This window comes from Ammospiza nelsoni, chromosome 5 (assembly GCF_027579445.1).
Source record: "Ammospiza nelsoni isolate bAmmNel1 chromosome 5, bAmmNel1.pri, whole genome shotgun sequence".
NCBI classification, from domain to species: Eukaryota; Metazoa; Chordata; class Aves; order Passeriformes; family Passerellidae; genus Ammospiza; species Ammospiza nelsoni.
In genome coordinates, this window is record NC_080637.1 from 434,055 (window position 1) to 638,766 (window position 204,712).

At 60.6% G+C, this 204,712-nt stretch overlaps 9 protein-coding genes across 14 annotated transcripts; 3 read left to right on the top strand and 6 right to left on the bottom strand.

Moving 5' to 3' along the window:
- Positions 1 to 929: 929 nt before the first annotated feature.
- Positions 930 to 18,539, bottom strand: DENND6B (DENN domain containing 6B). Its single transcript, XM_059472349.1, has 20 exons — positions 18,386 to 18,539; positions 13,813 to 13,851; positions 13,689 to 13,731; positions 12,873 to 12,985; positions 11,572 to 11,652; positions 10,455 to 10,560; positions 9,957 to 10,036; positions 9,745 to 9,807; positions 9,095 to 9,150; positions 8,337 to 8,459; positions 7,636 to 7,731; positions 7,462 to 7,556; positions 6,428 to 6,493; positions 6,246 to 6,310; positions 3,996 to 4,085; positions 3,693 to 3,746; positions 3,253 to 3,362; positions 2,461 to 2,563; positions 1,847 to 1,921; positions 930 to 1,560 (listed from the first exon to the last, which is right to left on the bottom strand). Exons 1-20 carry the CDS (start codon positions 18,530 to 18,532, stop codon positions 1,438 to 1,440), a joined length of 1,728 nt encoding a protein of 575 aa, XP_059328332.1. The 5' UTR covers positions 18,533 to 18,539; the 3' UTR covers positions 930 to 1,437.
- A 5,787-nt stretch (positions 18,540 to 24,326) lies between these two features.
- Positions 24,327 to 79,969, top strand: PPP6R2 (protein phosphatase 6 regulatory subunit 2). Of its 3 annotated transcripts, none has more exons than XM_059472516.1 (24): positions 24,327 to 24,463; positions 44,596 to 44,728; positions 51,669 to 51,949; positions 54,875 to 55,061; positions 55,836 to 55,973; positions 57,359 to 57,424; positions 58,275 to 58,387; positions 59,818 to 59,931; positions 61,232 to 61,358; positions 61,964 to 62,116; positions 63,050 to 63,280; positions 64,052 to 64,116; positions 65,891 to 66,006; positions 67,062 to 67,147; positions 67,439 to 67,519; positions 67,863 to 67,960; positions 69,846 to 69,903; positions 70,743 to 70,870; positions 71,719 to 71,876; positions 73,838 to 73,991; positions 74,349 to 74,437; positions 74,884 to 75,070; positions 78,983 to 79,129; positions 79,789 to 79,969. In XM_059472516.1, exons 3-24 carry the CDS (start codon positions 51,723 to 51,725, stop codon positions 79,838 to 79,840), a joined length of 2,775 nt encoding a protein of 924 aa, XP_059328499.1. In that variant the 5' UTR covers positions 24,327 to 24,463; positions 44,596 to 44,728; positions 51,669 to 51,722; the 3' UTR covers positions 79,841 to 79,969. The 3 variants fall into 3 exon arrangements, with proteins under 3 accessions (XP_059328499.1, XP_059328497.1, XP_059328498.1); XM_059472514.1 differs by having other exon boundaries at positions 51,704 to 51,949; XM_059472515.1 differs by lacking the exon at positions 24,327 to 24,463 and adding an exon at positions 24,579 to 24,734 and having other exon boundaries at positions 51,704 to 51,949.
- A 10,509-nt stretch (positions 79,970 to 90,478) lies between these two features.
- Positions 90,479 to 126,382, bottom strand: SBF1 (SET binding factor 1; the record flags this gene model as incomplete). The annotated part of the gene is made up of 41 exons (XM_059472511.1): positions 90,479 to 92,097; positions 92,209 to 92,340; positions 92,447 to 92,534; positions 92,662 to 92,873; positions 93,098 to 93,208; positions 93,321 to 93,554; positions 94,053 to 94,183; positions 94,260 to 94,386; positions 94,614 to 94,799; positions 94,873 to 94,974; positions 95,441 to 95,617; positions 96,123 to 96,307; positions 96,826 to 96,903; positions 97,238 to 97,333; positions 98,378 to 98,515; positions 99,211 to 99,407; positions 100,325 to 100,532; positions 100,836 to 100,975; positions 102,350 to 102,525; positions 102,778 to 102,905; positions 103,451 to 103,646; positions 103,730 to 103,803; positions 104,570 to 104,742; positions 105,670 to 105,929; positions 106,273 to 106,431; positions 106,848 to 106,916; positions 107,008 to 107,157; positions 107,899 to 108,011; positions 108,709 to 108,913; positions 109,557 to 109,655; positions 110,723 to 110,851; positions 111,608 to 111,721; positions 112,171 to 112,248; positions 113,389 to 113,502; positions 113,937 to 114,045; positions 115,485 to 115,617; positions 116,370 to 116,475; positions 119,789 to 119,899; positions 121,394 to 121,531; positions 122,250 to 122,387; positions 126,290 to 126,382. Coding segments are annotated over 41 exons (5,706 nt in total), but the record flags the coding sequence as incomplete, so codon positions are not given.
- A 36,518-nt stretch (positions 126,383 to 162,900) lies between these two features.
- On the top strand, positions 162,901 to 165,996 carry MIOX (myo-inositol oxygenase). Its single transcript, XM_059472789.1, has 10 exons — positions 162,901 to 162,971; positions 163,926 to 163,988; positions 164,126 to 164,206; positions 164,454 to 164,616; positions 164,702 to 164,769; positions 164,859 to 164,968; positions 165,063 to 165,130; positions 165,401 to 165,450; positions 165,540 to 165,652; positions 165,756 to 165,996. The coding sequence occupies exons 1-10, from the start codon at positions 162,954 to 162,956 to the stop codon at positions 165,862 to 165,864; spliced, it is 843 nt and encodes a 280-aa protein (XP_059328772.1). The 5' UTR covers positions 162,901 to 162,953; the 3' UTR covers positions 165,865 to 165,996.
- A 70-nt stretch (positions 165,997 to 166,066) lies between these two features.
- LMF2 (lipase maturation factor 2) lies at positions 166,067 to 178,967 on the bottom strand. Its single transcript, XM_059472825.1, has 14 exons — positions 178,863 to 178,967; positions 177,126 to 177,379; positions 176,382 to 176,410; positions 175,343 to 175,539; positions 174,402 to 174,580; positions 172,891 to 173,029; positions 172,621 to 172,755; positions 172,420 to 172,525; positions 171,929 to 172,025; positions 171,672 to 171,854; positions 169,049 to 169,217; positions 168,125 to 168,236; positions 167,805 to 167,913; positions 166,067 to 167,029 (listed from the first exon to the last, which is right to left on the bottom strand). The coding sequence occupies exons 1-14, from the start codon at positions 178,963 to 178,965 to the stop codon at positions 166,703 to 166,705; spliced, it is 2,139 nt and encodes a 712-aa protein (XP_059328808.1). The 5' UTR covers positions 178,966 to 178,967; the 3' UTR covers positions 166,067 to 166,702.
- Positions 178,968 to 179,034: 67 nt separating this feature from the next.
- On the top strand, positions 179,035 to 188,836 carry NCAPH2 (non-SMC condensin II complex subunit H2). Of its 4 annotated transcripts, none has more exons than XM_059472826.1 (21): positions 179,035 to 179,093; positions 180,598 to 180,843; positions 182,137 to 182,238; positions 182,724 to 182,779; positions 183,181 to 183,256; positions 183,348 to 183,419; positions 183,794 to 183,873; positions 184,474 to 184,616; positions 184,693 to 184,776; positions 185,255 to 185,352; positions 185,701 to 185,772; positions 185,870 to 185,936; positions 186,415 to 186,522; positions 186,732 to 186,785; positions 187,073 to 187,143; positions 187,218 to 187,302; positions 187,455 to 187,532; positions 187,652 to 187,695; positions 187,797 to 187,898; positions 188,442 to 188,591; positions 188,666 to 188,836. In XM_059472826.1, exons 2-21 carry the CDS (start codon positions 180,736 to 180,738, stop codon positions 188,813 to 188,815), a joined length of 1,800 nt encoding a protein of 599 aa, XP_059328809.1. In that variant the 5' UTR covers positions 179,035 to 179,093; positions 180,598 to 180,735; the 3' UTR covers positions 188,816 to 188,836. The 4 variants fall into 4 exon arrangements, with proteins under 4 accessions (XP_059328809.1, XP_059328812.1, XP_059328811.1 ...); XM_059472829.1 differs by having other exon boundaries at positions 187,236 to 187,302; XM_059472828.1 differs by having other exon boundaries at positions 184,696 to 184,776.
- Positions 188,837 to 189,677: 841 nt separating this feature from the next.
- Positions 189,678 to 190,467, bottom strand: LOC132073040 (protein SCO2 homolog, mitochondrial). Its single transcript, XM_059471726.1, has one exon. The coding sequence runs from the start codon at positions 190,465 to 190,467 to the stop codon at positions 189,700 to 189,702; it is 768 nt and encodes a 255-aa protein (XP_059327709.1). The 3' UTR covers positions 189,678 to 189,699.
- A 728-nt stretch (positions 190,468 to 191,195) lies between these two features.
- TYMP (thymidine phosphorylase) lies at positions 191,196 to 197,030 on the bottom strand. The gene is made up of 9 exons (XM_059472830.1): positions 196,716 to 197,030; positions 195,339 to 195,541; positions 195,163 to 195,261; positions 194,511 to 194,640; positions 194,315 to 194,433; positions 193,780 to 193,942; positions 192,844 to 193,074; positions 191,657 to 191,797; positions 191,196 to 191,384 (listed from the first exon to the last, which is right to left on the bottom strand). Exons 1-9 carry the CDS (start codon positions 196,840 to 196,842, stop codon positions 191,212 to 191,214), a joined length of 1,386 nt encoding a protein of 461 aa, XP_059328813.1. The 5' UTR covers positions 196,843 to 197,030; the 3' UTR covers positions 191,196 to 191,211.
- An 809-nt stretch (positions 197,031 to 197,839) lies between these two features.
- CIMAP1B (ciliary microtubule associated protein 1B) lies at positions 197,840 to 201,414 on the bottom strand. The gene is made up of 6 exons (XM_059473273.1): positions 201,306 to 201,414; positions 201,024 to 201,227; positions 199,123 to 199,224; positions 198,545 to 198,660; positions 198,135 to 198,272; positions 197,840 to 198,040 (listed from the first exon to the last, which is right to left on the bottom strand). The coding sequence occupies exons 1-6, from the start codon at positions 201,412 to 201,414 to the stop codon at positions 197,966 to 197,968; spliced, it is 744 nt and encodes a 247-aa protein (XP_059329256.1). The 3' UTR covers positions 197,840 to 197,965.
- Positions 201,415 to 204,712: the final 3,298 nt, after the last annotated feature.

Here is a 204,712-nt window from a genome sequence, read left to right on the forward strand (position 1 = left end):
GAATGCAAAGCTAAGAATGCATCCCTGAGGGAGAATTCCTAAAGAGGGAAGTTCAGGCTGCCGAGGAACAGCTACAAGAGATGCTGGAGTCCCCACTCCAGGAGGGATTTCAAAGCCCTGCTGTGGATGTGGCACTTGGGGACACGGTCAGTGGTGGCCTTGGCAGTGCTGGGAATGGTCGGACTCGATGTTCCAAGGTCTTGCCAACCCAAATGCCTCTGTGATTCGATGCCTTGGGAGGGGCAGAGGGACACACAGCCACCCCCAGGTGCTGTGAACTCTCTGGAAGATCAGGATGGCTACGAGTGACCAAGAGCAGGGACAACCATTCCCCACCCAATAAACCTCCCCAGCCTCCAAACCAGGACCCAGTTTGGCTCCAGGGTTTTTTTTAAACCACAATTTCCTGCTTACAGGAGGGTTTGGGGCCTACATGGACACACGTGGGATATGTCAGGATTTACACCATCCCGAAGGATATTGCTCACAACTCCTTACTCCAGCAGGGCCAGGGGCTCTGAGACACCCAGCAGCCTCCTGCAGCTCTGCCTGGCTCCAGAGGGGAAATTCAGGAGAGTTCAACCCCCTCAGCCCTTCCCCAGCCCTGGGAATGGGCAGGGACCGATGGAAACAGCACAGCTTCCACTGGGAGCTGCCCCAGCTCAGGGCAGGAACAATCCAACAGCCCCACCGTGTGCAGAGGTGCTGGGTTCGACCCTCCATGCTGCCACATCCCTCCCAAACCTTTCTTTTAGGATAAAATTCCGTCCCTGGATGGACCCCCTAGTGGCGCAATGCAGGTTTGGAGCGCCAATGCCCTGGTCCCAGCAATCCATTCCCGAGGCAGGAAGGGGATCCAGGCACAGGAGCTGCTCTGGAGGCAGGGGCACAGCAGCAGGGCCCACTGCAGCTCGGCACAGGCTGTGCAATCAGCTTCTCCAGGCTTTATTGGGAAGGGGCTGGCAGGAGCTCTCCCCGAGCCTCGGGCAGAGCCCCAGCCCCGCTGTGTCCCTGGAGCTCAGGCTGGGTTTCCAAGCAGAATAAATAGGATTTGGGGCCAGCTCCTCCCAGCAGCCATGCCCAGGCACTCCGGGGAGCTCTGATCCCTGCGGATGCTCCAGCCCCTCCTCTGGCGCTGCCCTGGAGGAACAGAGCAGCAATTGTCCGTGTCCAGCAATCCTCCTCCTGCTCCCGCGGCTGCCCAGGGCCAGGCCCGGTTCTGTCACCTCCTGCCCGTGCCCCTGCAGGGCTGCTCCTGCTGCTCCCGGGCGGGACGGGCATGCCGAGGATCCAAGCACGGGTGAGGATGAGGTGTCCGGGCGGGCCCTCCTGCCCTGCGGTGCCACCCAGGGGCGGCTCGGCAGGGACAGCCCCGGCCCGGCTCCGGCCCGGGACAGCCCGGGACAGGCTGGGAAGGGTCTCCAGGAGCCCCCCGGCTCAGGGGTGGTGCAGCACAGTCTGCAGGTCCTCGGGCAGCGAGCCGATGATGGTGTCGATGTAGAGACCCACCCTCTGCAGGGTCTCCTCCTTGACGGGCAGGTGCTGGCAGCGAGCCCTCACCTGCAGGAAATGGGGATGGACACATTCCAGGGGCCTTTCCCCTCTGCTGGGCTCTGCCTGCTGCAACTCAGGATAAACAGGGGCAGGAAATGCCACCTGAGCCTCGGGAGGGGAAGGAGTTCTCTGGATCCTCCTATTTCTGAGGATTTCACACAAACACCAAAATTCCCCGAGCTTCCCAGTACTCCAGGTTTTCCACGGCACAGGTGCGATCTGTGCCCCAGATTTCTCTCCACCCAGAGAGGAAGGAGCGCAGGGGGAGGCAGGCAGGGAGGGAGGGACTCACCAGCTTCTCCCGCAGCTTCAGCACCAGGTCCACGATCTCCACCTCGGACTTGTCCTTCATCCAGGCCACGATGTCCTAAGGAGAGAGTGGCTTCCCTCAGGGACGCTTCCCAAGGGATTCCCCTAAGGAAAGCCTGAAGGTGAGCAGAGGGTTTCCCATCCTCATTCCTGAAACAGTGACAGAGCCCCTGCAGTGCCACCATGGGCAGGGACACCTCCCACTGTGCCAGGCTGCTCCAGCCCCAGTGCCCAGCCTGGCCCTGGGCACTGCAGGGATCAGGGGCAGCCCCAGCTGCTCTGGCAATGCCAGCCCAGGCAGGAATTCCTCATTGCCAAGATGCCACCCATGGCTGCCCTCTGGCAGTGGGAGCCATTCCCTGTGTGCTGTCCCTGCAGGCCTTGTCCCCAGTCCCTCTGCAGCTCTGCTGGAGCCCCTGCAGGCCCTGCCAGGGGCTCTCAGCTCTCCCGGGATCCTTCTCCTCTCTGACTAAACTCAGCCCTGTCTCTGCCACCCAGCGCCTCACAGACATAGCCCTGTCCCAGCTCTGTCCTTGTCCCTGTCCCTGTCACCCAGCGTCTCACAGACACAGTCCTGTCCCTGTCCCTGTCACCCACCGCCTCACAGATGGCCTCCAGGTGCAGGGCCTCGAGCTTCTGGGTCATCTCGCGGTGCCGCTGCCGGAACCAACCGTCGAAGTTGGGGGACTTGAAGAATCGCCTGTGGAGAAGTCAGCAGTTGTGAATTGTGGGGTGCTGGAGCTGGCAGGGACCCGCAGGGCAATCCTATCCAGCAACCCCACCCTGTGACCCACAGCTCCCTGAGGTGACCCTGGGAAGGGGTCAAGGGGGCCCTGGGCTGGCTGGGGACACACCAGGACAAGGGCACAGGGTGCCCAGAGCAGCTGGGGCTGCCCCTGATCCCTGCAATGCCCAAGGCCAGGCTGGGCACTGGGGCTGGAGCAGCCTGGGACAGTGGGAGGTGTCCCTGCCATGGCTGGGTGGCACTGGAGGGGCTCTGGGGTCCCTTCCCACCCAGCCCATTCCATTATTCTATAATTATTGTTTCTGATCACTTTCTGTGATTTTTTTCATTCTCTATCTGCGCATTTCCCATTTTCCTTCCTTGGGTATCCAACTTCTGCATTTTTCCCACTCCTATTGAACCAAGTGTCTTCTCCATCCCAGTCAGAACCAACTATCCAGGAAAACCCTGGACCAACTCCCCTGCAGGATCTTCACTCATTTAAAACACACGAACCCCAGGCTGGATTTGCCCTGGATTTGCTCTCCCTGAGCATCCTGAGTTAATCCATGCTGAGTTCTGCAGGCCCCACAGCTCCCAGTGCTGCTGCAGGGTTTGCTGACCATTTGGACAGGCCCAGCTGGGGGTGGGATCAGGGTTCTCACCTGTAGAGCCCCAGCCAGTCCCCCTTGAGCACACAGGTGAGCTGGGGCCCAGCGTGCTCCAGGCTCTTCATGAAATCCTCCTGGCAGAACGGGCGGATCTGGGGGGGATTCTGCACAGGAAATCCACGTTAGTCCATGGAAATCCATATCAGAGAATCCCAAAGGAAACCAGGAAAACAAGGGCTGCATTTCCAGTGGGAAAGGAGCCCAAGGCACTGAGGATAAAAACTGCCCATGGCTGATCCTCACATGAGATTCCCAGTAACTCAGCTCCTGGTAAAACTGGGAATATCTGTCACAAGAGTTCTTTCAGCTTTTTAATGAATTTTTAAAGGAGTGAAATCCTCTTTCTTCAACAGGGGAGGTTCTCAGGAGTGTGCCCAGCACCCTGTAACCACTCCCAATCCCAAAGGGAAGGAGGACTGGGAAGTGCATCCTACCTTCCACGGAGTGATGGCCCTCTGCAGAGGCATCAGGCTGGCCATGTAATGCTCCTAAAACAAGAAAAGATAAAAATAAAAATAATAACTTCCAGGTGAGGAGCCTCTTGTGGTGCCCCTGGCAGTGCCCAAGGCCAGGTGGGCATTGGGGTTTGGAGCACCGGGGACAGTGGGAGGTGTCCCTGCTGTGGCAGGGGATGGGATGAGTTTAAAGGTCCTTCCCATGCAGCCCCTCCAGGGTTCCCTGCCCCGGGGTCTGTCCCAGGCACTGCTCCCTGTCCCCCCAGGTGTCCCTGCACTCACCAGAGGGATGATGAAGCTCTGGGTGAGCTCCAGGAGGTGCCTCCTCAGCAAAGCGCTCTGCACCTCCGAGGGGCGCTTCCGCTGGATGCCCTGCGCGACAGAGGGGTCACCCATGGCACAGCCGTGTCACACGGGGTCACCCAGTGTCACCCATGGCACAGCCGTGTCACACGGGGTCACCCAGTGTCACCCATGGCACAGCCGTGTCATGTGGGGTCACCCAGTGTCACCCATGGCACAGCCGTGTCACACGGGGTCACCGAATGTCACCCATGGCACAGCCGTGTCACACGGGGTCACCCAGTGTCACCCATGGCACAGCCGTGTCATGTGGGGTCACCCAGTGTCACCCATGGCACAGCCGTGTCATGTGGGGTCACCCAGTGTCACCCATGGCACAGCCGTGTCACACGGGGTCACCCAGTGTCACCCATGGCACAGCTGGGTCATGTGGGGTCACCCAGTGTCACCCATGGCACAGCCGTGTCATGTGGGGTCACCCAGTGTCACCCATGGCACAGCCGTGTCACACGGGGTCACCCAGTGTCACCCATGGCACAGCCGTGTCACACGGGGTCACCGAATGTCACCCATGGCACAGCCGTGTCACACGGGGTCACCCAGTGTCACCCATGGCACAGCTGGGTCATGTGGGGTCACCCAGTGTCACCCATGGCACAGCCGTGTCACACGGGGTCACCGAATGTCACCCATGGCACAGCCGTGTCACACAGGGTCACCCAGTGTCACCCATGGCACAGCCGTGTCACACGGGGTCACCCAGTGTCACCCATGGCACAGCCGTGTCATGTGGGGTCACCCAGTGTCACCCATGGCACAGCCGTGTCACACGGGGTCACCCAGTGTCACCCATGGCACAGCCGTGTCACACGGGGTCACCCAGTGTCACCCATGGCACAGCCGTGTCATGTGGGGTCACCCAGTGTCACCCATGGCACAGCCGTGTCACACGGGGTCACCCAGTGTCACCCATGGCACAGCCGTGTCATGTGGGGTCACCCAGTGTCACCCATGGCACAGCCGTGTCACACGGGGTCACCCAGTGTCACCCATGGCACAGCTGGGTCATGTGGGGTCACCCAGTGTCACCCATGGCACAGCCGTGTCATGTGGGGTCACCCAGTGTCACCCATGGCACAGCCGTGTCACACGGGGTCACCCAGTGTCACCCATGGCACAGCCGTGTCACACGGGGTCACCGAATGTCACCCATGGCACAGCCGTGTCACACGGGGTCACCCAGTGTCACCCATGGCACAGCTGGGTCATGTGGGGTCACCCAGTGTCACCCATGGCACAGCCGTGTCACACGGGGTCACCGAATGTCACCCATGGCACAGCCGTGTCACACAGGGTCACCCAGTGTCACCCATGGCACAGCCGTGTCACACGGGGTCACCCAGTGTCACCCATGGCACAGCCGTGTCACACGGGGTCACCCAGTGTCACCCATGGCACAGCCGTGTCATGTGGGGTCACCCAGTGTCACCCATGGCACAGCCGTGTCACACGGGGTCACCCAGTGTCACCCATGGCACAGCCGTGTCATGTGGGGTCACCCAGTGTCACCCATGGCACAGCCGTGTCACACGGGGTCACCCAGTGTCACCCATGGCACAGCCGTGTCATGTGGGGTCACCCAGTGTCACCCATGGCACAGCTGGGTCATGTGGGGTCACCCAGTGTCACCCATGGCACAGCCGTGTCACACAGGGTCACCGAATGTCACCCATGGCACAGCCGTGTCACACGGGGTCACCCAGTGTCACCCATGGCACAGCCGTGTCACACGGGGTCACCCAGTGTCACCCATGGCACAGCTGGGTCACCCAGGTGTCCCCTCACTGTCACACACAACCTGCAGCTCTGCAGGCACAGAAGCCTGAAGTGCTGCACAAACTCCAGATCCCCAAATCCAGATCCCAGACTCCAGATCCCATAGCACAGACTCCACCCTCCACTCAAACACACTAAAATTTCAAGTTTTACTACACAAAACCTGGGGTTTTTTTCAGGACTTTTTAAATATAAATTATTCCCACTCAGTTTATTGCTAGCACCAGGATTTAATCCTCAATATCAAATGGAAAATCCTAAACTGGGCATGATGAATGGACCCATTACAGACTAAATCATCCCAAAGTGTAAGTCCTGCTCCTTTGGAGAGCTCTGTCTGATCAAATGGAGCTCTTGGCAGTTTCCCACCAGGACAGGGTGGGAGGTGCTTACCTTCAGCAGCCTTTTGATCAGGGTTTTGTCTTTGTGAAGGAATGTTTTATAGGAAGTGTAGATTCCTGGGTGGGAAAACCACGGCATCAGGAAAAATCAGGAGTCACAAATGGACACAGCTCCCTGCTGCCAAACCCCACGGGAAGGGTCAGCCCTGAGGGATTCCTGAGGCCTGCACCCACCTGGTTTGGTGTCCAGGGTCTTCAGCTTGGCCAGCTTCTTCACCTTCACCTGCTTGGGCAGGTCTCCTGTGCCACACAGCGGGGACAATTCAGGCTCTGTCCTTCCTGCTGGGACTGCACCTGGGGACACCCAGCCCTGCCCCTGCCCACCCTCAGAGCAGTCCCAGCTCCCTTCCCTGCTGGAATTCTGGGATCAGGATGTGCTGAAAACCAGCTCCTCCTCCCCAGGGCTGCCTTGGCCTCCCAGCCAACACAGGTGCTCCATAAAGGAGAGGAGCTTTCTCTCTCTCTCCACCTTCTCAATTTCCTGCCCTGGAAGCTCCAGGACAGCAATTCCTGCTCCCCACACCCTGCCCCAGCTCCGTGCTCATCCCGCACATGGCCACAGCCAGAGGTGAGCTCCTGTGGCTGCTGGGCTCTCCCAGGAGAGAAAAACACTGCCGGGCAGCTCAGTGCCCAGGTGAGCAGCACTGACAGCCATGGGGTGCCCAGGTGAGCAGCACTGACAGCCATGGGGTGCCCAGGTGAGCAGCACTGACAGCCATGGAGTGCCCAGGTGAGCAGCACTGACAGCACTGACAGCCATGGAGTGCCCAGGTGAGCAGCACTGACAGCCATGGGGTGCCCAGGTGAGCAGCACTGACAGCCATTGGGTGCCCAGGTGAGCAGCACTGAGCCATGGGGTGCCCAGGTGTGCCCAGGGAGCAGAGGACACACAGATGCAGGGCACGAACATGAGGGCATAAAAGGGTGGGCAAAGAACAGCAAGGGCAGATGCCTGCAGCCGTCTGAAGTGGTGTGGTGTTACCCTGTGTGGGCAGATGCCTGAAGCCTTCAGAAGCAGTAAGGTGTTACTGTGCATGGAGGAATGCTTAAAGCTTTCTGAAATTGTGTGATAATGCTCTGTGTATTATGGGTGTCATGACTGTGACACCCTGGCAGCCACCCTGGCACCTGAGCTCCCCTGCAGGCCCCTGAGCTCTCCCTTCACCCTGAGCTCCACTGAGAGTCACCTTGAGCTGCCCTGGGCTCACCTGACATGCGGGGCTCGCCCACCCGCAGGATGTGCGGCCAGTGCTGCAGAGTCTTGATGAAGAAGGGGTTGGTGACGCCCACGACGATGTTGGGCCTGGAAGGAGAGGATAGGCTGAGCGCTGGTGGCCCTGGCTGTCCCTGGTGAGAGGTGGCAGGGCACAAGGGGCACTCACGGGGCCTGGGTGCGCGTGGTGTATTCCTTGAACTCGCTGTCGTGGATGGTGAAGTAGGGCCGGAAATCGCAGCAGTAACGCAGCGGCGCCAGGCAGCTGCAGGGACAGGCACAGAGCCATGCAGGGTCACCCTGGGCGTGGCAGGGTCACCTTGGGCATGGCAGGGTCACCCTGGGCGTGGCAGGGTCACCCCAGGCCAGCACAGGGTACAGTCCCTGCCCTGGGGCCGTGCCCACCCTGGAGCTGCCGCAGCCCAGGGCCCATCGCCCTCCTGCCCCCCGGCCACCCCGGGTTTGTGCCCAGCTGCTGGCACAGCACGCCCAGGACCTTTCCCAGCTTTCCAGCCCCCTGCCCCAGCCTGGAGCACTCCAGGGACTTGGGCTGAGCCCAGGGCAGCACCTGGCACCTGGCCTGGCTGACCCTCTCTAGGGATGCTGCTGTTTTTGGGGTTTTGTGCTAATGCAGAGCTCTGAGCTGGGCAGAGAACATTCCTCAGGGCTGGACCCATCAGGGGAGATTCCTTTGTACTCCTCTCTATCCTTGCTGGAAAATGAGCGTGGAATATTTGCAGCTTGTCTTGCAAAGCTTCCAAGAGCAAACTGAACCCAACCCAGGTGAGCAGCACAGAGTGCATGTGGCAGGGAAAAGCTGCCAGAATTTGGTGTCACAGCTCCCAGTCCCTCCCACCCTGTGGGTGGTACCTGGTGAGGGCCAGGACCATCTCTGAGGACATGGTTGGGGACGGTGCCATCACCACCATGGGCTCCCCCAGCAGCATCAGCTCCCACAGCATCTGGATGTGGATCAGCACTGGCTGGAAGCACCTGGGACAATGGGAACAATGACAGGGTCAGTCAGGATGGAACAGACACAGCTGTGGCCTGCAAGCCCCCCCAGGTGTGCTCCTGTCTGGGAATTTGAGATCTAGGATGGACTTCCAGCATTCCACAGGGAAATTCAGCTGTTTTCACCTGGGCTGTCACTCACTTGTTTCATACAAGTTTAAAGGAAATGCTCTAAGCACAGTCAAGCAATCTGTGATCAGAGTGGAATGGTTTGGGTGGGAAGGGACCTCAAAACCCATCCAGTGCCCCCCCTGCCACTCTGGGGCCTCCTCTGGGCTCTCTGCAGCAGCTCCAGGTGCTGCTGCTGTGTCCCAGGGCTGGGGCAGCACCTGAGGGGGCACAGGGACAGGATCCCCCTGCCCTGCTGCCCACACTGGGCTCAGCCCAGGGCTGGGGGATTCTGGGCTGGGTCAGCTCCAGCTCTCACCCCCAGTCCCTCTCCTGGCCCTGGGGCTGTGCAGGCACAACCCTCAGCTCAAAGCCTGCCCAGAATCCCAAAGGAGTCCCTGGAACACAGCAGGGTCTGACTGTGCCCCATCCCTGTGATGTATGGGATGCTCCCAGCAGGGAGAGGGCGGCAGGTGAAGGGGAGAGGGTCGGGAGGAGCCTCTCACCTGAACAGATCCAGCTCATGAACACTGGGGAGAACCAGGGGGGCTGGTAACAGATTCTGGATGAGGAAGGGAGAAAAGGCTGTTAGTAGCTGTTAGTCAGCTGTGAGGAGATGGGAGCAGGCTGCCTGGAATTCCACCAGCCAGCCACAGGGAACACAGGGAACAAGGCTCACACCCTGAGGTGGGCACAGCACTCAATCCCAAACCAATTCCTGTGCCGACAAACAAGGAAGATTCCCTTCTTTTCCAGATGGGAAAGGCTGCCCATGCCTGCTCCTTTGTTTTCCAGGGTTTCCTCTGGTGGGAGAGTGTTTGAGACACAGCAGAGCCAGCGGGGTTAGAGACGTGGCACCAAACCAGTGTTAGTCAGAGAAAGGGGAAAGGAAGGAATCCAAACCAGAGCTGAACCAAAACACTGAAGCAAATTCAGAACAACTCCAGGGTGAAGGCAGGAGACCCAGCAGGGCCTGACTTCCCAGGAAAAGCAAAGGGAGCAGTGAGTAAAGCACCCGGAGTGGGTGCACAGAGCCCTGTGTGACTCCAGGCAGGAGAGCCTGGCATGGAACTGCCGAGACCACACTGATCCCAGCCCAAAGGGTTCCCAAGAGGACTCAGGATCCAGCTCCTCCCTCTGCTCCAGCCCCTCTCACCTCCTGGTTGCACTGCTTCACTGGGCTGGAGCCTGGCTTGTCCACCCGGGATGGGATCCTCACCTGCAGGGCAAGGAGAGCAGGGATCACACTGGGTGGGGTGGCACTGGCAGGGCAATCCCAGGCACCATTTCCAGCTGGAAGGGCTGTGGGGAATGTGGGCTGAGCAGGGATTTCACATGCAGGAACATGGAACACAGGTCCCCAGGTACCTGGATGACAACTCCCATCACAGGCAGGTTCAGGGTCTGGCCAGGCACTGGGGGTGGCCACTGGTCGATCTCGTTGCACACTGAGGGACACAGGGAAGGGAAGAGATTCACCTGAGGGAAAGTCCAGCTCTTCCTGGCATTCTGAAAGGGAATTGTTCCCTTTCCCAGCTCACACATCCCCCTGGCTTGTGGCAAACCCAGAGCTGATAGATCAGGATGAAATCAGGCACAAAAGGCCTGATGGAGGCACAGCAGATTCCTGGCTTTGGGAATACACTGCATTCCTTGGGAACACCCTGTATCCAAACTGACAGCCCCATCCCCTGCCTCCCCACAATCCCTCCTTTACACCTGGTTATCCACTTGGACAAGCAGGAGGAGGTTCATCCCTGCTGGAATCTGCTCCAGAATGAAGCCATTTGGACACTGCAGCTGTTTTCCAGGACCCCCCCGATGCAGCCCCTCTATCCCAGGCTGGAATCCCTGCCCCCAGCTCACCTGCCTCCAGGCAGGGCTCCAGCTTGTCGAAGTATTCCGGAGCAATCAGCTGCAGCAGGCACTGGAACAGGTTCACGTAGGGAAGGCGGGACACGAGCACCAGGGACTGAGAGTGGCACATTTGGGATCAGGACCCCCCTGACCCCAGCACTGCACATTTCTGTACTGCTTAGAGAGAGGGGAACTTAAAAACCCCAGCACTAAATCCATGGAGCAGCTCCCAAGCAGCACTTTGGTGGAATTCCTGCTGCCACCTGCTCCTGAGCCAGGATTTGGGAGAGCAAAGGGATGGCAGCATGGCCTGGCAAAGGAGCAGCTGGAGAGGGAATAAAACTCAGTTGCTGGTGGGTTCAAAGCTCCTAAAAACCATTTCAGGTGGAGAAGCACAAAAGAGTGACTCCTGAAATGGGAATTGGGCAGATAAACAAAGTCAAGGAATGCTGGGGAAGGACAAAAGAACTTGGAATAATGAATTGTGTCCAGCAAGGCCTTTTTTGTTCTAATTGGGGCCTTCTTGTGAAATAAATCCCTGTTTTTTTACAGCTGTCCCAACCCAGCCCCACTGGAGGTTTCATTGTTACATTGACTCTCCTCTTCCCCTAGCCATTAATGAGTGCATTAATTAGGAATGCAGGAGTCATTTAAACCCCTCCTGTCCAACTCCAAACTTGGCCATTTGAATTCAAACCTCATCCAAGTGTGATAATTCCTTCCCTGAGCAATCCCACTGTTCCAGTGGAAAACTCACTGGTTTAGTGGGGATGGAAAAACTGAATTCTGCATTAGCAGGAGTCAGAAAGGAACTCCTGGAGGTGGAGGGCACGAAGCTCAGGACACTGCTGGGACTGAGATGTCCCCATGGACCAGCACAGGACAAAGCTGGGCCAGGGGAGGGTCTGGGTGAAATCAGCAGGAATTTCCCCATGGAAAGGGGTCAGACCTTGGCAGGGGCTGCCCAGGGAGCTTTGGGGTGCCCAGCCCTGGAGGTGTCCCAGGCACTCCTGGAGGTGGCACTCAGAGCTCTGGGGCAAGGTGGGCATTGGGCACAGCTGGGGCTCCATGACTGGGAGGGCTTTTCCAGCCCCAGGGATCCTGGGGTTCCAGACTCGGCACTGACCTTCTGGAAGTAGCCCCTCCTCATGGAGCTGTCCTTGACCTGCCGGAAGTACACGTACCCAAAATAGTGAGCAGCCTCTCGCTGCAGGGACAGAGGGACAGAGAGTGACAGAGAGACAGGGAGGGACAGAGGGACAGAGAGACAGGGAGGGACAGAAAAAGAACAGAGAGACAGTTAAGGACAGCCCAGCCCCACTGCCACCAACCCCTCCTGAGCCATCCCCCTGCTCTGACACCTCCCAGCCCTCCAAGAGAGCTTTCCATGGGGGCACAGGGAGAGACACAACTGGAGCCAGGCTGGGAGAGCTGGGGGTGCTCACATGGAGAGGGAGACTCCAGGGAGAGCTGAGAGCCCCTGGCAGGGCCTGCAGGGGCTCCAGCAGAGCTGCAGAGGGACTGGGGACAAGGCCTGCAGGGACAGCACACAGGGAATGGCTCCCACTGCCAGAGGGCAGCCATGGGTGGCATCTTGGCAATGAGGAATTCCTGGCCCTGGAATAGAAGTACCAGAGGAAAATCTGTGGCTGCCCCTGCATCCCTGGCAGTGTCCAAGGCCAGGCTGGGCATTGGAGCTTGGAGCAGTCTGGGACAGTGGGAGGTGTCCCTGCTTCAGCTCCCTCTCCCAGATTTGCCAGGCTGCCCTTGTTTCAGTTCCCTCTCCCAAAATAACTGAGGTCTCCCAAATTCAGTTCCCTCTCCTAGTGGAACTGGGGTCTCCCTAATTCTGCTCCACCTCCCAAAATAGCTGGGGGTCCTCCTGACTCAGTTCAGTTCCCTCTCTCCGATTCAATTCACTCTTTGATCCCCATGACCTAATTCCCTCTCCCAGCAGTTCCCTATCCCTGATCCAGTCCCACCTTTGATCCCATTCCCAGTCCCAGCAGTTCCTTATCCCCTGATCCCATTCCCAGTCCCAGCAGTTCCCTGTCCCTGATCCAGTCCCACCATTCCCTGTCCCCTGATCCCATTCCCTGTCCCTGATCCAGTCCCACCTTTGATCCCATTCCCAGTCCCAGCAGTTCCCTGTCCCTGATCCAGTCCCACCTTTGATCCCATTCCCAGTCCCAGCAGTTCCCTGTCCCTGATCCAGTCCCACCTTTGATCCCATTCCCTGTCCCAGCAGTTCCCAGTCCCAGCAGTTTTCTGTCCCGCTCTCCCTCCCTGTGAGCACAGAAGGCAACCCCTGAGCTGAACCGTTCTTGTCTCGCAATTCCCACGGCCAAGAGCAGGAGGGGTTCCCCAGGGACCCCAGACCCACAGCATCCCTGGCTTTGCCCCGGCAGGCTGAGGGCCAGGACCCACCTGCAGCGTCACCGGGGCCTCGCGGTTGTAGCGGCCGTCGTCCTGGAACGGGGAGCTGCGGGAGCCCCCGGCCTGGCGCAGCCGGAAGCTGAACTGGGTGTCCCCGAGGCCACCTGCGACAGAGACACGGGGACAGTGACAGGGAATGGCTCCAGCACAGTGGGAGGGGGCCATGGGGAAACCCAGCAGGGAATGGGGAGGGATGGGGGAGAAACCAAAGAAATCCGAAAGGGAGAGCAAAGGGAAAAAGGAAGCAAAATGGGAAGGAAAAGGGAAATGGAACTATAGAAAAAGCTTTTCCCTGGCAGGGTGGGCAGGCCCTGGCAGCTGTGGCTGCCTCTGGATCCCTGGCAGTGCCCAAGGCCAGGCTGGACACTGGGGCTGGAGCAGCCTGGCACAGTGGGAGGTGTCCCTGGCATGGCAGGGGTGGCACCGGAGGGGCTCTGGGGTCCCTTCCCACCAAAACCGTTCCAGAATTCCATGAAAATGCAGAAACCCAACCCTCAAAGCCCCAGGGCCTGGCTGGATGAGCAGATTTATTTCTCATTATGCCTTTGTGAAGTACAAACTCAGGTTTGGGAACATTTCTGCTGGAAGTGTCCCCTCCCCAGCTCCTGCTCCCAACCACAGGGATGTGACAGCTGCCACCCCTCCTGGCCACATTGGGAATTCCCTTGGAGCACAGGTTCCCACCCAGCAGAGCATGGGGGGCTCTGGCTCAGCCCCAGGGTGCTCCCTGCAGTCCCCTCGGCCCTGCTGCACCCCAGGGACTGTCCTCCCACCAGGGACACTTCTGTCACCCCCGGAGTCACCCACCTGAGTAGGAGTCTGGGAAGGACAGGTAGCAGATGCTCGTTTTCTGCAAAAAACCAACAGCCAGTGAGACGCTGGAGAGCTGCTGGCAAAGGAGGGAGGAGGGAAGGAAGGGTGGGCTGGTTACCTCCTTCTCGGTGAGCCTGAAGTCGTGGGGATACACCAGCTGTGGAGAGAGCAGAGCCTGTCAGCCCCTGTGCCCACAGCTGCACACACACCTCCTCCCTGACCCCAGCAGAGCCCACGGGAGAGCACCTGGGATGATTTAAACTCTGAACCTGGCACTGAACCCGGCTTTATTTGCATTTCTGGACAGACCCAAAGGCTCCTGGTTTAGATTTATTCCTGATGGCTGAGTGAATGAACAGCCCCAAATCCTCTGGGAGCATTCCAGATGTGCAAACATCTGTTCTGTCAGCAGCAGGACAGGACACACAGGAGGGACAGGGTGGAGCAGGAGCTGGGAAAGAGCAGGGGGGCGTGGGGGATGCACTGCAGGAATGGGGAACCAGGAGGGCTCAACAGCCATGGCTGAGACAAACCCCAAATGGAGGAATTCTATAACCTGGATTTGATAAGCTTGGAGGGCTTCTCCAGCCTGACTCTGTGCTTCTCATAACCCATGGAGATCACAGAGTCAGGGAGTCCTGGAATGGTTTGGGTGGGAAGGGACCCCAAAGCCCCTCCTGTGCCACCCCTGCCATGGCAGGGACACCTCCCACTGTCCCAGGCTGCTCCAGCCCCAGTGCCCAGCCTGGCCTTGGGCATTGCAGGGATCAGGGGCAGCCCCAGCTGCTGTGGCAATGCCAGCCCAGGCAGGAATTCCTCATTGCCAAGATGCCACCCATGGCTGCCCTCTGGCAGTGGGAGCCATTCCCTGTGTGCTGTCCCTGCAGGCCTTGTCCCCAGTCCCTCTGCAGCTCTGCTGGAGCCCCTGCAGGCCCTGCCAGGGGCTCTCAGCTCTCCCTGGATCCTTCTCCTCTCCAGGCTGGGCATTCCCAGCTCTCCCAGCCTGGCTCCCTGGGAGCTGAGGGGCTCCAGCCCTGCAGCAGCTCCATGGATTCCTCTGGGCTCTCTCCCACAGCTCCAGGTGCTGCTGCTGTGTCGCAGGGCTGGGGCAGCTCTGCAGGTGGGGTCTCATGGGGTGGGTCCTGAGGAGGATCCCACAGAGCCCTGCACAAGTGCAGGAACTGCCGTGGAGCAGAAGGAGCTGGCACAGACCAGGCTGAGCTGGATCTCCCTGTCAGCCTCAGGATTGCGCTCCAGAATCAGCTGCTGCTCCAGCCAGGAGCTCCCTCGGTGCCTGGCTCTCCTCTCCAGGCTATGAATAGCCCGGGTGGCCCCGTGCCAGGGGCTGGGAGCTCACCCAGCTCTGACAATTCCCGCGGGTCCCTCGGTGAGGGCGGCGCTCCGGCCCAGCCAGCCAAACTCCCAATTAACAGTGCTGCTGATGAGAGCTGAGCTGAGCTGAGCTGAGCTGAGAGACAACAGCCACCAAAATCCCGGAGCAAAACAATCCCTGAGCAGCTCCAGGGACGCAGCAGGGAGAGGGAGGGCTGGGATGCTGCAGTGGGAAGGGACTGGGATTGTCCCAGGGCATCCATCACCTCCCTGCTGCCCCTGTTCTGTGCCAGGACCCCCAACACATCCCTGTGGTTGGGCTAATGAACCCCACCCAAACATTTATCCTGATAATTCCCAGGGAATCACGGCCTGGACAGCTGATCCTGGTCCATCAGTGAATGCCAGGAATTGTGCTTTCCTCAACATTTGCTGCCTAATTCAGAGCAGGACTTGGGACAAGGCTTCAGCTTCTCCTGCTGGACTCTGGGGGGGCTTTCTGCAAGAGAACGTTTGGAAAATCAGGCTTTAACCTCCGGGGCTGGAACTGATGATCTCAGAGGTCCTTTCCAACCTTAATCCCTCATCTCTGCTTCCCCTTCACTTTAACTCTGATGTTTCTCTATGTTTGGGGTATATCCAAAAGTTCAAAACTTCAAATCCAAGCCAAAAGGAATCTCAGTCACTATAACTTTTCAAAACCCAAAAAAATGCAAATGAAAAGGAAATTAGGATGTGTAGAAGTCCTTGGATGTCTCCAGAGCAGCCCAACAGGGCTTCAATCACATCCTAAAGTGTTTATTTGGTTATTTGAAGGTGGAGGGGCCAGGAACAGGAATTCCATTTAACTCCTGCCTTGATTTGGGTTCTCCTTTCCTACAGCTTCTCCACTGTCCATGGAAGCAGAATGGGAATCGTTGAATTCCAGGATCTTGGGGCTCTCCCTCAGTCTGCTAGATTTCTGAATCTCCCAGAGCTGAATTTCAGAGACCCTCCAGGTTTGTACCCACAGAGACCCCCTGGGTTTGTATGGCCAGACCCCCTAAATTGGTACCCCCAGAGCCCCCCAAGCTTCTCCTCTTGCTGGCTTCCCTTCCCATGTCTCATCCCTGCTCCTTCCCCTTCTCTCTGGGATGGAAATCTAAAACATTTTTCCAAAGGAAGATGGACAATGGGGCTGTGTCATCCCCACTGACACGTTCCCAGTTTTCCTAAGTCATTTCTGCCACAGAAGGAACATTTTCCCACTGAAACTTATGCAGGCAAAGGGAGGAAAATTCTTTTCCAGAGATGAACAAACAACATTCTTGTATCCCTCATCCACAAAGGCAGACAGGTGAGAACCCTATACCTTTACACATCAAAACACAACTACAAAGCGTTGAATTTGCCATGTTAATTATCATCCCGATATTCTTCCCTTTTTTGGGGTACTTCAGGCCTGGTTTTGCAGGAAAAAGGATCAAACAGGTGAAACTCTGGTCTGGAGGAGATTTTTTTATTGACTTTGAGGCTCCAGGGAAAGAATCAAGTGTTCAAGGCAAGGGAGCAGCAAAAAGGTGGTGTTGGTTCCTCCTGCTTCCCATTCCCTTTGGAAGCTCCAGCATTTAAAACTGGGAAGGCTGAATTCTCTGAAAACCAGATCAATCTCCTTAAAAAGGGCAGAGCAAGGAGTGGCTCCCACAACCACAAGAAATAAGAGGAAACTTGAGGTGGTGCCTCAGGTTCAGACAAATCCACACTTCCCTGCTTTCCTCAGAGAGCAGCCCCTGAGGAGCCCAGCTCATCCCAAACCCTCCTGCAGGACCAGCACTGGGAACTGGGAACAGCTGTCCAGCCCTTCCCATCCCAATCCCACCCAAAGGGGGCTCAGCCCTGCTCCAACCCAGCCAGGGAACTTCCCGTCCCTGGGAATCCTGCACTGACACCTCCCTGCCCTAGCTGCTGGGAATGTGTGTCTTTGGAATCCTGGGATGGGTTGGGTGGCAAGGGACCCCAGAGCCCCTGCAGTGCCACCATGGCAGGGACACCTCCACTGTGCCAGGCTGTGTCCAGCCTGGCCTTGGGCACTGCCAGGGATGCAGGGGCAGCCCCAGCTGCTCTGGCAATGCCAGCTCGGAGCTCTCCCTGGATCCTTCCCTTCCCTCCCAGCTGGGCTCCATGGGACATGTCACCCTGGGCAGGTTTTATTCCATGAAGAGGATCCATAAAGCTCTCTTGGATGCTGCCCTGGCCCCTCCCTGCCCTGTGCACCCCCCGCCCCACAAAGATCCCATTCACCCCAAATCTCTGCTCGGGCTCTGCTCCCCTCCCTGTTCGCTGCCTCCACCCCAACCCTGATCCCCCTGTCCACATCCCCAACCGTGATCCCGCTTTCCCCTGTCCATTCCTGATCCCGCTTTCCCTGTCCATTCCTAATCCCGCTTTCCCTGTCCATTCCTGATCCCGCTTTCCCCTGTCCATTCCTGATCCCGCTTTCCCCTGTCCATTCCTGATCCCGCTTTCCCCTGTCCATTCCTAATCCCACTTTCCCTGTCCATTCCTGATCCCGCTTTCCCCTTTCCACTCCTAATCCCGCTTTCCCTGTCCATTCCTGATCCCGCTTTCCCTGTCCATTCCTGATCCCGCTTTCCCCTGTCCATTCCTGATCCCGCTTTCCCCTTTCCACTCCTAATCCCGCTTTCCCTGTCCATTCCTGATCCCGCTTTCCCTGTCCATTCCTGATCCCGCTTTCCCCTGTCCATTCCTTATCCCGCTTTCCCCTGTCCATTCCTTATCCCGCTTTCCCCTGTCCATTCCTGATCCCGCTTTCCCTGTCCATTCCTGATCCCGCTTTCCCCTGTCCATTCCTTATCCCGCTTTCCCCTTTCCACTCCTAATCCCGCTTTCCCCTGTCCACTCCTAATCCCGCTTTTCCATGTCCATTCCTAATCCCGCTTTCCCCTTTCCACTCCTAATCCCGCTTTCCCCTGTCCATTCCTGATCCCGCTTTTCCATGTCCATTCCTTATCCCGCTTTCCCCTGTCCATTCCTTATCTCGCTTTTCCCTGTCCATTCCTTATCCCGCTTTTTCCTCTCCATTCCTTATCCCGCTTTTCCCTGTTCATTCCTAATCCCCTCCGTCTCCATCCTTAATTCCCCTTCCACTTCGCCATCCCTGATTCCCTCTCTCCCCATCCCTGCTCCCTCCACACCCCCAGTCCCTGACTCCCCTTGTCACCTCCCTATTCCCCATTCCCGACCCTCAGCCCCATCCCCGATTCCCCGTTCCCTCTCCCCATTCCCGTTCCCTTCCTCTCCATCCCGGCTCTCCTCACAGCTCCGCTCCCTGAGGCGGAGTGCCCGTGCCCCCGGCGCACCTCCATGGCCTGTCCCAGCTCCAAATCGAAGGTCACCACACACACGCAGTCGATCCATGCTGCGAAGCGGCCCCAGGGCAGCGGGGAGGCGGCGGCGGCGGCGGCGGCGCGGCGGGGCCGGGGCCCGGCCCGGCTCAGCGCGTCCATGGCGGCGCCGCCCACCCGCGCGCGGCCCGCCCCGCGCCGCGCCCCCTGCCGGCCGGGAGGACCCCGCCTCAACGCGCCCCCGCCCTGCCCCAAGGCGCCCCCGGGCGGCCGGGAGGTCCCGAGACCATCGAGACGGGAGCGGGCGCGCAGAGCGGCGCGGGCGGGGCTGTGCCGGTGTCATGGCGGCGGCGTGAGGGTTCCGCGGGGTTGGGTCTATTGAACCCGCGGCGGCTTCACTGCTCGGCGCCCGGCCCCCGCGTGTGCCGGCCAGGGCTCGTCGGACTCCCGCGTGTGCCGGCCGGGGCCCGTCGGACCCCCGCGTGTGCCGGCCAGGGCCCGTCGGACTCCCGTGTGTGCCGGCCGGGGCCCGTCGGACCCCCGCGTGTGCCGGCCGGGGCCCGTCGGACTCCCGTGTGTGCCGGCCGGGGCCCGTCGGACCCCCGCGTGTGCCGGCCGGAGCCTCCCCGGCCTCCCCGAGCCCCCGTTCGCAGCCCCCCGGTCCTGCAGGGCCGGTTTTAGGAGCGCTCCAAACACCCTTTAGAAAAGACGCTGTTTGTTCCCTGCCGGGCGTGAGGAGGAGATTTCCACAAAGCAGGCTCACGAAGGGGTAAAATACGGCATCTCTTTTACCAGAGAAGTTGCACAGACCCGCCCCAGTGTAACTCACACTCTCCACCTGCCTAACGTACAACTCGTTGTGTGACCTAAGCTGACCCAGCTGAAAGTTGACTTTCGCTTGAGAGAGAGTTCTTTTATTGAGCGACTCCTATTGTAGAAGTTACCTGACGCCTCGGTTACGTTTACAAAGGTGAGAAAGTGACACCGGTTCCTTTGGGAGCAGTTTTCCCCGGGAGTGAGGATGCACCGGGGAGCCCCGGGGCCGGGAGCTGTCCCGGGGGTGTTGGCAGAGCCGGCACGGGGGTGTTCCAAGGCAGAGGGCAAAGACTGACCCGGGATTGTTAGTTACCGAGGTTTTTGTGCGATTCCAGGCACGTGAATGCAATGCACGAGCTGCTTCCTGCTCGCGGACATCTGGGAAATAGCGGGGATGAATCACAGATCTGCGGCAGGTTTGCTGAGGAGCACCCAGGCACTTTGGGGGGTTATTTATTGCCAGGGCCAGGCCCGGAGCACAGGAGGAGTAGGAGCAGTGTAAAGAGAAAGTGTGAGAAGGAACAATTCCACCCTGGCAGTGCCCAAGGCCAGGTGGGACAGGGCTTGGAGCACCCTGGGACAGTGTCCCTGCCCACAGGACTGGGTGGGCTTTGAGGCCCCTTCCAGCTAAACCATTCCATGATTCCAGAGTCCCCATTGGTGTCCAAGTGACCCCGAGTGTCCCCCCAGAGACCCCGGGTGTGTGGTGTCACTGCAGCTCCTGGCAGGAGCTGTTTTCCACAGGAATCCCATGGCCAGGCTGCCGAGCTCCCACAGCAGCATTGCCCCCGTGGGTTTGGTTATTTATTTTGGCACTTCTTTGGCCCCCCCGTGTTGTTTGTTCAGTTTCAGCCCTTTAATGTCCTTGCCCCACCTGCCCTGCCCCTGTCAAACTCCCCTGGTCAGGGAGCAGAGGAGCTGCACCTAAACACTGCCCTGTCCCATGAACTGCTAATTAATGCTGAATATCATTTATTACAGGCTTGTAATAAAGCCTGCAACACTGCATTTATACTTGCCACACTTGGAGGTGATTCTTGCCACACAAGGGACAGGGGGAAAAGATAAGGAAAATATGAATTAAAAATATTGGACATTGTTTCCTCATAACTCTTTGTCCCACAATAAAAATCAGATTTAATCTTGTCCCAGGGTTCTCCCATGGCTAATTTCACTGCAACCACACAAACATTCCCTCCTGGCCAAGCAGAAGAAAATTAACTGTGAATAAAAAGAACAATAAAAGTGCTTAGAACGTCTGAGAAGTGTAAAAGTGAGGGCTGGAGGGTTTCCATTAGAACGGGAGCAGAGCCCTGTCCCTGAGCAGGGAGCTGTCAGGAACAGAAGGTCACACCCAGCATCCCCATTCCTTCACTGAGAACTTCCCAGAGCCAGGAGGCAGGACAGGCAAATGTTGGAATCACAGAACCAGGGAATCCTGGAATGGCTGGGTGGGAAGGGACCCCAGAGCCCCTGCAGTGCCACCATGGGCAGGGACACCTCCCACTGTGCCAGGCTGCTCCAGCCCCAGTGTCCAGCCTGGCCTTGGGCATTGCAGGGATGCAGGGGCAGCCCCAGCTGCTGCGGCAATGCCAGCCCAGGCAGGAATTCCTCATTGCCAAGATGCCACCCATGGCTGCCCTCTGGCAGTGGGAGCCATTCCCTGTGTGCTGTCCCTGCAGGCCTTGTCCCCAGTCCCTCTGCAGCTCTGCTGGAGCCGCTGCAGGCCCTGCCAGGGGCTCTCAGCTCTCCCTGGATCCTTCTCCTCTCCAGGTGAGCACTCCCAGCTCTCCCAGCCTGGCTCCTCAGGAGGTTTCCATGAGCTCAGGACCTGCCGCAGAGCAGTTCTGGTTTCCTGTTGTTGAAACCCCCGAGCCCTCAGGACTCCTTTGCCCACCTGCTCTCGGTATCCCCCGGCTGGAGCCCTGCGGGGCTCGGGCTGTGCCCAGCCCAGGCTGCTGGTTGTGGCCAGGGGAGGCTGCAGAGCGGGATTTCCCGCAGGGCTGAGTTTGGTGCCCTCAGGAGAGGCTGTGAGGGTCCGATGGCAGCAGCCGGCTGGTTCCAGAGCCCGGGCCGAGCCGGGGAGCTCCGGCTGCTGCTGGACCATATTTGGGAAGGTCGGCGGTGCAGCCCTGCGAGCGCAGCGCTGGTGCCGAGCGCGGAGCCGCCGGGGCAGCGCTGGGGCCGCCGCTCATCTCCCCGGCAACCCGGCAAACACAACATTGCCCAACCCTGCCGGCTATAATTAACCGTGCGCCCCGGCCCCGCAGGAGCCGCTGCCCTGGCCGCCTGCGCTCCCGCGCTGCCGGCCGGGATAATGTGGATAATGTTCCCCAGAGCAGCGAGGAACATTCCCTGCAGCCCCGGGAACGTGCGGGGTGCCGCAGGCCAAGGAATGTGAGCTGCTCATCGGGCTCTTTGTGCTCGGGCACTCGGAGCCGTGGGATTTGAACCAGGCCCGGTCACTCGGCCCAAAAGGCAGCCAGAGAGAAACGCCGGGGTTTGGAAAAGCTCCCAGGGCAGCGCTGGGTGCTCGGCAGAGTCTGTGGCTGCGGGAGAAGGGAGGAGAGCTCGTCCCCTCCTCCCTGCAGGGCCGCTCAGATTAATGTCAAACCGGCGCTGGGAGATCCTGTTCTGATGCCTGCTGGAGGCACCAGATCACGCCTCAATCCGAGCCAAGAATAGATCCCAGAATTCTTCATCATCCACAGCCTATTCTGGGCTGCAGCCTCCCACCCAGCGTGTGCCCGCTCCCGCTGGGAATCCTGCTCAGGCTCAGCTCCATCCCTGCTCCAGGGCCGGGGGCTCTGCAGGCAGAGCGCTCCTTGTGCTGGGGGGCTGCCCTCACACAGAGCACCTGCAGGGAATCCTGCAAGGGTTTGGATTGAGGGGTCCCCGATGCCCCCCACTGCCACCCTGCCAGGGACAGGGACACCTTCTGGGAGTCCAGCCTGGCCCAGCCTGGCCCTGCCCCTCGTGTCGGTGCTGAGGACATTCGAGCAGTTGTTCCCAGTGGGATCCAGTGCCCTGTGCCACAGCCAGGGCACAGAACCGTGGCCTGGGCTGTCTGTCGCTGTCCCTGTCCCTGTCCCTGCTGGGAGAGGGGAGCTGGCAGCTCCTGGCCCTGCTGCTGCCAAGCCCAGAGTTCAGCTGTATCTTAGCGTGTTCCAGAGGGCTGGAGCAGAGACCAAGGAAGCTGTTCCAAGGTTGGAGCTCTAGAAATCAGCTGGAGGAGTCAGGCTGTACAACCCCAGCCCTCCTGGGGGCGGGAATGGGCTCTGAGGGCGGCTGGAAGGTTTGGGAATTTGCTTGGATGGTTTCGTCCTGTCCCCAGCAGCCACAGCAAGCCACAAAAAATGCTTTATAAGCCCATTTCCCTCCAACAGATGAAACAGGGAAGTGAAACTCCTGAGGTTGTGCTATTTTTTCCGCATTAATGGCCACCAACGTGCTAATTACCACACTGGGTGCCATGTAAATTCTAGGAGTCCTTCCCTTGCAGCTCTCACACTGGAAAAGCGTCCATAAACGAGGAGTTTTACCCACTCAGTCATGGGGGACACTTCTATGGCATTTCTGTGGCACAGTCCCATGGCCAAACCCCAGCCTGCGGCAGGGGGTGACACGGGATGAGCCTTAAGCTCCCTCCCAGCCCCGACCATTCCAGGATCCCGTGATTCCGTGGCCCCTGCCAGCAGGGCAGTACAAAACCGTCCCTCTTTTCCCATGGCAAAGGCCACGTTTTCCCTGTAAACTTTAACCACGTGCAGGAGTCTGTGCAGGGTCAAGGCCTTGGTGAGAGCAGCATGGAGCAGCTTAGTGGTAAATCTCATGGCAGGAATTCACTTTGGAATGAAGGATTGGATGGCTTCCTTCTGGTTCCTGGAGGATTCTGGCACTTGGAAAGCAGTTTATCCACGAGACAAAGACAAATCCGGGCACGGCGACGGCGGATCCAGGAGCCCAGGCTGCCAGCATGACTCAGAGATCCCGGCTCCAGCCCTGGCTCCCTGCTCCCTCTGGCTCCCTTTTCCCTTCCCTTCTCCAAGCTCACCCAGATCCCTGGACACGGTGGACTCTGTCCCCACCCCAGTCCCCTGACCCCCATCTCTGGGGTCCCCCCCTTGCAGTAACGCTGGGGCCACCTGAAGGCCACGGAGGGGCTCCCGCTGTCCCCGTGTCCCTCCAGCTGCGGGGTCCTGTCCTCGTGCTCCTCCTGCTCCCCCCGAGGCCGTGACCACCCCCGCGGGCCGCAGCTCGCCCACCCCGGGGTCCCGAGGGCTGTCACTATCCCCTCGCCCCTGTCCCCGGGGCTGGGGCCGCCCCACCGTTCCCCTGTCCCCGCCCTCGCCCCACCATCCCCGACCCCCTGTCCCCGTGTCCCCATCGCCATCCCAGTGTCCCCGTGTCTCTGTCCCTGTCACTTCCCCGTCCCACCATCTCCCTGTCCCCTGTCCCCGCCCCCGTGCCTCCATCTCCGCCCCCGAGTCTCCGTCCCCTTATCCTCATTCCCGTCCCTGTCTCCTCAGGTCCCCGTTCCTGTCCCCATCCCATCCCCGCCCCTGTCCCCCCATCCCCATTCCTGTCCGCGTGTCCCCATCCTCGTCCCCATTCCGCCCCACCATCCCCATCCCCATTCCCGTCCCTGTCCCCCCGTCCCGTCCCATTGTTCCCGTCCCAAGTCGCGATCCCCGTCCCACAGTCCCCATCCTGCGGTGTCCGTGTCCCTATGTCCGTGTCCCCATGTGCCCATCCCCATGCCCATCCCTGCCCCCGTCGCCGTGTCCTTATGTCCGTGCCGCCATCCCCGTGTCCCCATCTCCATGCGCTCATTCCCGTCCTCCGTCCCCGTGTCCTTATGTCCGTGTCCTCGTCCCTGTGTCCCCATGTCCATGCGCTCATTCCCGTCCCCCTGTCCCCATGCCCATCCCTGCCCCCGTCCCCGTGTCCTTATGTCCGTGTCCCCGTCCCTGTGTCCCCATCTCCATGCGCTCATTCCCGTCCCCGGTCCCCATCCCTGTCCCCGTGTCCGCTCCCCAGCCACGCCTACCTCCGATAGCACCGCCCATCAACGACCACGCCCAACTCAGACCACGCCCCCTCCCCTCGGCCCCGCCCCTCTCCCCCGCCCTGAGGGAGCCGCGGCGCCGCCGCCATTTTGGAGCCGCCGCCGCCGCCGCTCCGCCGCCGCTGCCCGCGCAGCCCCGGCCGGCCCAGCCCGCGGGCCCGGCCCGCAGCCCGGCCCGGCAGCGCCCGAGGGCAGCCCGGCACCCGCAGGTGAGACCCGGCTGTCACCGCCGCCCTCGCGGGGCCAGGGTCGGGGCTGGGCCCGGCGCCGCGGACTGGGCCCCGCCGCCCCCCCGGCTCCGCTCCGGCCTCCCGGAGCCGCCCCCCGAGCTCTGGGGGTTCGGTACCGTTTGGGGGGTTAAAAATCTCCCGCGCCGAGCCGCTGTCCGGGGCTGGGCCGTGGTCCCGCCGCCTCGTTCCGTGCGGATCTGGGTTAAATCCGCCTGCTCTGCGCGTGACAGTTTCCTTTTGCCGTGTTTTGGTGCGTGCGGGGCGGGCTGGCGGGGCGGGGGGCTGGGGCTGCGGCCTCCCGGTGCTCCTGGAGCTCACCTGGCCGGCCGGGAGTGGCCGGAGCTGTCGGGAGTGGTGGCGGTGGCAAGGTCAGGGGTCAGGTCACCCTTCCTGCGACTCAGATCCCCCTCCTAGGGCTCAGCGCGCACTCCCGAGGGTCTGCTCACCTTCCGGGGGTCCCCCGCCCGAGGGTCCCTGGGGGTCTGGTCCCTTTCCCGAGGGTCAGGTCCGCCTCTCGAGGTTCTTGTCCCCCTACCGGGGGTCAGGTCAGTCCCGGAGGTCTGGTCCCTTCGGGGGGTCAGATCACCCTTCTGAGGGTCCCCCTTCCTGGGCTGTGGTTCCCCTCCTATAGGTCAAGTCCTTCTCGGCTGTCTGCTCCCCTTCCCGAGGGTCTTGCTCCCCTTTGCGGAGGTCTGGTTGCCTTCCCGAGAGGCTGGCCCGTCCTCCGGGGTTCTGGTCCCGTTCCCGCGGGTCAGGTCCCTCCCGGGGGTGAGAGGAGAGGGATCAGTGGTCAGGGTCCCTCTCCTGAGGGTCTGGTCCCTTCCCGGGGTCAGGTCCCTGCCGGGGGTCACAGGAGGGGGCTCAGCCTCCCACGGTGCCACCCTCCTGGGGACCTGCCCACCTCAGGGTGCAGAGTTTGGCCGTAAATGTCACCGTGCTGGTTTTATTAACGACCAGCCCCGCTGGAATCACCACAAGATTGATCTGACAGGAAAGCGGCTCCTGGCAGAGGCTGGGAGGGCCCTGCTGAATTTGAGGGCCTTGTTTTGCACCAGCTAAAAAAAAAAAAAACAAACTAGGAAGTGAAAAAGAGAAACTGAGCGAACTTGGAGGGGCCTAAGAGGTTTTTCCTCACTTGATCCCCGCTTGGAAATCAGTGTTTTAAAAACTTAAAGGTTGTTTTCATTGTTTATTTTGTGCCTAAGAAAGGAGAAAGTGGTGATTCCAGCCCTGCCCAGCCCCACAGGTTTGAACCAAGCTCTTAGGAGCAGATTTGGGTTATAAAGCTCTGTTTAAAGCCTGATGAGAGAAGAAACATTTATGTTTTCTCTTATTACTCTGACACTTAAAAGCGAACATGCTGCCAAAATACTTCAGTGGTAAAAAATACCCTTGGTGGATGGTAGTATAGGGATTTCCATGGCAACCAATGGTGATCTCATGGGAAGCAAAGTTAAATTTTGGGCTGTCAGTGGGAGCACATCATGGCCTGGGCTGGCCTGGGTGACATTTGCTCGGCAGAAGGTGCTGAGGGCTGGGTAGGAACAAACTGGTCTGAAACCTTGGCTTGTTCTCTGTGTGTACACTGATATTCCTGGTGCTTTCTGTACCTCCTTTGGATTAACGTTGAAATGCAAGGATGTGGGACGAGGTCCTGGCTGGCAGCGGGGACAGATTGGCGGTGCAGCAGCAGGTGCCTGTCGGGCAGGTGGTGCAGGAAAGGTTCCTGCAGAACCTCACGCTGGGGGAAGGTTTGTTGTGGGATGCAGGAGCTGTGGAGCATCTCCTGCTCAGCCTGGTGTTCCAGGAGCTCTGCGTGTGCTGTGGGAGGGACAGGGTGGATTTCTGACTTCACAAATTGGAAACTGTCAAAAATAATAACGACGAGGCAGCGCTGTGTGAGAGCTGCTGCTCGGGGGTTTGTTACCAGGAGAAAAGTGTTCTGTGGGCTTACAGGATTTTTGGGAAGCTCCAGGCCGCTGTTGGCAGAGCTTGCCTGGGGAACAGGGGGCTGGGGGGCCCAGCTGTGTTCCAGAGTGGGATCCCCTGGTCCTGATCACAGCTTCCTGGTTGGATTGGGAGACAGCTGGAGGGAATCCCATCCCTGCTGTCCCCCACAGTGAGATCCTGAGCGAGAAGGGGGTGTTGGTTTGTTAATGCTTCCTCTCCTCTTTGGTAGGGAGATATCCCAGTGTTTCCTGTGGTGCTTTTCCATGCTCTCTGCAGGGAATGCTTCATTTGAGGTCTCCCCTGAGTTTTCAGGTGGCAAAGGGGACCCAAAACTTTTCTTCCCTGAGCCTAGCAAGCGGTATAGAGGAATTCCAGCATCACAGAACCATGGAATCTCCTGAGTGGGAAGGGCCCACAGGGATCACAGATCCAGCTCCTGTGCATCCCTGGAACGCTGTGCAAACACTCCTGGAGCTCTGGGGCTGTGCCCGTTCCCTGGGGAGCCTGGGCAGTGCCCAGCACCCTCTGGAATAGAGCCTGTTCTGATGTCCATGCTATCCCTGCCCTGGCACAGCTCCAGCTGTTCCCTGGGTCCTGTCCCTGCTCAGCAGAGTCTGGGGGGAGCTTGGGGCTGGGAACAGAGGGCTGAGCTCTCCTGCTCTCCTTGCTGACTGCCAGGGGTGCAGGTGGAGCAACCCTGGGCTCTGTGCTCGGGATCATGACTCTGTGGATGTCATCCAGCAGGATGGTTCAACAGGGGCTGCGAGTCACAGTGCCTGAAGGGCAGGAGCTGCAGCTCAGCCATAAAAATGGGCAAACTGGAATGCCAGGAAATAGGAGAGTCTCTTGTTGAAGTAAATCTTGGGTTTGGAACAGGAGTAGAACAAGAATAACTGGGAAATTTGGGTGCAAATGGTGCGGGAGAAACGGGTGAGGTCGGCGAGCTGACAGCAAAGGAGGAGCTGGGTGCTTCAATCATAGGATCAAGGAATATCCTGAGTTGGAAGGGGCCCACAGGGATCATCCAGTCCAGCTCCTGCCCCTGCCTGGGACCCCCCAAATCCCACCCTGTGCATCCCTGGCAGTGTTGTCCCAGTGCTCCTGGAGCTCTGGCAACCCCGAGGCCATGCCCATTCCCTAGGGAGCCTGTGCCAGGTTGACAGAACTTCAGAGACCTTTACAGGGAGGAAGGTTTGTGGGAGGTCTTGTTTTGCTGGATGCAGAATTCCTGAAGAACTAATTGAGGAGTTAATAGAGTGAGTTAATGAGTGACGGCAGTGCTCGGGCCGGGCTGTCAGACACTGAGCCTCGGCCGGGAGCAGCAGTCCCTCACTCCTGGCCCTGTCTATGGGGAGAACACAGCCCTGCTCCCAGTTACATTCATGGGCTGCGGTGGTTTTACCTCCTTTTCATGGAAAATCCACAGATGTCGGGGTTTATGGAAGGCTCAGGGAAGGAATGTGGCCTCTGTGTGACCAGGAGTAGCAACAAAGGCTCTTAAGTGTCTCCTTTGATTCAATATTATTGGAAGCAGGAGTGTGTTGTCTTTCCTGGCTGCTGCTGTGTTTCTCTACTTGAGCTTTTCTTTTTCCCTCTCTGCTCCCTGTTCCTCCCACCATCCTCCCCTCACTCCTGATGGACTTCCCTGCTCCTTGTTTTGATCCTACCCAGCTGCCAGCACTGCAATAACCAATATTGACATTACTATCACTGCCTGGACTATTTTTACCTGCACCTTAACTCTGGTTTGGAGGGAAACTTGGGCAAATAAATATCAGTTATCTCAGGAAATGAAGCTTTTGCAGCCAAGCTTGAAAATATCAGACAAAAAAGGCTCAGATTTAGGTGGAATTTGAGTGCCACACATATTGCTGTTGGATGAGGTGTGGAAGTGGGAAGTTCCATCTTTGTGTTTCTTAGTGCCTGTTAGTCCCAGATGGAGCAGAGGCACCTCGAGAGTGACAGTAATAAATGTCTGCAGGGCCTGAAGCCTGACCAGAATTGTCATTTTTGTCAGGGGCGCCTTTAAACCGAACCCCACGTGGCACAGAGCCGTGACCGGGGGCTGTCACCGCAGCGAGGGTGAGGTGCTGTCAGGAGGAAGTGCAGCTCCTCAGCCTGAGCTGGCAGCTCTGCAGCTGCTGGGCTGGGATTGCTCCTCCTCGTGCTTCTCAGTCTCTCTTTGCCGTGTCTGCTTGTTACCTGAGAGCCGGGAGCTCTGGGGGTGGCTGTCCCCGGTGTCACGGTACCCACACACCCCATTCCTTTCCCTGGAGTCAGCCGAGGTGCCTGCGGACACCAGGATCAGCTGGGCAGGAGGGGAAGCTGGAAGGTGCGAGGGAGAAACCTTCTGGTGAAATGGCAAAGGGCAGGGAGTCACTGGGGGCAGGCAGAGCTCAGAGCTTTTCCCTGCCTGGGGCAGAGTGAAAAGCTTCTCTGGCACAGCTTTCCACAGAATCTGCTGAGCTGGACGGGAGCACAGGGATCCCAGATCCAGCTCCTGGCCCTGCACAGACACCCCAACGATCCCAGGGAGGGAGCTCTGGCAGCCTCGGGGCCGTGCCCATTCCCCAGGCAGCCTGGGCAGTGCCCAGCACCCTGTGGGGCAGAACCTTTCCTGCTTCCCAGCCTGACCCTCCCTGGCACAGCTCCAGCCATTCCCTGGGTGCTGTCCTTGCTCTCAGGGAGCAGAGATCAGAGCTGCCCCTCGGGATGAAGCTGCAGCCCCTTGGGAGCTCTGAGCTCAGTCTCCTCCAGCTGGACATTCCAAGTGCCCTCAGCCGCTCCTTGTGTGGCCCCTCCAGAGCCTTCCCCATCCCCATGTCCCTCCTTTGGATGCTCCCCAGGAGCTTTAGTTGTTTTGTATATTGAGGTGCCCAGTCCCAGGAGTGGAGGTGAGGCCTCCCCAGTGCAGAGCAGGACAGTCCCCTCCCTTGCTGCTGTCCCTGATGCCCCTGAGACGGATGTTCCTCCTGGCACCAGGGCACAGGTGACTCAGGTCCCCCTTGCCGTCCACCAGGACCAGGTCCCTTCCCAGAGCTGCTCTCCAGCCTCCCCATCCCGGCCTGTGGGTGCATCCAGCTGCAGAATCCGGCACCTGCCTGTGTTAAACCTCACACTGCTGCTGATTGCCAGCCCTCGGATTTCTCCAGGTCTCTGCAGGGCCTCTTCCTTAGGGGAGGCAGCAGCTCCTCCTGGTTTTGTGCCATCTGCACACTTCCCTGGTGTCCCCTCAAGCTGCATCCAGGTCACAGTGAAGGTGCTGAAGGAGCTGGGCCTGAGCTGGAGCCAGGTGGAACTTTGGCTTTGCAGGGAAACTTCCCAGACATCTGGACTGCTCAGTTCAGGGTTTGTGTGGACCTGGCAGTGCCCCTGCTGCACTTGAGGGTGCCTGTGCTGGGAACCTGGGGTTGCAGTGGGATTTCAGTTCTGCAGTTTGCTGCTGCTCAGAGTTCTGTGGCCTGGAGTGACACTGATGACTCTGGAGTCACTTTGATTCTGATTTCCTCGAGCAGCTTTCGGAACAGTGGCAGCAGAGCAGAACCTGGCACTGGGAGAGGCACAAACCTGCAGGAGTGGGGATGGTCTGGCTGCTGCTGCCACAGGAAGGAAGAAGGAAATAGAACACAAGAAGCTGCTTCAGTTTCAGTTTTGTGTTCGATTCCTTGTGAGGACTGAGTTCTGTCGCACCTCAGAGAACACACCGCTGGCTCTGCTGTGACATTTGGGGTTTTCTTCCATGTGGCAGTCTCTTCCTTTCCTTCGTTCCCGTAGCCCTGCACAGCCTGCAGCTCGTTCCAGCTCCTGGCTCGGCTGTGCAGCAGGCTGGGATGAGAAGGTTGTGTTTCCTTAGCTGTTTATTTGTGTTCTCTTCCCTCGGCAGATCCCCTGGGACGCCGTTTAATTGAATTCTTTTATGTTAAGATGGATTTCTTTTCTTTGAAAAGGATAATTGAGCCTGTGAGCTCACAGGTTGCAAACTGTCCCCGTGTCCCCGAGGCGGAGGACGAAGGGCAGGGTTGCCCCGTGCCAGGAGCGGGCAGGAGGCCAGGGTGCCCTGTGCTGGCACCGCGTCCGTGCGGGATGGCAGCGGCACAGCGCGGGCACGGAGCCAGCACCGGCAGCTCCGCAGCTGGAGCGGCACGGCAGCGCTGGCACCGGGCACAGCACGGGCACCTGGGAGCCAGGAGGGAGCGCAGTGACAGGGCCAGGGCTGGCCTGGGATTTAACCAGGGCATGGTTGTATGGCGCTGGCAGCATCGTGGTGCAACGTATTCCTGGTGTGGCTGTGCGGCTGCTGGGCTCGCAGGGAGCAGGACTCAGATACCTCCCCTTCCTGGGAACTTCTGCTGCTGCCTCTGAGAGCCTGCAGCTCCTGACAGCAGAGGGACTGGAGCTGCTGGAGTGAACCCAGAGAGGCCATGGGGGTGCTCGAGCTCCTCTGCCCTGCAGCCAGGCCGGGAGAGCTGGGGGTGCTCACCTGGACAGGAGAAGGATCCCGGGAGAGCTGAGAGCCCCTGGCAGGGCCTGCAGGGGCTCCAGCAGAGCTGCAGAAGGACTGGGGACAAGGCCTGCAGGGACAGCACACAGGGAATGGCTCCCACTGCCAGAGGGCAGCCATGGGTGGCATCTTGGCAGTGAGGAATTCCTGCCTGGGCTGGCATTGCCACAGCAGCTGGGGCTGCCCCTGATCCCTGCAGTGCCCAGGGCCAGGCTGGACCCTGGGGCTGGAGCAGCCTGGCACAGTGGGAGGTGTCCCTGCCATGGCTGGGTGGCACAGGAGGGGCTCTGAGGTCCCTTCCTACCCAACCCATCTCATGACTGTGCACTTCTGTTTCACTGAACATGAGTCCCACTGCTGGAAGTTCTGCCGGGCAGTTGGAATATGGGGCTGGAATGTGATGGGGTTGCAGCGGTGGGGCTACACTGGTGTTGACAGCAGCCACAGCTCTGTGTTAGGTTAAGTCAAGCTCAGCCCAGGGAATGGAATAACCAGGTTATCCTGAGAGCCTGGAGCCAGACACCCCATTCCTGCTGAGCAGGTGCTCAGTCTGCACCATTTAGCAAATTGGAAAGCACCAAAGGGTGTTTTTGCAGCTTAGCTCTGCAGCTTGTTTCCTTTTTATTTTTCAGTTGGAAGATTGTTTTTTTTTTGTGCTCAGTTGTTATTTACTTCTTCTGCATTCTCCTAGTCTTCGTTCCCTGCCATGATTAGAATGAGATGGTATTTAAAGTCCCTTCCCACCCAAACCATTCTATGATTCCCTGATTTACTGTATCATTATTTAATGTTGTACTGTCCATGGTATACTCTAATTTTTCTTCCATGACTTTCCAAGTATTTCCCCTCCCCCAACAATGTGTTTCATACTTTGCCTTTGCTTTCCAGGGGCTGGACCCTCACCCTAAGTTTGCACCTCTGTGATGTAAATCCTTCTTTCTGAGGTTCAGTGGTTCAGGGTTCCTTTTTTAGTCAGTGGAGGAGCCAGGTGCTCATTCCCTGTCTGCAGGGGTCGGAAATAGCCGAGTTGTGCTGGAGAAGCGCTCCTTCCTCTCCTGCCAGGGAATCTGTGTGACTGACTGGCATCAGTCATCCTCAGCATAAAGAGCTGCCCCTCGGGTGGGACCCAGCCTGGGCAGGGGACAGGGACAGGGACCTCCTCACCTGGGTCAGGCAGCTGAGGAGATTGGGCTGGGTGTTCCCCAGCAGCTTTTCCGACCTAAGTGATTCTGTGAGTGTGAGACACTGAGGTTTAGCTGTGTCCAAACCCCGAGCTCTGCCTGGGGAACCTTCTCCCTCTTCCACAGCACGTGGATGAGTTTGCTGCTGGAAGCAGGGAGGCATTCAGAACCCTGCAGATCTCTCTAGGGCCAAAGCACTGAACCAAATCAAAGTTGTTGTTGTTGTGCACATGCCCAGCACAGCTGGTTTTCAGTTCTGTGAGGAGCACGGGGCACAGCTCTGCTGCTCCTGGCATCAGGAGGACGTGGAGCTGCTGGAGCAGGTCCAGAGGAGCCCAGCACGTTCATCCAGAGACAGCCTGGGAGAGTTGGCAATGTTCAGCCTGGGAAGGGGAAGGTTGTGTCGAGACCTCAGAGCACCTTCCAGGATCTGAAGGGATCCTAGAGAGCCAGAGAGGGACCTTGAATCAGCACTGGAGTGCCAGGACACAGGGAATGGCTTCCCACTGCCAGAGGGCAGGCATGGATTGGGTTAGATTGGATATTAGGAACTAATTCCTGCCTGGGAGGGCGGGCAGGCCCTGGCACATGGTGCCCAGAGCAGCTGGGCTGCCCCTGATCCCTGCAGTGCCCAAGGCCAGGCTGGACACTGGGGCTGGAGCAGCCTGGCACAGTGGGAGGTGTCCCTGCCGTGGCAGGGTGGCACTGGAGGGGCTCTGAGGCCCTTCAGGCAGAGGACAGGGTTTCCCCTTCTGCTTCAGTGCCTGGCATGGGGAGGACCCAAAGCTCAGAAGAAGTTTATCAATATTTTACTGAGTTTTTTCTTTCTGCTTTAGAGAAAATTTGTTTCATTATGGCTGGTCCTAGACTGGTGTGTGTAACTGAGGGCTCTGGAAACTCAAGGATGAGCTGTAAGGGGCTTTAGAGTGCCAGATGTTGGTGGGGGTTTGGGATAGGGTGTCAGCAGTGACTGCACACTCAGTTTCACTGCTGTTACACTGTAACTTCCTCTTGCAAAAGAAGCAATTTCAGGCCTTCTGTTTTTCCTTCCCTTCTGTCACCTTTGTTCTGACACATGAAATTACTGCTGCAGGGCAGTGATGTTAGTGTGGGGTGTGCTTCCGGTGTGTCCATGGCCTCCCTGCTCCTGCTTTGCCTCCATTTCCAGCAGCAGCTCTGCTCAGGAATGTTGTGTCTTGCAGGAAACAAACGGCCACTTCATTTTTGACAGGTGAATTTTGGGCATCAGCAGCAATTTCCCCATGGAATAAGGGGTCAGGCGTTGGCAGGGGCTGCCCATGGAGCTTTGGGGTGCCCATCCCTAGAGGTGTCCCAGGAATTCCTGGAGGTGGCACTCAGGGCTCTGGGCTGGGACAGGGTGGGCATTGGGCACAGCTGGGGCTCCATGGGCTGGGAGGGCTTTTCCAGCCTCAGGGATCCTGGGGTTCTTAGAGCTTCTTTGTGCTGTTTTCTCAAATACCTGGAAGCAAATGCTGAAATGAAGCAGTGCAGTTCCCAAGTACAAAACTGTTGAGTTATTTTTAGTTTTAGAAGAGAAAAGCAAGGAGAAGTATTGAGTGTATCCTTGGGGTTTGGATCTGTGCTGGAGTTTTCCGAGGAGCAGTGGAGTGAGACGGGATCACCTGGTGGGCATGGGAGACTTTGGCCATGTGGGGAAAATCCTGTTGTGTAATCCCAGTTTGTTTGGAGCTGTGGATAGTGGCCTGGTCAGGAATGTGTTATTTTGGGAAAAGCAGGTGGGATCACCACCAGCCAACCAGCAGGGCCAGTGCTGGGGGAAGCAGGAGGATCTCCAGGGCCCTGCTGAAAGGAGCAGTGCCCTGCTGGGTTTAGGTTTTGATGCTGTGGGGGCAATTCCTGCTGAGGAAATGGCTGCAGTTCCTGTGGGTTGGCCCATTCAGAGTCGTGGGGGAATCACAGGATCCCAGGATGGTTTGGGGCCTTAAAGCCCCTGCTGAGGGCAGGGACACCTTCACTATCCCAGGGGACTCCAGGCCCCACCCAGACCATTCCAAGAGAGCTGTTGATGATCACTTGTGCAAGGTGGATGTTCACTTATTTTCCCAATGTTGATCCAATCTCTAGGATTCTTTAATAAGCTTGGAAAAACAAATGTCATCCTTTTCAGTCTTTTCAAATGCTCACCCTACAGATTCCATGGGTTTTATGAGTGGTTTTGGTTATGATTGAGGGAATTCAGTCACAGTGTGAGTGACTCCTTGGATTAGTGCTCCAAGCCCGAGTTGGATGGACATTTCAGCTGGAATGCTGTCTCCTTGCTGCTGCTCCGTCCTTCCTCACTTCCCTGCCCTCCCTCCCTACTCAGACATTCCTGCAGCAATGTTGGAAGCTGGTTTGGGGGTATGATCCAGCTGGTTATTTTTTTGCTGCTAATACTGCATGGCCAAGGAAACCCATTTTTTCCCAGCAGTGCAGGTTTAGTACCCAGCAAGACGTGGCCTCAGATCAGGAGTGTGTCCTGCTGGTTTGGGATTCCCAGGGCAGGTTGAGCTTTGATGTTTCTTTGTCCAGGTAAAACCCATGGAACTCTAAAGGGTGGGTCTGAGAGTTCCCAGGGATTGTTTTCCTTTCAGGAGGTTTTATGATGGATGAATGAAGCCTGGCTCATAAATAGAGGTTAAGTGCCATGCAGGGAGAAAGATGTTTTACCCAATTCTGAGGAATTGGGTGAACGGGGAGGAATTTCCCCATGGAATAGGGGGTTCAGGCCTTGGCAGGGGCTGCCCAGGGAGCTCTGGGGTGCCCATCCCTGGAGGTGTCCCAGGAATTCCTGGAGGTGGCACTCAGGGCTCTGGGCTGGGGACAGAGTGGGCATTGGGCACAGCTGGGACTTGATGCTCTTTTCCAACCTCAGCCATTCTGAGCTCCTTCTGAGGAGTTTTTATTAATTTTAACTGCAAAACTTCTTAAACTTTGCATAAACTGTCTGTAATGCCCTGAAAGCTTGAGGAAATGAAAATGCATTTATTTAATGTCCTGTTTGAGGGCTCTGCTTCACTGAGGCCTCAGTTCTGGGTCCATTGCGTGGAGGAGCATTGGAATATTCTGGTAGGAGCTGCAGTGTGTGACAGGCTGGGCTGTTTTGCTGAGGTACAGCCACAAACTCACCTTGGGAGCTTTGAACTGGGATGAAGGAGCAGGAAAGGAGCTCGGCAGTTGTTTCACTGGCTCACTCGAGGCCGTGTGTTGATCAAAAAGGCGTCTGTGGAACGGGCAGCCCTTGATCTCCCCGTGGGGTGCAGCAGGAAATCTCAGTTTGCAAATGCTGGCCCTCAGTCTGAGTACAAAGAGGTGTCTTCTGTAACGTCACCTTCGTCTGTGTGGGCAGCAGAGGTGAAAACATCCAAGGTCCACGGAAGGACAGATGGATTTCTGTGAAACGCTGCTTGTGCACCCCAGTACAAACCAACACCCGGCTCGGAGATCCCAGGCTGGTCACGAGCAGGGATTTCTGTGGGGCTGAGCTGGGGTGACCCGGCTGAAAATGTCACTTGTTGCTTGGAGCGGACAGTAACCAACCCTGAGCAGCATCAAAGTGATGCAGGCAGGCCGAGAGGGAGGAGCCTGGAGTCCTGCAAGGGATGGAAATGAATGCTTCAAGCACCCCAGGACTTTGTTTTGCTGCTTTAACATTCAAATGCAGTTGCAAATCTTACACTCAAAGTTAATATTTAATGGGAAGCCCCGAGTCCCCCCGGGGTTCCTTGGGACTGGTGTTGCTTCCATGGGGTCAGCACAGAGGAGCAGCTGCAAATACCAATCCTGCCGAATTATTGCTGAAATAGAGATCACAGACTGGGAGATTGCTCTGCCCTCAGAGCTGATGTGAGCCCAGCAGCCCACAGAGGTGAATTTTAGGGATGTATTGAGCTCCATGTGCGCCGGCTGAGCTGGTAAAAAAGGCCTTTTTTGTGCTGTTCTGTTCCCAGAGCGCTTGGGATCCTTTTCTGCAGCCTTTTCTTGCAGCTTTTGAAGTGCTGCGGTTTCGGTTTCTTCGTGTCTGGGTGTGGAGCAGTTAATTAAAAAAGTAACATTTAAATCGAGAAGCTGTGCAAATTCTGTCTTTAGCATGGGGTAGGGCAGCAATTAGGAGGCTGCTTAACGAGATACTGGGTGAGGATAAGGTTGATGATCAAAACAAAGTACTCCTGATATCATCTCTGTCTTTGGGAGCTTCGGAGGCCAAGAAGGATTAGAAGGAGCTCTTTATTTCGGGTGTACATTTGTCCAACACAGAGGCCTTCAAGGGTTTATTGCCAGGGGCAGTTTTTTGTTAAAGAAAAAGCCCAGCACAGCCCCTTTCTATGCAGAGCAGCATCCCACTGTGCCTGCGGTTTCCTGCTGGTGGCCAGGGAACCTCGGGTGGTGCTGAGCTGGGTGGGAGCTTGCAGAGGGACGGGGGCACAGCAGGGTGAGGGACAGCCAGGCCAGGTGCCAGGTGCTGCCCTGGGCTCAGCTCCAGGCCGGGGCAGGGGGCTGCAAAGCTGGGAAAGGCCCTGGGGGTGCTGTGCCAGCGGCTGGGCACGAGCCCAGGGGGGCCAGGGGGGCAGGAGGGCGATGGGCACGGCCCCAGGGCAGGGACTGTCCCCTGTGCTGGCCCTGCCCAGGGACCCCCTGGGATCCTGGGGGCAGCTCAGGAGAGCCCTGGAGGGGCTGCAGTGTCCAGGGAATGGGGCTGGGAATGGCCTGGAGCCCCAGCAGGGCTGAGGGAGCTGGGCAGGGGCTGAGCCTGGAGCAAAGGAGGCTCAGGGGCCCTTGTGGCTCTGCACAAGTCCCTGCCAGGAGGGCACAGCCGGGGGGAACAGGGACAGGAGCAGAGGGAGCGGCCTCAGGCTGGGCCAGGGGGGGTTTTGGGGAAATTCCCCATGGAAAGGGCTGTGCAGCCCTGGCACAGCTGCCCAGGGAGCTTTGGAGTCCCCATCCCTGGGCTGGCTGGCTTTGCAGGGCTTTTCCAACCTAAATGGTGCCAGGATTTTGTGATGCAAATGCAGAGATCTCTTTAATTTGTCGGATATTAAGGAATAATGAAGAAATTCATCTTTGTAGCTCACAAGGGGAAAACAAAAGGAGATTCTTGGCAAACTGGTGAAATATTTTGGTTGAAATTTTATCTGTGAATTTTAAGTGTATCCCAGTGGTTTTCACTAAGCAGCTTGGGCCGGGGAATGTCTCAGGGAGCTGAAGTGCCTCTTTTGGGGGTGTGTAGCAACGATGAACCCCCAGTGAGTTGGGATCACTGCCTCCAGGCCTCTGGTGTGTCTTGCTTTGCCTTTAGTCAGGGATTCCAAAAAGAATTGAGCAAATGAGAGAGGCAGGGAGCAAAGGGAAAGGTGCTGAATGAGAATGGGGTTATGTAAAATCCTGATGTCAAAGGAGCTGTTTTAATTTTGTGCTGCCACTTGGGAGGGTGTCCCAGAGCTGCCCCTGAGGGAGAACCTTGCACAGGTCCTGTCCCTTGGCTGTTCCTCATGGCTGGCATGGGATGGGCTCCTGGCGTGGTGTAATTTGAGAGCAGGGGGGCTGGGTTCATGGAATTGTGGAATCCCAGACTGCTGTGGGTGGGAAGGGACCCCAAATCCCCTCCAGTGCCACCCCTGCCATGGCAGGGACACCTCCACTGTCCCAGGCTGCTCCAGCCCCAGTGTCCAGCCTGGCCTTGAGCTCCAGGGTTTGTGTAGGAAGCATTTCCTTTCCTCCTTTGAGTTTCTCACCATCCTTGGTGCCTCCACCATTCCTCTGAAGAGAAATCCACAAAGGTCTTGGATTCAGTCTTTGCTGTGTTAAAGATGAAAATGGGAATTTTTCCATCTTGGAAGCAGAGACAGATTGTGTTGCTCAGGAGTCTGAGGTGGGAGCCTAAGGAGGTTGAGAGAGCTCTGAAATCACTGAGTAGCTCATGATTCTCTTCTCCTGGCCGACTGAATCCCAGAAATACTGAGGCTGGAAAAGCCCTTTGGGATCCCTGAGTCCCAGCTGTGCCCAATGCCCAGAGCCCTGAGTGTCACCTCCAGGAACTCCTTGAACACCTCCAGGGATGGGCACTCCAAAGCTCCCTGGGCAGCCCCTGCCAAGGCCTGACCCCCTTTCCATGGGAAATTCCTGCTGAATTCCTGCAGGATGGTGACTTCTTGTCACCCTTGTCCAGCACTCGCAGGAGGAGGACTCTGGGATGTGCCTGCAGCCCCCATCAGGGCTGACCTGAGACATTTACAGGGTGCTCTGAATTCTGGACAGTGTTTGCTTCTCTCTCAAGGAAATTTGGGTCCTTTTTAGGGAAGTGAAATTGTGCAGTCGAGAAATGTTGATAACCCAAATGATCCCATTTCTTGGGGATAAAAATACTGGCGAGTGTAAATGGTTGTGAGGTGGCAGTGGGGTGTGATGTATGAGCCTGGCACCGCTCCTCGCCTGCTTTCCTGGGAGTGCCTGACAGCTCTGGGGATGGAGCAGGGCTGGCTTCCAGCTGGGCAGGGAGGCAGAGCTGTGTGGCAGGAGGTGGCAGAGGGCTGGGAGTGACCCTGTCCCTGCCCTGGCGGTCACCAGGCAGCACTGGGACCCCTGGGCACCCTCCATCTCCTGCAGCTGATGCTCTGCAGCCTCCAGCTTCTTCCCAGGGAGCCCTGGGCAGGGATAACCATAACAACAATAACAACAGCAACAACTGTGCCTCTGCTTGCAGGTGTGGGCAGTTCATTGCCGTCAGGAACTGCACTGGGAAGTCCTGGGCTGTGTTTCCTCTTCCAGGGCTGCCTGACCTTGGGGAAGGATCTGCTGTGGTTGGGGTGACTGACTGGAAAGCCACAGCAGCTGCCCGTCCATCCTGTGGTGTACCTGGGATCACAGAATCAGGGAGTCTCCAGAGCAGGAGGGGACCCACAGGGATCACAGATCCAGCTCCTGGCCCTGCACAGACACCCCAACAATCCCAGCCTGTGCAACCCTGGCAGTGCTGTGAAAACGCTCCTGGAGCTCTGGGGCTGTGCCCGTTCCCTGGGGAGCCTGGGCAGTGCCCAGCACCCTCTGGAATAGAGCCTGTCCTGATGTCCATGCTATCCCTGCCCTGGCACAGCTCCATGGAGATTTGAAAAGATTTGGAGCAGGCTCTGGCAGCACAAGGTGCTGGTTGTGTGCTGGATCAGCTCCTGTGGAAGATTCCTAGAGCTTGGCCAAGAGTTTAAAATAGTAACTGGTCTTGGTGGCTTCTCCAGTTACCAGGATCATTGCAGGGATCTCATGATTTGCATATCGTTTTCCAAATGTCCACATGCAGAGGAAAAGAAATTTGCTGTTGCTCTGACCCTGAGGTGAAGAAGGAAGAGTTGAAATGATGTTTGCCAGGAGTGGATTTAGGGATGAGCTGGGGCTGGGAGCAGCTGGCAGCGTTTGGGCAGAGAGGGGTGGGCTGGCTGCTCCTCCACAGGGATGGAATGGGAACTCCAGGAAACTGCCAGAGGGTAGCCATGGATGTGATCTTGGCAATGAGGAATTCCTGCCTGGGCTGGCATTGCCACAGCAGCTGGGGCTGCCCCTGATCCCTGCAGTGCCCAGGGCCAGGCTGGGCACTGGGGCTGGAGCAGCCTGGGACAGTGGGAGGTGTCCCTGCCGTGGGCACCCCCTTGTCCTGTCCCTGCAGGCCTTGTCCTCTCTCCCTCTCCTGGAGCCCCTTTAGGCTGTGGAAGGGCTCTGAGCTCTCCCCGGGGCCTTCTCTTGTCCAGGTGAGCACCTGCAGCTCTCCCAGCCTGGCTCCAGCCCTGGAGCACTCCATGCTCTCTGGACTCTGGCCAGCAGTTTGTCTCAGCTGTTGTTTATTTACTGTTAGAACCAGTGCCTCTGGGAATATTTCAATTCCTGTATTGGGGTTGAGGTTCAGAAGAGTTGATGGAAGGATCTGTATGTATGTATATGTTTGTTTATTTATTTATTTATTTGCTGGAAATGAGGAGGCAGCACAGACCAGAGCCCATCCCAGTGACCCCATGGCTGTGTGCAGTCAGGGATGGGCTGCAGGAGTTGGTGGGTTAGAACTGACCAGGACTATCTGGAGTGACCATCCTGGTCAGTTGGTGTTTGTGGTCACTTGGCTGTTCTGGCTGAGCATTGGGGCGGTGCCTGGATGGTTTTACGGCTCTTCCAGCCTTTAATGCCTCAATTCCTGGCAGAGACAAGGAGGATTAGGGAAGTGCTGCCGGTGTCATAAACCCCCAAGTTCAGAAAATCAGTGCAGGTGTTGATGGTATAAAACTCCAAAAATGGGAAAACCTCTGGACCATTTTTCCCAGTCTTTGCATCACTCACATCTGCTGGAGAGAAGCTGGAAAGTCCCAACTGTTTTAGGCTAGGATTATTTTTTCCTTTGAGTGTATTTAGCTATGGAAGGGGCTGCCCAGGGGGGTTTGGGGTGCCCATCCCTGGAGGTGCCCAGGGAATTCCTGGAGGTGGCACTCAGGAATCTGGGCTGGGGACAAGGCGGCGATTGGGCACAGTTTGGACTGGATGGGCTGGGAGGGCTTTCTCAACCTCAGCGATCCTGGGATTTTGTTGGGGCTGCTCTTAAAGCAGGTGGGAAGATGCTGAATAAATCCCAAAATTCATGTGAGTGGACATTGATTAGGGAATAGTTTGTGGTTGTTCTGTTCTGTCACCAGTGCAGGTACCCTGGGAAATGCTGCTTTTCCTTAGTTCCAACAGCTCAAACTCTTCCTTTATCAGTGAAATCTTGAGGGAAGTTCTAACTTATATAAAAGGTTGAATTTAGCTCATCTGGGCTGATAGTTCTGATCAACCATGATAAAGTAACTGAGGCAGTGGGAAGACTTTAAATTTTGTTAAAAATAGCTGGATTCTGTATGTGTCTGTCCTTTTCCAAATGCTCCCATCCCACTGCTGCCTCCTGGGATGAATGGGAAAGGCAGGAATTCTGTTCCTCTTGTGAGGCTCATGTTTAAGAGTTAAATGGACCTTTTGATTGTTTTTATTGAGGAATTCCTGATTCTCCTCATCCTTTTCCAGTTCCTTTTGCAGGCAGAGAACCTTTTCCTTGTAGTTGGGTCAGAGCAATGGTGGGTATGTATTTGCCTTGGGGAAGGGGCACTGCAGCCCCTGTGCATCCCTTCTGCCTGGGTAATGGGCACTGCAGCCCCTGTGCATCCCTTCTGCCTGGGTAATGGGCACTGCAGCCCCTGTGCATCCCTTCTGCCTGGGTAATGGGCACTACAGTCCCTGTGCATCCCTTCTGCCTGGGTAATGGGCACTGCAGCCCCTGTGCATCCCTTCTGCCTGGGTAATGGGCACTGCAGCCCCTGTGCATCCCTTCTCCTGGCTCCCCTGGAGCAGTAGGCACAGAGCAGGAGGAGCCCCTGGGATGCAGGCTCAGGTGGGATCTCAGGTTGTTCCCCAGAGGGTGCTGGGCACTGAGCAGGGCATGGTGCTGGCCCCGAGGCTGCCAGAGCTCCAGGAGCATTTGGACAGGGCTCCCAGGGAAGGGATCTGAGGGGTGTGTGCAGGTGATCCCTGTGGATCCCCTCCAGCTCAGGATACTCCATGAGTCCATGAGTCCAAGGGCAGTTCTGTGCTTCCATCCCTGTGCTGGGTGTTGAATTCCCGGCTCCCTTAAGCAGAGGGGCACAGGGAGGGATCCAGGCTCTGCCAGAGCCCATCCCTGTCCCTGCTGGTTGGACTCAGGGATCCTGGTGCAGGCTCTGGGGTGGGCTCTGAGCCCTGTGTCCTGCAGGGATGTGTTACACACACAGCCCCTGGCACACGTTCTCACAGGAACAGCCACAGAACAGCGGGTCTGCTCCTCCTGGGCTCTGCAGATCCTCCAGCAGGGCTGCTCCAGGTGGAACTTCCCTGAGGAGAGCTTGGGAGGGGAGCTGGGATGTACTGAACAGTTGTTCATGACTTGCTAATGTGTAAATGCTTTTCCAAAGGCACTGGAGAGGTTTTTAGTGTATTTTAGGCTGCTCTGTAACGAGCTTTCCTTACTTGCCTGAGTGGATTCCATGGAAAGTGGATTCCATTGCATATTCCTGTGGAATATCTTGGAGCCATCTGTCCTAAGGCATGGAAGGTGTGGCCAAGGTGGGGAAGGTGGGCTCTGTTCATTGGATATTGTCATACAGATGTGTGGAAAAGCTGCAACACACTCTGATTTCATTCATGTGCTTGGAGCTGAGCTGTGAATCTCCCTTAAAGCTATGGCCCTTGGATCCCTGGCAGTGTCCCAGGCCAGGCTGGACACTGGGGCTTGGGACACCCTGGGACAGTGGGAGGTGTCCCTGCCATGGCAGGGCTGGCACTGGATGCACTTTAAGGTCCCGCCCAAACCATTCCATGGTCCCTCATTTATACAAAATGGATTTCACTCTTGATTGATCTTCTCAGTTTGTTCATATTATTTGGGCTGTGTCTTTCCAGTGCCAGCCACAGCTCTTTGTGTATGTTTGGGATATTTTGGACCAGCTGCTGTCTCATGGGAGGAGCTGCAGGTCAGCAGCCTCTTGCACTCCTTTGGGGTTTGCTCCCACCAAACTTGGCCTGAGTTCTGTGGGTGTTTGGCCAATGTCCTCCCGAGGGGACACGGCTCCGTTTGTGCTGCCCTGTGGGTGCTGGCACCTCGGCAGAGTTTGGGTGCTGTGGGAGTGAGGCTGGATGGAGGGAATTGTGATCATCAGTGGCTGTGCCAGCCCCTTGGCCCTGGGGAGCACTGCCAGCAGCTGCTGCTGCCACCAGGCGTGTCCCTTGGCCAGCAGATGTGTCCTGGTGACACAGCAGTGACAGGGGGTGGTGGCAGGAGTGCTGGTTGTGGTGACACAGCAGTGACACGGGGTGGTGGCAGGAGTGCTGGTTGTGGTGACACAGCAGTGACACAGGGTGGTGGCAGGGAGTGCTGGCTGAGGTGACACAACAGTTACATGGGGTGGTGGCAGCAGTGCTGGCTGTGGTGCCATGGCAGTGACGCAGGGGTGGCAGCAGTGTCCGGGGTGTCCCTGGAGGCTCTCCATGAGGATGTGTCACAGCTCAGGGTTGCGGGGGTCGGCCAGGCTGGATCCCTTGGTGTCCTGGCTCTGCAGGGACGTGCAGTGCCTGAGGGAACTGATGGAGAGAGGCTCAGGTTGGATATTGGGAACTAATTCCTGCCTGGGGGCGTGGGCAGGCCCTGGCGCAGGGTGCCCACAGCAGCTGGGCTGCCCCTGATCCCTGGCAGTGCCCAAGGCCAGGCTGGGCACTGGGGCTGGAGCAGCCTGGCACAGTGGGAGGTGTCCCTGCCATGGCAGGGGTGGCACTGCAGGGGCTCTGAGGTCCCTTCCCACCCAACCATTCCAGAGCTCCATGGTTGTGGGATGCAAAGCCAGCTGAGACTAAGACAAGTTCTCCCTTCCAACCCCCCCATTGCTCCCTGTCCCAGCTTCTTCTGTGCATTGTGAGAATTCCCTGTGTTCTTCCATGGCTCTTGCAGCCTTGAGCTCTCCAAAGCATCAGTGCCCATTTAAGCCAGAGCTGTGCAGAATTTGTTTTGCTGAGGAAGTGTCCCTGTATATGGCAGGGATCTGGCTCTGCTCCCAGGGAACAGGGACAGGAGGAGAGGGAGCGGCCTCAGGCTGGGCCAGAGCAGCTCAGGGTGGAATCAGCAGGAATTTCCCCATGGAAAGGGGTCAGGCCTTGGCAGGGGCTGCCCAGGGAGCTTTGGGGTGCCCATCCATGGAGGTGTCCCAGGGGAACTCCTGGAGGTGGCACTCAGGGCTCTGGGCTGGGGACAAGGTGGCCATTGGGCACAGCTGGGACTGGATGGGCTGGGAGGGCTTTTCCAACCTCCCTGAATCTGGGACTCTGTCGAAGACTTTTGGGCACAGATTCTGGGTGACAAATTTTAGAAATAAAACCCTGAACAGTTTTTGTTCTCATCAATGCCCTTGGTGTGGGTCAGTGTTGTACCTGCAGTTAAGTAACCACTTACTGGATGATGAGGAAATACATTTATATTCATATTGCATTTAATTTCCATTTGATGTGGGGACCTGCTGCTGGTTGGTCTCTGCCTGGGTGTGTCCCACAGCACACCAGGAATTCCTGGATTTCAGGAGATTGGTTAAAGCCCTGCTTGGAGTTGTGGGGGAGCTCATGGGCTGAGCCAGGCTTGGCTCTTCCCCTGTGATCCCCTTGCACTATCTGTGGTTGTTCTGAGCCTCATCCAGCCTGGCCTTGGACACTGCCAGGGCTGGGCAGTTCATGTTTGCCCAGTGCTGCAGAGGAGGGGAACTGGGATAACTGGGAGGATCCTGAGTGCCCTGATTGGTGATTCCTTGGCAGGGACTGTCAGTCCCTATGATCTTCCTTTGAGCTGAATGGTTCTGTGAAAGTTCATTTAGGGAAAACAATAAAAGCCTTTGGCCCTCAGGTACCTTTGCTTATTAGTAACTTTTAAAAATCTTTTCCAGGATTGGAATCTTGCAAAGGAATTCACACTGGATGAAAACCATTTCCTGAAGCTGGGTCTATTCCAGGAACTGTAACCCAAATGTTTCTCTGTCCGTGGAGGAGATTTCACATTTGAAGAAACTTCTACCGAAGGTAGGAACATCTCCCTGTCCTTTTGTCTTGGAATGGGTTGGGTGGGAAGGGACCCCAAAGCCCCTCCAGTGCCACCCTGCCATGGCAGGGACACCTCCCACTGTCCCAGGCTGCTCCAGCCCCAGTGTCCAGCCTGGCCTTGGGCACTGCAGGGATCAGGGGCAGCCCCAGCTGCTCTGGCAGTGCCAGCCCAGGCAGGAATTCCTCACTGCCAAGATGCCACCCATGGCTGCCCTCTGGCAGTGGGAGCCATTCCCTGTGTGCTGTCCCTGCAGGCCTTGTCCCCAGTCCCTCTGCAGCTCTGCTGGAGCCCCTGCAGGCCCTGCCAGGGGCTCTCAGCTCTCCCTGGATCCCTCTCTTCTCCAGGTGAGCACCCCCAGCTGTCCCAGCCTGGCTCCCTGGGAGCTGAGGGGCTCCAGCCCTGCAGCAGCTCCGGGTCCCTCTGCTGTTGGCCCCAGGGCTGCTTTGCAGGTGGGGTCTCACCTGAGCAAAGGGGTAGAATTCCCCTCTGCTGTGGGATCAGCCCAGCACTGGGGGATTTCTGGCCAGGGCCTGTGAAGTTCTTCATTAAGTGGCCAGTTAATTCCCAGTAATGAGGATGAACTCTGTGATGCTGCTGTGATGCTGGGTGCTCAGTTCTGGTGGCTGCTCCTGGGATTGATCCTGGTATTTAATGCCTTGAGTCATCTGAGAGGGAATTGTGGTGTCCCAGGGATGTTCCTGGGATGGAGTTTGGGCTGAGGGGCTCAGTCCCTGTGTCCCTGTGCCATCCTGGAGCCTGGGCTGCCTTTTTCCCCATGGAAAGGGGTCAGGCCTTGGCAGGGGCTGCCCAGGGAGTTTTGCAGTGCCCATCTCTGGAGGTGCCCAAGGAACTCCTGGAGGTGGCACTCAGGGCTCTGGGACAAGGTGGGCACTGGGCACAGCTGGGGCTCCATGGGCTGGGAGGGCTTTTCTAGCCCCAGGGATCCTGGGGTTCATGGTGTGCTGGCCAGGAGCCTCCCTAGAACCAGGTTCAGCTGGGAAAAAGTGTCCCTCAGAACCTGAGCTCAGGTCCATAGTGGCTGGGAAGGGCATGGAGCTCCTCTTTCCCTGCTCTCCTGGGCACTGCTGTGGCTGTGGCAGGAAATTCCCTGTGGAGGTGCCACGCCGTGCCCTCATTGTGGGGCAGGAAAAGGGAATGGGTTGGGATCTCTCACCAGAGTTCCCAGGGAGGAGTGGGAACCTTCCAGCAGAGCAGCTCAGGCACACAGCAGGAGCTGCCCTCTCTGCAGCAGCACTTCCATTGTGGATTCACTGCCCTGGCATTCCCTGGAGCTGTGGGAGCAGTGCATCCTTCCCAGAGCCAGCAGTGGAGTGGCTGACTCAGGCGTTTTCCTCTTGGGAATTCCGTTGGGAAAAGCTACCCTAATGCTCCAAAGGGAGAGATTTGATGTAAAACAAGTTCTGCAATGGAAATAGGGCATGAGTTAAAGATGCACAGACTGAAATGGTTAGGTGGGATATTGGGAAGGAATTCCTGCTGGGGCGGTGGTGAGGGCTGGGATGGAATTCCCAGAGAAGCTATGGCTGCCCTTGGGTCCCTGGAAATGTCCAAGGCCAGGCTGGATGGGGCTTGGAGCTCCCTGGTCCTTGTGACAGCTTTGGTAGGCTCAGCCTAATTATTTTTGTGTCCCAGGCAGATGTTGATTCCCTGCTGTTCCTCTTGGGAGCAGGGATCCTTCTGGGATCACTCCCAAATCCACTGGTTTGGGATCTGCCTGTGCCTTTTTCTCTTTCTGATTTGTGCTGATTCATTTCTTCCCTTTCATCCCGCTGCTGAGTCACCAAAGGGAGGGAGTTTTGCTCTAAAGCTGTTTGGGAGTTCCATGCCCAACCCTTCTCTGGGAATTCAGCTGAGCCACTGATCAGCCTGGCCTTGTCCATCTGTGTTTTCCAGGTGGATTTTCCAGTGGTGGAACAGTTTGCTGGAAAAGCTGATTTGGGGGTTCACGTTCAGCAGGTTCAGTGAAGTGAGATTTTGTTCCCCGGAGCTGGGATAACTGTTACTGGATAACTGGAATTAAAGGTGGAGAGTTCTTGGGTGGATGTGTGGTCCTGGTGTTCTCCAGACTGCTTCCCATACTGGAATTGGAGGGAATTCCCTATGTTTTGGGGTATTTTTAGTTGCTTTGTGTAGCAAAGCTTAAAATTATTTATTCTTATGGGGGAAATAGGGAAGATTTTGTATTAAAACTTGGTAAAAAAAAAAAAAAGAGCAAGGTTTAAATTTCCATCAGGAATCTGTGTCTGTCCAGGCTAAAACCCACCCTGGATGAAACTGGGACCTGTTCAGCTGGGCCAGAGCTGCTGGAGTTGGGGTGGCTTTGGGATTTTGTACTGGGTGTTACCGGGATGGCGGGAGGATCCCAAAACTCTTTTTGGGAATGTCCCTCCTTCAGCACTTCCATGTGCCCCCACCTAGAAAAAACATCCAGTGATTTATTTTAGCAGGAATGATCTTAAATGGACCTAAAAAATCGGTAAATCTTGGGAATTTTGTCCTGATTTCCAGGAGACATTGCCTGGGGGGTTCCTGCCCCTCCCTGTTCACTTTTCCTGGCACTGGAGTGCACAGAGCACTTTGGAAAGGTTGGAAAATGCTGTGGATGTTTTCTCTGTGCCTGTGTTTGCTGGGGCTCAGGGGGGCCCTTGGTGACACAGATCTGGCTGGGAACGACCCTGGGAGAGATCACAGCAACCCAGGGCCTGGATACTCCTGGAGCTGTGGGATCAGGGGGGCTGGGAAAGTCAGCTGAGGGTGTCCCTGTGTCCCTTTGGAGTCACCTGGGAGTGACCCTGTCCCCAGCACCGTGTCCCTGTGTCCCTTTGGAGTCACCTGGGAGTGACCCTGTCCCCAGCACCGTGTCCCTGTGTCCCTTTGGAGTCACCTGAGGGTGGCCCTGTCCCCAGCACCACGGCGCCGGGTCCCTTTGGAGTCACCTGAGGGTGGCCCCGTCACTGACACCACGCCCCCAGCCTGCTCCCCTGCTGTTCCCACTGCAGTCCCCAAAGGGAGCCTTGGTTTCCTGGAGCTGCCGGCAGCAGGAGCCTGGGTTATCATCCATGAAAAATAAATAATTAAAGGACAAATTCCCCACTGGAATTCCCAGGCAGGAGCTCCTCGGGCTCAGAACATTCTGTGTAAAACATTGATTTTGTCCTTTATGCAGATGAGCAGCTCTGGGGCAGGTACTGTCCAGGACACGGCTTTGGGGAGGGGGTAAAATGAAACAAAATACAATACAATAAAATAAAATAACATATAACAAAATAAAATAAAATGTGTCCTCCCCCTAGCTCCTGAGCAGGTGGAGAATAAGAAAAAGAACTGAACAGAACAGAGGTGGCAAAAGGGGTCCTTTGTTTGGGGTTTTAAGCAGCAAGTGCATTACTTGTTGGAACTTTCTATAAACTCAGCAGGAATTCTGTTGGCAGGGAATTGAATATTCCCAGCCCTGAGGAGGCAGGGTTTGTTAGTCTTGGAATTCTGTGTTGGAACAGGGAGATTAAATATCTCCTGCATTGTCCCAAAATTGAAACACCCCAACACTGTTTTTTTATCATGAATAGGAATTCATTTATGGGCTGAAAACTGATGCTGCTGTGCTGGGACAGGGGAGCTTCGATCCAGTTGGGGCTCAAAGACACACCTACGGAAATCACCTTCCCTGGTGCCTCAGGCTGGGGAGGGCAGGGCTGGATGGGATATTGGGAATGAGGAATTGTTCCCTCGCATGGGGTGCCCAGAGCAGCTGGGGCTGCCCCTGATCCCTGCAGTGCTCAAGGCCAGGCTGGGCACTGGGGCTGGAGCAGCCTGGCACAGTGGGAGGTGTCCCTGCCATGGCAGGGGTGGCACTGCAGGGTCCCTTAGGCCCCTTCCCACCCAGCCATGCCAGGATCCCCTGAGCCTCAGTGCCCACCCTGAGGATCTGTAATTGCTGTTGTTAATGAGCTGTCCCAGAGCCTGGTGCCCACAGGGGTTGCTGTGGAGTTCTCCTTGGCTGCAGCCTCACTGCTCCTTCCCAGCCCTGCAGCTCCTGCAGAGCCTTGGTGGCAAACACAGGGCTTGGGGGGACACTGGAATTTCCCTGTGGGGCTGGGAGATGCTCCCTGGAGAACAGCTCAGGTCCAACCCCACAGCAGGAACTGACACAGAGCTGCCCTCCTGGAGCCCTCGTGGGTGTTGCTGTTATTGGATATTCCAGAAATAAAACCAGCAGCTGGGAAGGGCTGTGGGTGTCCACCTGAACAAGGGAAGACATCTCTGCTTTACTGGTGGCAAGAGTGACCTAAATTTAAACACTGAGATGAGAGAAGTAGCAGATGCCATGGAATCAGAGAGTTCTGGAATGGTTGGGTGGGAAGGGTCCCCAGAGCCCCTGCAGTGCCACCCCTGCCATGGCAGGGACACCTCCCACTGTGCCAGGCTGCCCCAGCCCCAGTGCCCAGCCTGGCCTTGGGCACTGCCAGGGATGCAGGGGCAGCCCCAGCTGCTCTGGCAATGCCAGCCCAGCACCTCTCCACTCTCGCAGGGGAGGTCAGGCAGCTTTTCATGGTGATGTATAAAAAGTTCAGGAAAGCTGTGGCATTGCCAGGATTACAATGGGTGTCAGTTTGGAAGGTGAGAATTCTGTGTGGATTCCACACCAATGGAAGGAATATTTCTGCAATTGAGTTGACTGAGCCCCCAAACCTCCTTCACTGAAGGCCTTTGGTGCCAGATTCTCCCTCGGTGAATTTATAACCAAGCAGAGATGGTTAAAAATACCCAAAGAACAGTTTGTGAGGAACACACCGAGCCCAGCAGTGCTGTCACTGCAGTGTCACGTAGGTTGAACATTCAGATGGCTGCTCCCAACTCCAAAATTCAGTGCTGAGATCCCAGAATCCCAAAATCCCTGGATTTGGAAAAGCCCTCCCAGCCCATCCAGTCCAATCTGTGCTTGACCTCAACCTGTCCCCAGCCCAGAGCCCTGAGTGCCACCTCCAGGAATTCCTTGGACACCTCCAGGGATGTGCACCCCAAAGCTCCCTGGGCAGCCCCTGCCAAGGCCTGACCCCCTTTCCATGGGGAAATTCCTGCTGTGCCCACCCTGAGCTGCCCTGTCCCAGCCTGAGGCCGCTCCCTCTGCTCCTGTCCCTGTTCCCCCCGGCTGTGCCCTCCTGGCAGGGACTTGTGCAGAGCCACAAGGGCCCCTGAGCCTCCTTTGCTCCAGGCTCAGCCCCTGCCCAGCTCCCTCAGCCCTGCTGGGGCTCCAGGCCATTCCCAGCCCCATTCCCTGGACACTGCAGCCCCTCCAGGGCTCTCCTGAGCTGCCCCCAGGATCCCAGGTGGGCAAATCCTGATGTGTAGAAGAAACTCAGTTTTTCTCCTGTTCCATGTCCTGCTTCTGTGAATGCTTCACTTGAAGACTCACTGTGGAAGTTGCACCATGAAGGACTGAGAGGTTTAAAATCTAATGGGAAAATTGGGGTCTTCAGCTTTTTGCAAGGCCCTGCTCTGGTGACTGGAAGGCAGAGCCCCCTCAGTGTCATTCCTGGGGAGAAAGTGGGTTTTTAGGAGGACAGTGTCCAGGCTGTCCTGTAGCTGAGAGTATGCAGAGTGTAACCAGCAGAGGAACAGGCACAGGGACATTTTTGGAAAAAGCCAAAGGAATGGACGGAGAGAGTTCTGTGTGTGGAAATGGGGATGTGGGTTAGGTTAAAAACAGCCTTGTGATCCTGGGTGTGGAATCACATGGTGCTGCTGGATCATCTGGGAATGTGGCACAGGGACACAGCTCAGCCCAGGGGCTGCGTGTGCAGAGCATGGGAGCAAGGGCTGGCACTGCCCAGGATGTGTCCCCTGTGTCCTGGGAATGACAGCCACTGCCTGCTGTTTGTGGTAATGGCTGCAGAGGGGCTGGGGACAAGGCCTGCAGGGACAGCACACAGGGAATGGCTCCCACTGCCAGAGGGCAGCCATGGGTGGCATCTTGGCAATGAGGAATTCCTGCCTGGGCTGGCATTGCCAGAGCAGCTGGGGCTGCCCCTGATCCCTGGCAGTGCCCAAGGCCAGGCTGGGCACTGGGGCTGGAGCAGCCTGGCACAGTGGGAGGTGTCCCTGCCATGGCAGGGTGGCACTTGGTGTCTCTGAGGTCCCTTCCCACCCAAACCATTCCAGGATTCCATGAATTCTGTACCTGGTGTGGCCAGAACAGTACTGTGAAGGGTTGTTGAGGAGCTGAGGTGAGATGGTGAAGGGCAGAATTGGAAGAGGAAATGTTAAACAAGAGGAAGAGCCCTGGAAGAGTGTCCTAGGAGTGGTCTGAACAGTGCCTTGCTTTGGTGTAACTCACAACTTTTCCAAAATTTCAGGTATTAGGAAAGCAAAGTGGAAAAAGATCATTAATAGAACTCGCACAGAGAAAAATTGGGGTAACAAAAGGGCAAACTAGTGTTGGGATAGGAGTGCATGGTAATGGGGGATGCAAAGTGCAGTGCCCCAAGAACAAACCTGAGGGGTTGGAGTATCCAGGGAATGGAGATTGGAAGGGAATGGAGCCCCAGCAGGGCTGAGGGAGCTGGGCAGGGGCTGAGCCTGGAGCAAAGGAGGCTCAGGGGCCCTTGTGGCTCTGCACAAGTCCCTGCCAGGAGGGCACAGCCGGGGGGAACAGGGACAGGAGCAGAGGGAGCGGCCTCAGGCTGGGCCAGGGCAGCTCAGGGGGGATTTTGGGGAAATTCCTTCCCCAGGAGGGTTGGAAAACACTGGATGGGCTGGAGTCCCCATCCCTGGAAGTGTTCAAAAATGTGTGTGTGGAGATGGCACCTAAGGCCATGGGGTGGCAGTGGGTGGGGTTGATGGTGGGACTCGATGGTCTCAGGGCTCTGACATCAGCAGTGCTGTGATCATGCACAGTAGGTGTGGAGCAGTAACCAGTGCTTTCCTGCCCCCAGCCAGTCGTGTCCCATCACCATGTTCTGGAAGTTTGATTTGAACACAACGTCACACGTGGACAAGCTGCTGGACAAGGAGGATGTGACCCTGGAGGAGCTGATGGACGAGGATGACGTCCTGCAGGAATGCAAGGCCCAGAACCGGCGGCTGCTGGACTTCCTGTGCCAGCAGCGCTGCATGGAGCAGCTGGTCACCCTCATCACCCACGAGCCCCCCGTGGACATGGACGAGAAGGTCCGATTCAAGTAGGTATTGGATCCCTGCTCCCCTGGGACATGCCAGCCAGGGATCCCGGGGCTGAGAACACACATTCCACCTGGGCTCCGTTGTGCCACCTCCTCGGGGGAGGCTTTGAGCACTGGGGATGTTCCAGCTCTTGGGCTTTGGAGGGAATTGGTTTGCTTTTGATGGTTTGACATTGAGTTGGTCTCCAAAAAAATTCCTATTTCAAGTAATGTCTCCAAAAAAACATAGCTCAAGTAATGCCTCAAATAATCAAATCTCAAATAATGTAAAAAAAAAATCTTATCTCAAAAAATCTTATCCAGAGCTCCCAGCTGGCCTGGAAGTGGCTTGTCCTAGTGGCTTGTAGGGAATGCAGAGATTGGGAAAGATCCTGGTGTAGAAACTTGCTGTTCCCTCAAAATCCAAAGCCCCCTGAATAGGTTTTTATAGGAAAGGGAAGCAGAAGAGGTAGAAATCTCTGAATTCAATGGGTTTCCAATCCCACAGAACAAAGTGAGCTGAAAAATGAATAAAATCTGGGTTATTTTCAGTGTGCTGCATGTCCAGATCCTGCTGATTTTAGGGATCACAGCTGTGGGCAGGCCCTGCCTCTGCTCAGACCACACTGAGCTCCTCACAGGGGTTTACTTCTCACCAGAGTTGTGTTTATGTATTTTTAACCCAATGTATACTCAAAAATATTGACATTTGGGTTTGGGGAGTTTGTTTGCTTTTGTGAAGTTCTTACAAAGTTTATATAAAAATAAAAGGCTGCTCTGACTATAAATAAATGAAACTGGGCAGGTTTTTCCTGGTGGGGATGGATCAGGGCTGGGGTTGGTGGAAAGCCACAGAAGTGCCACGTTCAGGTGTGGTTTTGGGTAAGAGTTGATAATGGTGTGGGGTGGCTGTTCCCAGGTGAGTGAATGCCCGGGAATGTGTGGGGTAATAACCTGGATTATCCTGTAGCTGCTGTGCAAGGATCCTGCTCTGAAGGGTGAATTTGGGATCCACCTGCAGAGCTGCATCAGCCCTGGGGCAAGCAGCTGAAGGACCTGGAGCAAGTCCTGGAGCTGCTTCCAGGGCTGGAGCCCCCTGCTCAGGAGAGGCTGGGAGAGCTGGGGTGCTCACCTGGACAGGAGAAGGCTCCAGGGAGAGCTGAGAGCCCCTGGCAGGGCCTGCAGCGGCTCCAGCAGAGCTGCAGAGGGACTGGGGACAAGGCCTGCAGGGACAGCACACAGGGAATGGCTCCCAATGCCAGAGGGCAGCCATGGGTGGCATCTTGGCAATGAGGAATTCCTGCCTGGGCTGGCATTGCCAGAGCAGCTGGGGCTGCCCCTGATCCCTGGCAGTGCCCAGGGCCAGGCTGGGCACTGGGGCTGGAGCAGCCTGGCACAGTGGGAGGTGTCCCTGCCATGGCAGGGGTGGCACTGGAGGGGCTCTGAGGTCCCTTCCCACCCAGCCATGCCAGAATTCCCTGACTGTTACCAAACAGGTGAAGAGTGAGGGAAGGGGGGCACAAGGACAGAGGTTTCAAGAAGGAAATTCGAACTGGAACACCGAGGGCTGATGTTCATGGAGCATTTTCCTGGCAGCTCTTGGGACTCCCAGGCAGAGCAGGCCCAGAAGCATCTCCAAAGCCTGGAGAGGGGAAGGAGAGTTTGAGTTCATTAGAGACCAGGGAAGCTTTTGGGATAAATAAAGGCTGAGCAGGAAGAATGGGCTCTGTGTAAATCCAGATGGAATCCCACTTTGGCTCCTCAGGAAAGGTTATAAAAGTTGGTGAAGTGGAACAGGGAGAAACTTGATAGCTTTGGAAGGATCTGGGGCTGGGGATGCGTGGAGAGGGGATCATCCAAAGGCTTTGTCCCTGGAACAGTGGGATGGAGGTTCATAAAGTTCAGAGGGGAAATTGCAAAGAGGAAAAGTCCCCGGTAAATCCCCATCCAAGCAAAACTTGTGGAATGAAACACCTGAAAGGAGGCTGGAGCAGGAAAGGAGAGTGTGAATCTGGGATCTGCCAGTGTGCTGCTGAGCCCAGCGCTGAGGGGAGCTCAGCTTGCAGGGGTCAGAGGGGGAGTTTGGGTGAGGTGAGGTCCCTGCAGCCTGGGAACCTCCAGGGCTGGGATGTGGTGCCAGAACGGGAATGGTGAGGGGTTGGATCAGACCCGGGCTGTAAAAACTGCAGGAGCAGAACCTGCTGGGACAGGGAGAGCTCCCATTTCTCCCCGTCCATGGGGTGTGTATCCCAGGGAGGCTCCACACACAGATCTTTAGGAACTGTGGATGTTTTGTGCATGGAATGAGCCAGGAAAAGGAGAAAAGAAGGGTGGTGTTCCTTCGGGGCTGTGAGGGATGGAAGGGCTGGAAGGTTCCTCTGTGGTGGTGACATTGACATCCTCAGCCTCAGCTCCTTGGGCAGCACCAAGCCTGGAACAGCAGCAGCAGGGCCTGAGGGGCTTTTGGAACCTCCAGGGCTGGAACTGCAGAACAGGAGGCTGCTGGGGGAGGGAATGGTGCAGGGAAAGGGTCAGAGTTCCCAGCTGGCCTGGAAGTGGCTTGTCCCAGTGGCTTGTAGGGAATGCAGAGATTGGGAAAGATCCTGGTGTAGAAACCTGTGGTCACAAATCACTAATAACCCGTTGTGGGAAAAGTGTCCTCACCAGAGGGAGTCAGTCATGGGATGGGTTGGGTGGGAAGGGCCTCAGAGCCCCTGCAGTGCCACCCTGCCATGGCGGGGACACCTCCACTGTCCCAGGCTGCTCCAGCCCCAGTGTCCAGCCTGGCCTTGGGCACTGCCAGGGATGCAGGGGCAGCCCCAGCTGCTCTGGGCACCCTGTGCCAGGGCTGCCCACCCTCCCAGGCAGGAATTCCTTCCGTTCCTTTGTGGAGGGCAGATCTCCAGTTCCCATCTCACTTGTGCCGGCTGTGGTGTGTCACTGCAGGTACCCCAACACGGCCTGCGAGCTGCTGACCTCGGACGTGCCGCAGATCAACGACAAACTGGGCGGGGACGAGACCCTGCTCAACATCCTCTATGACTTCCTGGACCACGAGCCCCCCCTGAACCCCCTCCTCGCCAGCTTCTTCAGCAAGACCATTGGGAACCTCATTGCACGGAAAACAGAACAGGTGGGAATGGGTCTGTCCCAATCCAGGGAATTCCCTGGCACTGCCCGTGCTGTGTCCTTGCTGTGAGCTCATGGTGCTCCTGGAGCTGGGTTTAACGTTGGAGGTGAAATGGGGTCTCTGAAAGTTCTCAGAATTCCTCAGTGCAGGGACATGCTGCTGTGGACAGACTCTTCCCAGGGCTTTGAGTTGAGATCTGCCACAGCCAGGATATCCCCATGGCACAGCTAAAGCTTCACTTTTCATGCCAAGGCATTTTGAGGATCATCAGAGTCATCCCAATCCATACACAAGGCCTCAGGCTCATCCTTGTGAAAAGGGTGCTGAGGCATGGGCTGAACAGGGGTTCAGGAATACTCACATCCCAATAAATACCGGGGTTGTAAATGCTGCCTGGTAGGGAGCTTGAGAGGAAAGGAAAATCCTCCAGCTTCACTTACTTTCCATGGCATTGGGTTTTTCTGTGACACAGAGGGGAGAAAAGCTGCCTGAAAAGATCTGATTTGGTGTTGCCTTGGAATAAGAATTATTCCCTTGTTCCCTGGAGAGTTCCCAGCCCAAGGTCGGTGGTTGAGACAAAAAGGAGAAGCTGTGGGAGCTGTGAGGGAGGAGTTGTGAGGGAGTTGAGGGGGATCTGTGAGGGAGTTGTGGGGGATTTGTGGGGGATTCGTGAGGGAGTTGTGGGGGGTTTGTGGGGGAGCTGTGAGAGAGCTGTGGGGGATTTGTGAGGGAACTGTGTGTCCCGCTGGCAGCTGATGCAGGCTCCTGTTTCCACAGGTGATCTCATTTTTGAGGAAAAAGGACAAGTTCCTGAGCCTGGTGCTAAAGCACATCGACACCTCTGCCATGATGGACCTGCTGCTGCGCCTCATCAGCTGCGTGGAGCCCACGGCGCTGCGCCAGGACGTGCTCAACGTGAGGGCCTTCCCCTGCCAGCCCCTGTCCCTGCCTGGCTGGGGACAGCTGGGGTCTGTGGGTGTTTTATCCCAGGAGCACATCCCCCCCTCAGGCAGCTCCTGTTCCCAGGGCTGGGGTCACTCTGTGGGGTCCCTCATTGTGGCTCCAGGGCAGCAGCCTGGGTCACTCCTGGCAGCAAAGGGGTTCCCACTCGTTTTTCCATGGAGCAACCTCTCTTCAGCTGGAGAGCTTGGAGAAAGGAAAACTGTGTTTTCCCAGTGTTCAGAAATTCAGACATTGATTGGGACAGTAATTCGTGTAATTCCTTACCATGTTCAAGAATCATAGAGTCAAGGAATCCTGGAATGGTTGGGGTTAGAGAGGACCCTAATGCCCCTCCAGTGCCCCCTGTGCCATGGCAGGGACACCTCCCACTGTCCCAGGCTGCTCCAGCCCCAGTGTCCAGCCTGGCCCTGGGCACTGCCAGGGATCAGGGACAGCCCCAGCTGCTGTGGCAATGCCAGCCCAGGCAGGAATTCCTCATTGCCAAGATGCCACCCATGGCTGCCCTCTGGCAGTGGGAGCCATTCCCTGTGTGCTGTCCCTGCAGGCCTTGTCCCCAGTCCCTCTGCAGCTCTGCTGGAGCCCCTGCAGGCCCTGCCAGGGGCTCTCAGCTCTCCCTGGATCCCTCTCTTCTCCAGGTGAGCACCCCCAGCTCTCCCATCCAGGCTGTGGAGCAGAGGGGCTCCAGACTCATCCCTGGAAATGTTTTTCCTTGTAATGGAAGTTTGCTCATTTCCCAGGCAGCTGAGTTTGGGCATTGTTGGGATGAGTCTGGGGGATGTCACACGTGCAGCAGCTTTCCTGGAGCAGGAGTGGGATGTGAATGGAAACGGATGGAGATGAGGGGCTGAGCACGTGGGGCTGGCAGGGAGGAGTGGCAGGGAGCCTTTGGAGAGGACCTTCCTGGTTTGCCTGGGCCAGAAGAGAGGATAGGGAATAGTTTACATGGAGAACAAAAAGTTGTGGAGCAAGGTGAAGGTGCAGTGACAGCTGTTCCAGCATCTGGCAGGAGGTGGAATTGCTGGGTGTGAGCAGCAGGAAGAACAGGAGCTGCTGGGAGAACGTGGTGGGGTTCTGCCACCACTGCTCAGATGAGGCTGTTTGTCCCTGGAGCATGCCATGTTTTCCGAAGGGCCCTGTAGTTCCATGGCAGGATGCACATCCACATCCATCCCCATCCATGCTAATGCAGATCTGAATACATCCCTGTCCCTGCCTTAGGGATGGGATTGGAGATGGAAGGAAGGGCTTCCCCTTCCTGCAGAGCTTCCCAGAGCCCTTCTTGCTCTGAGTTCTTGGACATCCATTGAGGATTTTCTCTGCTGCTCTTTTCTCTGCAGTGGCTGAATGAAGCCAGGATTATCCAGAGACTCGTGGAGCTGATCCATTCGAGCCAGGATGAGGATGTGAGTGGCACAGGGCTGGGATTTGGGGGGCTGGGTCCTGCAGGGTCCGGGAGATTTCTGTTTGCCTTGTCCTGTTGACCTGTGGAGGAGCCATGGGGATGGCCTTGGGATGTCCCATCTTCTGCTCAGCACCAAATGAGGGGAATTGGAGTGGTTTCATCTGCTTTTGACTTACTTTACTCACAGTTTCTTTGTTCTGCTGCCTCAGTTCATCTCAGTCCTACAGACAGTGGGGATTTCCCTTGGGATTAGGGAGGAGCCTGCTGTTCCTGGGAGATCCTTTAAAATCAGCCACTTCATGCCATTTTCAAATCTTTCTAACCCCAAGTAGGAATTCAGTTGTAAAGTCCAGAAAATGCAGTTCTCTGAGCCCAGTTCCCTCAGCTCATCTCAGGCAAACTTCCCTCTGCAAGGGGAAAACTGGGAACATCCCCATGGATTGGATTTTGTTGGAGCAGATGCTGAGGTACAGCAGATCCATAGAGGCCTCTGATGGCCAGAAGCAGAGGATGAGTTCCTCAAACACTCCTGGAAAGCCTTTTAAATCCCAGGAATTAAATGGTGAAGGGTTTTCTCAAGCAGGAAAGCTGAGCAGTGAGGGGAAGGATGGGATGTTTGTGTTGTAGATGTGCAGATTAGCAGGATTGAGGAGAGAAAAAGGAATCCTTACCCCTGAGCTCCCGAATGGTCACGTTTGGGCCAATCTCCTTTGAGTGCAAAGCCTGTTGGTGCTGCAGCTCCAGGAGTGTGCAGTCCTGAGTAACTCCAGGGGGAGCAGGAGTGGGGTTGATCCCAGCCAGAGCATTCCCAGCCTGGCCAGGTGCTGAGGCTGCTCCTGTCCTGTTTCCAGAGGCAATCCAACGCTTCCCAGACCCTGTGTGACATCATCCGGCTGAGCAGAGACCAGAGCACTCAGCTCCAGGATGTCCCGGAGCCAGATCCACTTCTCACGGCACTGGAATCGTGAGTACTGGGGGCACTGGGCGTGCTGGGGGCACTGGGTGCCCTGGGAGTGGCTCCTGGAGCGCTCTGCAGGGAGCAGAGAGCAGGGATGTTCCTTTGGAGCTGGAGCAGCTCTGAATGGCCTCTTCAGTGATCTGGGGGTTGGGGCTCTGTCCAGAGGCAGGAGAGGGGATCAGGGAGCCCAAAGGTCCCACCTGATCCAGGGTGAGAAGCAAAAACCCAAGGAATTCCAGCCTGGTGAAGGGAGGGTTGTGTGGGACCTCGCAGCACCTTCAGGGTCTGAAGGGATCTCAGAGGAATCCCAGAACCTTTAATGAGGGCTGTGATTCCCTGCAGTGGCAGGGGTGATGGCCATGGATCCCATGGTACTTACAGACTTTTTTGGTAATTTTCGGCTCTCTTTGTACTTTTGGAGAGGGCTGTGGGACCCTGCACTTCCAGGAACTATCTCCAGAATTCTTGCTCAAAATAAAGGAGCATTTTGGGCAAAGGGGTTCTCTTGCTTCTCTTCCCTTTCTGCTGAAGGTCACAAAGCTCATTACCCTTCCTGGCCAGTTTTCCCAGCATTACAGTGACCTTTTGGGTTTTGGATAACTTTTATCATTCCTGAGTCAGGAATGAATGATCAGCCTGAAGGAGGTGGGATCAGGGAATGAACCCCAAATCCAGGTTCAGGAGATACTACTGGGTGCAATAAAGGGAATTTGGTTCATTACAGAAAATTGCCTCCTTTTCCTGCCTCTGCCTCCCCTGTTCTGCTGACAGAGGGTATTTAGATGCTCCTCATTAAAAGAATCCTCCCTCATTCAGCTGTTTTTACATTTTTGTCTCATATTTTATTTATACCCATGGAAAGGAGACTTTTTGGAACGTTATAAAATAGTCAGGATTGGGCTGTGAACTCCAGGGATGCTGGGTTTGGCTGGACATGGGACTGGGGAAGGCAGGGAATGGGAAGGGTCTTCCTGAGGGCTGGACTTTGGGGAGCTGTCCCTGAGGGACAGAGCTGGGATGTGGTGAGGGACAGGAGCTGCAGGAACTGGAGCAACAACTGACAGAACCAGAGGACACAGTCTTAAACTGCGCCAAGGGAAATTCAGGTTGGAGAGCAGGAAAAAGCTTTTCCAGCAAGGGGAATAAAGTTCTGAAATGACTGCCCAGGGAGATGGTGCAGTCTCCATCCCTGGGTGTGTTTAACCAGCCTGGATGTGGCACTGGGTGCCAGGGGCTGCCTCAGGGGTTGGGGCTGGGCTGGAGTCGATGACATTGAAGGTCTCTCCCAACCCGGTGATGGTGTGAGCTGGGGAGCAGGGCTGGCCTCAGCCTCCTGTTCCTGCCACCGTCATTCCTTGGTGTGGCACAGGGCAGGGGGAAGCGTGGGACGTTCCCTGTGCCTTCGGTGCCCGTGTGAGTGAGCCCTGTGTCCCCAGGCAGGAGTGCGTGGAGCAGCTCCTCACCAACATGTTCGACGGGGAGCAGAGCGAGACCTGCATCGTCAACGGAACCCAGGTGCTCCTGACGCTGCTGGAAACGCGGCGCTCTGGGTGAGCCGGGACCGCCGGGATCACTGGGACTGCTGGGATCGCTGGGATCGCTGGCATTGCCAGGGTTACTGGGATCGCCGGGATCACCGGGATTGCCGCGATCACCGGGATTGCCAGGATTACCGGGATCACCGGGATCACTGGGATTGCCAGGATCACTGGGATCGCCGGGATTGCTGGGATTACTGGGATCACTGGGGCACTGGGATTGCTGGGACTGCTAGGATTGCTGGGATTATCAGGATCACTGGGATTTCCAGGATCCCTGGGATTACTGGGATTACCAGGATCGCTGAGATTACCAGGATCACTGGAATTACTGGGATTACTGGGATCACTGGGATTGCCAGGATCGCTGGGATTACTGGGATTACCAAGATCCCTGGGATTACCGGTATTACTGGGATCACTGGGATTAGCAGGATTACTGGGATCACCAGGATTACTGGGATTATTGGGATTACCAGGATCGCTGGGGTCACTGGGATCACCGGGGGCTCCAGGCTGGGCTGGGGGCACTGCCCAGACACAGGAAATGGCTTCAAGCTGGAAGATGGGAGTCTTAGATGGGATATTTTGGGAGGGAATTCGTGGCTGGGAGGGTGGGCAGGGCCTGCTGCCCCTGGATCCCTGGCAGTGTCCAAGGCCAGGCTGGACACTGGGGCTGGGAGCAGCCTGGGACAGTGGGAGGAACAAACATTGTTAGGTAGCTCTTGCTGAGCCGAGCACTTCTCTGGAAGTGTTTAAGGGTTTGGAACCCCAGGCCCCACTTTGGGAATGTGGTTTGCCAGCTCTACTGGGAGGTTATTTCTGGTCAGCTCCTCCTGAGCTCAGCACAGGTTTGGTTGTGTGAGCAGCACCTGGGATATTATACCAATATTAACTAATACAGTATAATAAATAATGGGAATAACTAATATAATAGAATCAATATTGTGCAGGTATGGGAATGTGTTCAGGAGCTGAATATTATTATTTTTCATCCTCATTTTTGAAGAGAAAACCACTGACATGGCCAGTGTGACTGGAGGCTCTTTAACAAAATCTCCACCTCTGGATACTGGGGGCAGTTCTGGGCCCCAGGAGAAGGAAGATGGAATGCAGGAAGTGTAGAAGGAAAATGGTTTTAGTGGAATTGCTGATTGAACACCAGGTTGGGCACTGGTTTAATATCATAAAGTCCCAGAATCCCAGGATGGACTGGGTTGGGAGGGACCGTGAGGACCCTGGTATCACTTGGTTGTTCAGAATGGGAAGAGGGAATGGTGAGTGACTTCAGTGAATCCTGGTGTTCCCTCAGAGTGGAAGGCCTGATGGACTCGTACACTCAGGGATTCGAGAGGTCTTACACTGTCAACAGCAGCATCTTACACGGCATCGAGCCCCGGCTCAAGGACTTCCACCAGCTGCTGCTGTGCCCGCCCAAGGTACCGCCGGCACTCCCGGGGCTCCAGACAGCTCCATGGACACGTGGCCAGGGAGGGGAAATCCACTCCAAACCCTGTAACTCAGGGATGAGCAGCAGGAGTCTGAGAGCTGTGTTCAGGGAAATCTTTGGAACTGGGGAGATGGGAAGGGATGGAGAGGAAGAAACTTTCAGTGCATAGTTGGATTTTAATCTTCTGATTTGGAAGTTAAATCTCGCAGTGGCCCCAGAACCATCCTCTTGGGAAGGTGGTCTATGTTTCCCTGCTGAGAACATTCCTGAAATGGGTGGGTTCTGTTAAATCTGAGAATTCCAGAACAGCTGGGGTTGTTAGGGATCACCCGGTGCAACTCCATGCAGGGCAGGGTCACTGGAGCAGGTGACAGAGGGACGCGTCCAGCTGGGATTGGGATGCCTGCAGAGTGGGGCACTCAGGCCCTCCCTGGGCAGTGCAGGGTTCCAGGGCTCTATCCCCTCCATGGGAAGCTCTTGCCCCTGGTGAGGTGGAATTCCCATGGTTGGATTTTTGGCCAAGGCCCTGCAGAACCCTGGTGCAGGTGCTCTGTGGGAACGCTGCCCTGCCCTGACTGCCCTCCCTGCCCGCAGAAACCGGCGATCCTGACCACGCTGGGGGTGCTGGAGGAGCCGCTGGGGAACGCGCGGCTGCACGGCTCGCGGCTGATCGCGGCGCTGCTGCACGCCAACACGCCCAGCATCAACCACGAGCTCTGCAGGCTGGGCACCCTGGACTTGTTACTTGTGAGTGTTTGGGGCACTGGGGATGGGGACCTGGGATCCCTCTGTGCGGGGCTTGTGCCAGGGGGACAAAGTCCTGGCATTTCCCTTACCTGCTCCAGTGAGCAGGACTTGTTACTTGTGAGTGTTTGGGGGCACCGGGGTGGGACCTGGATCCCTTCTGTGCAGGGATTGTGCCAGGGGGACAAAGTCCTGGCATTTCCCTTACCTGCTCCAGTGAGCAGGACTTGTTACTTGTGAGTGTTTGGGGGCACCGGAGTGGGACCTGGATTCCTTCTGTGCAGGGATTGTGCCAGGGGGACAAAGTCCTGACATTTCCCTTACCTGCTCCACAAGGAGCAGATCCCTGGAGGAGCTTTTGTGATCCAAATCCGACTGTTTGGGGTTTTGGACTGAGCCTCACACTTCCAAGTCCATGTTAGTTCAGTGGAGAAGGTGTGAAACAGTCTCTGCTGTGAGTGTGAGCTCGTGGAATGATGAGAGATTAATTTTCTCCCAGGATCCCTGAGGCTGGAAAAAGCCTTGCAGAACCTGGGCAGCCTTAAGAGAATTCATTCCACCCTTAGCAGTGGTTTAGTTCCTGTTTTTCCTAGGCTTCACTGAGCCCCAGCAGAGTTAAGTTGTTTAATTCAGTGTGTCTGTGCTGTGAGTGCTGTGTGAGAGGATTCCTAAGTGCTCCATTTACGGGGAATATTCACTGATTTCCCAGCAGACTGAGTGCCCTGGGAATGCAGAGCCCAGCCTGCACTGGGTGCTGGCATGTAGCAGGAAAACTGTATGAGTGGAATTGCTTGATCAAACAGCTTGGGCAACAATTTAATATCCCAGAGTCCCAGAATCATGGGATGGGTTGCAGATCCTTAAAGATCCCTGATATCATTAAAACCAGGAAAATTTATCCCAAGTAAACTCTTCCATCTCTCATTTCTCCTCCAGGATTTATTTTTTAAATACACGTGGAATAACTTTTTGCATTTCCAAGTGGAGCTGTCCATAGCAGCCATCCTGTCGCACTCGGTGCACGAGGGGAAGCCCAGCCCGGGGGAGCCGGGCAGCAAAGAGGAGGCTGCGAGCGGGAGCGCGGCCGCGGAGCCCCCACAGCCCCCACAGCCCCCACAGCCCCCACAGCCCCCTGCCAGAGGCACCGAGAACCTCATGGTCACCCACGTGAGAGCCGGGCTGGGGTCACCAGGGTGCCTGGGGAGGGGCTGGGGTCATCAGGGGTCTCGGGGATCAGATTGGGATCACCAGGGTGCCTGGGCTGGGGCTGGGGTCACCAGCACGTCTCTGGGATGGGGCTGGGGTCACCAAGGTCCCTGGGCTGGGGCTGGGGTCACCAGGCATCTCTGTGGTGAGGCTGGGGTCACCAGGGATCCCTCAGATGAGGCTGGGGTCACCAGGGATCCCTAGGATGAGGCTGGGGTCACCACAGATCTCTGGGATGGGGCTGGGGTCACCAGGACATCTCTAGGGTGGGCTGTTCCAGAGCGGGCACTTGTCTCAGTGTAGATTTTTTAAATTATTATTTATTTTTTTATGTAATTTTTAGTAGGTTTTGTTATTATTTATTGCCTTTAAAATTTGTTTTTATTGCTTATTATCAAATTTTCATGGGCTTTATTATTATCTATTTTTAATGGGTTTTATTATTATTTATTATCATTTGTAGTGGGTTTTATTGTTATTTTTTATCTATTTTTAGTGGGCTTTGTTATTACTTATTATCATTTGTAGTGGTTCTCATGGAGCTGTGGTTACTTTTATGCCTTTATTTGTACTGCTGTGCTGCGATCCTCTGGGGAATAACCAGGAAGGAATTGGGCTCTTGGACAGGGGAAGGGCTGAGGTTGGAGCTCCTGAGGAGCAGCCAGGGAAGGAGCAGGAGGATCCACAGTTCTCCTTTGGAAAATCCTGACTATCCTCCCCTTTTCCCCACAGCTGTTCCAGAAGTGCTGCCTGGTGCAGAGGATATTGGACGCCTGGGAAGCCAATGACAAAATCCAGTAAGGAATTGCTGGCCTGGGGCTGCACATTCACTTTGGAATATTCTTGGAGAATTTCCATTTTAATGGTGTTGAGACAGACTTGGATTTTGGTTGGGATTTGGAACTGGGGTGATTTGCATGCTGACAAGCCAAATTCCCAAATTTTGGACAGGATTTGAAGGCATGGTGGGTTTTATGGATGTTTCCAACACCCCATCCCAAACATTCAGTCTTCTGCTTACCTGCTTTCTCAGGGAATCCCATGGAATACTCACTTTTTAAACTTTTTTGTTTGTTTGTTTCAAATGTACAATTTTATTCTTCCCGGAGTACAAAACTGTTGGAAGTTGGGGTGGCCAAGCATTTGTGGCCTGGATTTTCTATTTTATCTTTAAAAAACCCTTAGATTTTGTGCTGATTGGGCTGATAAGAGCTAAATATTCTAAAAGAACTAAAACATTAAAGTGGAAATATTCCAGAAGCTTCAGTTTCCATGTCCAGCTCAGTGTTTGGTCCTCCCTCTCTATTTTGAGCTCCTGGTGGCTTCCAAGGCCTTTGGAGTCCCACTGGAATTGTTTAGGCCATAATTGGTGGATTGAGATCTGGATTACATTTTTTTGTTGTTGGTGTGGTTTGGGGTTTTGGATTTTTGGTTCTTTTTACAGCCCCTTGTCCACATAAGGAATTTTACTGGGCATTTCCTTGCTCAGTTCTGTAGGACCAAAAATATCCCTGGGTGCTGCTTGGGAGTCTTCCTGATTAAACCAGAAAGGAGCCAGAGCTCATCCCTATTTCCTGCCAGAGTTCCAGTCACCACCACGCTGGAAAGAATCTGAATGGAAGGAAAAAAATAGGGATTTAAGCAGAGGAATCTCAGCTGGGGCTTTGGGAAGGTGGAGTTTCCAGGAAGGTCCTTGGCTGCTCTCAGTGGGCAGATGGAGACCAGCAGGGGCTGCCCCTGATCCCTGGCAGTGCCCAGGGCCAGGCTGGACACTGGGGCTGGGGCAGCCTGGCACAGTGGGAGGTGTCCCTGCCATGGCAGGGTGGCACTGGAAGGTCCCTTCCCACCCAAACCATTCCCTGGGCTGCTTTGGAGCACGGCTTCACTCTGCAGGAAGGGAAGCAGTGAGGAGCCAGAACGGGGACTCAGGGCTGCTCGGGCTCTGTGTTGGGAACTGGTTTTAACCCAGGGGGAATCCCATGGTTGGATGGGAATGTCTTCTGTTCTGGGGGAGTCACTGCTGCAATCCCAGTCCCACCCTGGAGCTCTACCAGTAGCTGTACATCCTTAACTTTGGGAGTTTTCTTCCCTGGGAATTACAGTCAGATTTATTTCTGCATCTTTTCCATGTTTATCTCCTTGTTTAGAGCCCCTGCCATGTTACCTGAGTGGGAGGAGGGATCCCAAAACAGCGCAAAATGAGGGAAGGTCCCTGTCCTGGGGGTGAGCTCACCCCATCCTGCCAGAGCAGGGCTGATCCCTGTGTGGGGCTGAAATTCTGTGACCATTGGGGCAAGAATGCTGTGGCTACTGGGGCAGGAATTCTGTGGCCAGTGGGGCAGGAATGCTGTGGCCAGTGGGGCAGGAATGCTGGGGCCATTCCCAGGGCTCTGTCCTGGCTCTGTGGTTATCCTGGCTCCATGGGCAACCCATCCCAGCTCCATGGGTGTCCTGGCTCCCTGGGTATCCCGGTTCTGTGGATGTCCCGACTCTAAGGATATCCTGGTTCCGTGGGTATCCCAGCTCCGAGGGTGTCCTGGCTCCGTGGGTAGCGGCTGCTCTCTGTTCCAGGGCAGAGGGCGGCAGGAGGAGAGGGAACATGGGGCACCTGACCCGCATCGCCAACGCCGTGGTGCACAACATGGAGAAGGGGCCCATGCAGGCCCAGATCAGTGACTTCATCAAAGGTACCGCCTGCTTCTCCTCCTTCTCCTTCTCCTTCTCCTTCTCCTTCTCCTTCTCCTTCTCCTTCTCCTTCTCCTTCTCCTTCTCCTTCTCCTTCTCCTTCTCCTTCTCCTTCTCCTTCTCCTTCTCCTTCTCCTTCTCCTTCTCCTTCTCCTTCTCCTTCTCCTTCTCCTTCTCCTTCTCCTTCTCCTTCTCCTTCTCCTTCTCCTTCTCCTTCTCCTTCTCCTTCTCCTTCTCCTTCTCCTTCTCTTCCTTCACTTTTCACTGCTCTCCAGGGAAAAATAACTCTTGGGAACTCCTGGGAGGGCTCACTGCAGGTATTTCCTCAAGATCCTTTCCCATTGGAAAGTGTTCCCAGGGAAATCCCACAATATTCTCATCATTTAAAGTATGGTGAGACCCCATTTGGCTCCTCCTGGTTTTCACACAGTGAGGTTAAGATTGGACAGTGGGAGGTGTCCCTGTCATGGCAGGGGTGGCACTGGATGGGCTTTGAGATCCCTTCCCACCCAACCCATTCCATGATTCCATGGCTCTCTGAGGAAAGAGACAGGAGGTTGTGTCCCCAGAGGCCCCAGATGTGCTCATCAGGGATATTCCCATTGCCAGGCTGTGTCCATCCTGCCCTCACTGGATCCACTTGGAGAACTGGTTTTGTCAAATAGGCTTGGGTGGGAAGAAGGAAGATTTTCCATTTTCCACATTTTCCATCCCCTCTGCTCAGCCCCTGCCGGGCTAGGAAGGGGCACAGCTGGGCAGTGACAATCTGGGGGCACAATCTTCTGCTTGTTTCTCCTTTTATTATTTCCCCATTTCCCTGCCTCAACCCTCAAGTTCTGCTCACCTTTGTGCTCCCAGTTGTGCTGGGCTGGGAGGGATGGGAGGGGAAGGTGCCCTCGGTCTCCAGGAGAAAAGGGAAGACCCAAGCACAGCTGGAGCCCTGCTCGGGGTTGTTCCCAGCAAGGTGAGAGAAGCTGTGAGCCCTTTGCCCAGGTGAGTCCCCAGGGAGTTCAGCTGGCTCAGAACTCCCATGGTTTCTATGTCCCTTTTGTTCCAGAGTTGCCTGAGGACTGCAGGGGCAGGTGGGAGAGTTTTGTGGAGGAGACGCTGACGGAGACAAACCGGAGAAACACGGTGGATTTGGTGAGTTGGTCACTCCAGTGCCTGCTGGGCTTCTCCTAACAAAAAAGGGATATTCCTGGTTTTTCTCATTTTCCTTCTTTTGCTGAAGAGCCCTTCAAGGCAGAGTAGAAAGCATTTCCATAAACATGTTTCATAACAGTCCTTCAGCAGAGCTGATCTGTGGTGCTGAGCTGGTCCCTGGGATTCCTTGGGGCAGCTCCTGCCTGGGCAGGAGTTTGGGCTTTGGTGGAACTGAAACATTGGAGCTTTTCCAGTTTTCCCTGGTTCCCTGACTGGTTTGTGCTTTCCCAGGTGAGCACCCACCACCTGCACTCCTCCAGCGAGGATGAGGACATTGAAAATGCTTTTCCCAACGAGCTCACTCTCCAGCAGGTGGGTTGGGAGCATCTTCACTCTTCCCAGGAAACTCACTGCTCCAGTTGCCTTTGGTCCATCCTGGTGTGGAACAGCTTCCTGAACTCTGCTCCCAGTCTGTGTTCAGCTCCTTTGGGGTTTCCCAGAGCAGTTCCATGGCCTGGGATCCACCTGAGAGCAGGGCAGGAGGCATCAGGTTGGGAATCCCAGAGCTCTGTGTGATCCTGCACTGGGAAGGGATCAGAGTGAGGGTTTCACACTCTTCCCTGGGATTTTAGTGCTTTCCTGGAGGAGCTCCACTGACTGTTTCTGGAATGTCTCTGGACACCCTATTGATGGATTTTTTGGGATCCCTTCCCAGGCCTTCTCTGAGTACCAGATCCAGCAGATGACAGCCAATTTTGTGGATCAGTTTGGCTTCAATGATGAGGAGTTTGCAGACCAGGATGACAACATCAAGTGAGTCTGGGGGTGTTTGGTGGCAGCACCGAGTGAGTCTGGGGGTGATTGGCATTTCAGCCTCTTTGCATCCCATCCTCCCTCTGCTTCAGGTTTACAAATGAGCCTTGTTATCCCTCCTCAGGTTGTAAACAGCTCCTTGTTTTCCAGGAGCCCAGCCCGATCTCCAGAGCCAGGTGGAGAAGCAAGGAAAAGTATTCTTTCATTTCAAAGAGGGATATTTGAAATAAAGCAGGCAACTGTTGTCCAGCCCTGGTCTGGAATGAGTTTAAAGACAAAGCATGAGAGCAAACCCTGGGCAGTTAAACAGATCTTTTCCAAGGAATTAAATCCTTATTGGAAGGAGGAGTGAAGAGACAGTGCTCTGATGGAATCCATGGAAAATGCAGCCATTTTCCCTCTCCTGAGTAAGGGAGCAGGGATGATCAGGAGCAGTGGCATTTCAGGGAGACAGGGAAGGGGATTCAGTGTTACACAACTTGCTGAATCCGGAGCTCAGAATTTGCTGCTTTTACAGAATTCCTTTAATCCCATTAAAGCTGCAGCTCATCCTCTCCCCTTAGAAATGTACCTGGCACTGGGATTATCCCAGTGGCCATAACAGTCCTGAAATTGGGACCAATTATGGACAGAACAGTGCTCCAGGGGATCCCAATGCTCCTGGGTTTGTCTGCATCCCGGGAATTCCTTGGGATCCAAGGCAGCACCTCTGCCCTTCCCATCCAGGGTTTTTCCTGAGCCTCAGAGATGTCAGAAACTTGATAAGGCCAAAAAGTTCTAGAATAGAATCAGAGTTGAAATGAACAGAAATTATTCTGTTCTACACATAAATATTTTTTTAAATAAAATAAAATAAAGACTTTTCACTGCTGGCAAATACAGCCCCATGTGAGTGAGGGGCAGGGAGGAGTTAAATCCCTGTGGAGCTGCCCCAGGGGCCTCGTGCCAGGTGTAAAATGAACACGAAACTGGAAGAAGTCTGCGTGGGAGGTTGTAGCTCTGTTTGTGATTGGAAAAGGAGAATGTCCTGCAAAACCGGGAATATTGTGGGAGTGGTGCTCCCTGCCAGCTGTTTCCAAGTGGTGGACACTGGGCTGGAAGTGAATTGGAATATTTAAGGACTATCAGTCCTGTGTCAATGTCCCTAGAACTGCAGGGGTATTGAACAGGAGAGTCTTTCAAAGAAAATGACACTGGAAAAGCTACAGATCCATGAGTGGGGAGTGAACGCTTCCTGAATCCAAACTCTGGGAATTGGGAATTTCTGGGCCTGCAGCACCCTCTGCTGTTCCCACCAGGGGCTCCCCTGCCTTGGACTGGGAATTGGGTCATCGGGGATATTCACATTCTGGGATATTCACAGAGCAGCACACCTTGGGCTTTGAGACTGAGATTCACAGAACCCCAGGATCCCTGAGGCTGGAAAAGCCCATCCAGCCCCAGCTGTGCCCAATGGCCACCTTGTCCCCAGCCCAGAGCCCTGAGTGCCACCTCCAGGAATTCCTTGGACACCTCCAGAGATGGAGACTCCGAATTTCCCCTGCTGAGGTCTGACCCCCTTTCCATGGGGAAATACCTGCTGGTGTCCGCCCTGAGCTCCCCTGTCCCAGCCTGAGGCCGTTCCCTCTGCTCCTGTCCCTGTTCCCTGGAGCACAGCCCGACCCCCCCAGCTGCCCCCCAGGAATCCCCTCCAGTGCCCCCCTGCCATGGGCAGGGAATGTTCTAGGCTGGAATAACCCTTCCCTCGGTGAGGGGACACCGTGGGCAGGAGTGGCTGTGCGGGGACCCCAGCCCAGGAGTGGCTCTGGCCCTGCTGCTGTCCCTGTGGGCAGCACGGGCTCCTGGGAGCCACCCCTGAGGCTCTTCCCTCCCTCCTCCCTCCCAGCGCTCCCTTTGACCGCATCGCCGAGATCAACTTCAACATCGACGCTGACGACGACAGCGTGAGTGGGCTCTGGGTTGGGGCTGGGCTCAGGGGGCTGCTGGAAAGGTGATGCTGGCAGGCTGAGAGAGCAGAGCTTTGGGGCTTTGGGCAGTGCAGAGGGGCCTGAGAGAGCTGGGCACTGCTGGCCCCTCAGGGCTTCCTGCCAGAAAATGTTCCTTCCCTCTGAGCACAGAGGGAATCTTCCTCCCTCCCTGCAGTGCTTGTTCTTGGAATAATGGAATCCTGGGATGGGTTGGGTGGGAGAGGACCTCAGAGCCCCTGCAGTGCCACCCCTGCCATGGCAGGGACACCTCCCACTGTGCCAGGCTGCTCCAGCCCCAGTGCCCAGCCTGGCCTTGGGCACTGCCATGGATGCAGGGGCAGCCCCAGCTGCTCTGGCAATGCCAGCCCAGGCAGGAATTCCTCATTGCCAAGATGCCACCCATGGCTGCCCTCTGGCAGTGGGAGCCATTCCCTGTGTGCTGTCCCTGCAGGCCTTGTCCCCAGTCCCTCTGCAGCTCTGCTGGAGCCCCTGCAGGCCCTGCCAGGGGCTCTGAGATATCTCTGTATTCGTCTCCTGTGCAGGTGAACACCCCCAGCTCTCCCAGCTTTAGATCATCTTCCAGACATAGATTAGGGAAGCATAGGCAGAGAAGGATTTCTCATGGATCTAAACATTGCCAGGCTGTTCCTGGCCTTTCCTGCTTTATTGTCCCAAAGCAAAGCAGCAGCTGGACTGTGGTGGTCCCAGGTGATCCCAGTTCCTGAGCAAAGCTGGATTTGGTCAGCCCTGAGACTTGGGCTTAAAGCAGTGTCTCCAGAGAGCGTGTGGCATGTGGTTTCCCTTTGGTCCTGCAGCCCAACGCCTCCCTGTTCGAGGCCTGCTGCAACGAGCGCATCCAGCAGTTCGACGACAACGAGGAGGAGGAGGATATCTGGGAGGAGAAGGACATCTCCTACGCCACCCAGGTCAAGTCCAGGACACGGTAAGGTGAAAGCAGAGCTCTGATTTTCCCCTTGCTGCTGGCAATCTGCACATTTCAGTCCAGGCCAGGAGGAATTCCTTGGGTTTTGTGTCATTTTGGGGCTGTGAGGTTTTGTCTGACACAACCCTGAGCACTTTCCCTGCCGCTTGTGCTGGGGGTTCTCCTGAACTGAAGACAGATCCAGTTCAAAGGAATTCATTAACGATGGGGACACCTAATGAGTGAGTCTTCCATCAAACACATTAAAAACCCCCACCCTTAGTGTGAAACACTTGGAATTTGCTCCTTCTCTCATCCTTGGAGAGGAGGAGGAGGAGGAGGAGGAGGTGAGACTGAGGGGAGTGGGCAGAACATTCTTTCTCAGAACATTCAAATCAGAAAAGTGAGAACAAGAGGCCTCCCAGGGGCATCTCGGGCTTTGAAATAATTTTTCATCCCTTTGACAGAGCCACTTATTAAAATAAAGTTATTTCCATAATTCCCAATCTGCAATTTGATCAAAGGAAACAGAGAAAACATCCAAGACTTCCCTGTGTCCTTGCCAAGCATCAACAGCCTCAGGTCCTGCGTGGGCATGGGGTGGGCTCCACACCAGTGTCTGTCCCCTCTCTGAGCACTGGTTTGTGTGGTGTCCCCAGCCCTGGCTCTGTCCTGCACCTCCAGGGAATGCTGGCAGCAAAGCCCTCAGGAATGTGGGGGAATCTCTCTGTGCACCCAGGAGTGCCCTGAGTCGTTGGGGGAAATATTTTGGAGGAAACAACCCTGGCAAAGGCTCTGGGCTGTTTCCCCAGGGACAGGGAGGAGGAACTGCGGGATCCAGGCATGGCTCATTCCCAGTTCCCATTCAGGTTTGGAGCCTCACAGACGTCAGAGAGCTCCAAGAGTGACCTGGAGAACGGGGACCACGACGGCAGCGTGGACTCGGAGGAGGAGGAGGAGCGGCCACCACCCCCCTCCCCACACAAGGGCAGCACCCCAGAGCAGAAGGACTCAGACTCCTGCCAAGGTACCAGGCTTGGGAGCACATCCCTGGGGCTGCAGGGGTCACAGCAGCACTCACACACTGCCAGCTCCCCTGGCCAGGGGAAACCAGAGTGTCAGGGCTCACCTTGTGCCTCTGGAGTCCCTGGAGCTGCAGCCCTGCCCCAGAACAGCCCTTGTGTCAGGCAGCCCCACAGGGAGAATCCCAGGGAAAGGGTCCCTGCCCGTGGCAGGGCTTGGAATGAGAGGAGCTGTAAGGTCCCCTCACACCCAAGCCATTCCATGGTTCTGTGGCTCCCTGAATCCCAGCTCCTTCAGTGCAAATCCCAATCAAAGCAGCAGTGCAGGGATGTGACCTGAACTCCTCCCTGCCTGTTCTTCTGCTTTTCCAGCTGTGCTCTGCCTGTGGCAGTCCCATCCCTACAGTAACTGGAGCAGGAGTGCAGAGGGACTGGCTTTTCCTGGAATCCCAGGAATGGGTTGGCTGGGAAGGGACCTCAGAGCCCCTCCAGTGCCCCCCCTGCCATGGCAGGGACACCTCCCACTGTCCCAGGCTGCTCCAGCCCCAGTGCCCAGCCTGGCCTTGGGCACTGCCAGGGATGCAGGGGCAGCCCCAGCTGCTCTGGCAGTTCCAGCCCAGCCCCTGCCCACTCTCCCAGACAGGAATTCCTTCCTAAGATGCCATCTACACCTGGGGCTCAAGCCATTCCCTGTGTCCTGTCCCTCCAGGCCCCTGTACATTGTCATTTTTCATCTTGTCTGCTCCCTTCAGGGGTTTTCACAACTCTGTGTAAATGACACCGTGGGAATGCTGGACAGACATGGTGCTGTCAGCAGAACAATTCCAAGGGACAAAGCACTTTCCCAACCATCCATTTTCCCGTGCTTTTTGAATTCTATACAGTTTTTTTCTCTGGGTGCTGCCTTTGTGTTGTCACTGTGAGCACCAGGCAGGGTTATCTCAGGTTCCTGCTCTCTACACCCCTTTGGAAATGTCAGATAATTACAGTCCATTGGGAAGGACCAGTATGAACCTCCCAGTCCCAGTGGGCTCTGTGTGTGGCAGCCCAGTCACCCTCTGGAGACTCAGCTGGAATTTGGGATCAGTTTTGGGGATGCAGCCCTGGGGGGGGCTCTCCTGCCTGGTTCGGTTCCTGCAGAGCTCTGCAGTCGTCCCTCTTCCCTGGGAAAAGCTAAGGAAAAATGCTGTTCCAAAGATGGGATTTTTAGGACTGGAAATAGGAAGTGGGACAAGAAGTGGAAGGAGGTTCTGGAGGAGGAATTGTCCAAGACTGTGAAAAAAGCAATGGGTGATTTTTAGGATCTTAAATATTGGAATCCATTGATCAGTTCTTTACCTGAAACCTAACCATTGGACATGGAGATGGCAGCTTTTGGCAGGGAACTGAGGGACTTGGACCTGGGAATCCCTGGCTTGGGAGATGAAGCCACCTGTGGTGTCATTTGTCTCCACGGATGCCTCTCAGGGATAAACACCTGCAGAGGGATTTCTGTGGGACACAGGTGGGTGTGGGAGGGGTGCCCTGGGATGGGTCACTGTGTCCCTGGGATCCCGGGGATGTTCCTGGGATGGGTTACTATGTCCCTGGGATCCCTAGGGTGCAGTTGAGATGTCCCTGGGATTCCCCTGGAATCCCAGGGGTGTTCCTCAGCTGGGTTGTTGTGTCTCTGGGACATCCCTGGGATCCCTGGGATGTTCCTGGGATGAGTTGCTGTGTCCCTGGGATCCCTGGGATGTCCCTGGGATGGATTTCTGTGTCCTTGGGATCCCTGGGATGTCCCTGGGATGGGTTGCTGTGTCTCTGGGATGTCCTTGGGATCCCTGGCATGTTCCTGGGTGGGTTGCTGTGCCTCTGGGATGTCCTTGGGATCCCTGGCATGTCCCTGGGGTCCCTGCTGTGTCCCTGGGGTGCTCCTGGCCAGCTGGGGCTGGGCTGGCACCCAGGCTGTGGTGTCTGTCCCTAGGGGCTGGCTGGACGGCCGTGTTCGAGCCCGCGGGCCCCACGCCGCCCGTGGCCATGGACGTGGGCTCCAGCGTGTGGGACTCGGCCGCCCCGCAGAGCAGCGCCCCGGAGGAGAAGGGCTGGGCCAAGTTCACAGACTTCCAGCCTTTCTGCTGGTAAGAGCCACGGAATTCCAGCTCCCCTGGGGCTTGGGAATGGGGGAGTATTTGGGATACGTTTTGATGGAGTGCCTGGCTGTAATCCTTTCTTCTTCCCCTTCCCATCGCTTCCGTTTTATTGTGTAATGCTGTCTGATGATCCTGGATCAGGCCTCCTTTGTGCTTCCTGCTGCTTCCCAGTGCTCCTGACTGGGGTGGGACACAGCCCCGCTTTCTGTGTCCTCGATGGGGTAGAGAGCCAGGAAATAAGGTTTAGAGAAATTCACAACAGTGATGGGCCGGTGGCTGCTCCTGGGGCTGTGGGGAGGCTCTGGGGTGATCCTGGCTCCGTGCTCAGGGCTCTTCCCTCCCCAGCTCCGAGTCCGGCCCTCGCTGCAGCTCCCCCGTGGACACCGAGAGCGGCGGCACCGACGGGACCCCGGCGCAGGGCCAGGACAAGAACTGTGAGTGACACTGAGCCACACGGGGTGCTCTCAGCCCCTGGGAACCCTGCATGGAGCCCCTGGGGCAGGAGAGACCTCCCTGTAGGGCCCCTGCCCTAAGCATTCCCTGTGGGATCAGTGAAGGAAACAAAGGCAGAGATCCCCAGGGTTTGTTGGGACAGTGTCAGCAGGGAAGGGATGGAGCTGCAGTGGGTTGGAGCTGATATCACAGGCACACTTCATTTACCCCTGGTGGTGTCCCAGGCCAGGCTGCATGGGGCTGGGAGCACTCTGGGACATGGAAGGTGTCCCCGCCCATGGTGGCACTGGGTGGGCTTTGAGATCCTTCCCACCCACCCCATCCCACGATTCCCAGGCCATCTGCAGTGGCTGCAGGCCCTGTTTGACCCCTCGGGCCGGTCCAGGGAGCTTTCCCTAGGTTCCAGTGTGGGCTGTTCCTCCCCCAGCCAGCACTGCTGCCTCTCCCTGTGTGTGGAACGCGTGTGGGACACGGAAGGCACCGCTGGTGGCCTTGGACAGCAGCTCCTCGGGCAGCTCCGAGAGCGACGACGACGACGACGACAAGGCCAAGGCTGGCACGGAATCCACGGCCACGGCGCAGGAGGCCAGCAAGGACAGGGCAGCTCCCTCCAGGTGGGAAGGGATCTGTGTGGGCTGGGATGGCCCCTGGGCTGGGATGGCCCCACGTGGTTACTGTCCTTTCTGCTGTGGCCTCCGTGTCCTGGTATCCCCTGGGAGCAGGTCCTGCCCTGGCATGGCACAGGGGGGCTGAGGGACATATTTAGCACAGGGTTACTCCAAGGAAGGGTTGGGGCTCCTTTGGGCCACTCCAGTGTCACAGGAGCATCTCTGTTCCTGTCCTTTGGGCACTCCAGTGTCATGGGAGTGTCTCTGTCCCTGTCCTTTGGGCACTCCAGTGTCACAGGAGCATCTCTGTCCGTGATCTGGGATCAGACCCAGGGCAGGATCTGGGTGAGATCACTCAGAAAAGCAGAGTAAAGGCTCCCATGGGATCCTCCTGCAGCCATGGGGGTAAGGTTTAACCCACTCAGGTTCTCATTTTCCCCTCAGTGTCAAAGGCATTCAGTGATAAAAGCACCAGGAAAGGCTGGAGCAGATCCAGGGGTTGGGCAGGTTTGTAGGAATTGGATCTTCAATCCAGCCTGCTCCAGTCACAGGGGATGAGCTGCTGCCCAGCCCAGTCAGCATCTGCTGCATCCACAGAGATTTTACTCAGCTCCAAGATTCTGAGGTTTTTCCTCATACTCTTCCATGGATTTCCTCGTGTTTTTTACCTGAGTTCCTGGGTTTGTGCACCTGACTCAGGATCGGGAGTTTCCTTCAGCGATGCTTGGTGACAGTTTGGGGTCATCCCTGGGTGTGCACTGCCAGCAGCAGCTCCTGAGGGCCTGGGGGCTGGGAAACCACTGGGATTGCAGAATTCCCTGGAATTAGGGCAGGAGTTATCCCAGGGTCTGTTAGGTTGGAAGCAGCTCATTCTGAAAAATGCATTAATTCTGATGATTGCATTAATTCTGATAAATACAGTTCATTTTGATAAATGCATTAGTTCTGATAAATGCATTAATTTAGATAAATGGATTCATTTTGATAAACACAGTTAATTTTGATACATTTCAGTTTGATAAATGCATTAGTTCCAAGAAATGCATTAATTCTGATAAATGCACTCTGTGCCTGGGAGTGGCCTGGCTGTGGCTTGGTGGGGAGCAGAGGGTGAGGGAAGGCACAGCAGTTCCAGCTGTGCTGAAACAGCCTGTCCTTCTCTGGAGTTGTGTGGAGTTGGATCCATTGGATCTGATCCAAGCTGTGCTCCAGGTGCTTTTCCTGCCCTGGCCCATGGTGTGGGCACAGCAGGACCTTGCCTGGGGCTGGCTGGGTTCCCAGTAGGATCAGGGAATGTCCTGAACTGGACTCACAGGGTCGTTGGTGCAGCTGCCCAGGACAGCCCAGCAATCCCAGTGTTGTCCAGGTATTCCTGGGGCTCTGGAGCTGTTCCAGTGCCCAGCACCCTCTGGAGGAAGAGCCTTTCCTGATACCCCACCTAACCCTCCCTGACCCAGCTCCAGCTCTTCCTGTTCCTGTGTCCATCCTCTTCCCTGCTTTCCTGGCAGGAGGGAAGTGTTTGTTCCTGGTTTGGCACATTGGGAATGTTTTCCTCTCCAGACAAGTGTCTGTAGCACATTCCATAGGGATAAAGCTTCCCAAGCTGCCTGCCTTTGCCTGCCTGCTGATTCCATTGTGGCAGAGAGCACCCAGGGCCTCCCTGACAGGTGTCTGTGGCTCTCCACAGCTGTGTCCATGGCCAGAGATCCCAGGGGAGGCTGTGGGAGGACAGGGGCAGTGCCACAGCTGGGACTGGAGCTGCTCCAGGCCTGGACTCCCAGAGGGAATCACCACCCAGAGCTCTCCCAGTGTCCTCAGCTCTCCCAGACCACTCTGCCTGCAGTGGGAATATCCATTTCTTACCACGTTCCTTAATGATTCCAGGGAAATCGGGAACATTTTGGAGTCACTCTGTGGCTTGTGACTCTCTCCAAGCACTTCCCCAAAACCTGCACCACACCCCATTCCTATTGCTGTAGGAGCAGTTTTTCCATCCCCTTGTGCCCCTGGAATAACTGGAATCCACACAGGGATCTCTCATTCTCCTTGGAGCTGCTCAGGGACTGAGGATTTTTCTTCCCCTTGTCCCTGGAATCCACGTTGGAGGTCTTTTATCCTTGGAGCTGTCCAGGGCCTCTGTGGATTCCTTGGAGAACCAGATGTTGCAGCCCAGAAAATCCTCCAGATGTTCCACCCTCTGTGAGCCCCATCCCAGCTCCCAGGGGGATCCTTAGGGAGATGCGGCTCAGGAATTGCTCTCAGCTTCCCAGTTTGGATAGTTTGGATCCTGCTGCCCAGGAAGGTTTGGGGTTCCACCCCTGGGGGACCAGGGGACAACAGGACATCCCACACAAACTCCTTGTTTGGGCTGTGTCACCCCTGAGTGACATGGGGTGTGTGTCCAGCTGGGATTTTCCAGGAGCCCAGGGAAGGCAGAGAAATTCCCAAGCCCCCGCAGGTGCTCAGGTAACTCTGGAATCCTCCTGCCCTGGAAAATTCAGGGATTGGGCTTCAGAAGTTTCTCTCTGAGCCATGGAAATGTCGAGCTCCAGTTTTTTGTGTGGGAAGAGGTTTTTTCCAGCGACATTCCTGGGAACACAGCTCCATCCCTGTGTCTCTCCAAGGTGTATTTTGGTACTTCTGAGGAGCTTGTGAGCCTGGAGAAAAGGGAATGTTTGGATCTCATTATTCCTCATTTTAATGTCTTTTTTTTCAAGATAAGTGCTCCAGAAATAGAACCCCAGTCTCCAATCTCCATCACATGTCCAATTATCCAGCTGGGATTATTTTATTCCATAAACTCCCCCGGAGATGGTGACAGGATTCAGCTCAGCCCTCTCCAGCTTTTCTCCCTTTTGTGGAGGTTTGCTCTGGGAGAGAGGGAAAAAGAATTGTTCTGGATGGAAACTGGGAAGAAAACATTCCTGGGGCAGCTCGTCCTCTGCCTTGGAAGCCAAAAATGGGGTGTGCACAAAAATCCCTTCTCCAGCTGCAAATCTGAGTGGGTTTATTCCAAACAAGAGATTGGGAGGGTTTGTTCCTGCAGTTCTCCTTTCCCAGGATTTGAGCTTTGGTTGTTGGTGCCTCTCTGGGGACATTGTCCCTCAGGTGGCACCTCCATGGTCCCTGGAGCGCCTTCAACATGTTTGGATTCTGGACATCCAGTCCCTGGGGGGTTTCCTCCATGGGATTTTAGGATCTGCCCCTAAACCCAGGATTTTCTGGGTGTCCCAGAAGCCTGAGGAGCCCCTTGGGCAGAGCCTGTGGAGCAGAGCAGTGTCTGTGCCCATGCCCGAGCAGTGTCTGTGCCCATGCCCGAGCAGAGCAGTGTCTGTGCCCATGCAGAGCAGTGTCTGTGCCCATGCCCGAGCAGTGTCTGTGCCCGTGCCCGAGCAGTGTCTGTGCCCATGCCCGAGCAGAGCAGTGTCTGTGCCCATGCAGAGCAGTGTCTGTGCCCGTGCCCGAGCAGAGCAGGGTCTGTGCCCATGCAGAGCAGTGTCTGTGCCCATGCCCGAGCAGTGTCAGTGCCCATACCCGAGCAGAGCAGGGTCTGTGCCCAAGCAGAGCAGTGTCTGTGCCCATGCCCGAGCAGAGCAGGCTGTGCCATCCCAGCAGTGGCAGTGGGAATGGTGCTTCGGGAGCTCTCAGACTGCATTTGCAGCAGGAGTTGGGAATGCCTCCCTCGAGGAGCTGTTCTGGTGTGTCCTGTTGGGTTTGGGACCCGGAGCCTCCAGGATGTGCCCGCTGATTTGAATCCCAGCTTGTTGCCAGTTCTCATTCCTGATGGGATCTTTAGGCCTGTGTGAGGACAGCAGAAGGAATTTTGTTTTGCCCATTGGAATCTGAGCCCCATTCCAGCGTGAGTCTGCTTTTGCCGTGGGCTGAGCTGCACTGACGTGTCCCTGCCCTGTCCCACAGTGGCTCTGACGGAAAGGCTCCGGACACGCTTTCCGCGGGCGACTCCAGTGCCCCCCGTGCCCGGAACAGCGCGGCCACGCACACGGACGGGCACCAGAGAGTGCCCACTGCTGTCACAACTGCCACAGAAACGGCCACGAGAGACAGGTGAGCGCAGAATCCTGGCATGGCTGGCTGGGAAGGGACCCCAGAGCCCCTGCAGTGCCACCCCTGCCATGGCAGGGACACCTCCCACTGTGCCAGGCTGCTCCAGCCCCAGTGCCCAGCCTGGCCCTGGGCACTGCAGGGATCAGGGGCAGCCCCAGCTGCTGTGGCAATGCCAGCCCAGGCAGGAATTCCTCATTGCCAAATCCCATCCATGGCTGCCCTCTGGCAGTGGGAGCCATTCCCTGTGTGCTGTCCCTGCAGGCCTTGTCCCCAGTCCCTCTGCAGCTCTGCTGGAGCCCCTGCAGGCTCTGGAAAGGGCTCTCAGCTCTCCCTGGCTGAACATTCCTAACTCTCAGCCTGCCCTCATGTTAGAGACACCCCATCCCTCTGATCACCTTGGAAGAGGTTGGAGGCTTTTAGGTCTGTTCCTACCCATGCCATTCCCTGATTCCACGTTGATTTTCCCTGTAATATTCCATGAAGCACTGGGGGAGTTTCTCCACAGGGAGCTGAGAACACCTCACTGGGCAGACAGAACACAACCAGAGGGAGGGGCTCAGGTCCCAGCAGAAAGGCGTTCCCAGGAGGGATGAGGGCAGCTCTGGGAGCCCTCCTGGCCTGTCCCATGTCCCTAAGGCTGCTCCCTGGTGTCCCTGCAGGAGTGACGAGGCCTTGCCCTGCACCGAAGCCACGTTGAACGGCCCCGCTTGATGCCGCCGCCGCCCTGGGACGTGTGTGAGCCAGGCCAGGCTGCTCCCTGGTGATGCAATTTGTCAATTCTTTATTATTTTTTTTCATTTTAATTTTATTTTTTAATAAATGCTGCATTGATGAGAGCGAGCTGGCGTTCAGGACCAGACACGCAGATCCAACAGCACCGATCCGTTCGGAAAGACACTCGGCATTGTCGAAATGTAGCATTGAGTTCAGTCCTCACGGGAATGACGGGCTCTTCCCAAGCCTTCTGCCTGATTTGAGTTGTCCCCTTCCCCGTGCCCCTGATTTTTGTTTTGGATTTGGGGTTCAGTGCTGTTTTCCCAGTGTTATTGCACACAGTATTCAGCTTCTCTTGGGAAGGTAGCAGGTCCAGCGGCAGCCGGGGCCAGCGCACAAATCCCGCAGCCGTGTGACCAAAGTTCCTGATGGAGCTGTCCTCGGGCAGCCTTTGCACCGCTTTGTAGAGCAATAAAGCCTTACCAGAAACATTTCACAGGAGAGGAGGAATGCCAACACTTCCGTGGGGGGAGCAGGGAGGGCTTGGATTGGGTTGGCAGGGCCCAGGCTGGGGCTGTTCCCGGCCAGAGCCAGGGAGTGACGCTGAGGCCCAGCTGTCCAGGGAACGGGATGTCCCTGCATTCCAGCGCTGCTCCGGGCTCTCCATGGACACGTGGTGGATCAGGGCAGGGGCTGGGCCGGGCACAGGTGGCCTCTCCTGCCGATGTCCGTGCTGGCCACAGGGGACCCTGCCCACAAGGAGGTGACCAGGGGTTTGCTGGCTCTTTGGAGAACTAATTAATGTATTTGCAAATGATGGTGGAAATCCTTTTTCTGTTTGTTTTGTTCTGTTTTTGAAGTTTTTAATGGATGCAGGAACAGCAACACTTTTGCACTTTGTACCTGGTGATGACAGCGTTGGGGGAGGGCATGGGAGAGCCCTGGGGGACATCTGGATCCCTCAGGGGCGATGGGAGAGCAGGCCAGGTGAGGGGAGCACCTGGAGCTGGGATATGGGATGTGGGATGTGGGATGTGCCCAGGCTGGAGCTCTGAGCTCACTGCCAGCCCAGCCTGGGGGGGCACTGGGGGGTTGGGCCACCTGGGGCAGCTGAGCTGGAACCCCTGGCTTGTAGAATCCTGAAAAATCCTCCCTTTGGAGCAAAGGCTGGAGCTTGGCACACAGGGAGGCAGAGCGTTTGGGATGCATTCCTGGGGGTAGGAAGGACCTCGCTCCCAACAGGCAGAAATCCCTTGCTTGTGCTGTGGTGTCTGCTGGTGGGATGTGCTCAGCTGGGCTGGGGGGGCAGTGGGGGAACCAGGTGTTCCCACTGTGGGGCTGCTCCTCTGGGTCCAAGGGCACCATTCCCACAGCCCTGGCCCAGCCCTGTGTGCCCAGGTCTGCTCGTGGGGAAAGGGCTGGATCCCAGGAGCTGGGGTGCTGAGGTGGCTGGGATCCTGGAGGTGGCTGGGGCTGTGGGCCATGTGTGCTGCTGGCGCTTCCTTAGGAATCAGGTGGTGCAGGGCTCCTGTTCAGGATGTCTTCACTCGCTGCATGTAATTTAAAATTAATAATTTAAAGTTAATTGCACTGGGAGGGAAAAAATCTCACTTTGTGCTTTGCTTCCCCCACTTGGTGTTCAGGGATCAATCCCACTCCAGCCAGGACTCTCGGACAGGATCAGTGGCTTTGAGGTCCTGATTGGAGACACATTAAAGTCTTAATTTTCCAAGGATTGGTGCTAGAGTTCTGCTGGACATTGGGCATCCTTGGGGCCCCAGAGCTGATTCCATGGGAGCTGAAGGATCCATGTGCTGGTACAGCCTGGCTGGATCCCAGGGGATGCCAGGGTGCTCTTCCAGCCTGTTCCCTGTGCCTGCCCCAGGGGCAGCTGTGCCCAGACCGGTGTGGGATCAGGGATGAGGGGAATGTCCTTGGCAGGCACAGCTGGATCATCCTTCCCACTCGGATCCCTTCCCGTGGGAACAGTGCTTTGGGTGGGGTCTGAGGGACAGGACAGGGCCTCCACCCCCGGGCTGCCGAGCTTTGGGAGCAGAGATTCCACCTGGACAGGGATGGGGCAGCAATGACCCCATGGTGGCTCCCAGAGCTGGGGCTGGCTGTGCCTTCCGCTGCAATTCCAGCCTGGCATTCCTCAGCTTTGGCTTCGAGTCCCTGAGTGTCAGTGAGAGCTTTAATAATAATAATTATATTAATAATAATGATTATAAGAATTATAATAATAATAATAATATCCTTGGGCATATCCAGAACTGAACACAGCTCATTACTGGGGGCTCATTAGTGGGTTAATTTATTACTTAGTGCTGAGACACATCACTGGGGCTTGGTCAGACCTGTGGAGATGCACAAATTCCATGGGTTGGGTGCCTGTGGATGATCCCTCCACGGCTGGGGTTGAGGCTCTCAGTTCATTGCACCTCCCCACCCCCCTGGGCTGTTCTTCCCCCCAGCCAGGGCCTGATCCAGACCCAGCTCCTGCTGCTTGGGCTGCCGGGGTTTGAGCAGAGCCAGAGCCACTTCCAGGCTGGCTCCAGTGGTTGTGTGGGGAATCCAGGAATGGGAAATCCTTCTGAGGCAGAGCTTCCAGTTCCTCTGGAGACACAGCGGTTGTGGAGGGCTTGGAGTGTCCCACCTGGGTTTTCCTTCTCCCTGTGCTCCAGGGAAGGCTTCCCAGGGCTGGAGCATGGCATTCCCTGTCCCTGTGTCCCCTCATGCCCTGGCCCTGCTGGGCTCCGTGCCCAAGTGATGAGGGCTCCCTCCAAGTCCTGCTCCGTGCTTCCCTCCTGCCTCCTTGGAATCTCCCATAATCACAGGGTGCCCTGGGGCTGCTGAGGGTGTGCCTGGACACAGATCTGTGTCATTGCATGGGTATTCATCCACGCACGCTTGGATCTTGTGAGAAGCCTGGGAAGGGGCCACTGAGACACAAGGAGCTGCGTTTTTATCTCCAGGGTCAAGGCCAAAAGCAGCAAGGCCAGGTTCCAGGGGGATGGTTCTGGAATGTTCTGTGCAGTGGCTCTGCCTGCCTGGGCATCAGTCTGGGGATCTGGTGATGCTGCTGTGCCAACTGCTCCACACTGGGATGGGAAGGGAGGGAGCTCCTGGGCACAGTTAGAGCTAAACCTGATCCCTTTGGCCAGTCCTGGGCAATCCCTGGATCGTGGCACACCTGTCCTGGGTGGGATGTGGGAAGAATGGAATGGGCTCCTTGGGCATGGGAAAACCCGGTGGTGTTGGGAGTGTCCCCATCACTGTCACATTGGGTGCCCCTTCCCAGTGTCCCTGGTCCTGTGGGGGCCCCTGGGTGCAGAGTGAGGGAGGGGAGCAGGGTGGAGGGCTGGGAATCCCAAATCCCAGTGTGTGGAGCTGTGATCCCAGGGCAGATGGAGTGGAGTGGCTGGAATTGAGCATTCCTGGGGCTCAGGACAGGCTGGGGGGTTCTGTACCCCCTCAATCCAGGGTTGTCCAGAGGTGTGTCCAGAATTCCCTGCATGTCCCAGGCCAGAGATCCCACTGCACCCTGCAAGGGCAGCCAGCAGGGAATATTCCCATCATTCCCTCAGCAATTCCACAGCCAAAAACTCCCCTAAAACAGAATTCCCTCTCCTCCTGAGGCAGGCAAAATCCTGGGTGTTTGTTGGGGTCCTGTGTCCTCAGCAAAGCCCAAGGGAATTTCTCCAAGTGTCCCAAGGCTTGGCTGTCCCTGGGATGGAATCCCAAGGTTCCACCCCGAGGTTTCATCAAGAACATCTCTTTGGAGAGCTGCAGGTGTGCAGGGAATGGAAACCCTGGGGGTCACAGATTGGAAAAAAAAGACCAAAAAATCCCGAAAAGCCCAGTGTTGCCCTCAGTGTCTGTTCCAAAGGGCTTGGGCATCCCAGTTCCCAGACTTCCCAGTGAAAGGTTTGGAGTGAAGGTGCAGACATTCCCAAAGAACATATCTGAAGGAAATATCATTTAAATTACTTTCTTGTTCTCCAGTGGCATCCCAGAGTCATTTTTCCCACACTGGCCAGGGAGCTGTCATTAAAATCCTGATTTATCAGTGGCAATCCTTGGAGCTCATCCCTGTGCCAGGCCTTGAAATCCCAACCCCTCGGGGATCCCCCTCACCCTGAGGGGCCCTTTCTGCCCACAGTGGGTGGGCTGGGAATTGATCTGTTGGAAAAATCAGAATTGATTGGAAAAAACAGGATTGATGAATTGGTGAAGGGCTTGGTGAAGGGCTCAGGGCGTATCCAGGGTGTATCCTGGGTGTAACTGGGGTGCACCCAGGGTGTGTTCAGGGTGTATCCGAGCCGTACCCGTCTTCCCGCTGTCGTGTCGCTCATGGACTGGCTCTGAACTGGTTTAAACTGGGACTCACTGGGCTCGGTGCTGCCCTGAGAGAATTCCTGGTCTCCTCCTCGTGTTGGGATTGGGAGCTCCTCCTGCCATTTCCCATTCCCGCTCCCCTGGCTCCGTCCTGTGCCGTTTCCCTGTGCTGTCCTCTGGGGGCACAGGGATGTGCCACCCTGGAATCCTGGCCGTGTGCTCAGGGAAGGGCTGGAGGCTGCTGAGTGTCCCAGGCTGGCACACCCGGCCCCCTTGGAATGGGCTGTGCTGCTGTGGTGCATCCATGGAAACCTGGGATGGAGGGGTTTCCTTGTGACTGTTCTCCCTTTGACTCGTTATTGGGATTTTCCCCTTTGCTCTGCCGGTATTTGGGATTTGGGATTTTGGTGTTCCCGGTCCGGAATCGGCTCTGGGATTCGGCAGTGTTAATGAATAATTAGTGAATAATTACCTGTGTTAGTTAATGACATGTGGCAGTGGCAGGAGTGGTGCCCTTGAAGCACTGGACCAACTCCAGCATTCCGTCAGTGGAAGTCTGAGATCCTTTGGAATTGGGTTGGATCAGTTCCCGTTGGTTTCATCCTGGGTAACGTTTCTGACTTCACCAGGAATGCTGTTGGGCTTGGGCTGAAATGGGAATTTTGATCCTGGATTTTCCCTCTGTGGTGGGAAGTTCCAGCAAACCCAGGAGTTTTCCAGGTGTATTTAGGGCTGAGCTTTGGGACAAGTGGAAAAGGAACAATTTGGCTCCTCCCCGGTGGCGTTGCTCACCTGAACCTCTCTTACCTCATCCAGGAAGGGCTTTGTGGTGTCCCAGCTCCCACCTGGGTTTGTACAGAATTCCTGGTATTCCGTGGTGGTCCTCACCTCTCCCAGCAATGGGATATTCCCATGGAAACTGTATTTTTGTATTTGATGCTGATGGGAAGAGAGGGATTTTCCTCTCTCCCTGAATTTGGGGCTTTTCTGGAGGGCAGAGCCTTCCCTTCTATTTTTGATTCCCTCCAATTCCTTGGACAGATGGAAACAAGGGATAAATCCTTTCTCCTGTAATTTTGATGCTCAGAGGTAGTTTTGCAGAACTCTGTAGGAATTCTGGGAATGCTGTAGGGATTCCCCTGTGGGGGGTGGGTTTGGTGCTTTTGCAGTGAAGGGACTTGGCTGGATCTCATGGATCCAAACACGAGGATCCACAGGCACAGCAAACGTTCTTCTCTCCATGGAAATGCTTCTCCCACTCTCCTCTTTCCCCAACTGCTGCTGGAGAACCTCAGGTGGCCCCTGGGGTGCTGGGATTGTGACAGGGAATTCTGGCTGCTCCGCTCCAGAGCCCGGAGCTGGGCCTGGAGCTCCCTTGTTCCGTGGTCCTTGTGTGCCTTCCATGTCCTCCTGTGAAGTCCTGGCTCCCTGGAGTCATCTCTGGTCCTTGGAGTCATCCTTTGTTCTTTGCAGTTCCCTGATCCTCACATCTGTCTCATGGCCCTTGCAGCTGTTCCCTGGCCCTGGTGCATTCCCTGCTCCCTGCAGCCATTCCCTGCTCCTCAGCTCCCTGTTCCCACTCCTGGCAGTGACTTTACATGGACACTTCAGCTCTTTCCCTGCTCCTCTCTGTCGTCCCAGGAATGTGCGAACTCCAATCTGTGTCTTATTGGCCATGGCAGAATCTGGAAAATTTGGGAAAATCCCCTTCCCTTCCCTTCCCTTCCCTTCCCTTCCCTTCCCTTCCCTTCCCTTCCCTTCCCTTCCCTTCCCTTCCCTTCCCTTCCCTTCCCTTCCCTTCCCTTCCCTTCCCTTCCCTTCCCTTCCCTTCCCTTCCCTTCCCTTCCCTTCCCTTCCCTTCCCTTCCCTTCCCTTCCCTTCCCTTCCCTTCCCTTCCCTTCCCTTCCCTTCCCTTCCCTTCCCTTCCCTTCCCTTCCCTTCTTCCCTGGATCCTGTTAATTTGCAGTTAATTCCCGTGTATTCATCACATCCCTGCAATTCCCATCCCTGCTCCTCCCCTCCCTCCCGACCTGCTGCAGCTTTCCCAAAAAAGGTTCAGCTCCCTCAGACACTTGCAGCTCTGAGGCCCCTTGGATCTGGGAGCTGTTCCAGGGCACAGCACTGACCACACTGTGGTTCCAAAGCAATCCAAAGCCTTGGATTTAGTCTGGAAGGAGCCACCTCTTCCCATTCCAGCTTGGATCCAGTGCTGTTCCATCCCAGATCACAGGAAACAGAGGAGAATGTCCTGTGCTCCAGCCCATGGATAAAATCATTCCCAGTTCCCACTGTTCCGAGTGCCTTAAATCCATCCCAGTTCCAACAATGGATTTCTGTTCCCTGTGCTCTTCCCTCTACACCTCACAGCTCCTTATCCCACTTGGTGCATCCCAGTATCCCAGTTCATCCCTGTATCCCAGTTAGCCCATCCCAGTATCCCAGTCAGTGCATGCCAGTATCCCAATTCATCCGTCCCAGTATCCCAGTGAGTGCATCCCAGTGTCCCAGTTAGCCCATCCCAGTATCCCAGTCAGTGCATCCCAGTATCCCAGTTCACCTATCCCAGTATCCCAGTCAGTGCATCCCAGTATCCCAGTTCACCTATCCCAGTATCCCAGTCAGTGCATGCCAGTATCCCAGTTCACCCACCCCAGTATCCCAGTTCCTCCACCCCCATTGTCCCCACGAGCTCCGGGCAGAGCCAGATGGGATTTGGTCACGGGAACCTTCCCTGCACTTCCCCTGGATTTGGGATGTGAGGATGATGTTTGGGAGTGGGGCCCTGTCAGAACTCCAGAGAACAGAAGGAAAAGGTCCTTTGGGAATGCTCAGCTCCCGGGGTTCCCTGTGGGGCCGTGCAGGGAGAAGTTGATCCCTTCCCAGGGGATCATGGAGGTCCCACAGGAGTGGGGCTGTGGGGCAGGGAATGGCAATGGGAATTCTGTGTCCATTTCCAGTCTGCTCCAGAGGGATCCCAGACTCCAACCTGGGCATCAGAGCTGTCTCCGAGTAGGACAGAAACTGGGCCAAGAGCACCAGAAAGAAAGGATTATTCCTGATTTTCTGATGGAATGGAATTAGTGTTTAATCCCAAATATTTTATTATTTAATGGAATTTAAATGAAAACTTCCCGGACCTGTAAATATTCCCCCCCTTGGAATATAAACATTCCCCTGCTGGGTCTGGGGTTTGTGGAATGGAAAGGGATTTTGTGCCAGACAGTCCCAGAGAATTCCCTGGTGAGCTTTTCCCTCTTAGAATCGTCCTTGTGTCCCCTGGCAGCCAATAGTGGCAAACACCGGGAGTGCTCCAACCTCCCAAGTGGAGGGGCCGGTGCTGGAATCCAGCCTTAACCCTGGAGCTGGGCACAGAGGGAGGGGCTGGAATTGGGAATTCCCTGGGCTGGGTTGGGCTTTCCCTGGCTGGGATCCCCCTTTTCCTGTTTGGGATCAAAGGAGGCGCTGCAGGGCGGACGTCCTGGATTTATGGATTTATGGATTTATGGCTGATTTAGGAGCAGGACCTGACCCTCCACCCCCATTCCCAAGGGAGCCAGAACCTTTCCTGTGGTTTCCCATTTGGCTGAGGCTGTGACTCAAGGGTTGGACCATGAGAGTGATGAGGAGAGACCTTGGGATAGAAATCCTGGGGATTTCAGGGAAGGAGGTGGTTGGTTTCTCCCCCAGCCTTGGGGACAGGCAGGAACATTCCAGAGGGGATGGATCCATGGAATGAGGGCAGAGGGGACTCTGGGGACAGGCAGGAGCATCCCAGTGGTGGCAGCAGGAGCTGCTCTGAGCGTGTCCCTGGCTCCTCCTTCCCTCCCCACGCTCCCATTCCCAGTGTTTGCTGTAAATAGGGAATATTTATAAAAATTTATTGCAGAGATTTCTAAACTCACCCGAATCCCATTTTTCCCAGAGCTTTTGGCTTTGCTGGGATCTCCTGGAGCAGGAGATTTGCACCTTCCCAATGGGCTCCGGCGTCAGTACAAATCAATCCAATCCCAGTCCCAGTCCCAGGTGCTGGGCCGGGCTGGGAATTCCAGGGGTGCCAGGGCTGAGAATGGAGCAACTCCTTCCCTTTATTTTATCCCTGTTCTATTTTCTCCGTGTGGGAGAGGCTGTTCCAGGCTGCAGCCGTCCCAGGGTGTCCCTGGTGCTCTCGGAGGTCGTGGATTTTCCCTTTTCCTTGTTTCTGTCTTTGCCTTCCATGTCTGACCCGGCTGCAGCAGCAGTTGAGGGGAATTTGGGTGGGAATGTGGAGTTTTCCAGGCATTCTCCTTGATGTGACATTTTCCAAACCTTTCCTTTATCCCTCCTGAGTCCTGGGATCCCAGCTGGCACATCCCCAGGGGTTCTTGGTGGTTTTCCCTGGTGAATTGGCTCCAGCAGATCCCTCTTGGCTCCGCTTTCCCGCCCGGCCTCCTCCGTCCACCCGTACTCGGAGCATTCCATGTTTGCAGTTGAGTTGGAGCCTCTGGAGCCGCTTTTCCAGGGCTTTTCCAGGGCTTTTCCAGGGCTTTTCCAGGGCTTTCCCTTGCAGGGGCTCGCTGGGAACACTCGGCTCTGTGACTGTTAGCACAAACCATGGATTCATCCCCCGGGACACCCCGGTGCCGCCTCCGGCCCCAGAACCCCAGGCTGATCTCAAAGTGACCCCAGCCAGGCTGTTTGTTGGGAATAATTCCGGATCTTCAGGAGAGCAGGAGGTTCTGGGACCACAGCAGTGCCTGGGGCTGGCAGGGCTTCTGCTGAGGGAGTGGATTCTGGCTGGGATCCGTGCCCATTCCAGGGGCTCCGTGCCCATCCTGGGGGCTCTGTGCCCATCCCAGGCCGTGCCTGGCTCCCAGCCTTGGCTCATTGTGGAAAAAGGCCTTGGGAATGGCACCTCTGCCATCTCCACGTCCCGGCTGAGGCAGAGCTGATTCCAGGCTGTGGGATGGGAGCTGGAGCCTTCCGTGAGCACAGGAGATCCCATAACCCCAACAGCCCGGGCAGGGGGAGGCGCTGCTGCCGCGGGGTGGGGATTCGTGGATTTGGGAAGGTTGCAGGGGGGTCCCCAGGCCGAGCCCGGAATTTCAGCGTCGCTCCGCTCCTCCTCGTCTTCCCGCTCTCCCCAAATCCTACCGTGGTGTCCCGAGCTGAGTCTCCCTGAAAATGTGCGCTGGCACCGGGGCCATCCCCGGTTCCCGAGGGAGGGATGGGGTGTCCCGGCGGGAGCAGCGGGCGGGGCGGACTCGATGCCTTTCTCCACAACCACCGGCCCCGCAAAGCAATAAAACCACGGAGGGGCCGCGGGGAGATCCCGGGATCCGCTCCGGGCGGGCACGAGGGCGATGCCGGGGGAGCCTTCTCACGATGCCAACTGCCCTTAAACTGGGATCCGGGTCTTTGTAAGCAATGTCTGTGTATTATGTGTAAATATGAGGGACAAATTTGAAATTACTGCCTTTTCCCTGTTTATTTTTCTGAGTAATTCCAGATGTACTTTAGTCTCTCTACTGTCAAAACTTTTATATTGTAAATCTGATGCTGGTGGCTTTTTTGGTTATTTTGGTTTTTGGTTTTTTTTTTTTTTTGTTTTTTGTTTTTTGTTTTTTGTTTTTTGGTTGTTTTTTGGTTGTTTTTCTTTTTTTTTTTTTGTAAAAAAGCAACCAAAAAAAGAAACAAAAAAAAAAAAAAAAAAGAAAAAGAAAAAGGAAAAAAAGTCTGCATCTCTCTATGTTGTCAGTTTTAGGCTGTAAATTCCAACTATCAATAAAAGCTCAAAATTCATGTGCCAGTGCTGGGTTCCTCCATCCTGCAGGACATGCCAAGGGTCCCGAGGGGCTCTGGGATGGTCGGGGCCAGGAGTGGGGCTGGACTCCTTGTGGAATCATGGAATCCCCGAGGCTGGAAAAGCCCATCCAGCCCCAGCTGTGCCTGACCTCCACCTGTCCCCAGCCCAGAGCCCTGAGTGCCACCTCCAAGAATTCCTGGGACACCTCCAGGGATGGGCACCCCAGAGCTCCCTGGGCAGCCCCTGCCAAGGCCTGACCCCCTTTCCATGGGGAAATTCCTGCTGGTTCCACCCTGAGCTGCCCTGGCCCAGCCTGAGGCCGCTCCCTCTGCTCCTGTGGGGTTGGAATGGTGGCAGCAGGAGTGGGTGGGACAGAGCAGATCCAGCATGGTGCAAAGGTTCCAGTGCCAGGATCCCCCAGGAGCTCTGCCCAGTGACAGGAGCTGAGCCTGTCCTGTGCTGGCCCCAGGCTCTGCCCTGTTTCCCTGTGCTCAGCAAGGCAAAAGGAGCGTCTCTCATATTAATTTTTTTATTAAATTCCGTTAGTTTTCTTTTTATAGAATAACCTTTTCCTCTAGGCACAAATACAATACAAGGACTCTGCATGTTTGACACAATGTACAGAAACTTCAATAATCTACAACTGCTCAGGTAAGTTACAAAACCTCCGTGTTACACCTGCACAGCCAGGATGGTACAGAGGAACGGGGCGACTGTACAAAGAGCTCTGCACTGAAATAAAACGCTGGACTTTAAAAACAAGACGGGTGGAGGGGCTGGCGGAGCTGGGGGGGTCAGTCCTGGGGGTGGTGGGGGGTCCCGGGCAGCAGTGGGGCCGCAGTGACCCCACAGTGCCCTCTGGGGTCCCCCCACGCCGAACCCCCAGTTCACACCAGTGCGGGGGCAGGGGGGCTGCAGGAGCCAATTCGGTACCGAGAGCCACCCCCAGCACTGAGGGGCAGCAGCGGGGGGACAGTGGGGACAGGGACAGCGGGGCTGGGACAGGGACAGTGGGACAGGAGCTGCTCCCCCGGGCTGGGCACAGGCAGAGCACAAAGGGGGCAACCGGGGGGGGTGGATGCAGGAGAGCCCTGGGGGGGTGTGTGCGACCTGTGCAAAGGAGACCCTGCAGGGACCAGGTGGCACTTGCAGGGCTGCTGCCCCAGCCCCCAGCCCCGTGTGCCTTCAGCCAGAGGGGACCCTCATCCCGGGGCTGGTTTGGTCCCCACCCCCCGGGAGGGAACAGAGGGGCACCCAGGAGGCTGCAGCATTTGGCACCTCCCGCAGGGAATGTGCCCCCCGGGACAGCCAGCCTGGAGGTAGAGACTGCCCCAGCCAGGACAGGGGGCCCAGCGGGACAGGGACCCCCTGGCCACAGCCCGAGGAGCCTCCTGCCCGCTGGGAGCAGAGTGGCCACAGCCACGTCCCCCCCCAGGGACACGGAGCCAGCACCTGCAGCATCCCAACATTCCCAGCACTCCCGTTCCTGTGCTCAGCTGGGAGCGGCTCCAGGGTGGGACAGACACGGGATGGTCCCGGTGCTCTGTGCTGTCCCCTGCGCCATCATCCCCTGAGCTGCAGGTCCCGGCTCCAGCAGGATGGGAGCAGAGCCCAGGACTCGCTCCCAGGCCGGGAGGGGCAGGGCAGGTTCCGGGGGCTCTGGCAGACATGCAGGGGGGCAGGACGAGGGGCAGGATGAGGGGGCAGCTCTGCCTCCCCCCGCAGTGTGGGGTGGGGGTGTGGGGTACAGGATCCCTGCCCAGGGAGCTGGAGCGGGACTGGGGCACACGGAGGACACGGGGTCACGACACGGCTCAGACGGGGCCGGGGGCGGGAAGGGCCCCCGCCCGCTTCAACGCGAGGAATCCCTCCCTGTGCCACCCCTCCCCGGACACGCCCGTCCTGCCCGGTGGCTGGGAGGAAGGGCCGCTCCTCCTCTCCCTCAGTCCCGGGCTCGCCTCGAGCCTGGCGCTGCCTCTGCTCCCGCTGCGGGCCCGGCAGCCGTGCCTGGAATTGCGGCTCCGCTGAGCCGGGCTCACGCGTCCGACAGGCAGCTCTGGATGCGGTCGATCCACTGCTGGGCCAGCTGCACGTCCTGGGCGCAGAAATTGTAAACTCGTTTCGTCGTCTTCAGCTGCGGGCAGAGAGAGGAGGGGCTGAGGGCGGTACCCAGGACAGCTCCGGGGACGCGGCCGCAGCCCGGAGTGACAGGAGCTGCCCAGTGCCAGCCCCTGGGGACACTCACGTCGAAGAAAGCTTTCTCATCCACCGTCTTGGGGGCCCCCATGGTGGGGGTCCCCGGCGTGATGGACTCCACCTCGGCCAGGTCAATGACACCTTTGCACTCTGTGTCCATCCGGCTGTCGTAGTACCGCAGCTGTGGGAGAGCCGTGCTCAGGGCAGGGCAGGGCAGGGCACGGAAGGGATGGGATGGGATGGGATGGGACAGAGGGACAGGACAGACCCCGGGCCCCACCCGGTACCTGATGTTTGGTTTTATCCAGCACAAACCACCGAGACTTCCAGGGTTTCATGAAGGCGCCTTTCTTGTACAGAGACCCCTCGTAGGATCTGCAGGGCAGGAAGGGGTGGAACAGCGGGGTCAGGGATGGAAACTCACCAGGACCCACATCCTGCCCCCTGGGAGGGATCCCCCTCCTGCTGCCACCATTGCCAGCCCATCCCCAGCCCCGCCTGCCTGTTCTCGCTCTCGGACATCTGGAACTGGCTGTAGAGGGTGGAGGTGCTGCGGCGGCCGCCCGGCTTCCCGCTGGACGGGGTGGAGGTGCTGCTGGTGTCGCTGTCCAGGCTGAGGTTGAGCGTGGAGCCCACCCCGCTCTCCTGCAGGTACACGCCCAGCGAGCGCCGGTGGTGGGACAGCCCCGATGACATCAGCAGGGAGCTGGGGGTCTGCGGGACAGGGACAGCGTGAGGGGGGCCGGGGCTGAGCTCCAGCAGCAGCAGCAGCAGCAGCAGCACCCAGAAGCAGCACAGCCTGCCACGCTCTGTCACACCTCTGTCACAGTCACTGCCACCCCATCACAGCCCTTGCCACAGCTACATCCACACCCTGTCACACACTGTCACATCCTGTGACAGTGCCCAGCACAGTCCTGTCACACCCTGTCACCTACCCTGTTGCCCTCCTGCCGCCCCTCCGTGCGCTGGGACGCTTTCACCTTGTCCCACGTGTCCTTCCAGCGCTCCGGGACCTGCCCCAGCTCCATCTCCAGGTTTTGCAACTCCTGTGGGGGGAATTCCAGCATCAGCCCCGGAGGGTACAAACCCCCTGGGGCCGCTGTCCCTGTCCCTGTGCCAGGGCTCTGCCGGGTGCCATCTCCCGGGCAGGATGCCCACCTCGAGCAGTTTGGAGATGGCGTCGGGCTCCACGCGGCTGCGGTTGTCGTAGCAGGGCCAGATGATGCGGCGCTTGCTCTGCGGGGCCGCCGTGTCCTGGCGATCCGGCTCCTCCGCCGGCTCCGGCTGCCCCTGCGCCAGCTCCCAGTCGTACGGGGGGCCCTCGGACAGCGTCTCCTCCGTGTAATAATCCCACACCTTCAGGTTGGAGATGTTGCTGTACGGCCTCAGCACCTGCGGGAGGGGTGGGGGAAGGCTCATGAAGGGCAGCGGGGCCAGGCTGGACATTCCCGGCCAGAACAAGGAGATGGTGTGTCCACATGGAGAGCTGGGAGTGTCCAGCATGGAGAGGAGAAGGCTCCAGGGAGAGCTGAGAGCCCCTGGCAGGGCCTGCAGGGGCTCCAGCAGAGCTGCAGAGGGACTGGGGACAAGGCCTGCAGGGACAGCACACAGGGAATGGCTCCCACTGCCAGAGGGCAGCCATGGGTGGCATCTTGGCAATGAGGAATTCCTGCCTGGGCTGGCATTGCCACAGCAGCTGGGGCTGCCCCTGATCCCTGGCAGTGCCCAAGGCCAGGCTGGACACTGGGGCTGGAGCAGCCTGGGACAGTGGGAAGTGTCCCTGCCTTGGCAGGGGTGGCACAGGAGGGGATTTGGGGTCCCTTGCCAGGGGACAAATCCCAGCTCCAGCTGCTCCTGCAGGGAGGATCCTGGGGTGCCCCCAGCTCTCACCTCGCCATCCTCAGGCGCATACAGGTAGTTGAAGAAGATGGGAGCTTTCTTGTTGAGGCGGTCGATGTAATCCCAGATGGATTTGGAGACCTGCTGGCCCTTCCGCTCGCCCTTCTCCTCGTACAGGAGCCCTGGGGGACAGAGGGGACAGCGGGTGTGACGGGGGCAGGGGCAGGTGCCATCTCTGGCCCCGCACGCTGCGCTCACCCAGCTCAATGCGCTCGTAGTCCGAGTCCAGCAGGAATGTCCGGAAGCGGTTGGAAATGTAGTGGTAGCTGAGGAACTTCAGGTAGTACTGGCTGAACTCAAACTCCATGGGGAACTGCAGGTGGATCTGTGGGAGAGCCCGGGATGGCTGGGATCAGGCACACGGGCTGGGCTGGGCTAGGCTGGGCTGGGCAGGGCCCTCCCGCCTGCCCCAGGGGACACTCGGGGGTTCCAGTAGGCACTGAGGGGTCCCTCGGGGTGCTGGGGTTCCCACTGGACACTCGTAGACCTGTGGGCACTCAGGGGTCCCCCCCAGTCACTCGGGGGTCCCGTGGCCCAGGTGCCAGGGCTCACCTGGTGCACACAGTCCAGGAACTGCAGGAAGATGGGGGCGAAGCCGCTGCTCTGGCCCGCCAGGGTCTGGGCGCCGCGGTGGCTGAAGCGGTGGCCGAAGGACAGCCACTCCTTCTCCACCAGCAGCCGGAAGCCCTCCAGCGTCCGGTAGTAGGGGTCGGACAGGAGCTGCACCAGGGACACCACCTGCGGGGACGGGGAGCTCCAGGGGCTGTGGGGGACAGCCACGGGGCCACCCCGGCCAGCGCCGCGCCCTCACCTGCGTGGTGATGTCCCAGCCGTCCTCCAGACTGACCAGCACGGACGAGCCCGTGTCCAGCAGCTCCACCACCAGCACCGAGATCTGCAGGATCTTGTGGATCTGCCAGGGCAGGCCCAGGAGTGAGGAGGGCACAGGGAGCTCCTGGGCTGGGTGTGGGGGCAGTGTCCCCTTCTCCGGAGCGAGGCCACGCTCGGGGGTCACAGGGGCCACCACCACAGGGGCTCGGACATGACAGCAGCAGCAGGGACACGGGACCCTCAGCCCCCTCAGCCCCTCCAGAGTGGGACTCTTCTCATGGCTCCACACTGAACCAGCCCCCCTGGGCTGCTGCCCTGGCTCATCCTGGCACTGCCCTGTCCCAGCCCCTCTGGAGCACCCTGCAGGTCCTGCCTGGCATTCCCGGCTGGCAGATCTGCCCAGCACTACAGAGCTGAGCTCTGGATTGTCCCACCCCTGTCCCTCACACCCCCCTGCATGTCCCAGTGCTGCTCTGCACAGGGCACTGGAGCCCATCCTGCTCAGAGCCCCCAGGGAGGGGAGGGCCCTGTCTGTGAGTGTGACTGACCTGGGACAGCCACTCCGAGTCCTCCAGGGAGCGCAGGTAGGCCACGCTGGGGTCGCTGGAGGGGCAGCCGGGCACGCAGGCCTTCATCAGCTTCTTGAAGCTGGCCTTGACCTGGCGCACGTCGAACACCTCGATGGGCACCACCTCCCAGTGCTGCAGCGGGTCTGGCTTCACACCCTGCAGGGGGACAGCATGGCCTGGGCTGCCCTGGGCTGCCCTGAGCCACTGCCACCCTCGGGATCAGGGAATTCTCTGGATTGGAAAGGCCCTCGGAGACCGTGGAGCCCAACTGTTCCCCAGCACTGCCAAGGCCACCACTGACCCTGGCCCCAAGTGCCACATCCACACATCCTTGAAATCCCTGCAGGGATGGGTGCTCCAAAGCTCCCTGGGCAGCTGTGCCAGGGCCTGACCCCTTTCCATTGGGAAATTCCTGCTGCTGTCCAACCTCACCTCCCCTGGCCCAGCCTGAGGCCGCTCCCTCTGCTCCTGTCCCTGTTCCCTGGAGCACAGCCCGACCCCCCGGCTGTGCCCTCCTGGCAGGGACTTGTGCAGAGCCACAAGGGCCCCTGAGCCTCCTTTGCTCCAGGCTCAGCCCCTGCCCAGCTCCCTCAGCCCTGCTGGGGCTCCAGGCCATTCCCAGCTCCGTCCCTCCCTGCGGTGGCAGTGCAGGGCGTGTCACCTTCAGCTGGGACTTGTCCCCGATGATGTAGAGCGAGGCGCGGTGCTGCCGCAGGAAGGAGGGCTCGGCGGGGGTCCCGTTGTGCTGTGTCCCCAGCAGGTCCTTGCCGGCCAGGCGGGACCCGATCTCCACGTTCAGGGCGTAGCTGCTCATGCGGCCGCTGGCCCGGATGCTGCCCCACTTCCCTGCGGGACCGGGCCGGGTCAGGGCGGGGCCGGGGCTCGGGGGCTGCACAGCCCCACGTCCCCAGCCGGGGGCCGTGCTGTCCCCGCAGCCCGGCCCGGGGGGCACATGCCAGGGAGGTGCTGGGCACCAGGTTTGCTTTGGCTCCTTCTCCCTCTGGGTGCTGCAGGAATTCCTGCCCGCTGGATTCCGGCCCCGTTGGCTCCGTGTCTGGTCACTGGCACTGTCACACCCCACCCCAGCGTCACCGGGACCTGCCACCTGCACCACAGCCCTGCCACCAGCTGCACCCTGCCCTGGCACCACCGCCACGCACCGCAGAGCCCAGGAGCCCAAAGCAAACCTGGCGAGGCTGCCCGGTACTTACCGTGCCCGTGGCACACCTGGAGCAGGGGGGCTCGGGGGGTTACTGGGGTTACTGGGCATTAGTGTGAGGGGCAGGGAGTGAGTGAGTGGGTGAGTGAGTGGGGGGTCAGTCACAGTGGTCAGTCACACCCCGCCGGCTCGGGCGCGTCCGTACCTCGGGGCGTCTCGCGGCCCTTCGGCGACGCGCACTTGGGGGAGGACAGGGTGATGACCCTGGCTCTGTGACCCAGCCCTGGGGGCACAGGACGAAAGGGACCTCAGCAAGGGACACGGAGCCACAGACAGGGAATGGGATGGAGGTGATGGCACCGGGGCTGTGGGAGAGCCCTCCCTCCCTCCCTGTGGCTGCGGCTCAGGGGAGCATCTGCTCTTCCCAAGGAATCACCTGCTCTTCCCAGGGGATCACCTGCTCTTGCCCAGGAATTATCACCTGCTCTCCCCAAGGAATCACCTGCTCTCCCCAGGGGATCACCTGCTCCCCCCAGAGAAGCATCTACTCTACGAGAGCTGCCCGGGGCTGGGGGTCTCAGTGAGGCCCCCAGGCAGCGCCCCCGTCCCGTCCTCACCTCCGCGGCTCAAAGTCCCAGGCCCTTCGTCCTTCCCTCCCATCACCTGCTTCATGAGCGATCCCAGCTTAGGCTGCTGCCTCTTGTCGGAGAAATCTGCAGCACCAAGAGAAGGTCAGCTCCCGAGGCCCTGCCCAGCTCCCGAGGCCCTGCCCAGCTCCCGGGGCCCTGCTGGAGCCAGGCAGGGCAGGCAGGAAGCAGCAGCAAGCGGAGCCCCGGGATGCAGAGCCAACAGGGGAAGCACCATCCAGCTGGAGCCACGGAAAACCAGTGCCCGGGGCAGCCCTGGAGTTGGAGACTCGGCCCCCAGCTCACCCACAGGGTGGGGTCACCCTGTGCCAGTCCTGCCAGGTCACCCATGCCACCCTCAGAGCCAGGCTGAGCCCCCTGCTCCGGCCACGCTCTAGACACATCCCCTTGCACTGGGGAAAGGCCTCGGAGGGGCTGTTGGGAAGTTCTCTCTTCTCTTCAGGATCAGGGAGCCCCCCTGGGCTCCCCAGAGCCCCCAGCCCCTGATGTGTCCACAGTGATGATGGGTGGGATGACGGGACAGCACGGATGGCACTGGGACAGGATGGATGGCACCAGGACAGGACAGATGGCACCGTTGTGGCAGGACAGGATGGAACTCTGTCCTGCAGGAAGGGCCAGCTCGGAAGGGACAGCTGGGATGGGACAGTTGGGACAGGACAATTGGGAAGGTCTGGCTGGGAAGGGACAGCTGGGCACGGACTTACCAGGGGTTCCCAGACCGACCTCAGCACCATGCATGGGGGACACGCAGTGCTGAGATCCTGGTGGGAAGGGTCTGTCCCCACTGGCCCCCGCAAAGTGCCCAGATCCCAGCACAGGCTTTGGCTCCCAGCGGTCCCAGTGCTCCAGAGACACTGGGATTCCCAAAACCCCCAGGGCCCCCAGTGCTCCAGGGACACTGGGATTCCCAAAACCCCCAGGGCCCCCAGTGCTCCAGGGACACCAGATGTCCCAAAGCCCATCCCCACCTGCAGCCAGGGAGACCCAGCTGGAGCCGGGAGCTCTGGAGAGGCAGCGCTGCCTCCTGGGATGTGAGAGCCCAGAGAGCAGCTCCCTTGGGATGCAGAGCAGGAGCCCCCCCGTCCCCCTCCCCTGTGCCCCCCTCACCTGCACTGCTCATGTGAGCCGAGGTGAAGCCGCTGAGGGTGTTGCGCCCGCTGGCGTCCGAGTAGTGGGGCATGGAATTGATGACAGCCTGCAGGTACTTCTCCTGCTCCAGGCTCGTGGAGTCTGCCTGCGAGGGGCCTGCAGGGGACACCAGTGTCACCTGGATACCCTCAGACTGTCACTACCCAGAACCAGGAGACCTCTGAGGGCAAGCACCCAGAGCTGGGAGACCCCCGAGTGTCACCGCCTGGAGCTGGGGACACCCCCAGGTATCTGCACCAAGCTAGGGAGACACATGAGTGTCACCTCCCAGAGCTGGAGAGTCCCCTGAGTGCCACCTCCCAGAGCCAGGGGACTCCCAAACACACCACACGGAGCTAGAGCCCCAAAGTGTCACCACCTGGATCCTACAGACCGCCAGGTATCCCTGCCTCAAGCCAGGAAGACCCCTGAGTGTCACCACCCCAGAGCCATGGGGACAATTCAATGTCACCCCAGAGCCAGAGACACCAAAGCATCACCGCCGTGAGGCAGGGGACCCCTGAGTGTCACTGCTCTGACCCAGGGGACCCCTGAGTGTCACCACACAGAGCCAGGGGACCCCTGAGTGTCACTGCCAGGAGCCAGGGGACCCCTGAGTGTCACCACCCCAACCCAGGGGACCCCTGAGTGTCACAGCCTAGAGCCAGGGGACCCCCGAGTGTCATTGCCCATTGCCAGAGGACCTCTGGGTGTCACCACCCCAACCCAGAGGACCCCTGGGTGTCACAGCCTAGAGCCAGGGGTGATCCCACAGCCCCAGCCCCCCGTTCCAGCCAGGCTGGGAGGGTCACCTGGGGTCGGGGCGTTCTGGGACTTGAAGAGGCCGACGACGCCCTTGCCGTGGAGGCCCCCGGAGCGCAGGAGCACGGCCTTGGTGCGGGAGTTCCTCCAGCACACCACGGGGAAGCGGCTCTGGCGGTAGCAGCGCGAGATCCGCTGGATGGTGTTGTCCTGGATGCTCTGTGGCACTATCAGCAGCCCGGGGTAGCTGCGGACACAAAGCCCGGGATGGCACGGCTCTCCTGAGCTGGCTTCGTTAGTGCTTTCATTAATCCTGAGCTCCACTTGGAGCCAGCACTGATCACCCTTCCCCACACTCCTGATTGCTCCTCGGATCATTAAATCACAGCTCTGAGTTGGGTAAAACCGACCCTGACAAGCTGCACTCAACAAAGCCTGAAGGAGTTAAAGCCTGGACACCTGGGAGCCAGAATTCATGGCCCTCCAAGGACACAATGGAGTGACCAGGACTCATGGTCATCCAAGGACACGATGGAGTGACCAGGATTCATAATCATCCAAGGACATGATGGAGGGACCAGGACTCATGGCCCTCTAAGGACACATTAGAGTGACCAGGACTCATGGTCATCCAAGGACACAATGGGGTGACCAGGATTTATGGCCATGCAAGGACACATTAGAGTGACCAGGACTTGCGGTCATCCAAGGACACAATGGAGTGACCAGGACTCATGGTCATCTGAAGATACATCAGAATGACTAGGATTTATGGTCATCCAAGGACACATGGAGTAAATGAAGACAAAGAAAACACTAACAAAGACACTTCAGTCTCAGTGCTGGAAACTCCCCATGTGGGAAAAACATTACAAAAACACTGAAAAATTCACACTAACCATGAGAAGCGAGAAATCAATAATCAATAGAGGGCAGAACAGTGATTAATGACGAGCATTGGGCAACTTAGAACCAATGAACGTTGGCTGAAAATAAGTGAGAAAGTTGTGGGGCGCTGCAGGCTGGGATTGGGTTGACCAAGGACAAAGCCATGCTGGCACCAGTTTTATTGATCCCAGTGGCTCTGGGTGTCCCGGTGACAGCAGAAGGGATCAGCTGGGATGGGCAGGGATGGGCAGGGATCCGTGCCCCGGGCGGGCTCACCTGCGGCAGATGGCGTACATGCGGTTGACGGTGGAGATGCGGAAGGGCTCGTTCTTGGAGCGGGTCAGGCTGCTGCTCAGCGTGCCCAGCCCCAGGCGCTGGTAGTCCCGGCAGCAGGCGCGCTCCACCACGTGCGTCATGGTCATCTTCTCCGACGGCCTCATGGTGCTGCTGGGCGTCAGGGTGCTCCTGTCCAGCTCCTCGGACACTGCGGGGACAGGGCGGGGCTGGGACACCTCGGTGCACACACACGGTGTCCCAGAGCAGCAGGAGGACATGGATGGCTTGGAGCAATGTCCCACCCTGCTGTTGTCACCCATCAGCCCCAGGAGATTCTCCAGCCAGCCCAAGACCTCTCTCCATACTGGGCTCTCTGCCTGGCCACCACCAGCAGCCAAGGGCTGGGACAGCACTGGGAACCAGGAGATGCTCCCACCCTGCTCCCACCACAGAGACACCAGGACTTCTCCCAGGTGCCACTGCTCCCTGCCTCCCCAGGGACATTCCCAACCTGAGATCTCGTCCTCGTTGTCCTCGGGGAACTGCTGGCTGCCTCGCTGCTCCCAGGCTGGAGGTGTGTACTTCTTGCGGGTCACGTACTGCCGGCCGATCGTCCTCTTGGCGTTCTTCACCAGGTTCTTGGACAGCGTCCTGGGACAGAGGGACAGCACTGTCACCCAGGCAGCCAGAGCCAGGAGCAGCCCTCAGCCTGGACAGTCACTGTCACACGGGAGGGAATGGACGTGTCACCTGCCAGCACCTTGGCCCTGCAGGAGCCACAGCTCCTGCCATTCCCAAGGGATTTGGGGAGGTGGGATGGGGCTGTGCCCCAGGCTCTGGATCAGAGTTGAGCCAGGTTGAGCTGGCTCAACCCTGCCTCAGGTTGAGCTCTGGCTCATCCCAGGGGAGGAGGGCTCCAAATCACAGCAAGGGACAGGGATCCAGCACAGGGACAAGAGGATCTACTGGTATCATGGAATCCATAGCAGGGACCTGGGGATCCACCACAGGTACCAGGGGATCCATGGCAGGGCCATTGCCAGCCAAGCCTGGGCTCAGGGCTGCAGCCAGTGCTGCAGGACCATGTCCCCAAGTCACCCAGCACTGCAGGACAATGCTACCCAGCCATTCAGCACTGAAGGACTGTGTTACCACGTCACCCAATGCTGTAGGAAAATGTCCCTGAGTCACCCAGTGCTGCAGGACCATGTCCTCAAGTCACCGAGCACTGCAGCACTGCATCCCCAAGTCACCCAGTACTGCATCCCTGAGACACCCTGTGCAAAATCAGTGTCCTCGAGTCACCCAGGGCAGGAATAATGTGTCCTCAAGTCACCCAGCACTGCAGGACAATGTGCCTGAGTCACCCAGCACTGCAGGACCATGTCCCCAGATCACCCAGCACTGCAGCACTGTGTCCTTGGGCCACCCAGGCCACTGGAACCCCTCCTGTGGGACACCTCCTCAAGCAGGGGATGCCACTGCAACAAACTCCCAGTGTGACCTGTCCTTCCCAGTGTGACTGTGTGGGGCTGGGGACACTGCAGGACAGGGGACACCTGCAGCTCTTTGGGCTCCACAGCTCCCTGCCAGGAGGGCACAGCCGGGGGCTCGGGCTGTGCTCCAGGGAACAGGGACAGGAGCAGAGGGAACGGCCTCAGGCTGGGCCAGGGGAACTTCAGGGGGGATTTTGGGGAAATTCCTCCTGGGAAGGGCTGTGCAGCCCTGGCACAGGAGTGGGGTCCCCATCCCTGGAGGGGTTAAAGAGCTATGTGGATGTGGCACCTGGGGACATGGGCAGTGCTGGGAATGGGAATGGCTGCAGTCATTGTCCCACAGGGCTTTTCCAAGCCTAAGGATTCTCTGAACTCCAGTGACACAAACCCTGCACCAGGATGGGTCTGAGCAAGGAGGGCTCAGCTCCCCGTGTCCCCTCCCTGGTGGCTCTGCCGGAGCAGGGACAGGAGGGGGAGTCCCAGAGGATGAGGCACACCCAGGTGTGATCCCCTCTCCTGGCACAGGTACCTGAGTGAGGGGTTCTTCTCCTTGGCCTTGGGCTGCATGGCCTGCTTGGGGGACTGGCCCACGGTGAAGGCGAAGGTGCCGCGCACGTGCTGGGGGTAGCGCAGCTTGTGCAGGTGCTTCCGGAAGATCTCGGCGCTGTCCGAGGCCACCTCCTCGTCAAAGGCGATCTTCAGCAGCTGGGGAGGCACAGGTGAGGGGTGACAGGGGGGTCAGGCCAGGGACAGCCCTTCCCATGGATCAGGGCAGGGCTTGGATCCACCCAGGAGCACCATAGGCACGGGCTGGACTGAGGCTGCCCTGCCTCTCCTGGGATTCCCATTCTCTTTCCCCTGCCCCATTCCCTTTCCCCTGTCCCATTCCCTTTCCTGCTGGAGTCCCCACTCCTGCTCCTGGGTGTCCCTGAGCTCTCTCCCAGCACGGGGTCCCACCTGGAATGTGCAGGAGCGCAGCTGCAATCCCTCCTGGATGAACTGATCCGCCTGGGCCTGGATACTGATCTTCTTCTCTTTGGTCAGCGAGGCGATGGGGAAGGACCGGATCACCACCTGCTCCCCCACTGGATATAGGACAGGAATGGGGTCAGTTCTACCCCTGCCCCGGCCCCAGGCAGGGCCAGGCCACCCCAGGCCACTCCTGGTGTCTGTCCCACCACAGACATGGGTCTGTGGGACACAGCAGCCAGAAACAACCAACCCCTGCTCCCCAGGGATCCCCAACCCTGCTCCCCAGGGATCACTGACCAACCAACCCCTGCTCCTCAGGGATCACCAACCCTGATTCCCGGGGATCACCAACCCTGCTCCCCAGGGATCCCCAACCCTCCCCCCTGCTCCCCAGGGACCCCTGACAACCAAGCCCTTGACCTGCAGGGATCACTGACCAGCCCCCGGCTCCTTAAGCATCCCAAACCATCCCTCTGATCCCCAGGGATCCCAACCCTCCCCCCTGCTCCCCAGGGACCCCTGACCAACCAACCCCTTGACCTGCAGGGATCACGGACCAGCTCCCTCCTCCCCAACCATTCCCCTGATCCCCAGGGATCCCAACCCTCTCCCCTGCCCCCAGAGACCCCTCCCCTCTCCCGAGGCTGCAGCCCCTCACCCAGGGGGTCGGTGGGGGTTCCCTTGAAGATGATCCTGTAGGTGGTGAGGAACACGGCTCCCTCTGCGGGGAGCAGGGGGGGCCCCCCGATGCTGCCCCCGGCCCCCTCCTCGCGCCCGTCCGGCATCAGGTACACGCGGAGCCCCTCCATCACACACTCCTCCCCCAGCAGCAGGTTGGGCCGCAGCAGCTTTGGCTGGGGAACAACGGGGGGCTCAGGCCCGTGGAAGGGTCTCACAGACCCCCAGCTCTGCTCCCAGCCCAGCAGGGCATCCCTACCTTCTGGATGGGGGGAAGCCTCTTGCTCTCCCTGTGCACAGCGTCCAGGGTCTCGATGTGCATCTGGACGATGTCTGTGGGACAGGGGGTGAGTCCTGCCCTGCCCGAATCCCACTCTGTCCTTGTCTGAATCCCACCTGCCCTGCCCAAATCCCATCCTGCCCTGCCCAAATCCCATCCTGTCCCTGCCCAAATCTCACCCTGTCCCTGCCCGAAGCCCACCCTGTCCCTGCCTGAATCCCATCCTGTCCTGCCTGAATCCCACCTACCCTGCTGGAATTCCACCCTGTCCTTGCCCAAATCCTACCTGCCCTGCCCAAATCCCATCCTGTCCCTGCCCAAATCCCACCCTGTCCCTGCCCGAAGCCCACCCTGTCCCTGCCTGAATCCCATCCTATCCCTGTCTGAATCCCACCCTGTCCCTGCCCAAATCCCACCTGTCCCTGCCCAAATCCCTCCCTGTGTCCCTGTCAAAATCCCATCCTGTCCTGCTTGAATCCCATCCTGTCCTGCCTGAATCCCACCTACCCTGCCGGAATTCCACCCTGTCCTTGCCCAAATCCTACCTGCCCTGCCCAAATCCCATCCTGTCCCTACCCAAATCCCATCCTATTTTACCCAAATCCTGCCCTCCCTTACCTGAATCCCACCCTGCCCTAATCCTACCTGCCCTATCCAAATCCTGCCCTGCCCCGCTCAAACCCCACCCTGCCTTTCCCAAATCCTGCCTGCCCAAATCTTATCCTGCCCTTCCCAAACCCCACCCTGCCCTTCCCAAATCCCACCCTGCCGTCTCCCGCTGCTCCTGCAGGATCCCCGTGGCCAGCCCGGTGTCCTCACCCGGGATCATGACGTGCAGCCCCTTGAGGTGCTCGTTGGTGACACCGCTCTCGGTGCACACCTTGTCCACGAAGCGGTTGATGAACCTCACCACGGAGTTGGCCACGTCTGAGCTCTCGGCGTCCTCGAAGCCGCTCTCGGTGTCGTAGCTCTCGGCCACGCTGCCCGCGATGCTTCCCAAGGGAAACGGGGAAGGGTCAGCCCGAGACAGCCCCAGCCAGGGACCACTCCCTGCACGGACCCAGGAGAGCTCCCACTCCTCATATGGTCCCAGGAGAGCACCCATTCCTCATATGGTCCCAGGAGAGCTCCCACTCCTAGTAAAAACCCAGGAGAGCTCCCAGTGCTGACACAGACCCAGGAGCACTCCCACTTGTGACAGAAACTCAGGAAAGCTCTTACTCGTGGAAAAAGCCACGAGAGCTCCCACTGCTCATAGGAGCACAGGAAAATTCTTACTCCTGATATGATCCCAGGAGAGCTCCCAGCGCTGATACAGACCCAAGAGAGCTCCCACTCCTCATATGGTCCCAGGAGAGCTCCCAGCGCTGATACAGACCCAAGAGAGCTCCCACTCCTCATATGGTCCCAGGAGAGCTTCCCAGGGCTGACACAGACCCAGGAGAGCTCCCACTCAAGACAGAAACGCAGGAAAGCTCTTACTCCTGGAAAAAGCCAGGAGAGCTCCCACTCCTTATAGGAACACAGAAGTTCCTACTCCTGATATGATCCCAGGAGTGCTCCCAGTACTGATACAGACACATAAGAGCTCCCACTCCTCATAGGGATGCAGGAGAGTTCCTACTACTGATATGATAGCAGGAGAACTCCCACTCCTGACAGAGGCCCTGGAAAGCTCCCTCCCATTCCTGCCAAGAGTCCAACACTGTTCCCATTCCCAGCAGGGACCCAGCAGAGCTCCCACTCCTAGAAACCCCCCGGGACACCACAGTCTGCCTCAATCCTGACAAAACCCTGGAATCCCAGCATGGCTGGGACTGGAAAGAACCCTCACAGGGGTCCAACGCCCACAGGGAGCAGGGCTATCTTTCCCTGACAGCAGCCTGTCCCCAGCTCGGCTCACGCCGGTGTCCCCACACCTGTTGGTGACGAAGCTGTTGCTGACGCTCTCCACGTCGCCCAGGCCGGAGCTGCGCAGCAGGCGGTTCTTGCTGGTGTCCAGGGGCAGCAGCAGGTAGCTCATCCTGTTGGCGTAGTGGATGGCCTGGCTGAACACCGTGCTCTCCTCCTTCTGGATCAGCTCCTGCTGCTTCTCCCGGCTCATGGTGGGCCACAGCCGCAGCTGCTCCGACGCGATCTCCAGCGCAGACTTGGCCTCCTGCGGCTCCTCCGCGCTCTCCTGGGGCAGGGGAAGGGATGGGGCTGTGTGCATGGGCACACCCACAGGGATCTCCCAGAACTGGGGTGCCGCCCCTCGCTCTCAGCTGAGCAGCCTGCCCAGAACAGGCAGCTGGGCTGGCATTGCCAGAGCAGCTGGGGCTGCCCCTGATCCCTGCAGTGCCCAAGGCCAGGCTGGACACTGGGGCTGGAGCAGCCTGGCACAGTGGGAGGTGTCCCTGCCATGGCAGGGGTGGCACTGAAGGGGTTTTGAGGTCCCTTCCCACCCAACCCATTCCATGATTCTATAACTCCATGATGAGCCCCAGCCCTCTGGGAAGAGCTCTCCTGGGCCACGCTCCCACCTGCTCCGTGTGGTTCTCCTCAGCACTGTCCAGGTAGAGGGCCCGGATGTGGTTCTGGACGTCACAGTAGAACATGGCCTCCCAGAACTGGATGTTGGTCCACACCACGTGCTCCTGCACACAGCTGTAGGCAAACTGGGTGATGCCAGGGCTCAGTTTCTGTGGAAGGAGGTGGAAAAGATCCATCTGCACACAGCCTTGGTGCTGAGCTCTCCACTCAGGTGTCCCTGCTCCTCAAGTCGGCCACTGGGAAAGCCCTGGGCAGGCAGGAGGGATGTCTGCACCAGAGCTCCTCCAGCATTCCCTGAAAATTCTCTTGCTTAGAGCCCATCCAGAGCCCAGAGGCTCAGCCCAGCCCAGCCTGACCATGGGATTTAGCTGGCATTCCAGAGCAGCCCCTTCCCACAGGTTCCCCTTCCAGCCTCCCTGGGAGCCTCGGGCCAGTCTGGGCTGGGTGGAACATTCTGGGCAGGAGCTACAGGCTGACAAGCTCTGAGGGGACACCCCCCACCCTGCAGCCTCTGCCCCCTGGGGGGATCCTGAGGCTCTGGGGCGGGGACCCTGCGGTCACTCACCCTGCAGAAGGCGGTGACCAGCGGCAGCAGGGCCGCAGCGATGCCGTGTTCATCCATGGCCGTGCAGTCCTGGGGAAGGAGCAGGGGTGACCAGGGGACACTCCAAGGCTGACCCCTGCCGTGCCCCACGGGAAGAAGGAGCCCCCCAGCCCTGCCCTACCTGGAGGCAGCAGTTCATCATGCGGATGACGAAGTCGAACTGCTGGTGGTCCAGCACGGCGCGGTTCTGCTGCACGTGCAGGTGCAGCTCCTGGGTCAGGCAGTGCCGGGCAGCCCGGCCCTTCATGGCACGGAGCACAGCTGGGAACAGCTGTGGGAATGGGGTTTGTGGGCTGGGATGGGCCTGGAGAGCCCTGCTCCCACACAGAGCGGGCCCACACCAGTGTCAGGGCATGCACTCGGACATGGAGACAAAGCAGGGCAGAATTCCAGGTGTGGCTGGCAGGACACAGCCATGGAGGAGGGGGAGGAGACCAGGGGCAGGGGGACATGGAGCAATGGAGTTGGGCTGGTGTGGAGCCACCAGCCAAAATCCCAGGAACACCAGGAGGGGACAAGTCACGGGTCAGTGGTGGGCACGGCAGTGCTGGGGAATGGTGGGACTTGATGGTCCCAGAGGGACTGCCAATCCAAATGGCTCCATGGCCTGTTACTGAGGTGGGAGTGGGGCTGTGATCCCTGGGAACAGGGACAGGAGGAGATGGGACAGATTCAAGCTGGGCCAGGGAAGGCTCAGAATGGACATCAATGGGAATTTCCCTATGGAATGGGTGGTCAGGCACTGACACAGCTGCCCAGGGAGGTTTGGAGTCCCCGTCCCTGGAGGGATTTCAAGGATGTGTGGATATGGCACTTGGGGACATGGTCAGTGGTGGCCTTGGCAGTGCTGGGGATGGTTGGACCCAATGGGCTCAGAGGAATTTTCCAACCTCAGTAACTCTGTGATTCCACAACTTTTTGACTCTAAGCCAACCAGCAGGATGTGGGCACAGGACAGGAATGTCCTCTCCATCCACAGAGGACACTGACCCCCATCCCCAGCCCCCCTCACCTTTTTGGCCTCCAGCATCTTGTTCTCGAAGACGTAGGAGATGCAGTTCCTGACCACCTCCAGGCGCCGGGCGCTGTTGGCCAGGGCGTTCCCGTTGCGCTCCAGGATGGCAGCTGGATGGAACAGATGCCCTCAGTCTGGGTGGGGTGGGGCTGGCACCCGGGGGGACACTGTGTCCCCCTGCTCTGAGAGACCACGGGGCCTCCATGGGCCTTGGGAGCCCCTGGGGAGCTGAGGACCCAAAGGAGTTGGAGCTGCTGTTTCTCCATGTTTTACTCCTGTGCTGTGACCCAGAACAGGGTCCACTGTGCCCCACATACCCATGGGGTGTTCCAAGGGCACCAACAGCCCCCCAGAGCAGGGTCTCCCAGTCCCCCACACACCAGTGGGGGTCCTGAGGGCACCATGGCCTCCAGCAGCCCCCCAAAGCAGGGTGTCCCCATGCTCCACATACCAATGGGGGGTCCCAAGGGCACCATGGCCTCTGGCAGCTCCCAGAACAGGGTTCCCCTGTGCCCTACAAACCACTGAGGCTCCCAAGGGCACCATGGCCTCCCACAGCCCCCCAAAGCAGGGTCCCCTGTGCCTCACATATTGATGGGGGCCCCGAGGGCACCATGGCCTCCCACAGCCCCCCAAAGCAGGGTCCCCTGTGCCTCACATATCGATGGGGGCCCCGAGGGCACCATGGCCTCCCACAGCCCCCCAGAGCAGGGTCCCCCCTGTGCCTCACATATTGATGGGGGCCCCGAGGGCACCATGGCCTCCCACAGCCCCCCAAAGCAGGGTCCCCCCCTGTGCCCCACGTACTGATGGGGGGTCCCGAGGGCACCATGCACTTCTTCTCAGCCTTGACAGCAGGTGGGGCTGTCTGCAGCTTGGCCGTGGCCTGGTCGATGATCCACTGCACGGTGCCCTCATCCAGGTGTGGGAAGGGCTTCTGGTGCAGGCGCAGGTGGCAGCCCTCAGTGGGCTTCTGCACCTTGTGCATGGTCACCGCAGGGTACGGGTTCTCCTGCGTGGGGACAGCTCCTGCTCAGCCCTGAGGTTACCCACAGCATGTCCCCTCCTGCACAGGAGCCCCCAGCTCCCTGCTCTGCTCCCAGCTGGAATCTGCAGGGCCCAGGATCTGCTCCCCCAGCCCCCAGGGATGCACAGCTGTGGCACAGCCATGAGCCAAGTGCCAGCAGGAGCTCCAGCCCAGCCAGGCGAGGCTCCTGCCTTCAGGTGCTGCTGGAAACCTCCAGCTGGACTGGGGAGGCTCGGGTTGGACATCAGCAGGAATTTCCTCCTGGAAAGGGGGGTCAGGCCTTGGAAGGGGCTGCCCAGTCCCCATCCCAGGAGGTGTCAAAGGAATTCCCAGAGGTGGCACTCAGGGTTGTGGGCTGGGGACAAGGTGGCCACTGGGCACAGCTTGGACTGCATAGCCCTGGGAGTCTTTTCCAACCTCTGTGATTCTGGGATTCTATGATCCTATAAAATCAGGACCTCTGGCACATGAGGATGTGCCTGACCACCCACGACAGCACAAGGACGGACAGGAACTATCACCAGGAGCTTATGGAGGGAGGACAGAGTGACCAGGACTGCACCCAGGCTCTCCCTGCCCCGTATCCCCCAGCACATCCCCACTCCTGCCCGGGGGCTCCAGGACTCACATTTTTGTAGAGTTTCTCTGCCAGCTCCTTGATGTGCCTCAGGATTTTCTGTTTGTTCCCCTCCTCTGCCTTCATGCGCTTCACCTCGTTGGCCACGAGCTGGGGAGGACAGGACAGGGGTGACAGGGGCAGCTCCAGGGCCTCTCCCAAACCTGGGGCCACGCAGATCCTGCTCAGGCCCCGCAGATCCCGCTCAGGCCCCGCAGATCCCCCTCAGGGCCAGCAGATCCTGCTCAGGCCATGGCAGATCCCCCTCAGGCCCTGCAGATCCCCCTCAGGGCCAGAAGATCCCCCTCAGGCCCCGCAGATCCTGCTCAGGCCATGGCAGATCCCGCTCAGGCCATGGCAGATCCCGCTCAGGCCCCGCAGATCCCCCTCAGGGCCAGCAGATCCTGCTCAGGCCCCACAGATCCCGCTCAGGGCCAGCAGATCCCGCTCAGGCCCCGCAGATCCCCCCCAGGGCCAGCAGATCCCCCTCAGGGCCAGCAGATCGCACTCAGGCCATGGCAGATCCCCCTCAGGCCCCGCAGATCCCCCTCAGGGCCAGCAGATCGCGCTCAGGGCCAGCAGATCCTGCTCAGGCCCCACAGATCCCGCTCAGGGCCAGTAGATCCTGCTCAGGCCCCGCAGATCCCGCTCAAGCCATGGCAGATCCCTCTCAGACCCGCAGATCCTGTTCAGACCCTGCAGATCCTGCTCAGGCCATGGCAGATCCCGCTCAGATCCCGCAGATCCCCCTCAGGCCCTGCAGATCCTGCTCAGACCCTGTGGATCCGGTTCAGATCCCACAGATCCCGCTCAGGCCATGGCAGATCCCGCTCAGTCCCACAGATCCTGCTCAGCCTCACAGATCCTGTTCAGGCCATGGCAGATCCCGCTCAGCCCCCACAGATCCCACTCAGGCCATGGCAGATCCCGCTCAGCCCTGTAGATCCTGCTCAGGCCATGGCAGACCCCACTCAGCCCCACAGATCCCGCTCAGCCCCCACAGATCCTGTTCAGCCCCACAGATCCCGCTCAGCCCCCAGATGCTGCTCAGACCCCACAGATCCCGCTCAGATCCCGCGGATCAGACTCAGACCCTGCAGACCCCGCTCAGCCCCACAGACCCCACTCAGCCCCACAGACCCCGGGCTGTGGGAAGGGGAGCTGCCCTGAGGCCCCACCTCGTCGAAGAGGTCGATGGGGCGGTAGGGAGCCCCGCGCTCGGTGACAAAGCCAGCGAAGGCCATCCCCTCCAGCACCTTGGTGAGGAAATCGTCCTCTGTGAGCCCCCGCTGGCCCAGGAACGCCGCCTGCAAGGGAACGGCAGTGCCATCAGCACAGTGGTGACACCAAGCTGTGGGTGGGCACCTGGGGGGCACTGGGACGGTGCCACCTCCTTCCTCAGGGACATGGTTGGCATGGAAACCTGAGCCTCTGGCCCATGGCAGCAGGACAAGGGGCAAGGGAAGGGCTCTGGTGTCACCCTGGCATGCAGAGGCAGGACACAGGGACACGGGGGCACAGGGCCAGAGGGACTCTGGGACACAGGGGCACAGGAATACAGGGACAGAGCGATACAGGGCCATGGGGACACAGGGACATAGGGACACGAAGCCAGAGGGACTCTGGAACATAGGGGCACAGGGACACAGGAATACAGGGACAGAGGGATACAGGGACACAGAGACATAGGGACACAAGGGTACAAGGCCAGAGGTACTCAGGGACATAGGGCCAGAGGGACACAGGGACAGAGAGGCACAGGAACACAAAGCCAGAGGGATTCAAGGCCAGAGGGACTCAGGGCCAGAGGACTGCAGGTGGTCTCTCAGCAGTGCCAAGAGCTCCCCAAACACCCAGCTGCAGGCCTGGCTCCCTGCTGGCTGAGCTCTGCAGGAACACCCAGGCAGGGAGGGAAGCGCTCCTGCCCCGGGAGACCTCGGCGCGCTCCAGGACAAACACGGGATGCAGGTGGGCTGGCAGGGGTGCTGGGGAGGTCACTGCCTGGAAAGGCAGGATGTTTCCTGCACTCAGCTGTCCCAGCCCGGCCTGGGTGAGGCCCTCACCTTGTGGAAGCGGATGACGGGCTCGGGGTGGATGCGGATGATGTGCAGGCACCAGCGGTAGCCCTGCAGCAGCTGAGCAAACAGGCGCAGGAACACGGCCCGGATCTCCTTGTCCTGCAACAGGGAAGCACAGCCCGGGCTGGGGGGGCTCAGGGTGTGGACAGGGCAGCTCCAGGGGCAGGGATTTCCCCCCAGGATGGGATCAGCCCCGGGGTGAGGGCAGGGAATGCAGCTGAGATTCCAGGGAAAAGGGGCATGGGATTCACTGCTCTGCCCCCCCGGGGCTGCACAGGGAGGAGAGGGAGCTCTCCAGCTCTGGGAATGCTGCAAGCCCAAACATTCCCTGTCTGCTCCAGCCTGGCTGTGAATCTGGAGAACAAGGCACTGCAGGATCCAGCCACGGCTTGGAGCAGTGGCCTCGGATGGACACGGGGCTGGAATGGTGTGTGAGAGCCAGGATGGCCCTGGGGAACAGCCCCTGCTGAAGGTCCCTCTCCTCCTGCCCCAAGGTGTCCCTGGGGAACAGTCCCTCACCCTGGGTCCCTCTCCCTCCCACCACTCACCTGCATCTTGAGGGAAGAGGCAGAGATGGTGGAAGGGGGGAAGGCGAGGTCAGCCACCTCCAGCTCCGGGTCCAGGACCTGCCCAGGGAGGACACTCAGCTCAGGCCCCATCCCAGCTGGAGAAGCCAAGGACATTTCCCCAGAGACCCCACAGCCCCTGTGGAAAAGGTCTGAGGGGCTTGGGGACAAACCACAGGGGATCAGGAATGCTCTGCTGGGCCTGACCCTGCCTTGGGAAGCACGGCTGGCACTGGGATCCCAGGGAAGGGGGAGCCCCTCCTGCTCTGCCAGGGAGACCTTCACCCCCCAGTGCCCCCAGGAGGAGCAGGAGCTGCTCCAGCAGTGCCTTGGGAACACAGGAGCAGCCAGGCCACAGCTGCTTCCTGCCCTGGGCTGGGAGCCAGCACCACATTCCCAGAAACCTCTGCCAAAGGAACCCCCCCAGCACTGCAGGACATCAGAGGGCACTGGGCTGGGAATGGCCACTGGGACAGGGGCAGCAGCACCCCAGGGCAGCAATCACAGAGGAGGGAACCCCTGCTGCTCCACTCCCAGCTCCCATGCAAATGTGTGCCATTCCCAGGGCGCTGGCCAGAGGCCAGTGGATGAGGAATGGTCCCTGTGACAGGACCCCAAGGCATGGGTAGGACCCCAAGGTATGGACAGGATCCCAAGGTATGGGCAGGATCCCAAAGGCATGGACAGGATCCCAAAGGCATGGGCAGGATCCCAAGGCATGGGCAGGACCCCCAAAGGCATGGGCAGGACCCCCAAAGGCATGGGCAGGACCCCAAAGGCATGGGCAGAACCTCAAGGCATGGACAGGATCCCAAAGGCATGGACAGGACCCCCAAAGGCATGGGCAGAACCCCAAGGCATGGACAGGATCCCAAAGGCATGGGCAGGACCCCAAAGGCATGGGCAGGACCCCCAAAGGCATGGGCAGGACCCCCAAAGGCATGGACAGGATCCCAAAGGCATGGGCAGAACCCCAAGGCATGGACAGGATCCCAAAGGCATGGGCAGGACCCCAAAGGCATGGGCAGGACCCCCAAAGGCATGTACTCCCCAAGGCACAGGGAGGACCCCAAGGCAGGAATCCTGTTCACAGAGGAACCTCAGCTCCATTCCCACCTCTCTGGCCACATGTGTCACTGCCAGGGGATGGTGCTGGCACCCCAGGGATGCCGTGGGGAACAGGAATGCCCTGGCACTCACCATGGACAGGGCTTCCCGTGTCTGCTGGAGCAGGGGCTCGGGCAGCAGCGAGATGTGCACGCACTCCGGGACGTTCACGGTGCCGCCGTCCAGGTCTGCGATCACCACGTCCAGCTGGGAGGGGACAGCAGTGGGACACAGCCACACCTCCCAACCCCACATCCCAATCCCACAGCTGATGGGAAGCTACCCAGGTGAGCTGGCTCAGGAAAGGGCTGGGAATGGGCTCTAGCTCCTCCCCACCTTCCCTGAGCACTCAGCAGTTCCATCCTGTCCCCAAATCCAAGGACACACTGGGATCCCTCACTGGGGGGACAGGGGGACACCGGGCAGGAGAGGGACCCAGCCATTCCCACGTGACCCAGCCATTCCCATGTGACCCAGCCATCCCCTGGCTCCTGTGGGACACCTGGATGCATCCTGGGCTGGGCACACACAGCCCGTGGCCCTGGGCACGCTCAGGACAGATGGAGCTGTCACCCGAGCTGTGACACCCACGCTGCCCCTCCCCAGCCCCTGGCACCAGGGCAGGGCACGTGGCCTCTCACCAGCTCCTGGGTCTCCGACTGGAAGATGGAGTGGACGCCGATGATGAAGGGGGTGGGGGTGCTCAGCACCTCCAGGAGCTGGGCGGGCAGGATGGGCACGTAGGTGAAACTGCAACCAGAAACAGCCTCAAAACCAGCCTCAAACACCGCCCCACTGCAGCCAGGCCAGCCCTGCCCCACACCCCTGCCCTGTCCTGGCACAGCCAGACACCATCCTGGCTCTGGAGCCGTGTCCAGGGTGCCCTGGCAGCCCCAGCCCCTCGGGCACACGTGGCCCCCAAAGGCTGTGGCTGCCCCATCCCTGTGAATGCCCTGGGAGGGACTGGGGACAAGGCCTGCAGGGACAGCACACAGGGAATGGCTCCCACTGCCAGAGGGCAGCCATGGGTGGCATCTTGGCAGTGAGGAATTCCTGCCTGGGCTGGCATTGCCAGAGCAGCTGGGGCTGCCCCTGATCCCTGCAGTGCCCAAGGCCAGGCTGGGCACTGGGGCTGGAGCAGCCTGGGACAGTGGGAGGTGTCCCTGCCATGGCAGGGGTGGCACAGGAGGGGCTCTGGGGTCCCTTCCAATACAAATTATCCTGGGATTTCATGATTCCATGATATGATCCCTGTCTGGTCTTGGGGTTGTAATCAAAGTCTGACCAAGGAAAGGGTTTCCAGCAGAACCACTAACTCCAAAAGAAGAATTTCAGGAAAAATTCCCCATGGAAAGGGGTCAGGCCTTGGCTGGGGCTGCCCAGGGAGCTTTGGAGTGCCCATCCCTGGAGGTGTCCCAGGAACTCCTGGAGGTGGCACTCAGGGCTCTGGGCTGGGGACAAGGAGGGGATTTGGAACATCTTGGACTCAGTAACCCTGGAGGGTTCTTCCAAGCTCAGGGATTCCATAATTCTGTGAAAAATAAGGTTCCTCTGGGACACCAACAACCTCTCTGCAGCCTGGGGAGACAGGAGCTGGCCAGGAACCTCTGTCCCAGCCCAGCCCTGGCAGAGCTGCCAGGAGCCCCAGGGCTGCCAGGGCTGTGTTCCCACTCCCTGTGGGACATTCCCAGCTCCCAGGGTGAGCGGGGTTCCAGCCATCCCACAGGAGTCACCACGGGGGCTTGGCCACCACCAGCACAGCCACTGCTGGGAACACCTCACTCCTGCTCATGGAACCATGGAATCTCCTGAGTGGGAAGGGCCCACAGGGATCACAGATCCAGCTCCTGTGCATCCCTGGCAGTGCTGTCCAAATGCTCCTGGAGCTCTGGGGCTGTGCCCCTTCCCTGGGGAGCCTGGGCAGTGCCCAGCACCCTCTGGAATAGAGCCTGTCCTGATGTCCATGCTATCCCTGCCCTGGCACAGCTCCAGCTGTTCCCTGGGTCCTGTCCCTGCTCACCAGGAAGCCCAGAACATTTCCCAGCACTGCCTCCAGTGCCAGAGCCCGTTTTGCCTGGGAGAAGAGGGAAGCAGGGCTGGGAGATTCCCAGTTATTCCCCAGACCCTGGGATGCACCAAGGGTGGCACAGGGGCACAGCTGGCACAGCTGGAGGCTCGGGGACCCTCACCTGTACTTGAGGGGGAACATGAGAGCCAGGAGGGCCCGGCAGGCGTCCGTCAGCCTCTGGTAGCTGCTGGAGAGGAACAGGATCTTGTGCTCGGTCAGCGCCGCGCAGAACAGGAACAGCACGTTGGTGATGCCTGGGCAGGGCACAGCAGGGGCTCAGGAACTGGGGGGTCCCTCTGACACCCCTCAGAGACCCCTGATCCCCCCCCAGGCTGCAGCCCACTCCCCATCCCTGCATCCTGCCAGGGGAGGAGCTCAGCATCCCCCAGAGAGCCACTTGTGGTTCTGGTCACTGCCAGGTGTGCTCCCCCTTCCTGGACAGCTCCGTCCCTCCTGGGGGCTGGTGGCCTTCCCTGGGGGCACAGGATGGCCTTTCCTTGGGGACACAAGGCCAGTGGCAGCCCTGGGCTGCTCCTCCAGACCCCAGCCCCAGTCCCACCCTCCTGGAAAAGGGACGGCACAGCAGGGCCAAGAGGCTCAGCTGGGACAGAGCTCAGAGCCACATGCAGGAGGTGACCCACAGGGAGGTGACCACAGGGAGGTGACCCATGGGAGGTGACCCACAGGGATGTGACCTGCAGGGAGGTGACCCACAGGGATGTGACCCACAGGGAGGTGACCCATGGGAGGTGACCCGCAGGGAGGTGACCACAGGGAGGTGACCCACAGGGAGGTGACCCATGGGAGGTGACCCGCAGGGAGGTGACCACAGGGAGGTGACCCATGGGAGGTGACCCACAGGGATGTGACCTGCAGGGAGGTGACCCACAGGGATGTGACCCACAGGGAGGTGACCACAGGGATGTGACCCATGGGAGGTGACACGCAGGGAGGTGACTTGCAGGGACCCCAGGTGCCACGGGGACAGGGTGGGGACACGTCTCACCGAGCTGGCGGAAGAGCAGGGCCACGCTGCAGCTGCTGACAGGCAGCGAGTCATTGATGGGGGTCTGGATCACCTGCCTGTCCCCTGCTCCCAGAGAGATCGTCCTCTGCAAGGCAACACACACCTGGTCACCAGGGCCACCCAGAGAGGGACAGGGCCAGGGCAGGGGCAGCCAGACCCCCCCCGGGCACAGGGCCACCCTGTCCCAGCACAACCCCGATCTGCTGTGGGAAGAGGGAAAGGGAAAGTGAAAGGGAAAGAGGAAAAAGAAAAGGGAAAGAGAAAAGATGCTGCCACAGCACCCACTGGGTGCCTGACTGGGTCCCTGGGCTGAGGGAAGGAGGGCACCTCCTGCAACATCCCCAGGCAGTGCCAACAATGTCCCAACAGCCCTGAGATCCACCTGCAGGTGGGACAGAATGGCTCTCCAGGACACGAGGGCTCCCCAGAAGTAGAGGGTTCTCCAGGACATGAGGGCTCTCCAGAACTCAGGGAGTCTCCAGGCCACGAGGGCTCCCCAGGGCTCCCCAGGATCTGAGAGGGCTCCCCAGGATCTGAGAGATCTCCAGGACACAAGGGCTCCCCAGGATTCAAAAGCTCTCCAGGATCAGAGGGCCCCCCAGGATTCAAAAGCCCTCCAGGATAAGAGGGCTCCCTCAGGATGCAAAGACTCCCCAGGATTCAAAGACTCCCCAGGACTCAAGGGGAATTGAAGCCTCTCCCAGGCCCTTGGAGCCAAGGAAGCAGCTCCCCTGTCCCAGCCTGGCTGTGCCCAGGAGCAGCCCCAGCTCCACAGCCTCTCCAGCGGAAGGAATATCCTGAGAATATCCTGAGGAATATCCTGGGAATATCCTGGGGGAAGGGATGGACATCCTGGGCACAGGATTGGTGCTTCTTCCCTGGTACCACTGAATACTCCCAGCCCCGAGCTCGTTCCCAGGGACACAGGGACACTCAAACATCCCCAGGCTGTCTCCAGGCCCCTCTCCTCCTCTTTCCAGGGAAAACACTCCTGCAGGAGCAGCATTTCCTCTGCAGCCACCTCCTGGCAGAACAGCCCCAAAATCCAGGGCTGAGCAGAGCCAGAGCCCTGAGCTGGGCTGTCACAACCCCAGCAGGGCACCCAGAGAGCTGAGCCTGGAATTCAGCTCCTTCCCAGAGCCCAGGGACACCCTGGCTGTGACACACAGGGACACATACCCGAGGGTACCACCGGGACCTGGGGCTGGGTCACAGCAATTAACAGAGAGGCTGCTAATGAGGGGACAGACCCAGAGCCGGGAGAGAAAAGGTGGGGAAAAGAAGATGGGAAAGAAAAGGAGTTCGTACCACGGCTTCGTCCTCCACGTCAGGCTGAGGTGGGACAGACAGAGAGCACAGTCAGTTAGGACACACAGACAGGCGCAGTGGGGACACAGACACCAGCAGGGACAACGGGACAGGAGAGAAACTCACAGTCAGGGACAGGGACACCAGCAGGGACAACGGGACAGAAGCCCACAGACAGGGACACCAGCAGGGACAATGCGACAGGAGAGAAGTCCACAGACACAAACAAGGACACCAGCAGGGACAAGGGGACAGGAGCCCACAGACAGGGACAGGGACACCAGCAGGGACAATGCAAGAGGAGAGAAGCCCACAGACAGGGACACCAGCAGGGACAACGGGACAGGAGCCCACAGACAGGGACACCAGCAGGGACAATGGGAAGGGAAAGGAGCCCAGATACACAGACACAGAGTGAAAGCAATGCCTATGGCACAGGGAAGGAGCACTGGACACGGCAGGAGAGCAGGAAAACCGCAGGAAAACCACAGGAAGGGAAGTGCCACCACCAAACTGTTCCCCCTGTCACACAGTCCCCGTTCCCAGGGCACAGAGCCATCCTGCCCCAGCTGGGGGCATGGATCTGTGCCAAGCTCAGCGAGCCATGGTGGCAGGAGAAGCCGTCCTGCTGTGGCAGCCGCTCCTGGTCCCGCCGGGAGGAGCCGGATCCAGGCAGATCCCATGGGAAGGGACTGCAAACCCTGGCACAGCCCGGGCACGGGCAGCACCTGGGGCACGGGCAGCACCTGGGGCACGGGCAGCACCTGGGGCATGGGCAGCACCTCGCTCTGCCCCAGCACTGGGACAGGCCTGGCTCCACACCCCTCCACAAATCCCAGCAGCACTGCTGGCTTCTCCCAGGACCTACGTGGCTCTGGGTGCCAGAGCAGGACCTGCCTCAAATCCTGCTGTGATTTGGGATCAGGGAGAGCCCCCTCGGGGTCAGGGCACTGCAGGAAGGACACCCCTGTGGAGGCACCAGGGCCTGTGTTGCTGTCCCAGTGCCCCATGGTGCTGTCCCAGTGTCCTGTGCTGTTGTCCCAAAGCCCTGCAGTGCTGTCTCAATGTCCCACAGTGCTGTCCCAGTGCCCCATGCTGCTGTCCCAGCGCCCTGCAGTGCTGTCCCAGCCTGGCCAAGGCTCCTGCACTGGATCAGCCGGGCTGTGGGATCACTCCTGGCCCTCTGTGCTGGGGCAAGGGGAGCTCAGCCAAGGGAAGGCCCGTGGGGACACAAGCACACACCCACAGGGACATCCCAGGGGCCAGCAGGGCACGAGAGCTCCAGGGCACAAACTGCTGTCCCCAGCCTCTGCCAGGGCGTCCAGCTGGGCTCTCCCTCTCTGCCACCCCCAGTGAGCCCCCCAGCTCCATGTGCTGAGCCCAGTTGGCCCGGAGCAGGGCAGGCTGGAGGGACACAGGGCTCTGAGGGGACAGCAGGGGGCTTGGTGGCCTCAGCTGCAGGAGAAGCTGCTGCTCCTCAGGCCCCCAGCACCGGCACAGGACCCGGGGCACACACAGGACCTGGTACAGAGCTTGGCACGGCCATGGGCACAGGACCTGGCACAGAGCTTGGCATGGCCATGGGCACAGCACCTGGCACAGACACAGGACCTGGCATGGACACAGACACAGGTCCCAGCACAGGACCTGGCACAGACACAGGTACAGCACCAGGCCAGTGCCCCGAGGAGAGCTCCAGGCTCTGCCCTGCCCTGCTGGCCATGTCCCCACAGCTGTCCCAGCCCTGCTCTCACAGATGGCCCGTGACCACTTGGCTCTGGAGCAGGGTTCAGCACAGAGCCAGACCCCAAGAGAGCCCACGGAGCAGGGAATGTTTGCATGGATTGAGCAGCACCTACGCCAAGCCCCTGGTGCTCCCTCCCAGGCAGCAGCCGCCAGGACAGAAGCTGCAGCAGGAGCTCCTTGGCTAATTGAGGATCTGAGTGGGATTTGTGCTCGGAAGCACTCGGGAAGGCAGCAGGGCACGGAGCCAGGCCCTGCCCACGGGGCCCACTCGGGCATGGGGAGCAGGGCTGGGCTCTGAGGGGACAGAGCGAGGACAGGGAGGGCAGCAGGAGCCCAGGGCCCACCTGTGCTCCCCCCGTGATGGGGATGGTGCAGGTCAGCAGGTTCCCGATGACGTTCTCCAGGGACACGCTCAGCCCGTCCACGTAGATGGTGTAGATCAGCCCCAGGCTGTTCTGGAGAGGGGAGCAGAGCAGGGATGAGCAGTGCAGGCAGCTGGGGACACCCCAGGGCTTGTCCCTGGCCACAAACACACCCTGGCAATGCCAGCTCCACATCTTCCTCATCCACAGGGATGGATATTCCAGCCAGGAGAACGTCCCCATCCCTCCACTGATCCCACCAGAGCAGGAGATGCGTCCCCAAGGCCAGAGCTCCATGGGAGCAGCACCAAGGGGCTTTCCAAAGCTCCAGCAGAGAGGTGACCAGGGCAGCTGGGCTGCCCCAGCCTTCCAGTACCCCAGTCCCACACAAACCCCAGGAAAGGCATGGCAGAGGATCCTTCCCCAGCGAGGGTTGGGTGAGATGCCCAAAATTTGGGCAATGCCCTTGACAGCACACCTGGACTCTGGTCAGCCCTGGGTGGTCACTGTGGGTCCCTTCCCACCAAAACATCCTATTCCAACTGGGAAGCAACAGCAGCCCCAGCTCTGGGGGCACCAGCACAGGGCAGCCCCCAGAACAAGCTGGGAACGAGGGATTTGAGGAATTTGTGTTCCAGGCACCCTCAGGGTGCTGGTTTCCAACCACTGAGGAAAAGGGAAAACACAAACACTGGACTTTGGAGAGCAAGGCCAGGCAGACTCTGTCACAATGGAATAAAGAGGGAAGAGCAGGATAAACCTCTGCCTGCTGGAATGAGAGAAGATGAAGCTGAGATTCCTGGGCACTGGAATGAGGAGCTGGGAACTGTTTCTGTCCCAGGGGAGCAGCTGGCAGGACATCTCTGTCCTTGGGGACAAGTGAGGGGACCCTGTCTCCTGGAGGTGCCCCAGCTTGTGCCTGGCAGGACCCCACTCTGCTGTCCCAGGCTTAGGAAAACAGATCCTGCATTTCAGAGAATTCCCACTCCACACAAGGCAGGGACACCTCCCACTGTCCCAGGCTGCTCCAGCCCCAGTGCCCAGCCTGGCCTTGGGCACTGCCAGGGATGCAGGGGCAGCCCCAGCTGCTGTGGCAATGCCAGCCCAGGCAGGAATTCCTCATTGCCAAGATGCCACCCATGGCTGCCCTCTGGCAGTGGGAGCCATTCCCTGTGTCCCTCCATCCCTTGTCCCCAGTCCCTGGAGCCCCTTCAGGCCCGGCAGGGGCTCTGAGCTCTCACTGGATCCTTCTCTCCAGGCTGGTCACTCCCAGCCCATCCCCATGGATACACTCTGTACCCAGCCCTCCCAAGGCTCCCCAGGCACACAATGCAGCACCTCTGGAGGCAGCAGAGCTGGCACAGCCAGTGCTCCCAGGAACAGGCTGTTCCTCAGGGCTTCCCAGGAGTGGGGCCTGCAGCTGCTCCGTGTCCCGCAGCCATCCGGGATCAGCGGCAGCAGCTGCAGCCCCACAGCTCCGGGGTGCCAAGGCAGGATGGAGCCAGGCTGCCAGGGGCTGTGCCAGCCTGTTCCCACTCCCACAGGCAGGAAGCCCTTCCCAGCACAGCTGCCCTGCTCCTGACTCACCCGGAACACCTCGGCGTGGTCCAGCCGCGACACCAGCACCAGGCTCTTGGGAGCGAACAGCTGGGCAGGCTGCACCAGGGCTGAGGCCTCCTCCTCCTCCTCCTCCTCGCCCTCACCGTTCCTGGCATGGCTCTGGGGCTGGGGAGACACAAACCAGCCCGGGCTGGGGGTTAAGGGATGCTCTTCCCTGTCCCAAGCTCCTGCATTCCAGTGGCACAGGGAAGGCAGGAACCCTGACCAGAGCCAAAAGCAACTGGGTGCTTTTCTACCAGCATTGTTGGCCACCTTTCCCATCCATCCATCCATGGATTCCTGTGGCACAGGGAAGGCAGGAATCCTGCCTACAGCCAAGGGCAGCTGGGTGCTTTTCCACCAGCACAGCTGACCATTCTTCCCATCCATCCACCCATGGATTCCTCTGGCACAAGGAAGGCAGGAATCCCCAGAGCCAGAGCCAAAAGCAACTGGGTTCTTGTCCACCAGCATCGCTGGCCACCCTTCCCACCCACCCATGGATTCCTGCGGCACAGGGAAGGCGGGAACCCCTGGCCAGTGCTTGACAGGTGCTTCCCCCTCAGCGCCACCAGCCCCTGCCCCCACGTCCCCGTGTGTGTCCCCATGTCCTCATGTTCCCATGTGTCCCTATGTGTGGCCCCACGTCCCTATGTCCCCATGTCCCCGTGTGTGTCCCCGTGTGTGTGTCCACGTCCCCGTGTCCCTGTGTGTCCCCGTGTGTGTCCCTGTGCGTGTCCCCATGTGTGTGTCCACGTCCCCATGTCCCTGTGTGTCCCCGTGTGTGTCCCTGTGTGTCCCCATGTCCCCGTGTGTGTCCCCGTGTGTCCCCGTGTCCCCGTACCTGCGGGCTCTCCACAGCCTCCCAGAAGGTGAAGCAGGCGCAGTAGTGCCGCTCCGAGTTGATGTCGGTGAGCACGGCCACGAAGAAGGTGGGGGGGTTCCTCTCGGGGAAGAGCTGCCACCCGCTGGGCTGGCAGAACTGCAGGAGGGACAGGCTGGGCTCAGGGGCTGCCACCCTCACCATCATCGTGGGATCCCAGCCCCGAGCCCCAGCCCACATCGCCCATGGAGCCTGCAGAGAAGGGCGGCTCCACGGGCCAGGAGCTGGGAGAGCACCAGGCAGAGCCCCCAGGCTCCTCCTGGAACTGGGCGGCTCCTGGAATTCCCAAATCCCCCTTGCAGGGAAGCAGGGCCAGCAACATCCCCTCCTGTCTGCAGGGACAGCAGGAGCTGCCTGGAGAGACCCACACTGGGAGGGGTCGTGATGGGACAGCCCAGCCAGGCAGGAGCCCCCAGCTCCTGGGGAAGGTCTCCCATGGCAGACAGGCCCCAAATTCTGTGCTGACCCCATGGCACAGAAACTCCAAACTCTGCACTGCCCCCATCCCACCGTGGGCCAGACACCCCATGCCAGCACCACACAGAGCCCAGGAGGACAGGGGACACGTGGGACACGGGCTCTGGAGTGGCTCCAGGAGGTGGCACCACTCCCCTGGCACACACACGGGCCTGGCTGTGCCATCTCACTGCACCAGCCCCTGGCACTTCCCAAAGCCCCTCCCAGGGCCGGGGTAATTCCAGACTCCCCCGGCTTCCCGAGCCTCAGGGGATTTTCTCGATTTCCTCAGGGCTGCAATTGGCTGCTGAGGAGCCATGGAAAATTCCCTGGGTGCGGGACAGCCCGGCTCCTTCCAGCCTGACTCCTCCCAGGGCTGGAGGCACACTGAGGACACGGGAATTCTGCAAATCCTGGGAGGAGAACCATGGCACCAGGGCCTGGCGAGCTCAGGAGTCCTGCCCCAGCTCCCTCAGGAACCCAAGGTGGATCCCACCTGAGTCTCCCAGCTGCTCACCACTCCCCGTGCTCACAGTGCCCACAGATCCTCCTGTGCTCCCTGGCAAGAGCCCACGGGACAGGAGCTGGGCTTTGTGCGGATCCTTGGGGTGGCAGCAGGAGGGACAGGAGGAAAAAGCACCCCAGGAGCTGCTTCCCACATCCTGTGTCCCTGGAAAGGAACACCCGGGGCTCCTCCATCACAGAGTCCCTCCATCCTGGGGCTCCTCCATCCCGATGTCTCTCCATCTGAGAGCCCCCTGCCAGCTCCCATGGGAGCACGGGGAAGGCCTGGCTCAGCAGAACACCAGGATGAGCACACGGTGTCACTGTCCCGGTGTCACTGTCCCAAGGTGGGAATTGCCCCTCCCTGCTCCCAGCCCCACACAGAGATCTCCTGGCACTGTGGGAATGAGGAGCCCAGAGCACACGGAGCTGCTGGATCAGGATGATGGAATCAGGGAATCCTGGCATGGCTGGCTGGGAAGGGACCCCAGAACCCCTCCAGTGCCACCCCTGCCATGGCAGGGACACCTCCCACTGTGCCAGGCTGCTCCAGCCCCAGTGCCCAGCCTGGCCTTGGGCATTGCAGGGATCAGGGGCAGCCCCAGCTGCTGTGGCAATGCCAGCCCAGGCAGGAATTCCTCACTGCCAAGATGCCACCCATGGCTGCCCTCTGGCAGTGGGAGCCATTCCCTGTGTGCTGTCCCTGCAGGCCTTGTCCCCAGTCCCTCTGCAGCTCTCCTGGAAGCTGCTGGATGCCCTGGAATGCTGGCAGAGGCGGAGCAGGTCTGCAGGCCTGGACACACCCAGCAGGTGCCAAAACCATCCCAGAGCTGCCTCAGGACGTGGAAAATCCCACACAAAGTCCAGCAGACCTGTGGGATCATGGCATGGAAGGTCCTAAAGCCCAGTGCCGAGGAAGGATCCAAAAAGGAGAGTGGGAACGGCCCTGAGAGCCACTGGAGCACAGGGAGCCCCTGGATTTACAGCAATCTCCATTCCCACCTGGATGCCCCTGCTCCAGCAGAGACCCTGGGAATGCCCTGCCCATGGAATGCCCCCACCAGGCAGCTCCTGGGGCTCTGCAGGAGCAGCTCTGGGCAGGCAGGGAGAGGCTCCCAGGGTGGTTTATCCACACCCTGTGCCTGTCCCCAGAGAACTCAATCCATTAAAATGAGTTATTTCTGCTGGGAATTGCTGCTGGACACCACGCACAGCCAGGAGCTCCAAACCCCAGCTCCCTGCACACCCTGGGAATGTTTCTGTCCCCAAAAAGCTGTCAGGGAGATCAGCCCTGACCGCAGGGACACGTCCCACCAACCCCCAGGACGGGCTCCCGTGGGTTTCCCGAGCTGCCTTCGGAGCAGCCCCACGTGCTGCTCCCCCTGGACACTCAGAGAGTTTGTGGGAAGCCCTGGAGCCACTCCTGCCTCCCAACAGCACAGGGCTCCAATTGTTTAAATTCCAAGGATTTTTTGGCTGGACAGTTTGACCCTTGGGAAAAAAAGCAGCTTTGCTCCTGCTTGGGACAGTTCCCAAGTCCCTGCAGACACCAGGAAACTCGGAGCAGAAAAATAAAAATAAATATAAAAATAAATGCGTGGTTTTGCCTCAGATTAAACAGCACAGAAAGGTCCCAAATTGTGCTGGAATTTCAGGGAACATGTGATAAAGAGGAGCTGGTCACTGCTGATCCCAGTAACAATGGGATGAGGAGCCAGTAACCCCAGTGATGACGGGCAGGGACACCTCCCACTGTCCCAGGCTGCTCCAGCCCCAGTGTCCAGCCTGGCCTTGGGCACTGCCAGGGATGCAGGGGCAGCCCCAGCTGCTCTGGGCACCCTGTGCCAGGGCCTGCCTGCTCTTCCAGGCAGGAATTCCTTCCCAAGATCCCACCTAAAAGGATGCCCATCCCTGGCACAGCTGCCAGGGCAGTGCTGGAGTCCCCATCCCTGCAGGGGTTTCAAAGCCATGTGGATGTGGCACTCGGGGACATGGGCAGTGGTGGCCTTGGCACCACGGATTGCACTCAATGGGCTCAGAGGGATTTTCCAACCCAAATGAATCCATGATTCCATGAACCCCACGGGGAATGGAGCAGCTTCCAGAGGGCTCAGCCTGCAGGGCTCAGTCTGTCCCAGCCCATCTTTTCACTGGAATGGAGCTCCAGCTCCTCCCTCAGGGTCCCTGGAGCTCCAGGGCACAGGGCAGGGATTGGGAAGAGCTCCCACTCCAGTTCAGCCATGAGGGAAACAATCCCACCCTCCTGGATGAGCTGGAGGATCCCCACAGCTCCACATCCCAGGAATGTCCCAGCTCTGAGCTGATCCCAAAGCACCCCGAGAGCCGGTGACCGTGTCCAGAGGGCTGGGGACAGCCAGGCCCTGGCCCTGGGATCCAGGCAGGACAACAGGAGCTGGGGGTGCTCAGCCTGCAGGAAAGGAGACTGAGGGTGCCCCCAGCACTCTCACAGCTCCTGAAAGGTGCCTGTGCCCAGCTGCCCCTGGGCTCTGTCTGCAGCAGCACTGGCACACCCAGGGCACACAGCCTGAGCTGGGCCGAGGGAAATCCAGCTTGGAGAGCAGCAAAAAGCTTTTCCAGCAAGGGGGAGAAAGTTCTGCAATGGCTGCCCGGGGAGGGGGTGCAGTCACCACCCCTGGGTGTGTTTAACCAGCCTGGAGGTGGCACTGGGTGCCAGGGGCTGGGCTGGGCTCCAGGGCCTTGGAGGGCTCTCCCAACACAGGGATTGTGTGATTGTGTGTGATTGTGTGAAAGGCCTGGCCATTCTCCTGGGGGGCTGTGGACACTAAGGCTGCATCCATGGCTCCTCCAGGGGGCATTCCAGCATCCCAGAAGAGGAGGGGTAGCAGGAGGCCAGGAGAGGAGCCAGTCCTGGATCCATCCCACCATTTCTGGAGAGCTCCACTGCTGGATATGCAGCCAGGGCAGGTGGGAACTGCTCCCTCCCAGCCCCCCCAGTCAGACCCCGTGGGATGCGTCCCAGTGCCACCCCCAGTGTCACCCATGGGGCCCCAGCCACTCACCAGCTCTATGCCCTGTGGGAAGGGGTTGTCCTCCCAGTCCTTCTCCGGGAAGCGCTGCAGGATCTGGCCCTGTCCATCCCCGCTGCCTGTGGGGACAAGATGGGATTAGAGGGCAGCAGGTACCCCCCACCCACTGGGAATGTCCAGCTGGAACAACCCCGGGTGCTCCAGCTCTCCATGCATGGGGCAGCACAGGAGAGAGCCCAGGCCAAGCAGCGCTGCCCCCTCCAGCAAGGAGCAGCAGAGATTCCAAGGAATCCCAGAGCAAACAGCTCCCAGAGCCTTCTCTGGAGGTGGGAGCGGTACTGGAGCAGCAGCTCTGGTCCCTCTCCAGGCAGAACTCCCTTCCCTGCGATCCCCACACGGACAGCACCCCCCGCTCTGAGCTGCACTCCCTGCTCCTCATCTCCCACTGGCCTTTCCCCAAACAACCCTGCCTGGGGTTTATTTTGGGTTCCTGACAGCTCCTGCTTCCCCGGGGCTTTATGGAGCACTGGGAGCACTCCAAACCCTCACCTGCCCCCCAGCCCACACCATTCCAGACCCTAAATCCTGCTGTTCCCCATGGACAGCCTGGAAAAGGCCCAGCAGGACAGGTGGGCACTGCGGGACCAGCCGGCTCTGGGACAGCCCAAGGTGACAGTGCCACCAAGTCTCCTGTCACAGCCCGAGGTGACAGTGCCATCAAGTCTCCTGTCACAGACCCTGCCAGGCTGGGAGGGGCTCCCACACTGCTCAGGCTGCTCCTGGATCCAGCTGGGAATCACAAATCCCAAGGATTCTGGCCCAGCCACGAAGGCAGGCAGCCTGTGGTGGGGAGAGGGGGCTCCTTCCAGCCCCTTCCAGAGGGAGGGATTATCCATTTCCAGGGACCACCCAGGGCCTCTCCCATCCCAGGAGCCGGGTCCTGGCCATGGAATGGGGCTGGGAAAGCAGGAGGAGCCCCAGGGAAGGGCTATTTTGGGAGCCCAGACAAGTCCCCAGGGTCCTGCTCACCACACAGCAGCCACAGCTGGATTTAGCAGGGAGAGAGAAAGGGAAAGGGAAAGGGGCCATTTATAGCCCTGGGCCCAAAATGGAAAGGCTAGAGCCAAACTGGGCACCAAATATCCACAGGGATGGGGTCAACCAGATCCTGCCTGGCCACGTGCTGCGACACCACAGCCCTGCTCTGCCACCACAGCCCCGCTCTGTCACCACAAACCTGCTCTGCCACCATGTCCCTGCTCATCCCTGCTCTGTCACCACAGCCCTGCTTGTCCCCTGTTCTGTCACCACGTCCCTGCTGTGTCACCACGTCCCTGCTCCATCCCCACATCCCCCTGGAGGCAGCCCTGGCCCCGAGTGCTCCCAGCCCTGGCCAAAGGCTGCCCACTCCCAGTGCCGAGGGCTCGGCTCAAGCACCAGACAGGAAAATCCCTTGAGATCCACACGCCAGGATTACAGCTCCAAGCTGTGCCCTCCACACCCAGCCCTGCCACGGCTTTGCTGCAATATCCTCAGTTAAAGGGGAATGGATACAAGACCACAAAATGATGGAATGGTTTGGGAAGGGACCCCAAAGCCCCTCCAGTGCCACCCTGCCATGGCAGGGACACCTCCCACTGTGCCAGGCTGCTCCAGCCCCAGTGCCCAGCCTGGCCCTGGGCACTGCCAGGGATGCAGGGGCAGCCACAGATTTTCCTCTGGTACTTCTATTCCAGGGCCAGGAATTCCTCATTGCCAAGATGCCACCCATGGCTGCCCTCTGGCAGTGGGAGCCATTCCCTGTGTGCTGTCCCTGCAGGCCTTGTCCCCAGTCCCTCTGCAGGCCCTGCCAGGGGCTCTCAGCTCTCCCTGGATCCCTCTCTTCTCCAGGTGAGCACCCCCAGCTCTCCCAGCCTGGCTCCCTGGGAGCTGAGGGGCTCCAGCCCTGCAGCAGCTCCATGGATTCCTCTGGGCTCTCTGCAGCAGCTCCAGGTGCTGCTGCTGTGTCCCAGGGCTGGGGCAGCACCTGAGGGGGCACAGGGACAGGATCCCCCTGCCCTGCTGCCCACACCGGGGCTCAGCCCAGGGCTGGGGGAGCTCAGGCTCATCATCCTCAACACAAACAGAAATCATTCCAAGGGCTGCTGAGAACAATGGGAACCTCAATTCCCAGGGTTTTCCCAGAGCCAGGAGCTGCCACCCTTCAGCCAGCTGCAAGCAGGTACATCCTGATTTTGGGGACTGTCACCAACAGGCTGACTCAGGAACCCAGCACTTCCCTCAGCTGCTCCCGGGGCAGCCTGATCCCGGCTTTGCCACTTCCCAGCATTCAGCTCCGTATCGGGCTGCGGGATCGGCGCGTCCCTTCCTGCCCCATCCATCCTGCTGAGATCCCTGGGAACGCTGGAGATCCTGGCAAAGCACAGTGCCAGTGAACCCCGGCCCGCAGGCAGCTGCTGCTCTGCTCCGTCCTTCCTGCAGCTCCTGGGGACACCTGGGGGAGCCCAGCCCCTCCCTGGCCTGCACTGGAAGGTCACGGGATGTTGTTGTGACACAGGAAATTCTAAATAAGCCCAGAGGTAAACACGGGGCTGAGGCACGGCACCGGATGACCCCGGCTGGGAGCGCTGGCACGGCGGGACACGGGCGGACACTGCCGGGAACGGCTCCGGACACGGCTCACGGACACACGAGTGTCCCCTGTGTCCCCTGAATGTGGGACAGGAGGGGCTGTGCATCAGCCCTGCGCACACACCGGCCAGGCTCTGCCTCCGGGGCTGGGGGGCTCCCAGAGCCTGCAGGAGGTGCCCACCGTCCCTGGAAAATCCCGGGGGATTCACGGGTGGAGCACGGCAGCCCCAGCCCATGCCAGCCCCACGGGGGCAGCCATGGGGTCAGGGCTGGGAACCACCCTGCAGCAGCTTCTGCAGCCCTTTCACACAATCCAGAGATCCACAGAATTCACACAATCACACAATCACATACAGTCACACAGAATTCCCAGAATTCCTGATTTGGGAGAGCCCTCCAAGGCCCTGGAGCCCAGCCCAGCCCCTGGCACCCAGTGCCACCTCCAGGCTGGTTAAACACACCCAGGGGTGGTGACTGCACCCCCTCCCCGGGCAGCCATTGCAGAACTTTCTCCCCCTTGCTGGAAAAGCTTTTTGCTGCTCTCCAAGCTGGATTTCCCTCGGCCCAGCTCAGGCTGTGTGCCCTGGGTGTGCCAGTGCTGCTGCAGACAGAGCCCAGGGGCAGCTGGGCACAGGCACCTTTCAGGAGCTGTGAGAGTGCTGGGGGCACCCTGAGTCTCCTTTCCTGAGGAGCTGGATGCAACAGGGAGAGAGGAGAAGGGAATTTTCACAGGGATCTGAGGCAAAGGAGCTTGTCTGGAACAAGCCCTGTCCCACCCCTCACACCTGACAGGTGACTAGAGGTGTTTCACCACCAGCACAGGACCACTGGTCTGGCCAGTCCCCAGGAACGGCTCCTCTGCAGGCTGGGACACGACTCCCACACCCCTGAACCTCAGAAATTCGGGATGAAATCATCCAGGGGAGCACAAAGTTCAGACAATACAGCTCAGAGCTGGAGCAGGTACAGGTCACCAGAGCAGCTGGGGCTGCCCCTGCACCCCTGCAGTGCCCAAGGCCAGGCTGGACATGGGCTGGAGCAGCCTGGCACAGTGGGAGGTGTCCCTGCACATGGAACTGGAGGAGACTAAAGGTCCCTTCCATTCCAAACTGTTCCACAATTCCAAGTCCTCCCCACAGGAGCCAGAGCTGTTCCAGCCCTCCTTCCCCACAGGCTCCAGCCAGGAGAGTGTGGAATCATTTTAGAAACATCCAGTACCTTCAGATACCTTAAATTATTCCAGAAACATTCATTTCACACCATTAATGATTCTCCACCTCAGCCAGGTTCAGGGGCAGCCTCATGCCTGCCTGGAAGCATCAGCTGAGGCTTCCGAGAGCCTCTCACTGCAGGAATTATTTATAAATTCAGCAGCTTTACAGCACCAGAAAATCCTTGGTGCTCCAAAGCCCTGCCTGGAGGTGGCTCCTGCAAAGGCAGAGACAGAGCAGGCACAAGGCACAACAACCTGCCAGGACCTGGAGCTGCTGCTGAGGGCACTCAGAGCTGAGCCCTGACCCCAGCCCAGCCCAGAGCAGGGCCCTGATGGGGCTGTGGAAATGAGGCAGGAGCCATGAATCCCTGGGGCAGCACCAAACAGGGATTGGGAAATGTCCTGCAAGCCCTGGGAGTGATTGCATCAACCAGCACCAAGCAACACAGTGGGGAGCACCGCCAGCAGCCCCTGCCCCATCCCTGGAAACACCCAGGCCAGGCTGGACATGGGGCTGGAGCAGCCTGGCACAGGGGAAGGTGACCCTGCCATGGCTGGGTGGCACTGCAGGGCTGTGAGGTCCCTTCCCACCCAACCAACTCTGGGACTCCCTGATCCTCCAGTCACTCTGTCCTACCTGTGCACCGAGTGGTGGCTCCTGCCAGGGCCTGGCACACAGCCAGAGCAAGGAGGGCACTGCCAGCCTGGAACAGGAGCCCAGGGGGGCAGGAGGGCGATGGGCATGGCCCCAGGGCAGGGACTGTCCCCTGTGCTGGCCCTGCCCAGGGACCCCCTGGGATCCTGGGGGCAGCTCAGGAGAGCCCTGGAGGGGCTGCAGTGTCCAGGGAATGGGGCTGGGAATGGCCTGGAGCCCCAGCAGGGCTGAGGGAGCTGGGCAGGGGCTGAGCCTGGAGCAAAGGAGGCTCAGGGGCCCTTGTGGCTCTGCACAAGTCCCTGCCAGGAGGGCACAGCCGGGGGGAACAGGGACAGGAGCAGAGGGAGCGGCCTCAGGCTGGGCCAGGGGGGGTTTTGGGGAAATTCCCCATGGAAAGGGCTGTGCAGCCCTGGCACAGCTGCCCAGGGAGCTTTGGAGTCCCCATCCCTGCTGGGATTTCAAAGCCATGCAGATGTGGCACCTCGGGACAGGGTCAGTGGTGGCCCTGGCAGTGCTGGGAATGCTCAGATTCAGTGGACAGAAAGGGCTTTCCCAACCTGACTCCATGAATCCACGGTGCCAGAAGAGAACAGCCCTGTCCCCAGGGAAGCCCTGTGCAGGACATTCCCACGCTGATGGAGCCAGTGGGATTTGTCACCAGCAGCTGCTGCCAGCCCAGGTGGGCCCAAGGACCAAACCTGCCCCGTTCTCAGCTGGGACACACCAGGCGGGATCAAAGCTGGCACTGGGGCTGCAGCAGCTTCCCTGGAATTCCCCAGGATCCGGGATTGGCACAGCCCCAGGGCTGGGCCCGGGCCAGGCCCGGCTGCAGCACCTGCCCCGCGTGGCAGCGGCACTGGGCAGGAAGCTCCAGAGGCAGGAAAAGCCTGGGGGAAAATGGTGATTCTGCAGCTGCCAGGAGCTGCCAGACAGGCACAGGCTGAGTGCCACACCAGGGGTGATGGCCTGGCATGGTGACATCCCATCCCATGCCATCCTATGCCATGCCATCCCAACTCATCCCAGCCCCAAACCCCAGTGACCACCTCCTGTCACCCCTCCAGTCATGTCCAGGAGCTGCATCCCCTTTCCCACACCTGCACCACAATCCTGGAATGGCTGGGTGGGAAGGGACCCCAGAGCCCCTCCAGTGCCACCCCTGCCATGGCAGGGACACCTCCCACTGTGCCAGGCTGCTCCAGCCCCAGTGCCCAGCCTGGCCTTGGGCACTGCCAGGGATCAGGGGCAGCCCCAGCTGCTGTGGCAATGCCAGCCCAGGCAGGAATTCCTCATTGCCAAGATGCCACCCATGGCTGCCCCCTCTGGCAGTGGGAGCCATTCCCTGTGTGCTGTCCCTGCAGGCCTTGTCCCCAGTCCCTCTGCAGCTCTGCTGGAGCCCCTGCAGGGGCACTGGGCACTCTGGGACAGTGGAGGGTGTCCCAGCCATGGCAGAGGTGCCACTGGATGGGGTTTGATGTCCCTTCCCACCAAACCACTCCATGATTCTCGGACATGTCACACCAACCTGAGGACAACCAGCTCATCCTTCACCCCTCTGTTCACCAGGAATCATCACCTGAGTGGGGAGCTGGGCTATTCCAACCCTGCCCATCAGCTCCTGCCTCCCTCCCAAGAGCAGGGATAAGGCACAGACAGGGATGAGCCATCCCAGCCCTGCAGCCCCCCACCCCCAAGCCCACCCAGAACAACACCCAAGTGTCTGCTGTGGGGACAAAGGAGCCTCTGTTCCCTGTGACGTGTCCCCGAGAATGGCCTTTCTATGGAGGGAACAAAGGGGCCGTTTGTGGGGCTGGGGTGGCCCCCAGCTCTGGCCACTGCCAGGAAAGCCCACCCAGCCCAGGGAGGGCACACAGCCCCTGTCCACCAGCACGGCATGGGACAGCCCTGTCCCCACAGCCCCTGTCCCACCCTGGCCACCAGCATGGCACGGGACAGCCCTGTCCCCACCAGCACCAACAGCAGGTGCTGGCAGCTCCCTGTGCCAATCCCAGCACCCCTGAGGCTGGAAAAGCCCTCTGGGATCACTGAGTCCCAGCTGTGCCCAGTGCCCACCTTGTCCCCAGCACAGAGCCCTGAGTGCCACCTCCAGGAATCCCTTGGGCACCTCCAGGGATGGGCACCCCAAACCTCCCTGGGCAATGGAATTCCTGTTCCAGCGCTGGTCAACCCTTTCCATGGAGAAATTCCTCCTAAAGTGGCACTTACCAGGCCCCCAGTGTCCCCTCCAGCTGTCCCCAAGGCCACACCCCCCTGTGGCATGGCTGCTGTGCCCCCAGAACGGGACATGCAAAATGCCAAGGAACAATTTCCCACTTGTGGTTCTCTCCATGTTTTAGAGCAATCCCATGGGACAAGGAGCTTGGGAAGGACACAGCCCTTCCCAGACAGCAGGAACCCTGCAGGAGCAGGTGACAGGGACACCTCTGGCTCGGCCAAAGGGATTTGGAGGGGATTTAGGGCAAAAGTCTCCCCAGGTCACAGCCAGAACAGCAATTCCTGTCCCAAGTACAGCTAAAAAAGGGAAAAGCTTGGGAATAAGGGCCTGTTTCATTCCCTGTTTAATGGTCACCTCGGTGATGTCTGAGGATGTGCCTGACCTGCTGGACGATAAGGATCACCCAGGGAAGATAAGGACCACCCACAGCCTGGGACAAGAGCTGGGTGAGGAAACAAACTGTCTGCATGCAATTCCAGGCTGGAAAAACCCCCTCCAGCCACGGACGCTTCCCACGGGAGGCAGAGCCCTCCAGCCCGGGGTCACTCACTCCCAGTTGCAACATCCTGGAGCAGCAGCAGGGCTGTCACTGCCCGGCCAGCACGGGGAGGGCAGCTGGGGACACCCCCAGCATGGCACTTCCAGGGAGCTCCCCTTCCCCAGGGAATGCAGGGAGGCTCAGGGTGAGGGTGTTTGTAGGAACCTGAAATGAGGCAGGGGAAGGAGGGGTCAGTGCTGATCCCCCCCACCCTGGCTCACATCAGCCCTGTCCTGGAATGTCATTATTCCTCAAACCTCCTCCTAATCCCTCTCAACCTCTCCTGAACCCCCTCAAATTCAGGAGAAATGCTGGAGAGAGCCATCTCTCTCTGCACACAGCCCAGGTGCCCTGCCAGGAGCTGGGGGTGCTGATGCCAGGGATCAGGAATGCTGGCAAATCCCTGGCACAGAATACAGCTGGAAAATCCCAGGAGCCTGTGCAATGTGGGGCTCTCTGCTCTCCCACCACCCCAGATGCTGCAGGAAGATGCACTGGGATCCTGCCCACACCCAGCACTTTGGGATGGCACTCAGCACGGGCCCAGGGGAGATGCCAGGGTGCAGGAGTGGTCAGTGAGGAGGGAGCAGCCCGGCATGGAATCCCTGCTGTCCTGGCAGGGTCAGACCCTGGGAGATGCCCAGCACCACCACCAAAGCTGTGCCTGGGAGCGGGCTCGGCGCAGCCTGGGCAGAGCCCAGCTGTTCCCTGACCCCGGTCCAAGGGAGAGCTGTGTTTATCTTTGGAAACATTAAGGCACAAGAGGAAGTAATTAAATTTAAAAAACCCCGCCTGCTTCCGAGAGCTCGGTGCAGGAAAACGCTGCAGGCCCCGAGCGTTCCTGGCAGTGGGACATGGACAGGGACAGGGACACGGCCTGCAGCTGCCACAGCCACAGCCACTGCTCACCCAGCCTCAGCCACGGCTGCAGCAGGAAGGGTTTCCATCAATCCTGGGGGACACGGCCCCACAACCCCTCAAACCACCTCAAACTACCACCCACACAGGGCGGGAGCCAGAGGTCCCTTTGGAGGAGCCCTCCAGGAAAACTGGAAGCTGTGACGGCCCAGGAGCTGCTTTAAGAGATCCTAGGGGATCCCTGAAGGTGCCTTTGGAGCTCACATCCTCTGGGGTCCCACCAAGAGCAGCCAGGTGACAGTGACACCCAGCTGGGGGGAATGTCCAGGAGGGGCTCAGGAGAGCTGCAGAGGGACTGGGGACAAGGCCTGCAGGGACAGCACACAGGGAATGGCTCCCACTGCCAGAGGGCAGCCATGGGTGGCATCTTGGCAGTGAGGAATTCCTGCCTGGGCTGGCATTGCCACAGCAGCTGGGGCTGCCCCTGATCCCTGCAGTGCCCAAGGCCAGGCTGGGCACTGGGGCTGGAGCAGCCTGGGACAGCGGGAGGTGTCCCTGCCATGGCAGGGGGGGCACTGGAGGGGCTCTGGGGTCCCTTCCCACGCAAACCATTCCATGATCCCTGATTCCAGGACCTGGAGCCGGGTGGGTGCTGGGGCTCAGCCCCCCCAGAGGAGGATCCCGGTGTCCAGCCATGGTCCCGTGGCCAGAGCTGCTAAAAGCATTTTGGGGATGAACCTCTGCTATTTTTACCTGATGCCAAATTCCAGCTGCTTCCCAGGGGAGCCATTCCCAGCTCCACTGGCACCCTGGGTGATAATTATGGGGATGCCAACATTTTCTCATGGCCTAAAAACAGCCCCGGCTGCTCCCATCGCCCCTCCTGCCCTGTGGGAAAAATATGTGGGAATTACAAAATGGTTTGGGTGGGAAGGGACCTCAGAGCCCCTCCAGTGCCACCATGGGCAGGGACACCTCCCGCTGTCCCAGGCTGCTCCAGCCCCAGTGCCCAGCCTGGCCTTGGGCACTGCCAGGGATGCAGGGGCAGCCCCAGCTGCTGTGGCAATGCCAGCCCAGGCAGGAATTCCTCATTGCCAAGATGCCACCCATGGCTGCCCTCTGGCAGTGGGAGCCATTCCCTGTGTGCTGTCCCTGCAGGCCTTGTCCCCAGTCCCTCTGCAGCTCTCCTGGAGCCCCTGCAGGCCCTGCCAGGGGCTCTCAGCTCTCCCTGGATCCTTCTCCTCTCCAGGTGAGCACCCCCAGCTCTCCCAGCCTGGCTGCAGGGCAGAGCTGTTCCCAGCTGGCAAAGGGACACAGAGGGACAGTGGGACAGGATCCAGCCAAGCCCCAGGACAAAAGGCCTCAGTGCCCTGGTCCTGTCCGTGCTGGGCAGTTCCCTGCAGAGCAGCCAAGGACAGAGGGAAACCCCAAACCCCAATCCCAGGGCTGCCCTCACGGATCACACGTGGGTGCCCCAGTCCCTCCCTGCTCCGTGCTGCCAGGGCCCAGGGAGTGATCCAAGCCCTGCCTCAGTTTGTCTTGACCCTGCAGGGATCATTTCCACCCGGCCTCTGCCAGCATCAACATCTCCCACGAGGGCAGAAGGAGCTTTTGTTCCCCGTGTCCCACACAGGCGGCAGCGGCTGCGGGGCGGAGCTGGCACAGCCAGGGGGAGCCTGCAGGGAGGGACGGGGACAGGGACTGGGACAGGAAGCACGGGGCAGGAATGGAGAAGTGGGAATGGGGTCAGCTTCCACAGGGGCCTCAGCTGGGCTCAGCAGTGCCGGAGCCACCAGAACTGACGGGGAGGAAATGTCCCATCAATGGGGGAACTGTGAGAATTCCCCGAGAACAGCACTGACCCTGTCCCCAAATGTCACATCCACACAGCTGATATCCCAACAGGGATGGGCACAGGGCTGCACAGCCCTTTCCAGGAGGAATTTCCCCAAAATCCCCCCTGAGCTGCCCTGGCCCAGCCTGAGGCCGCTCCCTCTGCTCCTGTCCCTGTTCCCCCCGGCTGTGCCCTCCTGGCAGGGACTTGTGCAGAGCCACAAGGGCCCCTGAGCCTCCTTTGCTCCAGGCTCAGCCCCTGCCCAGCTCCCTCAGGGCTCCTCTCAGGATCTGTGCTGCAGAAGGGAATCCCTCCATGAGGGACAGTCCTCACCAGGGCTCTGCCTCTCCTGGGGCAGCAGGAACAGCACAGGGTGCAGGAGGAGGGAGAGGCTGAACCCAAGGGGAACTGAAACCCCCCTGACCACAGACAGCTCCAGGATGGGGAAATGATCCTTTCCTGGAGCCCTCAGCTTCCTCATCAGCATTACCCAGAGAATTTTCTGAAGCAGGTACAGCTCCCATGGAGCACCTGCAGTCCCAGAGCCTGGAGCTGTCCCTCACCCTGACCCCACAGCCTGGAGAAGAGCCCTGCCCTGCCCAGGCTCAGGAATGCCCATCCCTGGGAATGCCCATGCCCCAAACCCCATGGCACACCACCCCAGAGGGTCCAGCCGTGGTCCCAGTCCTGCCCCAGTGACCTGGAGCAGCTCCTCACCTCTGATCCTTGGCAATGAGCAGGGAGATGGCAACGGAAGCACCAGGGAGTGCTGCCAGCTCTGAGCCTGGCCAGGGATTCCTGGAATTAGCACATTCCCAGCAGCTCCTGCTCCCAATGGACCCCACCAACACCCAGCTCCCCCAAACCCACCTCATCCCCCCACATGGATTATCTGGGAAGGCTGGAACAGGCTGGGATGAGTCCCAAGGTCACAGAGTCGAGTGGTTCTGCCCCAGAGGGTGCTGGGCACTGCCCAGGCTCCCTGGGCAATGGGCACAGCCCTGGGGCTGCCAGAGCTCCCCTCCCAGGGATGCAATCCCCTCTCTGGGATTGCTGGGGTGTCTGTGCAGGGCCAGGAGCTGCATCTGGGATCCCTGTGCTCCCTTCCAGCTCAGGACGTTCCAGGATTCACCTGCAGACCAGTCCCTGGAGCTGCTCCCAGCCTGACCCCAGCTCCTGGAGACCAGCAGGACACAGGGCCCTTCCCAGCTCATCCCAGGGACTGAGCTAAATAGGGGAGGTGTAGATGGGATATTGGGAAGAAATCAATACAGAACATGACTCAAAATTCCCCATTTTAGTGAAAGTTCCTGGAAAATGCAGTTTGTCAGGTGCAGAGGGACTGGGGACAAGGCCTGCAGGGACAGCACACAGGGAATGGCTCCCACTGCCAGAGGGCAGCCATGGATGGCATCTTGGCAATGAGGAATTCCTGCCTGGGCTGGCATTGCCACAGCAGCTGGGGCTGCCCCTGATCCCTGCAGTGCCCAGGGCCAGGCTGGGCACTGGGGCTGGAGCAGCCTGGGACAGTGGGAGGTGTCCCTGCCATGGCAGGGGTGGCACTGCAGGGGCTCTGGGGTCCCTTCCCACCCAACCCATCCCAGGATTCCCTGACCCCAGGCACACCCACAGCTGGGCCAGGGGCAGAGGCTCTGTTTGATGGGAAGGGCTGGGAACCACAGCCCCATGGGATCCTTCCCAGAAGGAAACACAGCTCTGTCCTCCACCCAAAGCCAACAGAGCCGGGCAGGGGCTGGGCCCTCACACCCCTGGGAGCCGAGGACAGGGCTGGAACACTCCACGTGCTCCCATGTGACTCGAGGAGCTCCTCATCTCCACCAGCCCAAAATCCCTCATTTCCCAAAAGAACTCAACTGAGATCCTTGGATCACTTTGACTTTGAGGAACACAGGAAAGCCTCAGTGGACTGAGGAAGATGAATTCCCCGTCCTGTGGAGCAGAGCAGAATCCAGCTGGAGCAGGAGTGCTCCTCATGGATGTGCCTGGCACATTCCACACATGGAGCTTCCAGCCTTGCAATGAAACAGCTCAGACCTGAGAGAGCAAACACTCATCTCTGCTGCTGCCATGCCAGAGAAACTGAGAATCACGGAATTCTGGAATGGCTGGGTGGGCAAGGGCCTCAGAGCCCCTCCAGTGCCACCTGTCATGGCAGGGACACCTCCCACTGTCCCAGGTGCTCGGGCACAGCCACCCCTCTGTCCCAAAGTGCTTCACTTCCCCCACAGCAAAACCCTGATTTCCCAGAACAAGCACTTGGAATGTGACCCAAATAAACCCCATCTCTGGCGTAGGTTTAGGTTTTTCCAAACCCTCAACAAGTGACTGACCCCCCGTTCAGCCAAACCATCTTGGGATTTACCAAGCTGGACAAAAAAACAACCATTAAAGAGTTCAGCAATAAAATAAACATCCCCAAAACCACCAACACGACATACGGGTAAAACCAAGTCAGACGTGGGGCAAAGGTCAGGGGAAAATGAGCAACAACAAACTACTGAAAAACACCGAAAAATGGTAATTAACAATAAATTCAACAGAAACACTGAAAATTCAAACATTTTCTCCAGTGTCAGCTTCCTGCCCTGCCTGGATTTTCAGGAATATTGAGTGATGTCCGTGCTGAGCCCGTACCCTGGGGATTTCAGCAGCACAGCTGCTTCCAGACACACCAGCCCCAGCAAAAAAACACCTAAAAGCCCCAAACCCACCGGCTAAGAGCCAGAAACCGGGGCAAACACGCTGCAAGCATTCCAAACTTGGTCATGGATTAAGGATTAAGGCTGGTTTGGATGCACAGAGCTCAGGGGAGGAGGGACGGGAGGGACCCCCCCGCACCCTGTCCTGGAGCAGAAGCGACATTCCCAGGGGCAGGAATGATCCCAGAGCCCTGGGGATGATCCCTGCGTGGGCACAGGGGGCTGGGATACAGCCAGGGCTGGGATAAATCCCACAGACACATCCCAGGCCTGCTGGGACTGCTGCAGGCATGGAGCAATCCTGGTGCGAGTGCACAGGAATGGGAACCCCACTGACCCAAAGGCACACGGGAACGGGAACCCCACTGACCCAAAGGCACACGGGAATGGGAACGGGAACCCCACTGACCCAAAGGCACACGGGAACCCCACTGACCCAAAGGCACACGGGAACGGGAACCCCACTGACCCAAAGGCACACGGGAATGGGAATGGGAACCCCACTGACCCAAAGGCACACGGGAACGGGAACGGGAACCCCACTGACCCAAAGGCACACGGGAATGGGAACCCCACTGACCCCACAGGCACACGGGAACGGGAACCCCACTGACCCAAAGGCACACGGGAACGGGAACCCCACTGACCCAAAGGCACACGGGAATGGGAACCCCACTGACCCAAAGGCACACGGGAACGGGAACCCCACTGACCCAAAGGCACACGGGAACGGGAACCCCACTGACCCAAAGGCACACGGGAATGGGAACGGGAACCCCACTGACCCAAAGGCACACGGGAACGGGAACCCCACTGACCCAAAGGCACACGGGAACGGGAACCCCACTGACCCAAAGGCACACGGGAATGGGAACCCCACTGACCCAAAGGCACACGGGAATGGGAACAGGAACCCCACTGACCCAAAGGCACACGGGAACGGGAACGGGAACCCCACTGACCCAAAGGCACACGGGAATGGGAACCCCACTGACCCAAAGGCACACGGGAATGGGAACCCCACTGACCCAAAGGCACACGGGAACGGGAACCTCACTGACCCAAAGGCACACGGGAATGGGAACGGGAACCCCACTGACCCAAAGGCACACGGGAATGGGAACCCCACTGACCCAAAGGCACACGGGAACCCCACTGACCCAAAGGCTCACGGGAACGGGAACCCCACTGACCCAAAGGCACACGGGAACGGGAACGGGAACCCCACTGACCCAAAGGCACACGGGAATGGGAACAGGAACCCCACTGACCCAAAGGCACACGGGAACGGGAACCCCACTGACCCAAAGGAACACGGGAATGGGAACCCCACTGACCCAAAGGCACACGGGAATGGGAACAGGAACCCCACTGACCCAAAGGCACACGGGAACGGGAACGGGAACCCCACTGACCCAAAGGCACACGGGAATGGGAACCCCACTGACCCAAAGGCACACGGGAACGGGAACCCCACTGACCCAAAGGCACACGGGAATGGGAACCCCACTGACCCAAAGGCACACGGGAACCCCACTGACCCAAAGGCTCACGGGAACGGGAACCCCACTGACCCAAAGGCACACGGGAATGGGAACGGGAACCCCACTGACCCAAAGGCACACGGGAAAGGGAACCCCACTGACCCAAAGGCACACGGGAATGGGAACGGGAACCCCACTGACCCCAAAAGGCTCCAGGAAAACAGTGGGGCCAAGGGCATTTCAGGGTGACGGGGCTTGGGACACAGGCACAGCCCCTGCCCAGGGGGTCTGGGTGGACACCAGAGCAAGGGATGACATGGAGGCTCCTGATGGGAATAACTGCATCAATTGGAAAGTGGGAAAAATGCCCCAAATCTGTCCAGAACAAGACAAGGAGCACTGTAACTGCACTGGATGAGCCCAGCACTTCTCCATTCCCTCCTTCCCACCCATCCCAGACCAGAGCAGGAGCTGGGATGAGCCCACCACGTCCCTGTCTCTCACTCCAGACCCGGGGAGAAGAGTCCACATTTTCCATGAAACGTTTCTGGGAAAATATCCAAGAGCTGTGAGCAGCTCCCAGCTCCCCCTCCTCCTCCAGAGCCCCTTCTTCATCCTCCTTTTGCCCAAAGCCGGGGCCAGGGGATGGGATTTTGCTTTTGGGGTGGTGCACGGTGACATTCCCACCTTATCCCCCTTCTTCTGTCACCAGCCACCCCAGTGCTTGGAAAATTCCATGAGCCCCAAAGCCCTCATGGGCTGGGATGAGGCAGCAGAGCCAAGGAAAATAATGTGCAATAATCCATTGAAATGACTTCAGGGACAGACAATGGGATGGCTGCAAGAGGGAAGAGCCATTCCCTGTGTGCTGTCCCTCCATCCCCTGTCCCCAGCCCCTCCGCAGCTCTCCTGGAGCCCCTGCAGGCCCTGCCAGGGGCTCTGACAGGGTCAGTGGTGGCCTTGGCAGTGCTGGGGAACGGCTGGACTCAATGAGCCCCAAGGGATTTTCCACCCCAAACAATTCCATGGTTCCATTAAAAACACCCAAGGGAACAGAGAAGCACAAGAGCTGCACGTGGGGGGCAGGTGGAGCAGCTGCAGCCAGGTGAGCTCCTCACAGGTACAAACACCATCAGGTGAGTTCCTCACAGGTACAGACACCCCCAGGTGAGTCCTGACAGGTACAGACACCCCCAGGTGAGCTCCTGACAGGTACAAACATCCCCAGCTGAGCTCCCCCCATGCCTGAACAATGTCACCCAGCCCTCAGCACACCCCGAGGTCAGGTCTCCTTCCCCTTTTCTTGGAGCTCCAGCATCCCAGGAGGGTGGGCAGGCCCTGGCACAGGTGCCCAGAGCAGCTGGGGCTGCCCCTGCATCCCTGGCAGTGCCAAGGCCAGGCTGGGCACTGGGGCTGGGCACACACTGGGGCAGTGGGAGGTGTCCCTGCCGTGGCTGGGAAGGGACTCTGAGGTCCCTTCCCACCCAACCATTCCACACATTCCATGTCCCTGTCCTGTGGCCACAGCAGGGTCCTGTCCTGTCCCCTCCCGGGGGTCCCTGGCTGACCCCATCCACGCTGCCTCCCCCGTCCCCACCCCAGCACCGCTCCCGCCCGTCTCAGCCAGGAACCCCCGGTAAATCCCGGGATTTACTTGGAGCCTGGCAGTCTCCATCTGGAGCAGGAGCCGCAAATCCCACAGCAGCCTTGCCTGGATGGGACAGGCCCCAGGCTGGCACTGCTCCCAGGACATGTCAGCCAGTCCCCAGGCGCTGCCTTGGGGAGCACGGACCCCTCCTCACCCCCAGCTCCGGGGCAGGACATGATCCCTTCCTCCCTTCCCTTCCCACTGGGAATTCTGTCCTGTCCCACATCCATCCTTCCCCCCCATCTGGGGTTCCCCACTGTGCCAGGTGGGCTGCCAGCTGCTGTGCCCTGCAGCGTTCCCAGGAACCCCGGGAGCTTGGGATCAAATCCTGAACAAGGATGTGTCCCACTCCATGGGCTGACAACTCCAGGAGAAACTGGGACTGGTTGGGGCAGGGGGGCTCTTTAGTCTGCGGGTTTTTTGTTTGTTTTTATAACTCCACAAGGCTATGGATCCTCCTGGAGCTGCATCCGGTGCTTCTACTGGAGTGCAGACTGGAATTTCACCTCTCCAACTGGAACTGCCTCCTTGGTCAGGACATCAGCCCCACTTCCCTGCAGCCCTGTCCAATCTCTGTCCACACATCCCTAGAGCCCCTTCCCAGCTCCTATCCCACCTCCAGCCCCACCCCATTTCCCATCCCACATCCCTGCAGCCCCATCCCATCTCTGTCGCCACATCCCTGCAGCCCCATCCCATCTCCAGCCCCACATCACATCCCTGCAGCCCCATCCCATCTCCAGCCCCACATCACATCCCTGCAGCCCCATCCCATCTCCAGCCCCACATCACATCCCTGCAGCCCCATCCCGTTTCCCATCCCACATCCCTGCAGCCCCACATCCCTGCAGCCCCTTCCCATGTCCCCACGGACGGAGCCGGGATCTCCACCTCCTTTCCCTCACGGCCACACCCTCTCGAGCCTTCCCTGCTCCGACGTTCCTTCTCCCACTCCCCGCGGGCTCACGCACGCTCCGCACGAGGTGTGGAGGAGAATTTCCCCTTTTATGGCGAAAGGCAGCAAACCCCAGCTGGGGGAGCTGCCCGCAGCCCCGCTCCTCCCCGGGCTGGGCTCCACGGCTCCCAGCTGCTCCCTGCGCTTCCTACGGGCTCCGGAGCCGGAACGGATTTCTGCCGGGATGAGTCAGAGGATCCCAGCCCTGTGCCTGTCTCATGACTCCCCCCGGCTGCATCTCTGCGGCTGCCGATTCATGCCCACGTGCCGGGATGACAGATCACACTCCTCCTGCCTGGCCGGCTGCCACCTGCATCCCTCGGGCCAGGAGGAGCGGCTGGCACACGCCCAGGGATGCTCTCAAGGGCCTTTGGGAAAAAGGAGCCGCTCGTTCTTGGGGAAAACATCCTGAAAAGGCCAGGATTGCAGTCAGGGGATCCTGGAATGGGCTGGGTGGGAAGGGAGCCCAAAGCCCACCCAGTGCCACCCCTGCCATGGCAGGGACACCTCCCACTGCCCCAGGCTGCTCCAGCCCCAGTGCCCAGCCTGGCCCTGGGCACTGCCAGGGATGGGGATGAAGGAAGGAGCTCCAGCAGCTCTTGGAGCTGCTCCTTGAAACCAGACCTGGATCCCAAACACAGCAAACCTCGAGTTCTGCACCAGCATTAAACAAAAGTACAAAATCCCAACATCCTCGATGGAATTCCCAAGAAATCCAACACTTGTGAAAGGTCCCAGTATAAAACCAGAGCTGCCAAGAAAACCTCAGGTCAGAGGGAGAATCCAGAAGAAAATCCACATTTCCTCCCTCTGTGTTAATGATGGTGAGGTGAGTGCACCGCCAGGCCTTGGGAGGAAAAAGGGAAAACAGGGATGCCAGGGAGAGTGGGAAGAATGTGGATGCAGATCGTGTGTGACAGGAGCAAAGCAGCCTCCAGACACAGCCCAAACCCACCCAAACAGGGGGGAAAGAAAACGCGAAGTGAGAACACAGACCTGAGCCAGGAGAGCCGAGAGGAACCCAGAGAGGGAGGAAGGAGAAGTTAAAGGGACAGAGAAATCCCCCAGGAGAGCCCCAGTGCTGGGAGGAGCTGGGGCAGGAGAGGCTGTGGGACAGCCAGGGCTGTCTGCAGTGCCACTGTCCCCCTGCCCTGCTGGCACCTCACTGGGACAGCGCTGTAGTCACCTGAGAGGCACTGGGGACAAGGGGGAATGGCCCCCATCTGCTGCCAGATGGAATTAGATGGGATATCGACACGAGATTCCTGGCTGTGAGGCTGCTGAGGCTCTGCCAGGCTGCGCCAGGGCTGGACCGGGTTTTCCATGGGGAAATCCCTGCTGATGTCCCCCCTGCCTCTCCCCTGGCCAGCCTGAGGCTGTTCCCTTTCCTCCTGTTCCTGCTTCCTGGGAGCAGAGCCTGACCCCACCTGGACACACCCTCCTGTCCTGGCTGTAGGAAACCACCTTGCTGGGCTTTCCACACGTCTCTGCAGGAATTCCCAGTGCTGGGAACACCAGACACAGCCCCAGGCAGAGCTGAGAGCCTGCTCCTGCAGCCAATCCCTGCAGGAATCAGCTCCCACTGCTCCTGTGAGGAACCAGCACTGTCTGACCTCCTTCCTGCTGAGCTCACCTTGATCCCTCCAGGAGCTTATCCCTGTCCTCTCCAATCCCCTCCTGAGCAGGGGAGCCCAGCTGCCCTCGCTGGGCTCATCCCCTGAAGGCACCAAGCCCCAGCTCTGCTCATGCCCAGCCCAGCCCGTGGTGAGGCTGAAGGCAGCCATTGTCCTCAGCTGGGCTGACAGAGCCACTGTGTCCGAGGGACAGCAGGGCCGTGTCCCCACAGCTGTGGCCCAGCCCTGTGTCCCCACAGCCCCGCAGAGGGACAGAGCAGCAGTACCTGCCCTCGGTCCCAGCCCCTTCTCTGCCCATGGAGAGCTCATTCCCAGTGGTTCCAACCCCCTCTCTGCCCTTCCAGAGCTCATTCCCAGCCCCTTCCCTGCCCTCACAGAGCTCCTCCCCAGCTTTCCCTGCTGGAGGACACAAAGCTGGCAGGTGAAGGGGTGGATGATCACCCAGCTGGCACCTCCCAACGCCTGGCTGGGCATCCTGACGGGAATTTGCTGCAGGGCTGTGACTGCAGGTAGCTCAGAAACACCAAACACCAGGGCAAGGTCCTAAAACCAGGGCAGAGGCTTTTCCCACATGAAACAGCAACGTTACAGCAGCTTTGGAGCAGAGTTGACCCAAAATCAGGGAATTGTTTGGGTTGGAAAAGCATCGGGTCCAAGCATTCCCCAGCATCGCCAAGGCCACCACTGACCATGTCCCCAGGTGACTCCATCCCTGTGCCAGGGGTGCACAGCCCTTTCCATGGGGAATTCCCCAAAAATCCACCCAAACATGGCCCAGCCTGAGGCCGCTCCCTCTGCTCCTGTCCCTGTTCCCTGGACTGTCCCCTCCTGGCAGGGACTTGTGCAGAGCCACAAGGGCCCCTGAGCCTCCTTTGCTCCAGGCCATTCCCAGCTCCCTCAGCCCTGCTGGGTTCCCAGCTCCGTTCCCTGCCCTGGGCAGCAGCACTGGGAGCTTTGGGGGGACAGTGTGCAGGAGGCCGCTGCCACCGTTCCCCTGGATGCAGGGCCAAGCCCCTCGGAGCATCCGGGCTGGGCTCAGAAGCTGATCAGAGCAGCAGGGCCCCAAGGCTGCCCTGGGGAGGGTGTGACAGTGACAGTGGCAGTGACAAGACACAAGAGGCCTTATCTGGGCCATCAGCAGCCGCGCTGGGCAGGAAGGTGCAGCAGAGCTCACGAGGAGATGCTTTGCTGCATTTCCTGCAGCTGCCCACAGAGACACCTCAGCTGCACACACACACAGACACACACCACGGGCAGCTCTTCCTCCCCAAAACCCCCCTCGTGCTGCCACATCTCCCTCGCACAGCTCAGGCACACCAAAATAACGCGAGAGACTCTCTGCATCCCAGCGCTGAGCCCGCGGGAGCTGGGGACGTGTGGCTGCTCCTGCCAGGGGACACGTGGCACTGGAGCCACTCCACACACACACACAGACCTCTGGAGTTGCTGGCGGATGGAGGGACAGGCAGGGCCCCGCTGCTGCTCCCCACTGCCCCGACCCCCGTGCACAGCCTGCCCCTAAACCAGCCGCCAGCCCCTTCCCGAGGGGTCCCAGCAGCCCTAAATCCTTCCACAGGCTCCCACCAGCCCCTAAATCCTTCCACAGAATCCCACCAGTCACCAAACCCCTTCTCAAGGTCCCACCAGTCCCCAAACTCCCCCAGAGAGTCCCAACAGTCACCAAGGACTCCCACAGGGTCCCACCAGCCACCAAATCCTCCAAGAGGGTCACAATAGTCACCAATCCCTCTGAGAGGGTCCCAACAGTCACCAAATTCCCCCAGAGAGTCCCTTCAGTCACCAAGAACCCTCTCAGAGGATCCCACCAGTCCCCAAACCCCCTCACAGGGACCCACCAGCCCCTAAACCCTTCAAGAGGGTCCCAATAGTCACCAAACCCTCTGAGAGGGTCCTACAAGCCCCTAAACCCTCCAAGAGGGTCTCATCAGTCCCCAAATCACCCCACAGGGTCCCAGCAGTCACCAAGGACCTCTCAGAGGGTCCCTGCAGCCCTCAAACCCTCCGGCCCTGCCCTGGCAGCAGCTGCCACCCCGGGAGGGACAAACACACTCAGGATATGGAAGGCTCATTCCCAGCAGCAGGAATTCCCTGCCCCGAGGCCAGCAGCCTCTCCAGCTCTCTCCAGCTCCTCGCCTCTGCCACAGGAGCAGCATTTAGTGGTCAGGAGCTCTGGAGCCACAGGAGGAACAGCGAGGCCCTGGAGGCGTCACCGCCGCCATCCCGGAGAGGTGGCAGAAATCTCCTCCGGATCCCACCCAGCCCCAGGGAGGGTCCCTGCTCCCCCAGGTGTGCCAGGGAACCAAACCAGAGGGGTTCTGCAAAGGGCTTAACTCCTCCCTGCAGCCCGGGCAGCCCCAGGGCACATTCAGTGGGGTTTGTTTGTGTTTCTAGCGCCCATAAAACCGCAGCTGCTGCTCCAGCCAGGAACGGGAAAAGGGAACAGGCTGCAAGGAAAGGCTTCAGGTTCGGGGAAAACACGAGCTGGGGTGAGAGAGACCAGAGAGAAAAGTGCTAAATCCTCACTGGCAGCACACAAAATACCACCAAGAAATGGGGCGAGGATCAGGGTACAACACCTGGGTTAGGGCTGAGCGCCCACCTCACCTTGAGCCACCTTCCCCAAACAGGGGCTGCCACTCTCCCAGGAATGCCAGACACCATCCCTGGGCACAGCAGCAGGCAATTCTGGCAAAGAAACACAGCTGGACACAGAAATGTGTCCAAAGGGGGAGAAATGACCAGCCCAGAGCTGCAGCCCCGGTTTCCCCTGCTCCAGGCCCAGCGTTATCCATCCCACAGCAATAACAACACCGTGGAAAAGGAGGGGCTGCAGTTCCAGGGAATGGAGCTGGGAATGGCCTGGAGCCCCAGCAGGGCTGAGGGAGCTGGGCAGGGGCTGAGCCTGGAGCAAAGGAGGCTCAGGGGCCCTTGTGGCTCTGCACAAGTCCCTGCCAGGAGGGCACAGCCGGGGGGAACAGGGACAGGAGCAGAGGGAGCGGCCTCAGGCTGGGCCAGGGCAGCTCAGGGGGGAATCTGCAGGAATTTCCCCGTGGAAAGGGGCTCAGGCCCTGGCACAGCTGCCCAGGGAGCTTTGGGGTGCACATCCCTGCAGGAATTTAAGATCCTTGTGGATGTGGCACCTGGGGACATGGTCAGTGGTGGCCTTGTCAGTGCTGGGGATGTTGGACTGGATGGGCTCTGAGCGGTTTCCCAACCTAAACAACTCCATGATGAATGTTCATTCCAAGATGAATCTCTCCCCATCGACAAACACACCTCGGTGGAGCTGGAGGAGCTCAGGCCCAGCCCTGGCACAGCCCAGGGACAGCTCTGGCCCTGTCACTGCCTCTGTCACTGTCACTGCTTGGCCTCCAACACCCACGTGGGACCTGCAGCCCCCAGAGCTGCTCCTCCCGGGCAGGAGTTCAAAGGGAAGGAGAGGAGGATTCCTGGAGCAGCTGGGATCAAAGAGCTGCAGTTCCCAGGCCTGGATGCAGCTGGAAGCTGTGGGGGCTGGTGGGAGGGGTGACCCTTCCAGAGGCACATGGAACCAGGGAATCCCAGACTGGGCTGGGTGGGAAGGGATTAAACTTCACCTAGTGCCACCCTGCCATGGCAGGGACACCTCCCACTGTGCCAGGCTGCTCCAGCCCCAGTGCCCAGCCTGGCCTTGGGCATTGCAGGGATCAGGGGCAGCCCCAGCTGCTGTGGCAATGCCAGCCCAGGCAGGAATTCCTCACTGCCAAGATGCCATCCATGGCTGCCCTCTGGCAGTGGGAGCCATTCCCTGTGTGCTGTCCCTGCAGGCCTTGTCCCCAGTCCCTCTGCAGCTCTCCTGGAGCCCCTGCAGGCCCTGCCAGGGGCTCTCAGCTCTCCCTGGATCCTTCTCCTCTCCAGGTGAGCACCCCCAGCTGTCCCAGCCTGGCTCCCTGGGAGCTGAGGGGCTCCAGCCCTGCAGCAGCTCCGGGGCCTCTCTGGATTTGCCCTGTCTCACATCCCCACCTTTCCCAAGGCCAGGCACGTGGGTGGGAGCAGCTCTGCACGTGGCAGGGCCATTCCCAGCCTCTCTTTCCCTGTGCAAATATTGATCCAGCAAACAGCTCCATCACTGCTGCCAGTCCCGGGGGCTTTTCTACCGGGATTTTGCCAGAACTCAGCTGAGTCAAACCCTGAGTCACTGGGCCACGGCCACGCACGACAGTGACACGAATGGGTGCCACCAGGAGAGCTGGAACCCAACCCAAAACAGCTGGGACAGAGCCCTGCCCTGGCCTGCAGACCCATTCAGCTTCTCCCACCAGGAACCAGCTCCAGGAGCACCTGGGGAAGGGTGGGATGTGTCCTGTCTGTGCCCTCACCGCTCACAAAGAGCACCCCAAAACCTGCCCTGAGCACCTCATGGAAAGACCCCAAAACCTGCCCTGAGCACCTCATGGAAAGAGGCAGCCCCAAGCGGCTTCCTCCTGCCAGCCCAGCCACCCACGGAGCTGCCGAGCCCAGGCCGGGTGTCTGAGCAGGGCACAGGCGTGGGGTGATGCTCCTCCCTGAGCGCAGAAACGCGGAAACCACCGCGACTTCCCAGCAGCCGCGGCATCCTCTGCGGCCAGCCCGGCACCCACGGGACACCGGGACCCAGGGGACACCCACGGGACACTGATGGGACACCGGCACCTCCTGGGACACCCACGGGACACCGACGGGACACCGGCACCCAGGGGACTCCACAGGGATCAGTCACGGGATGGGCACAATGAGAGGGACCCCAGAGCCCCTGCAGTGCCACCCCTGCCATGGCAGGGACACCTCCCACTGTGCCAGGCTGCTCCAGCCCCAGTGCCCAGCCTGGCCTTGGGCACTGCAGGGATCAGGGGCAGCCCCAGCTGCTCTGGCAATGCCAGCCCAGGCAGGAATTCCTCACTGCCAAGATGCCATCCATGGCTGCCCCCTCTGGCAGCTTAAATCCCCTGGAATATCCTAAATCGATCCCAAGCTGGGTCTTGGCTCCCATCATCCAGACCATGACCATCCAGTGCTCCCTATGCAAAACTTCCAGACTCCTTCAGCCACAGGGTTTGGAATGGAGCTGTCCTGGACTCTCAGGGTATGAGGGGTGCACAGAGAAAACCCCTCAGATCCTAAGGGAAAACCCAGCACAATCCCAGCTCTGGGCAGCTGTCATTCCCAGTAAAACCCAGCACAATCCCAGCTCTGGGCAGCTGTCATTCCCAGTAAAACCCAGCACAATCCCAGCTCTGGGAAGTTGTTATTCCCAGGTAAAACCAGGCACAATCCCAGGTAAAACCAGGCAAAATCCCAGCTCTGGGAAGTTGTTATTCCCAGGTAAAACCAGGCACAATCCCAGCTAAAACCACGCACAATCCCAGTTCTGGGAAGCTGTCATTCCCAGTAAAACCCAGCACAATCCCAGCTCTGGGCAGCTGTCATTCCCAGCTAAAACCAGGCACAATCCCAGTTCTGGGAAGCTGGCATTCCCAGTAAAACCCAGCACAATCCCAGCTCTGGGAAGTTGTCATTCCCAGGTAAAACCAGGCACAATCCCAGGTAAAACCAGGCACAATCCCAGGTCTGGGCAGCTGTCATTCCCAGTAAAACCCAGCACAATCCCAGCTCTGGGCAGCTGTCATTCCCAGCTAAAACCAGGCACAATCCCAGTTCTGGGAAGCTGGCATTCCCAGTAAAACCCAGCACAATCCCAGCTCTGGGCAGCTGTCATTCCCAGCTAAAACCAGGCACAATCCCAGCTAAAACCAGGCACAATCCCAGCTAAAACCACGCACAATCCCAGTTCTGGGAAGCTGTCATTCCCAGCTAAAACCAGGCACAATCCCAGTTCTGGGAAGCTGTCATTCCCAGCTAAAACCAGGCACAATCCCAGCTCTGGGAAGCTAGCATTCCAGGTAAAACCCAGCACATTCCCAGGTAAAACCCAGTCAAATCCCAGCTCTGGGAAGCTGAAGGAAGAGCCAGGAGAATAAAACCGTTCATTTCCAGGGAATAATGTGAGCAATCAGCATACAGTAAAACAGACCCTGCCATGGAAGGGGCTGGTTCCCAGTGCCTGCTGGTTCCCACTGCCAGGAGCATTCACCCCACACTTTTCCCTGGTGCCCCACACAGCCCCACAGAGCGGGCTGGGTGCCTGGCACAGCAGAGGGACAGGGGCACACTGTGTCAGGCAGGTGGCGTGTCCATGCTCTGCATTGCCTGACACTTCCCCCACAGCTCCACAAACCAGGAAAAGTCTCTGGATGCCTGCCCTGGTCCTGGACAGCCCGTGCAGCCAGAGCAGCTCAAGGCCCTGCTGCACAGCCAAAGGCAGAGCCCTTGAGGGAGTTGAGAGCCCTTGTGTGCCCTGCCCAAGGAGCAGGACGTGGTCCCTGCACACAGCCCCAGGTCACGGGGATGAGGCTGCTCTGGGACAGCCCAGGGACAGGCGGCTCCAGCAGCACCCAGTGACCCCAGGGAACCCAGCAGGGCCTGCTCCAGCACAGATCTGCTTTCGGTTTTGTTCCCACGAACTGCACTGAGCCACGGCAACATCGCACGGAGCCAGGCTGGGAGGGAAGGGAAGGAACCAGGGAGAGCTGAGAGCCCCTGGCAGGGCCTGCAGAGGGACTGGGGACAAGGCCTGCAGGGACAGCACACAGGGAATGGCTCCCACTGCCAGAGGGCAGCCATGGGTGGCATCTTGGCAGTGAGGAATTCCTGCCTGGGCTGGCACTGCCAGAGCAGCTGGGGCTGCCCCTGATCCCTGCAGTGCCCAAGGCCAGGCTGGACACTGGGACACCCTGGGACAGTGGGAGGTGTCCCTGCCATGGCAGGGGTGGCACTGCAGGGGCTCTGCCACCCAGCCCAGCCTGGCATTGTCTCTCTGGAGACGCTGCAGAGCCACCTCAGCTCCTTTCACATCCCCAGTGCAAACCCATCCCTGCCCGACCCCAAACCCCACAGGCACTGCACTCCCCGAGGGGTTCATCCAGCATTGTGCAGCTCAGCCCAGCTTTGTTTACAGGTGAGGCCTCCAGGGATGGCACAGCCCAACCTGGCACAGCCCACGGCTCTGCCAGAGCAACCCAACCTGTACAGCAATTAGTCACCGGCAGATGAGCGCCGCTGCCCTTCCTCCAGCGTTATCTAAGCAGGGAGCGGGGTGGGAAAACAGAGCTGGAGCCGGGAATGCTGCCAGCCTGATCCCAAAAACCACAGAACCGGTGTCACTCCATGCCTGGGGACAGACTGGCACTGCCCTGGGGACAGGGCTCGGACACCTCCAGCCTGGCACGGCAAGGGGTTTGCCTGGGCTGGCACAGAGGCCACAGCTCCTGGTGCCTCATCCTGCACAGGGGACACTTCTGACTGGGCCAGCCCGGCAGCCAGGAGGGTTGGGCTGGTTCTGGGACCTGTCCCTTGCCAGGGGAACCTGGATCCATCCCCCCAGGGCATCCTGGACCCATCTCCCCACAATATCCTGGAGCCATTCCCTCCATGCAGAGGTGAGCCAAAACCAAAATAAAGCAAATATTTACACCAAAGGAACATAATTTGTTAAGTGTGAACTCTTCCCTTCCCAGTGGCACAGAATCACGGAGTGATTTGAGTGGGAAGGGAACATAAAGTTCATCTTGATCCACCCCTGCCATGGCAGGGACACCTCCCACTGTCCCAGGCTGCTCCCAGCCTGGCCTTGGGCACTGCCAGGGATGCAGGGGCAGCCCCAGCTGCTGTGGGCACCCTGTGCCAGGGCCTGCCCGCCCTGCCAGCCAGGAATTCCCTCCCAACATCCCACCTTAACCTGTTCTTCCTTTTGGCTGTCCCACTGCAGCCAAGCACATCAGCTCACAGCACCATCCCTCTCCCACACAATCCCAAATGACTCCAGGCACACGAGGGACATTTCTGCTCCCGGGGAAACTCGGGCTCTGGGATCACAGCAAGGAATGTCAGGTCCCTGATCTCCACCAGCCACCAACCAGCTGACAGCACCAGTTTGAGGATGCAGGTCCCAGCTGCAGCATCCTCAGGGAGGAGATGAGGAAGAAGATGCAGGAGGAAGCACCCAGGGGCAGGACAAAGTTGGTACAGCCACTAGCATGGCTCCTGAGAGGATGTGGAGCCTGTTACCAGATGGAATCCTGAAATCCCCCGGCACCTCCCACCCCAGCACAGTGTGAGCCCTGGGACAGCAGCTCCTGTCCACCCCAGTGCCCCAGGACAAGGGGACACTGGGGAACACAACTGCAATAACAGCAATAATAACAATAACAACCAAACCAGCACCACATGAGCAGAAAGCCCTCGGGGAACACCAAACTCTGATCCAGAGCTCTGCTCTCCAGCGTTCCCAACACACACCTCACTCCTGCTGCCCCCTCCAGGGACCCCAGGATGGGGCTGGGATCCAGGTTGGGATTGTGCATCTGAGCCCCACCAGCATCCCCCGATGGACAAACCCCCAGCCAAACCAGCATTCCCCTTCCCCAGCCCCGAGCACAGGCTCAGAACAAGCTCAGCCACAGCCGGGAGGGTGCCAGGTGGGCACAGACACCCGGGGTGGGGGGTTCTGCAGCAAAGGCCTCCTTTCCTGATTGCAGGGCACTTCACCTGCCCTGTGACGCTGCCAAAGCTCGTCTGCCCCGACAGCTCTGGGGGCAGGAACCAGAAGGAAACACGATGGGAAGAGAACCTAAATCCACAACAAGGAACACCCCACAACCACAACAAGCAACAGCATCACCTGACAGCGAGCAGGGATGTGAGAGAGGATGGAGGAACTGTGGGACATCCCACAGATCCGGGGGTCAGGAGTGGCTGAGGGAGGGCATGAGGGCCTGCCCGAGGGGGCTGGGGGTGCCTGGGGAATGGGGCTGGGGGTACAGCCCCCCATCGCAGGGGCTGGGGGTGCCTGGGGAATGGGGCTGGGGATACAGCCCCCCATCGCAGCACCGGGAGCGGTCCCGTGCCCGGAGCCGAGGATGCGCAGGGGGCGCGGGCCAGGCCGTGCCCAGGACAGCAGTGCCCCCCCAGGCCCAGCCGATGTTTCCGGAGCGGTGACAGCCCGCGCACGGCGGGGGAGGGAGACAGACCGAAAACACCCAAACCGTGAACGCGCCGGGCCGCGCAGGGGCGGCTCCGGCTGCCGGCAGCTGCTCGGGGGCCGCTCGGAGCGGCGTCACGGCGGGCTCGGAACGGCCCGGGGCTGCCCGGCCCGGCACCGGCCACGGCCCCGCGGCCCCGGGACGGCTCCGCTGCCCCGGCCCGGCTCACCCGCACGCCCGGGACGGCCCCACAGCCCCGTCCGGCTCCAGCAGCACCCTGCACCGCCGCCCCGCGGCCCCGCGCCCACCGCACGGCCCCGGCCCCGCAGCCCCGGCCGGGGCAGCCCCGCGCGGGCCCGGCCCCCCCGCGTCGCTCCGCCGCTCACCGCGCTTGCCGGGGTCGTATCCCACGAGCACGAAGTAGTCGGCCAGGCGGGCCATGGCGGCGGGGGCGGCCCGGGCCGGCCCCGGGGGCCCCGCGAGGCCGCGCTCGGCTCCTCAGGGCGCCGCCGCCCGCCCGCGCCCACCGCCCGCCGCCGCCGCCATCTTGGCCCCGCGCGCACCGCGCCTGCGCCAGCCCCGGCCGCCGCGGGGGGCGGGGCCGCGCCTCCCATTGGCTGCGGGTGGGAGGGGCGGCACCTCCCATTGGTCGCGGGGTTGGGGCGGGGCCAAGAGCAGAGGAGGCGGGGCCTGATGGGGAGGGGGCGGGGGCGGGCCAGGGGCTTCCCCGAGGGGGGGAGGGGGAACGGAGGGTCCGGGAGTGGGGGGGACACGGGGACACCCGGGGTGCGGGGACATCCAGGGGTGTGCGGGGACATCCAGGGGTGTGCGGGGACACCCAGGGGTGCGGGGACATCCAGGGGTGCGGGGACATCCAGGGGTGTGCGGGGACATCCAGGGGTGCGGGGACACCCGGGGTGCGGGGACATCCAGGGGTGCGGGGACATCCAGGGGTGTGCGGGGACACCCAGGGGTGCGGGGACATCCAGGGGTGTGCGGGGACACCCAGGGGTGCGGGGACACCCAGGGGTGCGGGGACATCCAGTGGTGTGCTGAGACACCCAGGGGTGCGGGGACATCCAGTGGTGTGCTGAGACACCCAGGGGTGTGCGGGGACATCCAGGGGTGCGGGGACATCCAGGGGTGTGCGGGGACATCCAGGAGTGTGCGGGGACATCCAGGGGTGCGGGGCCATCCCCGAGTGTGTATGGACCCCTCAGGTGTGCACGGCCACGCGTGTGGGGACCCTTTGGATGCGGCGGGACACCCCCCGTGAGCACAGACCCCCCTCAGGTGTGCACGGCCCCCGGGGTGCCCACAGGTTGTACACGCCCCCCACTGCACAGTGTTCCCCTGGAAAGGACCCCCGCAGGTGTCACCCCACTCGGATGTGACCCCACACACAGGTGTGACACCACACACAGGTGTGACCCCACATAGACGTGACCCCGCACACATATGTCACCCCACACACAGATGTGACCCCCAGGACACGACCCTGAGGCTCGGCGTCCCCATCCCGCGGTGTCCCCGCACTCGGGGCTCCGTGCCGCCCCTGCCCCAGGGACAGCGGGGCCCTGCCCTGGTGTCAGCCCCGGTGTCCCCGCGGCGTCCCCGGGCAGGGACGGCCCGGGCCATCCCCATCGCCGGCCCTGGGGGGATCCCGGGATGCGCGGCCGGTCCCGGCACCCCCGAGCGGGGTCCCCCCGGCACCCGCACCCGCACCCGGCCGGGGGTGATGCAACCCCGCCCGGCCCTTGCGCCTCCCGCCGGCCCCGCCGCGTGTCGGGACATGTGCGGCGTGTCGGGACACGGCCGGGACACGGCTGGCTCCGTGCCGGGACACGCTGGCTCCGTGCCGGGCACGGGCACCGGCCCCGGTAGAGACCCGGTCCTGCGCTGGCCCCGCTCCGGGCAGGGCTGGCCCAGGGCGGCTCCTGGGGACACCGGCGGGGTGGGCCAGCGGTGACCGGGGGTGGCACCGAGCCGCAGGTGTCCCTGTGCCATGTACCCATTGCGGCACGGCTCGGCCATCGGCCGGGTGCGGCCTGGCAGCGGGGTGGCCGTGCCCGTGTCCCCATGTCCCCGCATCCCCGTGTCCCCATGTCCCCGCATCCTCGTGTCCCCGTGTCCCCGTGTCCCCGCATCCCCACTTCCCCGCATTCCCACGTTCCCGCATCCCCGTGTCCCCGTGTCCCCGGTAGGAGCCACACCCGGACCCCCGGCTGCAGGGATCACGGGGGGCTGTGCGGGCACGGAGCAGGGGACACCCGCTGTGACCTCCTGGGACAGCGACAGGGACGGGTACCCGGCAAAGGTGACAGCGGGGACGTGGGACCGGAGCGGTGCCGGAGGCTGGGAACGGGAAAAGCGGGCTGATCCAGCCTGGCAGCGCCCGGGGCCGTGCGGGTGTGACTGTCCTGTGCCAGGGTGGGACGGGCACGGGGACACCGCTGGGGTCTGCACCGGCGGGGGCGGGACCGCGGGGGTGGCACCGACAGCGCAGGGATGGCGCTGACACGGCGGAGATCGGCACTGACCCCGCAGCGGTGGCGCTGCAGGGACCGGTGGCGGCGGGCGGTGCCGCGGGCCGTGGTGGCAGCGGTGACGCGGCAGCAGGGGCTGTGCGGGACCCGCAGGGGCAGCAGCGGGCACAGGGAGCGCAGGACACGGGCACGGGGACGGGAACGGGGCACGGGGACGCGAGGCACGTGCAGAGCCCCGTCGTGCCGTGTGCCCGGGATCCTCTCGGGAAAGAGCTGCTGCCGGGGACGCTGGGGACGCTGGGGACACTGGGGGTTGCTGGCGTTCCTGGAGATGCTGGGGACACTGGGAGCACTGGGGACACTGGGACACTGAGGATGCTGGTGACAATAGGGATGCCGGTGACCCTGGGGACCCTGGTGACCCTGCCGTGTCTGCAGGCTGAAGGAAGCGGTTCCTCCCCTCTCCCGGCAGCTCCCGGCCGTTCCCGCGGCCCGCACACGGAGCCCGATGTCCCGGGGTGTCCCGGACACGGAGCCCGATGTCCCGGGGTGTCGCTGTCACCGCTGCCCAGCGGGACGCGGCTCCGGGGCCGTGTGAGGCCACCTCGGGTGTCCCGGCGGGCCCAGGGATTGGGCAGGGACCGCTCGGTTTGGGGGTCCCGGCTGTGCCCCCCGGGAGTCCCAGCAGCAGCCAGGGGCGCTTTTTGGGGGGCGGGTGACCGGAGCCCGCCCTGCCCCGGGGCCTCAGCCAGCAGGCAATTAAGCTAATTAAAACTTCTCCTGGGTTCCCAGGGCCGGGAGCCAGCGGAGAGGAAGAGGGAAAGGGAAAGCGCTGCCGAGCCCGGGGACAGAGGGGGTGACCCGGGGACGGCGGCTCCCGGTGCGGGTCCAGCTGTGGCCCGTGCCGGGGTGGCCGTGAGGGGACAGCCGGAGCCAGCAGGGCCGGGCAGGGACAGTGCAAGAGGCGCCAGGGATGGCGATCCCTGAGGAGGAGGAGGGCAGGGAAACTGGCCCTGCCCCTGCTGTGGGCCGGGGGCTCAGCTGCACCCCTGCCGTGTCCCCAGAGCCCCCTCCTCGTGCCCAGGCTGCTCCTGGTGACACGGACCCTGGTGACCCTGACCCTGGTGACACGGTTTGTCCCCGGGGGTGACAGCGGCTGGCCCTGCCCCGCGCGGGGACCCGCACAAGGGGAGCCCGGGATGGCGCTGGGGTCGCTGCGGGGGCGCTGGCGCTGCGCCGTGCCGGGTGACAGATGTCACCTCTGTGTCCCGGACCCCACGGGGTGACACCCGCGGGCACAGCCCTGGGGACACCGCGGAGGTGGCGGCGGGCTCGGGGGTCCCAGGGTGTCCCGCGTCCCCCCGCCCGCGGCTCTCGGCCTTGTTTCCAGCCGGGTTTTCCCTCTCGCTGGGTTTTCCCTCTCGCTGGGTTTTCCCTCTCTCAGCCCGGACCGCGGCAGGGATTCCCGGGGGTCGGGCCGGATCCAGCCGTGCCCCCCGCCCCGCTCGGGGCCGTGTCCCGCCGCCCCCGCCCGTTCCCCCCGCGCCGGGATCAGGTGCTGCCCCAAATCCCCCCGCACGGGGCCGGGTGTGTGCAGCCTTTGTGTCCCGATAATGCGGAAGAATCCCAGCGATTCCGGGCACGCGGAGGCCCCCGGCCCTCGGCCTGGGGAAGAGGGGGGAGCGGGAGCCCCCAGCCCCGGGTCCGGGCCGGCTCGGGCTCCTGGGGGTGCTGGGGGGTCTCCCCCGCTCCCCCCGGACCGCCGGCTCCAGCAGGGTGGGGGTCCCGGCCGGGGGTCCCAGCGAGGGGAGCTGTGGGGACCCCTCCCCTGCCCAGCTCAGAGGCAGCCCCCGGGAGCCCCCCGGAACCCCGGGATCCCGGTTTGGGGGAGCTGCTGCCCGGCAGGAGCGGGGCCGCTCTGATCCCTGCGGATTTACATTCCTGAGCTGTTCTGCAAGGCGCCATGTGATGCTTTAAACACGGAATCAGCCCGGGCAGGACCGGGGGTGCTGCTGCCCCCCGAGGGGGCGCACGGGGCTGTCCCTGCTGGGCTGCACTGGGGGGCTCTGTCCCCCCGGCGTCCCCGCAGGGCAGGGGGTGTCGGGGTGCCCGGGGGGTGCCAGGGAGGTGCCCGGCGGTGCCAGGCGGGAGGGCACGGCCGGGTTTGGCAGGGCACGGAGCGACGTGGCACGGGGCAGCGCGGACCCGGCCCGGCCGGGGGGCTGCCCAGACCCCCCGATAGTCCCAGTCCCGTCCCTCTGCCCCCCCAGCCGGGTCCCCCAGCCCAGCCCGGCCCGGCCCGGCCCCAGGGCCGCTCCCCAGCCCCGGCCCTGCGCCGGCAAGGTCCCGGGGGCAGCGGTACCGGGGTGAGGTTCGGGCCGGGCTCGGCCCTGGGCTGCTGCGGGGCTGGGGAGGGGCCGGGGAAGGTGCGAAGGCTGTGCCGGGCAGAGGGGCGGGGGGCAGTGCGGGGTCTGGGAGGGGCAGTGCGGGGTCTGGGACGGACACAGCGGGGCCGGGGCGCTGCGGGACTCGGGGGCTGCGGGAGCGGTGCCGGGAAGGTGCGGGGCCGGTGCGCGGCCTGGGCTCCGGGGCCGGTGCGGAGCCGAGGGCGGCGCGGGGCTGCTGCCGCTGCCGCTGCCGCTGCCGCTGCTGCTGCTCCCGCCCGCGGCTCCTCCCGTCCCGCTGGGCCCCTCCCGCCCGCCGGCCCCGGCGATATTTAACCTGGGCCAGGGCGGGGAGCGGCAGCGCCGAGCGGGGACGGAGCCGAGCCCGAGGCAGCGCAGCCCGGTCCCGGTCCCGTTCCGGTACCGCCGGGACCCCGCGCCGCCCCCGCTGCGGCACAGGCAGGGAGCGGAGCGGGGGCAGCACGAGCAGGGGCCGCCACCCCGAGCCGGAGCCGGAGCCCAGCGCGACCCCCGCGCCGAGCCGCCCTCCCCGTGCCTCCCGCCGCCGCCGCCGCTCGTCCCGTCCCGTCCCGTCCCGTCCCGTCCGGCCATGCGAGCCCCGGCCCCGCTGGCGCTCGGTTGCGTCAGCTTCGCGCTGTGCCTGCTGGAGCTGCCCCACGGGCGGGCCCTGCCGCCGCGCAGGTGAGGGACCCTGCCCGATCCCCGCCCGATCCCTGCCCGATCCCTGCCCGATCCCTGCCCGATCCCTGCCCCCATCTCTGCCCGCACCCCTGCCCCGCTCGTCCTGCCCACCCGCACCCCCTTTTCCCGCACCCCCTGCCCGCCCCCTCCCCGTTCCCCCCGGAATGGGGGCCTGGGGGGTCCCGGGGCAGCGTCTCCTGCAGGGCCCCCACCCCGGGGACGCGGTACCGGGCGGGGGGTGCGGGGTCCCGGCCCCCGCCATGGGCGCTGGGGCCAGGTGTGCCAGGCGTGCAAAGGTGTGCCAGGTGAGCCAGAGCCGCGGGGGCTGGCACACGCCGGGACAGGGATTTTCTGTGTGCGGGATCTCGGGGGTGCCCGGGGCCGCTGTGGGTGCCCGGTGGGGTCTCTGGGGCCGGGCCGCCCCCCGTGTGACCGTGCCCACCCCGCACGTTCGGGTGCGTGTCCCGGCTCGGGGAGCGCGTCCGGACCGGCCCCGGCGCCCGGGGATCCCCGCCTGGCTCGGGGGGTGCGGGGGGAGCGGCCCTGGCACCGCCGGCCGTGGGGGGCACCGGGGCATCCGCAGGGCACCCCCTGCCATGGCTGGGCTGGGGTCCTGTGGGGCACGGGACGAGGGTTAAAATGGGGAGAAATATTAAAAAAAGGGAAAAGAGAAGGACGGGACTGAGAATGGGACCCAAAGCTCCGAGTTCCTTGGAGCTGAGGGGGGGTCCCCCGAGGAAAAGGCGTCCCGGGATAGGGGCACTGAGGCCGGGGCAGCTCTGTGGCCCCGTGGGGGTGCCCGGAGCCCCCCGCGGTTACCGGGGCACGTGGGTGCGGGGCAGGGCCCGTGGGAACGGAGCCGGGGGGGCTCCGGCGGCTGCCCGGGGGTGTCGTGTGTGCGGGACACGTGTCCGTGTGCTCGGGGTACGTGTGTGCCTGCAGGTAGAGGCTGCTTCCTCCTCCTCCTCCTCCTCCTCCTCCTCCGCCCCTCCGGAAGCGCCGGGCTCAGCGGCGCCCGGTGCCCCCCGAGCCGCAGCCGCGTCCCCCTGACCGCGTCCCTTCTCTCCGCAGGGCCCCCCCGGCTCGGAGCCCCCCGGAGCGGATCCCCGCTCTCCCCGGAGCGCCCCCGGCCCCGCAGCCCGTGGGGACCCCGCGGCACCGAGCCCCGGTTCCCCGGCACGGCCCGTGGGCCGCCCCCCGGCACCGCCCGCCCGCCCCGCGGCCCCCGCCGCGGCACGGCCGGCGCCTCGTCCTGCGGCACCCCCGGTGGGACCCCCGGTACGATCCCCCCCGGTGGGACCCCCGGGCCGGCCGCGGCCGCCGGCACGCCGGGGCGCACCTGGTGCGGGTGGGCTGCGTGCTGGGCACCTGCCAGGTGCAGAACCTGAGCCACCGCCTGTGGCAGCTGCGGGGACAGTCCGGCCGCCGCGACTCGTCCCCCATGAACCCCAACAGCCCCCACAGCTACGGCTGAGCGGGGGGCGCGCCCCCGCCCCGCGGGACCCCCCGAGCACCGCCGCGGGCTCCTCCGGGCGCCGGAGCCTCCTGAGGGAGCACCGGGGCGGCCACGGATGGACAGCGGCACCGTGGGACTGCTGGTGGCCCGGGATGACCAACGGGATCCATGGTGGCCCGCGGTGGCCCCAGGGACCGGCGGTGGCCTCACAGACTGAAGGTGGCCTCACAGACCGGCGGGGGCCCAGAGCGACTCACGGCGACCGCTGCTGGCCCGCGGTGACTCTCGGTGGCTCAGAGTGGCCCCTGGTGGCCGGTGCTGACCCGTGGTGGCCCGTGGTGGCGGCAGTGGCCAGTCGGTGCGGGGCAGGTCCAAGGGCCACCGGGAATCCCGCTGACCGCAGCAGCACCGGAACCTTGTGCAAGACGCTCCTGCTGACTCAGCATTCCCGTGCGGGCCGTGGCACCCCCAGGGCACCCCCAGGGCCCCAGCCCTTCCCCAGGGTGACACTGGGGCTGTGGGACCCCGCAAGGACAGGGCACGGGGACCCCGCCCGGTGGGACGGGGATGTGTGACCCAGGTCACTGTCCCACCCCCTCCTGGGGGCAGCTTGAGCAGCCGCCCAAGAGCAGCAGCCCCACTCCCTCCAGAACAGCCCTGGCCTTCCTGGGGCACCCCATTCCCACAGGAATGTGCCTGTTCCCCCAGCGCACCCCATTCCCAGAGCACCCCAATTCCCAGAGGAATGTGCCTGTTCCCCCAGAGCACTCCATTCTCAGGAACACCCTATTGCTGGGAACAACCCTCTTCCCAAGAACACCCTCTTCCCAAGAACACCCTATTTTCAGAGAACCCCCATTCCCAAGAACACCCCATTCCCAGAGCACCCCAATCACGCCAGGAGCTCCCCAGCCCCCATTCCCCAGAGCACCAGGATGTCCCCTGGGTGCCACACGGACGGAGCTGTCCCCGGGTGTCCGTCCCCTGGGTGTCCCGGGACTTCCCAGACCCCATAGAGCTGCCGAGGGGCGCTGGGGGATCCCGAGGCGTGTGGGGGTCCCCAGGCCTTTGTCCCCTCCCCTGGGTGCCCCCGCTGAGCCTGGGGGGTGCCCGACCCACCCTGGCCCAGGTCGCAGCTTCCCGGGAATCCTGGATTGTGTGGAATAAATAAAACGTGTGAGGAGGAGCTGGGCTGGGGCGTGGTGATCCCAGGGGGACGGGAGCTGGGATGGGGCACGGTGATCCCATAGGGAAGGGGCAGGGATGGGGCACGGTGATCCCAGGGGGATGGGAGCTGGAATGGGGCACGGTGATCCCATAGGGAAGGGGCAGGGATGGGGCACGGTGATCCCAGGGGGATGGGAGCTGGGATGGGGCACGGTGATCCCATAGGGAAGGGGCAGGGATGGGGCACGGTGATCCCATAGGGAAGGGGCAGGGATGGAGGGTGGTGATCCCAGGGGGATGGGATATGGGATGGGGCACGGTGATCCCAGGGGGATGGGATATGGGATGGGAGCTGGGATGGGGCACGGTGAGCCCATAGGGATGGGATATGGGATGGGATATGGGATGGGGCACACTGATCCCCTGGGGATGGGGCAGGGGGTGGGCAGGGGGCAGCCGTGTCCAGGGACAGGCACTGAGCCCCTCAGGAGCAGGAGGTGACGGGTGGGGGCTGTGTCCGCAGGGCCGTGGGGACAGACGTGGGGACAGTGGGGGCACACACATGTGTGTCTGTGCCTGTGCCCACACGTGTCTGTGCCTGGTTATGCCCACACGTGTCCATGTCCGGCCGCGTCTGTGCCCTGTCCTGGCCGTGCCCACACGTGTCCATGCCCACCCGTGCCAGCCCGTGCCGTGTCACACCCGTGCCATCGCCTCCCCGGGGCAGCGCCATCCCGGTGTCCCCGCTGTGTCCCCAGGGCCGGTTCCTCTCCCCGTGTCCCTGCGGGGTCACTCGCGGCCCCACCCGGGGGTCCCCAGCTCGGGGCCGGCCCGGGGGTCCCCAGCCCCCCCCCCCCCCCCCCCCGGCGGGCGGGGGTCAAACATTAACCGGGGCGGGTTAACTGGTCACCGATTGTCACCCATTGTCCCCGCGGCGCCGGGCGGGCCCCCCGCGCCACCCCCGCCATAAAAGCGGGGCTGAGGCGGCCGCCCCCAGCCCCGGAGCCCCCAGCCCCAGCATGAGCAGCCTGCAGGAGGTGAGCGGGGCGGGGGGCTCCACCGGGGGGGGACAGACACACCTGGGGGGGGACAGACACACACACCTGGGGGGGGGGGGGCGGCACGGGACAGACACACCCGGGCCACCCCAAACCCAGGGACAGAGGGACCCCTTGGCGATGTCGCCCCTGCTGTGGGGTGCCCCCCCACCCCACCCCAAAGGGTCCCAACTTGGGGGGTCCCGAGGCGACAGGGAGCTGCCCCCACCCTGGGCAGGGTTGTGGGGACAGGGCCAGCCCGAGGGGTGTCCCACAGCACCCGTGGGGCTGGGCAGAGACCCCCAACAAGGACCCCTGGACCGCTGTCCCCATCTAGGGACAGCCGGGGCTGGACCCCCCCAGGGATCGGGGATGGCACCCCCAGATCCGTCTGTGCCCCGGGGGACAGTGTGTGGTGATCTGTGACACCATGTGACACCGTGTGACACGGTGATAGATAGTGTGCGATAGTGTGTGACAAAGTGTGACACCGTGTGACAAAGTGTGACATTGTGCGGCAGTGTGTGATAGTGTGTGACAAAGTGTAACAGTGTGATCCCACACGACCAGGTCTCTCCTTGGCGCCAGTGTCCCCCGTCCCCAACCTCCTGTCCCTGTCCCGCAGAGCCTCGGCCAGAGGAGCAGGACAGGACAGGACCCCGATCCCCTCTGTCCCTGTCCCCATCCCGGGGGCAGGATGGGACCCCTGATCCCTCTGTCCCTGTCCCCTGTCCCCATCCCGGGGGCAGGATGGGACCCCTGATCCCTCTGTCCCTGTCCCGCGGTGCCCCATGGGACCCCTGAGGCGCTCCGGTCCCTGTCCCCTGTCCCTGTCCCCGTCCCTCGGTCCCCACGCGGGTCCCCCTGAGCCGCTCTGTCCCTGTCCCCCATCCCTGTCCCCTGTCCCTGTCCCTCGGTCCCCACGCGGGTCCCCCTGATTCCCGTTCCCCGCAGGGCCCCGACTCCTCCGAGGAGCCGCAGCCCGGCAAGGCCAAGAGCGAGTTCCGCAACTACACCGTGAGTGGGGGTCCCGGGGGGCGGGGGTCCCCAGCCGGGCGGGTCCCGCGGCTCCGGCTGTCCCCAGAGCACCGGGCAGGGTGCGGGGACACGGGGGGAGCCCCCGGAGCGCCCCCAGCCCCGGTGCTGCCCCGCAGGAGGGGAAGCTGATCGACCGCGTGTACAACACCTACCGGCTCATGCACACGCACCAGACCGTGGAGTTCGTCCGCAGGAAGGTGCGAACGGCCCCGGGTCCCCCGGTGTCACCCCCTGTCCCTCGGTGTCACCCTGAGTCCCCCGGTGTCACCCCCTGTCCCTCGGTGTCACCCCCTGTCCCCCGGTATCACCCCGGGTCCCCCAGTGTCACCACAGCGGGGGTGTCCCAGCCCCGCCGCCCATGCCAGCCCGTGTGGGGGCACCGAGGGGCACCGGCCCCCGGGGCTGGCAGGGGATGGCGCTGTCGCCACGTGTCGCCGTCCCCAGAGCGCCCAGTACGGCTCCTGCTCGCAGCGGAGGATGAGCGTGATGGAGGCGCTGGAGCTGCTGGACCAGCTCGTGGACGAGTCGGACCCCGACGTGGATTTCCCCAACTCCTTCCACGCCTTCCAGACGGCCGAGGGGATCCGCCGGGCGCACCCCGACAAAGGTGGGGCCGGAACCCGCCCTGTGCCCGCCCTGTGCCCCGCCGGGTGCCCGGCCCGGGGGTGACACGGCCCCGCCTGTCCCCCCAGACTGGTTCCACCTCGTGGGGCTCCTGCACGACCTGGGCAAGGTGCTGGTGCTGTTCGGGGAGCCCCAGGTGAGCGGCACGGCGGGGAGGGGGCTCGGGGGGTCCCCCCGCGGCCGGGGAGCCCTCGGGGGGCGCTGTGACCCCCGTGCCCCCCGCAGTGGGCCGTGGTCGGGGACACCTTCCCGGTGGGCTGCAAGGTGCAGAAGTCGGTGGTGTACGGGGACTCCACCTTCCACGAGAACCCCGACACCAAAGACCCCCGGTACAGGTGAGCGGGACCCCCGGGGGGTTGGGGGCTGCACCCCCGGCCCGGCTGGGCTGCAGGGGGGGGTCCAGCCCCTCAATCCCCACCCCATCCCCAGCACCGAGTACGGGATGTACCAGCCCGGCTGTGGCCTGGACAACGTCCTCATGTCCTGGGGCCACGATGGTGAGTTTGGGGGGCTGAGGGGAGGGTTCCCTTCCTGGGGGCAGCACCCCCTGCCCTGAACGGGGCTCTGGTGCCCCCCGGGGCTGTGCTGAACCCCCCCTCCCCACTGCCCCCTTCGCATGGGCTGCAGCCCTTGGCGTGGGGCAGGGGCTGCTCTTTGGGGGGCTGCAGCTCCTGGGGCGGCTCTGTGACTCTGGGGGGGCTCTGCACCTCTCGGGGTCCCTCCCCGGTGGGGGTCCAGCCCCTCCCCACGCCCACCCCCCTTTTCAGAGTACATGTACCAAGTGATGAAGTTCAACAAGTTCGCCCTGCCCAAGGAGGTGAGCTCAGCCTGGGGGGAACTCGGGGACCCCCGGGGGGTTTGGGGGTGCGGGGGGAGCACCCTAACCCTGCGTCCCCCCCACGCCAGGCCTTCTACATGGTTCGCTTCCACTCCTTCTACCCCTGGCACGCCCACGGTGACTACGGGCACCTGTGCTCGGAGGAGGATCGCCGCATGCTGCCCTGGCTCCGCGAGCTCAAGTGTGTGCCAGGGGGGGTCTGGGGGGGTCTGGGGGCTCGGCCGGGCCCCCCGAGGCTTTGGGGGGTGCAGCCCCCCGCCCTGACCCCCCGTTTGCCCCTGCAGCAAGTTCGACCTGTACACCAAGCAGGAGGAGCTGCCCGACGTGCAGCAGCTCCGCGCTTACTACCAGGGCCTCATCGACAAATACTGCCCGGGGCAGCTCTGCTGGTGACGCCCCCGTCCTGCAGGGGGGACCCCCGAACCCTGCTGAGCCCCCCCCGAACCCTGCTGGGACCCCTAAACCCTGCCGGGCCCCCCACAGCACCCCCAGACCCTGCCCTAGGGCTCCACAATAAACCTGCTCTGCTGCACCCCCGTGCCAGTCCCCCTCCCCACAGGACCCCCCAAATCCCAAATCCAGGAGAGCTGCAGGGTTGGAATGTCAAAGGCTTTAATTAGAAAATTATAGGAAAGCTCTGGGCTCGGGCTGAGCCGGGCAGGGGGAACCATGAGATGGGCAGAGCCCGCAGGGAGGAGCACCCCAAAGTGCCAGGGGGGACCCCAAAGTGACCTGAGGGGCTGGGCAGGGTAACCGGAGGGCTGGCACTGCCCAAACTGCCCCAGCCCGCGGGCACAGAGCCCCCACCCGCCCTGAGCCCCTGACCTGTGCTGAGCCCCCACACTGTGGAGCCTGGAGGGGTCCCCAAGGGGCCCCTGGGTACTGGGGAGGGGTCCCTCGACATTGGGGCCAGGTTCCCAAGGGGTCCCTGGGCATTTGGGCCGGGTCCCCAGACACTGGGACATGTCCCCAAGCAGCCCCCGAGCCCTAGGGAGGGGTCCCCAGGAGTGCCTGGACACTGGGGAGGTGTCCCCAGGTAGCAGTGGGAGGTGTCCCCAAGGCCTGGCTGTGTCCCCACAGGCAGTGGGAGGTGTCCCCAAGGCCTGGCTGTGTCCCCACCCCACATGGCCACACCGTGCTGAAGGCACTGGCCCGGGCTGGGGTCCAACAAGCGCTGCCCCCCCAGCCGGGGACTCCCTCCCTGCCCCCCATTTTTGGGGGGCTCTGGGGGCTACTTCTTCTTCTTGTTGGCCTGCCGGCCCTCGGGCCGTGCCCCCTCTGCGCCCGTGCCCCGCGTCCCCTCGGTGCGCGCCCCCTCTGTGCCCCGCGTCCCCTCGGTGCCCCGGGCCCCGTTGCGCTCCCCCCGGTCCCGGGCCCCTTTGTGGCGGGCGGGGGGCGGCCCCCGGCGGGCCAGGGCCCGCAGCAGCCCCGCGGTGGCCGCCACCAGGTAGAGGGACCAGAGCAGGGCGGGGCCCGACACGGGCTGGCACAGGCGGCGCACGGAGCTCAGCAGGCGCGGCAGCAGCGCCTCGGCCCGGCGGCGAACGGGGGGCTTGTCCTGGGGGCAAGGGGAAATGGGTCAGGGGGCTTGTCCTGGGGGGGCAAGGGGGCAGGGGGAAATGGGTCAGGGGGCTTGTCCTGGGGGGGCAAGGGGGCAGGGGGAAATGGGTCAGGGGGATTGCTCTGGGGGGGAAAGGGGTCAGGGGGCTTGTCTTGGGGAGAATGGGATCAGGGGGGATTGTCTTGGAGAAAAAATGAGGTTGAGGTGGGGAAAGGATTGGAGGTGAGGGAAAAGGGCCAGGGGTTGAAAAAGGGGATCAGGGTGAGGGATCAGGGTGAGGGAGGGAAGAGGGTCAGGGGTAAGGGAAGGGGGGATCAGGGGCTGATAAAGGGGATCAGGGTGAGGGAATGGGGGAATGGGGTCAAGGGCTAAGAAAAGGGGTCAGGGTAAGTGAAGGGGCTCAGGGAGGGAGGTGGGGCCAGGGGAACAAGGGATGGGAAAGGGGTCAGGGTCCAGGGAGAGAGAGGGATGGGGGTCAGGGGTGAGGGAAGGGGGCATCAGGGGCTGAAAAAGGGGTCAGGGTGGGGGAAGAGGGTCAGGGGGCAACAAAATGAGTCAGGGGAGAGGGAAGGGGGCTTGGGGGGGTTAAGGGTGAGGCAAGGGGATCAAGGTGAAGGAACAGAGGGTCACGAGCAGTGGAATAGGGTCAGGGAGACAGCTGGGGGCAAGGGAAGGGGGGTCAGGACCGTGGCAGGGGGTCAGGGGTGTTGAAGGACAGGGTCAGGAGCCAGGGAGGGTCTCAGAGCCCAGGGAGGGGTCACGCCGTGCCCACCTTGAGGCCGTGCTGGCTGAGCAGGGACTCCAGCGCGGGATCTCCCAGGGACACGGATGGGAAGAACTCCTGCACGTGCTGCCGCCGCCACCACGGAGCTGGGCCTGGGCTGGGGGCACAGGGGGCTCAGTGACCCCAAACCAACCCCCCCCAGGGCTAGGCTGGGGGCACAGGGGGCTCAGTGACCCCAAACCAACCCCCCCCAGGGCTGGGCTGGGGGCTCAGTGACCCAAACCCTCCCAGGCCGGGCTGGGGGCTCAGGTGACCCCAACCCCCCCCCCGAGCCCGGGCTGGGGGCACAGGGGCCCCTCCCCGCTCACCTGGCCTCGCTGGGGGATGTGAACCAGTACTTGTAGAGCTGGGCCCGCAGGAAGGTGGGCGGGCGGGCGTGGAACGGGTACCGGGACTCGTCTGTCTGCACCAGGCGGATCACTGCGGGACAGGGGCACAGATGGGGACACCCCAAACCCAAACAGGGACACCCAAACACACCTGGGGACACCCCCAGGGCTGTGGGAATAACCCAGTCATGGACACCTCCAAGGCTGTGAGGACACCCTAAATCCATCCAGGGACACCCCAAACCCAAACAGGGACACCCTAAAACCATGGTGGCACCAATGCTGGGGAGGTCCCATCACACCCTGGGTCTCCAGAGGCCCCAGCCCCCTGTGTCCCCTGTCCCCAGAGCCCCCAGGCCCCGGTGACCCTGTCCTCAGTCACCAGACCCCCCAGCCTCCCATGTCCTCTGTCCCCAGTGCCCCCATCCCCAGAGCCCTCAGCCCCCCTGCTCCTTGTACCCAGCCCCCGTGTCCCCTGTTCCCCCAGCCCTTGTGTCCTCTGTCCCCAGAGCCACCCAGCCCCCCGTGTCCCCACCCTCCATGTCCCCTGTCCCCAGAGCCCCCAGCTCCTGTGACCCCTGTCCCTAGAGCCCCCAGCCCGTGTCCTGTGGCCCCTGTCCCCCCAGCCCTCCATGTCCCCAGCCCCTGTGTCCCCTGTCCCCAAAGCCCCCATGTCCCCTTTCCCCCATGTCCCCTGTCACCAGAGCCCCCAACCTCCGTGTCCCCCGTCCCCAGCCCCAGAGCCCCCTGTCCCCAGAGCCCCCTGTCCCCCATGTCTCCTGTCCCCCATGTCTCCTGTCCCCAGAGCACCAGCCCCCCAAGCCCCCAGCCCCCTGTGTCCCCTGTCCCCACCCTCCATGTCTCCCATCCCCAGCCCCCATGTCCCCTGTCCGTGTGTCTGACCGTCGGGCTGTCCCTGCAGCAGGCGCAGCACCAGGGCGCTGAACCAGGGGCTGCTCTGGTGGGGCCCGAGGGCGGCGAACCAGAGCTGCCAGTCCAGGCGGGGCTGGTGCGGGGCCACCACGGCCGGGGCCGCGCTCACGTTCCCGGGCTTGTACATGAACTCGATCTCCTGGGGACGGAACGGCTGCCATGGCAACGGGGACAGGGACACCCAGCCCCAGCCACGGCCCGGAGCCGCCCCAGCCCACGAAAGGGACATTGCCACCCAAAATCCCAGGATTCTGTGACAGGGACACTCTGGAACCCAGCCCCAGCCAGGGCCCAGAGTCACCTCAGCCCCAGGAAAGGGACACTGCCACCCAAAATCCCGGGATTCTGTGACAGGGACACTCTGGAACCCAGCCCCAGCCAGGGCCCGGAGCCGCCCCAGCCCAGGAAAGGGACATTGCCACCCAAAATCCCGGGATTCTGTGACAGGGACACTCTGGAACCCAGCCCCAGCCAGGGCCACCTCAGCACAGGAAAGGGACATGGCCACCCAAAATCCCGGGATTCTGTGACAGGGACACTCTGGAACCCAGCCCCAGCCAGGGCCCAGAGTCACCTCAGCACAGGAAAGGGACATTGACACTCAAAATCCTGGGATTCTGTGACAGGGACACTCTGGAACCCAGCCCCAGCCAGGGCCTGGAGTCACCTCAGCCCCAGGAAAGGGACACTGCCACCCAAAATCCTGGGATTCTGTAAAAGGGACACCAACCCAGCCCCAGCCAGGGCCCAGAGTCACCTCAGCCCCAGGAAAGGGACACTGCCACCCAAAATCCCGGGATTCTGTAAAAGGGACACCTCCGGAACCCAGCCCCAGTCAGGGCCACCTCAGCACAGGAAAGGGACATTGACACTCAAAATCCCGGGATTCTGTAAAAGGGACACTCTGGAACCCAGCCCCAGCCAGGGCCACCTCAGCCCAGGAAAGGGACATTGCCACCCAAAATCCCAGGATTCTGTAAAAGGGACACCTCCAGAACCTGATCCAACCAAGCGCCTGGAGTTACCTCAGCCCCAGGAAAAGGACATTCCCACCCCAAATCCCGGGATTTTGTAAAAGGGACACCTCTGGAACCTGATCCAGCCATGGGCACGGTTCTGTCCATGGTCACCACAACCTCAGGAAAAGACCATTCCCACCCAAAATCCCTGGATTTTGTGACAGGGGCAGCACCAACCACAGCTGACCCAACCATGTGTCTCATCCTCCTTGGGGTCACCTCAGACCCAGGGAAAGGACATTCCCACCCAAAATCCCAGGATTCTGGGGCAGGACACCTCCAGAACCCGATCCAACCAAGGGCCTGGTCCTGCCCAGGGTCACCACAGCCTCAGAACAAGGACCCAGGGTGACTCCATCCCAGCGAGGGACAGGATGAGAGGAAACAGCCTCGAGTTGCAGCAGGGAAGGTTTAGGTTGGATATTGGAAAATTCCTCCTGGAAAGAGGTCCCCAGGCCTGGCACAGGCTGGAGCCTCCAACCCCCAGAGAGAATTCAAAGTCATGGACGTGGCACTTGCAGGGGACACAGGCAGTGGTGGCCCTGGCAGTGCTGGGCATGTTTGGACCCCACGATCCCCATGTTCCAACCAGGCCAACTGCACCATTCCCTGCTCCTGCCCTCTGCTGCCCCTTGCCCTTGGCAGGAGGAGCTCCAGGGCAACTCCTTGGCAGGAAGAACTGGGCCTTGGGACTGCATGAGCTCAGAGCCCCTTCCCAACCCTGATTCTGTGTCCCCACCCTTGGCTCAGTGTCCAGATGTGCCCAGCCCCCAGACTCTGTGTCCAGCTGTGCCCAGCCATGCCCAGCCCAGACTCCCCATCCAGCTGTGCCCGTTCCTGTGCCCAGCCCAGACTATGTCCAGCTGTGCCGAGCCCAGACTCACCATCCAGCTGTGCCTGTTCCCGTGCCCAGCCCAGACTCTGTGCCCGTTCCCGTGCCCAGCCCAGACTATGTCCAGCTGTGCCAAGCCCAGACTCACCATCCAGCTGTGCCCAGCCATGCCTAGCCCAGATTCTGTGTTTAGCTGTGCCTGTTCCCGTGCCCAGCCCAGACTCACCATCCAGCTGTGCCCATTCCCATCTCAGGCTCTGTGCCCATTCCCACGCCCATCCCAGGCTCTGTGCCGATTCCTGCGCCCAGCCCAGGCTCACCGTCCAGCTGTGCCCATTCCCGTGCCCATCCCAGGCTCTGTGCCCATTCCCATGCCAGGCTCACCGTCCAGCTGTGCCCAGCAGTGCCCAGCCCAGGCTCACCGTCCAGCTCTGCCCATTCCCGTGCCCATCCCAGGCTCTGTGCCCACTGCCGTGCCCAGCCCAGGCTCTGTGCCCACTCCCGTGCCCATCCCAGGCTCTGGGCTCACTGCCGTGCCCATCCCAGGCTCTGTGCCCATTCCCCTGCCCAGCCCAGACTCTGCGCCCACTGCCGTGCCCAGCCCAGGCTCACCGTCCAACTCTGCCCATTCCTGTGCCCATCCCAGGCTCTGTGCCCACTGCCGTGCCCATCCCAGACTCTGTGCCCACTGCCGTGCCCATCCCAGGCTCTGTGCCCACTGCCGTGCCCAGCCCAGGCTCACCGTCCAGCTGTGCCCGTCGTAGCTGCCCTCCAGGATGACCTCGGGCCGGCCGCCCACGCCGGTCATCCTGCGGAAGAGCCCGTAGGAATTGACCACCTGGAATCGCTCCACGGCCCCGAACAGCTGGTGGATGCCGGGCCACAGCTTCCCGTTGGACTCGTGCTCGATGTAGGTGAAGGGCACCTGGGGGGCAGGGGGCTCTGTCAGGGCCTGGGGGGTTTGGGGGTGCCCAGTGCCCCCCGGCCCCCAGGCCTCACCAGGCTAACGGCGAACAGGCCCACGGTGGCCGTGGCCATGATGGCCCACTGCAGGGTGGCCCAGAGCTTCCAGAAGCATCCCCGGACACAGGCACAGCTGGGGGGGCACAAACGGGGGGTTATGGGGGCAAAGAGGCTCAGCCCCCCCGGTTTGGGGGGTTAAAATCCTCCCACACTCTATCTGACAGCTTAAATCACAGAGCAGGGTCACCCCTTCCCAGCTCCCAGGGTGTCACCTCAGTGTCCCCAACGCCCCTGGGGGCACCTCAATTCCACCTACACCCCTGGGGGCACCCTGATTTAACCCACACCCCTGGGACCACCCCAGTGTCCCCCTACACCCCTGGGGACACCCTGGTTTCACCCATATCCCTGGGGACACCCCGATGCCCCCCACACGCCTCAAGGGCACCTCGGTGTCCCCCACACCCCTGGCAACACCCTGGTGTCCCCCACACCCCTGGAGACACCCCAGTGTCCCCCACACCCACCGGTACATGGCCACGAGGATCTCCCAGGACAGGGACAGGGAGGCCACCCCCACGAGTGGCAGTGTCACCGTGCGCAGCCACATGGTGAACTCGTGGTAGGTGAAGGCTTCAGGGGGAACAGACGTGGGTCAGGGACAGCCCCCAGGTCAGGGACAGCCCCTGTGCCCAGGGAGGGGCACACAGCTGTGCCCTGGCACGTACCCACTTTGGAGTCCAGCAGTTTCTTGTCCCAGTCCAGCTCCAGGCCGAAGTAGTGCACGGTCCAGCAGAGCAGGAGCCCGTAGGTGCAGAGCTCCAGCAGCGTGCCCAGCACTGAGCCCAGGCTGGGGGGCCAGCCTGGGGCACAGAGGGGGTCAGAGCCTGCCTGGGACCCCCCTGGGCACAGCCCCTGCCCTGGGCTGAGTGTGGCAGCTCCCACAGCGTCCCCTGTCCCCAGGAATGCCCCCTCCCCTCCCCAGCCTGGGGTCTCACCGTTGCCCTGCCTCCCGCGGGGCCGGCCCAGCCAGCGCCCCACGTGCTCCTCGTCCAGCAGGGAGAAGGCCAGCACGATGGTCAGCACGTTGAAGAAGTTGTAGTTGCCCGTGAGGATGATGAGGACCTGCAGCAGGACCTGGGGGGCACAGGGGGGGTTTGGGGTGTCACAGGGACAGAGGACACTGGGCACACCTGAGCAGCACCTCCAGTGCGGGCACCTCACCTCCCAGTGCCAGCCCCAGCCCTGGAGAGGCCCCCATGGGGACCCCCGGGCACAAAGAGACTCAGGGCTGTCACAGACACACATTTTTCTTTATGTCCTTTTAAAGTTTTAAACCTGCTTTACCTTCCTACTAATCCTATCTCACAACAAAAAGTGAACACACTAATAATTAACCAACACTAAACCCACCACACTCATTAGCACACCACACAAAAAAATCTTAAAATTAATAAAATCCCAAATTAACAAAAAGTGATACACCGGTAATTAATGAACATTAAACCCACCACACCCACTAGTACACCACCTAAAAAAATCCCAAAATTAATAAAATCCCAAATTAACAGAGTGAATACACCAGTAATTAACCAACACTAAACCCAGTACACTCACTAGCATACCACACAAAAAAAATCCCAAAATTAATAAAATCCTGAATTAACAGAGTGAGTACAGCAGTACATTAAATCCACCACACTCACTAGTACAACACCCAAAAACTCCCCAAATTAATAAAATACTGAATTAACAAAAAGTGAGCACACCAGTAATTACCCAGCACTAAACCCTCCACAGCAATTAGCACACCACCCAAAAAATCCCAAAATTAATAAAAGCACAAATTAACAACAAGCAAATACACTAGTAACTACCCAGCATTAAACCCACTGCACTCACTAGCAACTACCCAAAAAATCTTAATAAAATCTGAAATCAACCAAGTGAGCACACCCGTAATTAACGAACATTAAACCCACCACACTCACTAGCACACCACCCAAAAAATCCCAAAATTAATAAAATCCCAAATTAACAAAAAGTGAATACACCAGTAATTAACCAACACTAAACCCAGTACACTCACTAGCACACCACCCCAAAAAATCCCAAAAGTAATAAAATCCCAAATTAACAAAAAGTGAATACACCAGTAATTAACTAACACTAAATCCTTCACAGTGATTAGCAGATGGAAAATCTTAAAATTAATAAAATCTGAAATCAACAAAAAGTAGATACACTAATAATTACCCAACACTAAACCCATCACACTCACTAGCACTCCACCCAAAAAATCCCAAAATTAATAAAATCTGAAATCAACAAAAAGCGAGTACACCAGTAATTAACAAACATTAAACCCTTCACACTCACTACCACACAACCCAAAAAATCCCCAAACCAATGAAATCCCAAATAACCAAACCAAAACCCCTGCAGCAGCCCCTCTGAAGTGCAGGACGCCCACCCCAGCCCAGCCCCTGGACGCAGTGCCCAGTCCCACCTGGCAGTAGAAGGCGAAGAGGCGCAGGCGGCGCAGGGGCGCGAAGAAGAGCACGGGCACGGCCACCTCGATGACGTAGGTGGCCACCACGCTGAGCTTCTGGAACCACACGGGCAGCTGGTGTGCCAGCCACGCCGCCGGCGTGGGGATGCACTGCGTCTCGTAGTGGTACGTCAGAGCTGGGGGGCACAGAAACGGGGGCTCGACAAAAATCCCAAAGATTCACCCCAATCCTGGGTAATCCCGGCTTTTGCCATTGCAGAGTATAACCAGTGCTAACCACGGAAAAGCTTCTCGGGGCAAAAATGGTTCCAAATGAAGGGGTATCTTGGGGCTGGGGGATACAGGGGACTTTGGGAGGACTTCCATAATCTACTTCCCAAAAACTGAACCTAATTTGGGGTTAATGCCAGTTTTTCCCATTGCAGACTACAAGCAATTCTGGGAATTCCAGAATTGGAATTCAGAATTAAGTGGTATCTTGGGGCTGGGGCACACAGCAGGCTTTGGGAGGGCTTTCCATAACCTGCTTCCCAAAAATTCCCTGGAATTCCAGGCTAATAGAGATTTTTCCCCATTGCGGAATAGAATCAGTACTAAATAGGAAAAACCTTCTTTGCAGAAAAATCCAAATTAAACTGTACCTCAGAACTGAGGCGGCATAGGGGGCCTTTCCATATTCTACTTCCCAATAATTCACTGGAATTCCAGGCTAGTGACTGAACCCCCAAAGCTTCACACCCTTAACAACACCTGAGCCCCCAAACCTGCACCCTTCACCTGTGAGCCCCCCGACAGCCGAAACCCCAAACCTGCATCACTCACCAACACCTGAACCCTCAAACCTGCACCCCTGCGATCCCCCCATGCGGGGCAGCAGCTCAGGAGCTTCACAACCCCTAAAACTGGGGGATTCTCCCCAATAGCTGAGCCCCCCTCACCTGTGAGCCCCCACCAGGTGGGGCAGCGGCTGGTGAGCTTCACCACGCCCGAGGCGAACATGAGGCGGAAGAGGAGCCAGCGCACGGCCCAGAAGGTGACGGCATCGTGGGGCCTCCAGGCCGGGGACCCCCAGCGCAGCAGGCGCAGGGGGGCCACCAGCACGGCCAGGAACCCGGCCTCCAGCAGCAGGCTGTCCCTGGGGAATGGGGGGGACAGGGCTGAGACCCCCACCCTGCACCCCACAGGGGCTGGGAACACGGGCATGCCCTGTATGTGGGGCTGGGGACACAGGTGTGTCCTGTATGTGGGGCTGGGGACATGGCCGTACCCTGTATGTGGGGCTGGGGACACAGGTGTGCCCTGTATGTGGGGCTGGGGACACGGGTGTGCCCTGTATGTGGGGCTGGGGACACGGCCGTGCCCTGTATGTGGGGCTGGGGACACAGGTGTGCCCTGTATGTGGGGCTGGGGACACAGGTGTGTCCTGTATGTGGGGCTGGGGACACGGCCGTGCCCTGTATGTGGGGCTGGGGACACGGCCGTGCCCTGTATGTGGGGCTGGGGACACGGCCGTGCCCTGTATGTGGGGCTGGGGACACGGGTGTGCCCTGTATGTGGGGCTGGGGACACGGGTGTGCCCTGTATGTGGGGCTGGGGACACGGCCGTGCCCTGTATGTGGGGCTGGGGACACAGGTGTGCCCTGTATGTGGGGCTGGGGACACGGCCACCCCCTGCTCCCCATCCCACCGTGCCCCGACCCCAGTCCCCCGAGCCCCCCACATCCCCTGTCCACTTCCCAGAGCTCCCTGTGCCCCTCACCCCAGTCCCCCGAGCCCCCCACCCCACTGTGTCCCCTGCCCCCTGGGCAGCCCCTTGTCTTGGTCCTCACAGCCCCTTGTGCCCCCCACCCTGGCCCCCAGAGCCCCCCGACCCACTCCCCAGGACCCTCTGTGCCCCCCACCCAGGGGGCCCAGGACGGTTCCCCAGCCCTGAGCCCCTCAAAAGCCCCAAAGGTGAGGGGGGGTTGCCTGACTCACCACTGGAAGTACAGGAACACCTGGCCCACCTGCGGAGAGGGAGCAGGGTGGGGATCAGCTGGGGGGTCTGACACCCCCAGACCCTTCCCCATGGGGAGAGGGGTGGGCACAGAGCCCTGGGCCCCCTGGCACGGGAGCAGTGGGAGGTGACAGCCCCCTTGGGAGGGATGGCCTCATACAGATCATCTGTCCTTCCTTAATTCCTGATTTCAGAGGGAAGTGAAACATCCTCCTCTTCCTCCTTCCCCCACACCCAGCTCTGACCCATGGGAGCTCCAGCCCCAACACCAGGGAGGATCCAGGGAATCCTGGGATGGTTTGGGTGAGAAGGGACCCCAGAGCCCCTGCAGTGCCACCCCTGCCATGGCAGGGACACCTCCCACTGTGCCAGGCTGCTCCAGCCCCAGTGCCCAGCCTGGCCTTGGGCACTGCCAGGGATGCAGGGGCAGCCCCAGCTGCTCTGGCAATGCCAGCCCAGGCAGGAATTCCTCACTGCCAAGATCCCTCTGGCAGTGGGAGCCATTCCCTGTGTGCTGTCCCTGCATCCCTCATCCCCCTGCAGCTCCAGGCCGGGCTGAATCACCCTGGGACAGTGTGAGGTGTCCCTGCCCATGGGGGCTGGAATGGGATGGGATTTACAGCTCCTTCCCACCCCATCCTTCCCTGATTCCATCACTGTGCCCCCCCGGCACACCAAGAGCTGGCAGGACAAGCCACCCCCCGCCGTCCCCGCTGTCCCCGCACCTGGTACAGTGACAGGTAGAACATCCTGAGCAGGGCGAACACCAGGCAGTCCCGCAGGCAGTCGCAGAGCAGCGCGCCGAGCGCCGCCAGCATTCCCAGCAGGCAGAGCAGCTCCATGCCCTGCTCCGTGTCCAGCCCCAGGCGCGGCCCCAGCCACAGCAGCGTGGGGACATCGCGCAGCTGCTCCCACAGCCCCTTCCCGCTCAGCCGCAGCACCCGCCGCGCCGGCAGCAGCCCCTCGCGGCCGTACAGCCCTGCGGGGACGGGCAGTGAGCACGGAACGGCAGGGAGAACCGGGAATGCACACGGCATGCCAGGGAGAGCACCCGTATTAAACGCGGCACGCCAGGGAGAAGCGGGATTGAGCGCGGCACGAACCCGCATGCCCGGGAGAACCGGGAATAAACCCGGCATGCCAGGGGCAACACGGATTGAGCACGGCGTGCCAGGGAAAACTGGGAATAAACACGGCATGCCCGGGAAAGCCCGCAATAAACCCGCCATTCCCGGGAGAAAGCCCGGCATAAACCCGGCACTCCAGGGAAAACTCGGCTTAAACCCGCCATTCCCGGGAGAAAGCCCGGCATAAACCCGCACATTTCCCCGAGAACCGCGGCATTCCTGGGAAAAAGCCGGCACTCCCAGGAAACACCCACAATAAACCCCACATTCCCGGAACGTCCCCCGAGGAGCCGGCGCTGCTGCCGGGACAAACCCGAGGCACCGGGAGCGCGACCCGGCCTCAATCCCTGCCTCCAGCCCGGCCACCCCTGCCTCCAGCCCCCGGGAAGGGCCCAGGTGCGAGGCAGGAGCTGCCAGAGCCACGTGGAAGGGACGGGCGGTGGCGGCTGCTGCGGCTCAGGGACACCGGGGCCGCGCCGGGACCGCCGGTGCTCCCGGGAAGGGGAAACGAGGGAGGGAAACGGGAGGAGGGAAAAGATAACGGGGATACGGAGCGATCGGCCCGGCAGCGGGACGGGCACGGACTGTCCCTGCCCCGGCTCCGCCGGTCCCCTCCCGACCCCGATCCCGCTCGACTCCACCGGCCACGTCCCCAGCTCTCTCCCGGCTCTGCCCCGGTTCCCCCAGCCCCACTCCCGGTCCTATCTCGGTTCCCCGGCCCCATCCCGCTCTCCCGGCCCCACTCCCAGCTCCGTCCCGCTTTCCCCGGTCCCACTCCCGTCCCCATCCCGGTTCTCCAGGCCCCGCTCCGATCCCTGTCCCGGTTCCCCCGGTCCCGATCCCGGCTCCTCCGGCCCCACTCCCATCCCTATCCCGGTTCTCCCGGCCCCGCTCCGATCCCTGTCCCGGTTCCCCTGGCCCCACTTGCGGCACAGTCCCCGTTCCCCTGGCCCCACTCCCGTCCCTATCCCGTTTCCCCCGCCCCAGTCCCGGCTCTATCCCGTTTCCCCCGCCCCAGTCCCGGCTCTATCCCGGTTCTCCTGGCCCCACTCCCCGCTCCGTCCCGGTTCCCCTAGCCCTGTCCCAGTTCCCCCACCCCCACTCCCATTCCTTTCCCGGTTCCCCCGGCCCCACTCCCATCCGTACCCTGGTTCTCCCGGCCCCACTCCCATCCGTACCCTGGTTCTCCCGGCCCCACTCCCGTCCCTCTCCCGGTTCCCCCGGCCCCACTCCCGGCTCTGCTCCATTCCCCCATGCCTATCCCGCATGCCCCGGCCCCACTCGCGGCTCCGTCCCGGTTCCCCCGCCCCACTCCCGGCAGTGCCGCCGCGGTACCGGGGATCTGCACGTAGAGGGAGCCGAAGGCGGCGATGTAGACGGCGGCCAGCCCGGCCAGGAACAGCGCCCGCGGCCGCGCCAGCTCCCCCATGGCGGCCATGGCGGCCCGGCCCGGCGGCGCGCGGCGCTGACGTCAGCGGCGCCGTGACGTCAGCGGCGCTCGAGGCGCGTCCCGGAGCGCGGGAAGGACGAAAATGGCGGCGGCGATCGGGGGATGAGGAGGGGCCGGTGAGGGGCGGAGAGCAGGGACACGGCGGGGTCGGGGTCGAGGTTTGGATGGGGATCAAGATCAGGGTTTGGGTGGGGACCGGCACCGGTACCAGGATTTGGATGGGGACCGGGACTGGGATGGGATCGGGGTCTGGATGGGGACCGGGACCGGGATGGGATCGGGACTGGGATGGGGACCGGGACTGGGATGGGATCGGGGTCTGGATGGGGATCGAGATCAGGATCGGGGTTTGGATGGGGAGCGGGACTGGGATGGGATCGGGGTCTGGATGGGGATCGAGATCGGGATCGGGGTTTGGATGGGGACCGGGACCGGGTTCACGATCCGGATCGAGGTTTGGATGGGGGCCGGGATCAGGTCGGGATCGAGATTGGGATTGGGATCGGGATTGGAATCACGGTCGGGATTGAAGTTTGGATGGGGACCGGGACCGGGATGGGAATGACGATCGGGGTCGAGGTTTGGATGGGGACCGGGGTCAGGGTCGGGATCATGGTGGAGACTGAGGTCGGGATGGGGGATTGGGATTACGGTCGAGGTTGAGAGTGCAGTTGGGGTAGGCATTGGGATGGGAATTGGGGTCGGGGTCTGGCTGGGTATCGGGGTTGGGATCGAGATCGGAATTGAGGTTGGGGTTGGGGTTGGGATCGGGACCGGGGCGGAGTTAAGGTTGGGAATTGGGGTCGGGGTCAGGTGAGCGTTGGGATAGGGGATGGGATTGGGGTGAGAATCAGGGTGGGGAGCAGGATCAGGGTTGGGAGTGGGTTCCAGACTGGGATCGAGTTTGAGGTCGGGGTCACGGTTGGGACTGAAGTTAGGGCCAGGGTCAGGTAGGATTGGGATCATGGTCAGAGTGAGAATCAGGGCCAGGGCTGGGAGTGGAGTTGGGATCACTGTCACAGGGCTTGCAAGGGTCTTTCAGAGTGAAGAGAGAGACGAGAATGTTGACCTTATGTTCAGAAGGCTTGATTTATTATTTTATGCTATATATTACATTATAACTGCACTAATAGGAATAGAAGGAAAAGTTCTCAGAAAATTGCTAAGCTAAGAATAGAAAAGGAATGAATAACAAAGTTCTATGTCCAGGCAGAAAGCAAGAACAGCTTTGCCGTGAGTGGTCAGTAAGCATAAACATCTACAGGAGACCAACCACAGATCCACCTGTTGCATTCCACAGCAGCAGATAACCATTGTTTACATTTTGTTGCTGAGGCCACAGCTTCTCAGAAAGGGGGAAAATCCTAAAGAAAGGATTTTTCACAAAAGATGTCTGTGACAGATCAGGATCAGGTCAGGACTGGGATCACAGTCAGAATGAGAATCAGGGCCAGGGCTGGGGTCAGGGTCAGGATTGGGGTGGGGATCAGGGTCAGGATCAGGACCAGGCTTGAGCTGGGATCTGTGTGTTGGGATTGGGATTGCTGTTGGGATTGGGGTGGGCATTTTCCAGCCCAATCAATTCCCTGTTACCTGAGCTGTGTCTCTGTTCCCACCCAGCCTAGCTGTGATTCCTGCAGAGCTTCCCCTGGCGCTGTCCCCTGACTTGCAGCCCAGGACACTCATTCCCTGAGGGACCCTCCTCCACAGCTGGGAGCTCCCAGGCCGCTTTTGGGGTGTCTGCAGGGGGATCCCACCATGGAAGAGGTGGATTCCCGCTTCCTGCACCTGCTGCAGCCCATCCGGGACCTCACCAAGAACTGGGAGGTGGATGTGGCTGCCCAGCTGGGGGAGTACCTGGAGGAGGTAATGGGCTCACCCCAGAGCCCCTCGTGTCTCCTGCCCCTCTTTTTCTCCCTCCTTTTTCCTCCTTTTCTTCCTTTTACCCCTCTCTTTCCTGCTCTTTTTCTCCCTATTTTTATCCCTCCTTTTCTCTCCTTTTTGTCTTCCTTTTCTTCATTTTATCCCTCTCCTTCTTTTCTCTCTCTTTTTATCCCTCCTTTTCTTCCTTGTATTCCTCTCTTTCCCCCTCTTTTTATCCCTCTTTCTGTCCCTCTTTTTCTTTCTTTTATCCCTCTCTTCCCCCTCCTTTTCTCCTTCTCTTTCCCCTCTTTTTCTCTCTCCTTTTTCCTCCTTTTCTTTCTTTTATCCTGTTTTTTCCTCCTTTTGTCCCTCTCTTTCCCCCTCCTTTCCTCTCTCCTTTTATCTCTTTTTTTTTTATCCCTCCTTTTCTCCCTGTTATCACTCTCCTTCCCTCTCCTTTTCTCCCTGTTTTTATCCCTCTTTTGCTCCCCTCCATGCCCCAATTTCCCAGGTGAATGCCAGGGCCATCCAGCCAGGGTGGTGGCCCTGGGGACAATGACACCTTTCCCAGTTCTCTGCCACCTCCCCTCATCCCTGTCCCTGTGGCACCCCAGACCCTGCCAGGCTCAGCCTCTCCTCCCTGCCTGTGAGGAACAGATTTACAAAGAATTGCCAAAACCTCAGAGAAAACTCTTACAGTTTTATACATCTGTATGCAAACAGTAATAATAATAATAATAATAATAATGTGTGCTGACTTAAAGTCATAAAACATAAATTACATTATTGGTAGAGAGATTGAACTAGAAACACGTTTTAAAATGTGGCCTTCCAGAAGAATTTTAAAGAATTAAAATTTTAATTTAATAAATTTTAATTAAAAATTTAATTTTAGAGGGTTAAAACTGTGAAAGATGCATGGTAGCAAGACCACACGGAGTGAAAATATAAGTGATCAGTGTTAGAATTAACAGCAATATTAGAATTAACATAATTAATTATAAGCGATTAGTGTTAGAATTAACAGCAGTATTCGAATTAACATAATTAATTGTGAGTGATCAGTGTTATAATTAACAGCAATGTTGTGTGGCAGAAGCTAATAGGGTGAAAAGTATTTATAAGTAATTGTAACCAGAAAATAAGTTAGCTTTAGTAGAACAGTGTTGAGTTTTACATCTCTTAGTCTCGCCCTTCATTGAGTTGAATAATATATAACAGAACAAAACCATTTAACAGAATAAAACCTTTCCAAACACCTCTGTAAAAGCTAAACCCAAACCCTGCCTCTCCCAGCTGGACCAGATCTGCATTTCCTTCGACAACGGCAAAACCACCATGAACTTCATGGAGGCAGCGCTGCTGATCCAGGGCTCTGCCTGCATCTACAGCAGGAAGGTGAGATCACACCTGCCCCATCCCCATCCCATCCCCCTGAGCCACCCCGAGTCCCTGGGGTCACCCCAGAATTCCCCCTTGGCTTCAAATCTTTAATCTTTAATTTCAGCTCATCCTTCCGAAATTCGATCCCTTTGTAGGTGTTGGCAGCCCCAGGGAACAGCAGGAGTTTTGCTGTTCTCCAGGGTGGGATATAAATTCTGTTTTGTCACAAAATTGTGGCATGTTGGAGCTATTGGACCACAAAGCCCTGGAATGGTTTGGGTGGGAGGAGACCATGGGCACGGACACCTTCCACTATCCCAGGTTGCTCCAAATTCCAGGGATTTCCCCCAGTCTGGCCGTGGAATGGCTGAAAAAAGGGAAAAGAGCACCAAACCCCAGGGAACTGACCTCCATAATGGGAGACGGGGGGAGTCCCTCGGGTGGAGGAGCTTTCCCAGGAGCTGCTCCCCCCTTTTCCAGCCCCAGGTGCTGTTTTCCAGGTGGAACACCTGTACATGCTGGTCTGCCAGACACTGGACTGCATCTCCAAGAAAAAGTGAGTGGGATTTTCCCATCCCAGGGGGAAATTTTCCCTTCCCAGAGGGGAATTTGTCCTGCAGAATCCCTGCCCTGATCCTGGGCCATCCCCACTTCCATCCCTGCCCTGGGAGGTGCATCCCAGGTTTAGAAATGCCATCACAGGGGTAACACACAAAACCAGGGCTGCTTTTCCTTCTCATTCATGGGGATTCAGGAGTCCAAAGGAGCCTGAGGGAGACTTTTCCAAAAGGAAAATCCCTTCAGAATGTGCTGCCAGCTCCTCTGGACTCCCACACTGACACAGATGAGAGGGAAATCCCCATTGTTTTTTGGGATTTTCCCACCTGGGGGGGCCACAGCAGGGCTGGAGGGACCCTTGGCCCCCATTCCATGGATCCTGAGCCCGTTTTTCCCTAGGAGGGAGAAGCTGCCCACTTCCCTGGGCCCCGACGGCCGCGATGCCGACGCCACCTTCACGGAGAAGGAGGAGGAGGTGAGGCGGGCTCTGTGCTCCCTGTCCTGCTCCAGGGGGTCCCTCGGTGTCCCTGCCAGCTGGGGTGACACTGGGGGGGGCTTTCCTGCAGTTCCTGTCCCTGGATGACATCCCAGAAACCAGCCAGGCCAGCGTGGACATGAGGAGGGATCAGCAGCCTGCTGTAAGAGGAACCAGTTCCATTTTATGCCTCCTTTTAGTTCTCCTTTCCTTTCTTTTATTCCTGTGTTTATCCCTCCTTCCTCCTTTTCTCCTTCCCTTTTTTCCTGTGTTTCCTCTTTTTATCCTTCCCTTTCCCCTTCTCTTTCCTCCTCCTTTTCTCTTTCTTATCCCTGTTTTTATCCCTCCCTTTCCTCTATCCTTTTTCCTACTTTTCTTCCTTTTATCCCTCTTTTTATCCCTCCCTTTCTCCCTCCTTTCCTCCCCTCCATGGCACCATTTTCCCAGGTGAATCCCAGGGCCATCGAGCCAGGGTGGTGGCCTTGGGGACAGTGACACCTTTCTCAGGCTCTCTGCCACCTCCCTGTCCCTTCCCAGGCCGTGAACATCATTCCCCTGACCCCGATGTCCCTGGTGCCCCCGGAAGAGGGGGAGAAGAAGGAAAATCCCCTCCTGAGGTGCCACTCCTGGGATTGTCCTGTGTCCTCTCCCCTGGGTGGGATTGTCCCGTGTCCCCTGCCTTGCTCCAGTCCCTGGTGGCATTGTCCCGTGTCCCCTTTCCTGTTCTAGTCCTTGGGTGGGATTGTCCCGTGTCCCCTCTCCTGCTCCAGTTGGGATCCCTGGGTGGGATTGTCCTGTGTCCTCTCCCTTGCTCCAGTCCCTGGTGAGATTGTCCCTTGTACCGTGTCCCCTCCCCTGGGTGGGATTGTCCTGTGTCCCCTCCCCTGCTCCAGTCCCTGGTGGGATTGTCCCGTGTCCCCTCTCCTGCTCCAGTTGGGATCCCTGGGTGGGATTGTCCTGTGTCCTCTCCCCTGCTCCAGTCCCTGGTGGGATTGTCCCTTGTCCCCTCTCCTGGTGGGATTGTCCCGCGTCCCCTCCCCTGCTCCAGCCGGGGTCCCTCAGCACAAACACACAATCCCTGCTGGGATCTGGAGGAGCACGACGATCCCAGGACGTGTGTGGCCATCCAGGCCATTCCCGTGCTGCTGGGCTGGCCCAGGGGCTGTCCCGGGGGACGCTGGGGACACTGGGGACAGTGTCCTGCCGTGTCCCCGCAGCCGGCGCGGCGAGGTGCTGGCCAGCCGCAGGGATTTCCGCATGAACACCTCCACCCCCCACGCCTCGGGCGCCTTCCTGCTGGAGCTGGCCGGGCTCTCCCCCACCCACCCGCAGCAGGAGCAGCAGCTGGGCACAGCCACAGGTACCGGGGGCTCTGGGGCGGCCCTGTCACCGTCGCTGCCACTGCCAGGGCTCACTGTCACTGTCACTGTCCCCAGCAGCGGCTCCGGGATCCAGCCCCGCCGAGTGTCCGAGCGCTGGCACGGCCCTGGTGCGGGCACTGAGCTTCCGCGAGGAGGCAGGTGAGGGGTGGCACCTGCCAGGTGTCCTGGGGTCCCTCTGTCCATCCAGGGGGCTGCAGAGGAGGGTGAGGGTGAATTCATCCCTGCCAGGAGGGGATGGTCAGGACTGGGCTCTGCTCCCAGGGAACAGGGATGGGAGGAGAGGGAACGGCCTCAGGGTGGATTTTGGGGCATTTCCTCCTGGAAAGGGCTGTGCAGCCCTGGCACAGGGGTGAGGTCCCTGTCCCTGGAGGGGTTTAACATCCCTGTGCATGTGGCACTTGGGGACAGGGTCAGTGGTGGCCCTGGCAGTGCTGGGAACGCCTGGATTTGGGCTCTGGGGGATTTTCCAACCCTACCAACTGCACCATTCCCTGCTCCTGCCCTCTGCTGCCCCTGCCCTGGCAGGAGGAGCACCTGGGGAGATTCCTTGGCAGACAGGGTGGGAATGGGGGGTCCTGGAAGCTTCTCCAGCCTCTGCCCGTTCCCACCCTTCCAGGTGATGCAGGACCTGACGATGACGACGTTCCTGGGGTCCCCCTGGGGGATGACATGGAGGTGACCCCGGTCCCCAACGAACACATCGTGGCTCAGAGGGTCTGTGTGGGGCAGGGGCTTGGGGTGCTGCCTGTGCTCCTTCCCTGGATCCCCTCACTCCTTCCCTGGATCCCCTCACTCCTTCCCTGGATCCCTGGAGCCCCTTGTTCTTCCCTGGATCCCCTCACTCCTTCCCTGGATCCTTGGAGCTCCACAGCCCCTCACTCCTTCCCCAGAGCCTCGTGTTCCTTCCCTGGACCCCTGGAGCCCCTTGTTCCTTCCCTGGAGCCCCTCACTCCTTCCCCAGACCCCTGGATCCCCCCACCCCAGCCCTTCCCTGTCCCCCCATCCCTCACTGTCCCTCTCCATGTCCCCCCATCCCTCACTGTCCCTCCCCGTGTCCCCCAGAACTTGCCCCGGACCCGGGGGTACATCCTGCGGGAGAGACTCCCCAGCCAGGACCCCAAAGCCCTCAGCAAGGTAAGGGGGGGCCTGGAGCCAGGGAGATCCCAAATCCGGGCAGGATGGGACCTCTGGGATGCCCCAGAGCCCCTGCCCATCCTCACCCCTGTGCCAGGAGGAGCCCAATCCATGGCAGAGCCTCGACCCCTTTGGAGACTCCGAGGAGAAGCCCTTCAGGAAAGGTATTTCTGGGGAAACTGGGCAGCTCCAGGGGAGCAGGGACGGCATGGCCCAGGTGGGTCATCCCTGGCCACGTGTCCCTCAGGGTCCCCAGCCCCACAGCGGGTCATTCCCAGCCCCACATCCCTCAGTATCCCAGCTCCATGGTGGGTCCTTCCCAATCCCACGGGAGGATCACTCCTGGCTATGTGTCCCTCAGTGTCCCCAGTCCCACAGTGGGGTATCCCTGCTCCCACAGGGGGACGTTCCCAGCTCATGGAAGGTCATTCCCAGCCCCACAGGGATTCATTCCCAGCCCCACATCCCCATCCCCATGGCAGGTCCTTCCCAGCCCCACAGGGGGTCACTTCCAGCCCCACTGGACATTCTCAAGTGTCCCTGTCCCCACGCTGGGTCATTCCAGCCCCGGGACATCCAGAGGGGCCCCTTCCCAGCCCCTGGGGGTGGCCGCACACCCGGTGTCACCCGTGTCACCCGCAGGGAGGCCCTTCCTGGTGCCACACGGCCTGGACGATGTGGTTGGAGGCAAGAGGAAGAGGAGGGGCCCGAGGAAGCTCCAGGATTTCACGAGATGGTTTTCTGCAGCCTGTGAGTGATTCCTGTGGGATTGGGATCCAAAAGGATTTAAAAATCTTTAACAGAAGGATTTAACAGCCCTGTGCATTTGGCACTTGGTGACACGGGCAGGGGTGGCCTTGGCAGTGCTGAGGGAGCTTGATGGGCTCAGAGGGCTTTGCCAGCTTTGATAAATCCATGGGATTTCCATCCAATGATTATTCCTGATCTGCTCCCCCCAGACAACAACGTCACAGAGGGCCGGAAAACCAGGAGGAAGGGCCCCACCTTTGCAGGTGAGGGGACACGGGCAGGGACACATTCCCTGTCCTGGGGGACACCAGGGACTGGATCCTGCAATGGGGTAGGAAGGAGGGGAATGACACCCCAAAAGTGGGGAGGGAGGAGCACCAGGGACTGGATCCTGCAGTGGGGAGGGCATGCAGGGGAAGGACACCCCAAAACTGGGGGCAGTGGACACCATCTCCTGCAAAGGGGAAGGGCCTGGGATGCCTGGGGGGGGGGGTTCTGCTTTGGGGGGGCACAGAGGAGCCACCCCAAATCCCTGTTTCCAATCCTGCAGACCTGGAGGTGCTGTACTGGCGGCACTTCAAGGAGCGGCTGGCGGCGCACAGGAAGCTCCAGAGACGGGGGGTGAGTGGGGTGCGGGCTAAACTGGGGGGCTGGGGGGCTCCAGCACCCCCTTGCCATGCTCAGGGGGGGCTCAGGGCTGTTCCTCCCTCCAGGAGCTGCTGAGGGAGCTGGAGCCGGAGCTGGAGCAGGAGCGCGGCGCTGAAAGCGAGGATGGGGCAGGTGCTGGAACCCAAAACCCCAAATCCCCCAGCCTGGGGAGCCTTTCTTTCCTTCCTGGGGGTCTGGGGGGGGAACCCAGAAGGTTGGGAGGGGGTCTTAGGGGGCACTGAGGGGGGCTCAGGGGACACTGAGTAGTGTCCCCATGCTGGCAGATGGGGATGATGATGATTTTGTGGAGCACGAGGACATGGAGCCTGAAGCGCCAGAGGAGCTGGAGGAAGGAAACCTGGGTGAGCTGCTGACCCTTCCCTCCCCAGTTCCCTGGCCTGTCTGTCCCTGAGGGTCCCCTGTCCCTCCCATGGGGGTGGCTGGGTGCTGTCCCCCACTCTGGTGACCCCTTTTCCCACAGACCCCCCTGAACCTGGCTACGAGGAGCTGGTGCGCAGGAACGTGGTAGGTGCTGAACGTGGGGACCTGGGGGTGACTCCAGAGGGTCAAGGCTGGGGTGTCCCCAGGAGGCTTTGGGGTGTCCCCATTGCTGTCCCTGTCCCCAGGAGCTGTTCATGGCCAGTTCCCAGAAGTTTGCTCAGGAGACAGAGCTGTCGCAGCGCATCCGGCAGTGGGAGGAGCGCGTGGAGCCGCTGCTGCAGGAGCAGGCACGGAGCCAGGCTGGGCTGGGGGCTGGGGGACACTGCTTGGGCTGGACTGAGGGCTGGGGGGCACTGCCTGGGCTGGGCTGGCACCTGGGGGACACTGCCTGGGCTGGGCAGGGGGCTGGCACTGCCCTGCTCACCCCTGAGCCCCACTGCTCATACCTGAACGCCCAGTATCCACCCACTCTGAGCCCTCTGCCTTTCCCTGCCCACCCCTGAGCACCCCCCTGCCCCTCTCACTCCACCCCTAACCCTCCCTGTCCCCTCACACCTGCAGGAGTCCTGTGCTCCCTTCCATGTCCATGGGTAGGGGCTGGCACTGACAGGGTCAGTGCCACTGACAGGTGGCACTCCTTGTCACCTCGCTGTCCCCCAGGAGACCTGTATCCATTCAATGTCCAAGCCTACGGGCTGGCACTGACCAGTGACACTCCCTGACCCTCCCTGTCCCCCAGGAGAGCCGTGTCCCCTTCGATGTCCGTGCCTACAGGCTGGCACTGACCAGTGACACTCCCTGACCCTCCCTGTCCCCTTGCCGTCCCCCAGGAGAGCCGTGTCCCCTTCGATGTCCGTGCCTACGGGCTGGCACTGACCGGGCGCTGTGCGGAGCTGGGCCGGTGGCACTCTCTGGCCAGCCTGGTGGCCGGGCAGCCCCCGTTCGAGGTGTGCCGCTACCTGCTGGCCTCGCTGCAGCTGGTAAGGCTCTGGGGGCTCTCCGGGGGGTCACTGGGCATGCCAGGACCCTCTCCCAGCCCCTGTCCCCTCCCCAGGCCAACGACGCGGAGGTGGAGCTGGCGCAGGAGCCGGGGCTGGAGGCGGCGCTGGACACGGCGCGGCTGCGGCTGCTCTCGGCACGCCCGGCACACGAGAGGTTCCAGCACTTCCAGCTGCCCTCCCAGAGGGACCCCGGGCCCCAATAAATCCCCCCCCACGCTTTGCTAAGGCCTGGCCTCTTCCCTGGGGGGGATGGGGGGGTGTAATGGGATTTGGGTGCACAGGGATTGTGGGGAGGGGCTGGGGGGTCCCTCTGCCCACCTGCCTTTTGTCTCCCTTTGGAAAGGGGTCACTTCACTCACCTGTGCAGAGCCCCCTGCCCCACGGGACACTCCTGGGGGGCTGCAGGGGTCTCTCCCTGCCATGTGACACTGCTGGGGGACACTGGGGTCTGGTGGGGGTGCCTTCACCCACCCACATTCTCGCCCTCACAGGACACAGCTGGGGGGGTCCCTCCACCTGCCCACTCTAAATCTCCCTCACCCCAGACCATTCCTGGGGACACTGGGGGCTATCAGGTGTCCATTTCTGCTATGTGACAGCCCTCAGAGGGTGTGGGCTCTGTCCCTCCCACAGAACACACCTGGGGGACACTGGAGGTGTCAGATGTCCCCCTCTTTGTGACACCCTTGCAGGGTGTGGGCTCTTTCAGGGCTGTCTCTCCCACAGGACACACCTGGGGGCTGTCAGCTGTCCTCCATGTGCCACCCCTGCAGGCTCTCAGGGCTCTGTCCCCCCGTGGAACACACCTGGGAGACACTGGGGGTGTCAGCTGTCCCCTTCTTGCCATGTGCCACCTGTGAAGGGTGCAGGCTCTGGCCCTCCCACAAAACTCACCTGGGGGACACTGGGGGCTGTCAGGTGTCTCTCTCCTGCCATGTGACACCCCTGCAAGGTGTGGGCTCTGTCCCTGCCATGGGACACACCTGGGGACACTGGAGGCTGCCAGCTGTCCCTTTCCCCTGCCATGTGCCACCCCCACGCCCCAAATCACGACAGACCCCACTCTTTAGGGGGGTGTCACGGCCGTTTATTGCCCATCCGCGGCGGGCAGCGGCTCGTAGGCGTCCATGTGTCCCCTGACGCTCCGCGCCACCTCCTCGGCCGTGCGGGAGCGCCCGTAGCAGTCCCGGAAAACGCCGTCGGGATCCACGAGGAACGTGAGCACCGAGTGATCCACCACGTAGTCCCCGTCGGCATCGCGGGGCCCGGCGCTCACGTAGACGCGGAAGGCGCTGGCGGCGGCCCGCACCTGCTCGGGGGTGCCGGTGAGCCCCAGCAGGCGCGGGTGGAAGTCCCGCAGGTACCGCTCCAGCGCCGCCGCGTCGTCGCGCTCGGGATCCACGGTGACGAAGAGCGGCTGCAGCGGCGGCAGCGCCGGGTCGCGCTCCAGCAGCTCCACGGCGCGGCTCAGCTTCTCCAGCTCCTCGGGACACACGTCCGGGCAGTGCGTGAAGCCGAAGTAGAGCAGCACCCAGCGGCCCAGGAAATCCGCCTTGCTCCGCGCCGCGCCCGCCGTGTCCCGCAGCTGGAAGTCGCCCTGGCCCAGCGCCAGGCGGCGGAGCTGCCGCAGGCGGCGGGAGCGCCGCTGCCGCTCCTTCTCGTGCCGCGCGTACAGCCAGCCCGCCGCCGCCGCGCCCGCCACCGCGCCCGCCACGCACAGCCGCTGCCGCAGCGGGAGCCGCGGGGCGCCGGGGGGCACGGCCAGGCGGCGCCGGGGCTGGCACCGCGCGGGGCACGGCCCGGCGGGGCACGGCCGCGGGCACAGCCGCGGGATGGGGCGCAGGGACCGCAGCATCGCTGGGGCTGGGGAGAGGACGAAGGGGGTCAGGGGGTGGGAGCTGCCCCGCTGTCCCCGCCCCGCGGTGGGTTTGGACCCCAACCCTGTCCCCCGAAATGCCCTCTGACTCCTCATTTCACCCCTCCTGATGCTCTTGGACCCCAACGCTCTTCCCCAAATGTCGCCTAACCAATACACTGCTGCTCTTGGAGCCCTCAGTCTGCTCCCCAAATGCCCCCCGACTCCTCATCCCACCCCTTCTGATAACCTTGGACCCCAACTCTGCCCTCAAATACCCCCTGCCCCCCGTGCCCTGCTGCTCTTTTCCCCCAGCCCAAATGCCCGCTGACCCCATCCCTGTCCCTGCTACTCCCGGACCCCGCTCTGCCCCTCGGACGCCCCCCGGCCCCTCATTCCCCCCACCCGCCGTGTGCAGCCCCCGCTGACCTTTGGGGCCTCCGCCCGCTCCCCTCGCGCCCCGTCGGCCGCCGGTGCTGCCGGAACCGGATATACCGGAGGGGGCGGAGCCACTGTGGGAAAGGGACGGACCACGGCTAAATGGGGCGTGGTCTGTAGCCTGCGCTGCCAATGTAGGCGGGGCGTGGTCAAAATAAGGGGCACGGTCAACGTGAGGGGCGTGACCGGCCCTCGTGCACTCCCCCCTTTCACCGCAAGGTGGCGCCACCGCCCCGCGCCGCGGCCCTGAGACTCGTGGTAGGGGAGTGAATCGCGACATGGCCCCGGCATCGCGATCATCGCGGTTTATTGCGAGTCCCGGCACGGCCCGGGCAGGGCTCCCGACGGCACGATGGTCTCGGCCACCAGCGGCGGCGGGTCCCGGGGGGGCTGCGGGCCGAGGCACAGCGCGTCCTGCAGCTCGCGTCGGCCCTCCGCGTCCAGGGTGCCCTCATGGTGCACCCGCAGCCAGGGCTCGCCTGAGGGAGGGGCACGGAGGGGTCATCGAGGGCTCCGATCCCCCCAGATATCCTCCCCGACCGAGGGGCACAGAGGGGTTATCGGGGGGCTCCGATCCCCCCAGATATCCTCCCCGACCGAGGGGCACAGAGGGGTTATCGGGGGGCTCTGATCCCCCCATATTCCCCCCAGCCAGGGTGCACCCGCAGCCAGGGCTCGCCTGAGGGATGGGCACGGAGGGGTTATCGGAGGGCACAGGGAAGCTATGGGGGTTTCGGGGAGCCCCCCTCACCTGCCCGCAGGTGCTGCCCGGTGCCCACCAGCAGCTCGGCGCCCACGCGGGGGTTCACGGGGTCCCCGGCCCGCGAGCGGCCCGCGCCCAGGCCATGCAGGACCCGCGCCAGGGGCAGCGCCCGCACCTGCTGCACCCAGCCTGGGGGAAAAGGGGGTCAGGAACGTGGGGGGACAGGGACATGGGGGGACAGGGACACGGGAGGAGGACAGGGACATGGGGGGGACAGGGACATGGGGAGGACAGGGACATGGGGAGGACAGGAACATGGGGGTGTCAGGAACATGGGAGGAGGACAGGGACATGGGAGGAGGACAGGGACATGGGGGGGACAGGGACATGGGGGGGACAGGGACACGGGAGGAGGACAGGGACATGGGGGGGACAGGGACATGGGGGGGACAGGAACATGGGGGTGTCAGGAACATGGGAGGAGGACAGGGACATGGGAGGAGGACAGGGACATGGGGGGGACAGGGACACGGGAGGAGGACAGGGACATGGGGGGGACAGGGACATGGGGAGGACAGGGACATGGGGGGGACAGGGACATGGGGGGGACAGGGATATGGGAGGAGGACAGGGACATGGGGGGGACAGGGACATGGGAGGAGGACAGGGACATGGGGGGACAGGGACATGGGGGTGTCAGGAACATGGGAGGAGGACAGGGACATGGGAGGAGGACAGGGACATGGGGGGGACAGGGACATGGGGGTGTCAGGGACATGGGAGGAGGACAGGGACATGGGGGGGACAGGGACATGGGAGGAGGACAGGGACATGGGAGGAGGACAGGGACATGGGGGTGTCAGGGACATGGGAGGAGGACAGGGACATGACGGGGACATCTCAGCCCAGGTGGGTCAGGATACGGGCATCCCCCAGGGATCAGGATCAGCCCAGGGATGGGGTGCAGGGGGCACAGATGAGGACCCCCAGAACACGGGATGGGGAACCAAGGACCCTAAGGGGCAGGGGGGTTTGGGGACCCCCAAGCACAGAGCATGGGGGGCAGGTGAGGACTCTCAGGGTGGGGGGAATAACCCAGAGGGGTCTTGAGCATCCCGGGGAGGGGCAAAGGGATGTCAATGGACGGGGGCAGTGGGAATAGGGGGACCCTCAGCCCCCCGGAGGGGCACGGGGTGAGGGGAGGGTGCAGGATTTGGGCTGGGGTCCCCTCTGACCTTCCTGCGGCGCGGGCAGCTCCTCGCACACCTTGGCCTCGCCCAGGAGCCGGCGGCGCTGCGCGGGGGTCCCGGCACAGAGGCCCCGGGCGGTGTCGGGGGGCACCCCCTGCGCCCCCAGCATGGCCTCGAACGTGCCCAGGGCCGAGCCATCGTCCAGAGCCCGGGCCAGGCGCTCACGGCCCTGCTCGGCCCCCGCGGCCATCCCGCACTGCCACAGCAGCACCCCGCCTGCAGCACCCCAAAAGGGACAGGGCTGGGACCCCCACAGGGACCCCCACTCCTGGGGAGCCCCAAACCCTGCCCCACTGTCCCTCTGTGCCCCCAGCCCCGCTCGGGACAGGGAGGAGGGGCGGGGGCAAGGGAGAGGGACAGGGACCCCATGAGGGGGCAGAGAGTGTGAGGGGGACCTCAGGATTGGGACAGGACACAGGACCCCTGTCTGCAGACCCTGGCCCCCCCCGTGTCCCCCCGTGTCACCCACTGACCCAGGGCCGTGACCAGGTGTCCCAGGTTGGGGGGCCGCCCCCTCCCGTGTCCCCTCCCGTGTCCCCGCACTGACCCAGGGCCGTGACCAGGTGTCGCAGGTCGGGGGGGCCGCCCCCTCCCGTGTCCCCTCCCGTGTCCCCCCGTGTCCCCGCACTGACCCAGGGCCGTGACCAGGTGTCCCAGGTTGGGGGGGCGCCCCCTCCCGTGTCCCGCACTGACCCAGGGCCGTGACCAGGTGTCGCAGGTCGGGGGGGCCGCCCCCTCCCGTGTCCCCTCCCGTGTCCCCCCGTGTCCCCGCACTGACCCAGGGCCGTGACCAGGTGTCGCAGGTCGGGGGGCCGCCCCCTCCCGTGTCCCCCCGTGTCCCGCACTGACCCAGGGCCGTGACCAGGTGTCGCAGGTCGGGGGGCCGCCCCCTCCCGTGTCCCCCCGTGTCCCCGCACTGACCCAGGGCCGTGACCAGGTGTCGCAGGTCGGGGGGGCCGCCGCCCCCCAGGCACTGCAGCGCCTCCAGCACCTCCAGCGCGTTGCCCACGGCGCGGCCCAGCGGCTGCTCCATGCGGCTCAGCAGCGCCGCCGTGCGGATGCCCAGGTGGGCGCCCACCTCCACCTGCGGGGACACCCAGGGGGGACAGCGGGAAAGGACAGGGATGGGCAGGGACAGGGACAGGGAACAAGCAGCGATAGGGACAGGAGGAGGGACCGGAGCAGGGACAGGCAGGGTCAGTGGGAAGGAGAACAGACAGGGACAAGGGACAGCAGGCAGGGAGTGTGGGCAGGGACGGGACACGTGGGGACACGGACAGCCAGGGACAGGGGCAGCGGGCAGGGTCAGGAACAGGAGCAAGGACAGGAACAGCGGACAGGGACAGGAGCAGGGACAGCGGGAGGGGACAGCGGGCAGGCACAGAGGACCGTGACAATGGGAGCGGACGGCGGGCAGGGCAGCCGGGCGGGGGTCCCGGGGTCCCCGAGGTCTCACCAGGCTCCGCGCCAGCTCCCGCGCGCTCTCCTGGGTGCGGTACAGCGCCGCCTCCCCGAACTTGACATCGAGCACCAGCGCCGAGAGCCGCTCCGCCGCCTTCTTGCTGAGGATGGAGGCTGGGCCGGGCGGGCCGGGGGGGTCACCGCCTGCCTGCGCCCCTCCCGCGCGACCCCCCGCGTCCCCGTGGCCGTACCGGTGATGAGGGGCAGGCTGTCCACCGTGGCCGTGACGTCGCGCAGCCCGTAGAGCACCCGGTCCGCGGGCACCAGCTCCGCGCTCTGCCCCACGATGCAGCAGCCCACCCGCGCCAGGATGCGCTGCATCTGCCGGAGCCGTGTCCCGGTGGGACCCCATGGACACCCCATGGACACCCACACAACCCACGGGCACCCCATGGACACCCCATTGATACCCCACTGACACCCCACTGACATCCCACTGACACCCCATGGACACCCCACTGACACCCCACTGACACCCCATGGACACCCCACTGACACCCCATGGACACCCCATGGACACCCACACAACCCACGGGCACCCCACTGACATCCCATGGACATGCCACGGACACCCCATGGGCACCCCAAGGGCACCCCTCATCTTCTCCTGCGCCCTTTTGGGACCCCACAACCCGTTGGCACCTGTACCCCATCACTACCCCATGGCATCCACCCCCATGGACACCTCACAGTCACCCCCCAGCCCATGGACACCCCCCGGGTGCCCCAGAGGGACCCCACCATCACCCCCCACCCCTCTGGAGCCCCCCGAGCCCGGCTCCTGCAGGGTGTGAGGGTGCCCGCGGTGTCCCCGTCCCTCACCCATCACCCCCCGTCCGTCACCTCCTCGGGGCTCTGGGACACCCGGAATCCGGGAATGGCCTCCAGCTTGTCCAGGGTGCCCCCGGTGTGGCCCAGCCCGCGCCCGCTGATCATGGGCACCTGCGGAAGGGCACGGGTGGGCACAGGTGGGGCTCGGGGACCCCCCCGTGCCCGCCCCATCCCCGGGTCCCCCTCACCTTGCAGCCGCAGGCGGCCAGCGCGGGGGCCAGGGCCAGGCTGACCTTGTCCCCGACGCCGCCGGTCGAGTGCTTGTCCACCAGCAGCCCGTGCCAGGCGGGCGGCCAGGCCAGCGTCCGGCCAGAGCCGGCCATGGCCCGGGTCAGGGCCAGCGTCTCACCCGCGTCCATGCCCCGCAGCCGGATGGCCATCAGCATGGCGCCTGCGGTGACAGCGACTGGCTGCGTGTCACCTCCCCGCTCCCCTCCCTGTCCCCAACCCGACCCGTGCCCGCAGCCAGATGCCATCTGCGTGGCACCCGGGGGCACCGCAGTGCCCTCCCCAGGGCCCGCACCCATCCACATTCCCTGGCCGTGACCGTCTGCCACATCCTGGGGTCCCCCCTCTCTCACCCCCATCGTCCCCTGCTCATGACCCCCTGCCATGTCCTGGGGTCCCCTCTCCCCCCCATGGGGTCCCCCAGCCGTGTCCCCTGCCCAGGACCCCCGGCGCATCCCGGGGTTTGTTTCCCTTGCTGTCCCTCCCTCTGCTGGGACCGCCCGCTGCCCCGGTGTCCCCTGTGCCCGTGTCACTCTCCTGTGCCCGTGTCACTCCCCTGTGTCCATGTCACTCCCTTGTATCCATGTCGCTCCCCTGTGCCCGTGTCACTCTCCTGTGTCCGTGTCACTCCCTTGTATCCATGTCACTCCCCTGTGTCTGTGTCACTCCCCTGTGCCCGTGTCACTCCCCTGTGTCTGTGTCACTCTCCTGTGCCCGTGTCACTCCCCTGTGCCCGTGTCGCTCCCCTGTGCCCGTGTCGCTCCCCTGTGTCCGTGTCGCTCCCCTGTGTCCATGTCGCTCCCCTGTGTCCATGTCACTCTCCTGTGCCCGTGTCACTCTCCTGTGTCCGTCTCACTCTCCTGTGTCCGTGTCATTCCCCTGTGTCCGTGTCACTCTCCTGTGCCCGTGTCACTCTCCTGTGTCCATGTCGCTCCCCTGTGCCCGTGTCACTCCCCTGTGTCCATGTCACTCTCCTGTGCCCATGTCACTCTCCTGTGTCCGTCTCACTCTCCTGTGTCCATGTCGCTCCCCTGTGCCCGTGTCACTCCCCTGTGCCCGTGTCACTCCCCTGTGCCCGTGTCACTCTCCTGTGTCCGTGTCACTCCCTTGTATCCATGTCACTCCCCTGTGTCCATGTCACTCCCCTGTGCCCGTGTCGCTCCCCTGTGCCCGTGTCGCTCCCCTGTGCCCGTGTCACTCCCCCGGCCATGTCCCCCCGGCTCTGCCCGCGCTCCCCACCCCGTCCCCGTCCCATCGGCGCATCCCGCCGTGTCCCCGTCCCGCTCCCTCCGCTGCCCTCCCGCCCCCGGTGTGTCCCCCGTCCCTCCCGCCCGCACCGATCTGTCCCTGCTGCGCCGTGCCCTCGGTGACGCCGCGCACGAAGCTCCGGATCTCGGCGTCCTCCAGGCGCTCCCCGTCCCGCTTCTTGCGGATCAGGGTGGGGAGAGGGCTCGGGGCGTCCATCCCTGTCCCGGACAGCCGGCACCCCGCTTTGGGGCGGGGGGAACCGCGATGTGGCAGCGGTCACAGCCCCAAGTGGCACCGGCGGCACCGGAGCCCGCACGGTCGCACCCCGAAGTGGCACCGGTGGCACCGGAGCCCGCAGGGCCGCGCCCCGGTTGCTCAACGCCGCCAGCCCGAGCCCGCGGGGCCGCTCCTGCCCCGGGGCTGCCGGGACCTGCCCGGGGCTGCCCGGCTGGCCCCGTGCCCGGCCCGGCCCCGTGACTGCTGCCCGCTGCCCGCGGGCGGCCAGGCGGCTCCGGCCGTGGACTCTGAGCCCGGGACAACGAGCGGGGCACGGGAGAGGCCGCGGCGGGGGCGGCACGGGGGTGACACGGGGGCTGACACGGGGGGGTGGCACGGGGGGGTGGCACGGGGGTGGCACGGGGGTGGCACGGGGGGTGACACGGGGGTGACACGGGGGGTGGCACGGGGGTGGCACGGGGGTGACACGGGGGTGACTCGGGGGTGGCACGGGGGTGGCACGGGGGTGGCACGGGGGTGACTCGGGGGTGACTCGGGGGTGGCACGGGGGTGGCACGGGGGTGGCACGGGGGGTGACTCGGGGGTGACTCAGGGGGTGACACGGGGGGTGGCACGGGGGTGACACGGGGGTGACACGGGGGGGTGGCACGGGGGTGACACGGGGGGTGACACGGGGGTGACTCGGGGGTTGCCCCCGGGTCCCTCATTCGCCCCGGACACTCGCAGGTGATGCCCTGCCAGGGATCCCCCCATCGCACAGATCCCACAGAGTGGGGGGACCCCTCAAGGCGCGGCGCTGGTGCACGTCCCCTCCCCGTTCGGTGTCCCCAGAGCCCCCCATGCCCCGAGGTCCTGGGTGGGATGGGACTGGAGCTGGGAGGGGGGCGGTAGCACATCCCTCACCCCGGCACCTCCCACCCCACCGTGGGTTCCCTTTCCGTGGTTTAGCCACGGTCCCCCTCGGGATGGGCCAAGCGCGGCTTTAGGGGAGCCCCGGCCCCCGTGCGACGCAGCGGGACAGAAGCAGAGCGAGCGAGCGAGCGAGCGCTGCTGCGGGTCGTGTTTGTCACGCGCTGGCGGCGTCACCCGCGTCCCCGCTCTCCTACAGCTGCAAGTCCATCACGGGGACCACAGACTCCGAGTGGCGCACGCCGAAGGTCTGTCCTTGTTTGCGGTCCTGCGGGAGGACGGAGGCGGTGTGAGGGTGGGGGGCCGTGGCTCCTGCCCCTGTGTCCCTGTGTCCCTGTGTCCCCGTCCCCGTCCCCGCTCACCGGTTTGGGGTAGTAGTCGCTGGGGCTGGGCGTGTTGGAGGTCAGGCGGGAGGGGGTCCGCCCCACTATGGTGCAGCGGGGGGCCCGCTCCATGTACAGGTTGGTGTCCACGATGCAGTAAGTGTTGGGTCCTGGGGTCTGCGGGGACAGGGGCGGGGGGCGTCACCCCCTGGACACCCCACACCCTCGGTACCCGGAGCCCCTGCACCCCACACTCGGCCCCCCGCAGTCGTGGCAGCCCAGACTCCTCGGTACCCCAACGCCGCGGACCCCTGGCACCCCACACTCCTGGTACCCTAGCCCCCCGGGACCCTGATACCCCAGATCCCAGTCCCCCGGCCCTCCCAGTCCCTTTGCACCTGATCCCCCAGCCCCCAGCCCCCCAGCCCCTCCAGTCCCCTCAGCCCCACGTTTTTATCGTCGTCGAAGATGCTGCGGCCTCGCCCTGCCATGGTGTACTGGGGGGTCGATGTCTTGTCCACCAGGCGGGGGCCCACCACGGGTGGCAGCTGGTAGGTGGCAGGGCCTGGGGAGGGGACACGGCTCAGGGGGACACGGGGCTTCACCCCCGCATGGTTTGGGGGGGAAAGCTCAGCCCCGGGGTGCTGGGCGGGTCAGAGCAACCGGGGGATGTTGGGGAGCCCGGTCTGGTTCGGGGGAATGGGGGATCCCAGCCCGAGGAGGAGATGGGGGGCCCAGCCCAGAGGAGATTAGGGGGTCCCAGTCCAGTCCAACACAGGGGAATGATGGGGATCCCGGCCCAGGTGTTGGAGGTCCCAGCCCAGCCCCAGGGAGATGTCGGGGTCCCAGCCCCACACGGGAATGATGGGGATCCCAGCCCAGCCCCACACGGGAATGATGGGGATCCCAGCCCCACACGGGAATGATGGGGATCAGCCCAGGTGGGTGTTGGAGGTCCCAGCCCAGCCCCAGGGGTGTGTCGGGGTCCCAGCCCCGGGGGTCCCCTCCCGCCCCCTCTCTGTCTCACCTGGCGTCTGCTGGGGTTTGTCCGGGCGGGTGCGGGACCGCACGGAGCAGGCGGGGGCCGAGGGCAGGGTCACCCTGGTTGCCTGCTCCGGGGAATAATAGGCTGCAAGGGGCGAGCGGGGTCAGCGCCGTGAGCTGCGGGCACCGCGCGGGGCTCCCGCCGCCGGGGCTGCGGCCACTCACTCACTACTCACTCATTCGCTATTCGCTCACTCACTCCTCACTCACTCACTACTCACTCACTCCTCACTCACACACTCACTCACTCACTCACTCATTCGCTATTCACTCACTCACTCCTCACTCACACACTCCTCACTCATTGGCTATTCACTCACTCACTCCTCACTCACTCACTCCTCACTAATTCGCTATTCACTCACTCACTCACTCACTCACTCACTACTCACTCATTCGCTATTCACTCACTCACTCCTCACTCATTCTCTATTCACTCACTCACTCACTCACTCACTCACTCCTCACTCACTCACTCACTCACTCACTCACTCACTCACTACTCACTCATTCGCTATTCGCTCACTCACTCCTCACTCACACACTCACTCCTCACTCACTCACTACTCACTCACACACTCCTCACTCACTCACTCCTCACTCACACACTCCTCACTCACTCACTCCTCACTCATTCGCTATTCACTCACTCACTCACTCACTCCTCACTCACTCCTCACACACTCCTCACTCACACACTCCTCACTCACTCACACACTCACTCACTCACTCCTCACTCACTCCTCACACACTCCTCACTCACACACTCCTCACTCACTCACTCACTCACTCACTCACTACTCGCTCACTCACTCACTCCCTCACTCACACTCACTCCCTCACTCACACACTCACTCCTCACTCACTCACTACTCACTCACTCCTCACTCACACACTCACTCACTCACTCATTCGCTATTCACTCACTCACTCCTCACTCACACACTCCTCACTCATTGGCTATTCACTCACTCACTCCTCACTCACTCACTCCTCACTAATTCGCTATTCACTCACTCACTCCTCACTCACTCACTCCTCACTCATTCTCTATTCACTCACTCACTCACTCACTCACTCACTCACTCCTCACTCACTCACTCACTCACTACTCACTCATTCGCTATTCGCTCACTCACTCCTCACTCACACACTCACTCCTCACTCACTCACTACTCACTCACACACTCCTCACTCACACACTCCTCACTCACTCACTCCTCACTCACACACTCCTCACTCACTCACTACTCACTCATTCGCTATTCACTCACTCACTCCTCACTCATTCGCTATTCACTCACTCACTCACTCACTCCTCACTCACTCCTCACTCACTCACTCACACACACTCACTCACTCACTCCTCACTCACTCCTCACACACTCCTCACTCACACACTCCTCACTCACTCACTCACTCACTCACTCACTACTCGCTCACTCACTCACTCACTCCCTCACTCACACACTCACTCCTCACTCACTCACTCACTCACTCACTCACTCACTCACACTCACTCACTCACTCACACTCCCTCACTCACACACTCACTCCTCACTCACTCCTCACACACTCCTCACTCACTCCCTCACTCACACACTCACACTCACACTCACTTACACTCACTCCTCACTCACTCACACTCACTCCTCACTCACTCCCTCCTCACTCCCTCACACACTCACACTCACACTCCTCGCTCACTCACTCACTCACTCACTCACTCACTCACTCACTCACTCCTCACTCACTCCCTCCTCACTCACTCACTCACTCACTCACTCCTCACTCACTCCCTCCTCACTCCCTCACACACTCACACTCACTCCCTCACACACTCACACTCACTCCCTCACACACTCACCCTCAGTCCTCGCTCACCTGGCCCGGGGGTGTCTCCGGCCCGCCGCTCCCGGGGCCGGCCGCCCATGGTGAAGGCGGGGCCGCGCTCGGGGCCGCGGGCGGTGCAGCCGGCGGGCACCAGGTACTGGGGCCCGGGGGAGCGCTGCTCCTCGGGGCCCTCCAGCCTCATCCCGAAGCTGTAGGCGGGGGCGCGGCGGCCGGAGGGGTCGCGCTGGTCTTTGCCTGGGGGCGGGCAGGGGCTCGGTGGGACTCGGCGCCCCCGGCCCCCGTCCCCCGCGGGCCCCGCGGCCCCGCACTCACCGATGCCGCCGGGGACGCCGTACTTGGGCCCGGGGCTGCCGTACACGGCCGAGGTGGGTCCCCGGGGCCGGTGCGGCCTCCAGGGCATCACCCAGCCGTGGTTCCGCATGGGGGGTTCTGCTGGGGGCGCCTCGGGCTCGGGGGGAGACGCGGGGGCCCCCGGCGCGGCGGCCCGGGGCGAGCGCAGCGGCGCCGGCATGCGGGCACGGCCGTGTTGGTGGCGGCGGCGCCCCGGTGACGAGTGACTCTGCGGGGCCGCGGGCGGCGGCGGCGGCCGAGGGGTGGCCGTGGTGTCACAGCGCCCCGGGGTTCCAGCGCCTCGTCCCCTCCGCGCCCAGCGACAGCGGCGGGAAGGAACGCGGGGAGCCCCGTGGGTACATCCCGATGGGTACACGCCAAAAATACACCCCATGGATTGACCCCCAGAACCCCCATTCATACACCCCAAAGGGTGCACCCCAATGATAGACCCCCCAAATACACCCCACGGGTACATCCCAATGGGTACACCCCAAAATACACCCCATGGATAAAGCTTTGCACCCCCATGGGTACATCCTAATGGATACACCCCAAAAATACACCCCGTGGGTACATCCCGATGGGTGCACCCCAAAAATACACCCCGTGGGTACATCCCGATGGGTGCACCCCAAAAATACACCCCATGGGTACATCCCAATGGGTACACCCCAAAATACACCCCATGGATAAAGCTTTGCACCCCCATGGGTACATCCCGATGGGTGCACCCCAAAAATACACCCCATGGATACATCCCGATGGGTGCACCCCAAAAATACACCCCCTGAGTACATCCCGATGGGTGCACCCCAAAAATACACCCCGTGGGTACATCCCGATGGGTGCACCCCAAAAATACACCCCATGGGTACATCCCAATGGGTACACCCCAAAATACACCCCATGGATAAAGCTTTGCACCCCCATGGGTACATCCCGATGGGTGCACCCCAAAAATACACCCCATGGATACATCCCGATGGGTACACTCCGAAAATACACTGCATGGATAAACCCTGGCACCCCCATGGGTACATCCCAATGGGTACACCCCAAAAATCCACCCCCATGGATACATCCTAATGAATACACCCCAAAAATACCATGGATTGACCCCCGGCACCTCCATGTATGCATCCCAGTGGGTTCACCCCATGGATACACCCCCAAAATACACTGCATGGGTGCATCCCATGGATACATCCCAATGGATAGACCCCAAAAATACACCCCATGGCTGCACCCCTTGGACCCAGTATCTGACCCCCCAGAACCCCATATGACCCCCCTGGACCCCGTGGAGGGGACAGGAGGGACATGGAGACACAGGAACACAAGGACAGGGGGACAGGAGGGGACAGGAGGGGACAGGAGGGGACAGGGGAACATGGAGACTTGGATGTGAATGACACATGGGGGACATGGGGATATATTGGGGGACATGGGAAGAGCACGGGGACACAGGGAGACGGTGAGGGGACATGGGGACAGGGGGGACACAGGGGATGTGGGGACATGGGAATATGGGGGACACAGGAGGACAGGGGGACATGAAGACAAGGGGGGACATGGGAACACAGAAACTGGCAGAGACCCCAAGGGGCTGCCTTGGGGACACCCCTGGTTGTGTCCCCCAGGGGGAACTGAGGGTCCCTGTCCCCTGTTGGTGTCACCCGTGGGGTGCAGACACAGCAAAGGGACACGGGGACATCGCGGTGCTTCCGTCACTTTATTGGGGGGTCTCCATGTAGGGGGGGCTGGGTGTGTGGGGTGGGGGTGATCCAGGGGTTGGGGGGTGCAGGGGGTGGGAATTGGGGGGTGGGACAGGGGTTTGGGGCTCTGGGTTTGGGGGAGGAGGTTAAGGGGGCAGGGTTTGGGATTGGGGTGCAGGGTTTGGGATGGGGACAGAGGTCCAGAGTTTGGGGGCTGGGGTTCAGGGGTGCTCAAGGGGCTGGGACTTGGGGGGCAGGACACAGGGTTTGGGAGAAAGAGTGTGGGGCAGGGGTGTGGGGTGTCGGGGTCTGCAGATGGGATTTGGGGGCAGGGTTGGGAGCAGGGATTGGGGTCTGGGATGGGGTTTGGGGAAAGGGATTGGGGTCTGGGATGGGGTTTAGGGGCAGGGATTGGGGTCTGGGATGGGATTTGGGGGCAGGGATTGGGGTCTGGGATGGGATTTGGGGGCAGGGATTGGGGTCTGGGATGGGGTTTGGGGGCAGGGATTGGGGTCTGGGATGGGGTTTGGGGGCAGGGATTGGGGTCTGGGATGGGGTTTGGGGCAGGAATTGGGGTCTGGGATGGGGTTTGGGGCAGGGATTGGGGTCTGGGATGGGGTTTAGGGGCAGGAATTGGGGTCTGGGACAGGTTTAGAGGCAGGAATTGGGGTCTGGGACAGGGTTTGGGGCAGGGATTGGGGTCTGGGTTGGGATTTGGGGACAGGGATTGGGGTCTGGGATGGGGTTTGGGGGCAGGGATTGGGGTCTGGGACAGGTTTAGGGGCAGGGATTGGGGTCTGGGACAGGATTTGGGGCAGGATGCAGGGTGGGGGTCAGGCCCCACAGTCGGGGGGCCCCCCTAGGCCGGGTATTTGCAGATGAAGGGTTTGCGCTCCCCACAGGCCTCGCCCTCCCAGGCCATGAACCCTGCGGGGACACGAGCCAGGGCTGGGACAGGGGACACGGGGACACTCTGACAGCCCCGGAGCCCCCCTGACCCCTCATTGTCCCTCCCGGGCACCCCCTGCCCCCCAACCCTTGGGTCCCCTCACCAGCTGAGTCCTCCCGTGTGGCACAGGGCTGTCCCCGTCCCCAGCCCACTGTCCCCAGCCCCGGCTCCCAGGATCCCCTCACCTGCCGAGTCCTCCATGGCGATGCAGGGATGTCCCTTGGGGCCATCGTCCCCCTCCCAGGCCAGGTAGTGGCGCGGGGACCCGTCAGCCCAGAGCCAGCCCTGGCGCTGTGACAGGGACACAGGGACACAGGTGGGACAGGTGGGACAGGGGCACAGGGGGCACAGGGGGACAGCAGAGGGGGACAAGGGGACACACAAGCAGACAGGTAGAGCTGCACAGGAGGCTCAGGACACCAGGATGGCACATAAAGGTGTGGCAGGGCGGGCTCGGGGCAGGTTTGGGCACAGGGACGCAGGCAGGGTCAGGCAGGGGACACCGGGGTGGCACATGAAGGTGTGGCAGAGCGGGCTCGGGGCAGGTTTGGGCGCAGCCAGGGGACACCGGGGTGGCACATCGGGGTGTGGCAAGGCAGGGTCAGGGCAGGTTTGAGCACAGGGAGCGCAGGCAGGGGACACCGGGGGACACCGGGGTGGCACATCGGGGTGTGGCAAGGCAGGGTCAGGGCAGGTTTGAGCACAGGGAGCGCAGGCAGGGG

Bases quoted from the DNA above. Each gene is read 5' to 3' on its own strand.
- DENND6B (XM_059472349.1), bottom strand. From the start codon at position 18,532: ATGGACGCGCTGAGCCGGGCCGGGCCCCGGCCCCGCCGCGCCGCCGCC. The intron at 9,808-9,956 runs GTACCTGGGGAC...CTTGCCCTGCAG, and splicing joins TGATGGGAGTTGTCATCCAG to GTGAGGATCCCATCCCGGGT. The intron at 2,564-3,252 runs GTGAGAACCCTG...ACTTCTCCACAG, and splicing joins GACTGGCTGGGGCTCTACAG to GCGATTCTTCAAGTCCCCCA.
- PPP6R2 (XM_059472516.1), top strand. From the start codon at position 51,723: ATGTTCTGGAAGTTTGATTTGAACACAACGTCACACGTGGACAAGCTG. The intron at 67,961-69,845 runs GTGAGTCTGGGG...CCTCCCTCCCAG, and splicing joins GACCAGGATGACAACATCAA to CGCTCCCTTTGACCGCATCG. The intron at 79,130-79,788 runs GTGAGCGCAGAA...GTGTCCCTGCAG, and splicing joins GAAACGGCCACGAGAGACAG to GAGTGACGAGGCCTTGCCCT.
- MIOX (XM_059472789.1), top strand. The intron at 164,617-164,701 runs GTGGGGCCGGAA...CTGTCCCCCCAG, and splicing joins CCGGGCGCACCCCGACAAAG to ACTGGTTCCACCTCGTGGGG. The intron at 165,131-165,400 runs GTGAGTTTGGGG...CCCCCTTTTCAG, and splicing joins CATGTCCTGGGGCCACGATG to AGTACATGTACCAAGTGATG.
- LMF2 (XM_059472825.1), bottom strand. From the start codon at position 178,965: ATGGCCGCCATGGGGGAGCTGGCGCGGCCGCGGGCGCTGTTCCTGGCC. The intron at 173,030-174,401 runs GTGGGACTGGGC...TGTGCCCCCCAG, and splicing joins TCTTCGCCTTCTACTGCCAG to GTCCTGCTGCAGGTCCTCAT. The intron at 169,218-171,671 runs GTGAGCCTGGGC...TTCCGTCCCCAG, and splicing joins ACGACGGGCACAGCTGGACG to GAGATCGAGTTCATGTACAA.
- NCAPH2 (XM_059472826.1), top strand. From the start codon at position 180,736: ATGGAAGAGGTGGATTCCCGCTTCCTGCACCTGCTGCAGCCCATCCGG. The intron at 187,303-187,454 runs GTGCTGGAACCC...CCATGCTGGCAG, and splicing joins TGAAAGCGAGGATGGGGCAG to ATGGGGATGATGATGATTTT. The intron at 187,696-187,796 runs GTAGGTGCTGAA...CCCTGTCCCCAG, and splicing joins AGCTGGTGCGCAGGAACGTG to GAGCTGTTCATGGCCAGTTC.
- LOC132073040 (XM_059471726.1), bottom strand. From the start codon at position 190,467: ATGCTGCGGTCCCTGCGCCCCATCCCGCGGCTGTGCCCGCGGCCGTGC.
- TYMP (XM_059472830.1), bottom strand. From the start codon at position 196,842: ATGGACGCCCCGAGCCCTCTCCCCACCCTGATCCGCAAGAAGCGGGAC. The intron at 193,075-193,779 runs GTCAGTGCGGGG...GGGGTGCTGCAG, and splicing joins ACACCTGGTCACGGCCCTGG to GCGGGGTGCTGCTGTGGCAG. The intron at 191,385-191,656 runs GTGAGGGGGGCT...CCCCTCCCTCAG, and splicing joins CGGGCAGCACCTGCGGGCAG to GCGAGCCCTGGCTGCGGGTG.
- CIMAP1B (XM_059473273.1), bottom strand. From the start codon at position 201,414: ATGCGGAACCACGGCTGGGTGATGCCCTGGAGGCCGCACCGGCCCCGG. The intron at 199,225-201,023 runs GTGAGCGAGGAC...CGCCCCTTGCAG, and splicing joins CGGAGACACCCCCGGGCCAG to CCTATTATTCCCCGGAGCAG. The intron at 198,273-198,544 runs GTGGGGCTGAGG...CTGTCCCCGCAG, and splicing joins TCTTCGACGACGATAAAAAC to ACCCCAGGACCCAACACTTA.